Below are 288,358 nucleotides of genomic sequence, written 5' to 3'. Positions count from 1 at the left end.
GCAGTGATACTAATCGCGATCATTTTGGCATTTTCAATCAAAAAGAAACCGAAAATCAACAAGGTATTTTTTTTCTCTCCTAAGCACATTGCATAAAACATAAAATTTTAAGCTTTAATAAAACAACAACGATAAAAACAAGAAAATTAAAAAACGTTAGATAGTCCATCTCTTTAATGACTTTGATGTACAAATTATGATGTCTGCAAGGTTTAAGTCCTTCTTAGTCCTTTTCGCATACATAAATTGTTACGTTTTTGTAATAATGGGATTGACCTTACCTCCCCCTTCCCACTATAGTGTCCTAAAAAAATCATCTCCGCCAGTTGTTGCTCCAAAATTCTAAAGCAGTCCATATGATATCCGCTCATAAGTTGCACTTAAAAGCCTGCAGCTCCAGAAGAGATGATCAGTAGTCTCTCTATATTCATTGCAATACGGGCAAATACTCCTTTGGTCATTTAAGAATTTTGCCCCATTCCCCAACGTTCCTTAGAGTAATCGATATTTGAACCCTCACTCAGAAGATGTAAAATATTTACTCTTTATTACTTTGATGCTGTTATGTACATCTTTGTTAAGGTTTCTCTTTTCCAAATAGTCGTTAAGAGGAACCAAAGTTGATTTTTTGAAACATCTCATGATCTCAGACGTAGAAACCATCGAGATTGTCATTCTGAACGATACCAGAGGACTTTCGACGCCCTTAAAATGACCTAACCTTGATCTAAAGGACTGTTTAGCCATTTGATCAATGAGTGAGGTTAACCATCGAACATCCACAGCAATATTAGCGGAGACAGTTCACACTTCCAAGAAATTAAAGTTTCCTAATATGGGCAGTTTCCATATTAGAGATAATTCAAACTTGATAGTAACATCTATGCACACTTTACACAGATACTGCATCCCACTTGCAGACATCCCTGATTGGGGCAACTTTAATTGTATCTAATGTTACTATTAACTAACGCAATACAAAATTGGAAACATTGGTTTGTAAGTATGATTTACCATTGGGGACATAAGTACCAGCATTTCATTTTTTGAGGCAATGATTGTAAAGTAATACCTCAATTCATGGGATCACAACACATGTATTGTATGACACATTTCTAAATATAATATTTTGAACTCTTGTCTATCTGGGGATTTCACGACATGCGTACAACAATAGTATTTGCTCGCTGTCAGTGAAAAGTGAGTAATGCAGATTATTCATGACTCATACCTAAAGCCTCTTTGTTCATAATTAAATATTGAATAATTTTGTTTTATTGTTTTCTTTCACATGTTTGTACAATGTGCATAATGCCTTTCTAACATGAATCATCAAAAGCTCTGCAGTGAGGCGTAGTATCCCTTAAATTAAGTTTATATGTATGTATACATATAGTTGTAAATAATATGACATTGAGAGACTTATTGTAGTTGTAATCTGAACACTTTTCTTTTATATTTTCCAAAGCTGTTATCAGTATTTTTGATTCTTAAGGAGGGAACATGTTATTATAAAATGTAACACAAGAGTGTATACTCATGAAAGACGGATTATTTTTTGGGATGTTAGTAGCAGTAACCTTCCCATAAAGAAGAGAACCGTCTACATTTAAAATAGTATTAGTACCAGAAAAATATTATAATGATATTTAAATTCATATATATACATATTATTATGCTTTTTAAAAACATTTCCACCTAAAAATTGCCAGAATTCCTCTTTTAGAGGGAGATGGTAACTCTGATTAAATAATGAGAAAAAAATAAGAAGGAGCTTTAGTTAGGCAGAACACTGATGTAGACCTAAGTGTTGACCGTCAGGCCCTGATAGACGATGAAGGGTGGTTTAAAGTGACCTTCATTGCGAAAAATCATAACTTCCTGTGGGTACTTAGTATTCATGATCCTAGGGACGCAATAAGAACTTTTTGCCAAACATCTATTGTTCCTTCAGTTATGCTTCTGTGTTTGACAGAAATGTTTCTCATCACAGACGAACCATACAATATCTTTCACGGGAGGCTTATGTTTTAGCTTGATCAAAGCCTTTGCTTTAGTGAGCCTTTTTGTCCCTGGTATCAGATATCACATTCATCGATTGACTGTGATCCCTCTAATTTTTTTCTTTTCTTTTCTTCAACAATACATGACTTTCGACAATTTGGCCGCTCCCCAGTCACAAGACCTCCCGTAAATAATCGTCAGTGAGTCTTTGCCATCCTGCTTGGCACGTATTCTGAATTTTGAAACAAATTGAGTAGTGCACACGAGTACTTAAGACAAAAAATCGTTATCTTTTTTGCCGTTTAAATTGCCCTAAGTATACAAAAGGTGTTTGTATTCCTGATTAAATAAAGAAAGGGGTATATTGTTGTACGGTAGAAAAATGAGCAGCTGACGTGATAGAGTGACTTTTATACCGGACTAACTCTCCATTAATGTGGGTTTACTTATGGGATGAGGCGAGAAAAAGTTGCTAACTTTTAAAAGAATTACCCGCTATAATATATTTAAATGAAGGTGACATATATAAAAGTTTTAAATGCGAGATTTCTATGTAATTTGTTGTTGGTGTAAAACCCAGGAAATATCAGAAAAACGGGAAAATAACCATAGTAAGTACATGCTAATTTTCAAGGGAATTAGTGACTGTTAGGCCTATATGCATAAATATTATTATTATCAAATTCAAAATCAAATTATCAGATTTTTTTTTCCGTTTTCATTTCCTCATTTACAAGATATGAATAGTATTTGAATATGATAGTGTAAATTTTAGAAGGTCGTTATCATTCCATTTGTTTTCATACTTTCAACAAAGTTATTTGCGTCTCTCAAAAATAGAAGTGTATTTTGTAAAAAAACAAAAAAAACATTTTATCATTAAAATATAAGGTTGATCCACACCCAGAAAAGTTGTTTAGGAGAGACGTTAATTCGAAAGAGTACTTGAATGGAGGGAATAGTTTATGTTCATACAAATTTATGTATATTATATAGAAAGCCTAGATTGCTTTTAGGCCTTAAAATCAAAACAAAAACAACATTGAGAAACCTCACACGAGTTAAGAGAAAATAAAATTACTATCAAAAAGCCCATATCGATAATGATTGTGGTAACCCTGACAATTTGAGGACTGTTTGGGAGGAGTGTTCGGTTTCGTTCTAAATCTAAAAGACACACCTGAATTTGACGACATAGACGTCTACATAACACAACTTTTTGGATAACTATTCAAAAATAATATTTTTGATCTATTTTAGTCAGTTCATTCTTTTTCATTTAAAGCAGTGGACCACTACGTATTTATGAATTAAAAAGGGTATTAATACACCTTCGCTTTATCCTAGTGATGGGACGATTAAAAAAAAAAAAAAACCCCCCTGCCGATTCCGATGCGATTCTATTATAAATTCCCGATGCTGATTCCTTAATATTTAAATAAAATTTAAAAAATAAAAACTTCAAAAAATCATTGATATTCAGAGAAAATTCTAGACTCCAGAAAAAACATTTCATTCACTAATTTTGATTCCAATTAATCATCCCATCAATACTTAATACGCCAAAACTGCTCATTAAACAGTATATTTGGCCTTGTCAAATGGTTCCTTCTCATTTTTTTAAAGTCGATGTTGTGAAAAGATAAAATAGTTCGTCGTTACCATGCGAGAATCTTTCTTTTAGTAACGTTAGCATTGATATGAGCTAGTGACGTCATTATCTATCTACCTTTATTATCTTGAATTAATTTACATCCAATGCTTAAAATAATGATAAGTACTTTAATTACGCATTAATTAAGAAAACTAGCAAAATATATGTTCTGTCCTGCTCGAAATGTACATTACATTTCTCTGAAAGAGTTCAATTGGTGAATGGACGTAGAGTACTTTAATTTAATATTTGTGATTATGATGTTGTGTGGAAAGCGTTTTAAAATAGAGACATTTTTAAGAAGTGATAATAAGAATGGCACTCATTTAAAGTCTTATATATTTAGGACCAATACAATCCTAGGATAGTGTGATCATTTTTTTCTATTCACGAGTATTTTTAGAATATCCTCACCATCTTCAAAAGTCACATTCTCCAGATTATCATCCTCTGAATTTTTGACAAGATGTCCCTACTTCAAGTCCTCCTGGGTTCTGTCTAAAAGATAGAGAACATCAAGGAAATATGCTTAGAAACAGCATAAAAAATCCTGGAAACACTTTTTGTGAGAATCTATTCTATAAAATTAAATTTTTTCACAAGAAACTATTCTTCAAATTATAAAAGTGATATTTTTCGAATAATTATTGGGAGCCCCGCTATTTAAGATTTTATTCAAACACTAATAATAAATTATTAAGCTATTTTCCTTCAGTCACACTCGATTTTTAATGCAAGAAAATGGGATAGAGTGAAAAAAAAATCAAATTCAAAGTGAGAGTAGACCATAGGTAAGGACAATATCTATTTTCAATATATTATAACAAAATAAAGGAAGAAAGAAGATTAACTGGAATTTACTTGTTTAAATTGAGTGACTGAATTCAATTTTTTATCATGTATTCAATGTCATGATGATAAAAACATCAAATTGCGCGGCTTTATATTAATAAAGTTGATGGAAAAGATACGTTATCAAAAACTTACAACTTTTGACAATATTACTATTTACCAGAATAAAAATATATTCCAGAGATAAATGTACTTTTTATCCATGAAAATTATCATAGCAATTTCTTCTTAAGCAAAAATATTTTGAAAATACATAATGAAGTTTCCTCCTTTTTTTTTTTTAAATTCCAGTATCTTTTTATGTTGCCTCTACAAATATATCCTTTTAGCAAAAATTTTAGCAGGGATGCTCATGCTTCAACCTTATGGATAATTCCAGTGTGATTAGTAAGTCGGGATAATGTTCCGATCACATAGTAATAAAATGATAGCGGTATGAGCATTATTATAAAATCACACTCATGAGCTGACAAATGATGAATATGCACCGTAATACAGCGAAACAAAATTAAATATCATAAAAAAACTGGAAATGGTGACAATGATTTAATTACAGTTCTATTTTTACTCTGTTCCAATTGAGTCACTCAAAGCTATTTGCCAAGGTGATCAATATTTGTACAAATATTGATTTGTCTGCTAAGGACGTCGAATAGACTATCATATTACTCTATAATTAACCATGCAAACTCTGTGGATTCACCCTTTCAACTGAATTAACAAGGTAAATTACACGAAACTTAAATAGAAATATTATGTGAATAATAATTTTTAATAATGAACTTTTAAATTGTGATAAAAAACAAATAATCATGGATTAGATTGAATGATTAATTCTTAATCATAACTGTTCATGAGTCTGAATTAATTCTCGAATGTTTTAACTCAAAGCGTGACTCTTTTCATTTCAATAGCTCTAATCGAGTCTAAAGTTGTCACTCATTAATACTTTAGTGCTCTTTATGGAAATTATCAAAGCCTATATATTTATGGGAGTTGTGTATCTATCACAAGGCTCCATTGAACTATTTGAATCATACACTAGATATGATAGTGGTCTATAAGATTTATTTTAATAAAGAATTAAATCAATAGCAGTAAGGATTATACTAATTTTGTTTTAATATTACGTTTGAAAAGAATGGCTTTAAACATGAGAATTAAACCGATTCCATATTTCTGTTCTTTGAAGTTTTGGATAAATATAGTCCAAAAATTACTCCTTTTGATAAAAAATGAAGAGATATAAAAGTTTGAACCATATAAATCAATGTTTAATAAATATATAGAACAATTTGACTATAACCTTATTGCTAAAGGGACACATTGCATAACGACCACTTTGCCGAACGGACACATTGCCAAATGATCACCTGGCCAAAAATATAATTAATTTATTTGAAGATGATTCATCAATAATTTTGCAATATTATTTTACATTAGATTTCTATTCATGATACTCCAATTTCAAAGATAAAATGTTTAATTATTTGCAATGAATTTCAATCATCAAGTGTTTATTATAAATTACGACGTTACCTCACCAACACAAAAATATAGAGTGTATTTTGTTGTCAGCTGTTAGGATTTATTAGGTTAATCTATTTCGTATTGCTTTTTGAAGGGAGTTGTAACTCTTGTATAGTGTATGTTTCTCGTCCAATGACAACTGCATATTGATAACTATATAGTAAGCCCTCAGCTCTAATAATTGCCTATATATTGTCAGACTCGAGCTTGGTCCCCTCCTTATTGATGAAAGCCTAAAGAGACTGCACAATCCTGTAAGGAGTAGCACAATCCTCTCCTCTAGACTCGCCTAGATAGAGTTGTCCAAGGGGTTGCACCTGGAGAGGAGGGCAGCCACATGTTGAGGACCCAAATGCCTGGAAAATAGTCTCCCAGATAGGCCTGGATCTTAGCAGTGCAATGAGACGGAGATCCATCTTCAATGAAAACACAGTTGTACCCGAACTTTTCTCTTATCCAGAAAAGTTCTTTGTAAGCATCTACATTTAGTCACTCCTTCCTCTCCACAAAATGTGAGGGCAGACTTGGCTTGTGCTGGCCACAACGCCCAAGACTAGAATTTTTGATCTGAAGACATGTCTCACTGAAGCTAAGACAATGTCTGGATGTACAGTTGGGATGTAGCGGCTGTTCTGTTTATTCATAGTGGCATCAACGGTGAAAACAAATTTCATCCGAAAAAAGTAAAACTTTTCCCGTTTTTTTGTTGGCCTAGAGAAAATTTAGAATCTTCTTTTCTCTTTCAAATTGTCTCAGCTTGCTTTGTTTAGAGTTAAGATGTCTTGTTGTCCTCCTCCGGGATTTTACAGCAATGCCATTTGGGATTGAAAAATTAATATGTACCTCTAGCTAATATCAACCCTGTATATATATGGGCAGGGTTGCTAATACTTAATTAATAGCAACGTTTTAAGGCTAGATTATTCAAACTTAGGCCAATGATAGGATTAAGAGATTATTATGTTGCTTATATTACGTTGTGTCTTCTTACGTTTCATGATTGAAACTTAATATTCACTAAGAAGTATATCATATAACATTATCTATGTGCGTGTTGCTAACCAATCTCCAAGTCAATCATTTCATGTTGTACAATGAGAAACATACAATCTAAAACTAATTAAATCTGCACTAACTATAGAATATAAGGGTGGTGAAAAAGTAATTTCTTTTTTTCCGCCCTATTTTAAAAAACTAAGTAACTCATGATTGGTTACATCAGATCATACGGTACGCTTGCAGTTGGTTTAATAAAACGTCTTGAAAGCTTCGCTACTCTCCTCCCAAACATTATCCAAATTGTTAAAACATTAATTTTGGGTTTTCTTTTTATCTTACTGGTATGTCATATTTTTTTCCATTCTATAGATTAACTTTTATCCTTTAATTTTATGAAAAAAGTTGTTATGTACCGGTAACAGTTTTGGTACCGGAACAACACAAGTTTATTATTTGTATTAATAACATTAAGACACTTGATTTCAGCCATTATTAAAATATATAATACTTCATACACAGGTACTTAATTTTTCTTTCTGACAAAAAGGGAAAATGCAGTTATTATGTATGTAGGTAAGTAAGTATGTTTGTGCATACTGCATATTGAATATGTTCGTGATGAAGCAATGTTGCAAAAAAAAAATAGAAATTATTTCCCTTCCTTTCATATAAGATATAGGTAGAATAGCTATGCATGCTCCTTAGTGATGTATCGAAGGACTTCATCTTAGGGGCGTCTCCAGTATTATATATATATATATTTTTTTTTTTTTGGAGGGGGGCTTGCCTGTGGGATTTTTTTTTTTAATACAAAAATTAAATTGATTGGAAAAAAAGTTCAAAAATTTAATTTTTGAAATTTTTTTTCAAAAATTCATAGTTATTCAGAATAAATTAAATTTTTTAAATTTAAAAAAAAAAAAAAAAAATCAACAGTTGTTCACCCAAAAAAAATTAAATTTTGTAGAATTTTTTTTCAAAAATCCACATATTTTCATAAAAAGTTCCATTTAATAGAAAAAATGTGAAAAATGAGATTTCATATTTTAAATTTTTTGACAAATCCACAGCTATTTAATGAAAATGAAATTTAATAGAAAAACATTAAAAATACAATTTTAAATTTTTTTAAAAAAAATTTATAAGTCAACAGCTATTTACAGAAAATTAATTTTTTTGAAAAAAAAATTTAAATATTAAATTTTTTGCTTTGCTGCATAATTTCCATGAATGACAAATTTTTTTTCGAGTAAAAAGCAAAATTCCTTACTTGGTTAGGGGGCTGCATCCCCTTCAGCTCACTCACTGTGGAGGCCTGAGTGCAAGTCATTTCTGATCCATAATAAAATACCTCGAGTTCAAGTCCGGACATCTCTGATTTGTCGATATTCGACTCATCACTACATATTAATATGTAATTTTATTTGTGCATTATAATTGTCAGTAAATGGAAGCCTGGAAAGTGCAATTCATTTATAAATTAATTTTTTTTCTTTTTTGATCATTAGTATGCATTGTGAAATAGAATGCAATTTTGTTTGGGTGTCACTATGTAAGCAAGTGAGTAGAGTTGAGATAGTTTGTCATTGTTATCATCAAGATAATAGCAATATTATTCACCGGTTCCAGTAAAAAAATGTTATGCTTATACTTACAACACTTAGAATGCAGTACACGGTAGAGCGACAACCTACCCCTAAAACCCTTTCCAATAAAAATTAACTTTCATTTCATCTGTAAGTTATTATTCAAAAATTTAACCTTTTGTGTGACCTCAACGTTGGATCTTATGCTTTAACGAGGGGTCAATTAAAATCTGAAAACTTTTTATTTTAAATTTCTTCAAAATATAATTCATTAATGAATAATAGAATTTCAACGAAAGTAATACTAAATGTGTGCCTGAACTCTCTTAATCATTAATGTAGCCGTCCTTAGCGGCAATGATGGAATCCAGGTGGCGGTGGAAGGCCAGGTAACCACTGCAAATGTAGTTCACTGTCATGGCGTTCCAGTGCAGGCTGACAGTGGCTTTAAGGGCCTTGGTGTGTGGTTGATGGACAGTACAGGCTTTCCCCTTGACATGCACATAAAAGGAGTAGTCGATGGGGTTGATATGAGGGCTATAGGGTAGTGTGCACACAAATATAATATATTTGCAAATTAATTCAGCCCTTTGATTTTTTGGTTCAATTTTATCAATATGTTAATGAGAAAAAAAAAAGTGATTGATTCATGTCCAGGGAGTCCACCAAGAGGTGGAAATTGCAAATGATATTATACTATTGTTTTGTTACTTTATATGGGTATAATACGGTATATTTGTTCGAAGATGACCATATATGAGCAACACATACTTTATGCAGCCTTACCACTGTTTGTACAACATGTTTACAGACTTCTCACCTATTATGTGTTGCTAGCAGAATATTTTGTAGGAATATCGCCATATTTGGTAGTGCAGTAAGGCGCAGAACAATATTTGTGTACAATATACACATGTTTGCTAGCGAAGCTATGGGAAGCGATAGTAGCATTAGTTTCACTTAACATCAATATAACTCGGATTTCCCATGGGGGGGATACTCCAGAATTCCCCCCATAATAGAGGTAATGAAACAAAACAATTTCCTAAAAGGATGTACTAAGTCCATGTATTGAAAAGAAAAACAGTTCAGCACTGACGACAAAGACAGAAAGAGAGAGTGACAAACATGTGACAAACTATGGTTTTTAGTCCTTTTACATCTGCCCGCGTTAAAAGTATTAATGGCCTTGTTCCTGTAGTTACTCTGGAGGCCTCTAAAATTACTGGAAGTCAACTACCTACTTTTAAACAAGTGCTGCGATGCCTCATTTATCATTTAACTAATCCACCACAGAAAAATCAAACGTTAGTAGACTGTGAAAAAGGTGTATTGGAAAATGACAGAGAGCAAGTAAGAATGCAAGTAGAAGTCTCAGAAGAGGCTTAAATTCTCACTACTTCTCATTCAGGGAATGACGGTGAAAGAGAAGAATTGGCGGAAGAAACCCAAGAAGACTAAATACCGAATAATAAGCGTACAAAATTCAATTAAGATACAGGATTCAATACACCAATACCAACTGTATCCAAGCTGTGATCCCAATCATCCTCTTCTCCGATGTGGTGGAGTTCACTGAAAAAGACAATTGCAAACAAATTACTGAAACTGAAGGACGATGATGCTCTACTACCTCATGATCGATTTAAAACAGGGAATGGTAAACCTAAATTTCCAGTGTTGGAAAATGTCACCAATCTCAGTAATCTCATTGGCATAGACTCATTGCTGTTATTCAGTATGCTAAAGATTGATTCCTCATTCATGCCTTTACCTGTGAAAGAATGGTCTACTAATGAACTTATCTTGAAGGAAAGGATCTAATTAAGGCTATAATTGTGTAAATGACTCTGCAGAGAGTCAATACCGACTTTCTAGGCTCAGCAAAAACGCAAGAGAATTATAAAAAAGTGCCACGAGTATTTGAAAAAGACAGGCAAATTACGCCAAATCTTCAAAAACATAAATAATGGACAGACAATTGTGCAAATCTAGAGGAAAATACTTTCTCCATTGTTGATTTGTATGTTAAATTACATATTTATAGAAATATAAATAGGACGTTGCTTCAATTTTTGTGCTTGGTATATTTATCGGGTATGTTTTTCTAATTTTCAAGCTCGAGGTGGACCCCTAAATAATGCTCAAGAGTTTTGAAATTTTTTATTTATTCTTTGCTTATAAAGAATAACACAAAATGGTAGAGGGGCCGAGACGATTCTGTATTGTGTTTTTTTAAAGTGCCATATCGTGTACACCCTAATAGGGGGGCAGATAATAGTGTAAAAAAAAAGTTCAAAAGAGTCTTACAAGAGAGGAGATGGATTTCTTTCATTATTTGAATCTCTGTATATAATCTTTTTACAATCTTTTATCAAAACCAGTCTATAACTTTTTCCGTAATCCTGTTTACAAACAAACAAACTAATGGTATTGATTAAATAACCTCCGCTCAACTTCGTTGACGGAGATGAAAAAGAGTATTCTACGCGCAGTCTAAGAGGTGTCTGTAGGATTTTTGTTTTGACTAGTTGGACTGGGTTAGAAATTTGAGTTCTACGTCATCGGAGTCTCAATCTCATTATCAAGTAATGATGCTATAAGTAAGAGTGACAATATCAACTTAATATACCAAGTACTATTTTAAATCCGTCAGTACCGCCGATAGTATACAGAACAACACTATTTAGTACCCCCTGTTGGTACAGTGGCACAATTTTCACAAGGTGGGCCATTATGTCGTAATTTTAGTGCCCCTAAAATTTATAGATTAAAAAGAGTTTATTAATTTTTTAACATCTACTTTGTGTTGATGGAATTTAATTATTTTTTAGACCCGCCGTTTCAGATCGTCTTTCGATTGGCGCCCATTTGAATTTTCTCTTTTTAAAATTAATTTTAAATCTAGTTATTTTCTTAATATAATTTGATTATATAAATAGTTTTATAACTTTAGTACAATAAGTATCAAAAAATACCATTAGCAATTTTTGTTTCCAGAGGTGGTACAAAAATGTTCTTAAGAAGACAACACTAATTCAATGTAATAATGATACCTACGATTACATACATGCATGCATAATATAATATGCATGGATTTGACCTTGAAACGTTCATTGATATCAACAACATAGCATTTTAATGATACATTGACTCCTTCTTCTTATATGTTTGAAATTCAAAGAAGTAGTAAAAAATTCTGCCATTTTTCATAAACTATAATTTCTGGTTTCAAGCGAATCTATTATAAGGTTGAGATTCGGTAAAAGATTAATTTTTTACCAGTTTGGACAGAAGTCTGAAAATTATCAAGTAGACGTATAAAATAACCAAGAGTGTTCTATGATATTTTTTTTTGGAGCTCTGAGGTCATTAAGAGTCTGCTTTTGACCGAAATACAATCTCAATCCCCTTATACTTTCTATATCTCTCTTGTTCCCTCTGTATCTTTGTACCGAGTGGTCCATTAAAATCTGAACACTTTGAATTTTAAACTTGACAATATATAATTTATTAATTCACAATTGAATTTCAACAAAATTTATACTATAAATAGGTTTTTGTCTATGAGCTCTACTAATCATAAATGTAACCATCTTTAGCGACACAGATAGCTTGCAGGCGGTGGCAAAAGGCATGAAAACCGCTGCAAGATAAAGTCCTCTGTCATGATGCCCCAGTGCTGGCTAAATGTGGCTTTAAGGGCCTCGTTATATAGATTACAAACACTACAGGCCTTCCCCTTGACATGCACCCAAAAGGTGTAGTCGAGGGGTTGGCATCAGGGTTGTTAGGGCATTAGAAGAGATGGGTCTCTTTTATTGTTTGTGTCAAAAGGGACCTTTTCCTCATAACAAGTATTTTTCCACCCACTTTTTGATAGCTCTCTGGATACTCTGGTTTAAACCCCAGACATCTCCTGTATGGGCCCACATGAATTTGAGGGGATGGACCTGGCCTTCCTTTTTTAAAGGTCATTCAACGTTAAGCCGCTTACGAGACGACCTTGGATGTAAAAGGGGCGTATAAAGTTATGTTTTTTGTAGAGCAATTTCTTTAGGAAAATACTTTTTTAAATGATCCAGAAGAGACTTATAAAAATGTTTATATTCATAATTATTATTTAAGTTGTACCCTGCAATTTAGACTATATATATATATTTTTTTTTTATGGAAATCATCGGCCAGTCCCTCACTTTGGGAACCACTGCTCTAAAGTAAGTATTACTGTCTATTTTTGGCGTTGATTATTTCAAAAATACATTATAAAATAAATATATATGAATTTAAGTTTTTAATATTTTCGTGCAATTGTGTTATTTTAAATGTTGAAGTTTCATCGCCTAATGGCCGTAATTCATTTTCACCCCACAAAATCATATGACATGCGGCTAATAATGACCATGGTCTTAATTCAAGTCTACCATTTGTCTCTTCTCATCCTTCTCCTCGGATTCTTACACAAATCCCATCTATATAGATAGGAAACTTGCATCAATGGAGTAATAAATTGAATTGAAGTATTATGTAAGAATTTTACCATTGATAGTTAATGAATGAAGTAATCAGCTTGGTTTGAATATTTGGTGAAGAAAACAGGTTTGTATAAATACAAAACATTTCAAATAGAATGGGCCTCATTTAATGTTTTTTTTATTTTTTTTCTCAATTGCTTTGATGGGGCGTTTATGTTTGTAATGTATATCTAACAAGAAAGATTTGTTTATAGGTTCAGATAACTAAGCTATGTATCCATGTAAGGAAGATCGAGGAGAGTTGTAAGACTTTTTGCTCAAATTGCTTGGATACGTCAAAATTTGTCGCAAGACAATGTTCAACATATGTCTGATATTGTTTAAATTTACTAAGAATGTATCCAATTCAGTAGTTTTTCGATGAACTGTATTTGAATAAAACCCATAAAAATGTTGCAAATATCCCTCTAGCCGGGAAAATTTGTAACTAGTTTTTTATCAGTACCTATTTATTAGTTCAGGTCCAGTTTTAGGATCGGTCCGATCAGTCCTTCGGAATTTTCTTTAAGGCTCTCGGTTCTTCAGACTGTCAGTACAGGATTGATCTTATCTAGGGGTAGACATTTTATTATTTTCAATTTGTCAAGAGTAAAATTTAAACGAGTAGTTTAACAAAATTGTATGAAAATAGTGTATGGCACAACTTTTATTCAATATGTGAGCCCTCAGCTCTAATAACTGCCTCAATATGAGACCTAAATCCCTTGGAGAACTTGACTATGTAGTCAAACTTGAGCTTAGTCCACTCCTTCTGGAGGAAGCCTCTAAAGACTGGACACTCCTGCACACCTCAAATATTATAAAGAAAATAAGATGACGTTATAACTAGGATTGCTGGAGTATGAGGATTTTTTTGCGAGTCCAACTCCGATTCTGACTCTGACTATTTGAGATTATGCAACTCCAACTCCGTTGATTATAAATTATTCGACTCCGATTCCGAATTTTGCAAATCATTTTACTTCAACAACAAATATTTCAAGTTATTGTCAAATCCAGGTTGGTCATATCAAGCAATATGGATTTTAATTTGAGGATGCAGTCGATAATTAAGTAAGTGTTTCCCCATTTTGTTGCTCTATCTATTATTGCACCCACCTTGACTCTTCTTTCAATAATAATTGGGGAGTGTATGTGGCCCTTAATATACTAAAATAGTAAAGGAATCTGCTCATATTTTTGAACTTTCCTCTCGCACTTCTAACCCAATTATGTATAATTCTACGTCTTCAACCGCTCTTACTCCTAATGAATCTGACTCCCCAATCCTGGTTATAACATTTACACCGACGTTAAATTTGATAAACGTTGGTCAATTCATGTTGAACAAAAAATGAGCACTGCTCATAATTAATGAAAAAAATCTTTGAACGGTGTTCTTTTTTCTCCGACTACCCAAGACCAAAGTTAAACCCAATTGGAGAAAATATGACCATTTGATCAATTTTTGTCCAAAACTAATTGGCTACAAGAAACCTTTTTATTTGGCGCCAAGGAACTCAGAGTCTACCATGAATTACTCTATAGCTAACTAGGACTCCCCCATAAATTCACTAAGTGAATTCTACGTGGAAAAATCCAACTCGTCAAGAGAAAAGATTATTCAGTGACGTCAACGGTGGTAACTTAAAAAGTAGTATCTCACGAGGAAAAAAGTTTGCTGTTTTCAACTAAATTTGGACAAAAATTGATCATGTGATTGTCACTTTGTTTAAAAAAATGGTACTCAATGAAATAAATAACTAAAATAAATTAAGAAATGTGCAGCTGAATGAATTTTATTTATAAACTAACGGATGAAGGAATTAACAGAAAAAAAAGTGAACAAGTACATGTCTGTATTGAATATCTATTGATAACTAGTTGCAGTACTCGCCATTGCTCGGAGATGAACAGGTAAAAATTGTTTTGATAATATTTATTCACTTTTTTATATAGATCTTTTGATTAACTCTCCGTTTTCCATGAGCACACTCACACATACTGACTCAATACTTAGATATCCCCAAGAATAAGGATAACTGTTTGAGAAAGTAAAAAACAGAACTTTGTTCAAGTTGCCAACAATAAAAAAATTTGCACGCCAAAAAATTGCTTAGAATTTACCACGTGGATATACATTTAAAAATAAATATAAGTTGTTAACCTGCGAGATATTAGTGTTTCTGTCTTTATTTCTCCCTATTTTAAAAAATCAAACGTTTTAGTAAGAAATGAGCACTTTAGCTTTTTTATTGAAAGGCCTCTGTCAGCAAAATGTCATCTATCAACGTTGTCAGTATATACTTTTCTTTTTGATTTAGACTCATGATGATTTGGACCATTTTCACACTCCTAGAAATGAGCATGCACTGGGCCCAGAGGTAAATATTGATATTATGTTGAACTAGCGCAACAACGTACATCATGAGCTTAATCTGAGATATTTAACTTTCAATATCTGAGTAACTATATCTTCGCCAATAATAAAGCGAGGATATTTAAATTAAAGCATAATCTATTCACTAGATTTTAATTTTTTTAAATTATTTATACCTGTTATGAATACTATATATATAAAATGTATTTATTAAGAAGTACATTTTTGTGCGCAACATATTCAAATTCGCTCTTAACTCTGCTATCTGGTTTAGTTTGTACAATAAAGTTTACATTTTAAGGATATATAACTCTTTAATTAAAAGAAGAGATGATACTGTTTACTAAAAAATGTTGTTGTATATAGCTATTGGAGTAAAATATTGTTTTAATCAGGATTCAACGGTCAATAAAATTAACAACTACACATTAAGGATAGTCATTTTTTTTTTGCTAGCCCTGTGAAAAATTTATATGCCCAGAATACAACAAAATAGAAACTACCCATGTACTGGTATATGAACGGATATATTTAATTGGCCTACATAGATTCGAAGGAAATCCCTATACAATACCGTTTAGTTCAATCATAAATCAGTAACACAAAGCGTGTTACGAAATATGTTAAATACATCGTTTGGTTCTGGAATTGAAATTGTATTTGCACTTCCGAACGACACAGGAAGTGAAATATTGCAAAAGATGGGTCTATTTTACTTAAAAATCACACATTTGCTTCAATGTCTTTTCCGACGTAGACACAAGGTAGTATTCATGATTTGAACAGAAAATTCCATTGGTATATGCAGTATTTATGAAAGGGAATTACGTAGCCATACAAGCATACAGGATAGCTTATCTGTCTAGCCCTGGTTATAATTAAAAATATTAAAATCCAATACTATGGATTGAACACCACTGCAGCTAATGATTAGTGTAAAAAGTCAAAATTTCCTTAAAAGATTGCAACATTGAAGATAGGATTGTTAAAGCCACATATCATGGTTTGGCACTGAATAAATTCAAAGTAAATTCCAGATATGGACAAATATTGAGTTTTGCCGAATAAAATTTCTAGAATCAGAATCTTCATCTATAGTTTCCCCAAGAAAGTTATTCAATTCCTTCTTTTATGTTTTCCCAGTTTGTATGTTTTCGTGCTGGGTATTTGTAACTTTTTTGTTGTTGCTAAAAATAATATTTTTAGCAGACATTACCTAAATATTAGTATTGAAACCTGGTCTGAGACCTATTTTTTTCCAATTCGGTCTTAAAAGATTTTTTTTTACTGATATGGACTGAAATTTCCTTTTGTAATAAAAAATCCCACATAATGTTTTTTTCTCATATCTAAAAAAGATATGATAACAAATGAAATATTTATTTATATTTGCCTCATATTTTTACTTGAATAATAAAGTAATCTTCACATAATTTAAAATAAGAATGAAATATTTTAATTTTAGAGGATAAAGCTTTTTCAAAACAATTTAATTCATCTTTTTTTTTTGCTATTAAATTTTATTCTGATGAATTCAGTCACTTTTGTAAACTTTTGTTCAATGTGATGAATATTTGTACTAAGTAATGGTTGTAGCAATACTTTTTTTGTCCGGTTGGGGGCGTTGATTATACTTTTGGAATATTAATCCATAACTGAGTACGCAGCCTCTATGAATTCACCCTCTTTACAAATTAACTAGATGAATTCAACGAAAGGAAGAAAAAATTGCCTACGTCATGATGGATAAGTAAGAAAATTAACAAATGACGTCATCTGAGGTATCATAAAAAGTGACATCCTACGTGGGAAAAAGATCGTAGTAAGTAGTGTTGTGTCAGTCCTTATGTATTCAGACCAGTCAAGTCTTTGGATCGGTTCTTGGGAGTTTCATTCTGTATTTGAACTAATTGAAACAAGAATTAATAAAGTGGAGTGATGTCATCAAGAATTAAACTTTATAAATTTTAAGACTTATATGCTGGACTGAACTGGAGCGGAACGAGACTGAATTGGATGGGACTGAAGTCTTCAGTCTTAAAGAAGGACCATCACAACAGAATCAGTAAGACCTTGAATCTACTCAAAATAACAGTTGTATATCGTCGATTTGTTTTAAGGCTTTACTCATCTTCAAATAATCATTTTTCGGTTTCTTTTTTGTTTTAGACTACCGACAGGTCACATTTTCATACAACTCTAATCATGAAGGTATTTCTCTACCATCTCCATTATTTGAGATTCAATCACTTGATGATTACAATAATGATTCCTTTCTACTTTGCCTCTATACCATTATGTAAGCTTCTGAAGTAGGTATTATTACTCTATACTTCAATAAAGTACATGCGTTCATTATAACAAGGAGTGTGTTTACTCTACACCAGTGGTTCTTAACCTGTGGAGAATTTTCCACTGGTGGGTACTAACCAATTTTTCAACTAAATTTTCTACCAAATTTCAAATAATAACCATTTACAGACTGTTTAAATAACAAAGACAACCAATATATATGAAGTATTTTGAGTCGTGTTTGTGTAAAAGTGACAACAATCTAAAGTTAGAAATGCCAACAGCGATTCCCCACAGACTCACTCCTGTTGCGTCTCTCATTGATGTAAAAGGAAGGTAATAAAGTTCCCCATTATTGAGTAAAAAAGCAAGCAAGTTCACGACATGTTGAAGCGCTACGGCTTCTACAACTTTGGTGTGAATCAGCGAGATTGCAGGTGGCATTACTAAAGTTATCTAGAAAGAAGCCATTATCAACCTCAACAAGCTGCTGGAAGGTCCTTATTGCATATGCAGAAAGATATGCGGCTCTTTCTTTGCGTATTCCTAGGGGAAATTCTTTGGATTGGGACTTCATCTAGGATTTGGGTCGATATTTTTCCTTTCTTGGATATGATCATAAACTAATGGCTATAAGAGATAAACTCTGGATAAGTAAAGAATGAGATGAGTAACTTCTTTTGGTTCTTTTGTTATTATTATATGAACGTTCTTTAAATCAAGTTTTTTAGTTGTTGTGGCTGAGAGGTGTATAATATACTCGGTAGAATGTATATTATTGATTTAAAAAAAAAAAAAATTACAATTACGTGTTTGTTTTAGCTTTTTCAATGTTTGCATATTTTTTTATGAAAATAGTTTTCCAGTGTTCTATGTTTCAAAGGAATACAAATGTGATGGTAGGCTTTAATTGAGGTAGATAATTTTAAACTAGAATGTTTATTTATGATTTTTATGTTCCCATTCCCTTTTAATTTATCTTTCCATGATGTTATGTATGTAAATATATATATTTTTGTAAAATAAAGCCCATAATTAAAAAGAAGAAGAAGAGTGTCATGTTTGAACTATTTAACAAGCTGATACCATAGAAAAATACGTTAAAATACAAGCTTCAAAGATGCAAGGGATTAAAGAAATGTTTCCGTAGTTGTAGTTGGAGGAAATAAGTTAATATTTTTGGATACTCTAAAGAATAATTATTAATACATAATAATCATACAAAAAAATGCTTTATACAGAATATGACATTTATTCATTTCTTAGTATTTATTGCTGCAATGGATAAATATTAAGAACACATCAAAAAAATAACATTTCTTAGTCTAAGCCAGATGTATCTAAAATAAAACACTTTAAAGATTCACATTGTAATTGTGCAGAATGCAGCAAAATCACAGCTATCCCACAAGTATTCTGACAGACTTGCTCGGTTTTTTTTTTGTTTCTGTGTGGCTTTTTTTCCTTTTTTATTTTTCCAAGGGGTCTTTTGTTTTGTTTTTTATATTATCAGGTCTGCTCTGTTGTTTGTGTATGTATTTATTTAGTGTTTGTTTTTATATTTTATCATCCTTTCGATGAGCTCTATGATAATATTTTTGTCCATCCATTGACAAATTATATACCATTTAATAAATTATACTCTTTACAAACATAATTGAAGAAATAATTTTGTTATAAAAAAAAAAATTCTTTGAAATCTCGATAATTAATTAATTCAAGAGTTTGTAAATAAACTAATGAAAAATTACAGGTCGAAATATATGATATACTAATAAAGGGTTACCCGGTCTTGCTCCGCTACGGAGAGGGTGGGACATCACATTGTGAATGGTCAAATAATTGAAAAATTATGCAAAAAATAATTCTATTTACGGGATTATACTAATAATAATAATATGAATGTTTATTTTTGTCGAGAAAGATCTTGATAATTCTAGTTCTATTGCTATGATAATAACGATGGAGCGTGAAATTGACTATATTTTATACTACATATACTAATCAAACTACACCAATCCAGTAAAGTAAGGCTATCCACAATGTTTGTTTTATCATTGCCTTATCCCCCTTGTAACATAAGTATTAGTACACATCTTGAATTAAAAAAAAAATATATATATATTGTGTTATAAACTTCAAATAACACAACAACATATATTCATCAAAAAATTCTCTAGATGAAGTCTATTTTTTATTTACTTGAAAAAATTCCCAAATCAAAATTCACGAAGAGAATTGCACAGAAAAAAACAACAACATTTTTGTACGAATGTTGCAACAACAAAAAGTTATAAATAACATTTATTGCAATTGTAAAGATGAGTAGACAAATATTTTTTTCGTACTTGGAGAAACAATGAAAATATGAAGAGTAATGTTCTCAAAAAAAGTAACCAACAATCACTGGTTAATTTTTGGAAATATTGGAAAAATTATTATATAAAATGCTCCAGAAATTGAAAAAACTCTTTTAAGTTGGAGTCTAAAATTTTATGTACAAAATGTAACATTTTTGTGGCATTTCTTCTTAAAAATTGAAAATTGACGTTTGATGAAAAAAAAAAAAAAAAATCCTGAAAATTGAAAAGAAATGAAAAATTATAAAGAAAATGATAGACATTTTAGTTAAACATCAGTTAAAATAATTTTTGGTCTGACATTTATATGCAAACGAATCTCCAGACAAATTTTTACAAACTTGATTTCATTTACGAATCCAATATTTCATTGGAAGTTCATTTTTTTGCACCTGAAAAAAATTCTTTTTTTCGAATTCTTTTTTGACTTTGGATAAATTTAGAAAACGTAGTGATTTGTATAATTCTTTTTTGAGACGCCAATTAATTAAATCGTCATTCCTGTTTTAGCATGACTATGTTCGAATGAGGAACCCATGCAAAATTTCGGCCTCCTAGGTTCAACAGTATGGGCACCCATAGAGGACACAAACTCTATATTATATATATATACAGCTTATAAACTCCACCCTCCGTTTTTGTTTAAAAGGGAGAGACATTGATGAAAATTGTTTGCATTTTGGACATGTTAACCAAAACAAAAAATCGACGTGGTAACCCTGACAATTTGAAAAATGTTTTGGAGGAGAGCAGCTTAGCTGTCTTGAGGTTTCATTAGATCAGCTACAAGCAACTGTAACAAAGGAGGAGGAAAAGACAAGGACATGGGTACGAATTAGCCCAAAGTCGATTATCAATTCTACTCTGAGGCCAACAAGGGCTTCTTACAAATAAAACTCCGCAACAAATCATAAAGGTTACTCTCCGTCTTTTATGCCTACACACAAATGTTATATGCGGGTTTGAATATAATTGGATGCAGCAGAATAATAAGTTCACTACTCGGGAGGAATTAATGATGACAGTAGCTGAGGAATAGAAAATTCAATCTTCAAGATTTTGAGACATTCTATAATTTTGAACCCTGAAATCTTTGGATATATTGATACAAATATGTATTAACGAATATAAAAAGTTGAATAAAAAGGAATTAAGAAAACAGAATGAAATACATTTTCAATACGGCAATTTCTCCATCCACTAGTTTCTATTTACAACATTTGTTCTCCTTGGAACTATAAAAGTACCTAAATGTTCGAAATATTTGCAAAAAAGATATTAAAGTAATATCAACTAAAAACGAAGCAAAATGTCTATAAATAAATTGAAAAGTTGCCAAAGAAAAACATTTATATTTAAATCAAATCAAATTATTAGATACTAAAAATAGCTATGAAAATACTATATTTTGTATTGGATCGATTAGGGAGTAAAGAAGATTAACAATTATTTGAGATAAATATCTTATCTTTGAAAATTTATTGTATACACTTGGCAAATATTGTCTTGTAATGAGGTGATATCATATTTTTAATACATATTAGAGTCATATTATAAAAAGAGATGTATAGATAAATATTTTGAAAAACGAAAAAAAGAGCATTAGTTCAACTTTTCCCTTAGTTATGAAGGAAATAAGGTTTTAATTCTTATAAACTTCGTTGTTTAGGCTTCCAAAATGCTATAGTCCTCTATCATGTATACATAAGCATATTTTGATCTAAGAAATATCAATGCACTCGTATTAATAAAGTAATGCAGGCGCGTGCATGTAGCATCGAGTGTGTATATAGGGTGCACTGTATCTAGTGCTCCCTGATGTAAATGTTATAAATATTTTCGACATAAAAACTAATGATGTAGTCTTATAAATGAAATATTGCGGGCGGGTGCATTTATAACAAGAGCACTATTTTAGTCTGTTTTTGTTATCATAATTTATGGTTCTTTTAGTATATTTGTTAAAATTTGAATTTTATTTAAACACTGGTATGTCAAAATGATTTTTGTTTTGTTTCTGATAGGAAGCGCTCTAAAGATATTCATCAGTCATCCCAACTTATTAATTTTTTTTCTCTGACTCATATTATTATTATTTCATTGTTGAGGAGAGAAAACGTCATATAAATTGATTTGGGTATCGAGTAGTTACGTGTGAGTGTGTTAATGAAAAACGGAGTGTAACACTGAGGATTTCTTAGGGAGTGATTTTTAAATCGTTAAAACAAAATTGGTCATTTAGCCAACGCCTAATTACTACGAGCAATGCCAGGTACCATCGCTAGTTTATATATATAACAGAAATATCCTCGAGGCAAAAGGGCTTTAGGGTGAAATATCCCAATGCAAAATATTTTAAGACAAAATATCCTGTTGCAATATAGTTTAAGGCGAAATTACCTAGCACAAATAAAAAAATAGTATTTATAATTCAGACATAAACCCACAAAAGAGTGAGGGAACACTATATTGGATTCCCCCCCCCCAGTGACGTAATACTCTATTTGTAATACTCTAATAGTCCCCTCCCCTTAGTTACAACGACTGCATTGAAAAAAAAAATATATTTATTGACCTCATTTTTAAGATTTTTAGTCTACAGGAGGTATTTGTTCTTCAGTTTCTAGTAAATGCGTTACCAAATATTATACTTGACTATATATATACATATATAAAACTTTTTGCGTCGTTGTTAAAAATAACTAGTATATTAAAGGAATTACGCATTAGAAAATAGTTTTTTTCTTTTTTGGATCTTTCAAAGTATATGTATAATATTATTGTAGAAGCAACATCCAAGCAATTTCAGTTTCTTTCCCCCCCGATAAATGAAAATCACCTATATTTATATTGATTAGTGTTCGCCCGAGATTGAATTTTGTTTCTGGTTCTGTTCTATGGGATATTTTCTAGAGTGATATTTCAATTTAAACTTTAAAAAAACCCTCACAAATTCATATAGTAGACCCAAATTTAGACCATGTACCAAAATTCGAATTATATATCAAACATTTAGACCGTGGGCTTAGGGAAAATAGGATGTTTATTTTTAAACACCCAATATCTATAAATTATGACCTCTCTGTCGAGGGAAAAAGAAGAAGTATGTTTTTTCGCTCCAAAAGTCCCAACCAGCTTCATTCATGCCTTGCTATTATGTATGTATTAGCAATAAACTATCCAACATTGCTCGGGACAAGGAGGGAGGAGGAAATCCCATTAGCAATGGACAATGTTATTTATTTATCATATCAACCCCTACAGTGCAGACGAACATTATTCAAAATAATATAAATTGTTACTATTATGAATTTTAAAGCAAAAAAAAACAAACATACCAACTCATTTGCATAAAAAAATTGTCTAGATTAGAATTTTTTTTATCAAAAAATTACCACATCAAAATTGGGTAATCAAATTGGAAAAAAAAATAGGAAATCGGATTTTTTGAAATTGTAAAGAGAAGGCCAAACCTACAAATATTTTTTCGTACTTGCAAAAACAAATAAAAGAATGGAGAATAATGTCGTTTAAAAAATAACATTCGATAACTATTTCATTTTTGCAAATATTGCAAAAATTATTTAATAAAATACTCTAGAAATTGAAAATACACTTTGCATTTTTAGAGTGTTTTTTTTTCAGAGACCCTAGTCACCTTGTGTTTTTAACTCAACCCCTTATCTAGTCTCCTTGAGGTAAAAAACCGTTTTGGTGTTTTGGGTATAGAATAAGCCCCCTTTGTATCACCCTTCTCCCTGAAAATAAAGTCTGCACCCCTGTCTTAGCCTGACAATGTTCAAAAGAATTTATCTTTTTCTCAACTTCTTTGTGGGTCCTAGGATCATCAAAAGGGCTATAAAGCACAACTTGGGATTATTTTCATTCACAAGGACACAACACCACTTTCTGACAGAGGTCATGAAGGCCAAGGGGCTGGTGAGGCAAATAATGATTGAAATGTGGCCCCTTCCTTGCCATATTTGAGCCTGTTGGCCTTTTATGTTTGGGGCATATTGGAGAAGGAATTAAACAAAACTCTACACCCACATATGGACTCACTGAAGTCCTCCAGAGTGGCTGCATCGGACAACTTATCAGTGGAGTTTGTCATCAACTCCTGCATGGCCTTCAGGCGACGTGTAAAGGCTGTCATTGATAATTAAGGTGCCCATATTGAATGGAATTTTTTTTGGCAAAAACCTTTTTATATGTTTTTTTAATTATTTTTTTGCTTATTATTAAAATATAAAGTTATTGATGGATCTCCAAATCCATCTCTCAAGTCCACGTTTTGCGGCCCTATCCTGTATATACAGATTAGTTGTTGTCACAATACCAATTTTTCCGTATTTTTCTGGTAACAAAATTGTTATCTTATTTTGCTACTTTTTAGACTTAATTATACATATAAAAAAGGCAAAGTTACAAGCCCTTGTGACGTTTTTCTCAGGGTCAAGGTCAAAATTTTTGTGATATTTATGCATAAAAGATGTACAGAGGACAACAGAATAGAGTATCATGACTAAGGATGTGAGTATTAGGTAAAATGCGGTGAGTGTAAATAAAATAAAAATAATACGCTGTTAACAGTCTTATGAATTATTCTACATTATTTTGAAAATTTTAACATATAAACGAGCAAGAATAACTATTGTATATAGCAGGGGTCACCAAACTTTTTTTACTGTGGGCCAGATACTGAAAGAATGATGAGGGGAGGGGGGCTCATAATCAATCTGTTTTGTACCTTCTAACAGTGACAGAATCATTTTCAAGCAAACCTTCTCTTGAAGAGGTTTCTTTGAGTTTCTAAACCACATTTTTATAGACTCATAATTTTCAGAGCGTAACATTCCAGAAAACTTTAAATATGTAGATGATCTTTTGTTTCATTGTCACGAGGAAGATTGTACTCTTTCAAAATTGCAATCTTTTTGCTAAATATTACTCGATTAACTTTCTTGTCCTTTTTTTTTGATAAAGAAATACTTTACCCCCATACTCTTCATTGAAAACATCACAGTCGGTGTTCACTTATCTTTTTTTAGTAGCCATAATGAAGGGTGAAAAAAACGGGATCCAAAAATGAAAGTACGGGATGGATGCGTAATTGTCGGATACCCAAATGGGGATGGAAAAATGAATGTAGTTCCAGCTGGTGGTACTTGTGCACTGAGTATATATTTCTTGAAATGTATGGAATAGGACAAAGGTAGTCTATAGTTATTTACAAGATAATACACATAAAATACAATACAACAATAGCAAATTTAAGGCATGGTTTTTAACTCAACCCCTTATCTAGTCTCCTTGAGGTAAAAAAAATCGTTTAGGTGTAAATAAAATACAATACAACAATAGCAAATTTAAGGCACTTTTAGTTTTCTAAAGAACATATTCAAATTAAAATTTTATCAAAAAGTTTTGTGTTCCATACATTTTATCAAATAAGTTCGAGTACCGTCGGTGGGCCGGATGAACTGAAGTCAGAGGCTGGATCTGTCCCTCGGGCCGTAGTTTGGTGACCCCAGGTTTATAGTGATCTCTGTCAGCAGATATTTCGTGCCTCAAAATTACCATATTTTTATGAAATTTTCTCAGACGTGGTCAGAGATTCACCAAATATTGAGACAATATTCACATTCCTATATTGTATGACAGGAACAACAAATAATAATAACTAGGGGTTAGGTCCTAAAGATCTTATAAAATCTAAGTTTGTTTACTTTACTATACCTTGTATTACTTCATTCTTGAGAAAAGACACTTAAAGTGTAACCAGGAGTGGGAGTGGTCATAACTGATGGAAAATAACGTTGTCTTTTTTTGGGGGTAGTTTAAGCAGTCTTGTGTCAATCTTTATTTAGGACTGAAGACTCCAGTACCGTGCGGTTCCAGAGGCGTACCCAGGAGGTGGCCTGAAGGGGATGGAACCTCCCCCCCCCAAATTATGGAATTTTTCTTTTTACTAAAAATTTTTTAGGTCAGGATCAAAAATTTAACTCGATAATGGGGGTTATTTTTTTTTTTTGGAAGGATTTCTTCTCTTAAAAACCAGAGCAAAAAATATAATATTTGAAATTTAATTTTTTGATAATAACTGGATTTTTAAATTTCGAAAAAATTTATATTTATATTTTTTTAAATTCAATTTTTGAATTTTTTTGTATAAAAAAAGTAATTTTTTGTAAACAGTAAATAATTTTTGAAATTTAATAATTTTTTTTTTTTTTTTCACAAAAAGATGAATATATATTTTTTATATACATATATATACTGGGTTCAGTTTCGGTCCAGTCCAATTCAGTCTTGCATATCCGTCCTCAAATTCATAAAATTCGGTCTTTGATGATGATACTTAACTTGATTTCTTCTTCTTTTATCAATTCTAGTAATGACAGTCTTAAGGATCAGTCCCAAGAACTGAGAGGAGATGTCCCAAGACTGGAGTGGACCGAAGAAATAAGGACTTACACAATACTAGTTATTATAAGAGTATGCCCTTGTTGGAGTCAGAGTAGAAATGAGGGTTGACATTTGAATAATTTCAGCATATATATAGTAAACGTCATGAAAGCTAAGCTGTTCTCCTGTTATAAATACATCCTTTAAACTTGGTCAGGTTTGCCGCGTTCATTTTCGTTTTCTTTTATTTTTACATAGGTGGAAGATATATTTTTATACATCACTGGATATTATTTTTTTGCCACTTTTTTTTTTTTTTTTTTTTTGCCCTTAAAACAGGTCTTCCTTCCTTCACTTGAAGTCTTTTGTAATTAATTTGTAACCAGTGAAAGTGACTAAGAATTTTTCCTATATAATTCCTCTGGAGTGTAACTTCTTGCTACTCAATGGAGATAACTTCTTGCTCTTCAACAGTGGGCAATTTGATAAGGATTGTATATTAATGTTTGGAGCAGAAAGTGAGATTCTCGAATTTGTTAATTACAGGCATTATGCTAGTGACATAATTTGAATACCGTTATAGGACAAAATGAATGTTTCGTTTTTCCACATTACTTCTAGTGAGAATATATATTTTTGCCATAATATGAGTATATATATGATGACAAAAGTTCCCAGGGTGAACATTCCTCTTGTAAAGTATACTAGAAGTATTTTTTTTAACATTCTCTCAGCCCTGGTTTTTATGGTCTCCTCAATTTATCCAATATTCACAAGTATTTTAGCAAAGATTGTAAAATTTTAATAATATCAGTTCAGAAATAAAGTCACAGCCGCGTTTTACATATTTTTTCTCTCGGCTTGCGAACATTTGGATAAACCCCCCTCTACATAATATTTTGATTTTTAAATTAATTTATGTAAATTCAGGAGTTTAATTAAATGTACACATTTATTATAGAATACCCATTAAAAAAACATATTTATTTCTCTATTGTAATATTTAAATTATAAATATACTTTTGCTGTGGACATTCAGAAAAATACAGAAGGCTAGCTACAATATCGACAGATGTCTTGGAATTTGGAGATTTGGATGTGATCAAAGATTGATTATATCTTAGCAAAATAATTTCACAAATTTATTATATGATTTCATAAACTAAGTAATGGGAGCATCATTAAGTACACTTTTAAAGGTTCTTGATTGTAATGTCATACAAAGTTGACAATATCATGAAATGACAGCTTTTGTTAGGTTATATCTTGATCTTCGACATTGAATGTTGAATATATATCAATTGAAACATATAAATCATCCTACTCATTCCTCCAAGTTATATATTATATGAAATTGTTTATATTACGCGATTCAGTTTCAATGATAAATACTGCTTCTTTTAAAAGAAGGGGCTTTGAAAATAGGCTAAATAACCCAGAGTTCATTGTGTGATACTATGGCAGGGGTTATCTATCTAAATTGTACACCGTCACTCAAAAATAATCCGGATGTCATATGGAAAATGAATTTATACCAAGGCATTTTCAATCCAAAAATATGACTTAGGAATATTATACATATTTGTGAGGGTATTTCATTGGAAGTTTGATACCCTTCAGCAATATTGAATTATTTTTCGACGAAATTTATATTTGATTTCTTTTCTTACTTCATAAACAGTTTCCCTTATTCTCCGTTGTCCAACTTTGTGTACATTTGATTTTAATAATCCACATAACAATCCCTTTTATTACTTCAGTCAATTGCAATAAAATTTAGACTTGAAATTTAATACTTATTTGATTCGATTAGGAGGTCAGTAGAGTGTTTCTGATCGGTTGAGTATCCAAAATAGTTTGTTGGGCACCAATTTGTATCTCTTCAAAATTCATAGTCAAAATTATATTCTTATGTTTCACTTGAGAAAAGGAACTTAAATGAAAGTTTGGAAATTCAGCAACATAACTTTAAAATTAAAACCTCTGAATAAGTTTTTGCATTCAATTCAGAAAAGTTCTTAATAATTAGGACTGGCCGGATGGGGTGTCCAATTTTTGGGAACGCTACAAGTATTTTTATATTTATATTTATGCAGTTTCAAGGATATCACATCTTTTGCAAGTTCCTTTCAAATCATTTGCAAATAAATACGATTATGTAAGATGACAAATAAGCTTTTAATGTTATTATGTAAGAAATATCTTCTCCCATTCAGTTGTGTACACATACAGTATGTTTGATAACAGAGCAATCAAAGTAACGAAGTAGTATCCATGTTCCATTATATCTATATTTTTTCACATTATATAATTAGTCACTGAATTGAATAATGAATTTAAACTTGCGATATTTGTCTGGGCATAACAGGGTGACCAGAAAATTTACCGGATCAATTTTCGCTCTAGGAAGTTTTGTACTCTAGAAGAATTGCCAGGTAAGGTTCGCCCTCATATACTGTATAGAATACATTTATATTCGAATTTATTTTTTTGAGGCTTAAAATGAGTCTTTCTTCACTTGAAGTCCTTTATCCATTTCTTCAACTCTCATTATAGCAGTGAGGCTTTGCGAACATAACCCCCCATCAAACCCATTAAAGTCTACTGTTTGTGAGGCCAAATCAAAGTTAAAACTTCAGGCTCTGGGATTTCTTGGAGATTATTTATCTCTGAAGTGACTGTGAATTTGTATGAAATCGTATTACGATATTGATTGTAAAAATGTTCAAGTACCTCCTAATCCAACTGGAGAGAGTTCATATATAATTCTGCTTACATATAGCTTACAAGCCAATGAAGAGAACTCCTTGATATTTGAAAGTAGGCAATTTAATGAGGATTGTATATTCATTTTTGAGGCAGAAAGTGGGATTATCGTCCTTGTTAATTACGTGCATTGGGCTTGCGACGGAACTTTCAAATACTGCCTAAGCATATATTATCAGCTCTTTACAATAATTGCCGTTATAGGACAAAAATGTAAATGTTTTCTCTTCATGTTACTTCCATCTAAATTGCAGTGGATTTCATGTTGATTTCCCCCTTCATCCCCCCACCCCATTACAAATGATTAAGCCACTTTTTTCGGAGCAGCCCTTCTTTCCAGACATATTCAGTTGTCCCTTATTATTTCTACACGGAAACCACTTTACAAAATTAAAATATATTTCGATTGATAATATATAAACAAGATGAACAATCGAGTATGGTTCACAAAATACCTCTGATATAGAGTATTCTTGCTCCGTATAACGTCATCACATGCTCATTTTAGAATACAATTGACATCATAAGTATTTCATTATTAAATTAGCCGGCTCAGATAAATACCGAATTAGATCGGTAGAAAAAAAAATAATATATCCGACTTGGATCACTTTGGAATTTTCTCATCAAATTGCAACACTATCGATCCCTTACAAAGGATATTCTATATGTCAATTGAGTTAATTTTATTCTTTTAGTATTGTACTAATTTAGTCAGTCTCAAGTACTCAATAAATATTTTTATTGCCCTTAATAAATAATGTTTGTTCTATACAAATGTTCCTTAGTTCTTTGACTATATCTTTATTATGTGTCTTCCATGATAATAATCTATATTACAGTGCGTAGAAATATATTTTTTATTCTCTCGCTTTCACTAATGATGCTTTGGTCATTAAGTTACTAAATAACTACGCAGATACATTGCTGGAGTTGTAAAAAAAGATGACCTGTGGGTATGCTATGAAAAAGGAAATCCCCATTGTCACCCTACCAATTTGAAGAATGTTTTGGAGAAGGGCAGCTTGACTGTCATGACGTTTTATTAAAACAACTGCAAGCAAACATGAGAGGAAGAAAATAAACACAAATCTTACTCCGTCTTTTGTAAAGGCATTTCCAAGAATGAATCTGACATGGATCCTCAATTTTACTCTGAGAACATCCAGAATATATGATTATGATATCGAAAACAAAACCAAATGGAAATAACAAAAGCTGGAACAGTAAATATATGTTTGTGACGAGTGTACTAACATAAAAAAAATCAAAAAATCGAGCATACCAAATCTACGTTGCCCTCAAAATTTGAAAAGTCATCATACTTCTTGAGCACAACTCGTACAACTATATTTTATAATAAATAATATTATTATTCAGGGAGTTGTATTATTTTGCTGCAAGAGAGCGCTACTCTCTTTCTCTTTGTATACAAACTAGTAACACTAAGTGAACAATGCCCAATTTGTATGCACTTACGGGGGCGCATACATGATTTTTGGGGATGGTCCGAAGGGAATACCTTTAAAATTTGATGACTTTATAAAAAATAATTTTCATTCATTTTTGTTTTATAAAAGAAAATTAATTTTATAACTCAGAAATTGGGGAGGTTACGTCATCAACATGACAATTTTTTGAGTAGGTGATGGCGCTGCAAGAACCGGTTCCAATATAAATTTTTTGTATGGTATCAATTTTAAATGCGTCATTAATCCAGTAACACAATAATACCGTACACCGAAAATATATTTATAGACTTTTAGGATGAATGATCAATATGCTTTCACTTGATTGGAGACATCTTGAATCAATAACAACAAAGAAAAGATGATCATTAATTATATTACTTTTCAATATGTACCAATTTAATAATAGATATAATCAGCTTCAAGATGATTCATCAAAGAGATATAAATTTCTTATTAAATTATTGAATTGTATGTAATATTGAGGACAAACTGTGAAGGGAGAAACTTCAAATATAAAAACAGTCTCAGTTGCAATGTACAATGTCCGGATGGAAATGTGTCGAACATGTAATGATTTTAAAAATAGTGTACAACTCTTTTAACAAAAAATATTCACTCATCCCCGAATGGGATCACCATCGGGAAACAATCGTCTATGTAAACAACACGAGAACGAAATCTGGCGTATAGTCTTCTGGGTATATGATTCCAGTGCTCTATGATGCTGGTGCATATTCTGATTAGAGGTCTTCACAACCCTGACCTTCAAAACGCCCCATGCACTGTATTCCAGAGGATTGAGATCAAGCGAGGATGACACACGATGGAGTTGCCCTAGAAAAATGCAAAGCTTTCCAGGCAAAACATATGTACAAGAGGAGATGTATGAGTGAGATCCTGATTCGATACATAACTTCCTTCAGAGTTATTAGCCTTCTACACCAGCAAGGCCGTCCATTTCAAAATCTTGTAGTACGTTTCTGTATCAACTTTTTTCTTTTGCTCGCAGAAATATGATTATATCTATTTGTTATCAGATGCTACGAGCTCAGGGACTGAACAGCTATATGCTTCTTTTTGAATGTCTCTTCAGATGATCCGGTAATGAATCTATCATTTCGACAGTCTAGAAGCTGGTTCACATTCAAAATCTTCTGGCACGAAATTTTTTCAGAGGGTGCAATAATAAGACACCTATGCAATTATTTATCGTCGGATACCTCTTAAATCAAATATAACATCGTAAAAAACTAACTTTTACAATCGGTACATATTATTACAATTGTCATTTGAAATCCGATTGACTGAGTTTCATAAATTTATATTATCAAGGGATATTTTTAAAGGTATTTTACAGATGTTCAGAATAATGCATAATACTATCATCATAACAGTTATTAAGTACTCGTATATGTATGATTTTCAATACAAGTGTAATGTAGAGGGCTTGGTCTAGCTTATGGGTCAAGGATTTATTCATAATATATTAATTGCTACAAGTGTAAATGTATACATATATTCAGTGCAACAACATGAAGTTAATCTTGAACAAAATAAAGAAAGTTAGAAAATCCCAATTTATTTTTTACTTCATCCATAAGTACATATAGCCCCATATTTTAAGGACGTTCTTGAGTCCGTTATAGGCTTTATATCAATTTTTTTGGGATGAATTAAGATAATCACGCATTTTAACCATCTTTGATAAACTTTATTTTTTTAAATATACTTATATTGACCCCGGAAAGATATAGTTTCAGATTCGATCCCGGTTTTACTGCCAAAAGTGTGAAAAAAAATATTGATAATTGTTTAAGAAGTCTTTAATAGTGTACACATAATCTGTAAGTTATGATTTTTTAAGTTTCAATCCTGTATTTTGTGTCGTTTAGGCAAGAAGTTTGAATTTGTAACCAATTTTCCCAAAAATGACAGTTTTTGAATGAAATTTTTTTTGAAATCCCAATTTTATAGACCTATAGAATCTACAATGTACATTAAAAAAAACTATTATTTAAGTTCAAATGCTAGATAGTGGCCAGGACTTTAAACAAAACTTTTTGTCAGTTGTTTCTTCATTCCCTTTTGTGCAAATGCCGTTTAAAAAATATCTATCAAATGACAAACAGAATCAAAAATTTACTGTTTTTGATTAATTCATAGCTTTGAGTAGCTATATCTACTGATAAGAAAGGGCTACATGCTTGATTTACATATCATTTTATTTGAAATGTAATAAGCTTTAAATTGATACCTAATTTACACTATTTCTTGTACCGAAACATTAAAAAAACAAAAATGTTACGGCTACTCCCTAATTTTATTGACGTGTGAAAAAAATACCGTCCGTTATTAAAATGGATGGTTCATAAAAACATTTGGAGCTATATAATTAAAAATTGGATCGTTTGTACTTAAAATAGTATCCTTTAGGCTGATGCATTTAATTTTCTCCTACCAGCTGTAATATTTCAGATTAAAAAAAAAAAAGATTTACACAATTAAAATTTTATGCGAAATTTCGTATTACAAGAGGCCTCAACAAAAATACAGGATGAGCGATATTCTTGAAAAGCTAATCGATTATGCCCAGGATATACTTCTCTATGAAAATGATGCTCAATTGAGTCAAACTACTTAATACTTGCGAAAAAGAAAAAAAAAATACGAAGCAACATAAATTCAATTTTTGAGTAAATATTCATATTTCGGAACGTGTAATATTGCACAATCATATTACCAACATCTACTTGATATTGAATAAATCAAGGTATCAAGTATGCTGTCTGAAAGAAATACATCTCATTAGTTGTTGTAACATTGATGTCCGAGTATACTCATATTTTCAGTATCAAGTTGAATTTTTATTTCCGTGCGATTAGACATACCTGTACAAAAATGAGTATATCTAAAGAGTGATTTTGTATTTCCGACTTCTGATTTAAGTTTTATATAAAATTCTGGTTTAGAAAACATGTATTACTTATAAGAATTCGAAACTTTTTATTTTCCCAATTTTGGCAGTGAAGCCGGGGTAGAATCTCAAACCATGTCATAAACCCTTTGAAACAAAAACAATCAATTTCGTATTCATTTATTGAGAGGATCAATTTTTACTACATTAAGTGCAACTTGTAGCACAATCAATGGTTTAATTAAAATATGTTGTTGATAGTGATTGACGATTAAAAAAATGCAAATTTGATCCACTATCAATTTTAGAAAGAACAAATCCTTTTAGCTTGCTTTTGTGTTGACAAACAACTTTTCTTATTTTCAGTAAAGTTAAATGCAAAGGTCTTGGACTAGCTTATAGGTAAAGGCTTTATTCGTATTATGTTAATTGCTACAAGAATAAATGTAAACAATACATGTTGGATGAATCCAAGGTTCTGAAATGTTTTATATAGATGTTCAACCAATAAAAGCTTTTTATAAAAGACAAGTATAATACAATCATGCTTGAATCTGTTCACACTTTTTCAATTAATGTATTCATTTGTTATTTCTTTAAAAAAGTTGTACAGACCATGACAATATTTGATTTACGACAATTTGATACTCACCCCAGGATGTCATATTTGTAATTAAAAGTACACCGATGTTTATTTTATAGTAGTTTATGTGACAAATATATAAATATGTAGACATATAGATTATTTTTTGCATTTTAAATAAATTAATATCACAAATTTTACAGGAGAAAGATTTTTAAAACCACGTTAATGGAGAATAACCTTTACAAAGCCTTACCCTTTACGAAACAAAATAACTACAAAAGTGGTAAGAGTAAAGGAGTAGACTAACCTCCGGAAAAGTAACTTTCATTTCTGCTGTATGTTATTGTTCAAAAGCTACAGTATTTTTTTCCATCAAGAACCAGTCTAAAATTAAAATACCAAATTGTTTTTGATCCATTGTTTTGGAGAGAACAAAAGTAGCGTCACAATAACTCACAGACTAAAGAACAAATTGTCTTTTGAAGCTTGGTACTCTCTGAAAATGAGGGGTAAATTAAAAAATTTATCGTCATCTTTGTGTGAAGCCGGGACTTTTCAGCCCATATGTTATAATCTTCCAACAAAGTTTGATTAAAATCAGTTTATTGATTTTTTTCTGTAATTTTGGGAACAAACAAACCGGCGGAGTTAAAAAGACTATAAATCAGTTGGTAGTTGGCAAATTTAACCTTACTCTGGTACTGTTCTTTATATAATACTTTATACTAAGCAAAAGCTAATTCCAATTTAACCAATCAACGTTAAAATATATGTTGCAAACTTTAACCAAAGTGACGAAATTCCCACGAGCTTTATTTGCTCAAAGTAGTGTTATACAGGGTGGCCGGAAATAAACCTGTACTCGATCTTTATTTTTGTCTTAAATAAGCGTCGATTCAACTTCAATATTACTCTAGAACTAACAATGTATCCTACACAATTTCACCCTTTTAACTGAATTAATCAGGGAAATTCTACGAAGAGAATAAAAGGTTGCATATGTCATGTAGTAAAATGACAGAAAAGGATAAAGAGAGCTATTATAAAAAGTGACATATTACTACTTGGAAAAAAGATTTTATATCGATGATGAATCTACGAGAGCTAACAGTTGCATTTTGTCATTCGATTTATAGTATTTACTCGGGGTAAAAAAAGTAGAGAATCGACAGCGTACCAACAATATGTGAGAGTTAAGATGTCAATATCATAATAACAAAAATGATCCATTGGCCTTTTACATATCAAATATTTCAAGTAATAAAGCTTCAAAAAATGTGCATTTCTGAATGCAGTATATGAACAATTATAATTTGAACACCCTTTTTTTAAGCCTTACTTAAAAATTGATAATTTTTCTTTTATTATTAATTAATTATCAAAGCAAGTTCATTAATTTAACGATATGGTTGTCTTTATAATTCTACAATTAGCAATAAAAAGTTACTGTCGATTAAGAAATCATTTTTCTCTAAAAAAAAGTTGATATCTGTGGTAACAAAAATATAATTTCTTTATGGGATCTGCTATTGAAAAGCTTATTAAAACTTTTGCAGATAAAGTTTATACTGGGAGACTCAAAATTATTTAGAGAGAAAAAGTATGTATAACTTCCAATTACATATATTGTTCAACAATGGTAAAATAATTTCTTAGCTAAAACAAGCAATTGGTATTTATTTTATGCTGCCAAGCATGTCAATAAATACTCGTTCTTTGTATTTACCTAACCAATAAACAACAAGGGTGGCTTCGATAATTTTTAAGGTAAATAAATTTTTTAAGCTCAGTTCCTGCTTTGGGTCCAGCTTAAAAATAAATTTTATTTGATTGCTTAATTTGTTAAGCTAAAACAACTCGTAGTTGAGTGCTGATATCCCATTAATTTTGTATTTTTGGTCTCTTATTTATAAATAAAGAAGAACATAGATCAGAATCTCCCCAAATTACGACAACATAGATCCAGCGCCTTCCTCGTTTTGTCCATTATGTTAAGTGCTCGGTTTTTTTAAAAGCCGTAACTCCCTGCTCGACGTTTTGGCAGATCACATTTTGAGTCACCATATCTTCTATATATGCATAAAAATATATTTTCTTTTAGTAAAATGCATAAAAAAACAAGCAAGTTCTTTATAATACACTTTTAAAATGCATTGACATCTGAAACGTTTGGTAGAGGCATATAAAAAACCTATGGGGTATGTTAAAAAAAAAAAACATCGATTGTTTTTGTCTTTTGGTGAGGACGTTAAAGGGTTGATGTTAAAATTGTTATTTTTCAATTTCACATATTTACATTATATAATTATAGAAGCTCTCTCTTGTGACGTGCAATGCTGTGGTTTTGTACGTCTTTATTGATGGGATGATGGAAAGATGAACGGGATACTACGTCATGCTGTCTGGGATTACATTGATGTTTATTTTCCTCAACAAAGCAGAACTTCGGACAATTTTGACCGCTACACCTGTAGAAAAAGTCATCGTCTGTGAATCCCCTTTTGTTTGACACATTTTCTAAATTTTTGGACGAATTGAGTAGTGCACTCGACCACTTAGTCAAAAAATGAGTTGTTATTTTACCATTTAATTTGCAGAAAATACACAATAGCGCACATTAGTTTTGTTCCTGATTAAAAGAAGAGGGGCAAAAATGATCGTAAGGAAGTATAATGAGTAAATGACGTGGTAGAGTTAAATTCGTACCAGAATTACTCTTCATTGGTCTGTTTGTGTGTGAAACCGGTTTGTAGGGGGATGGAATTATATCAGAGAAAATTGCGAAAATTAAAAAGAATTACTCTTTAGTATGGTGATAAATTGATTCTACTGTGTGATAGGGGCAGGCAAATACAAGATAAAATTGATGAAAGAGAGAAGATAGAGGGAAAACATGATTAAAAGACCAAAAAATTAGATAATTCAGATATAATTATTCTGTCTTGAGAGCGTGTTTATTTCTAAGCTAGAAGGTGTCTAAATATCATCTTCATAATTTACACTAAATCTCTTCTTGGCTAGATTAAAATGAAGCTGTCGCTCTTCACATATTTCATGGCTGAGTCTCTTCTTCTTATATTGCTTTGTCTCTAACTCTTAAAAACAGTTGATTATGATGACGTAATTTTTTTTATTTAATTTGGGTCCTATTATTTTTTGGCATTCTTCTTCCGACCAAAGCAAAGGCTCATAGAGGAGGACTACCCTGATCTCCTCAAGAACCCTGTCGTTTTGTGAATGAAAAAGATAACAAATAAGTTCCCGGACAACAGGACTCTGCGCCGGAGTAGGACTCTGAGCAAAAATAGGCTCAAAGCCAATATCTCAGCTTTCTTAGACGTCGATACCTAGCCACAATTTAGTTTTGTGTTAGTCCTTATTTAGGACCAAGGAACGCGGTCCAGTCCAGTCCCACTTGTTTGTCCTTAAATAAGGTAAAATCGATACCTTGTCATGTTATTCAGGGTGTTTTTTCCTTTTTTTTTTATCATTCCGTTATAGAATAAAATACATTATGTATATAACTAAGTGGCAATATAATATGTTCGTATTATAACGGAAATAGGAATATTTTTGGCAAGATATGTCCAAAGATCATAATACTCCTGTCTCACAGCTACTCCGACATTAACCCATTTGACTTCTATATCTAAGTGGACTTACAAGGTAAAGGCTTGTGCCACCACTTCGTGAAAGTCATGAAGGACAAAAAACTGGACCTTGCTCACGTCAGAAACGCATCTGTCACCTCTGGATTTAGAATCGAGCGCTTGGTACTGGGTGACGACGGCCAAATGGAATAAAATAATATTTCTATGCTTATATTATTAGATAAAGGTCGTAGAACAAGTTAATCTCATTATTGAGCTTCATGAAGTCAAAATTTGTCTAGATGTATCTGTTAGAATCTGCATATAACATTTCTGATGATCCAGAGAGGCTACAAGCTCCATTAGAGGTTTTTTTGTATTTGAAGAATAAGTATTATTGGCGAGCTCACAACGAGATACTGTGTACATTTTGATAGTAATGAGTAGTTATGAAAACTGTGTGTATTTTGTGAATGTTAAAGTACAGAAACTGAAGTTCAACATGGTAACCCTGACAATTTGAAGAATTTTTGAATGGAGAACAGCTTGAATAAGCTGTGACAAGGGAGGAGGGGAAGAAGAATTATACAAGGACATTGGCAAGAATGAACTACCATGTCAATACCTTAAAATTACCCCCGTCCCCCCCTTTTTTATGAGTACCACAATTGTACTTTCAGATTTTGAAAATAATTGTATGAAGTAGAAAAGGAAGCCTCATTCTTCAGTTTGCCAACTTCAAAAAACCGGCGACCTAAAAATTTCACACGATCATAATTAATGATGTAACGCTGGGTGAAATATGTAAATACAGGATTACTAATTAGTTTATTATATCAATCTCAGGGGATTTTGTACTTAAAATTCTGCCTGCCAATATAGGTAAAAACATGACTCTGTATTTTTGAAGCAAATTGCAATGACTCCAAACATGTTGTTCAAGTCAAACATCTACGTATAAAATAAGGTGTATGTGTATACAATAATTTGTTTTGATCATGATTAATTTAAAATTCTTAAATACAACAAGTGAATGTACTAGTTAAATTGTTGTTTGACACTTGAGTCAAATTTCGTTCGGCAAGTGTTTTACAAATAAATAGTAATTCCATTTTGTTTACGATATGTCTTTAAAAAAAAATGAATTGTTTGAAATCCCCAAGTCAATGTATATTTTCCTATAGATCAAAGGAACACACACTTATAAATGATTCCGTATGTGTTAAAGGCATTACATTCAAACACATTATAACACTGGATCAATAAATAACAGGTATTAAATATCGATTTTTGTATTGTTCTATGGAAGCCCACAATGTTGGATCATAGGAGAATGAAATATAATTTAAGATTATTAGATAATGATAGGGGAATGGTTTTTAATTTTACCCACACGTCATAGGTGTTTTCTCTTTATACCACAGTATTGGAAACAGAAAAAGTGGAAAGATGAAGTTCAAATATGGCAACCTTTTCATAATATCGTCATATCTTTTCTAAGCCAAATGAAATATATATTAGCTATTACCTCGTGCATAGAAAATTGCGCTGGAGAAAATTGCCCTTGAGAAAATTGCCATTGGAAAATTTCCGGTTGTTTACTAAGAAAATCACAATAACTCTCCTCAAAACTTGTTTTGTTGAATTGCATAGTCACTAACCAGGTTAAAAACTACCACCGTAACTTCACAAATAATTTAAGCCCTCTCCAAATACTCTAAAATGAACTCTAAGCCAATGGGTTGCTTAAGACTGCGTTAAGGACACTATGCAGATTAAAACCACGGCTACTGCTTCACACAGCATTTAGGCTCCTTCCAAAAGCTCTTAAATAAGTTCCTGGCCCATGGGTTGATTAAGACTACGTCAGGACCAACAAGCACGGGTTCATTTTGAAGTATTTGGAGTCAGCCTACATACTTAGAGACGCGGCAGTGGTGGTGTTTAACCTGCTTAGTGTCCCTGCTGTCGTCTTAAACAACCTATGGATCCGGGATTTATTTGGGAGCTTTCGGAAGTGTCCTAAATGCTTGGTAAAGCAGTAGAGGTGGTTTTACCCTATATGGTGTCTCTAATGTAGTCATAAATAACCCATAATATTGTGGTTATAGTTAGTAACAACGTAATTTCAGCTGTTTTAGTTACAATAAAATACCAATGAGGACCGGTCCTAGGACTGTCAGACTTTATTAAGACCGGACTTTTAGAACTGCAGTTTCTCATTAGTTTTTTTTAGATCGATCCAACATTACCTGCAACCGATCCTTGGAGTTGGATTTGGACGCTAACAGGCCTGTTCAAGGTATCCCTACAAGAAATGATATTGTCATGATTAATGATAGATAAATGAAAGAGCTGTCAGTCCCTCAGTTCACGGATTGACTCCCAGTCCTTCCCCCATGATATTCCATAAGAAACTAAATTACAAATTCTTCCACATAATGAGACCTTCCATCTATTTTCAAGATCCTTTAAATTGTACAAATAACTCGAAAGAGTTACTCGAATTCTTAAAGAATCCTACTTTAATAGTAATAGATAACTTGCGTCCTATCTCTAATTATTAAAAGGTTGCGATGATTGAATTTCAACTGTCTGTTTAGATACTCTCCAATTTCGAGACAAAAAGAGAAAGTATGGCGAGCAGCCAAAATTGGGTAGACCATACTCAATTATAGTTGACTAGATTGTCATCCAATGTATACCTACGAGTATAAAGACTATACAAGTGGATCAATTCATTTTTTAGCTCCTAATGTCATCTGTGTACATTAGAGATGTTTGATTTTCAACTTTTTTCGAATTTCGATTTTGGCTGGTGCAAAAAAAAAAAAAAAAAAATAGTCATATGGTATGAAAATTACGTATGCGAAATTGTGTTTACCTACGACGTCATCTTTAGGTAACACATCTCGATCAAATTATGGAAAAGAATACATTTTAACTTAGTTTGACTAAAATAATTTTGATATACATTTTTTCAATCTATAAGAAGTATTTGAATTTTTTTTTCTACAATTGTCCTATGGAACAAAAAAAAAGAGAAAAAAGTAATGAAATTTTCATGGTCCGCATATAGCGCGCATGCTTTTTTTTACATTTTCAGAAAGGAAAGATGAAATTTTTTTTGTGTCATTCTTCCTTTTAGTTCATAGGAAAGCTTTAGATAAGAACTTTATTAATTTTTTTAAAGTTTAGAATAATGTTTATCATAATTAGTTGATACAAAATAATGATGAATGCTGTATTTTAATCTCTATTAAGGAAATACATAACTTTTGTCTCCTTTCAAACTTTGAGCTAGATTTGCTAACTAAAGATGATATGGTAGGTCTATAAAATTTCGCATAGGTTATTTTCTTAACGTATCACAACCCCCTTTGATGTATATTCTACATTATATGTAAATGTGTGACTCGTCAACAGTGCTTCCATACTAAATCATATACTAATCATGTAACAGGAAGCTGATATTAACAAAGATCTTAATTCAAGTATATCATTTTTTGCTCTTGGATTAAGATAATGTTTTTCTGATTGGTTCATACTTCGATATATCAAAGTATAAGCAATTAGTTACTATTCAAAACAAACCAGAGCTCTTTAGCTTACGTACAAGTTGAGAAAATGACACTTGAACGTGATCGACGAATTTGTCTTCGCACACTCCCGTCAGTTGGGCGTCTCCAGGACCACCATCTACGTCGTCAGCAAGTCTGAAACGTTGGAGAAGAAGATGGGCTCTGTCAAAAAGGTGACACTGGACTCGGAGGAGTTAACGAAGGCAGGCCAGGCAAATCCCCTCAAGTCCATTAGTAAGAGATTTCGAAGCCTTGATATCAGACTGTCCACAGAGCTATTAAAAAAGTTGGTGGAAATAACCTTCTGGGAGTGGAGAGGCAACTTTTGATACCAGCAATGAAAGAAACCCATCCCCTCCGTTGCTGGACTCTTTTGAATTCTTTTTTGACACTTTTGGCCCCCTTAAAGCCCTGATGCCAACCCCCTCGACACACCTTTTGGGTGCATGTTGAGGGGAAGGCATGTAGTGTCTGTAATCCAAACAACGTGGCCCTCAAAGGCACTCTCAGCCAGCACCGGTATGTCCTCACTAGATACGAAATCGGATTTGTATTTTTTGCTTTCCTTTCATAGTCGTCCGTAGCTACTACTTTTATTCCAAAATTAAGACCACGTGGACAATATGTGCACAAGTTAGTGGTCGCAGCAACACTTGATTTGTCCGCCAGGAGCGTCGAATATTAATCAAGAACTGACTACGCAGTATCTATGAATGAACCCTTTTAGCAGAATTAACAAGATTAATTTGTGTCATCTTACGTGAGGAAAAATATATCATCAGGATCATGCTCCTACTTAAGCTAACAGCCGGATTTTGCTACTTTGTTTTAAAGCTTTACTTGTAGTTAAGTATATCAAAATATATAAAAAACCTTGTAAACGCTTGTAAAACAATGATAATGGAAGATTGTTTCTGTAGTTGCAACTTGAAGAGTGCTTTTCTTTATTTCCCAAAGCATCTGTCACTATTTTTTTTATTATGAAAGAGAGTGAAAATATAAGTATAAAGGAATCACTATTGCATAAAAGACAAAGAGAAACAATAAGGATGTGTTGCAGAGTTATAAGTGTCAGTCCTTGTTGGCCTCAGAGTAGAATTGATGGTCAATATAGAAGTAATTCCTCCCTATATCCTTGCTAAATAGGGAGTTGTGTTTGTGTTTATCTCCTTCAATTAATAGAAAAACGCAGGTAATTCGATGAAACGTCAATCTACAGCTTAAACCAAAAAAAATTCTAACTACCAGATTTGACATATTCATTTTCCTTTTTTTTAGCGTGTCGGTAGGTCATATTTTCTACAACTTCATCAATGAATATTGAGTTGCAAACTCTTTCTACAATGTACTCGTATGTACTGAGATACTATGAATATTTCAGGCAAGGCCCTCTCTTCTTCTTTCTCATTGTATAAAGAGCAACTCATATGACTCACTTCTCAAACTTAGTTACGTAGTTACAACAGCTTAAATCCTCATGACGCCGATATGTATTTTAAGACTACAAAACCTATAAAACACACCTTTGATAAAAAGCTACTAGGAAAAAAAAAGAAGTTTATATGACGTTACGGCCTCATTGAACAACTTGTGCTATATCACATATTTTCATTGATAAATCAATTGAATACCAATGACTCCCATTAAAAATATTAATCGCTATTTTTTCCTCCCATATTCTACGTTGTGTTAAATCTACAGTATTTGATTTTTCGAGGATGATGAATCATACTAACTAGAGTAGCAATATGTACAACATTATTGAATCGAAACGCATGTTCTACGAGTATTTACGTTAAACAGTTTCATAATTGCAGCCATATTGAAATTTTAAATAGGAAGGAGACAGCTTTTTCTCATTACATGAGTCAATTTAAGCAGGCTTAAATGAATTATAAATTAAATGTGGATATTAACAGAAGGCAATGAAGGTACTACCACCTGATTCTGTCTATGGCCAAAGTTCTTGGGATACAAATTTTGCCTCTATAGAGGCAAGTGAAAATTGGTTTGTGAGAGTTATTTTTTTGCTAATAGTGACAAGGGCGTCTACTAGAAGGGTATTATGAAGTTGAATTCTCGCTGGCAACAAGTTAACAAGCAGAACGGGGCATACTTGGTTTAAATTGTGTGATTGTAACACTTCTTTATAAAGTATTGAAATGAAGCGACAAATACGAAAATACTATTTCCCCAATGTACTATATTATACTAATAATTATTTATTTATATTGACGCTTCTATTTCTTTTCCTTAAATGACGTAACAAATTAAGCTCTCACTTGAAGTTTTTCCTCTACGTTACAATTTAAAAGGATAGAAAGTTATGTCATTGTGTTTTTTCGTATTAAAAACATGAGAAAACTGTACATTCTTTTTAGATACAAAAGATATTGAATAGAATAAAATATTTTTCTCAGAAAAATAAGGAATTCACTATTTTTGGCAAAAATGATCCTTTCCAATTATATTAAAGATAATGTCATAAAGTGGTCCCACTTTAATTTTTTGAATACTCATATAGCACAAAAAGGTAGAAATTCTAGCAAAAATTGGCAAAATCAAATTTGGGGCTTGGGGTTTGTTGTTATTTTTAATCATTGTAATAATGTTTTCATGTTATTTTTTGTACAAATACTTTTTTAATTAAAGTTAAATTAGAGAAATCGTACTAATTAAATTTTTAAAGCATAGATTATTGTAATCTGTGAATACTATGTCCCACTGAAGTTCGAAGATCCTACGAAACAGGCCAAATTTCCCAAATAGGTCCTCGTATTCCTACAAGTTTAAAAATTTCAACCATAGTGTTGTGTGTTGGAATACACCCCTAATTTATAAAAACTCAATGAGTTGCATCCTATCCCTAATGACTTAGATCTATCTTTGTCTTTCTTTCTCTCTCTGTAGCACATGTTACTACGTGTATGTAATTCGAGGTATTATTGTTACTAAGCTTCTCAAATGGATTCAATAGATAAAATCGTCACTAATAACGTGTTATATATCATTTTAATATATATTTTACCTAGTAACTAATTTACCAAAATATGTATAAGTAACTGAACTAAATTATGTTTAGTTTTAAAATTTTTTGGGTCTTCTTTTCTCATCTATACGAGAATGACAAATTTATAGCTAATTTACGGTTGCATTTTGTATGATATCCTAAACAACAAACGAACAAAAATGGTCTTAGGGTCCAGAAATATAACTTCCTTTTTTCAAAAGGCAAATTATATTAATCAAAAATGTTATTTTTTGTTTTATAAATAAAGGTAGTAAATATTTAAAGTTTTGTTTTACGCAGTTTTGAAAATCAAATCAGATCACGTTTCCCATTGTTGAATCAATCGAACTACAGTATTTTAATTCCTCTTGATATTTTATTTTTTGGTTTCTAAGTAAATAATTTTTCATGCAGAAGTTATAGAGGAACAATTGATGCAAAAATCTAATAAGCAACATATTTTATAATAGTTGTGGATAATTATTTAGTTAATTTGTTAGTTATTTTCAATTCTACGAACGTTTAAAAAAATTGGGGTTTCCGGAATAGATTTAATTCCAATTGCCCCATTTACATTAACCAAACCCATTAAAGGTCCTTGCATTGTATAGGATCTACTGGCATCAATACTACTTTTGAAAATGTCCTTGAATTTGTGGCCATTGGCCATGAGGAATGCAAAACGTTCACATTATATTCTCGTTTTTGTTCCTAACTCAGCTAAGGAAACTCTGATTTCAATGTGAGGCACTATGTTTGAAAGCATTACTATTATTCTTTTTTGATCAAGCAGTATTTTAACAGCTATATTCAATGCAGTATTTCATAAATAGGGTTTTATATGTATGTGGAAAAATATACCTTTTGATAATGTAATAGTTGTAGTAAAAAGGAATCCATTATTTGTTCAATAGATGGCTTTAGTAATGTGGATCTCGTGTTGTATACATGCAAATGATTTACAATCAATAGTGTTAGAAAGATGGGATTTTGTGCTAACACAATTCTGAGACAGTTTTGTATTTGTTCGACTCAGTATTGTTTGAGCAGTTGTCATAGATGGATACCAATACAGATAAAAAAATACCATATCTATAGTTTTTCTTCAATAAAGTCGAAAAATCAAGCCAGGCGGTCTAAAATGTGAATATTGTTTATAGTCCGTAAATTGCCATCACGCAGTATTTTAGTTTCATCGAATCCGTTCCTATAATTTGGATGTCAATAATGCACCAAGCTCTGGAAGGTCAATTATCAAAAATATGAATTAAATAATGGAAATTGTCGAGTATAACCGTTATATTAGCATTTTTTGACTGCCAAGGGGATAAATATTAGTAAATACACCCATTATTTAATAATAATTTCATGAATGTAAATTAATATTTTATAGGCAAAAACACATAATTTTGTACTCATCTAATCGAAAAATGTTTTCCAATGCTTTGAAAACAAGATAAACAACTCCTTTATTATGCTTAAAAAAAACAAAAAACAGAAACAAAATTGTTCTGTGAAAGAACAGATATTTGAAAAGTACAAAGTTATGGATTAATAAGTGCTTATAATTCATTTCACTCTGTTGATAAACATCCATATTGTTGAACAACTGATCAGCGTTCCTTGTAGCTCCACGTAAAATATACTATGTAATAGTTTTAAAATAATAAATCTTGATTTATTTTGAACAAAAAATACAATTAGTTTGACATAAAACTGTTTATGAAATAGTCAATTTGTGTGTATTTGTACAACGCATAAATACACACTAATTTTCTATTTTAAATAATATAACATAAAACTAACAACGCAATAACTAAACATGTGCGTATGTCTGTATATAGAGATTCGTACTTGATTCTGATGCACTAGGCTAGAGGAAGGCTTTCCACAGTATATGTATGTATATATGACAGGTTTTGAAAATGTTGGGAAGACATAGGTAGTTCAAAAATGCTCCTTTTGGTACAAAATGAAGAGATATGAAGCTTGATACCTATGTTTAAAGATTCCATAAATTCAATTTTGACAAACACTTATCAAAAAAGGTTTAAATCTTATGTTTTAAAAAGTGTGGCAAACTAACTTCTTCTTTTATAATGTGTAGGAATTGATATTTTCTACCACAAAGTCAATAAAATTAAAAAAAAAAAAAATCTGTTGGTGTTAAAATTAAAATAAATTTTGGAAAAAAAATCCCAGGTTATGTGATTACATATATAACTCATCGTTTTAATCTTAACTAGAAAGTGGAGGGATGTTTTTATATTGTTTCTACAAAAAAGCAAAGCTTCTCTTCGATAGACCTAGTCAAGGGCGTCCATAGGGAGTGGGTTGGAGTTGCTGTAGCCCCCCCCCACTATCACAGAAAAAATTATTTGTTATTTTTTTCCCCAAAAAATTTAATATTGGAAATTTTTTGTTAACAGCTGTGGATTTTTGGAAATTTTTTTCTAAAAAAATTATTTGTTAAAATTTAATATTTGAAATTTCTTCTGAAAAAATTTAATATTCGAAATTTTTTTTGAAAAATTGTAATATTTAAACAAAATTTCAAAGAAATTAATATATGAAATTTTTGTGAACATCTGTGGATTTTTGAAATTGCTTTCCAAAAAGTTCAATATTTTAGAATAGTTATGGATTTTTGAAATTTTTATCCAAAAAATTTAATTTTTTGTGAATTGTCATAGTACTACCAAAAGCGAAAGAGCTCGTAGTAATGAGATATTTTAACCAATTCAAGTCAAAATCAAATTTTACATTCCAAAGGGTCCTCCAAACATTTATTGCGTTGTATTTTCATTGTAGTCGTTATTTTCATTCAACATTAAGAAGTCACTTTTATATTTTTCTGTCATCAGTAATTCTCAAATTGTTTTGTTCCTCGTCCCTTTCACGTTATTAAAAAAAATATCCCTTGAACAAACTCTCCTAATACTAAAATTTATCTCCTTTCCAATTATTTTGTAAACGTAAAAAGTTGCGTTTGTTAAAAACTTCTCTCATAAAATCTAATTTTCTTCCGTCTCTTGATTTTTTATGAGTGCAATTATTGAAACTCCGTTATTTGATTCAATTTCTAATATACAAAAAAGGATTTTTCAATTCATTTTCAAATTGACAAAATTATTTGATCGAAATTACTCCACAAATAATAAAGCTAGAGAGGTCAAATGCCTACTATTAGATTTGATGTTGTTTTAAATCTGGTAGATTGTTCAGATTGGGTAATTGAAAGCGGATTTATTCTGGAAAAACAAACAATTTTAAGGCCCATATAGAATCACTAATCATTTATAATGTAATCAAGTATTTATCCAAAATTATAGAATAATATATGTTGTAAATAAAATATTCTATCTTTTTGAATAAAACTATTATCCTTCTGAAATAAATTAATCAAAAGTAACTTAAAGAGAGACAAAAAAATGAAAAATCACTGGGCAATATAATACCGTTCAACAATGGTGACGTCACTGATATGCTTTCTAAAACTGTGTAAAACAAAACTTTGAATGTGTACTATCATTAGGAATCAAAAATAAAACATTTTTGACTTTTTAAAACTTCACTTTTGGAAGAAGGAATTTATATTGCCACACATAAAGATCCAAAAAAATATTGTAGATTATTTGTACTTATGTTACAAATATTGTATTTTTCAAAGACTAGTTATTTTTATATATTAGTTATTCATTACAATCTGCTCTATTTTTACTAACATAGACTATTTGTAAGTATAAATACGACTTTTATCTACAAAAATTGACATATTAAAATATCAATTTTAAACATGGATCAATATAGCTTAAACTATATATTTTTTTACCAGGAGGAACATTTTTTGGAGCATGTCCCACCAATTTAAAAAAAAAAAAACATACTAAGATCCAATCTAATATATGCACATATTACATATTCATAGATTATAAGCAATAGAATGTTTTACATACGCATAATAAGTGGGTCTTCTCTTTTATTTAAACATTACAATATTACGCATTTCATTGTCCACACACCAAACGACCTTGAAATATGTTTTTGTATGTTCATATTCTAAATAATCCAATATATGTACAATGTATATAGTTTTGTGTGAGTCCTTATTTATTCAGTCTAGTCCAGTCTAAGGATCAGTTCTATCTAATATTTTTAAAATCTGTTCTAGTACTGACAGTCCTCAGAGGACCAGTTGCAAGGACTCAGGTCTAAAACTGATAAAAATAAAGATGAGGGACGTAATCAACGACCGAACTTCATAAGTTTTAGAGCAGATGCCAGGGTGTGTGCAAAGGGTGGGCTGAAAGCCCTCTCCCCCAAAAAAAAAGAACAAATTTTTCCTTTTTCCTATAAAATTTAATTTAATTTAGGATTTTGAAATTTTTATTCAAAAAATTCTAAAAACCAAGGTCCCCCCCCCCTGTACCAAAAACAAACCTGCAAACAGCCCTGGATATACAGGTCTGTACAGATACTGAACTTGAAGAGGCTGCAGTTTTCAGGGGTAAATAAGGATCGACTCATCATTATGTACAATTTGTGTTGTCTCAGGCCTGATTTATTCGGTCTGATCCAGTCTTAGGATCAGTCCTTCTCACTGTCAGTACTAAAACTGATAGAAAAAAGAAGAAATTGTATTTGAGAACTTATTGAAGGAGCAAACTTTATCAGTTTTAGGACTGATATGGAGGACTGAACTGTACCGCGACTGAGCTGGACGTCCCTCCAGTCTTCAGTCCTAATTGGGGACTGACACAACACTACTAATAAATATACGAGGTGTGTTCAAAAAGTACAGTGACTTTTCAAACGGTACATTTGGTATGCTAGAACTTTTTTATATTAGTACACTCGCCACGAACATATATTGAATGTTTCAGCTATAGTATATGTTTAGTTTGTTTGGGAAAGGCATAACGGTTTGAAGTATTTTGCGTGATCGGCAATTTTTTGCTATTGAAAACATGGGTCAAAAAAATTTGCATCAATTCTGTGTAAAAATAAAATTTAAGTGCTTCGAAACACTTCTAATGTTGACAGTGGAATCAGTGAAACTGTTCTGAGTAAAAAAATAATAATAATATTAGAAATAATACAAACATTTCCAAGATGGCTGGGAAGATGCCACTGACAAACCTCGGTTATAGACGTTTTGATCACTGTTTTTTTCGACTACCGTGCTGTAGTTCAAAAGAATTTTTTTACCATATAGTCGTACTGTCAATAAAGAGTATTATTTTGAAGTTATGCGCCGCTTAAAAGAAGCAATTCGAAGAAAAAGTTCGGAATTGTAGCATAACGATTCATTTCTTTTGCATTACGATAATTCCCCTGCTGATTTATCTTTGCTTGTGAGAGATTTATTCTCCAAAAACAAGACATCAATCATGCCTTAGCCACCATATTCACCAGATTTGGTCCCACGTTACTTTTTCTTGCTCCCAAAACTGAAGTGACCTATGAAAGAACGGAGATTTACAACAATTGAGGAGATAAAGACTCCATCACTGGAAGAGCTCAAGGTTAGACGGAAAAGTGCTTATGAGAATTGCTTCGAGGATTAGAAAAAGCGTTGGCACAAGTGTATTTCAGGGGGATTACCTCGTATATCTGTAATGCTTAAAAAGTAGTATTTTTTTGTGTTAAAGAAGGGGAAATAAATATAGGGATATATGCTTATAGCTTGCATTGGGGGACTTGTTTTAATTATAGTCAAACATACAGACATATATCTTACATTTAATCAGGAAAATACCGTTAGGTCCTTGGATAAGTATATATTATATATTCTTGTTTGACATGATTGGTTTAAAGTCGCCTGCCAAAACAATATTAAAAAAAGGAGAAAAAACACGATAGAGTAGAGTCACACATATATATAACTACTATTGTCATATATTTATAAACAAATGACAAATTATATGTACAAATAATAAACACACTGCATTAAAAGGCCCATTATTTTATACTGGGTCTAATCTAAATATAACACACACTTAAACAATTTCAAATTCTGAGATTAAAAGTAACCTATTTAAAAATCTTGTACTAAATAGTATTTACAAAATATGAGTTATAGCAAGCATTTACTATTTTTTAATTGAATAAAGAATGGGTTCACAGTGGAGCACAAGATTCAAAATAGTAGAAATCGGTTGATTGGTTGAATTATGATTGGCTCCTTTGAAACTATGAAAAATTCTTAATAATCGTTGAGCAATAGTTCCATACTTGGGAATAATGGTCAAACTACAGGCAGATTTGGGGCCAGTTTCTCTAGGGATGAAAGTTTGCATGATAAAATAATATTGACGAGGTGTGAAGTAACGCCGTGTGGAATAACCACGTGATACAACTTTTAATATGAATGTCACTCCAATCACCAATTAATTAAAACATTTATTGCTACACATCATACAAAGACATACAATCAGGTCGGGCACATGTTAAAAAAATACTTTAACTTGTGGTGCCCTTACAACAGTTGGCCAGATTAGGTATCCTACTGCAGTGCCTACTGAAAGAGTTCAAGGGACGGTTCATCCAGCCCCCGATATCAGAATTCATTAAGAAACTGGAGAGGCTGGAGACGGAATGTCCTTAAAAAGGTAGAATATTGTCTAAAAGGACATTCATAAACAAGATGTAGTGATTCTTCATTTCTTTAACGACACCCACGACATATTGGGATAACTTCATGGTGTATAAAGTGATAGTGTCGGCGTAGGAGATAATCGCCAGTGGTGAACTGAACCAAGGAGGTCAGTTTTCCTTTTGAAAAATCCAAAAGATGCTTCCACCTTCAAATTCTAACTCTTGGGAGCATCCCACGGTTTTGACGGCAATAGTCAAGGTTCGACCAAAGTGTTTGGGCCATTTGTCTCTGTAATGGGAAGATAACTTTTCCCTAAAAGAGGACCGAGGGGCTCCAATCACTAATCAAGATACTGCTCGATATACTAGGATCTATGTATTAAGCTTTTTAAGTTCAGGAAAATCCCACAGATACTTTTATGATCCGGGTCCAAGACCCATCTGAGATTTCGAAGGTAATTGGAATGACCAGGCTGCCTGTGTATATTGTAAAAAGGAAAATTAGTATACATTGATACAAACATCAATATCGAGGATTGACTTCGACTTTGAGGGAAAGTATTATATGACACCATAAAAAAGAGCTCTCTGGATTGAAGACGCTGCAGCTGGGAGGTCATTCGTCTGGCAACAAGACTTTGCTACACGCCACACTCCAAAAAAAGTTGACCTGCCTGTAAGATGATTTTTTTTTACTTTTTTTGCCGATACATTACAAAAATACCATATATGCATTCAAATTTCGTGACCTAGACTTTGAGGGACAACTATCTCAAGGGAAAAAATGTAAATTTTACAAAAATATAAAAGAAAAATCATCATCTAAGGGTTTTCGTCTGAGAAATTACCACCCACAAGACCACCGAGGCATTCCATGAAAGGAACCAAGACAAGATCAATACTTTGAATAAATTGAGATCAAGACCAATCTTGAAAAACATATCACTAATATATACATATAATATTATATATTTTTCTTTTGTAGCAGGTTTCACTTCTTAATTGCTCAATTGCGTTTTGAGGCCTTGAGATTACCTGTAATAAGAAAAAGATATTTAAAAAGTTTTTTCTGTTGAATAAATCTTCTAATTTCACCTTTAACTCATAGCAATATGAGTAAAATAATAATGATTTCAAACTTTCTATATTGTCCTGAACAAAAGTTCTAAAGTATTAATTTTTCCTACTGATAATATAAAAGTATATTAACAAAAAAATATCAGAGTAAATTTTTTTTTACTTTTTAAATTATGTAGTAGGTTGGAAATTATTGTAAAACTTTTTGTTTTTGACTGAATTACTACAAGCTGGTTTGACTTAGACTAGCAACATTATAACACCGGATGTTTATATATTTTTAATGTTGTTTAAATCTGTCTACATATTATATTAGTCTATATTTTTTTCATTTATATAAATTGGATTAGAATACGAATTGTTTCAATTGATTGTTTTTCAGAGCTATGCTTTCGCTAAAAAACATGCTTGATGTGAAGTATCATTATATGAAACTAGCTGTGGTGCACAGTATTTTCCTGAGTAATTAGGTGTTGGCTAAAAAAACAAATTTTGCTTTAATAATATGGAAGATAACTCCCCAAGAAATTATAAGTATTACTCCCCGTTTTTCGTAAGGACCCTCACACGTAACTACACAATACCTATATCAATTCATATGTATTCTCTCCTCAAGAATGAAATAATCGTAATAAGAGTTACAATTTAAAAAATATATATATATGGTAGTACCACTGATCTCGTCTCTATAGTGCTCACTAACATAACATAACAAATCAGTGCTGGAGGTAACCCTGATCGCAGAAAATTTCCATGACACATTTTAAATTACGCCACCTTGCAGGATAACATATCTTGCAGTTTTCTCATGTCTCAATGGCTAATTATTAACCATATTTCAGATTCCTTTTCTTTCTCTTCGTTATTAAAGGTTGAGTGATACCAGTTGGTCCAATAAAATCTGAACACTTACTAATTCAATAATTAATAAAGGTCGAGTAATTGAAATTAAATCATATTTTGATATATTTATGCATAAACAATTAGTTACAAAACAATACAAACCTGAGCTGTCTATCTACCCAGGCCAATCCCCTTAGTTTCACGAGGGCCCATACAAAAGATCTTGGAGTTTCACAAGAGACTTATGAGGTTGGAAAGGTCACTTTTGAAACCAGCAATGAAAGATACCCATTTGTTCAGTCGCAGGACTCTTTTGAACTCTTTTTTTACATCCCTAATCCCAACCTCCTTGACTACACCTTTTGGGTGCATCTTGAGGGGATGGCCTGCAATATCCGTCCTAAAAAAACAACGAGACTCTTAAATCTACTGTCAGCCAGTACTAAGATACCATGACAGATTACTACATCTGCCAGCGAGTAACAGGCCTTCTTCCACCGTCTGGAGACCTACATTGCTACTAAGGGAGGCTACATTAATGATTAAGAGGGCTCAGAGATACATCGATTTACGATATTAATTTTGTTAAAATTCTATTGTTAATTAATAAATTATATCAAGTTGAAGTTTAAAATCAAAGTGTTCGGATTTTATGGGACCACTCGGTCGAATGAGGATTGCTATGATTGCTATAACGTTGATATATATTGTTTAGACTGACATAATATATTATGTCTTAACTGAAGGCAACAACATCCTGGGGATCCTAAAGGTTAAAGTTGACATATGTATATTTGAAATAAAATGGACCATTTTCCAATAACTTTTGATGAAACTTCATCATCACATGCGGCTTAAAAAATATAAAAGAAGACTTTAAGTACATGTATTCTTTAAATAATGTCAAATTTCAAATAACAATATTTGAATAGAATCAAATGAATAGGTGCTACAAATACAGATTAAATGGCTGGATTTTTACTATTATTTTTTTTATTTATCGTTTAGGGATTACATGAATTGTGTAATTTGACAAAAATATTTGATTGTTTGCAAATATACAAATAAAAATGAAAAATTATGTAATAATATATTTTTAATGCGTATTATGAATAGTCTGATATATAACAGGGTCGTCTGCAGGGGCTGTAGCCCCCCCCCTTCGACAAAGAAATATATATTTACCTTACGGACGCCCCTGTATAATGAAGCTTAACAATAGGTATACATTATACAGCCAAATCCGAACGAAGGATATTTCTATTCTTTAGATAAAAATTGGACTACATATATCTGGTTTTTTCTTATGTCCGAAGTATATGTAAAAACTACATTTTTTTGGATATTTATGTACATAAGTAATTTTGAAAGTTCCTATTTTGAGGCAACCAGTGTTTGATTAGATCCTGTTTCTGACAGATGATTAATGTTTTCTGGCATATTATGCAAATGAAATGTCCCTTTTTATTTAATTTATGTGGGCCAGCCAGCCAGCTAATATTAGTACATTTAACTATAAACACAATATATATTTTAAAATGTGTTATCTTCATTGAATTACTACACTTCTTTACTTATTCTCCCTCTGTTTTTCCTTCATGATCATTTCTAACGTATTTATAGTCTTCTAAGCCTTGTTGCTTAATCGAACTTAAATTATTAATTGAACACTAATTTGTGAATACTCTTATAAGATAAACAAAACGCTATACTAAAAAGAGAAAGAAGGATCGTTAAGAAATGAAAGATTGAAAAGACAAATGTAAATTTTTATATGGTTGATATATTTATTTTGTTTATTTTCAATATCAATTAACTTATAAACTTCGTTTAATTCCTCGACATTTATTACACCATTTTTTTATTTCAAGTCTCTTTTTCCTTTCCTAACTATTCTATTAACAAATCAAATAGCCTTTACTTGATCAAACACAAAATAGACTGTGTACATTAATTTCTTGACATATGATTAGTCATGAAAATCGTGTGTACTTCGAGCACGTTAAAAAAAAAAGATACCGAAAATCAACATAGTAACCATAACAATTTGAAGAATGTTTGAGAGGAGAGCAGCTAAGCTGTTACAAGATTTCATTAGATCAGCTACAAGCAACTGGGATGAGGGCCAACAAGGGCTAGCAGTTATAACTCCGCAACAAACCCTCAAGGTTACCCTCTGTCTTTTATGAGCACACATGAATGTTCGACCAGGTTTCAGGGGTATTTAGGGAGAGTGGAACTGGATGAGCTGAAGCACCTCATCCAAATGAAGGAATTTTTTAAAAATTGAGTTTTTAAAGGAATTTAAAAAAAAAAGGAATTTTTTTTTGAAGATATCTTTTCTGAAAAGAATAAATTATTAAATTATGGAGCAGAGTCAAAACATTTTATAAAATTATGCCCCCCCCATATAATACTGGAGACACCTCTGGGTTCTGAATATAATGGAATGTAGTAGAAAAAGAAGTTTACTACTCATGGGTTAAATCAAAATGACAACAGCTTTGGATAAGAAAGTTTAATCTTCATCTTGACAACTCCAAAAAAAAAAAACACGGGTAAGCTAAACAATACATCCAATTTTCATTACTAAATTCATTTCTTTTTGGACCAAGCTCTTAAGTTGGAGATGAGATGTCCCATGAGAAAAATTGCACTTGAAGTGACTCTCACTTCAAATCCCTTACTATCAACCAGCTCGTATCCATGTCAAACAAACAAACTTTGGCTCGTAATCCTGTATTCTTGTATGAGGACACTCCATATTGCAAGAAGCAATAAATATTTTAACGGCCAGTAAAGTTCAGAAATTCAAAATGAAAAAATCGATTACAATACTTATATCAAATCAGTGAATACTAATAAAATACATTGGATATGAAATATATTTAATTTGGGGATTGACATTTAAAACATTGATTGCTTACTACAATTAGTCAAATAATTGACATAATTATATTTAATTTCGAAACATTGTCACAATGCCTTAGATAGCTTAGTCATTAATTATTCTATAAGAAAATTAAAAGTTAAACTGAAAATTGAATTTTTTTTTGACAAAAAATCTTTTTTTTTTTTTTTTGGGTGTTGCAAGGCTTATAAAAATTCATGGTTATACCATATCACGTTTACAGCTGATGTTTGACTTCCACCACGCTTTTAATATTGACGTCATAGTAGATAAGTAATTGCGTGTTTTGTCAAAATCTTTTTTTCCTTCCCAGCATTTGGTACGATACATTAAATTGAAAATTTTAGTAATATTGACGCCTTAAACTATGAGTGGTTGCGTTTTTTTGTCACAATTTGGCTGTGTTGTCCAGCAGTAGGTAAAGTTCATCAGATTGAAAATTCTAGCAAGCCAGAACATAGTAGTCTAACCTTGTATTTCTATTAACCTTGGGTTATTGCATATATGTTTTATGTAAACATAAAAACAATCCAAACAAAAATTAAGAAAAGAAGATAACACCAATTCAAGTTTTTATTTCATATTTACATACCACCTAACTCGTATACACATTTGACCAATTACCTTATTCCAAAAAATTAAATTTTTTTAAGGACTAGAGCTGAATATGCTTAACTGAGTAGATTTTGATCCTTTGATTCCAAATATGGCCTTATTTTTTCTCTCCTATGCTCGTGGCTTTTAGAAAAAAGTTAAACTTTTTTTGTTATTTTTCAGTTAAAAGCTTTTTTAAGCTCCTGTTGTTGAAGATAGGGAGAAATTATGTTTTTATATTTTAAAGCCTAATATTAAAAGATCTTTAAACCATTTTTAAAATATTTGTATCGTACTTATTACTCGAATTATCTGTGATTAAATAGGTGCTTTTTATTCAGAGGTTCATAGCTTCAAGAAAAATATATTCAAAAAGTTTAGAAGTATCCCATTCGATAGCTGAAAGTCCTAACATTAATTTAAAAATAAAAAAACCTTCCAAAAACCCTATATATTGTTGTCAATTTGAGATAAGGTCACGACCATATTTCAAGGATAAAACTCATTTAATGGAATTCCTGTAGCTCATGGACAACGCTCTCGGGTAAAGATATTCTCTTGAATTCAATGTGTGTATATTCGCGCCCAGGTGATTCCTAGAGAAATGCATATGGATTTGACCAAAAGATTCCTAGTTTAGATATAGTAAAGGGAATACTTTAGGTTTACTTATACTTAATCAGTGCAACTCCATCTAACCAATTAAAGAAACATAAAAATAAAACCCGTCATTTTTGAATTGATCTTCAATTGCTATTGAAAGAAGAGAAGAAAATGGAGAAAAGAGAGAGAAAAAGAAAAAAAGGAGGGTGTAGAACTTATCCCCTCTAAATTGCTTCAAACCAATATAGGATTTGCTCCGACGACTCCCTCAAATGTCCATTTCTTTGGAATCCCTCACTCACTACGGGTCTGCAACGAATCATCTTGTGTCCATGAAGTTTTATATAAGAATGCATGAAATCAAGTCATATTTTTGAGATGTCTATATGAGGCATGCTCATAGGACAGAATTAAATATTACTCTAAGCAACCTTACTTCTATTATTTGCATAAAAGACAATATTTATTATGATGCATCACCTCAGATATTGATAAATATATTTTTAACAATCAAATAAAATCTGACAATTTCTCTGATTTTTTTATTTATTATTATCAATTTTTAGCTACTCTATGTGGAATTTGCAGAGCACCCAAAGGTTTAATAAGAATAATTTGCTTATAGAAATCAAAAATAACTTGTCCAAGAATACAAATTTAATCCATACTCAATTTTGAGAAAAATTATTGTAGTTTGCTCTAGTGTTTACCTGCCATATATTTGTTTTTCATCACACTCACCGAAGATTATATCTGTTCTGTTTTATTATTAGGTTAAAAAATGGCCCCGTTTAATTGATGTTAAAGAAATAGTCCTTCCATCCCTTAACAAACGACATATCTCAAAAGTTTTAGGCCTATAAAGGAATGTGAAAATATCAGCGTAAATTATTTACAAAAAAAAAAAATAATCATAATAAAAAAACACCACGACATTGTTTCAAATTTATGTAATGCACATCGCACGTTCCAGGAGTACGGAGTAGGTAGTTCAATGTAACAATCTCTTGCATCATGATTTGTGCTTGTTGTTGTTCTAATTTGATATAAGTAAACGATAACATCAGCAATACTTAGATAGGTCCTAGTGTTTATCTTCCAGACTTCTGTTTACCAAAATTTATAGGGGTTTTATATCCAGGGTAAATTCCAGAGAAATCCCACATTTGATTTATTTCATAATAGTAGCTTCACTTAATTATATATCTATATTAAAAAAAGTAAAGTCTGTCCAACAGTCTCTTTGATTGTATGAGGAGGCATATTTTTAAGAACAAGTGTGTGGAGCTAAATTAAATAAGAAAAGAAATATAAAGTACAGTATGTGACCTCTATTTAACAAACAACACTGTTCCTTTTTAAATTGTTTTTCTCGTTGACTAATCATCCAATTAAAAACCACAACAAATGACAAATAAATCTGAATTTTTTGCTAGATCCTGGAAATCTGCTTCGATTTTGTTTTACAGGATGTTGGTGTGTCCCTCAATAGTCACACAGACGAAGAAGTCTGGTGAGATTGAATGGCAAAACCTAGGTCCAATAAAGTCAAAAAAATATTTTGACCACCAGGTCAACATTTTTCCTTTCTTGAAAACGTAGATGTACGTGACTGCCCTGATCCTGTACCCTCCTTGGAACAGATAAGGGACACCATAATGCTGTTGGAGAAAACAATGACTAGCACCGTGGCTGATTCTGGGTATTTGGTTTTGACATTTTTGAACACGTCCTTAGATTGGGCGTGCAGAGCCTTGGTTGGATTATTTTGATGGCGTCCTTGAAGGCATCTGTATTAATGATCAGCTTTTTTCGGAGCCCTACTACTTTTTTATGGTCTTGTTGTGGTTTAGCCTCTTCTTAACATTGTAGATGGTCTTACAAGGACTTCCCCTCAGCCTCAGAAGCTCTGTTGGAGTATGACCCCCACGAAGAAGAGTTTGCCCTAAGCCTTGAATCTCGCTGCATTGACATTTCTCGTCTGACATAACAATTTCAAAAAGCAGCAGGTGCTTGAGATACTTGACTATCTATATAATTACAGAGAGTTCTAATGTCCTTGCACGGAACCTCTCAAATAATTATAACGTAAGTTTTAAGTTTCCACCTTGTATAGACAAATATGTGCCATCTCCAGTAGTTATTTTGATCTACAAAATTCGTCTTAGCCACATGATTTTTGATCAAGAGTGTTTTTGTGTTTACTCATTACATATTATGTTAAACGGATAACTCTATTTTTTCCCGTCATTTACAAAATATAATAATTAGAATAAAATATGGTTTTATAATTAAATAGATATCAATAAAATGAGAGGGGGAAAGGGGGATAAATGTTACTTTATGTTTACAAGTAGAGTATTAGAGCTCTAACAATTTTTTACTTTTATTGTATCGCTCACCGTTACCTCAAAAAAAACAAAAAAAAAAAAAAAAAAACAACAAAACATTTTCCTGGTTTTTGTTAAAAATAAAATTCAATTCCAGCTTATCTTTTTGAAAGCAAAAATCTAGAAAAATAAGCTGGAAAATTGTATCAAATAAATACCCTTGTCTGTGTTTTTTTATTCTTATGACCATTTGACGAAATTTCCGTAGGACTATTTTTGAGAAATAGAGTGCATTTTTTGAATAATTACATCAATATGCTTATCATCAACTATCGGTAGTACACGGAATTATCAGAGTTATTAGGTGTCTATGAACAGACAAACCTTGCTTTAATATACCGACAGGAGGGAGATTTTTTTTTTTTTAAGAAAAAAACCATAGAAATAGATAAAGATTGATTATTTTTAAAAAATGTGCTAAAAAGTAAATAAAAACAATACAAAAAATATACATAAAACATGATTTCCTATCAAAAAAGCATTTGGTAAATATTATGAAAAAGATCAGTCAAAAATATTTTAAATACGGAAATAAAAAAAAGGGTCTGCATTCAATACAGTATGCTCACGCTAAAACCTGACCAGATGGTTGATGTCGTCCATTTGAAGACCTAAACAATCAAATTTCATTAAAATCAAACACCAGTAAACTATTACTGTATATTTTGATGTCAAAATATGACTGACAATAAAATAAAAAGACTTGAACGTTTCTATCTATCAAATTCTATCCTTTTAATGCCTAGCTTTATTATATACTAACGGTTATACCCAGCATTGCCCAAAGTAATTAGTTAGTGACTAACTCACAAATTTTGATTTAAATATATATAAGAAGATTTCTTCCCAAGAAAGCATCCGTTTTTTATGAGCTGACTCACACGTAGTTACTCAATGCTTACATCTTCTCTCCTCAAGAATGAAAGAATAATAATAACGGCTTGATATTATTTTTAACAGGATTTGTTGAAACAGAGAGTACTTTAGTCTGTAGAATGCTCACTGACTGTGCGCTACCCACAAACTTAATTTAAAGTCACTATCATTTTTTTTCGTCTTTTCTTTTTTTAATGAGGTCTTCATCTAACACACAAACAGAAAAATAAACTTTTTGCTTTCTCTATGCAGATAACTTAAGAACTCTTCCTTCTTTTGTTTTTTAATGAGCAAAAATGAATGTGCGGATAACATACGTAATTCTAATTTTTTACTCGCTATATGGCTCGTAAGTTGATTTTATGTTACCTTTAATATACTTTTTTAACACAAAATAGTTATATTCTTTGGAAAAAAACAGGTGTTCCACTGAATTCAGTTAAATTGTATCAACTCAATGAATACTCTAATTGTAGCTCATGGTTACATAATGAAATGCCTTAAATTCCCTTAATAGATCATTCTTTTACGATAGAGGGGAATTTTAATTTATATCAACAAACAAATTCAATTTTATCCCAAATTTCTCATGAGTTTATACAAATACATTAACGAGTATTTATAATTTAGATTTTGGGATTGAAGTAGCCATGTTTAAACTCATTTCCCAGATGGCATCCAGATTAATTATGAGTGCAGGTGTATACTCTACACAAATAGCGGGGGGGGGGGGCATAACTCCCTTCTTTAGTATAATACAATGAATTTTGATATGTTTAGCCTATTCTTATATCTTACCTTAAAAGAAACCGAGGAAATCGCTCAATATAAACAATTTAATACAATATAATTTGGAAGGAAACAAAAAAATATATATACTTTTATACACATAGTGATTTATAAGAATATATTTTGCTTTATTAAAAAAATATATTTACATTACGAAATTTGAGATTTCATTTTCAAAGATATTCCCTTTTCTATGGCAAAAGGGTAGAATAAAGTTGAAAAAAGTATTCTAATCTGAAATCTCATCTTACATCTAAATACGAGGGATAGGTAAATTAATTAATCAAAGATACTATGCGTTTTGGACCACCAACTCCTTTTCTCATACCTCTGGAGTGAATTAAGAATAGACGAATAAAAAGGGAACTACTAGCTTGGGGAGAAACCTCAGTGGCAAAACTCGGAACCAAACGGATCGACAGACTAGGTCTTCCAAGGTTTGATATCGATAAAAAAACCCCAGTTTAAAAACCATTTTACTTCATTTAAGCATAAATGGTTCTACTGTAGAATCACTACCTCATCAATTTATACGAATAATCAGGATGAGAGTAAAAATTGCACATTCTGTTGCAAGAAAATAGAAGCATCAGTACATATTCTTTATGGGTGTGATAAGATAAGTCCATTGCTACGAATGTGTTAACTAAAATGATAGAAAATCTATAAGTCTCGACCTCAAAAACCGATTAATTAGTGGCCACGGATACGAATATTCCTAGGGCTTTTAAGGTGGAGGCCATCATCAGCAAAGAACAGGTGATAATTTATTTTTACAGATGCAACATGAAACCTATTCCAAGAAATTTATAAGGTGAAGTTGATAAAGAACTCGACGTTTTGTCAAATTTATCAGACAATGGTTGTTAATTTGGACTTTAAATATTTGTATTCAAAATATGAGGAAAAAACACCTGATTATTAGTTACGTTTTGTCTCATTTTTCCTATTATTTTCTATAACCTTGACAGATATTGTAGGAATTGAAATTTTATAGAGTTGGAATGTTTTTTTTTTTGTCCGAATTATAAATAAAGGTATACATATAAAAAAACAAAACATGTATTCTTACCCTGGACCAAAAATAGTTATCCATATGGGATGCATTTTTGATGGCGAAACAAGGCCCAGGGGTGGCCTGGAGGGGCTTTAGCCCCACTCCAAATATCCAAAAAAATTAAAATCTTCATTTATTCCTCAAAAATTTTGATTTTCTATGAATTGCATTGGATTTTGGAATTTTTTTCCAAAAAGTTTGATATTTAAAATAGTTTTTCAGATCATTTAATATTTTAAACTTTATATTTCAACTTTTTTCCAATTTTTTTGTAAACAGCTGTTGATTTTTAAATTTTTTTCCAAAACATTTAATTTTTAAATTTTGTCTCCAAATAATATGATTTTTAGTGAATGGCTCTTGTTTTAAAAAAAGAATTCCAAAAAATTAAATTTTTTTTTCCAATAATTAAGGCCCAAAATGTTTAATATCATTTTGTCCTATCATTATTTTTTTCTTATTCTTTTTAGATATTTGTAGAGATTGTAATATATTAAGTTAATTTTTTTATTTTTTCATAATTATAATTTAAAGTAGGCCTATTGGCGATTTTTTTTTTCTGAAGAGCTGTAGATTTTCTGAAATTTTTTGATAATAACCATGGGCTTTGAAATTTTTTTCCACAAAATATACTTTTATGAAATATTTTTCCAAAAAATTTAACTCTTGTATATAATTTCAAAAATTCCCCCTTCCCATAAATATAATCTTGTGGACGATCTCTAAGCATAATTGTATTTTTTAACTATTGTTTAAAATATTAAAGAATCGGCATCGCTAATTTTTACTAGAATCCCATCGGCATCCTGATTTTTTTTTAAATTGTGCTACCACTAATTAATATCCTTGATTTACAAATACTTATTTAGAAAAGAATGACAATTGAGTTTTAAGGTATGTAATTTAAGAACTTTTTACGAATCAAGGTTTTGAATAAATACTGAGGTTCTGTTTTTGTTTTTTTGTAACAATCATTAACAGTTTATATTAGTGATGGGATGATAAATCGTGAATCTGATACTTTTCGGGAATTTGTATAAGTGATAATTTTAGATTCTTCTATTCCAATTCTTATGTATTATTATAAATTACTTTTCTAAGTTATAAAAAATAAAAATAAAAAAACTATGAAATATTTCTTTAAAGTTAATTTATGACTTTAGTTTTATAAATGGACTGTTAGTTATTGTTTATTTTCTCATTTGTATGAAAAGTTTGAGTGATTTTTTTTGATAATCTGTTTCCACCGTCTTTTTTACCTAAACAAACTATACTAATCATTTTTTCATTTTATCATCATGAGTGAAAATTAAGCAAAAAGGCAGCACAAATCAGATCACTTACATGCTGGAGTTGATATGATGAAGATTACAGACATTGCTTAGTGTTCTAGGAGACTTGTTTTTAAGTTGGTCATAAATAGAGTAGACCTCTCCAGGACGTCATGAAGTGGAGGGCATAGTTTAAAGAGGGATACGAAGTTCTTATTATGTTTGGAGAAGAATATAAAGAAGGATCCCACTAAGTCGATGAATCGCCCCGCTTACGACTTCTCTGTGTGTTCTACGAACATCAAGAGGGCTATCAAGCACAATTGGGGATTATTTTATTTCACAAGGACACCACACTACCTTCTGACAGAGAACATGGAAGCCAGGAGTCTTGAGAGGTGCAAGAAAATCCTCACATGGATCGAGGCAATTGGGTGAATTGTGGAAATTTTCTTGGGAGATTTTCACACTTGATCAATTCCACAACCACCGGAACAACCGTAGGCTTGCAAAAACTAAAGAAGAGGTCTAAGGGGTTTACTGGACCAAATATCCGGCCCAAACAATATTCTTCTGCGCTGTGGGCTCTGATTGATTGAAGATGACTGTGTTCTTTTTCAAGGTTGCATGAAAATCGGACAGGAGGCCTACCATCAGGTGCATAGGTACACCATCTTGACATAGCTGAAGACCAACTATCCGGAGGAAAACTAGGTGTGACCTCAGGACAGCCAAATGCCAAAAGTTCTATGCAAATAACATGGGTCGATTCTGGTACAAATAAATATGGCCCCTTCCTCATCAGATTTCAACCTAATAGACTTTTCTATATCGGGCACTTTGGAGATGGGAACCAACAGGACCTCACACCCAAATATGGACTCACTGAAGTTCTCCATAGTGGCTGTATAGTAAATATTGAGTGCCTTGCCCTATATATCATAAAAAATGCCGAAAAACGGAGAAGAGACGAACATTTTCTAAAAAAATTTATTTTATTTTTTTACTCTTCTCCAGCAAGTTTTCAAAGTTTAACGTAAATACAATTTTGTTGAGCATGAAACAGGGGGATATGTTCTCACTATTAATAAATTAATGAAGAAAAGTCAAACAATTAGGAAAATGACGTAATAAGTAGGGATGGACTGATACCAAATTTTCAGCCGATTCCAATTCCTTATTATGTTTAAAGGAATTTCATAAACAAATAACAAAATTGTTTTCTTCTTTTAATATTTAAACTTTTATTAATTACGGATAGGAAAAAAATTGCTAAATTTTTCAATCATAATTAGATGTTCATAAACTTTAATTCAAAAATTTATATACTCTTTATGCTTAGGAGTCAATTAGTTTCTGGTAGGCTCATTTTAGTTGGACCCTCCTTTGGTAGATATTTAAAGTCAACCTACTTGCCCCTCAACCACAGATCTAATTTCAACTGCCTCACTGATTTAAAAAAATACTTGCGACACTAACAATATTCTATTTTCTATTATTTTACTGGATTTGCCACATTAGATCCAATGGTCTGGAACTCTTTTCAGTTCCTAACTTAGTTTTATATGCATCCCTTAAGAATTGAAATTTGTATAAACCAAAGCTCCAGTCTTGACTCGTTTCTTTTTTAATGGTCCGGAACAGATACACATGACTAGGGTTGTTTTTGTCCTTGTTTATTTGGTCCAGTCCAGTCTTAGAACTGATTCTATCAGATAATGTGGAATCAACTTCAGTTCTGTTATAAACAACTGAATTATTCCACAAACATACAAAAAAGAAAGTGAAAAAGTTACTTAATGGTTTTAGAGTTAACCGTTCAACATCCAACTCTTAGCGTTAGAGACGTTTTGAGAGACTCATGATACAATTCAAGTGTATGGGGCACTAAAATGTGGTTATTTCTAAATTTTTACTTTCCCGTAAACTACCTGTACAACCTTCTTTTTTTTTTTTTTTTTTTAAATTGTCTCTACGACCTCGTCCAGCTTAGCTATTTTATTGATTTTTAACCGCAATTTTTTCTCCAAAAATGAGCTCAAATAAGTTATATTATCCATTTAAATAATTATGTTTTATTTGTTATTTAGTTCCTGAGTAATGAACTTCCTTTCCTACTACATTCAATTATATACAAAACCAAATTGAACAATTGTTTGTGCTAAAATGTAACCTTGAATATTTTTTTGCAGAGTTATAATTGTAGTTGCTTTTGTTTTGTCCTTTCTTATTTCTTTCTTCCACTCTACTCCCTCATTCCAGCTGATTTTTTTTTTTTTTTTTGAAAATGTCCAAAATTCAAATTATTTATATCCTTCTTATCATACCCGAAACACATGCGGTCTGTGGATCAATTGTTATTTGTATGGAATAAGTTTTGTAAATGTAATGCAAGTTGTCTCATATCTGGGACCGTAGCAAATGTTTCTAAACCTTTACGATCCTCTTCCTGTACCAGCTTGACTGTAAGACTCGCTCTTATTGTTGTAACATTGGTCGACATACAAATGACCAAGTGTGCTTTTTTACGTTCTAACCAGTATTTGTTTTACTTAAGTAAAAATATAACAAGATGTAAAACACTCTAAAAATCGTTAGCAGTGTTATAAATAAGGTAGGTTTTTTTTTTGAATTCTCTCATAACTAGTTTGTATAAATATTATGGTATACACTGTGCTATGTCTATAAAAGATACAATCCATGGGTCAATAAAATTATGATACTAAATGCGTAGATGGAGAAGTAATAAAATCATAGTGAAACATCATTTTCTGGTTTATTATACTTGAAATGGGAACTTTTAATTGTTACATTATTATTTAGTTGGTTTTTTACAGAGCAATTTTACAAAAAAAAAAAAAAAATACATATTAGTAGGAGAAAAAGTAATTTCGTATTCCCAACCCCCTTTTTAAAAAAAAACTAACTATATCTTTTTCATAATTAATCACATTGCATCCTACTGTATTGAGTTCTAAAGGTGTTAGTGTATACTACAAACACTTTTAGAACAGTATTGCACTTAGCTGTTTCAATCATGAATTATGGGGTATCGAGTAGTGAGGTCTCAATGGAGTTCGATATATTTTACTTTTTTACTACTTGAAAGGGAAAAACGCAGTAGAAGTGACCAATTTTTTTTTCGATGTTTACTGTTTCAATGTGTCCCAAAATTTCAAACCATAGCATCAAAATCTTACTTAGTAATGATTTCGAACAAGGGATAAATTAATGAATAATATGATCTTTAAAAAAAACTAAAAAAGATTGGAATTTTCTCTTTTTCTAGATTTTAAAGATTGTTTTTATGTTGACGTACCATGTATATGATTAATCCCTTATTTTATTTAGAACTTTACATATAACTAGTAGAAGTAAAGCTAATTTAGCTGAACTGGCTCTGATTTTTTAAAACTTTAATCAATGAATTAAACTTTGTGTCCCATTATGAGGATTTAAAATCCCACAATTCCAATGTTCACAAAAAAAAAAAAAAAAAAAATTATTTGAAACCTTCACAGCTATATTTTTTATATTTGACCTCTAACAGACTCATTGAGCTCATTGAGTGGGATTAATTATTTTTGATCTATAATCATCCCTTTTTTCATTTTAGCTTTGAAAAAGTTAATAAAAAGGTTATGAATCAAATATATACCGTTACTTTCTGATTCCAAATACAATTCTTAGTTGATTCTCAGATTTTGAATTACTATGTTTGTATGCCTATCCACAACATTTTTTTTTTTGACTGATATGAAGGTTATTATATGTCATTTGATGATCTTTGTGATTTTTACTATTGAAAAAATAGACTTAAGGGAAAGTTTTATTAAAACATTTTGAAAGAATATATATTCTTCTAAAATAGTTGTTAAAGGTAAAATGCTAAATTTTGAATAACTCAAAATCTTTTAACAGTTTTTAAAGAATTTATTGATGAAGTAAAATATTTGAATTTTCTCTTTTTCTTGTTTAAGATTGTTTCTATGTAGACTTACCGCATACATATGTACTGTGTACAATAAATGTGTTTTCTTCTATACTTTTTTCAGTCCATGTCTGTAGGCATATTTTTATTTTCTAATTAACCTTACTCTAAATTTATTTTCATGATTGTGTACAATGTATGTTTGAATGTACGACGCTTATAGAAGTTTCTAGAAATAAAACAATCTTATCTTCCATACAATTCTCACTCTGTTTCTCTTCTTTGTATCTTTTCTCACTTCACAGCATAATATATACAGTATTAGCCCGTATTGCGAGTTCTTAAATATGTAGTTTTCCTTTGAAATTTGCATGTACTAATTTGTATAATTTGAGATGCCAGTGTTGATAGCAGGAACAACTTATTCAAACAATACCCAGAAATCCATAAAAATATAACGTGACGTCACAAATGAAAAAACAGTACCATCAAACTGGAGAAGAAAAATACTAAGTCCCATTGGAAAATCTACCCGACAGTTTGATGCCTGTATGTATGTCATGTCACATAAAAAGTTAGCTATTGCTTGGGGTTTTATGATTCTTATTACATTACGTACACTTCCTCCAGTCCCGTTCATTGTGACGTCATGTAAAACGTTCTGTATTGTACATTGAGTAACAAAGTTTTAGATGTGGGCCTTCCAATTGAATAGGCTCATATGAGATCTATGTTAATTATTACATTCATTTCATTTTCTCCAGTTTCGTAGTGATATGTTGGTTAATTGTGACGTCATGTGAAAACGTTGTTTCTTGTACATTGAGTGACGTCATGTAAAAATGTTGCTTGCTGTATAATGAGTGACAAAGTTTTATATGTGGACCTTCTTATCGAAATAGCTCATGTCAGCTATTTCTGGATGATTTTATCTTAATTATTATAACATTTAGTTGATTTGCTCTAGTTAGGTTGTGATATGTGTGTTCACTATGACGTCACGTGAAATTTTATATATATACATTGAGTGACAAAGTCTTACATGTGGGTCTTCTTAATGAATAATAATCCCTCAACCTTCATTAATTATTGAATTTGTAGGTTTTCAAATTTCAATGGACCACCCCATGTAAGAGTCCTACTTATCGTACGTTATTGAGTATTGCTCCTCATAATTCGAGGCTTGACTATCGTAACTCTTTTCCAAAAGCTGTTGGATTATACTTTTTACTTCTTGATTTTCCACTTCCCCCCTCTCTTCTCACATATTATTATCTCAATGTATGTATGTATTTACAATGTAGATTAGAGTTGCGACTCGTTCGAGACCGAACTTTTTTCGGCCCCGTCTTAAGGATTTTTTCTCTTCGACCAACATAAACCCAAAATTTTGTACACCCAAAATGCCAAGTTTTCTTACTTTTTCATACTGTAATAAAATATAATTGTACGGATTCGTGACTATTACCTCCCCGCTGCATGAGGTGGACAAGTTCAAAGTATACATAGAAATGAATGTCTTTGTTTAAATCCAACAAATAGTTATTTGCATAGATGAAGAAACTTTTTTTTCAAAGATGTTTTCATTGTTCTTTAATTATTCAGAAGTGAAAATTGACTATAAGTAATGATGAAAATCAAGTGTAGAATGGGCGGGTGACAAGAGAGAAAAAAGAAAAGGATATAAGCAAAGACATTTGCAAAAATTACTTCAATTCCAAACCCCAATTCTACTCTGAGTCCAACAAGGACTTACAATTATAACTCTGCCACAGATCCTCAAGGTTACTTTCCGTTTTTTATGAGCACAAATGAATCTTCAGTCAGGGTTTGAATATAATTGAATACATTGAGGAAAGGATCCTCACTACTCAGGAATACAATATTAATGACAACTGCTAAGTAAAAGAAAATTCCTTTTTTATATCCCCAATGACAAATTAACGGGCCAGCTAAAAAAACACACCGTATTTCCATAATTAACTCTAAGGTATGATACGGGGGTAATACTACTGTATTGTTACTTTTATTTTGTTTTAATAAATATTACTAAATCAGAAAAATATCATAATCAATTATATTAATGGACGATAATAATAATATATTTGTAAATTATTTCAGAGAGTTTTATGAGCTAGATTTTTTGACATTTTTGGGATATAGTTTTCTTTCAATTTTTAAGGACTACTGGAATCAGGATAATCACTTTTATAGATGCAGTTTATTTTTCTAAATTATGAAAATGTTTAAATAGTGTATAAATCAAAAATAAGGACGATTTTTATATACAATAAAAAATAAAGAAGCATCTTGATATTATCATATATACATTAAATATTCACATTCTATGAAGAAGAAAAAATAAAAGGCAGACTGATAATAAGTATTAGTAAAGAGTTTTTAATTCACAAATGCCTGGAAATGTAAACAATTTGACTAAACATCAATGTTTCCTTCCAGCGCAAAGAGATCCGAGGACTCCGAAAGATATAGTAATTAGATTTCTATCAATTGTATGAGTAGGAAGATAGACTGATATTTGTTGTTTAAGTAGCTAGAAGTTTTTATTCCTCTATAAAACAAAAATTATCTTGACTTTTGTGAGAATAAATGTTGTTAACTTTCCTCAAACTCCTCAAAATGACTTGTCATGAAAACACTTCAAGTTGCTTTTATTTTTGTTCAAAAACAACATAAATGAAGGGAAACAGTTACTGCGCACTTAAGACATTTTCCAAATCCCCTTAAGTTCTTCATCTATCACTACGGTCTAGGAGAAATTCATCAACGGACTATATTCATATTTCTTGAAAGACCCGGATCCAAAACTGCGTGATCTCATCTTTATCTTCATGACTAAGTCCTCGGTCACTAAAGAGGCGAATTCCAAGGGTTAACTTTTTTGCATTACCATGCGTTATCCTAATATGGATGAGAGGAAGTCGAAACTGATCTAGAAACTCTTTCCGAAGAAACAGACGAAAGGAAACGAAAAAACGGATTCTTCTTAGCAAAAAAAAATAAGATGTAGTCCAAATAAAAGGTACTATGACCGAATCATTTATTAAATCACTACCCATAAGGCATAATCTGATCAAATTGAAGAGTGATCATTGCCACGTAGAAAATACTAAAGATGATTATTTATGTTTATAAGATTTTATTTATATTACATCACAGATTAAGGCATGTTTCAATAAAATAGCGTCTCTGATATACTTTGTTGAAAGCGACCAAGAAAATTTGAGATCTATGCGGGAGGATACTCTTTCGGTTCGTGTCGCACAATAGTAGTTCGAGCGATTTCGTTCTGTTGTAGTAGAGGTGAATGATAAATCAAACGCTGGCAGATCTGTCGTCGAAAATATCAATAAAGTAATAGGAAATATCGATATAGACCGTCATTTGAGGAGCTGAAAATCGATCAGAAACCCGTTTTTGAACAATTTGCAGAAGTTTGGATACAAAAAGAAACTCAAATAGAAGGGGAATCTTGTTTCATCAATATAAGACCATGACGCACACATCTTTGATGACCCCCAGAAGCTCCAGGAGCTCAGATGGGAAGTTCATAAGCATCCCCCATACAGTCAGGATCTGGCACCAAGTGGCTTTCAACTGTTCCCATCTATGTCCAATGCGCTTGGGTGTACAAATTTGGCCTCAAAAGAGGCCTGTGAAACTTGGTTGCCCTAGTTTTTTTTGCCAGTGGGGATAAGGGCTTCTACGAGAAGGGCATTATAAAGTTGGATTCTTGTTGGCAACAAGTTATGAAACAGTACAGGGCGTACTTCGAATGATTCTAACACTTCTTTTAGAGTATTGAAATAAGGCAGAAAATACGAAATTACTTTTTCCCCAACCTTATATAATATTTGAAATATATACATATTTGTACACTATACAATGCATTAGAATAGAGTACGAATAAAATGAACCGTTAATCATCCATATATTTAACCTCATCACACCCAGTAGTAGGGGTATGTGCTTGAACAAAGGATGTTCAACATTTAATGTGTAGAATAATTACGAACAAAATAAAGTCATAAAAATCTCCCTTGTTAGATATTTATGTTATTCGAACTCTGCAAGTATCAATGGAAGCGGGTGGGAGTTAGAGAAGAGTACAAGTAAAGCAAAAAACAAAACAAAACAAAACATGGAGTCAAGCCAAAATGCTTATAAAGGGTTGTCTATTATTTGAAAAGACAAATAATTTAAAAAAAAAAAAAAAAAACCCACACAGACATCATGTTAACTATGGTTAGATCGTGTATGTATCTTATCATCTAGAAGTTGAACTAGTGATGAAAATGGTGTGTATTTTGACATGTTAGAAAAAGAAAAGAAAACAAAGATCAACATGGTAAACCTGACAATTTGATAGATGTATGGGAAGAGAACAATAACCAAGGATATAGTCAAGAATTACTTCGATGTCGATTCTCAATTACATTCTGAGTCCAAGAAGGAGTTACAATTACAACACTTGAATAAATCTTCAGGGCTAAACTCTGTCTTTGTATGAGCACACGCAAATATTTTGTTCGGTTCCGTATATATCAATGATATGTTGTTGTATGAGGTAGAAAGTGAAGTTCACTCCTCAAGGGAATTAAATAGTAATGGCTAGTGATGAAAGTCGCTCGTATTTTGGGCATGTTTAAAAACAACCCGGCAATCAATATGATAACCTTGACAATTTGAATAATGTTTTGGAGGAGAGAAGCTTAGCTGTCATGAGGTTTGTTTAGATCAGCTACAATCAGTGTTAACGAGGGGAGGTTAAGGAAATAAAGAAACACATTGACATGAATTACTCCAATTTCGATCTTCAATTCTCCTCAGTGTCTAACCCATACTTAAAATTATAACTCCCCCAAAAATGCTCAAGGTTACTTTCCGTCTTTTATGAGCACACACGAATGTTGAATCAGATTTTAAATATAATTAAATCTATTTAAGAGAGGAAGTTCACTATTCAGGAATTAAATAATATAGACAACAGCTGAGAAAAAGAAAATGATTTTTTCAGATTACCTATTCCAAAAAAACGGTCCAGCTAAACAATACACCATTAATATAGTTTTTAAACCCTTTACCGTGTACTTAGTTGAAATTTGGACACTAAAAAAAATAGATTTAAGAAAAACACATGAGAGGAATGGATCCCATTAGGTGACATGCTTTCTGCATTGATACCCCGAATCCAACCCAATCAATTAAAAAATGGCTTCCTAATGAGACAAAAGAATTGATATTACTACTCGACTTAGTGCAGAACACACAATAACAAAGAGCCGAAACTTTACTATGACAAGCAGGTAGACTATTTACAACGTCACCATTAATGACGGTATTGCCATCAAAAGGAAGCCTGAAAGTGGTGCTCCACCCAAAATAAATCCACATCACATTAAGGAGTCTTCCCAGAACAGCCATTTAAAACTTTCTAGGTCATGGAAAATAATTCAACGTTTCTGACGACACCAGCCGTAATGGTGGGTTGGAGTAAATCCAAATTTGGATGAGAAGTGGCAGACTTTATTCGCCCAGACAGTCTTAACTGTCAAAGCTAGGGGTTGGGCTCAGGGCTGGAGGAAGACTACCTAGAGGCAGGCTAGAATTTAGCCTCATTGCTGGTGCAGAAGTTTTGGCTATTAATTACTGTAATGGGCTTTTTGATGTTGTATGCAGTATAGATGGAGTTATTAACGGTCTCTGCAGCTTTCTGGGTATTGAGACAGGCAATTAAACACGCATTGCCACTTTTGTTGTTGCTCCCACATTATTAAAGTTAGAGACATGGGATGAAAAAAAAATGTTTACTTTTGTTTCAGGTGTCGTTTGGTTTCGTAATGAAACTTTTTATTAAAAATAATGAGGATAAAATCGTAATGAAATGCTACGGTATGTTTTGGGAACCCACTCTGCTCACGTCGATCTGTTAACCTACCTAAGAACATTTAAAAATCTTGAGAAAATGGGATCCTTAGAGAGAAAAACTATTTCACACAATGACACATCTTATTATGTATTATTATAGTTTTTTCCTCTTTCTTTTCATATTATTCAGATTGACATCACAATTTACATGACGTTCGCCTATTAGAAGCCCTCACTAACTGTTGAATTTGCGGACGACTAGCAACTTCCCCATTAAGTGCACACGTAAAAAACTAAATAAAAATTTCTACTACATTACAAATCCAAATTTACTCAAATCTATTTATAACTAAATCCATGTTTAGAAACATACACTTGCATCTAATGGGAAATCCAAATCGTTTACATAAATACTTTGGGATATCTCGAAATATAATTTGTCATAGAATAACGTACTTATTAGGATTTTCTTAACCTTGCAGGTGGTTTTTTTTCTCTCCCTCCTCTCTGAAGTACTTGTTGCGGAGTTAAATAAATCATGATGAATGAGTCAATAGACTATTAATAAATGGACAATCTGTAGAAATGTACAAGGTGCTCTAGATGTAGACTCCCATCCAAAAATCTAATTCATCACAGATTATAGTTTGTATTGGAAAAAGTATCATGTTTGGTAATTTCTCTGCGAAGATTTTCGCCTCTTGGAGATTTAACCCCCTGACGTATTCGCTACCTCTATATATTTTTATATAATTGGTTCTAACATTTCCTTTAGTCTTTACCTTCGTATCTCAGCTATGAATCCGAAGAAGAGTAAAAAAAAAAGTAATAGTGTTAACGAGGAGTAAGGAGGCACTGATTTGGGTTCATGAGTCTATTTTGAAAGGACCCGACTCTTTAACTGGTAGCACCTTATTCATAGGTGATTGCTATTAGTTGATGCTTGCGATAGTGTAAGAAAATCAACTATAGAAAGAAAGGAATGCTTCAACACAGTAAACACAAAAGTAAAGTTTGAACCTATAATATAGAAACATAAAAAGTATGTCATGCGGCAAAATTACCTAAAACATAATAATAAGAATATATATCTGCTAATACCTTTTTACATGTTTAATAAAGTCCTACAATTGACCATATTATTCATTGCAAAGTCAAAAGGGTTAAGTTTGGGTGCGTAGGTCTTTTTTTTCTCACTATTCTTGCACTTCATGTGCAGTTTGGAATCAGGCTCCATCCTGCTGGCATCTATCTCTACAAAAAAACTCCCTTAATTTAATTACGTTAAAGATCATGGGACTATAATTTTGGACCACCCTGTAGATACTAGCAACGCATTCTATGTCCTATGTACATTTTGAAAAGTGAACAATATAGGACTACAATATTGTAAACATACTGGAGACTAACTGTTTTTGTTGGGCACTCTTTCATACCCCACTAGACTGAGTTGATGATATACATACAAGTAATCTTACTGTAAATCAAATAATAGCAGACTCATTCTTTATTCTTTATAAGGACGTTTTTTGTGTATTCAATACCCTGGATTAGGGTACATGGTGTTATATCAACAAAACATTCATGACCATTGTGAGACAATACTTCTGCCTTTATCATTATTAAAAACAGTAAAAATAACTAAGTAAATAAATAAACTTTAAAAAAGGCAGACATCTTGTACCCCTATTCTTCAATATAACAGTAATGATTCATGTGTACGTATTATTTAATCAACTGGTGATCGGTCTAGTTTTACCTTCTGTTAGGAGTACTGTATTCGAACCCCCCTTTTGTGTTTGCAAACCCTCATTCTCTTAAGTTGCAGCCCATTCCGATTTTTCCTGGACTAGTGTCCTTTGGTACCGAATCCATAAAAGTATGACTCGAGTTTAGAGTTGGATTTAAGTGACACAACTTTTTTTGTCCAGAACGTTGATCCTTTCAACTAAAAATCCAGATCTAAATCTCTGAATATTTGTCTACTTTGGAGTGGGGATCCAACTATTTGCATTAACCTTTCAATTTGATTTTGTCCTCGTTATTTTTAATTAAGAAGTTTTATTAAGCAACCAAAGGACAGTTGCAAAAAAAATGAACCTTTTTTTGTTTCACAATAAGACTTTTGATATCAAAAGTACCGAAACATGATCGACGAAACCAAAATTGTGAGTTATTAACTGCCAAGATATCAAAACCATAAACACTAGTCACATTTTCATCCACCTGGCTTGCGTTTCCCCCTTGTTTGAGTAAAAACTAGCCTACTGTCTTTTTGGTGGTGTCAATCTTTGACTAGTATTCAAACAATCAGAAAGCTGTGCAAAAAGTTTTTTAGAAGGAAATCTTATCTTTCTAACACCATCGAATGTAAAGCAATCAAACTTAAACAACGAGAAATACACATACCTTAAGCCATCAATCTATTTAAAAAAATAGATTTCATATCAATACAAATATCAAAATCAAGGACTTAATGCAAATATTCGGGAACTTGAATAGTCTTATGAGTAACGACTTGAGACTCAACTATGACTTGCAAACGCTGTATAATAACTTTTCCCCATCTTTGAACGTTTGTATTTGAGTTACATTTTCATTTTTAGTAGAAAAATAAATTCATTTACAACTTAAGTAGGTACTTAAGGCAATTTAGGGGACCTTCAATTGATTTTTAATCTAAATAGTTTCTATGGAAAGGCTTTCCTCCTATAATTACTTATAATTATTGGCTTAACTGTATGAAAAAACTGAATGGTTGATCATAAATTGATACCTTATTATAAAAATTAGTTAAGATCTACAATTAACTTTGAACGGATTCTATTTTTAAATAGATGGAAATCCCTTATTTATGGCATGATTAGATTTTTAGCAACTACATAGTAGGATACACATTTTTACATCAGCTGATTGATATATTATTAGAAGGAAGAAAACTGTAAAACTCAACATTTATAACAACATTAGTATAGACAGAATATTCATGAATGACTTCAAGTAGTACTGATGATTTTTTGGGGAGTTAATTTGTGGATGTCTTTGTTAGACTCGGAGTATAATTGAGGAGGATCGACATTAGAGTAATTCCAGGCTACATATGTCTCTACTAGATACAGTGAGATTTATGCTTATTTCCTTCTTTCATAGCTACCTGACCAAGGGATAGCTGGAGGGGATGTAGTCCCTCCCAAATTAAAAAAAAAATATTTACTGGAAAATTTGACATTAAACTTTTCAGATTTTTTTCCAAAAAATTTAATTTGCTGTAAAATTGTAGGGATTTTTAAATTTTTCTCCAAAAAATTTCATATTTGATTTTTTTAGTTGAATTCAGAGTATAATTGAGGATCAATATCGGAGTAATCCTTGCCTATGTTCTTGTTTGATATGGAGTGGGATTTCTGTTCACTTCCTTCCTCAACTTGTGACTAATCAAATGGAACGCCATGACAGTTCAGCTCCTCTCCTCTATAATATTCTTCAAATTGTCAGGGTTACCATGTCATTTATTGGTTTCTTTCTTTTTAGCATACAGGTGCCTTATATTTTCGAGATGTGTTCTCACTACGATAATCTATCAAATTACGAACATAATTTATAAATTTTTATTGTACCAACCAAAAATTTCTTTGGATCCATATCTTAAATGTCGCCAGTTACATTTTTGGTATATAATATTTGCACATATTCTATTGATAGTTTTATAGGACTGCAGTAAATCAGTATATATATCAAGGCTATTTCAAAATAGCTTCAACTATAATGTTATTTTTCCCATGGAAATAATTTTTGGAGATATCTATGAAAAACCAACTTCTTTGTTTTGGGATCCTAGGGAATTTCGAGATGGCATAATAAATAACAAATATTGTACAATTACTTTAATTTTGCAAATATACATACCTCTTAAACTAGTTTTACCTGCATAATTTTGCTGCAAAATAATACAACTCCCTGAATGATACTATTATTTAATATTAAATATAGGTGTATATTACAGTATTACACACATAGAGAGGCTTACGAAAAATTATGCACCATTTTTTTACAAGTTGTTCAAACAACAAGCTACAACTATTATACCTCACACAGATAATATATTTTTTAAAGGTTACTCAGACCGGGTATAGAAATATTATTGAGACCTGCCTCTAAGTAGTCATTAAAATGCTCATAATTGATCAGGATGATGTTGTACATAGAAAATTTTATTATATAATCTTTTTTACGATAACAATGTACATTAATTATGAAATTGGCAACCATCAGCCTCAATGACAGCCTCCAACTACCTCCAGAACTCCCTTGTACTCATTAGCAGCTTAGTCCTTTTTCATAATTCTCCTTTGTTGGGTAAGGGAGGTCTTCAGGCATCAATATTCGGGTGGGGGGCTTTGCAGGCCTTCTTCTCAATTGGCCGACAAATGGAGTAATCCAGTGGATTCAGATCTGAGCTCTGAGGGGACCAAAGGTTTTTTGAGCTGTTGATAATAATGAACTCTTGTACAATATTAGCAGTAGCCTCGTCCTGTTGAAATACATACGTATCCTTGTTGGACGTCTTCACGGTCTGGGTGATCTATGAGACAACACTTCCCTTCAACACCATCATGTAAGCGTCCATGGATAACCGGTATCCAAGAGGAAATCCAATTGAAGACATTTTTTTCTCCAGTTGATGCCACAGCCCCTGACATCATCAAAGAGGCCAGATTTTTGGTCTTGGTGACTTTCCTGATGCTGTTGTCAGCCTTGCCAATGCATACCATCCGATTATTTTGCTTGTTGTAGACAGGATCAACGGTAAAGGTCTTTTCATCAGAGAAAAAAACTACGCAGTTGCTGTTGTGCTTCAGATAATTCAATAGTTGTTGACATTGGCACAGGAGTGGCAAATCAATTTTTCTAAGTAACCTTCTTCCACCTTTTTGGATGGCCTTGCGCACAGTAGACCGATGCACCTTCTTCTTCTTGGCGTATTAGTACATTTTCATCGTTGGGTTTACCTTAAAGGCCTCCATGATGTCTTCAGGCTTCACTTTGGTGAGTCTTCCACTCTTGGGTTTACATTTTAGGTTGTTCCCCTCAGCCAAACAATTTCTGACCCGACAGACTGTATCCATGCTGAAGTTTCAGGCGTTCATGATGTCCAAGGCGGATTAAATTGCCTATGATGGCTCTTCTTGCCTCCAACGAGAAATATACATAATTTTTGTTTACAGAATGTACATCAACCGGAACTTTAAGATTTAATCAACACTTTTTCAATACTATATTTTTAGAAGGTTTCATTACTTTTTCTACACACATTACGTTATGTAAATGAAAGTTTGCTTGTTTGTGGAGGACTCATTTTTAAGTGTGCAATTAACAGGCTTGTACCCGTTTCCCGTTCATTCGTTCATTTTAAAAAAACTTTTCGCTCACCTTTAATTCGTTCATTTTTCGCCCTTCATTTTTTAATTATTTAATTCATTTACATTTTTTTAATTCATTATTATAAAATTAGAAATTTTATTGTTTCTCAGAATATAATAAATGTCTAAGGCTACTAATATATTCAGCTTTGTGTAACAGTATAATATAGAATATACATATTATTGGCTAATATCTTGCATAGGGCACCAAATTGATTCAAATTGGCCATGTTCGATTGCATATTGTATCACAATACCATAATAAATTATCCACGGCTTGCTAGGCTTATTCCTCACTCTTTGAAATAGGGTATTCTAGCTTAGAAAAGATTGCAATTTTCTACGTATTGATTCACTTCAAATTATAATTGCTAAATATTTTGTTAAAATCGGGACCCCAACCCTTAGAGAGAGAAAAGATACAAGGTACCATTGTACGTTCCTACAAAACTATAAATTATGTAGTTAGAAATTAAAAGAGACCAGGGATATTCAATCTTTCAATATAATGGGCAGCATTGCCCCTTGAAAGATTTTACTGTCCTCAGAATCTATTAAATTAAAGTGTATGAAAAATAGCTCCATAAAAAAAAAAGAGGACGCAGGTGCGTATGGTGGCGGCAAGCTTAGTTAAAATAATAATATTTTTTTCAAATACGACTAACTTTAGATGCAATATGCAAAATTAATACTGATATACATAGGCCTCATAAGTACAGATCTGCTACTCCACTATATTTTCTGGCCATTTCAGTGTATAAGTGTTAGCGTTTTCCAATTGTATTTAATTATTAAATTTTCACTGTAAACTACCAATAACTTCTGCCATTTTTTATCACTTTGTTCATGCTGTTTATTCATCTTGTGATGTCTGTAAATGATCTGTTCAGCCAAATGCAAGATAACTTGTACAATAAAAATGATGCCTCTATGACGACTGGTCAATAAACTACAAATTGTGGGGATAGACATTTTGTAGAAAGTAATCAATGTACAAAGTAATTGAAAGTTATTTACACAAAATCAGAACTATGATTTTTCAATATACATATAAAACTATATTTTAGCCACCATCATTGTATTAATGATACCATGAGCATTTTTAAGGACGGATAACAGAGACGGGACCGATTTTAAGTGCCATATTAAGGACTGCTATAGCTTCACAAATTACATTAAGGACGTATATTTTATGAACTAATTCAACGCTAGATATACATATTTTTTCTAAGTGTAAAATACCCTCAGAAAACCAGGAAAACGAGATTCTCAGAGAGAAACTCTTAGCTTGAACATTGTATGTGAGTAATAAGTTTTCTAAAAATACGATTATCAAAGAAATAAATTAAATAAAACAAACCTTTTATGCTGTTTCATTTTACTTCCAAGCATGACCTTAAGTATATTTATGTATGTTTCCGCTAAGCACAGATCCAACAATCAAAAATAAAAGTGTTCATTGAAGTCAATTCATGCTTTAAGAGCATTCATATGCCATTTAATTTGATACTTAATCATGCTGTTTGTGAATGAAGGTTGTTAGAGTATTGAACTTTATTTGATTTATATTATATTACTTATGGAATGATGCCATGAAATGGAATTGTGTAGAAATAATTAGTTTAGATCTGCTTATACAATGAAAGTTTAGTTTTCAAAAAATCTAAGACTAGCCTCATCTTACCTACAGTATATAGTTTATAGTAAATAAAGTAATTTTGGTTATGCTTGACTTTATAACTAATTTATTTCACAAGGAAATAAGTTAAAACTCTCTATGAAACTTTAAAAAAAGGTTTATACATCTTACCTCTCATTTTTCTCTCCCATAACTCGGTCAGTTGCTTATGCAAGCTTATGAGCTCCTACTTCGCTCGACCATATTAGTCTTTAGGTAATTGGTAAGTAGATGATTACAACAACATAATTAATTCTTCGTCCCAAGTTCATTCACAAGCGTCATTGATTTAGATGTGATGGTACTCCAGCTCCTCTGTCAGTAATCTCCTTGAAGAGTAGAGCCATGGAGTTAGCTAAAGATCAATATTATTGACTTCAAAAATATCCTCTCAAACGAGAGCAATAATCTTTGTAGTTGCAACCTCATCCGTGTTTTTATTTTCCAAAACTGGTGTTATTGTAATTTTATTCTTGAAGAGAGGTCATCTTTGTATAAAATAATTAATAGAGTGCGAAGGACGAGTAGTTACAAAAACGATTTCTTGCAGACTTATAAATGTAAATCTTTGTTGGACTCAGATTAGAATAGAGGATCAACATAGGACATAGCTTTACTAGATACAGAGTGGGATTTGTGCTTATTTCCATCATATCACGACTACTTGTAGATGATTTAATAAACTTTTAAGACAGCTAAGATAATTTTCTCCAATATATTCTTCAAATCGTTTGGATGACCAAGTTGATTTTTGGTGTATTTTACTATTTGGTATACTGGCAATCCATATTTTTTAAGACTATAGTAATCTACAAACATTTTTAATGGACCAAAAAAAAAAAGTTAATGCTACCAATCTCAGTTCTTTCATTTCAACAGTTTCGGTCTCAGTTCAGCTCTATCGGTCTCGGTTCTTCTTAATACAGGCTCAGTTTGATAACTGACACTTAAAACAAGTGGGGTCACTAGAAAATTCGGGCCCAGAGAATGTTATTAGATAAAAAACAGGGCCGTAGCTACCTTATACACAGAGTGCATAGTACCCCCAGTTGTAGTAAGGGCCCCGAAAACTCGTATAAATGGGCCTAATTTTAAAATGTATAAGTGTAGGGGATTAGCTGAGCATAATGAAGTTTGGAAAACCCGGGCTTAGGGCCTCGACAAGCTTTGTAGCAGACCTGAATCCATAATCTATCCCCCTCCCCATTCCCTCTTGGTTGTACACTGTCTGGTGCCTAAAACAATTTTTCTAGATCTATATGAAGCCTGCAGCTATTTGGAACTAAGATATAACTGTATTACCCTAGCGACGTAAAAAAAAATCATTGGAATATGCTGCAAATTCGACAAAAACAGTCAGAAAATTGATTTATTTAATCACGCTATTCTTTTTATCGGTCAAATCTGTTTTATCATTCAATGGTCATAAAGGCTAATACGTCAATCCTTCAGTCCTAGCTAGCTTTATAGCTATTCTTCACCATAACTAGTATTGAATAATATATAAAGGAAGAAAATAATAAATGATAGCTTGGTTGTATATTAATAATTTCTAGCCACATACTTTTTACTTTCAAATTTGGCTATCATGTTCTTTGATAAAAGTTATATTGAAAGGACCAAGTTAGTAACAAAGTCAATTCAGCTGTTGTAATCAGCATAAAAGACCGATAGGGACCTTTCCTAGGACTGCAGTTTTTTAAGTATTTTCAAACCTATCCAACATAAAGTTTTGAGTTGGCCAAGAGAAAAGACAATGCACATACATGAGTCCAATAGGAGAGCATATTTTTACCTCAATTGTGTTCATGATACCCCTTTATATGTATTATATATGGAAAAAAAGGATGTTGGAAAAATGAAAATAAATGAATCTACCATTATATTTGAGAGATTTTTCTGTTATCTAAATAGTTATGGTTTCCCTCTGTTTTGTACCTACATAGTACATAGACTACAAAACAGGTATTTGATTAATTACATGCCTAGAAAAGGGGAGTTGAAATAACTCTTGGAATATGTATGTAGACTGTACGCAAGTAAAAAAACAACAACAACCAAGGTACTTGTAATATACAAGTAGGGAAGTCCGGGGAAGTTAAAACAAGTTAAAACGCCTTTGTAGAAAAATAATACAATTCTCTGAACAATAATATAACGTTGTATACAAGATGTAATTTCTATTAGCAAATTGTACGAGTTGTAACCACAAAATGTGATGATTAATTTTAAATGAAGGATTTAGAGTACTTGAGTTGAGGATAATTGAAAACTCTCTGGCTGATCTTATATAATAATAGTGTGTAATTTTTGACTATTTTAATATAAATGAGTCTAATAGACGTATTATGTGACACATTATTCTGTTCAAATGCCCAGATATAAACAGGGCCGTTGTTAGCTTTCATCATTAACCCCCCAAATTATCTACATTCTTTTATAATTACTTATATAATTAGGTTGCCTGCGTTGCAGGGGTGAATAGAGGGGAATAGATACAAAGAATGAAGGGGGAAGGTACGAGACAGAGAGAGAGATATGTAAAATGATACAAAGAAAGAAGAGAAGAGAAGAGACAGAGAGAAGGAGTCAGAATAGAAAGAGGAAAGAAGAATAAGTTTTTATTTCGGTCAAAAAACATTCTCTAAACCCTTTCTCCCGTAATGTTGCTTAAGAACAAATCTTCAGAAAATAGTCTCTATTATCAAATAAGGAGGACGTACAAAAATAATTGTATTAATAGCAAGGTTGTGCCTGTTCAGGTTCAGCAGTTCTATCGGTTCCGGTCTCTGTTCTTTCATTTCTATGGTTTCGGTCTCGGTTCAGCTTTATCGGTCTTGGTTCCAGTCTTCGGTGTCTGTTAATCTTTTACAGGCTAATTTTGGTAGCAGACACTTAAAACAAAAGGCTTAGCTAGAAAATCGAACGCAGGAAAAGATATAAGATACAAACAGGAACGCAGCATCCTTATACTCAGAGTGACTTGTTCCCCAAGTTCCAGAAAGGGGTCCCGAAAACTAAGGTTGCTTAAGGCAATGGTTTTCAAATTGGGGGGGCGCGAAAGGAGGGCAGAGGGCACATGCAGATAGAGAATTGAGGATTGTTTTTAGTCTACACATACATCGTACAAATTTTTCGTATGAAATTAAATTTATAATAGTGCAGGGAGAACTGGGCATAACAAAGTTTAGGAAACCCTGGATTAAGAAATATTATAATTATCATATTATAGGGCCCTGTTCAGCTCAGTAGCGGACCTAGATCAATAATCTACCCCACCCCTCTTTCCTCTTGTATTGACACTGTCTGGAGCCTAAAATCACATTGACAGATGTATAAAAAGCCCTTAGCTATTTAAAAGACAGATACAACTGTATCACCCTGACGACGTAAAAGAATCATTGAAAAAGACTGCAATTGCACAAAAAAACTCCCAAATTTACTTATTGATTTAGGCTAATTTAAAAAAAAATATATATAATGTAATTTATGTAAATTTTTTATATAGGAACAAAAGCACTAAATCCAAGACCAATAAGCAATATATTACGGTCTCGATTCAAGAACCGGAACTACTTGAGCCACTAGACCGATAAAGGCACAACCTTGGTTAATAGGTATGTGTTTAGGGATAAACATTAATGCATTTCACGATTTTTTCATTCCTTTTAGTTTCAATAATCTTTGTATAATTATGCCTAGGAAATTGTAAGTAAATTATGTATTACTGGAATAGTGTTAAAAACTCTTTTTTACGAAATTAAATTTCATATTTTTATAAATATAATAATGTCTATAAAATATGAAAACCAAATAAATTTATTTTTGTAGTAATTATGGACCTTAACTTTATAATGTTGCTTGAGGGCAACATTATAAGATAGAAAATTATTATTATCATTATTTTTTCTTGGGGTATGTTTCTTATAGTCAAAAAATTGCAAAAAATAAATAATTTATTCATTTGTTTCACTTATTTTTAATTCATGAAAGGAAGGGTTTACTGACCTTGGAGGGCCCCAAAAAATCATATGAACATTTTGGTTATTTTTTACTTCTACTTGATAAATTTCAGACTGATTTGTTCGACCATTTTGAATTATATAATTGATAGCAGGAAAAAATGACAATAATACTTAATAACTATGAAGTTTGAATAGAGCAAAATAAACTGTATAGTCTCTGAAGGCTTCCATCAAGAAGGAGTTGACCAAGCTCGAGTTTGACTTCATTGTCAAGGGATTTAGGCTTCTTATTGAGGCATTTGTTGTAGCTGTGGGGTCGGATAAGTATAATAAAAGTATTCCGAGCAATATTTTCAGATGATTTTGTTAAATAAATACCCTTACAAAGCCTCTATTTTAAATTTTACTCTTGAAAAATATGGAGATATTTTGTGTTAAAAATTTAACTTGTCCGGTTAGGAGTGATTGAGACAGAAACAGAAAGGTCTCCCCTAATAATAATTCTATATGGTAGTTATATAGTTAGCTTCATGCTCTGAGACTCCTATTAGCCATTATAATATGTAATTACCTGTACCTGCAAAGGTAGTGGTAAACTTATTTATTTTCAAATTCACAGACAGCATGGCTACAACACGGAATTTAAAAATATTCCAATGACTAATGCAATTTCATTGCATAATACTTTGAATTCAAAAATACATAATTACATTGCCAAGATAATAATAAAAATATGATTATAAAGGACACCACTGGGTGGTGTTTGACTAAAGAGTAATTTTATTAGTAGTTGTTATTACATATATATTTAATAAACTAAAAATAGAATGTACAGTCATACTTGCATTAAGAGGCTATATTTGAAAACTAAATATGATCCCATAGTGCAGTGACATGCTTAAAATAAGTAAGAATTAGTTCAAGTTTGACTGTATAATAATATAAAGTAAATATATAGAATCAAAATAGAAATGTAATACAAAAATTGTGAATCATTTGATGGAAAATTAACTGTGAGTCATTCTGGGGAAAATCCTACAGGTGTGATTTATTATACAAATGTACACGAAGTGATCCAAGGATTATAATTTTGTTTTTGAATCCTAAGATTTTTTTAGTTGTTAGCCAATTGAGCAGTGTTTTTTTTTGTTTTTTTTTCCAAAGCTATACTCATTTTTATTATTTCATTCTTCTAGTAATAACCTCTATGTAAGTAAAAAGTAATCATTGATGCGTGTGATCGTAAAAACCGGAGGGTGACGCTGAGCCTTTATTGGGGAGTTATTTACCTCTTAGATTTAGAGGTGAATTACTTGAATAAAAAACGGTATAATTCTTGATTATATCCTTGTTAATTTCCCTCTCCCCTCGTCAGAGCTTCCTATTTTCTTCTGTTTCTCACTAAAATGACGTCACGAATTTTCCTTTATTTGAAAGACAAAAAAAGAGGGACGGAAGTGAACTGATCTGATTTGCATTAATCGGTCCTAGCTCAGGACTGAAACAACAAAAGTTATCCCTATTCCTTTATTACTGAGGAAAGATCATCCAACTATTATTTGTACATATAGGCTTGCCGAGATAAATCCGGAAAAATAGTAGACTAGATAGATATGTAAGTGATAAAAAAAACAATTACTTGTCTGACTTTTTAAATTATTTTATTAAATCTGACTTTCTCGATCCTAGCCTTGAAGCTCTCACAAGCATTCTCCACATCTGCAGCCAATATCCTCGTCCACTCCTTCTGGTTGCCTTCAGGCTGTCCACGCTATTGTGGTGCTTTGAGCAGACCTCCCTCTCTAACTTTCCATAGAATATGTAATGCAACGGATTGCAATCGGGAGAGTTGGAGGGCCAGAAATCGTAAAAGGCGGTCCAGATTTACTCTTGGCTGATCTTGAACCAGTGATAGGGGGTAGAGTCCTGTTGCCCAGTGTAAGGCTCAGGGACGTTTGCCTGCACTTACAGAAGCATAGTGTACCTCAAGCACTCCCCCTTCTTGAAAAAGAATGGTCGCATAAGCTTTCTTGAGCTGGTGTTGACGCCCAAGCTATGATGGAGCTGGAGTTCTTGGAGTTCTACAAATAGAAAACATTGTCCTTGGACGTGGAAGCCATCTGTCATTTTGAGAGTTCTTTTTGTGTTCAATATTGAATATTTTCTCATCAGAGAAAATGATGGTGCGACCCGCATTGACGTCTTGAGCCGAGAGAGAAGAGTAATGCAGTGGTCCAACCTGACCTTCTGTTTCTCAGTCAACAGATGATGCACATACAACTTGTAGGAGGTCATACAAACCTCCTCCAATTCCTTTTGGTTGGTGCTGCGAGCTACACCCTTCCTCTAGGGCAGTGTTGTATGATTCAAGGATAGATCAGCGGTTACAGTCCTCCTCAGGCCTGCCAGCAACCTAGGAGTGACTTTATGATCACTTTTGGCACTATGTGGGGATCTTTCCTCCTTTTCCTCATTTCTGAAACTGGTTTAGATGTCGTAGACAGTGCTCCTTGTGTATCCCGTAAGTTTGATGATAGCTACTGCTCCATACCCTACACGAGCGAGTTCGATGACAGTGGATCTTTTTGTTTACTCATTGACTCTTAGTGTTTATTTTGATAAAAATCGGAAGAATATTATACACTAGACTGCAACCTCTTAATTGAGACACTCGTATGTGAACTCATTGCAAGGATACAAGACTGATTCTCTATTGAATTTTGTCCTGATTTATCTAGGCAATCCTGTATATAACTATACTATTGCGTTTCATCATGAATGAGGGAGATTTACAATGAGGAGTTATAACAGAAAGTCCTTATTAGACTCGGAGAAGGATTAAGGTTCGACATTGCAATAACTCCTGCCTATATCCCTGCTAAATACTAGTGGGGAATGTGTTGAATTATTTCCTCTGATAACTGTTGCGTACAGCTAATCTGTTCAGGGGCGGCCACAGGAAAAGAATTCCATAAATCGAGAGCCATAAATTTTTTTTTACAAAAATCTAATATTACTTAAAAGCAAAAATTCCTTCATTGAGAGGGGGGGACACCGCTCCTCCAGCCTGCTCTCTGCAGACACCCCTGCTATTTAACATTACGACATTTAAGCTGCTCTCCCTTAAAAAATTCTTCAAATTGCCCGAGCTACAATTTTGATGTTCGTTTGTTTTTACATGGGTAAAGTGCTGACTATTTACGGCCCTAATTACTCTAATATTAATATATGAAGGAAAAGCATCATAATCTTTAATAAAACAGGCAAACGCAAATCTTTGGGCACATCTTAGATCACTCCTTAAATGATTAAAATAAAGGTGGTGCCCACTATTTGTACTTATAAAGTTATAATACAAACTAATATGAAAATATACAACAAAAGGCATGTGTTGGACTATATCAACGCAAAAATTTCTTTTTTCAGCTAAAAAAAATACTTGTACTTTGTTAAAAATAACAAATGTGGCATGTAACTTTGTTCCCAGGAGCAGAAAACTAAATATTAACTCGTGAAGGGACGAGGCATATAATGTATCTACAAAATGGCTGAGAAAGAGGTTGCGTGATCACAAGGTTCTTTTTTTTCTCTCTCTTCTTAACTGTACTTTTTCCCCTGTGTGTGTGGAAGTCAGGAGTGATGAAACGTATATGATACTCCTTGTTTTCTTCCTTTTTTATTTTTATTTTCCTTACAAAGGGAAAAAAAAGAAGAAAAGAGTATAAAGAAAAAGATCAGAGACTCACTCTATAGGCAGTGCAGTTAGGCCTGACCCAAAAATATCACAAAATGAATTCTTACATAACTTTAACGCAATTATAGTTAATGATGATATAATCTATGTATAATATTATTGAATATTTCAGATTAAAAAGGGAGAGAAAAAAAGAATTAGATCCATTTGATCACGCAATCTCTTCATTATCTATTTGTACACATTTTATTAGACCTCCTTTTTATGACAAAATTTGAATTCAATTAAAAGAGGGAATTTATGTAGGCTACGTAGTTTGTTCAAAAGTAGTATTCATGATACTCTCAATCCCCCTGGTGAATAATAAAGTATTGTTGTAGCCATTTAACATTGCACAAAATTTGATCGCGTGGTCGTTCTTTTTCCACGCGATCTTTTTATCTTTGATTCTGGGTAGTGTTGTGTCTATCCTGATTTAGGACTCAAGACTGGAGTCCCACCCAGTTCAAACTTGCTACGGTTCAGTCCTAATTATCAATCCTAAAACTTATAAGCTTCGGTCCTTGATAATGTCACTCACCTGTATTTATTTTATTTTTATTTTTAAGTACCGGTCATAAGATTGGACTGGACCAAATAAATAAAGACTGACAGAACATAATTTCTGGGTTATGAAGAACAAAAAAAATAAATATAAAAAACTGGGTGTAACTAAAGAGAGGACGATTTTGGATCCGGATTCGAAGTATCCAAATACGGGTTATACCGTATTTGGATACACATGTAAACCGGCGAACAATTACAGGGTCGAAATTTCTACCAATTAAATAAACCCATGTCTATAATTTATTTTTAATTGGAAAATCCAAAAGTTATCTCAGTTATTACTTGGGTTGTCAGGTTTTATAAATAAAGTTCAGATTATAGCTTTTCCGGATAATTAACTCAGTGTAATTTTCTATCATCTAACCAATCACCATATTAAAAGGTTTTTTTATGTTTATAAAAATGTTTTGATTGATTCTGTATCTTGTTCTGAACTTGACATATTTCCATTTTTGGGGTGGAAAATAAACAATGAAAAACGACACTCTTCTTTAAACCTTCATAACTTATTTATCATTAATAGTGATAAGGAATATGATAGCTTATATTATAGAAAAATATTCCAAGCTTTATTTAAAAAAATATCTATTTAAGAGATATGCATATCCAAAGATTATGGTACTATTTTGTATATTTTGAATGATTTTATTTTTTTATGGGGGTGTACTAGCAAATCGAAAACATTATCTTCATAATCTTATTTTTAAATTAGTTTAAAATTTTATAAAATTCAAAACAATGATTAGTGGAATTTGGTTTTCGGATATGGATCCGATAGTTCAGGTACCCAAAATGTACAGAGAATGTGAGCCCATCCTATATTTAATTGTAAGGCTTCTCTTTCCCTCAATATCTTATATTCATAGTCATGAAAAGGTTCCTACGGTTACAGAATGTATTTTCTTGGAAAATTACATAATCCTGAAGATACTTTCAATAAGCACATTACTTTAATGCTGGTCATAGCCTTCTAGAATAACTTTAGTTCAATAATATGTGGGAGCTTTAAAGAGAGCCTTAATTTATTTTATATAATTTCCTTTGTGTATATACTTGTAGGTACAAAACTTGTGGGTTGGATTTTTTTATATACTTATAGAAATGGGTTTGCTTTTATGAGGTCTTTCTTTTTTATGAGGGAGTATGGGTACGGCTTTGACCATGAATTTTAAAAGGTAGGAACCATGCAGTACTTCAAAACAGATTATAACAAAAAATATAATCACTGAAGAAGCCCCTACATTATATATGTAATGTTACTCTTTCTTTTGTTCAGTCTAGGACCAGCTCTTTAATTAGGTTTACAAATCTTAAGACTTTTAGGTATTTAAAAACTAATAATATGGTAACTCCGACAATTTGATGAATATTTGAGAAGAAAACAGCTTGTCCATCATGACGTTTTTATATAAGCTGCAAGCCGTTCTGAGAGGAAAAAAAAGTAAAATCAAATTTTACAACATAATCACATAGACAAGAATTACTCCGATGTCGATCATCAATTCTACTCTGAGTAGAACAGGTACCTACACTTATAGCACTCCAACAAAACCTCAGCATTACTGTTCGCCATTCATGACCCCAAACACGCGTATTTACACTTTATACTTGTCCAAGCTGTTACTTTTGTTGTATCACACAACCTCTCAATCGAAAATAAACTTACAAAAAGTCCCAAAATCAGTTGCTAGGAGCCAATTCTTCCCAACTTTTATTCAATAATTGTTCAGGAATGTTTATATCTTAAAATGAACTCATTCTCATGTAACCAATCACCGTTCATAAAAATGATTAGGAATAAAGATCGACACCTGACAACAAAATACACTGTACAGGATAGGGCAGTAAAACGTGGACTCGAGAGATGGATTTAGAAATTCATTAATAATTTTATTTTTTCAGTAATGATCAAAAAAATAATACTAGCAAAACATGTAGACAAGGTTTTTACATAACTTTTTCACTCAATATGGCCACCTACAATATCAATCACAGCCTTTACACTTAGCTTGAAAGGGCGTACAGGAGTTGATGACAAACTCCTCTGACAAGTTGTCCCATGCAACCACTATGGAGGACTTCAGTGAGTCCACATTTGGGTGTGAGGTCCTGTTGGGTTCGGAAGCCTAGTGAAATGACTAAAAACTATACTGATTCGTTTTTTTTTACGTAGAAAGGACGGTGGAAACAGATTATCAAAAAATAATCACTAAAAATTTTTATAGTTATGAGAAAATACATATTAATTACCAGTCCACGTTTAGCAGCCCTACCTTGAATATTTTTGTCTTAGCGAGGTAACGAGTGTTAGATGTTCTTTATCAAGAAGGAAATAATAATGATAGCAGAAAAAGAAAACTCTTCAAGTTCTAAGGATTTACAACCTTTCCCTAAATACAATTAATTCATAAGGAAGAAACACATTAATGACGTCATGAAGGATCTACTTTTCCTTTTTTTAAGACTAAAAAGTGGGACTTAACTATACTTTAACACAATCCTCAGTCCTAGGTAAGGACTGACGCAACGATATCACTACATAATATTTATAAGGATAATGGAATACATTCCCCACATCAATGTTTGATGTCATCTTTTAAATGACAAAAATAATTCATTTCCGGTTTTACATATTTGGCCTTTTATCATGCAGAAATGCTTATAATTTAAGCTAAAATAAAGTAGATATTTGCAATAAAAAAAGAAGATAAAGGTAATCAAATTATGCATTATGCCTGATACTCCATATGTAAAGTTATAAATTATAAGCACTTTTGTTATCCAAAAAAAGTACCCTTAAAATGGCATGTGCATAGCGTTCATTACATATTATTGGATTAGCTGCAAGCAACTATGAGATGCAGGAAATAAACACAAATCCTACAAATCCTTGTCTTCTGCTGCAAGAATATGGCTGACTTCTGACTTGCACTCCATATAGCCATACTCCAGCCCTGATCTCCACCCCCTGAGACTTTTTAATTTAATGTTTCTTGGAGTAGAATGTCTGTTACTTCTCTCGTTCAATTTTTCGTTTCGTTGCGAGCTGCCCCCATGATAGGGTTGGACACGGCTTTCATCAGCCAATCTGTTCCCCGGCGTTTTGAGGTTGTTATTGCTTATGAATAAAGGTATACTGAATATAAAATATAGTATTTAAACATACGACAAATTGGTTTTTAGATATCTTCTCTTGAATCCATAATAATCTTGTCTTTCGTAATTTAGCCATGCTTCTGCAAGTTTTGAATACCCATTCTGTAGTCAGGAATGAATCCCATGTCCATCCTCCTCAATTTTACTCAGAATATAACAAGAAATTGCACTTATAACTTCCCAATAAGTCATAATTCATGAGTACATTGATTGGTTGCACTTTAAATTCCGTTGTTGTCCCATCAATAATTTAAAAAATAATTGAAAAATATCAATTGATATATATATATATTGACATATATCTACAAAAAATATTGCACTCTAGAAAATGGTTAGAGTTTACAACTCTATCCATGACAGACGTATTCATAACTTTATCCATATTTCAAGACCCTTTATTTAATTTCATAATCTCTTCCAGGTCTATGTTATACTCCTAAAAAATCTCAAAAGAGTTGAAATTCTTCTCAGGCTCCAAAGTTTGATATCGTATTTGTATATGACCACGACTATTTATGCTTAATCTACCTTCGCTTTCCTTCCTTCTTTCATATACCTAGAAAAGATTGGGATCATTGAATTTCAACTCTTCATATTGAAATTTCAACGCTTTGCACAATAATATAAAAAGAAATTAGGACGGATGGACAAGATTGTAAATCCTACCCCAATTCTATTTTTACCTCTAAGTAGAATACAAATCCATTATTTTTAGCAGAATGAACATCAAATGTGATCAAAACTTATTTATCCATTACTTCCTACTTAATCGATAATAGATGTACTTTGCGTCTATAAGTATATTGAGGTCGTATCCCTTAATAAATTAGGCAATGATTTCTTTTCTGTGACGACATCTAGTGCGGCGCTACCACACATTGTATTTTGTTGTCAGCTGCCCGTTTTTCGACATCTTTTCTCCTTATCAGGGTTATGAACATGGATTAGTTGAATTGGAGTTATCTCGGGTTTATTTTTGAATAATTTTGAACAGCTATTCACTAATCATTCCAAATATGATAAGAATATGAACGCTATTAAATGATTTTGGGCCATAGTTATTTTAATTTTTTTTAGCGGAAAGGTTGCGAGATACACTAAAAGTAACCACGTGCTAGATACATTATCTGGACCAGGATGAACAGTACATATAAATAATTGCTCAAAAGTGCAATAAAAAGGTCTTCAAATTAGTTGGTAATACCTCCAAACTGTGGACATTGTTAACACTCTAAGACAAGCATGTATGATTTCAATCACTTAATATTCAGAACATACTTAAAGCGACAAGAGACGTGTACAAATCTCCAGCACTTAAAAAAACAAAAATTACATGGAGCATTTTTATTTTAGGTTGTGTAATAAATCCGTGTTCAAAAAGTTGTGGTTCACTTTGTGTTTGGGGTACAAATATTATTCATGTTTTCTATTTTAAGTAGTAGTAATTGATAGGCAGAATTAACTACTGGAAAGGTCAAGAAAAAATTAAATTTATTTTAATAGATAGTTGCAAAGTAATGACAATTATTTTTTTCCAAATTGGAGAAGGTCTTGAGTGATTGACAGGTGGTTTCTTTGCTTCAGTAAACCTTCCAAAAAATACATAACCTTAGACCTTTAACTTACTAAAAATATTATGTACCTAGACATCAAAAGTGGGGAAAGGGCTTGTATTTAACGTTCAATTCGAGTTTCAAATATTTGCTCACCTTTACAGGTAGTTCGAGTTCTTGAATATTTTCATCAAGTACAGTTATAATCCTTAGAAAATTAAAGTATTGTTATCTCGGTCCGATCTAGTCTTGTTTTAATACTGGATCTATCAGTCCTTGGGATAGGATCTTAGGACAGCCAGTACTAAAAAAAGAATAAATGAAATTGAGTGACGTCATCAAGTTTTAGACTAAAGATAGGTACTTGACAATATAATAGTAAATATACTATATGCACGACTTCATGTTCTGGTTTTCTGATCGTTTTCCACTTCTTTTTGAAGGTATTGTGCAATTTTATGTACAAGCCATATATTATACAAGGGCGTAACAACAAAATATTCATGAGGCCTGCTTGAGGAAGTAAAACGCTTCCAGGCGAGAAAAGCACAAAAACACAGGTATATACATACTCTGTGCATCATATGTATATCTAAATACCTAAGTACATTCATACATGTGTATATAATTAGTGTTGTGTTTATTCGGCCTAGTCCATTCCTTAAGACCATCGGTCCTGGGACCAGTCCCTAAATGTCGGTCTTTGGAACTTTTCATAAGAATATCGATGGTTTATTAAGCCAAATAAGATATATTAAATATGAGTTAAGATCATTGCACATGTTTTGCAAAAAAAAAATATATTTTTCATTATAATACAATATAAAACGAACATATTAAATTGTTATTCCGTTCTATAATAATTTATTATTATAGAACGGAATAATTAAAAGGAAGGAAAATACACTCATTGACGACACGAAGGATCAATTTTACCTTATTAAATGACCGAATAGTGGAACTGGACTGGATGAGACGTGACTGAACTGGACCGTGGTCCTCGGTCCTAAATAAGGACCGACACAACAATATATAATACACAAGACTTCTAATTGCAGTTAAAAGCAATGTATCAACCCTAAGATGCTAGCAGTTGTAGAGCATCAACTTTAAAACAATTTTTATCAAAAAATTAATTTTTTTGGAAAAAGAATTCAAATATTAAATTTTATAGAAAAAAAAATTGGAATCTTCTAATGTTCTCTAAAAATTAATTTTTTGGGGGAAAAAATTAAATTTCTTTTGTAAAAAAAAAAAAAAAAAATTGGATGTTCAATTTTTGGAGAGAAATATCACAATTTTATAGCTATTCATACAAAATTAAATTTAAAAAAAAAAATTGGAAATATTACATTTGAAAAAAAAAATCAAATAGTAATATTAAATTTGAACAAAAAATCAAAAAGTAAATTGTCTATTAAAAAGTAAAAAAAACCCCTTAATTTGGAGGGGGCTACATCCCCTCCTGCTGTATACCTGTGGGCACCCCTAATTACAAGCATTGTATTCCAATTCGGGGGATGAGTTATGATACCCAAGAATTGTAGCTAGAGTTTAGAGCAGGGGTTAGCAGACTATGACCTGTGGGCCAGATACGGTACGCGACGTAAGCTCATCTGGCCCTCCGTCATAAAACGTGTGGAACACGAAACCTTGTGATAAAATATAAATTTGATTATCATATTTAGAATAATAAAGATCCTGATTGCTATTTGCCTTAAATTTCCTATTGTTGTAGTATATATTGAATTGAATATTATTTTGAAAAATTATTATAGAGCATATTTGACTTAGTCCTTCTATTTTTTTCAATTTTAAATCCCATTTTCTTCACCCTTTATTTTGGATTTGTACACCGAATTTTTGCGTTTTTAATGAAGTGTGGGGAGTAAAGTATTTTGCTTGTTGAAACAATGAACAAAAAAACTATTAGAGTAATATGTGGCGAAAGTGTTGCAGTTTTGACAGACTATACTCTTCGGCGTCACTATGAAACAAAGATCTATCATCATATTGAAAGTTTTCTAGAACTGTATTGTATAAGAAATATGAGTCGTTGAGATGTGTTTTAGAAAATCAAAGAAACTTCTTTGGGAGAAAGTTTGTAGAAATTGAATCTGTCGCTGATACAAGCTACAAAACAGAATGATTGTGTGGCCCGTGCTCGTCATTCTTTCAGTTATAAGGCCCGCAGTAAAAAAAATGTTTGGTGACCCCTGGCTTAGAGCCTTTCTTTGATTTGTAAGTCTAAATTTGTCCTTCAATTGATCCCTTTCAGCCATAAAATATATCATTTTTTCATTCATGTATTATTTTGTCTACATTAAGTGCAATTTGTGGTACACCCAAAGGGTTAATTAGAATAATTTGTGGATAGAAATTGAGGATAATTCGTGTATGAATACAAAGGTAAACTACATTCAATTTTGGGGAAAACAATTCTAGTATACTTTTATGTTGATGGTCCACATACAGCATGCGACTGTTGTTTAACAACGAAGTTTGAGCTCCTACGGTAGCTGTTTATGAGCACATAAAACGTTGTTTATTGATTTGACGGCTAGGCATAAGTGTTTGACGTCTTAAGAAAAATGGAATCTATCTACAAAGTATTTATTCCCGAATCGTGGAAAAGGGAGAGTTTTCTTGTTGCAATCCCCACCGTATGAGGCAAAGTTGAGATGACGAACTTCATAAACCAGAATAGATCCTTTCTCTGGAGAGTCAGACAAAATTTAAGGCAAACTAGATTAATCTGGAGGTGATTATGACTGTACTCCATTACACACTACAAAGAAAACGTTGTTAAGATTGTCATATTTTTTGTTTACTTTGTACGACCCTGTGTTTGGGCTCCAAGCTCAACATATCTCAATCCCACTGATTTCTTTGTGTGAAGCACAGTTGAGTGACACACCAAAAGATCCTCCAGCAATACAAAATCAGTTAAAGGAGGCTAATCAAGGCCTGCTTCCGTTTAATAGGTCGAGTAGAGGGCGTTATTGACGCAAAAGGCGATTATATTGAATAATAATATTGATTGATTCAGATTTCACTTGGCATAGATTTTTAATAAAATTGGATAATATATTTGGGAGAAAGTCAATAAAAAAAGAAAAAGAAGAGTAAGGTCTTAAGTAGTGGCCACATCCTGTACATACTATAATATACAAAACTGAATTATTAAATCATTAACCTTCTCTTTTTATTCTTAAGTGAAGACTTTCCTCTTAGGATTTTAAACAAACCAACATAAACACGTATTATCCATGCAGGGGCGTCCAAAGCATTATATTTTGGGAAGGTTTGGTTTTGGGAAAAAAAGATTCAAAAATCAACAGCTATTCACAAGAAATTAAATTTATTAGAACACATTTAGAAAATTAAATTTCAATTATTGAATTCTTTAGAGAAAAAAAAACAAACAATCAAATATATAATTTTTTGCAAAAAAAAACAATCAAATATACTATTTTTTGGAAAAAAATTCAAAACTATACAGTTGTTCACAAAAAAATTCAAAACTATACAGTTATTCACAAAAAAAAAAATCAAAAATCCATAGCTATTATCTAAAAATTTAATATTATGGAATAAAATTTCAGATATAATTTTTTTGAAAAAAAAATTCAAAACTTTACAGTTATTGAACAAAAATTAAAACCCCTTCAGCCCACCCCTTGATGGCGTCTATGCCATGAATAATTGAAGCATTGTTTAATTATGTAGATATCACATTTATTTTTTCATAAAATTTTTTACAGATTGTAAGACTAAAATATGCAAATATAAATATCATATTTGTAATGACCTTGAACTTAAAATTATTTGTTCTTCCCTGTTATTTAAAAAAATATTCATTTATTTTTATTGAGAAAAAAAAAACAAGCAAAATTTGTGAGTTCTCAAATAAATTCTAAATTTGTTAGGTTCTTTGTCTATATTCTTCTTTTTTACCACTTCGTTTTTTAAAATAAATCGTTTTCCCTTGACGTCAGCATTGTTGATGTCGGCCATTTTGGAGGCTCAGCTACCAAGTTTTATAACTATAAAAATCTTTTTTTCATTAATATTAAGAAAAATTGTAAACTATTGGATGTGAAAATGGGACCCACAAAATAATTAGACTTAAACCTTATTGTCCATCAAAAATATATTGCTTTATTTTATTATAAAGCTGATCAAAAAGTGTTTTGAAAATATACTTTTACATCGTTACACAATCTTATTCATATATTTGAGGAAAATAATAATAATTGTACTTATTTAAACATTCCAAAAAATTCCGAACATTTTGTTTTTATTATATTCAAAAATCAGTGTATATTATTGGCATAAGGTAGTATTCATTGCATGTGCTATGTTTTTTTTCTTTTTTTCTTAAAGCCATTTGATTGAGGTTAAGCAAGATTTACTGGGAATTTCTTAGTTATATTATTGCAATTTATGACGTCAGTAGAAACATTTTTTTAAATGTCAACGGCCAAGGTTAATTATAATGAAATAAACATATATGTATTTGTTTCACAAAATACCCAGAAACAATGAACTGCTGATAATAACTGCTACAATTTTCGAAATGAAGCCAGAAAATACTAGACATAGAATAATGAGCATAAAACAGGAATTTTTCCTTCGAAGGATGAACAAAAAACAACATCCTCGGGATATCAAACACCGCTCTAAAGTAACTGAGTTAAAGATGGTTACATCAAAATGTATTTTATAAAACGTTTATTAAGGAAAAATAGTAAAGTTTTTTTTGAGTAGGGCCTCTGTTCTTTTGATCTTGAAGGCACATATTTTTATATTAATGAGTTATTTTTTGGCGACTTTAAAAGAAAAAATAATATATATTGATTCAAGTAAATATTTTCTAAAATCCGAAATAAAATTATTTGAGTACTTTTCTTGATTAAGCAATAAGGCAACCCAATATATATTTTATCATTAGACTCTACGGTATAATGTTTACATCAATATGTACCTAGGTAAATACATTTGAATATATGGTGTGTCAACATAAAAGTTATCTTCAATAAAAGTCAAGAAAAGGAAAAATTCCTGATATATTTTTTTACACATAACATTTTTCAAAAATCTTAAATTGTCAGTGTCAAAATTGTCAAATTGTACATTGGGTTTCTTTCAAAATTGGCTTTAATTGTTCATATGATGTATTTGCTTTCAGCATCAATCACGGACTGGATCCAGACTCGGAACAAGGTGCACAACTTGACAAAGTTGTTTGATTATGGAAGTAATCAAAGAGTCCTTAATGATATGTTATGTTATATTTATTTTAAAATCAGCCACGGATAAAATAATCCAGTCCAGATTAAGATCTGGACTGTTGGGGGAGGAGGGGACATATTTCCTTCCCAATAAAGTCATAGTATTGCAACTTTTTTTGCGGCTGATGACAGATCTGGGATCATCATTCTCCAAAAGAGCCTTACGAATCTTTTGCACGGTTCGAATTGGGGTTCAAGTCACATTTGAAACCTCCCAATTTGAAATAATCATGTTGTTGTGGACCAAAATCATCGACATATCGCAACTATGTTCCTCCTCTGTAAATTCAATCTTTTTTAATATCTTTTATAGCTATTGCCATGATGCCCAAAATTTTACAATTTTTTTTTGATAGAATAACGTTTCTGCCTCCAAAAAGAGAAATAACAACACACAGGTGCATCATAACAAAATTGCCAGTGTACGTAAGTACCTATTTTATCTTAACAGTCTGTATACACACAGCCAAATAGTTTATGGATATATTTCAATCAATGGTGAGTCTCATATTCATATTTCTGTGATAACTTGAGAGAGCCTTTATTATAGCAGGTGGTCCATTGAAATCTGAACTTTTACTAGTTCAATAATGAATGAAGTTTGAGATATTGAAATTAACTATTATTTTGACATATTAAAGTACAAACAATTAGATATTACAAAAAAACCTGAGCTCTTTAGCTTTCGTAAAAGTCCAGTAAATGACACTTGAAAGTGATCGACAAATTTCCATTCGTGCACTCTACACCGTCAGCAAGTCAAAAACGTTTGAGAGAAAGAAGGGCTTTGTCAAAAAGGCCAAACTGGATACAGAGGAGTTAGAGAAAACGACCAAGGTCAATCCGTTTAAGTCTATGAGGGCGAATGCAAGAGATCTCGCGTTTTCACAGCAGACTCTCCAGAGAGCTATCCAAAAAGTAAGTGAAAAGAGCCTTGTGAAGACAGAGATGCCACTTTTGATAGCCGCAAAGAAAACCCAATCTCATCCGTTGCAAGACTATTTTTAATGAGTCTTTTGAAATCTTTTTTGACACTTTGGCCCCTACAGTCCGGATCCCAACAACTTTCGTGTGTATGTATAGGGGAAGGCCTGTAGTGTCCGTCATTCTAACAACCGGGCCTTAACGCAACAGTATGCTAGCACTGAAAAGCTATGACAGAGGAATACATCCACAGCGAGTGCCAGGCCTTCCGCCACCTGGAAACTATCAATGCGACTAAGGGAGGCTACATTAATGATTAAGATAGTTGAAACACACATCTGTTTATAGGATTAACTTTGTTGAATTTCTATTGTTAATTAAATATCAATAGCTCATTGAAAATTGAAAATTCACAGGGTTCCGATTAGCTAATATTTTCAACATACAAGAATCAAGATATAACAAGTTTTCATCACCAATACAATAAATTAACAATTTATTTTTTTCCATCGATCTCCATATATGGATATCAACGATTACATTACGAATATTTTTTTAGATACCGATATTAATTTTTAAAATTAAAAACATTGTATCTATCAATGGATATATACTGCTCAGAAAAAAAAAATAACTTTAAGCGATCGGAATAACTTCCTGTTCCCTCTATATTTTTGTTGACGTAAACATTCCATTTTTAAGTGATTCCATGCACTTATATGGGCACCACTCCACCTCATTTGATCTTTACATATCAAATATTGCTATGTCTGCTTTGCTATCATATGCTGTCAAAAAATGAACTGTTTTTCTGTTTTTTATTTCGCCAAACTACTTTTCCCTTTGTTGCCATTGTCATTCATAATAAACAATATTTTTCTGTAATTTTGACTGTCTACTCTCCTGATTGCTATCAATTGTCAATCACGTAGTTCTGTTATGGTTGTTGACTCGTAGTTATATCCATGATTCTGTTTTATATCTTTAATTTGGAATCCGTACTTAATTCAGGATAACTATTTAATATATACAAGCTAGCCCAATTTTGAATTAATATTCCTGATATAAATACTGCTCAATCAATTAATTGCTGTCTATCACCGCATTGCTCCTATATTTCTTCTTTGAACAGAAATTACCAGTGTTGTTTTCAGTCTGGAAGTTCTAGATTGGTCTGTGACTGTTATATTTTTATATTTAAGTCCAACAAAAAACCTCAGTCTGAACCGGTCTCATAGAATAGTACGGTCTAGATCAATCCAAAGGAAAAGAAAAGTTCGGTATACATCAGTCCAAAGGAAAAATTTGTTCTAGATTGGTGCCCAAAAAATCAATCCAGACCGATTTTACAGATAATTTTGTTTATATCATGATACCACATGTATTTTCACGAACAATTACATCATACGAAGTTTAAACAGAGATAGCTTAGATGAATTTTAATCCTTTCGTCTCTCCCGAAACACGGAATTCTGAATTCTATCATCTCTTAAGATAAATGATCAAAGAAGACTTTTCCTTCAGTCCCCTCTATCTTCTTTTATTACGAACTCTTGGAAAATATGGAAGTCCATTTCTTCCAGTCTTAATGAATTGAGAATGATCTTAGGCCTTATCAAGACTTCACTTGTTCTTCAGTCGCTAAATAATGAAATAAACTAATGTGCAAGGAAACGGATTCTTATTATTTATAAGTTATAAGACTTATTACGTATAACTACACTGATTTGCTAATATAATATAAGGAATACAATTACATTATATGTATACAGTATTTATTCTAGTTTTTTGAAAAAAATCAATGAGGGTTGATCACAGAAAAAAAGAAATTTGATCTTTCATAATATATATGAGACTGAAAAAAGTTAGTACATTGGTTAAGATCGAAAAAAATCGATCCATAAAGTGAGACCGTAGAAAATCGGTCCACAGTCTGAGATTGCGGTTTTTGACCGAAAAATTGGTCCAACTCGGTCTAGAAAAAATCACTTAAGACCGAACCAAGAAAAAAATTGCGGTGCTCAACCGAGTTTCAACACTTGTGTTGTGTCGGTCCTTATTTGGGATTGAGAACTGCAGTACAATGCAGTCCGATCCCATCCAGTGCAGTTCAGTTCCATTAATTGGTCCTTAAAGAAGATAAAAACGATCCCTCGTAACGTCAATGAGGGTATTTTTCCTTTCTTTATGATTCTGTTACATAATAGAATAAATTAAATAACTAAGTAACAAATTAAATTATTCGTATTTTAATATATAAAAAATAAATTTTTTTACAAGATATGTGCAATATCTTCATACATATTTCATATATCTTAAATTTAGTCTAATAAACCATTGATATTCTTATAAAAAATTTCATGGACCGACAGTTAAGGACTGTTCCCAAGTACTTACGGTCTTAAGGACCTACCCATGGACCGATGATCCTAAGACTAGACTGGACCAAATAAATAAGGACCAACACAACATTAGTAATCACCATTATCGTCAATAGATATTCTCGTGTCTTCCATATGGACCTTATATGTATAAACCTTTTTGAGTTGTCTAGAATCGTCAAGTACCATTATTGGCTTCTATTCTATATGAATAGTTCCATATTCACCAATTTCCTAACAAATTACATCGTAACTTATATTTTTTCAATTGCTATTGAACCAAACAACAATTGATTACTCATCCTCTGTACTTAAATTTTTATAAGTTTAATTGATAATTATTTTTCTATAATTTGTTGTTTAGTTTAATTGAAGTACATGTTTTCTGGGAAAATGTAAACGAAAGTTATTATTACTTAGAATCAAGAGTTTTGATACTATAGATGTGATGAGTAATGCTATTATCAATTCGTCGAATTTTTTACATTGAATAATGATAGGTGAATACTTGAAAAACAATAAACATTCCTACCTTTCAAAAACTAATTTCTACATCATATTCTATTTCATTATTAATCATTTTTGGTCCTGGATCAGATCCTGGACTAGAAAATATAGCTTTTAATACAGTAACAATAATTAAGTAGCATTTGTCAATATAAGGCAGCAGTTTCTAAATTTTCTTCGTTAAATTTGCCATCTTATCTCAGCCTTGACTAATAATTTCAAAACTATTTAGACATATATACAGAGGGTTTATTATAATTGTTTATTTCTACAAATAATAATACATATAATTACAGGGTTGATTTTATCCAGTGGTACTTCAAAGATTTTATTCTTTTCAATTTATCGAGAGTAAAATTTAAACTATATGTTTTGTGAGGACATTTATTGTAGAAAATCATCTGAAAAAGTTGCTCAGCAGAACTGTAGTTCAATGTGTGAGCACTCATCTCTAATAATTGCCTAAATAGGAGGGCTAAATCCCTTGCAGATCTTGACTATGCAGTCAGAGTCCAGCTTGCTCCACTTTTTCTTGATGGAGGCTTCTAGAGACTGGACATTCTTATGAGGACTAGGAAACACCCTATCCTCCAGATACGTCTAGTTTGGTTCTGGAGAGAATTGTAGCCACATGAGGAGGTCCCAAAAGTCCGGAAATTTATCTCTCAGGAAGGCAATGGGTCTTAGCGGCACGATGACACTGAGCTCCGTCTTGAGTGAAAACCAAGTTGTTCCTGTACTTTTCTATGGCCTAAGTTACCCCTTTCTTATCTTGAAGTTTGATGAAAGCCTCTGCATTGAGCTGCCCCTTCCTCTCCACAAAAATTAGGAGGCAGCCGTCACAACAGCCAAGACCATCATACTTCCCGCTCGATTTTTTGTTGTTAAGACATGTTTCACTGAAGCTGAGATTTTTTCTGCATGTTTGGTTGTTATGGGGCGGCTATTATGCTTATTCATAGTGGCATTAAAGGCGAAAGTTTTTAAATCAAAAAAGAAAAAATCTTTGCCCCAGCTTTTGATGGCTTTTGAAATTTTAAAATCGTTTTGCTCTGTCCAGCCGTCTAAGCTTGCTCTGTTCAGAAATTAGATGTCTTTTTGTCCTCTTCCTTGATTTTGTATTAATGTCATTCCAGATTGAAAATCGTAAAATATGTACAATTAGATAAGATCAACCATGTAATTATAAACAATCTATGATGCAAATTTCATAGTTATGACATTTGTGTGTTGTAAATGTTGAAAAAGTGCTTTATGTTTTATGAAAAATTACAAATTTATTTTTAGGTTATAAATTACGGGGAAAAAAAACTCTTGATGTGTAAGATAAAGCATTTTCCCACATAGATTATATTCCAAGTGTGGAATCCCATTATATTGGAGCATCTTCTAGGAGGGATTATGTTGATAGCCCATTGTCAATCTCTAAACTTTACAAACTATATATAGAGTGGTGCATTGCTTAGGCCATACTATGTCTTTTAAAGTTTGTCTACACTGAAATAATACATATAAAGATATACTTGGCATTTAATCAGGCACAGAGAGACATGTGTTACAAGTGCATGATGACGTGCGTAGCAAATAAGAAAGACAGACCGATGACTTACGAAGAAATTGACTGAACATGAGAAAACTAAGGCTACATGGGTGGACATGACAGATTCCACATGGGAGCTCTAACTTCCATGTTAAAAAGTGAGAGAGATTCAATAAAATAGTTTGATTTCCTTGAAATATAAACTTTGTTATACAGCCCCAATTAGATAGCACATTACAGCACTGAATTTGAAATATTTTGACTTCAAAAATACACTATCTGGTAAATACATTTAATAAATTTGGTATTTATAACATGCATACAAAGTTAAAAAACTTACAATCTAGTGTTGAGTTGATGTTAATAATTATAGCAAAACTTGAATCTCCTACCTTCAATATTGGTGAAGATATAGTCCCCCAAATATTGAAAGTTTAATATCTCAGTTCAATCTTTTGTTCTGGAAGCACATTTTCGCCATAGGTTAAAGTTTTGTTTTTTAGTAAGAAAAATTCTTCCTTACATATTGTTTTAAATCTATGTATACATATATCAAAATAGGGCCTGCATTGACTATTGGGCGTTAGAGGTCAAGGAAATCTTAATAAGAGTCCTGTATTAATATTATACAGGAAAATTATTATTATACAAGAAAATTATTATTTTACACAAAATGGTAGCTCCACGGTCAAACTACTTATAAAAGACCTTGATGATTCATCTAAAAGCCATTCCCCTTCTTTTTTAAATATTATTTTATTTGCAATCCGTCCGTTAGAAATGAAAACGGTTATTTTTGCATAAAAAAACCCACGTTAGTATAAATCTTCAATGCTGAATATAAATTATTCTGTTTTCATTTATTTCTAATATGAAAAATTGTTTTGGTAATCGTTGCATCGTTTCTTGATGCTATCTCCGGAACGAATAAGTTTCAATGGTTCTACTGGACATTTATAATTTAGAAAAACAAGGGAATCCTACAACTTCAAAATATATATCTTGATGAAACTTTTCAAAATGGTAGCTTAGCTCAAATTATAAAAGTCTTAGGAGTTATTCTTCAGATGATTCCAAGAAAATGGTTTCCAAAATTTTTATAATAGACGAAGAAACTTTAATTTTTTAACTAGTCATAGCTAGGGATGGTATAGTATGGAGTTGTACGGCGGTTCGGTTTGGTACCTTTTTACCTTTGGTGCGGTACGTAAATATAAATTTTCACATATTAAAGTTTTGAAAATTTGTTGATCTTCTTTTTAATTAATAGATTTGGATTGTGAGGTAAGAATTTAATCCATAAGCATCCTTTTGTATATGAAATAATTTATGTATGTTTTATATAAAAAAAGAAATAATGGCTTACAAAATGATAAAATACATCCCAGTTGATGAAAACCCAATGGCAATGATGGAGGGGCAATTTAAATAGTTCTTCCAATATTTTCAAGTTAGCTTGACGATACTTTGCAACTGTAGGCACTTTTGTATCAAGTGAAATAATTTTTATGACAGCTGTCGATATTGTGCCATTGAATTGGTCTAGTTTATTGTCACAAAATGTTGACAAGCTCATTTTTTTTTTTTGTAAAAAAAGTTATAAAGTTATATATAGGAGAGTAATAACGTATATTTCACCGAAAAAGTTATGATCCATATCAGGCAAAATAATAGCTGCACTGTCAAAATACAATGAATAAATGTTGAGATTTATCCTCAAACTATTCCCCCTCCTTTTCTAAAAGGCATTTTTTAATTAGCATATAGGGTTAGTTACAAATACTGTTTTATATTAATTTAACATGCGTGATTATCTTTTGTGAGGGCTTTTGACTTTCCCAAAGGAAATGACTAGAAGTAAGTATTATTTTTTTCATCATGGGTCATAACCTTGGAATAATTAAGAAAAAAGGGTTATTAGTTAGATTATTTAACATTTGAATAAACATGGAGTCACGACATTCATATGTGCGTATATAAAAGAGAAAACACCAATACGTATTTGCCTAAAAAATACCTATGTTGAATAGTAACACGTAATTTCGTAAACTATTACTTTTTTAATAATTAATTGTTTAATGAAGTTACTTTGCTAAAGAAGTAATACGTAATGTAAATAAATTACTTTTTTGATTATGTAATAATTTATAAGATATTAGTTTATTGAATCTGTCATCACTTAAGTTATTTATATAATATCTTAATCCGATGAGACGACGTTATTATGATATCTTTAGGAACTATAAGTTTATTTCTGATATAACATGAAAGTTTTGGGATACTTTTTAACCTGATTCAACTTAAATTTGACTTATTAAAAAGATTATCTAAAGGGTTGATCTTATCTAGGGGTACACAATCTATAATTTTTAATCCAGAATAACATTACTTCAAAATCACGAAAGAGGAAAACAAGAATCTTATCTCTTAACAGAGCGAGCTTAGACGGATGAAAAGAGCAAAGTAGAGTCAATTTTCTCAAGCCCAACAAAAACTTAGGGAAAGTTTTTCAATTTTCTAACGAAATTTTTTTCACTGTTGATGCCACTGTGAATAAGAATAATAGGCGCTACATCACAACCAAACATGCAGAGAATATCTCAACTTCAGTTAAACATATCTCCAGAACAAAAAATCCAGGCATAATACTTTGGTTTAATAAAGAGATACCTTGTTCCAGAGAAAAGTTCGGGGACAACTTTGTTTTCACTCAAGACAGAGCTCCGTGTCATGACGCCGCTTAGAACTAGGTCTTCCTGAAGACAACTCTCCAAACTTTATGGACCTCAACATTTGGCTGCCTTCCTTACCAGATGCAGACATCTTGGACAACTTAATCTAGACGTGTATTGAGGATAAGGTATGTGCTAGTCCTTACTGGAATGTCCAGTGTCTATAGGTTTTCACCAAGAAGGAGTGGGCCAAGCTTTGACTACATATTCAAGATCTGCAAGGGATTTAGGCCTAGTTTTAAGGCAACTATAAGACTTGAGGGCTCACATATTCACTAAAACTCTTACCAAGCACTATTTCCATACAACTTTGTTAAATAAATGTTCTCACAAAACCTCTTGTTTGAATATTTCTCTTGAAAAATTGAAAATAATATAATGTGTACCACTAGATAAAATCAGCCCTGTATATATATTGTGATTGAATACTGAAATTTTTTTGGGACAAAAAATTGTTTAATTCCTGTATACTTATCCTTATGTATTAAATGTGATATGTTTGGTGTATAGAGCTTAATTAACGTTTTTGGAATAAAAGTATATTTGAAAAAGATTTAAATATAATTCATGTAATAGAATCTTGATAGCTTATTAAATATAAAATAATTTTTTTTCTATTAATCACTCTTCAATTATTATTCAAATATTGATTTTTTTTAGTGTGCTCTTTTTTTTAATTGAAGTTATATTTTTTTACTATGATTTTACCATCATGATCAAAATTTTTGTAAAGTTCCAATCTAATTTTTACAGTTATTTTGGTTGAAGCTGGATTTCTTAACAAACAAAAAACTTGGAGTAACATCGTTATTTGTTGATTCTTAATATAAATAGAAGGAAACAGGTAAGAGATTGGCAGATTGGTCCACGCCGGCCATAGCAACTCTGACATTGTTAAGAGGCTGAAGGTTAACCCTCATACAGTGTACAAGGAGAAGAAGCTTATGGAAGATATAAAAAGTTTCATGGGATATTGATACCCAAGGCTTTAGAGTTCATCACAGCAACATCACCTGGAGTCCGATTGAGAAAGATATCCTGAACTGACATTGCTAAAGTATGGTCCTTGTGTGGATGCTGTAATTGAACCTCGATGAAATCAAATTCTGAAATAATTACAATCTTCATAATGTGTAAATAAAAAAGTATTGTAAAGATTTTCATGTCCTTCCCCATTCTGGTCTGTTGGGCATGGTTATTTGTAGTAGAATCAAAGTTGTCAAAGACTTTTGAACAACCGTTAGGTGTATGTAAATTTTGGGGTCTTTTAATAAAAAAAATAAAAGTGTTTATTTTTTCATTATAATGCAATATAAAATGAAATATTATATTTATACATACTTATTAAATTGATTCTATTATTTAATAGAGTAAATAAGAAAAGAAAATACATCTTAAATGATGTCACGAGAAAGTGAGTTTACCCAAGGTTAATAGAAATACAAGGTTAGACCATCATGTAAGCGGGCTTGGGTGAATTTTCAATCTGATGTATTGTACCGAGTGCTCGGCAAGACGGTCAGATTTTAAGAAAACACGCCACCACTCATAGTCTATGACGTCACTATCGTTAGAATTTTCAATTTAATGTATCATACCGACTACTGGGCAAGAAAAACAGATTTTGACAAAACACGCAACCACTCATCTACCATGACGTCAATATTAAAAGCGTGGTTAAACATCAGTTGTACATACTGACACTGGACACACGTATTTTTTTTATTTATTTATCGTTCCATCACTAATTGTAAGTTTGCCAGCCAAAAATTGTACTCGTGATAGAATACTTTGAGGTAATGAGGAAACGATAAGTAAAAACCTTTGTTTTATGTTAGGGATTTCATGCTATGAACATTTAAAGAATGTACATTTCCCTGCAATCACATTATATTGTGATACTGTGTTTTGCCAAAATTGTATTATGTTTCTTTGTGTTGCAAATAAAAAAATGAAAAGAAAAGAATTATTATCACAAAGAAACAACACAATATTACCTTATACAAAAAAATTATTAATTTGCAGGGTCAGGTATTGAGAACTAAAGCTTTTATTTTGTTGTTATGTATTACTGTTACTCATACTTCATTTTTGTCAGATAGTGACATTCCTTGAAATTAAAATATTAATGAATAATTTACAGTCATATATAATAGGTTGATATAGGTTAATATTACTTATAGGAAGTGTTAAAATCATCCAATTTAAGCCAAGTATGATCTGTTCTGTTTCATACCTTGTTTCCAACAAGAATCCAACTTCATAATCCCCTTCTCATAGAAGCCCTTGTCCATATTGGCAAAAAACTCAGACAACCAACTTTCACAGCATCTATTGAGGGCAAATATGTACCACCATGAGCGTTGGTCATAGACAAGAACAACCACTTGGTGCCAAGTCCAGACTGCAGGGTGGATGCATAAGAACTTCCCATCTGAGCTCCCGGAGCTTCTGGTGGGCCATCAAAGATGTGTATGCCCTAGCTTGATGAAAGACAATTCTTCTCCTATTCACATATCCTGGCTTCTTCTGTTCGATCGCCTGCTTCAAAACGCTCGAGTTGTATACAGTAAAGGGTAGAATTGAGAATTTGTCCATAGTGGATTATACCCGGCCAATCCCACCAAACACACAGCAACACCTTCATGACAATAAATACTGGCATGGGCACGGTCTGGTCCACTTCTTTGCCTTTCGAACACGATATCTGGTCACTTGATATTGACGTAAGTGATCCATTTTTCCTCCCAGTCACAATTTGTTTTAGAAATGACGTGTTTGACGTCTAAAATATAGAGATTTTCTTATTGTGCGACATACATACTGGATGCACGATAATTGAAAACTGAAACGGAAAAAAAAAACATTTGTAGTGTAGACTCATAACTTTAAAACGCTTTCCATATAATCCGACTTGACCAATAATGAACAAGATCTACTAAATCTTATAAAAAAGGCAAAAAAAGGAACATTTTGGGGAATATAAATTTGTTTTGTAAATAATTGTTAGCCTATTAATTTAAAAAGCTCTGGTTTTTTTGTAAACGAGATTACGAAAAAAGTTACGGAGCGATTTTGGTAAAATATTGTAGGAAGATGATACATGTTAATAGTGAGAGGCCTTTAAATTTGAAAGGTGAAGGTTATTTGTATATCTGTTCATAAGAAGGATTATGAAAAAAGTCAATGCTTGATTTTGGTAGAACTTTGTAGGAAGATATATTATTTAAGGACTCGTACAATTGATGTAATTAGGGTTAAATAGGGATCATAATGATGCTTTTTGTATCCAACTATTTTGGGTTGATGTAATAAGTAGGGATGGACCGACCGCAAAATTTTAGCCAACTCGGATTTCTTATTAATATTATGTACACAGGAATTATATAAACAAAAAGCAAAATGAATTAAATCTTTTAATGTTTTACTTTTCATTCATTAGGGCTTGACGAGAAAATACATTCAGTTTATTAATCATATTTATGATTATAGTTATTTGTAAATAATTTGAAATTAAAATTATTTAAAAAGTTAGGTCCTCTATTTGTTCCAAAGTCAATATATTCCTTTTTGGCTCATACATATTGGCCGTACTACTGAATAGACTTCATTTTCAATGGATGGAGCTGAATTTTATTATAAAAGTATTTTATAATTACACTTATTATATATTAGAATTAAAGAAAAAAAAATATCAGGGGGCCTAGAGGTAAAAGCCCTTTGTCTTAAACCGAAGTTAGTCTATAATATAATCATTACATCCTTTTATTGGTTGACAATTTGAAATAATAAAATTCTAATTTTGTTTTTGCTTACTAATGTTTCCTTAATTAAGTCAATACAGGTATGGTGGAATCGCTATTCTTGAGCTGATTCCGATAATTGATTCTGATACTTCAAAAAAGTATACTTCTTGCCGATTCCAATACATTGGTAGACCCCTAGTAATAATGTATTTTTAATTTTGTTTATATCTACGAGGGGCATTTGAAAGATCTAAGAGATGACACTACTTGGGAGGTTACGAATCGAGGTTATGTTTAATTAGTAGCATTTCTTGGTAAAACACACATCATTTTCCAGCTATATTGGTCTATTTCTTTCTGTTTGGAATTCGTTAGAATCGAGGAAGTGAAGTGATTTTCAAAAAATGAATCTCGTGTGTTGATTAAACATTAGTTAATGAAAGACAAAGCACCTCAAAAGACTAAAAAGAAGCTTGATAAACATTATGGGGACTCTGCAACTTCAATTAGAACAGTTTATGAGTGGTTTCCAAGTTTTCGAAGTGCCCATATGGGTACAAATGACGCTGAACGTTCTGGACGCCCTGTTGATGTTACTAATTAAGAAATAATTGATAAAATCCATGATATGGTGATGAATAAGAGAAGAGTGATTGAGATTGCTTGTGTTGTGGGCATCTTGAATGACTAGGTACATAATATCTTGCATCAATATTTGTTCAAGAAGTAGCTACCTGCAAGATGGGGGCTTTAAACAAAATCGTGTGAAGTTTTTGTAGGACAGTTTGCAGCTGTTCCAGAAGAATCTGCAAGACTTGTAGCGTCGCTTCGTCATTGTAGATAAAACATGGATACATCACTACACTCCTAAAAACCAAACAAGAATCTAAACAATGGGTTATCAAAGGGAAATCTGTGCCCAAAATGGCGAAGACCGTCCCTCGATTCAAATGAATGCTAAACAGAAATAAATTTCCGATCTGGCTGAAAGTTGGTGTGAGTTCTTCCAAGAGATGCTACTAACTAAAAATAACCTCGATACGCGCCAGAAGGGATATCTCTCTTTAAGAGGACTTTTCAAACGACCCTCCTATGTAAACAATAAAATTAAACGATAAATTTAAGATCTTAGGACCATTTTGATATTTGAAAAGTACAAAGTTTTTGATTAATAAGAGCAGTCTTGTTGCATTTCAATCCCTTTATAAACATCCATGTAGTTGGACAATTAATGAGGCCCTTATAGCAACACGTGAAATATCCTGTGTACTACCTTTTAAATTATAAATCTTAATTTATTTTGAACGAAAAATACAAATAGTTTAACATAAAACTATTTCTTAAATAGTAAATTAGTGTGTATTTGTACAACGTATAAATACACACTAATTTTCTATTTTAAATAATATATAAAATAAAACTAACAACGCAATAACTAAACATGTGCGTATGCCCGTAAATAGTTAATCGAACTTGATTCTGATGCAATAGTGTAGAGGCAGGCTCCCCCACAGTATATGTATATAACAGGTTTTGAAAATGTTGGAGATACATAAGTATTCCAAAAATGATCCTTTGGGTACAAAATGAAGAAATATAAAGCTTCCCGATGGCCTTCTACAACAATCCCAGGCGGAGTAATGCTACTATCTCAGTCCTCTTACCGTACTGTATGGTCATGGTAGCGTTAAGGACAATGCTTTTCTTAGCAATTGAGAGCCAATTCTACAACATTGCTGTTAGGGAAATTGTAAAAAAAAAAAAACACTCTTAGAGATGCGCAAATAAAAACCAGTAGATTATTTGTACGTTTTCCCCAAGAAATAGTCCTTTTTTGAAGATATTTTATGAATACTTTTGAAAAATTTGATATCTTTCAAAGATAATTATTTAAAAAAATGTCACATAAGAAGGCTAAAAACATAGCTTTTGAAAGAAATGAGATACATAACTCTAATTAAATTTGAGTGATCAATGTTAGACATAACGATACAAATGCAAAATCAACCTGAACTTTTGAACATAAATCAAATGAAGGTTAATTTTGAGGGGATAATAATTAAGATGGATTGATTAATACAAATTTCACCTATATTTAGTAGCAATACTGGGTCATACTGAAGTATTGAACGGTAAAGGTAACCGTTTTTGATGTCACGGGAAATATATTTAAATATATTTTTACAAATACCGAATCAGAACTAGTGATTCAGAATAGTTTCGGATGTGGTTACCTCTAGCAAATAACATGCACTGTATTATTCATATTTTATTTGATAAAATAGTGACATATCTAAAAAACTTAAATATGAATAAATAATTTCAATGTATGTCATAAAAAAAGATAGAAATTTTTTTATGATCCATATTATCTTATAAATAATTTATATAAAGACAAATTTTGGTATTCATAAATCTTTAACAATTTTGTTTTAAATTATTTATAAATAAACTTCAAGTTATTCAATTGTTCATGGAAGGAGTTTCATAGTTTATTAATTCAAAATTGGAAAACTATATTTAAATATTTAAGCGGACATTTTTCAATTTTAAATACACTTTCTACAATTATGTTTACATTATTTGACTTTTGAATAATATATACAGTCAAATCTGAATATATAAAAAAATACGTTTAAAGTCATTGTTCTCTCAGATACCTTTTGCAAGGTTTTTCAATAGTGTTGTATCGGTCTAAAAAAAACAACTAAAAATACTGGAGTCCGATCAGTCTGGTCCTTTTACAATTTGTCAGTCCTAGTAAGTAAAAATAATTTTTGTGTTCTGTGTGAGTGTCCATTCGTCCTGCTAGGAGAAACAATGTCAAAAACTTCAAAAAAAGAGACAAATACAGACTTAGACATATAAAATATGTTCAGAATTATGAGTTACGTACGTAAGGCCATGTTTAATTATGATCAGACCAGATTCCTGAGCCTTGGAGGGCAAGTTTGATTTTTCGCTAATACCTTTATTTTTTTTTCATATTACAAGATCGATTTCCAGCGTCTCAAAGTTTTTTTAAAGGTACGGTGTGAGCCCATTAAAGGGCACATAGACGCAAACTCTATTTATACATATATATATATATATATGGATAATTACAAATATGAGGTCAAATTACATTTTTGATTAGGAGTGATTGGTCACACTTTGGCTAAAGGCCCACAATAATTTCTCTGACTTTTCATTTTGCATGGAAACTGACCTTCAGCGAGATCCCTGCAAATTCCAGGATGAAATAGAAAATAATAAATACTGTGAAACTGAATTAATTTATTTCATATTAACAGAAAACTTAAATTTTCAGGTAGTTGTGTTAAATCTAAAATTAATCCATATTTGCTAAACGTTAGAAGGTGAAGTCATGTTTAATTAAATATTCATATGTGGGTTTATTATCAATACTTTGATAGGCATTACTTTTAGTTATTACACATCGTTTGCTCTGTAGCATGAATCATTAAAAGCCTTATCCCAAGTGAATCTTTGATATGTAGTTAACTTTTTATTGAATAATTTATATTAGGAAATAATTAGTGATGTTACAAACCAAAATCAGTAGCATCCTAAGTTTTAAAGTCGTGCAATAAAACAATCTTTTGTAAATTAATAAATATTTACTAGTGATGTCATTAGAAATCAATCTTCTATAATTATAATATGAGTAATTTACTAATATTAGACATAAATTATTAAGAAAAATGGCAAAACATTCACATTTTTTAAATGTACTTAAAGTTTTACTAAACTTATTTAAATAGTAAACTGAGATTACGATATACTAGAACAACTTAATGAAAATAATGCATTGTAGAGATAATTTAAACATTTGAGATGTTTTGAGAGGATGGATAACAGGAACGGAACTGTACCAGAGATAGATGGGGTCTTTTACCCGGATCCTAATGATCTGGGCACTGTACAACTACACTTGTTGTATCCGAACGGGCTTCGAGCAATTAAACTTTTACGGATCTTAATAAAGATGTGAAGGATTTTTCCTGATCTTAAAAAGATTTTGCTTAAAAATGATAAGAATGATCTTAAATCGAGATCATAAGTATCGATAGAACTTATCTAAGTATTACCAAAAGGTAGAGTGCTCTAAATAATTCGATATTTAATCAATACTAGGAAAAATCAAATCTCCGGACATCTATTGGCTTGAATTTTAATTGAAGTAGTTCAATCGTTATTTAAATTGCAACTAAACTTGTAGGATCCGAAAAGATCAAAGATTCGAACGGGCTTTGAGCAATTAAACTTATACAGATCTTAAAAAAGATCTGTTGGATTTTTCTGTTCTTAAAAATTTTTTGCTTAAAAATGATAAGAATGATATTAAATCGAGATCCGAAGTATAGGGGTAAATTTCTGTTCTTCAAAATCCGGGATCCGAACAATTATTAAGTACTCAAACTTCTACGTATTTTAAAAATGATCTGAGTTATTTTTAGATCTTAAAAAGATGATAGTATTGCTTAATAAAAGTAGGGTGGGTCCTGTAACCTGATACAATGTACTTGGGTGCAGCATAGGTAAATTTATATTATTCAAGATCCAGGATCGAACCAGGCTTGGGCTACTCAAACTTTTACAGATCTGAAAAAAGATTCTAAGTATTTTTCGGATCTTCTAAAGTTAATAATATTGCTCAATAAATATATGTAGAGTAAGTCCTTGAACCTGATACGAATTACTCGCCAACGGTATAGGTATATTTGTATTATTCAAGTGTTTGTATCCGAATAGGCTTCAAGTACTCGAATCTTAAACAAATATCTGAGGGATTCGTCGGATCTTAATACTAAATCCTAGTTTACAAAAAAAAAAAAATCTTTATTGATCTTAATAACGGTTCGGAGCCATATCTATATAAACAATTGCATCGAGTGATTATTCCAAAGGTATTTTAACCATGATTATAATAATTATCTTCTGATAGTTAAAAAAAATCATAGGGTTATTCATTGTTTCGGGATCAGTAATCAGTAAAAATATAGCCTTAATCCAAATACTACTTATTTAATTCCAAACTTTGGGTAAAATACTTATAAAATCTCAAAAAAAGATCTGTCTAATTTTGGTTTTGGAATCGTATCTGAAAGATCGGATACCCAAAATATACTCAAATATTCAGGCTTAAAGATCCAAACCTACCCAGATCCGAGATAATCTTTATCTTTCCTAGCTTTAGACTGGGCAGGAAGGGACGTTGAACGAGGTTCATTTTAATCCTCATATTAATAACAATATTTGGTTCCTGATAGTTTTAAAACGGCCTGAGAAATCCTGGAAGATAAATGATAACACTTGCAAATATATTTAGTTGCAAATTAATAAGTATCTGAAACATTCAAAATCTCGAGAGAAAGGGTATTTAATATCACACTTTCAAGTAAAGTAATGTGAATTATTATATATAAATGTGTTAGTATTATATTTCTATGCAATGAAAAACAAAGTCATATACCTACCTTGTTTACTTCTGTTTCTCAATGCCCACACAAGATAAATACAATACATAAACACTAAGCTTATATAAATGTATTGTGTATAATAGATTGAACGCAAAATTCGTTTTTTAACGTCGTAGTTAAATTTGCTATAATAAGAAAACAGGTTCTTTGTTTTCTTGGAATACTTTTTTGACAGATTATATATATATATATATATACATTTATAAAACAGTATGAAAAAGACATATTTATATTGGCTTTTTTGAATGTGTTTATCTATAAGGTTGTAAATTCTAAGCATTTTAGCGTGTTTTTATATTTTCTAAAGCTGTTAATATTTGTGTTATTACCGGTCCTGGAATGCAATAGAATAATATTAATTCATTCAGAAGATATAATTTAATGACGTCACAAATTTTTCTATTTAGGCTTAAAAGTGAGATTGAACTATAATTGACTGAACTGCAGTCATCGATCCTAGGTAAAGACCAACCTGGTAATAGTTATGACATCGGGAAATGACTATAAAGTACCTTTTAATCCTTACTACAACTTTTAAAAATGTTTTTGGGTTTGTTGTAACTTTTTAATTAATGAAAGCCTTAATTTGTTACTCCCTACAATTTTTAGGGAACCCCGAAAACATTATCCCTGCCAACTCTTTAGGACCACCCGCCCACATTCAGCCAGAGTGGTACTTCATTCTGTATCTAAGTATAAAGCGTAATGACGAGTATGTGTACTTATGAATATCAAAGAGTAACAATAAGGAGCTGTTGGGGAGTTAGTGAGTGGTGCATTAAAACCTGAACACTTTGAATATTAAACTTTAACAACATATAACTTATGAATAAACTAAATAATTTCAACAAAGGTTAATATAAAATATAATTGTATCTGACTTCTCTTAATCATTAATGTAGCCAACCTTAGTGGTAAAGATGGCTCCTAAGAGGCAGAGGAAGGCTTGCCACCTTCTGCAAATGTATTCCTCTGTCATGGTTGACAGTGGCTTTGAGGTCCTCGGTGTTGGGATGACGGTCACTAAAAGCCTTCACCTCGACATAATCCCAAAATGTGTAGTCAAGAGGGTTAGAATCAAAGCTGTAGGGGGGAAGTGTCTAAAAAGAGTTCATAAGAAATCAAAAGAGTCTTTGGAGACGGGCTTTTTTCGTTGCTGGTTCAAAAGTGGGATTTCCAACCTCTCAAGGCTCTTTCGATCGACGATCCATTCTCTAGACAGTTTGCTGTGAAACCCTGAGATCTCTTGAATGTTCCCTCATGTACTTGAGGGGATTAGCCTGAACTGTTTTCTTTAACTCTTCCAGGTCCAGTTTGGCCTTTTTGACAGAACCCTACTTCTTCTACAATATTACAGAGTTACTGACGGCGTAGCAAGGTGGTCCTGGAGACACCCAACTACTTGGAGTGCACGAATAGAAATTTGTTAATCACGTTCAAGTCTCCTTCTTTTCTCGACTTGTACGTAACCTAGAGAGCTCCGGTTTTTGTTTTGTAACCAATTGTTTATACTTTAATATATTATAAAATATGAAGTAGTTTCAATTGCTCAACCTTAATTTATTATTGAATTAGTAGGTGTTCAGATTTCAATGGACCACCTGGTATAAGGTTAAGTCCATGTTGGACTCAGAGTAGAGTTGGGGATGGAAAACTGAGTAATTCCTGCCTGGGTCTTTGCTTGATTGTGGGACTTATATCTATATCCTTTCTTTCATAGTGGTTTGTAGGTAATCTAATGAAACGTCGAGGCAGCTACATTCTTCAAATAAAGATACTACGGGTATTGGACCCGTAGCCAAAGTACCTGGAAGTACCAAAAAAGTAAGAAAATCAAGGCACAACTGTCTTTGGATACTCTAATTTTTACAGATCATAAAAATGATACAGAATATATTGCGGAGATTATAATATTGCTTAAAACTTAATCATTGTAGTTAAAAAGAAAATTGTCTAAATATATTGAATGTATACTATTTTGATTAGTCCTTTGAGCAACATCTACATAAAGTAGCACGTAGTTTTTCCCACAATACCCGTTGTTACCTGTATAGTATCAAGCAACTTCCTACCCCCGAAAAAAAAAACCTCAGAAAAATGGCCAAAAATCAGTTTGTACTTAGTCAATTCTTCCTAGCAAGATAACGTCGTATTCACATTCATAAGAATGTACATCGTATTTGGTTGTCGTCAGCTGTCCAAGTTAATTTTGATTTCCTCTGATCAGTGTTCTTTACACTAATTTGTTGGACATGAATTAGTTCTTTTTAAACTGTGAACAATTATCATCTACCATTGAATAATGATATCATAGGTGCAAGAATTCACTAACTAACAACTGATTTTGGGCCTTTTTCTATTTATTTGGGGGAGGGGGAGGTTGCAAAATTCAATAGAGGTAATGACGTGTCCAACGTTATTTTAACTCTTTTTTTATTTATTTAGTCCATAATTTATAGAACACCACTTCTCTTCTTGCATGGCTTGGTATCTCTCATATGAGAGCGATGGTCATCTGTTAATAAAGCAGTCTGCGCTTTCTGGTTCTTCCATGCAAATATTGAGCATTGCCATTGTACTTATCCATTTTCTCAGATGGGCCAAAAATGGTCTTTGACCTGTGTAGGCTTGAACAAGTTGGTTAATTTTTTGGAGCGAAAGTTTGACAGTCTTTTCTTTTGGTTTCTTCAATATGAGATGTGTATGGTTCATTCTTTGATCTTCCCTGTATCTGTTATATCAGGTATATGTTGATCTCAAATTTTCCGATACTTAATATTTCTTTGCACTTCTTAACTGTATCACTTTTTCTAAACGGATTTAGAATAGTAGTAATTACGGATTGAGAATCTGATCAAATTATCATGTTTTTTGATGGCTTGTCTTGATTAAGAAGATTGTGTGATGGCCATAATTTCTGCTTGGAAGACCGATACTTCCTTATTTAACGATGCTGATGAGTGATGAATTGACATGTCACCTCAAGTGAAAGCCCATTCTACACTTCTGTTTCCATTCTCATCTATGGATTTGTCTGTTTATATAATTGTATCAGAGTGTTCAACTTGACAGTCTGTTATTATAACAATAATGATTAATTATTTTCTACTATTTATAAGATTAGGTTTCCGCATTAGTAAAAGTGTAATATAAATCTGGATCCTATTTGGATTAGGTTCGAACCTCGAGTATAATGCTCCTCAAATAAGACACAAGTATCCGTTTAATTTTGGATTTGGATTATTTCTAAATCCTTTCTTTTGACACAGTCATACAAAAAAAAAAAAAAAGCATATAAAAATGTGATGTTTTTAATACATAATAAACTATCTATGTAGAGTTTTACATAATTGAGTTTTTTTTGACCTATTGACATGATTACACACGCTGCAAACAATGTGACCTGTTACATCACCATGGTTTGTAATTCTTTGTAATTTTGTATAATACAAAATAAAAGCGTAGTTTTGCTTAATTGTCATCAGAATAACCTTTGTGTTTTAAGCATTAAGTATGTATGTACTGTACAAAGGTCAAAATTGCATGTGACTCACACATATTTTATAGCCTTCTTTAAAAAAAGAAACAATACTATGAATATATACTGTATGTCAACAATGTCGAGAGTGCTTTTACTTCGATTAACCTCCTTCAATACCTCTAAAACTATTTTGGTACTATAAATAAATTAATAAATGTCATGGGTCATATTTGCAATTATAAGAGCCTATGTATGTATTTTGTTAATATGTTGAGTCCACCTACGCAAATTGAGTTCCAGAGAAAATTTATTCCAAGCTACGTTGTTCCATAACACTTAATTTATCTACAACATAACATACGTTGGCAACTACACAAGTTAACAAAATATTTCAACTTATTTTTACCCTTGGATTGTGTGTTTTTGAATTATTATACTTTTAGTACAAAAAAAAAAAAAAAAAATGACCTTTATAACTCAAAATTGTCGGTTTTTGGCAACAGAGGGTTTTTTCAGAAATACTTTTTTACAATATTTACATCAACTACTTTTAGTTTCTTAAAACGATCTATTAATTGAAAATAGTCATCTTTTACGCCGTTACAACCCTAACATAAACATTTGCAGTGTATTCTGTTGTCAACTGACAATTTTTCTACTCCTATTTCCCCACTTATCCGTGTTTTGAATATTGTTGATTGGTTAAATTAAAATTAGCTTTTATAGTTTCAAAGGTGGGAATAATTCGAAAACTACTACCTTGATTTTGGATAGTTTTTCTGTTTCTATCTAAAATGAAGGATTATTAATATATAGGGATGTGCATTTTGTAGAGCACAGGAGAAAGGGAGGAGCGAGACTTTGGGTATGATTGAATTTTAAGAGCTGTGTTAACATCAACTACCTCTTAAATTAGATTAAAGGTAAAATTATTATTGCTATAGGGAGGATAACCTTCAGCATTTTTAGCAACATTACTCTAGGGGAAATATTGTAAAATAATACTAAATCATTACTAGAAAAGGATTACCCGGTGTTGTTCGAACAAAGGAGGGAGCGGGAGATAACATTGACGATGATCAATATTATATCTTATTAATATTTAGAGCCTTTAGTTCGGGGAGCACTGTAATAAAGTCCCTGTATACAATAGTAAATGTATTATAAGGAAATCAAAAAAAAAAAATAATAATAATAATTATAACAAACATAAAATAACATACAAACATGCATGCAAAATATTGTCTATAAGCGAATCTTAAATTGTTTTTCATTTTTATCATACAATTTCCAAGTCAAAATTTGGAAGAAAATTGTTAAATACTATTTTTAACGACTTTTGAAATAAAAAAAAGTGTAGTTAATAGTATTTATGTCATTGTACAGAGAAATACAGACCTATCATGATTTTGTTCGTACTTTCAAAACAAAAAAAGTTATGGAGAATAACGTCATGGGAAAAAATAACCCTCTATAAATGGTTTATTTTTGCAAATATGGCAAAAGTTATGGAATAAAATGTTCCAGAAATATAAAATAATATTTTAAAAGAGTTAGAGTCTAAAATTGTTTGTACAAAATTCATCATTTTGTTGCATTTCTTTTTAAAAATTGAAAATTGACTTTTGATGAAAAAAATAAAAAAGATAAAAAAATAAAGATAAATATCAATTTTATATGCAAACAAATTTCCAAACATATTTCTACAAACTTTTTTTAATATATGAATCCAATATTCAAAAATATTTTTTTTTTTTAATTTTTTTTTGCATTCAGAGAGAGATTTCAACACTATATATTAAAAAATATAAGAAAAAGGAACGATAGCAACAACCATTTTTCCTTTTCCAAACTCAAACCTGTTGTTCGTCTATACGTTTTGCCTATTCCTAAGTACCTATAAAATAAAGTGAATGTCGTGCTTCCAGTTCATCTTTTATTTTAAGAATATGTTTCACAAGTAGTTCAATGATATTTTTTAAGTATTTATTCTAAATTAAAAGCCACGAAGGACAGCATTACTAAAGATATGTTGCCATAGGGAGGGATGAATCATTCCCGTTATTTTTAACACAAAAATTAAATAAATTACTTTTCGCTCTCTAAGGGCGGCATTTGTCAAACAAAATATTTATGTAACCGGGAATGAATAATGAGACGCATGGCCCTGGAAATTCTTGCAACCCTATTTGATTGTGAAGTTGTACAAAATATAAATTAGGATGGCTTTAGTAAATTTTTCCTGGAAATTTTCAAGGCTGGTAAAATTTTTGTGATTATTATCCCCGGCGGTAATTTTTCAGAGGAAATTTTCGACTCTGGTTATCTTATCCCTTCGAAATTTTTCCATATGACATATTCGACACTTTTTTATGTTTCTATATTATAGGTTTGAACTCTATATTTACTCTTGACAGTTTAAACATTCCTTTCTATTTATGGAGAGAGTGTCGTACAATTCTTCAAGCATCAATTAACTATCACTTTTGAATAGGGTGCAGCTAATCAGATGTCATTTGGAAATAGACTCACGATCCCGCATCTGTGACTCCTTAATCCTTATATATATTATTCCTTCTTTATTCCCTCTTTTATTTTAATGTCCCTTTAATTGGTCAGATGGAGTTGCAATGATTAAATATTAGTAATATCATAGCATTACATTTACTCCAACTGATATAGGAATCTTTTTTGAAGTCCATATACCTAATGCATATTTTCTTCTCTAGGAATGAACGGGTATGTAAACCTTTGCACATTAAATACATTATATCAAGCAAGTTTTCCATTGAGCTACGCTGTTTCATCTTTTTTCTGATTATTTTGATCCGTAGCTGAGATACAAGGACTAAAGAAAAAGTATATAAAGATATAAAAAAGGTGGCGAGTATGTTATGCAGCAAAATCATTATGAGGCAAAATTACCAAAGGGAAACATGGACTCGGCAAAATTACTTAGGACTTACAGGGTATTGCAGATAAATTAGGAATTTTTAATTGGACAAATATAATATAAATAGCATGGTCGTTCACTAATCAAATTTAATGAAACTTTATAACCTGGGATCTCATGTTTTGATTCATTTGATAAAACCTCCTTCAGCTTTAATATCCTTTATAGTCTTTTTCCTTAATCGTCATGCAGTCTTGATTAAATGATTAGCTAGGATCATCCTTCTGTTCTTGGTGATACTAGCTTTTAAGGAGCTAACACAACTGTAGGATCATTTGTAGACCTTTTCTTCAAGGATGCCTCACAGTCAGTAATCGAGAATGTTGAAGTCTTGATTTTAAGTCTTATCGAAAAATGCATCCCCTCTCAGATAGGAATGACTGAGTTGCCTTAGAGGCATGCCACAGAGCCGAGTCCTTCACAAGTGCCACATTTATAGAGTTTTTCTATATACTTTTTTGTTTTTGGTGGTGGGGGTTGTGTTACAGAAGTTTGGACATTTACATAATCGGCGAGTCCATAGTTATGGCGTAATGTTACTGCAAGTACCGGTTTGACAAAAAATTGAGTAAAACAGATCTAGTACCGCTTTAAATTACTCAGTACTAAGGTAGTATTCATGGGCCCTCATGTACTTGAAGGGAATGGCCTGGGATGTTTCTTTAACTCTTCTGGATCCAGTTTTGTCCTTTTTGACGTAGAACTTCTTCTTTTCCAACGTTTCGGACTTGTTGATGGCGTAAACGGTGCTCCAGAAGACGCCCAATTGCTTGGAATGGGTAAATGGAAATTCGTCGATCACTTTCAAATGTTATTTTCTCAACTTGTACATAATTTATAGAGTTCAAATTTCTTTTATTTTGTAACTAATTGCTTATGCTTTAATATATCGAAATATGAATTTATTTCAATCACTCAAACTTCATTCATTATTGAATTAGTAAGTGATTGGATTTCAATTGACTACCCCTTACTAGTATACCCAAAAATGCTAGTAGGACCCTGTTGCATTCAGCCTGGACTAGTTGGAACTGTTGATAAATGCAAGGAAGGGGGGGAAATGTATTCTTTTAAGGAGTATAATTTATCATTTGACCTTAAAAAGATGTCATACTAACAATATTAGGGGAATCGTCAAATGCTCCCTCCAACCCTTTTTTAGTATTTTATAGTTATGGTGTAGTTGTCAAAATTGCTTTTTTATATAAGAAAGCTCCAGAACAGTTTGATGTATGAGTACTGCCCCTATACTGACTAGTAATTGTTGCCTATAAAAATACATACAAAGACTACATAATTCTAAATTCTCAAATAAAGGCAAATACATGTTTTTGTCTTATTTTGATGACCTTGGTCGTTCAATTTTGATAGGTGAGACCGGGAACTATTACGATTTTATGTCTTTTATGCAACCAAACGACAGCTGCAACAAAAACAAAAAAGTTTTGTTTTGAGCACGTGTTTCTAATGGCTAAGACATCGGAGCTACAACAACAAAGGTTGCACGTGCAATTTCCTCTATTCTGGTGTCAGTGCTTTGCATCTCCATTTAGCCTATCTACAGCAATCAGGAAGTCCATTACTGTCATGAAAAAACAAAACTTCTACAGCAAAACCTTCACATTTGTTGCCTGCCTCCATGTGACCCTCTTCCAGTCCTTATCTCAACCCCCTTGGCTTTGCAGTTTAGAGTGTCTAACACAGTGTTTCCCAAAACTTTTTTTTGAATTCCACCAATAAAATTTGTGGCTAAACAATGTGCAACCCCTACACCTCTACTTCAGAGGTAAATATCAAATTTGGAGTCCATTGTATGCAAATAATTGGCCGCCATAATATAAAATAAAAGACATAATCCCTATAAAGTTCAACCCAAAGTCAAGTAACATAATTAATTTGACTATATTGATAAAAAAAATCTAGATAATTCATTAAAAATATATCTAAAATATAATAAATACAACAAAGAAATAATCGAATATATTGTAAATTTATAACCAGCGATATTTATGTACTACTTGGAATCATTTCTATACAATTAATTAATTCTCTTTTTTGCAGTAAATAAACTCAAAATTGAGACTTAAAAACAAATAATATTACAGGTTGTAGCTGTACAAAATACGTTTATAAAGAAATCAAGGACTTAATTTGACAAACCTGCACTATGCATTAGGCAAACCAGGTCTATTCTATGTTTAATTTTGGACTCAGAAACTCTAAGATCTTTATTTATTTTGGATATAAGTTAATACAAAAAAAATCTAGTCACATAAATAAGTTGAGCCAGATTGTAGAAATAAAACTAAAGCTGCTTCAGACATTAATGGATACTCTTTCATCACAGAGTTCTAGAATTCGTCATCTGTTTTGGAATCAAAATCCGTTTTTAGGGTTTGGGCACATGAAAGTTCGATAAGAGCATCTTCCATATCGGACGACAGATGATTAGCTGTGGCTGTAAGAGGGTATATCTAATTATGTTTTGGTGAAATATCTTCTGGGAAATACTTTTTTGAATGATACAGAATAGACTTATTATTTACGTTTTATGCCACAATTTAAATTATATTTCTTCTTTCTTTGAAATCATCTAGGAACCCCTTCTTTGGGAACCACCTGTCTGGTTGGCGAATATCAGCCCTACCTCTCATCCAAATTTGATTTTTCTCCGAGCTGCCGTTATGATAGGATGGTACGCCATGACATGGCCTTCATCGTCAAGTATTGCCAATCTGTTCGAGGTGTGTCGAAGCTGTAATTGCTTGTGATATGAGATTAAATATAGGATTTAAACAAATCAAAACTCGGTTTTGAGTTTTCTTTCATATACTTGCTACAAATCACGTTTACCATAATTTAGCCATGCTAATATAATTTTTGAATACCCATTCTGTAGTTTATAGCTTTAATATACGCCTTCTGTGTTTTTAATCATGTGGATTCAAATAATTCTGCATATCTCTAGAACCAATTCGCAGGACTGTCCAGGCAATGGTACGAAAATTGAACTTTAAAATGTTTTCAGCAGAAGAAACAACAAACTAGTTACTTATGTAGCGATAAAGGTCCAGAGAAAGATAACTCAGATATAGGAGATCTTTCAGAGGCTTAGGACATTTTTTCATTTTATTTTTTGACCCAAAACGTAATCACTGTAATTTTTTTCAACATAATATTTACAATGGTTAAGGACTCATTAGTCTTAATCCTTTAGAAGATTTGTTCATTTGAACGAATTGTTCATAAGCAATACATCACTAATTTATATGCATCTATCAATCAGTCTACAAATATGAGAAATGCAAAAAGTGAAAGGGTAAACTTTTTATATTTGAGTTTGCATTTAATGTCGCAAAAATATTAATAGATATTCATTTGGGTGTGTAATCAAATGTATTTCAAAAATTGCTTTTTATTCATGTTGTTACCAAGTATTTCTTGTAATTATATATATGACTGCTTAAATCAAGTGACTTTTAGTTAAGGTTTGACTATATATATATTTTTTAATTGAATTTTCCTGTCATCGGAAAAAGAAAAAAGAAAAAAAAAAGAATCAATTAAAAAAATCTTGGATTTTTTTTGCAGCAAAACTTTTTATAAATCTTTTCTCAAGGTTATTTTCAATATTACTATTTGTGTTATTTTTTTTTAAAGAAGTCAAAGAAGCAACAATAAAAATTAAATAAAAAAACAAAAACAACCGAGTATCAAGTTTCAGGAAGAATTTGATTTATTTGTATGTAGAGAAAAAGAGTGAAATTCAATAAATAAATTCGGTAAAATAAAAGTTCTAATTTATTCAAATAAAAATATAACTGTTTTCTTATTTTATAAAAAATAGTGTTGGGCTTGAGTCAAAAATTATGAATGTACTCAAGTTTTTGTGATTTTTGTCAAGTCAAGTTTGCTATAGGACAGAAATCGTGAAATTTGTTTCTTCTCTGTTTTCGAGCCTTTTTTATCATAAATTATTTTATTACAATATTTATAAAATTATATGAATCAAGTAATAAATTCACATGGTTGTTTTTGTATATCTTGACATATATCTTTAATAATTGTTTTTTTCATGACTTAAAAGAGCAATACATAAAATTGGAACTTCAAATCAAACATTATTTTACCTATGTCGATCCCAGAAAAAAACAGCTCATTGTCCGATTCCGATTAATCGTCCCATGCACTTTTTTTACAACCCTAAATATGTAATTCGAGTACAAGTCAAGTTGAACTTTCACAACAACAAAAGTATTTTAGAAACGTAGGAGTACGAGCAATTTATTTCCGGAGATTGAGGGTAAATCTGAGGTTATTTTTGCAATTTTGAGTAATACTCGATCAAACAGTAATATGTAGGTAGAACAATTTAAGAGCTCCATTTCCAAATGGCATTGTATTTTAGTAGTTTATGGCTCTTACAAATAACTCCACTGTATATATACATCTTACATCATCTTTGAGAATCTATTTTTAAATGATAAAGAAGTGGGAGGAAAAAGGCACTCTGAAATTTAGGAAATATAAGAAGAAAACTACTATTGAAAGTAATCAAATAAATTGTATTAATAGATGGGCTAAAACCTAGGTTTTTATATGTATGTATATACACACATAAACTTTTTACTACTAAGAGAAAGCGAAAACGATGACGTCAGAACCTTTCTTTTAGTTCTCTCTCTCAAAAAGATAATGAAACGTAGTCTTCTATCTACAGTGTGCGTAACCGAAATCTGAACAAGGTCAAAAATTGAAGTCGAGTTACAAGTTTGAAATTTCTACAGAGGTATTAATATTTTTTATTTATTCAAATCATGGGATAAAGTAAACGAACTGATTTTGCTCCAACCAAAAATAATGTCCAGGAACAATTTCAACCAGTTATCTCATTTCTGGACACCACAGTTAAAAACATATTTAACGGATCTGGGAGGAATTAAGCCTTAAAGTCCAAAGTTTGGCTGGAGTCCAATTTATTTAATTTTTGGCTACATTCATGTGGCCCCCATCATCACCAGATCTGAATCCATTTGATTACAGCATATGAAGCTTTGTGGAGCAGGACGTCTGTCTAACCTTCCACAGTAATTGGGATGATATGAAGGCTTCCATAATTGCAGCCTGGGACAAAAAGGATTAGACCTATATCAGAAAGACTTAATTTATTGAATATGAAGATTTATTATATAAAACTCCAGTTTTCGTTCTTTAATTTTTCATAAGATATATGAACTAAAATTGTTGCACTTACATTTTATTTAGATTTTGGTTACGCACACTGCATTATATTCAATATAAACACATATCTACAAAACAGCACTTTGCTTCAAGGCCCTCCCCCCCTCTTTTTTTATCATATCAATTTATCTCATCTCATCTTTTTAAATAAATGTGCAGAGGGCACCACTTTCCTTCAATATACTTGATGTTCCCTTTTCTATTTTAAGGCTTCTTCTTTATCAATCAAATAGATAAATTTGTTAGATATACTTCAAACGTACAGTTTAGTATCTCTTTGTGAAACTTTCTTATTAGACTTGTTTTGGTGTTTTTATTTTTAGGTTGTTGTTGTTGTTAGAGTGAGTCGCACACAGGGATTTGAACTCAATAAGTATGTAAGTTTGAAACAATAGTGACCTCTTGTGACTGTAGTTTTTTTTATATATTCCCCTTCTTTTTCTAAAAGAAAACCAACAAAAAATCATAGTATGAAAATATAGCCAATCGTTATTTTATTTTTTTTTAATCTCGTCCTTCGGGGGATTTTGTATAAAAATAGATTAAATGCCCGGGTTTAAAAAGGATACTTATGTATTATAATTTAATTTTGGAACGGACCATTAGACAATACTTTTGTAAAAACTTCGCATATTATGCAGGGTGTTCTAGATCCATTGCAAAACTTTAAAGGCTTATAACGAACGAACTAGGAGGGGTAGAACAATTGTTTTATTATTATTTACATTGAATGAAATTCAATAATTATCTTGAGATTTGTCTCTGAGAACCGTCATACGGCGCCAGAAGCTATGGCAGGCCCGAGCGACGTCGTGCAGATCCAGCTTTGTCGTTGTTCTGGTTCTGCACTTTTAATTTACATTCCCTGAATGGATGGAGTAGCCCAAGGAAGAAATTATAGCTTCCAACAAGACAGTGCACCGGCCCACAAGACCAAAAAAATACAGGATGTCTGGGCCATAAAATGTTCTCATTCTTGGAACCTCGATTTCTGGCTGCAAACTGCAATTTATATCTCTGGGAAAGAGTCAAGCTTGACTTTTACACGTGTAAAATAGAATGTAATTATTTTTACACATCCTGTCCTCGTGTTATCAACAAAGTCTTACTCTTAAGGATATCATATTCAAACAAATCATATGTAGGTATGTTGTACAGGGGTGCTCAGAATTAAGTTTGCATAAACTTTATTTTAATTAAATTTAGAGTTTTGTGTTCACAGTGCAACGTTGAAATATGAACAATAGTTCCTTTTAACTTTTATAATATTTGGAGACTAGTTGTATTGTCTCCTTTAATCATGGATATACTCCCTCTGGCATCCACGATGGCCTCAAGCCACCTACTGAAGACTTAGCACGTCTTTGTTATGTATTCCTTGGACATATCGGCCCTGTGTTCCTTTAAGGTGGCATTCATGGTCATGATGTTTTTATGCCTATGGGTACAGGTCCTGGACTCTACATACAACTAAAAGGTGTAGTCCAAAGATTTGGAATCAAGTGAACACGGGCCATATTTCTATTGCCCAGAAATGGATATTATTACTCAGATTTGGCAGTATCGACGGGAGTACAGTCTTGTTTCAGGACCACATGATAATCAAGGAAGTTAGCAGGAAGCCACAAGAGGAAGTAAGCCTCCATATTTTATTTTCTGCATCACGATGCGCGGATATTCTCGCAAGTGTCACGTTCAGACGCCATTTTCTTCCTAACTTAAAAAAGATAAAAAGGTGGAATTTATACACAGTGTTAGGAAATGTTCAACGTGCCTAACTTAATTAATGTGGGTCTCTGAAAAAATCACCAGAACCTCTCTATTTTCCAATAATCTAGTGTCAAGTTTCAGTGACTCAACCAGTATTGAGGTTTCATTAACCTAGTAAGAAATATTTTGACAGCAGGATGGTGCATGCACCAGCACTTGACTTTGATTTGGTAGGGTATGGTAGAGGGGAACGCAAATTCATTTTTTATTCTTAAAAAAGATTCCCTGATAAACTACAGAAGGGGAATAGACAAATATTGTGAAAGACGTTGTAAGTACTAGCTGCAAGTCAATTAAGTATACATATTCTAAAAGCAACCATAATCTGCGATTGTTTTTATATTATTAATAAGACAAAAAAAATCAGAGCCACTCTGTACAAAACATGTGAATTCAAAAAACATATGTGGCAACAGTGTTTAAATAAATAAATCAATTTTATTTGTTTTTCTCCAAGACTGAGGAACAGGAGTGGCCTTGAGATGCTGTTGTAGTCAATGGTATTTGGGGGTCATTTTGATGAGTGTACGTTAATTTGTACATATATATGCTCTAGGTACAAGTATTTAAATGAACAAAGGATCATAACTCTTCTTCCAATTACAAGGTCAATAATCATCGACTTGCGACATTATACAATAGCTTAATCAACTAGCAATACTTTTAAATCAACAACGCATGCCTTTTATTCCTTATTTGTTACAAGGACTGATGTTAGTATTAGTCTTAAGAATCGGCCCGATACCTTTTTTGTCGGGTTCGGTATGAAGTTATTTTTTCTAGAGCAATTTATAGCAATTGTATTTTAGTCTAGATCAAAAGTAAGACTGGAACCTAAAGTTCCGTATAATCCAATTTTCTTTTATAAATTTTTTTTTCTTCAAAAAGCCCTTCATGTTGGGACCAAATTAATTCAAAATATCAAGATATCAGATCGTTCTAGGATTTCCAGACTCAAACATAAATTCCATTATTGGCTTCATTTGCCATTTGTAATCATTTGTCAAATATAAGACCATATTTAAAATATACCAATTAAAAGGGTGAAAAAACTTACACAATTCTCAAAAACCAAATTATTAATTTACCCACTATTTAATCAAAAATCAACTATTTTATTTTCCTCATTTTCCTTTTTTTAGAATGGGTCAGTTTGATGTACCGGTCAACATGAAACCACGGAGTAAGCGCCGATTTCAAAACTTAAATCTACGTCTTACATTTACGGAAAACTACGTCTTAACGGAAACTCTTCTTGGTAGTGGATCCTATGGAGAAGTTCGTATTTGTAAAAGTCGATCCGATAATCAAAACGAGGAAGGAAAAGAGTTTGCTGTCAAAATTGTCAAAGAGAGTTCCGTTTTCTTTTCTCGCGTTCGAGTTCTTCGGGAAATAGAAACTTTTTATATTTGTCGAGTAAGGTTTATTTTTTTAGAAATGATTTGGGCTTTTTAAACTATTCAGTTTAAATTAATGTTACCTTATCTAGGAACATGAAAATATTATTCAATTTCTTCATTTCTACGAGGAACCTTTGGGATTTTATTTGGTGTTTGAGAAAATTGAGGGCGGTCCACTTTTTGACCATATTCGGAATCGAAATTATTTGAATGAGGCAGAGGCGAGTCAAATTGTTTTGGAGTTAGCAAAGTAAGTAAAACTTTACCATCTACAATTTTTTATTATTTTTAAATTATCCGTTACTATCTACAAATTCGAAGACGAGGACTTCCCTGTAGCGTCTACTCACCCCAGCATTAAACGGATATGTTTCCTATTGTATAAAATTATTAACCCTGGATAGTTATTTTATAATTCTATAATCATCAGTGAAAAAATTGAAAGTTTTTTTTCCAATTATATTATATATTTATAAATTCATAACCTAAAATAGTGATTAGGGGAAAGTCAATTAAATTTTATGTATTGTATATTAAATACGAATATATCAATATATTTTATTGTAAAAATTGATCAATTTTTGAGAGCATACAATACCTTATTTTGGATGACTCCAAACTACTTTATAAACTGCCTACATAATTATAGGGAGTTTCTATACTACATCAATAAATAAATAATTATTAAAGAATACATGCTCTATATAGAATAAGACATTTTTCTTTAGATGCATCAATATTCTGAAGGTGCTTAAATGAAGCAAATTCCTTCCTTGTGTGAATAGTTAAAAGTATGATATTTCATGAGGGAGAAGTTTTTTGTAGTTGTAACCAGAAGAGGTGTTTTTATTTTCCTAAGCTGTTATGATTATTCTTAAAGAAGGAACATCAACATATAAAGTAACCACGAGTGCGTGAAAGAAGAACAGTAACACTTCAGATTTATTTGGAAGTTATAAGTGAAAGTTCTTGGTAGACTTGGAGTAGAATTTTAGGATCGACATGGTTATAATTCCTGTCAATATCATTTCTAGATATTGAATGGGATTTGTGTTAATTTCCTTCCTCTTACGACTGATGACAGCTAATTGAATTGAAAGTCATGACAGATAAGCAGCTCTCCTCCCAACACATTCTTCAAATTTTCATTGTCACCACGTTAATTTTTCGTTTTGTTTTTTGTTTTTTTGTTAACTTAAAGGCAGATCATATATTCTTACAACTACCCACCCCATATACACCCTCCTTAAGAATAAAAAAAAAGATAACAGCTATGAAAAATAAAACACCCTGTCAGTTTACAAGCTACAAATAACCAATGATGATTTTTGAACAGTGTGTGAGGGGTAAATTGTGGACTTAAATTTAAATGAATCTGGATGGTTTTAGGGTGAATATTTTAAGATACTAGGTTGCGTTAGTAGAAGTAAGGAATATTCCATTAATAAACAATATTTGTTTGTTTTATCAAAAATCAACCCTTGTCAGCATGTAGGCGAGAAGTTAGTTGGTGTCGAGCAGATCTTGAAGGTCGTATGGTGCTCTCAGAGTCCTATTTACAATATTAAAAATGGTGGCTTCAGATCAGAGACTTAAGAGGTCCCCGGAGTGGTAGATACAGCAAAATTGTGACTATAGAGTATGTGGAAACTCCGATCACCAGAAGTTTGGTCAAATTGATGAGGCATCATGTCAGTTATTGGAATGTGAGGAGTTATATGAAGGATTTGAGGCAGGCATCTTATGTACAACGACATCGGAAACTGCTTTCAAAAGAAACCAAGGACAACTGGGTCAACAGAGTCTAGACATATTAGAAAGCATAATGGGTCAACATTTTGCATCTTCTCCTCAGACTGTTCCTCCATCGATTATTCTATTCGAGGCTTAGTCGAAAGGAGAGCCTCTACTACACCTCACCAAAACTTAAATGACTTCAAGGTCTCCATCGAGTAGTAGTGTATAACTATGTCGGGGGCCTTCATCAAGAAGCTCTTCTACGCTTTTCGGCAATGGTTGGAGACCGTGATAATAGTCAAAGAAAATTATTTTGAAGATTAGAAAGATATACATATTAATAAAACGTCTTTGATAAAGCCTCAATGTTGTACTCCTTATCATTCTTTTAAATGTGTACCTTTTATTTTTTGTTTGAATATGGTAAACTTCTCCATCTCCATTTTTCAAATTCAACTTTGGAATAGATAAATAACAAGAACGCATATTCAAAACATTCTTTAAAACCTCGATAATCAATTTGGAAGAAATAACGACTTAAAAAAACTCTTTGCTCTTGACAATTTACCTTAAACTCTGATTAAATAATTTTTATTACTATTCCTCCATCATCACCCACTACACTTGAACTTTTTCCCAATTACTTCATAATTGAGATACGTTTTCAAAATATCATATCATAGTTCTTTTGATGAACTTTGTATGTAATTTAAAATGCACTTCGTACGGTGAGTCCATATTTAAGAAGCACAAATACAATTCTTGTGAATTGAACTCTATTTCAACTTCCCCCCCTTCAATAATTCTTAGAATTTTTATTAGCTTTTGACCTCCGGCAACAACAAAAAAAAGCAAATAAGTAAAAAAGATATATATAAATAAAACTCGCAGAGGTTAATTAAACTTTGTGATCAAATATTTATAAAGACTAAAGTGGCTTGAATTCTGAACAGTTTCATTTTAGAGAAACTTTATTTGTCTCTGACATCCTTTTTAGGGCTATTCGTATTTATAAGGCATCATGGCTATTTAAATTTGGCATTATATACTCTTTCATATTTAATTTATAAGTGAAAAAAATGGTTCACTTATAAAATAAAATACAAATGTAATATATTGCTATTTTAAGACTTTATTGCAAAAAAAACCCAAAAAACTTTGGCAATTTTGTTTCACCAGGTTAGTAACAAAGTATTTAAGTATTATTTTACAATATTTCAAATTGATCGGGGTTCCTGGTTCTTAGTTCGTCCCAAAAATAACAAAATAAATGATTGCATAGATAGATAATAGGGGTTCTCTGTCGAGATCTAGGGGTTTTTATCCTGCTAGCTAATTCCTAGCAAACTTTATTCTCTGGGGAAATCCCTCATTTAATTACTTCATAATATAAGTTTGATTTAAAATATATTTTGTTCATTAAATTAAATATTAAATACTTATTGAAAATTCAAATTTAAAAAAATAAAATTTTTATGTATTATGTTTTTGAAGCAGTATGAGTTGTGGTATTTTAGATGCCTCATACTTTTATAAAAAAAGAAGTACATAGATTCAGGGGATGTGCACCAGTTAACTATTACTCCTTGGGTCGAGTTATGTATTTCTCATTCATAAAGCCCCCAACTCCACCGAAAATACTAAGCTTCAAATACTATTTAATTATTTTTTGTCGCAGTACAGATTGGGTTACAGAATACAAAAACCGGGGACTTTCAGGCTCTAAAACTAACTTAAGTCCTATTAGTGATAATATTCAAAATGAACAACATTATAATTTAGAGAATCTGGGTATTTAAGACAAACTTAAAATCCAATATTTCTTCTTAAAATATACAAAGGAATGCTTCAATTTTATAGTATTTATTATTTACCGGATCTGGCAGCTAAACGTTTTTACTTTTGTATTAAAGTAAATGTTTTGATCAAAAATTAGCAACAGCAGGCAAATTAGTAGATCTCAGACGGCTTGCCTGTTGTTGCACCTTTTGCATTAGAGCCCTGCAACCAGCAGGCTACAAACTATCGATCTTTAGTGACGTCATTTATATTCAACCTCCTTTTTATCAGAGATGTGTTGCAAGTCAACAACCAGGCTTGTCAAGCTACTTGACGATATTAAACTAATATACATATAAGAGAGTACAATTTCATAGCTAAAATACAATATTTGTATATTTGACAGGGACTTCATTTCACTTTAGTCCGTACTGTATATATGTGCAATTTTTTCAGATGGTTTGGTATCCGTACCATATTTTGGTTCTGTATCGATATGGAGGTATGGAAGAGCGCTTTGATACGTGACCAGCCGTCTTTGTTATATACAAAACCGTCTCCGACGTCTAAAACTCAACTCAGGCATCACTAGAATCCATGTAACTCTTTTGATTATATATAAATTTTTCTGAAATGCCACTCATTAGCTAATTAATTATTGTGATATAGAGCGGCAAAATAAATTACGAGACGTAGTCAACTGTCCTTCAAACTAGAATATATTCATATCTAGATAAATATACAGTTATTTTTCATTCTATAAGTGCATTTTTTGAATTTCTATTTATAAACTAGGTTTTCTCATTTCTCAAGATTGAGGTCAAAAGAATAGTTTAAAATTGGTTATGTAGTCTAAAAATAAATAATTTAATTCATCAGTGTTCATTATTTACAAACGAAATCTGAATGCTTCCTGGGATACCGTAGTTAAAAAAATATTTCCTCTGATCCTGCTCAACAACAATTGAGGATTCAAGGATTTTGTTTAAATATCAATGATTTGACAAGTAAAAAGATCCCAAGAGCTCTGTTACTAATTATAATTATAATTTTATAAATACAAAACCCAAGGAGTCTTTTAATGTATCTTTGTGAATATGAGCTGATAGGCAATAATTTGGGATTCTAAATCTTTTACATTTTTAGAACCACTTACACAATGTTACCACTAGTGATGTGCAAAGTCCTTATTTAGGACTAATGTCTGCAGTCCATCCATTTAAAACTGAAGACTGTAGTCCGTCCATTTAAAACTCGGTCAAATCCAGTTCAGTCATGCAAATAAGTTCTAAAAATTATAAAGGTTTCTCCTTGATAACGTCACTCAACTTTATTTCTTCTTCTTTTAATAAGTTTTAGTAATGGAAGTCCCACGAGATTAGATTATAAACTTCTAAATTATAATGCACTTTTAGAAAATTGCCCGTATTTTTTTCATACTTTATAATGAACAATAAAATCTTAATATCGCTTAATATTATTTCTAATAAAGATCTAAACATATTTGTGTGTTTCATCACCAAAGGTAGTACCTTCAAGTGTGCGTAATATTATTCCAATATAGGATATGGTTGAATTTTTTTCCGCCCTCAGATTGGTTTTGAACTAGTTTGTGGTGTCAAGGGTTCCTTGTATGTATAGGAATCCACCCCGGGACACTTGTAGGGCAGAGAGAATTCAACGATATTTTTGAGACCCTAAGTTCGTAGCTATCCCACAATACCCCGTGCCAATCTGAGGGCAGAGGGTATTCAAACATATTTTAAGGGGCCCTACGCTATTTATCCCCCCTCCTTACCAATTCTCTTGGTCTATTTCTTAGAAGATTGGATTGATTTTAAAAATTTGCAAGGAAATTGTGTTGAAATAATATTACTCACACTTGAAATACTCCCTTTGGGGATGGAACGAACAATTATGTTGAGATATATACTAGAAATAGTATTAAGCAAATTTAAAATGAGTTAGCATGAGTTGTTCATGAAGTTTGAACAAAATACGGGCAATTGCCCTAATTGGCAATTTTCTCCAACCAATCTCTCACTGGCGATAAATGAAGTTTGTCCCTCCAAGTTAAACACTAATAACGATGTGTCAAGTGTTCAAGTATAAAGACTGCACAAAAGAGTGTGTGTGTTCATGAATGACGGAGTGTAACAGTAAGGATTTGTTCCAGCAATATAAGTTACAGTCTTTGTCGGACTCAGAGTAGAATTGAGGATTTACTGTCCTTGACGATACAGAGTGGGATGTGTGTGTATTTCCTTCCCCTAGTAGCTGCTACTTTTATCCAATCTAATAAAACGTCATAAAAGCTTAGCTTGCCTTTGGACTAGTTCCAGCCTATATGCCCTTGTATTCATATGCTTATTATCATAGCAGCTGCTTTTAGCTAATCTAATCAAACGTCTTGAAATTTAAACTTATCTCCTCCAAAACATTCGTCAAATCGTCAGGGTTAACATCTCATTGTACACTTTCTTTTCTTACAAATCTAAAATAAAATTCTTACGATTTACAACCCTTGTGATTACTTTACTAACTAAAAATAACTTAGGAGCCTCCTTAGTAACAGACCCGTTCTTCTATATTCGTATAAATACAAAAACACATTCGAACAACAAAGTTCCTCCCAAGGAGTGTTTTTTTTAGGGTATCTTTGTCATTACGAACACATATCCAGACAATACATTTGCATTCGTAGAGATAAGAATATATTTGAATAAACAACACTGAGATGCGAGTAGTTCATAAAGCATAAATTATATGCATAAACAATTTACATATTCTTTTAAAGTATTTTAATTATTTTTTGTAATGTATGTGCGAAGGGAATTGTTACTGAATTTCACATGTTACCAACTGTCATCATGTTTATCTAATCTATTCTTTTTATGGGTGACTAGGTATTTCTCAAAAAACTAAAATGAGGTAAAATTTCCCATCACGAGTTAATGAATTTTCCTTTCTCAGGTCTTCACTCTATGTCTCTCTGCGTAGCTTAAGAAATAATAATCCTACCTACTATTGAAATATGATACAACAGAGTATCTGTTAAAAAGCGAAGGAGTTTTTTTTTGACTGTATTGATTCTTTGTATAGACTTGTAATTGATATTATAATCAGATAACATATACAAATATATAAAATTCATGTTTCCTACAACAAAAAAAAATGATATTGTAAGCTTGACAATTTGATTAATATTATATACCTATATGGAGGAGCATCTTAACTGTCATAAACCTCACTCCGTATGTACTCTGATGCAATTTAATTCTTCTCCGAGTCCAAAAAACACTTACAATTATAACTCCCTAAACAATTTATAAGCTCCACAGCGTATGGGCTGGAGGGGCTTTAGCCCTCACACAACGTTAAGGAATTTTTTCTTTTTACTAGAAAATTTAGTATTTGAAATAATTTTCAAAATATTTATTTAATTTTTCAAAAAAAATTTCAAAAATTTTATTTTCCAAGAAAAGCTACGAATTATTTAACTTTTGTGGATTTTTGAAACTTTTGAGAATAGCTACAGATTATTATTTTATTTTTTTGTGAATTATTGTAGATTTTTTTGAAAAAAATCTACAATCCAAGTACTCCGCCAAATATAATCCTGCGGACGCTCCTGGCATACACGCTTATTATCAGAGGTGGATTCAGCTAGAAAATATAGGGTTTTGTGAAAAGCTGGACTATAAATTTTTGGGGTTTGAGCCACACTATGAGAATCTATATAATAAAAGTTATCCAATATTTACTCAAGTGAGCTAAATATATTTATAGCATGTGATAACTAGTGGGGTAATGGTCCTTATTCATGACCAAGGATTGAAGTCCAGTCCGACTTGTTGGTCCTTAATGAAGGTAAAATCGATCCCTCATTACTTCATTAAGGGTTTTTTTTTTTCTTTTTATAATTAATTTGTTAAATAGTTATAATGTGCAATATTCTGATAGTTTTCAAAAAAATCAAACGAACACACAAAAAAAAAAAAAAGATTCGTAAAATAGTAACGTCGACTATTTTCTCTCCTCATTATTAATGTTTGATGTACTTAAATGGCGCAGTTGTAGTTTTCACGAATAAATATTATTCATTTTGCCTTCCTTTCATAAAAAAATAATAATATTACTGAGATATTATCTAAATTGATATCTATTACTTCACTCATGAATGAAAGTTCTTATAATATATTTTTAAAATCATACAACTACGTGATATTTAATTGATTTCTATAAACTATTTGACTTATATAAAAGAAATATATATTCGATAAATTTAAAATAATATTAATTTTAGTGATTATAGCTTTAACTAGTAATAAGGAATGATAAATTAATAGTAATAATTTTCAATGGAGAAGTAAACAGATTGAATCTATTTAAATTCAAAATTTTATCAAAACTTCGTCAGTAAACTGAGATTCTGTGTACCCCAAATTTTATAAAATTAAAACAAATATATTTTTTCGGCATGAACCATTCTTAAGAATAAATACAATTTTTTTTTAGTTTAATATATTTTCCTTAAATGATACATAAATTTTGCAAATTTAAAATCCAGTTCGGGTGAATGTGATTTAAATGTTTCTTTTTAAGGCATTCATTCTATTGCTTTCCTTATTTTCGTTGTTTCAATATAGGGTACACTGTTATAGGGCTACTATTGTACTGTTACCTGTTATTCTATACTTATATCACACTCACTCATCAACCATAATAACTACCCCTTTTGTAAATAATTAATATTTCATGGAATTTTGTGTCGAAAATGAAATTAAATTGTTTAACTATAATAATGTCAAACTATATGTTTTTGAATAATGTAATTTCGATTCTGCATCATGTAGTAAAATTCTTATAATAACCACTAACTGCATACAAAAAATAAAAAAGAATGTTCCCTAACACAGGGTTAATGACTTTTTGAAAAAAAATGAATTGAATTCCTAGTGTTGGATCGGTGCATTATCGGGCTGAGTCGATCAAGTAAGAGACTCACTGGGTTCGTTCCAAAAAATGATCCTATACTGAAGACTGAAGACGTACACCACAAAAGAAGAGAAGCTCTTACAATTATACAACGGGCCTGCGAAGCCATAGGAATGCTCTATTTGGAAATAGCAACGAAATGAATTTTCATAATTCATATATATTATTTAAAAAAAGATATGTGGCGTTACATGTTTTCTTTTTCTAATTTTTATCTGTCCGGATCGCAGTCCATCGACTAACTCAGTTTAGACCGATGGATAGTCGGTCCGGTTTATTCAGTCCAGACCCACACAACACTAGTAATACCTTATACATATCCATTTGAAGAAGAGTAAAACAATAATAATGGTACTCGATGAGAATAATTTTCAAGGTACCCTCTATGTGAGTAACGTGCCTAAATAAAGAATACAATATTTTTAATATTGACAGACTCACAACAACAAACCTTTTAATTTTCTTTCCTTTTTTAATCTTGCACATGCTCAAGACGTTTTAAGTTACATAAGATAGGTATTAAATTCATAGCTTGTTTATATGTATTAATTCAGAGAGAGAGAGCGAGAACCTTATGCTTGCCTCATAAACATCAACAACAACGTACAGTCAAACCTCACAATTATTGTATGTACATTATTCTAAATATCAGGCCTTGAATCTTTTTTTAAGTACAAAAGTGAGGAAGACTTCCTTATTTTAACTTCTCTGCCTTATTTAATAAAACTAAAAAAACAAAAAAAACATCAAACACTAATTAAAGATTGGACAGATTCACATTGTCTCGGATTCGAGTCGGTTCAGATCTTTAGATGTAAATACTCTAGTCAATTTTAGATATATCTGATCTAGATCAAAAGCCAAAATTAGGCAGATACATGTATTGAATTTTATAAGACCCCAAGTTCAGACCTTAAGAAAGTAGCATCTGGATAAATGTTATATTTTTACTGATTAATGATGCTGAAACAATGAATAACCCAATCTTAATACTAGTAGATAGTGTTGGCTCAGTCTTAGGACTAATTGCCTCGTCTTCCCCCCACCCGCCCTCTCGGTTCAGTGTTTTTTTTATCAATCCGATCTCTTTTACCATTCAACGGTCCCATACCTCGATCCTTCCGTCCTAGTGTCATTTTTTTCTATTCTTCACTCATTGGTAGGATTGAAGAATATAAAAATGGTGGCTAGAACTTATCATATAACTCATGATATTATGAAAGACTGATAAAGACCAGTCCTAGGACTGACAAATTTTCTTAGGACCTGACTGATAGGATTGCAGTCTTATAAGCTTTTTAGACCGATCCAACACTACAAGTAATTATTTGCTACTATTAGAATTATTTTTATAATAACATTGGACACATCGTTCACCTTATCAATGTTAGGAACATTGATTAGAGGAAAAGAAGACGACACATCGACAGCTCACAATCAAGTATAGCATACATTTTTGTGTTGGTGAGGTGATACCCTTTGTGGAATAACCTGGCGAATCAACTGTATATGCTATTTTTCCCCACACATTTTTACTTGGTATTCAATTTCCAAAGACAAAAACTGTTAAAATGTCATAATAATCAGTTCTTTAGTTTGTGATCTATTGTGATTAGTTTGATGATACTTTTGTTATTTCCAAAACAATGGATCAAAAACAATTGCTTATTTTAATTTTACACTCCTCCTTGATGGGGAAAAAATATCTTTCAAGATAGCATGGCTTAAAAAATGATACGGGGACTTGGCTGTTTAATGCAAATAAAAAATAATAAAACTAATTTTAAAAAAAAAACAATATTGAACGATATAAAACGTGTTTTCTATGTGAAGCCCGGGACTTTTTAGCCACTGTGTTAACATCATTTTTTTTAATAACTAAAATTAAGTATTAAGGAACGTTATAAGCTTTTTAAGATACGAAAAGTCCCTCAAATCTTTTTGATGATTCGTATCCAAATCACGTCCTATCTCTAATAGTAATATATTCATTACTCAAGCTTCTTTGCAGAAAGAACCTCACTAATTTTAAAAAGGAAGTATTAAAGGCACATAAATTAGCATTTATTACACTGTATTAATGATTTAATTCTCGTCGTTTTTTTATGATTTGCTTTGATTTAAATAAAAATGGAAGGTGAAATGTTAGTAACCCTTTGTTACTTCTATACAAATTATAACTTTAAAATAAAAATATGTTGGGTTTGTTACAAAAGCTCAATACTTATTTTTACACTCTATAATTGTATATTTTATAAACAAAGTACCTTTCTAGTATTAACACCGCATGAAGTTCTACTAAATGGTATAATATAAGCAAACTTGGACTCTAACATTTGGAAATAACATTTAAAAGAACAAAAAACTCTTAGGAGATATTGAGTTTTATTTTATATATTCATTCTTTGTCAGAAACATTTTCAAAATGAAGAATACACACTCTGAGTTTTTCCCTTTATAAGTACTATCTATTTTTTACATTAATTAAAATTTGAACCTGATTGAACATATGTGTGTGTTCCTTACAATTTGTTGCGGAGTTTTACTTATAAGTCGTTGTTGGACTCAAAGTAGAAGTAAGGATCGAAATTAATGCCATTTTCTTTGTTAAAAAGGTAACTTTAATTTGTGTACGGTTAGTCGTCATTTATTTCGTCCAGTGCATTCTTAAAACTGGTCCTTAAGACCGTCTGTCCTTACAGCGGTCAGTATTAGTGTTGCTTAAAAAAAGGAAAAAAATAAAGTTAGTTTTTTTTTTGTATAAATTCAGGGAGGAAATATGACGGAACCTACGTACATTAAGTTCAAGATAATAATTTCTCCTGAGTGCGTTCTCCATTGGGCTATGTTGTTTCATAAAGTTCAGCGAGGTCATCAAAGATCGAATTTTATAAGATTTAGAACTGATATGCATAACTGAATTCGATCAAAACTGAGACTGAACTGAACGGGACTGCGGTCTTCAGTCCTAAACGCGTGAGTTACTAGCTTTGCTTTGAACCTAAAATTATCTTACCGTTGAAGAATTACTTATATATATAGGTACATATGTTTAATTTATATATAGTTGTGTTTCAGTTACGAAGTCTCAACAAGTTCCCGCTTGCAATTTCTTTGTGTTTTAAATGCATTATTTAATTAAAATATTAGTCGTTCTAATTACAATATATTAATTTTCATTTTGATCAATTAAAATTAAATGGTTATCATTTAATATTAGATAATATAACTGTGGGAACTTTATACTGCACAATAGAATATTTATATTTTTGTCATTAATTTTAAAATAGTTAAAATGACACCCTTAATGCGTCGATCATCCATGGAATATTCAATTATTGTATGGTCCTTATGAATTATTATTGTATATCCTTCATTTAAAGTTGTTCATATCATTTTTTGTTTGTAAATGGTACAATTTGCTTATTCAAGTTGTAACTTGCACAACTTGTATACAAGGTACATATTTTAGGTAGCTTTAGAAACATTTAGGGACTTTAGCGACGCCACAGGTCCAAAATAATGACCGACACAACCCTACATAGTAATATTTAACACTCCTATTCAACAGATACTAAATTGTCACTGCATCCACTACCTTGTACAAAAATTGATATGGGGTTCTACTTTTGCAAATATGTTTTAGTACTTGAATGTTACCCTTAATTATTGAGAATTACATATCTCTAAGACGCTCCAAATATATATGTATATGTGTACTAAATATAAGGAGTTGAAGGTCCACAATAAAAGAGAACAAATATTTGTCGTTTAGGAACAAACGAAGGAGCGAAAAAAAAAAAAAAACATCTGTCGAAGTCTTCTTCTGCGTGTATAGAAGTAGTATTATGTAGGTTCAATGTACATTTACATCAATGTAGATTCATAAATATAAATATGTAGGCTGTCCTTGGAGCTGTATATATTTCGTAGTTGTCAAGGAGCAGCAGTTCATTATACATACATATTATACACATCCAACCTAGGCCTATCGCAGAAACATAATACTAAATCAGGAAGAGTAGTAATATGCTTTAAAACTACAATACAATATACAACAATACATACAGACCCCTCCGGGTTAAAATACAACACTTTTTCACAATTACAAAAATGGTTATATTTAAAAAAATATCATCAAATTGGGAAAATGTAATTCATAAATACAATCAAGAGACAACTTTTATTTACATTCCAGTCGAGCACGAAACTTTGCAAAACAGTTCTTTACAAAGTGCTCGGCTCTAGGTTGGTTCAAACAGTGGTGATGGTGGCCTTCAGTTGGTACTTTGTTGCGTATCGAACTCCAAAAAGCTTCCCCTTGATGTGCCCAAAAATACCAAAGTCCAGGGGAAACCAGTCAGGGCTTTGGAGAGGTCAAGCGTCTTGCTTTTCAAGTTTGTTGAATAATATTTTGCACGGCTTCACCGGCTTTACTCGAGCCAAAGGCCTGAAAAGGAGTTTTCTTGTAGGCACTAAGGTTTAATTTTTACTTTAACAAGTGGCGCATGGTGGGTGGTTTGGCTGCTGTCAAATTCACGATCAAACACATTGACAGTCAGTGATGGTATAGTGGGCCATCAGCAGGTCTGGACGAATGCTCATTATCTTTTTGCATTCGTCAAACCAAAAATAAAAGCATTGAGAAGTTGGCAACATTGTGGAAGAAAAGCCCTCGACTTTGACCTTTCAAAAAGATGGCACTCACTCTTACATATTCAATATGATGCAAAAGTAATATAAGACTCATTTCCTTAGCTTTTGAAGCAACAATTTTATCCTATTTGCAGTCCGAATTTGAACCCAATGGATTTTGTGATCTTGTCAATTTTAGAAGAGACGGGCTGCAAGAATCCCATGTACTGAAAGCCTCCCTAATTAAAGAATAGGCCACATTCTCAAGGACGTAGCCCGTTCCTACTATGATGTCTTGCCTAATCGATTCAAGCCTTTAATTTCTGAAAAAGGCGACCAGTCTCAACAACCTATGATGCTCTAAACAAGTATGAATTTGATTTGACCTTTTATATTAAAAAAAATATATATATATAATTCTTTCCTCAAAACTTCCATCTTTCATCCTATTCTTCTCATAGGGATCCTACCCTAGGATCTTCCTTGATGGCCTTTGGACATCCCTACGAGGTTTATCATCCCACTTTTAAATGACGGACAACCTCTTGCTGTTCTTTCCCATCTTTTAATAATTTATACAATATCTACAATCTTTCAATTTCCCATTGCACTTTGATCAAATTAACTATTTGTTAGCTCTGAATTTAGTACTTTAGAATAAAGTTTGTCCGACTGTCTAAAAAGAGGCAAATTGTTTTGTCAGAGAAATTAATACAGTGTAAATGCCGTCCGAAAATACATGTAGTCCCATTTCATGCAAACTAAGTTCTTTTTAATTTGAATCGCTTTTGTATTATCATTGGGTTTTTCTTATTTGAAGAAATTGGCCTCCTCATCCTTTTTTTCCCTGCTTATAACTCTTTGTCATGTGTAAATTACAATTTTTCAAACTCTAGGACAGGTGCTGTTGTTTTTTTGTAGGAGAGATAATAATTAATTCTAAGCCTGTCTTGAGCACAGGTTAGGAAAAAACAAACTAATGTAGAACTCAGGATGTGCTTAAATCGATTTTTTTTCTGCACTTGGAACATAAAAAAGGTGAAAGTCTTTTAGGAATGGTCATAAGTTAGTGACCATCCTTTTTTTTTTTTTTTTGACGTAGTAATATTAAGTGATTTTTATAGTTAAAATATTATAACTTCATTTTCAATGCAAACTTTTATCCAATATTAATTACTTTTAACGAACTTCGGTTTTAAAAATGTATTTATTAACTTTGATGAGATTAAATTTGATAGTTGAGATTACAGCTGATATTATATTTGTAGCAATGCGTATACATTAATAAGAAAAAAGGGAAATAAACAAACCAAAAGAATGACTTAAAAGTGAAAATTTTATTAAATTTACCAAACTTAAATTAAAATTTATGAATAATTCCAAGGAAATACCTTTTTCAAATAATAAAAGTTACATTTCTTCTAAAAAATGAATCAGGAGCAATTTAATGCTCTTTTCAGCATTAATATTTATTTAAAGAGATTTCAAACAATTTTATTCCACTCTGTATATGCTTTAGAAACTACGTAATACTCGAAATAAAACAACAACATGCCTGAAATAAATCATTCAGGCATCTTCCCGTATCTCTCTCTATCTTTCTTTAAACAGGCATTTACTATTTGCTTCTTCATAATCATCATTAAAAAGATTTACAGGTAATCTACAATTATACACAATATGTCTGCCATTTAAAAGTGCAAATTGTTGAGCTTACACAAAAAACCTGTGAATTTTTTTTGTGTGTGTATTTCATCATGGATTATTTAAAAAAAGTTTTATAAGATTTAAGTACATGATGTATTGACCTTAATGGAATGCCCTTGGTATACAATATATATCAAAATGGGATCCCCAAAACTTCAATATTTTTTTGTCAAATATTGATTTGTTACATTGTAAGCCTATATTGTATCTCTCAACCTTTTTTCTTCAAAAAACAAGCCGACAATCACTAGAGCGTATTTGTTGTTAACTTATTAGTAGATTGCTTACATAGAGCGTTTTTGTGTGACGTAGGCCTTGTTTATTTGAGCAAGCAAGTTTTACAACTGTGAAAACCGTTTCATCATTAATATTAATGAAAATTGTAAACTATTAAATGTCAAATGAACCAAACAAATACCATGATATAAAACTTATAGAGGGTATGTTTCAAAATGCAGATTAACAGCGAGAAAAAAAACATTGCAGGTGGCGTGCACAGAAGTCTTGAAGTGTTTTGAGGATCTTAATTGAAATGCTGTATTTTCATTACTTAAATGGGAGGAAATCAATTTGACGGCATTTATATTTCATGTAGATAAACTCTTAATCTTTTACCAGGTGTAATTTTTTTAAAAATACATTGCTTCTTTTAATCGCACCATTTGCTGAAATATAAGTTATTTTAAGATAGTCTTCAAAATTACAAAAAAAAGTGTTATGGATTAAATAAAAGATAAAATGGGCAAACATTTATTAATTTGTCTATAATATTGTAAACTTGTAAAATTAATTTGTCGATGCAAAGTACATAAATTTTAACCCGATATTAGCACTCCAATCTTTCTTACTTTGTAATATGAAAGTACTTCGCTTTATAATTTTTTTTTACAATTGTAGGTATGTAAAAGTAATATCTGTTACACAATACTCTGTAATTTCTGAAAATTCCATTCAACTCTCCTGATATTTAAAAAAGTTATGTTGATTTATTGAAATCTCATAATAGATCACAGATTTTTGTGTAGATTATTACTATTTATAGTAGGAAAAATAGGAATGAAATTCCGAGGATAAGTTCGTAATAACTTCCGTAATATTGCAGCTAGACAGATGATTTTGGTATCAAAATGTATTTTTTATCATTATCCATGAGATAAAACAAGTTTAAAAGGAAAATATTACATTTGAAATTTTTTGTAACATACCTACTTACAGTCAATCAAAAATTCATTCCTCTAATTCTCATTTTTATTATATATCTAATTCTATAATATATTAAAAATATGTTAATACATTGTTATATAATTATATTTCCATATTGTAGATAAAAAATAACTACATGGGTGCGCGTCTAAAACTGAACACTATGAAAGTTTTAAAAATAGTTAAATAATTCTGTAATTTTGAAAGTGGTCGAGGAATGAATTTATTTAACATGAAAGATGAGAGTCTTAGACACATGTCTATTCAATATGGCCGCCCATGTTCTCCACTACCAACTCCAGCCTGGACCGGAACTTGCTGCATGACTTGGCGATGAAGCTCTGGTTAAGTTTGGCTCAGGCATTCTTGAGGGCAGACTTCAAGTGGTCCTTGGACTTGTATTGGACTCCCGACAGCATCCCCTTTAAACGCCTAAACACTGCGAAGTCAAACTGAACAAAACGGCGACATCGGTTAGCTCTTTCTTAAGCTTGTTGTGAAGAATCTTCGATCTTGTGAGGCGTTTTTTCTTGTCTACAAGCTTCAGGACTTGACGAGGGATATCTTGTAGACCTTAAGGCCAATATCTTTCTTAACTAGCCGGTCCATGGTCCTTCTGCTGACGTTGAACTCCCAAGAGAGGCCGCTGACGTTGACCTTACCTCTCTTGTCCTTGACATACTTTTTAATGGCAGCAACCATTTCGTCCGACCTTCCAGGCCTTGACTTAGATCTTGTGATCGCCTCAGGAGTCCCTCTGGCTGCCACACTTTAAACGGTATTGCGGCTGCAGTTCCAAACCTTGGCAATTTCAGTGGGAGTTTTCCCCCGCGCGGAAAGTTCCAAAATTACGACTCGCCGTCTCTCCATATTATCGGCTGTTGTTTCACTGTTGCTATTTAGATTTGCTGGAGTTTTGTTTATAACTAGTCAAGACTCTTGCCTCGAAGTATAAACCGGTTTCAACTCAATAAAATCACGAATATGTGCATGGTGTAAAATTTAACGGAGTGTTCAGTTTTAGACGCGCACACCTGTATTACAATATAAATAATAGGTATTTTACTATAATAAATTGTTATACCTTACTTTGAGTGTTTTCTCATCATGTCAGTATTGTTGATGTCTGCCATTTTGGTGGCCTAAACGACCTAGTATTATAAAAATGAAAACTCTTTTATCATTAATAATAGGGAAAGTAGTTAACATTTGGTGGTCAAAATAAGACCAACAAATATAAGAACTTTAATTTTTTTGTCTATCAAAAATATATCCATCTAATGCCTAGTTTTATAATATGTATTAACTGTAAATCTATTTAAATATCTTATTACATCGTGGTACAATCTTATTTTGGAATTAAAGAATAAAATGAACCATTACAATGGAAGGTATAAAGTATTTTTTATAACCATTTTGACTTTTCTCGTCCCTAATCCATCATAACCAAAAATTGAAACTTCCCCATTTTTAGAGATTTTTATTAAATACTCCATGTTCCAAAAAAAAAAAAAAAAAAAAAAGTAACCACTTATTAATAATGACATACTTTCACCGAAACTATTTCTTGAAATAAGAAATAATTTCATTTATTTTTTTCAAAAATTGTGATATCACTGTAAAATAATTGGATTTTTCGATATGGCCACCCTTGGCATTAATAACAGCCTTCAACCTCCTTGTGAAGCTTTGGCCCACCTTGAGGATATAGTCTTCCACCATTGTATTCCAGGCTGAGATGATGGATGCCTTCAGGGATGCTGTTGAGGAGTAGTCTTGATTTGGTGATCCTTTTTGCTATTGTTGAGGGATTCATGATAATTTCTTTCTTCTGGACCTTGATTTAATCCCCAGGTCCTCAAGAAGGATCCTATGGAATTTACTTTGAGTAAAAGACATGGCCTTTACCATGCCACGAATGGTCTTGATTGGATTTTTCTTGATCCGAGCTTTGACAGCTATACTTAATACTTTATATTACTTTTGTCCGAACTTACCAATTCCTCCTAGATCCGTTCTTCCTTTGGACTGTTCCACGCTCCTCAAATCTTTTTTAAAGCATTTTAACCATAAATTGCTTTTCGGCTCATTCCCACAGCTTTAGAGATCTCAGTTAACGCCATTCAGCACAATAAAAGGTTGACCATAATTTGGCCTTTTAAATCAATGTCGTCTAGAATGTTTTTTTCAAAAAGACAGGTAAATAAAGTTGACTGGTTCTACGTTATAAATTAAATTCATAAATTTTTAACACTGTCGTCAATTAATCAGTTTTTTTATTCAATGCCATTTATATAAGTGTTACCTTTTTTTATTTTTAAACATGGGGTATTATTTTAATTTTATTCGAATATCACTTTTTATCCTTGGCATAAAGTAGTATTCAATGTAGGTGTTACGTCTATTTTTATTCATAAAGCCAAGTTGATGGAGGTTAATCAAGATTTATCATAAAATTGTTCGTAAAAATATTAACTTTATGACGTCAGTGAAAACGCTGTATATCCTAGGATAGTTGCCCATTCTTTATTTTATTGTTATTGGGCAATTTGTATTCTTATTTGCTTATAACAAAAACTTAATAGATATGTAATAGGGCTGAGAAAGTACACTAAGACCAAAGTTTGGTACGAACTGTGGTACACCTGTAACGGTATGCGGTTCGGTACGGTATAAAATTAAAAATAAATTTCAATAGAATTAATATAGTTTTAACAGTTTTTTGATATTTTATTCAATAATAATTTTATTTCGGTACAAATTATAAAAATACCTGAATTTATAATATTTCTTCGTAAAAAATTGAGCTTTCCAACATTTTCTGGTAATAAAGTTGACCGATTAACAGTCACAAACTTGCTGGCTTTTAAAATAATTATTACGCTTGACACAGATGTACATATAGTTACAAGGTAATGTGAAACTAAATTGGAAACATTTCGAAATTTATCTAAATTATCCCTTCACCATACCACTGGGTATTCGTCAATTAGGATCCATTTATCATTTTGTAAGTCATTATCTCATTTGACTCAGATTTGTAGGTCTCATATCAATATTTAAGGTACGCAAAATACATGTTCAATTTTGTAAAAAAATAATAGCCACAACAATTGCTCCGGTTTATTTATGAATGTTATATGCCAAATAAATAATTATATGAAAAAATATAACCAAAATCTTATATTATTTTATACTCGTAATTACCGCATCGATGGTAAAAACGTATCGAACCAAACCTTGGTAGAATTTTGTACCGTACCAGATCTAATATGTACAATCTTGCAGAAATGTTTGGTTTTTTTAAAATTTGTTCATACATTATTGGTAATTATCAATTATTTCCATCGACGGAATTATAAACCTTGATTTGAAAAGAGGAAATTGCTCATTGTATAACCAGAACTTATTTGAATATAATCAATCAACTTTTTAGGAACTGATCAGACAAAAATAAGTTGGCAAATAAACATTTGATAAGAAAAAACATTGTAAATTTATATTTACATTAGTGAGGTATCGCCATATTGTACAATAACATTATTTATTATTTATACACTGGAAAGCAATTTTTATAAAAAAATATGTAACCATCCAGGAAGTGAAAACAAACACGTAATTTTTAAAACTACTTTCTAAAATGAAAAGCTCACTTACAACCGAGTAACATCAGCCACAAAAAAAAAAATATATATATTTTTTTTTTAAAGAACGTTCTTAATAATAATAAATCTCACCTTTAATTTTCCGGCAATCTATCAATTATAGCCTTAAGTTTATGATAATATCTAACCGACCAAGAAGGAAAATATTGCACCAAATCTGAGGCAAATTTCCAATCCAAGAAATTTCTCCTTGGAATACACAAGCTGTAAAAAATGGTATATCTTGCTGCAGATGCAATAATAAACAACACCACCTATAGGATGATATATTGTTTTTATTTTGTTCGTTCTTTATTGTTTATAAGTTTTACTTGTCTTTTTGGAAGAAAAGGTTTCATAGATATAATGATAATACATTTTGTTGCTTCTAGGAAAGAACAGATCAATATTATGAAAAAATTACGTAATGAGCGTTTAATTTCCGGATTTTTTAATTCAAATGAACGATTTAGAAATACAGGGCAGTGCCTTCCTTTTATGAAGGATTAGATGATTCATCTCTATCAAAGTAAACAAGAAAAACAGTTTTAATATTACGTATAGTATCTAACATCTAGGTACATAAACAGTAATACCAGGTATTACGTTTGCTCATAATATCTCAGTGGAACTCGAAATACAAAATGTTTGTACATCAAAGTGGAATAAGATCTTTCTTCTTAAATATAATAAACATCTATCATTTCATGTTTTATTTTATGTTTATTTGGAGGAAAGGTTGCGAGATGGAAGGAAGATTGTTATGAATATGTTTCATATCTTTTGATAGAAACAATGAGAAAGGAACAAAAATAAGTTTCTGCGCTATTGCAACTTTTCGATTGCAGTAAAGCAGATTATTGCAGATACTGTCAGGATAAAGACAATTTTGAACAAAAATCCTGAAAAGGAGATAGTCCTAATTTTTTTTTTACTCATATGTACGAGGTGTGTTCAAAAAGTAAGGTGATTTTTCAAAATTTCGCAAGCAACGTACATTTGGTATGGTCATTTGTTTATCTTAGTATACTCCCCATCAACATAAATTTACAGTTTCAGGTGTATAATAATTTTAGTTTGTTTGTGAGAGGCATAACGGTTAGGATTATTTGGCGTGTTCGGCCTTTTTTTTTGCTATTGAAAAACATGGATCAAAGAATTTGCATCAAATTTTGTATAAAAAATGAAATTAAGTGCTCCAAAACACTTGAAATGTTGACAATGGGACACAGTGAAACTGTTGTGAGAGAAAAATGTTTACAAGTTGTACAAGCCCTTCCAAGATGTCCAAGAGATGCCAATTACGAACCTCGCTCTGGTCGCCCAAGCACATCAACAACAGATGAAAACGTTGAAGCAGTGGAGAATTTTTTTTTTGAAAACCTTCGAATCACAAGCAGAGAAGTTGCTGAGGATAAGGACATATTAGTTGGCTCGTGCCATAAATTTTTTTGAACGTTTTGGGCCTAAGACGAGTGTTAGCAAAGATTCTTCAGGAACTGATTAATATTGACCAAAATAATCGTCGTACTTTTTGGCCAAAAACATCATGCTACATCCATGCTCAGCCACCATATTCACCGGATTTGGCCCTATGTGACTTTTTCTTGTTCCCAAAACTGAAGATACCTATGAATGGGCGAAGATTTGCAACGATCGAGGAGAAAAAGACGGCATCACTGGAAGAGCTCAAGGTTACAGCGAAAAGTGCATATGAGAAGTGCTGTAATGATTGGAAAAAGCGTTGGCACAAATGTATTCTATCTAAGAGGGACTACATTGAAGGTGATAACATCAATATTGAGACGAGAAGAGGATGCCCCTATTTTGGTTCCCAAAAGGCCTAAAAATCGGGGAAAGGAGTACCAGAACGTCTTTAAGGAGGTGGCCTTCCCATGGGTGAAGTCCAACTACCTAGAAGGAAGCTATGGGTTCCAGTAGGACTCTGCCCGGGGCACAAGGCCAGGAATACGCAGCAATGACTTGAGGATAATTTTTTCTATTTCTGGAAAAACGATTTGTGACTTCCCTCTCGCCTAACATGAATCCTCTCGACTATGGTATCCGAGGCTGTGTCAAAAGTAGTGCTTCGTCACCCACCCTCCTGTTACACTTCTACAAAATAAGTCTCCCAAGCTTTATCAGCCCTTCAAATCATATTTAAAAAAGTAAAAAAATATATACATATACACTTTGATGCCTCAATTTAGTACTATTGGAACAGAACACTAAAATCACGTTTTTAGGGTTAAGCATTGAAAATAAAATTCTGTTCTGTTCATTAAACGGGCGTTCCATGGACCACCATTCAATTTGCGTTCCGTTTACAAGCCTGGTTTTGCCTCATAGTAGAGGTTACGTTACAGGTATTTCTTATTGACGAAATAGTTATATCATTTCTACGAAACTGTAGTGAAGGGGGGGGACTCACGTAGTGTTCAAATACACGTTGTGTGTAAATAAAAAGTATGGCAAAAGGAAAGGGGGAAAAGCAATAGTAATAACAACAAAAAAAAAACCCAGAATTGAGGAAAGCAAAAATGAAATTAAACGCCGGGGAAATTTTCATTAGACAAAAAGTCTACAATCCCTCCCGTGGCCTGTTTTAAAAATATATACAATTGGCTTGCTTATTATTACCTAAGAAAATTGTCTTTGTTTATATTTCATAGACATATAATAACTACATCCTTCTCTGGGGAGGTATTGTAGGTATGAACAAAGAGGAGTCGAATGACCTCATTGTTATATATGTATGGATATCATGACGTCATCTTTATTATCACAATGATGTTCCATAACATCAACAACTCTCATTTATTTTCTATATATATCGTCGATATTTCTACGTCTTTCCCAATTATTATTAATTTTCGTAACTTTGTTGATTAGTTATAAAGAGCGTTTCATTAGGGACGCTTCAATATTTTTCCCGTTAGGGAATAAGCAACACCATATTTCGTTTCATACTTTGACATTTAAAAACTTAACAAGCATACATTTAATAATGGAACGATATACACTTGATTAGCAATTGTAAATTATCAAAAGAACTTTTCAATGCTGATGCTGATTTTCATGGAAAAATCATATTGAGTGATGAAGCTCATTTTTGGCTCAATGGCTTTGTTAATAAGCAAAATATTCTTCATTGGTCAAGCAGAATCCACAAGTGCTTCACGAGACATCATTGCATCCCGAAAAAATTACTGTTTATTGTGTGCTTCATGCTGGAGGGATCATAGAGTTATATTTTTCTGTTGATGATGTCCACGTTACTGTAAATGGACATCACTAATATTTTTTTATTATAGCTAAAACTAAAGAATATAGAATCGCCGTAGCTCATGAACAACTCGCTCAGAAGAAATTATTCTCTTGAATTCAGTGTGTGCAGATTTGCACCCAGGTGATTCTTAGAGAAAATAAATATTCTTTATGACTTTTTTGGACTTCACAAGAGATTCCTAGCTCAGTTTGAGTAATTGTAATATTATAATGCTTACTTATACTTAATCAGTCCAACTCCATCTGACAAATTAAAGGAACATGATTTTAATAAAAATAAACTTTATAATACAACTTAAAAAGACTTGCCGTCAAAAAAAAAGTTTGAATTGGATGGATTTTTTTCCTTTTAACTTTTAATTTTCAAAGGGAATATTTGATAAATATGGATTGTAAGGTTGCGTGATTTTTCCTTCAAAATTAAGTCCATTAGTTGACTAATTGTAAGAAATTATGAATATTTGCTGTTGCATTGTGATTTTGGACTTTTTTCTGTTTATTTTTGAAAGAAGAAAGTTCATCTAATACATTAATTGTAACAACATGATGTACTTTATTAATACTCGTTGATTGCTTGAACTCAAACTGCCTCTTGTTAAGGACTCTAAAGAATTATCAACACTTATTTTGTATATAGTTACATAGTTGTGAGGCTTAATTTGCTAAACACTACCAACCAATATTGGATCTTTTTCCCCGTGCTTCTTTTGGAAGGAGGAAAGGTTGGGATATACAATTACTTTGTAAGTACTACAATGCACTCAAATACAAGTGTTTAAAACGACGACTACACTATCAATTAATAACAAGTTAACACAAGTATCAAATTCAGAAAAAATAATTAGAACAACGAAAAATAAGGATAGAAATATTTTGATTTAAAAAAGTTTTACTTTTTAAAATTGTGAATAATCTAACAGAAAACAATCAAGTATTTTGCTAATAATGAAGGATAAAATTTAATAAGAACTCCTGCAAACTTCCAAATTGAGATGTTATCATCTGAAATTGTAATAGTAAAAACAGGATAGCGAGCAGCTTTAGCAAAAAAAAAATCCCTCTTAATTTAGCTCCTTTTATAGGTTTCAACAGTGTAAGTTTCTCTGGAAGAAGACCTATGCAATTTAAAATGGCAAGTTCTGTTGCTTTGGTCTTTTCTTTTTCTACTCGATTGTCCAACCTGTAGCATTGGAGAAACTTCTTTTTCTGTAAATCCCTTCAAATGGAGCAAAATAAACTCTCTCAGTATTTACAGAGTCCGACAATTTATAAAAACATGAAATCACAGAGTTTAATAGTTTTCCCCTGTCTTTACAAGGAGAAACGATTTAAATACATCTCGAGGATATTTGAAATTGTTCTGCGAACTTCTTACCATCTACTATACGAGTACGAGATTTTAAAATTCTACTTCACCAAGACTCTGAAAGCACAAGAGTATCTAAAAATCTGTCACTTTATTTCTTCACTCCATCAACATTTGTTGTTGGATGTTCAATTTTCAAGTGCCAGGGAATTGGCAACCCATACGAATATGAATACATTTTCGGAGGAAATAAAAACCGACCACGAAAAATAAAGAGAATAAAGCCATTATTTATGTCATGGATTGTTAAAATTTTTCTTGAGAGAGCTTCAATTTCCAAATTTACCGGATCCATCAGGTTTAAACAAAAAAAAATTTCCTCCAATTTTTACTAATTTTATTAATTATATCACATGCCGTATTAGAGTCATACATAGGCAGACCTATTTATTGAATCAAAATTACATATTTGGGAAGATTTAACAAACTACTATAAGATTAATAGGCTTATTAGTATATCTATTTTGGGATGTTGTGAATAATTACTTACTTCATTAGTAAGCTAATGAAGAAGAGTCAAATAATTGGAAAGATTTGGCTATTAATAATTTTGATTATTCTTTCTTAATTTTTATATAGGAAAGGCTGTGAGAAACACATTTTACACAGTTAATTGTGTTCTGCATATATTAATAATGATACGGAATTCTAATTTAATCGTCTTTGAATGTGGCTTGTCAACACAAAAATAAGCTTGAAAACCTTATTGTCAGGATTAAATTATATAAAATGTATTCTTCGACAAATAATTATCATCCATTTATATTTTTAATGATTATGATTAATCTTTAGGAGACGATCTAAATTACATTTCAAATATATAAAAACGCATCTCACAATAAAAAATATAGAAATGACTAAGTTCTATCAGAAACGGCAATTGGTTAGAGTCAAATTAAACCTCATAAATCAAACAATGGCTCAAAACTATTTATAACAACATTCGTCGATGAAGTTTTGCAATTGTGCGTTTCTCCTGTGTTTAATTTTAGTTCAAGGTTATTTTTTCATAACTTCTCACCAAATTGGAATATCCTTATAAGTAAATAAACAATGATGTGATGTCAACTATGAATAAGTAGTTATAATTTTATCCCTGTTTCTTTTTTAACAAAACTTGCAATGTAATGGCAACGTGATAAAAGTGATAGTTTTTGAAAAAATAAAATAGGACAAGAAAATCGTAAAAAACCTGTATATACATTAGGGATTAATAAATATATATGTCACAGAAACATAATTGTACTGAGTGGTCCTTTAAAATTTGAACACATAAACAAGGTATAATTTATTAACTAGCAATAAAATTTCAACAAAATTAGATGTTTGTTTTAGATCTCTTAATCAACAATGTAGCCACCCTTACAGGCAATGATGGCTTCCAGGTGGCGGTTGAAGGCCTGGTACCCTCTGCGAATGTAGTTATCTGGTGTGGCGTCCCAATGTTAACTGAAGGTGGCTTAGAGGGCCTCAGTGGTTTGACGACTAACACTGCAGGCATTCCCCTCGACATACAGCCAAAATGTGTAGTCAAGGAAGTGGGCATCAGGTATGTAGGGGGAGGAGCAAAAGTGCAAAAAAATTCAATATAACTCAAAAGACCAATTCAAAAGAGTCTTGCAACGCATGAGATAGGTTTCTTTTATTGCTGGTGTCAAAAGAGTCTCTTCACCATAACAACTTTTTTAAAATTCTCTAAACAGTGCGGTGAGAAACTCTGAAATCTCTTTCAAGGCCCCACATAGACTTGAGGGGATTGGCCCAGACTATTTTCTTTAACTCCTCCAGTTCCAGTTTAGCCTTTTCTTCCTCTCAAACGTTACGGAATTGTTGACAGCCTAGATAGTGGTTCTGAGGGGGCCCAACTGCTTGGAGTGCGCGAATGGAAATTGGAGTGCGTCGATGACGATCAAGTGTCATTTTTTGAACTTGAACGTAAGCTAGAGAGCTCAGATTTGTTTTGTTTTTGTAATATGTCAAAAAATGAATTAAATTTAACCTTCATTAGTTGATTATTGAATTATCATGTGTTCAAATTTCAATGGGCCACCCTGTAAAAAAAGTTTATTTACGTCTTATAACGATATGATAGTCCCCCACGAAGGAAAAAAAAAAGAGAGTAAGTCTTTATGAAAGAGAAAAGAAGAGCAAATGGGAGGAGGAAATGATTGAGAGTATTAGAAAGCTCTTTTCTTTTACTTATCTTCAAAAAACCTCAAGAACATCCAATATCATTCACCAATATGCGTATATATAGATTGTTTTCATCTCTGTTTATTCAAGTACATACAAATATTAAGTTCATCTCTGGTCCTCAATATAATATAAGGTATTATTCTTGAATAATACTTGAAGAAACCAAGAGCTTTCTAATTTATGCTTTCTCTGTCCCTAAAGTCAATATAATCTGTATGACACCAAATAGTTATTTTTTTCTCGGTCAAGGAGATGCATATTTCATACTTTATATCAAGAATAGATATGAAACACGTTGCTTATAAACATAATATGTATTTCTATTAATTTACTGACCCGGGTGACTCATTTGTGTATAAAAGGTTAAAAAGGATTGAAAATCGGAAACGGTTGATCTGATAAAAAATAATTTTATCAAAACTTTGTATTGTTACATCAAAATTATATACTTTCGGTTATTTTACTCTGTAATTGTCAGATCCTCCTTTGGGCTTCATGTAGGGTTCAATCACGTAAGAGGAGCTGGTAGAGAGAGGTCCTTGGACAAGTTTCCTTATTAAAATCTAATGTTGGCCTCCACCTGATCAAGATTGCTGTGGTAAATGGAGCTAATCGTCTCCTCTAAAAGTAACTATTCAGGGTCACACGAAATATTTGAAACATGGAAATAATTATATAATAAATATATGGTAGTAAATAGAAACCCATTATTTGTATAATCGATTGCTTGAGCAATATGTATTTCGCTTTGTATAATTGCAATCAGTTTAGAAACACTTGATTTCATAAAGAAAAACTTTTTCAGACAGTTTTGTGATTGTTTGAGTGCATTTCAAAGATGGACACTAGCAAATAAAAAATAGGTTATATTTTACAGTTTATCTTCGAACAAGGTGAAAATGCAATCCAGGGCGCTGACAATATGGATAGAGTTTATGGCCTTGATAATTTAACAACGCTGTATTTCGGTTTCGACGATTCTGTTCCTGTAATTTGGAGGGTAATACTTGAGGTTATCCGTTTTAATGATTGGATTTTTTCCACAGCCTTCCTTCGTCGCTATGGTGCCTAGCCACCTCTGTTGGAGTGTGACCTTCACGAAGAAGAGATGTTGCCTTGTATCTCGTTGCTATAAACTTTCTTGTCCAATTTAAAAAAAAATTAAGGAGAAGGTGCTTGAGATACATGGCTACCTATACAATTATAGACAGTTGTAATTTCCTCACACAAAACCCCTCAAATCAATATAATCCAAGTGTGTATGCTTCAAGCTTCCTCCTGGTAATAGATGAAATCTAAGGTCTATATAATAGAAAACATTACAATTTTGAAATATCTCAAACAAAATTTTTTCATATATCTCCTTCACCAGCCTTTCCCATGGCCTCAACGATTATAGTTCTAATAAATTTAGTACAAACTACAATGACTGTATGCGTAGTAAGTTTGATCAACTTCCTGGTAATGACAGGATTTACTTGATTCCTCTTATTTTCTAGTCCTGCATTTTGTTATTTTGTAACTACCAAACAGAGTGGGTATTCATTTCAACAACAATATTGACAGTAAATATCCTTTTACACAAATACACGTGAAAAAAATGAAAAACTTCCATTCTTCCAATTTTGATCAACTTTCGAAATCGAATATTTATAGTTATATTCTACAGGGTGTAGCAATACCTATGTCAAAAAACCAATACCTCAAGTTTTATAGTAAAAATTTTAAATTTAGTGTTGAACAGTTTCCCATTGTTGAATTAACAGAGCATTGATATATTAATACCTGGTAGTTTTTCTCATTTTTTTGTTTCTCTTTAAATAACTTCTCATTAAGATCATTTGAAGATGAGTATCTTTATAAAAAGATGCAAAATTTTAATGGTCAACTGATCATATTTTACAATAGTGGATTTTTAGTTTATAAAGTAATTAGTTATGACAAAAGAGCTTAAAAATGTTACTTCCCCGTAATAAATCCAGTTTAAATTACTCCATATAAACAAACAGTAACAATTACAAATATACTCATGACACTAAAATCTAATTGCCTCATTTTAGCTCTTAAGTACTATTATTTGCTGACTTATTTGTGTTCAAAGAATTATGCCAATTTCAAATTATGAAAATTATTTGTTATATATTCGAAATTGAATCAAAAAATCATTTTCATCAATGGTACATAATAAAAACTCAGGAGCTAAATTAAAAAAGCTTTATTTTATAAAAATATAGATGAAACCAACTCTCTGCTACTTCAACGGATGATAGTACCTGACTATATTTCCCCACAAAAAAAATAAAAATAGAATTTATAATGAAACCCACCCGCTATACAGTCTGAAAGCCACACATTATAAAAGAGGAAATTTTTCTAAAAAAATTAAACAGATGGACTATTTACATATTTAACTATTTTTATTGCTAAATATCAAATAAATTAATGATACATTTTTGCGTACATACTTTGTATATGACGTAGGTATAAGTTACCTATACATCGAGACACGACTGATTTGATCCCAAACGAATTGTTGTACATTACTTAGAATCTCAAATTGCGTAATTTACAGATTGAGTACAACACTGCAAATGCCTTAAACGATTTGTATAACGATTTCTCAACATACATATTTCCCTATTTTTTTAAATCTATAGAACAATCAACAAAGGAAAGGGAAAACCCTTGACGTCATACTCTTTTTAGTTGAGTAAAATGAAAAATACATACTTGAATGAGAAAATAATCTACTTATCTCAAAAATATAAAACATTTCTTTTCATTTGTTTTAATCCCTCTTGCTCCTAATTATATAGTTCTCTGAACACGTTGATTGGTTGAAATACAGTTAGCTCTTCTTAGGTTGTGAAACATTATCATCCTTTACCTGAGACTACCAATTTATTTTGGCACCCTTTTCTTTCTCTTTTGTTAAATAAAACATTTATAAAATCTGTTATGATTATTGTTGTGTCCAATCTTAGGACCAGTCTCTAAACCTGTCAGTTATTCGGACTGCCAGTAATAGAACTGATTAGAAAAAGAAGAAATAAAGTTAAGTGACGTCGTCAAGGACCAAAATTTATAAGTTTAGGACTAATATGTATAACAAAACTGTACGAGACCGAGAGTAAACTGGTCGGGTCTGCCGTCTTCAGTCCCAAATAAGGACTATCCCAGCACTGTGTTCATATATTCCTGTCCTAAAACTTTACAGTTAGTGTTATGTTGGTCTTTATTTATTCGGTCCAGTCCAGGCTCGGGACTGATCTCTAAGAGAGTCCGTCCTTAACTGTCGATCCTTTGACTTTCTTATAAAAATAGCAATGGTTTACAAAGCCAAATAAGACATAGTAGATATGCACATTTCTTGCAAAAAAATTTCATGTTTTCATCATAATGCAATATAATATGAAAATACTATATTTTTATCTAATAGTTGTATAATTTACTATTTTATAAAACGGAATAATAAAAAAAAGAAAAAAAATCATCTTTAATGACGTTACTAAGGATCTATTTCACCTTATTTTAGGAGCGACCAGTGAGTTCCTGATTAAGACACAATAGATTGGACTAGGTGGATTGGACTGGACAATAGGAACTCTTTGTAAATTGATTTTTAGCAATATATATTGAACAAAAATTGCGCCTGAATTCTCAGTTTTATATCCTTGTTATACTTAATTACTGTACATGATTTTGTTATTGTTAGGCTTTGGTTAGTTAATTATTGAATTATTTGCACTACTAGGGCTATGATAATAATTGATATATTAACTGTTTAACAATAACAATTTGAGTTCATCCAATTATCGTTTACAACAGGTTAATATGAGCAAAAGTAGTATATCAATTATCAAATTAAAAAATTGCACGTTGGGGGCAACATTAGTTAATTAATCTACATCTGACTAAACAAATGTAGAATTCCATATTTTATAACAAACGTTGTGCACTTGCTGTGAATGATTCCCAAGAATCATTGAATAATAATAATAATTCAACAATTTGGAAAGAGTAAGCCTAGAATTGTGTAACTAATACCATTTGATTTTTGGTCTAAATTATGTTTCTTCTGGAAGGAAAGTTTGCAAAATACAATAAATGTAACGAGGAGATAGGTGATGGTTTACCGCTCTTGGGTAATTATCCCCCCATAGACTAAATTATGCTTGTATTACCTTGTGTCTAGTATGTTTTCTCTACATCTTATATTTCAATTCATTATATACTTTTTATATTCTGTTTTTATGGGACCATACTTTATTAGTTTCTTAGGTATTAACACATTTTTGAATGAATTATCTAGGTTTCAAAGATGTATACATTCAACACAATTAATTTTAGTTTCGCCAACTACCATTTAAGATTATAAACTCACTGGTATCAAATATATGAAAAAAAAGTATTTGATTTGCTTACTGTAGTAGGTACCATATGTCTCAACATCTAAGGGCAATGGTATTTGCTGTCATAACGTTATTATTAATTTGACATTTGATTTGAAAATGGGTAAACGTAGAATTTAACGTCTACTATTTGAAGTATTCAAAGTATTTGTCCTCAGTTACAATAACAGCATCAACAAGCAAATTTGGACTTGATAAAGTTCTTCTTCTCTGTGTGACAGCGAGCTACAACTTGCAGCCACAAATAATTACCCTTGAGTAATTGGCCTATCAACCTCTGGAATACATTGTGCCTAAACACCCTTTACTTCCATGTCCAAAGATTGTCCTTGTTTGAAAAAGTAGAGGGACACCTTAACAATGTCTGCAATCTCCTTCGGGTCCTTTTGAGCTTGAAGAAGAGTGATAATGATTTTCGATTTCGTGATTGTGAGTTCATTTTCAAAACAATCTGATCGAAACTTGACGGGAAGAAAGAAAAATAAAAGTACTCTATTTGTTTCAGTTTAGCCAAACTGAAGAAAGTTATAAATGAGATATAAAGGCAATTTATTGTTTTTAAGGTCACCTTGTACATTCTAAAGAACCCAGGAAGGCTTCATGTTAGGATCTGAAATGAATTAACGGATGGTTAACTAATTGTCTCGGACTGTTTTATTATTCTTTACTAACAAATATTTGAGAACTATTCACAATTTAAAAATAGGGGGGGGGGGATAAAAATTAAATTTTAACCCCTGCTTTTTGGATGAAAAGGCGTCTTTTAAGAAATCAAGAAAATAATAATTTTCAATTTTAAGGAAAATTCCTTCCTACACAGAAAACAACTTTATCACCCATGAATGTATATTTTTTAAATCTATTTTCAAAGCAATCAGAAGAAACTCGCGCATTTCATATTCACTAAAGGCTTTTTAATGCTTAAAGCAATTGAAAATTATTTTTTTTTATCCACATTCCCTATTTGTAAAGGGATTCAGAAGTGTACATTTTAAAGTTATATTGTTGAATTTCAAAAGTTTCATTAAAATTCCTTTTCACAAATGATATATAAGAATATACTTTTTATTTTGAAGAAAAAAAAACCAATTGTAGCCTATCGAAATACTTTGGACTTCGAAATACTACAAAGATATATAGTCACAGAGAAAAATTGGGCTAAAATTAAATATGCTCATTTTCATCAATTGAAATCCCCTCTCTATTAATAACAAAAGCTCATTCGAATTCAATTAATCAACGTTCAAGAGACTAATAATTAGTAATATAAAAGTTGACAACTGATTAGGTGTGATAGGGATATTAAATTGTGACATATGTACATAGAAAAAGAGGAAAGGTGCTGTGAGAGAAAAAAAAACAAATATATATTTTATTTATTGTCAATTAAAAAGATAAATCAAAATGAATTTCCTACATTCTGCTTTCAAAATTTACATAGTAAATGAACGCGTATGAAGTATTTATACGTATATTACACTTATATGTGTTCAACACATATGCTAAGCCCCTCTCCTACCCCCCACTCTGTCCTTGACACCTACACAGATAATTAATTCAAACAGAATTCTACATAGTCACATATTTGTGTAGATTCATTTAGATGTATGTATATTAATGTAGACGCCATAAAAAAAATATATTTAGAGTTGGAATCCCATACAAAAAATTAAATTACTCATGAATCATGATTTTTATTAGAATAGATACTCAGGTGTGTCTGCAGGGGCTGGATTGGAACGGCCCCCCTCCCCGAATGAAGGAAATTTTACTATCTAGTATTAATCTAGATCCATATTTATAAGTCCATATTTTTACTATAAAATACTTTGGTCAGGATGGAAATTTTTTACGCGTAATTAGAGGTGAAAATATTTTTTTGAAAATATATTTTTTTAAAAGAAAGGATAATTCGGGCAAATTATGCAGCAGAGAAAAAAAAATTTATATTTCAAATTTATTTCCAAAAAATTAATATTTGAAATTCATTTCTAAAAAATTTAATATTTGAAATTTAATATATGTTTTTTGTGAGGAGTTGTGATTTTAAAATTTTCTTCCTAAAAAATTTAATATATGAAATTTGTCGGAAAAAAATTTATATTTAAAATTTAATTTTTTAACTTTGTGGATTTTGGAATTTTTTTTTTTTTTAGATTAATTTTTGTGAATAATCATGGAATTAGAATTTATTTTTGCAAAAGTTTTTAAAATATTTACAAACTTTTTTAAAAATTTATTTGCAAAAAACTTAATTTTAGTAAATAGTTATAGATTTTTGATTTTTTTTTTTAAAAAATCATAATTTTTTAATTCCAAAAGTCAAATATTTAAATATAATCCTGCGAACACCCTTGGTATTAATAATACTGTTTTGACTGTTAATTAGTCACCACGAAATGACCAATATTTCATTCAATGAGCTTGGCCTTGTTTTTAAGAATTCTGCATAGGCTACTCCTCCCTTAAAATGGAACGGATCCAGGTCTGTTCGGATCTTTAAACTTAAATTTTCGAGTAAATTTTAGGGAGTAAAACTTCCTGAGTTAGAACAAAAACTAAAATTGGACGGACATTTGTCTTTAATTTTAGTATACATTTTACACGAAGTTTGGACCTAAATATAATATGATCCAAATGAAGGTTATATTTTGATTGATTACACATGCCGAAACAATGAATAACCTGATTGTTATTTTATATTACAACATAATTATTATCTATGATTAAAACTAATAATAATAACATTACCTATAATGTATCTTGCAACCTCTCATCCTAAAATGAAAAAAAAATATATAAAAAAAACCCAAAATCAGTTGGTAGTTAGCCAATTCTTCCAATTATGGAATTACTATTAAATAATAGATGATAATTGTTGATACGTTAATAAGAACTAATTCGTATCCCACCTATCAATGTTGAGAAAACTGATTAAATGAAAAGAAGAAGACACTTCAACAACTGACAACCAAAAAACGAGTACATTATTGGGTTTGTAAGCTAGGTAACACCGTGTGAAACTGTTTATGTAGATGTCCCTCCAGGCACCAATTAAATATATAAAGTATATAAGTAAACAATATTTATATTGATAATATCTTATTTATGACCCATAAAAGTTCGAGTACAGGAAGCCAGTTCGGATTTTGCATAGCTCCAGATAATACAAGTTTACTTGTACTGTATCTAGGTACTTCATATCCTGATACAAGACCCGTCATATCTCTACTCCTCTGAGTTGTGCCAAATAATAGGTTGGGGAAAAAGGAATGTCGTATTTTTTGCTTTATTACAATACTTTATAAGAAGTATTACAATCATTCTATAAGTATAGTATGCCCCTTTCTGCTTGATAACTTTTTGCCAACAAGAATCCAACATTATAATGTCATTTTTATAGAAGCCCTTGTTCCTATTTTTAAAGAACTCGGAAAGGCAATTTTCACAACCCTCCATTGAGGCCAAATTTTTACCCCAACCGCGTTGATCATAAACAGGAACAGGTAGTGGTCACTTGGTGCCAGGTCCGGACTGTCTTGTAGATGCATAAGAACTTGAAATCCGAGCTTCCAGATCTTCTGGGGCGTCATTAAAGTACAACCTGGCGTTGTCTTTTTGTCACCTGTTCTCCAATGTTGGCCTCTTCTGTTCGATTGCCAGCTTCAAACGGTCGAGTTGTTCAAAGTAGAGGTCAGAATTGAGCGGGTGGTGGGGGGGATAGCTCGAACAACTGCTTTGCAACATGAACCGAAAGAGTAACGGCTCAATATACATCGCAGATTTTCATGGTTGCTTTCGACACATTTTTCACTTTCAGGTAGTAAAAATATATAATATGGCGGATTTCTAACTTTGAGACCTCCATACTCAACGCTTTCTAATTCGCACCTGAACTGTCCAGGCGCAATACTGTCCAAAAAGTGTTTGTATTGTACATTCACACCTTTACAACACTATTTTGTATGATCCGATGTAACCAATAATGAACAAGATATACTTACTTAGTTAAAAAAAAAGGAAGAGGGAAATGTGAAGTTACTTTTTCCCTAACTTAATATATGTCCCACTTGAATGTTAAAAATAAGAAACTGAAGATTAAATTGATTGCCCATACCATTCGAAGAATGTTTGGAAGGAAAGCAGATTAGTTATCATAAGGTTTGTTAGATCAGCTGCAAGCAGCATTGAGAAGAAGGAAATAAACAAAATCCCACTCTGTATATACATATACAAAGAAGCTGGAATTAATCGAAAGTAAATCCTTAATACTACTCTGAGTCCAATAAGGACTTACACTTCCCCGATGAGCAAATCCTCATTCCTACTCTCCGTCTTTATGAGCACATGCACAAGTTATTAATTTATAGATAAATATTAAATAAATGAGTACTTATGAATATTTAAGTACTTTCGACAGAAAATTGTGGAAAGAAATCCCTAGTTCTGCTTAAAAAGATTATAGTTTGTGCTTAATACTTAATCCTACTTCAAAAAAGATATAATCCATTTCGAATGTAGGATCTATATTCATCTTTACTAGTGTTTGAAGCGACTCTCTATATAAAGAGTTGTATCATGGTATTACTCCAATGTTATTATAAATATAATGAGTATGATTAATAATAGTTATGTTCTATTATAGAGGTGGATTGGGCAAGAAAATATCAGGCATCGAGTCAGCTTGTGGGCCAAAATATGAGAATCCAAATTGTACTCATGAGAACTAAATTTATTTCAAACATCAGAATAACTAATTGAGGAAGTCCATGTCTCCGCATTAGGGTGCATCAAACGCCCTGATGTTCTTTGATTTTCTTGTCTATTCTACTAAATGTGTAACTTAGTAAAAAAAAAACATATGTACAAAAAATCAGAACATTCGGAGGTGGTCCTGGGTGACCACCGATCCCTTGAAGTTTTCGAACTGAGCTGCAGTATAGTACAAATTCCATATCTCACTTTTCCCTGACATTAAATTGCTTGGTATCCAATATATTGTTATATAAATAATTTTTGTATTTCCTTGTATAAACACATTGATCTATATTCCCGTGGATGCACTTTGTTTGAAACAAAGAAGAAGAACAAAAATAATACTCCTCACTTGATGTACTTTAAAACTGAGAAAAACAAACACTTATTAACTAACATTTGTGCTATATACATAAATTGTGCCCATGAGGACTAACAAAACTAGATCAACAAGTGTTGTATTTGGTCTTGTCAATGGCTTAATAGTGGAGAATGCTACATTAACTGGAGTACGCCTCCCAATTTGTGCCAGGTACTTAAATGCCTATGTGGCACGTTCAAAAAGAAGTTGGGCAATGTAAGCAAACGCAGCCACTTATGTGAAAATCTGCAAATACCGTCCATATTCAGCTGAAAAATTTATACAATAAGGCAAATATTCATCAATGTTGTAAATTAATACTTATTATTATTATGAAAAACAGCAAATTACGTCAAATTCCAGTGTCGCGTAGGGGTAATCAAAATACCTTGACAAAGCTAGAGTCTGAAAAAGTACGACTTGACAAAACATTTTCTATATGGGTTAGTGATGCTATAGAAAAGATTATTAATGATGAAGATGAAACCTTTTTGGCATCTATGAAATCAGATCGGTTAGCATCATTTGGTGTTGCATACAGAAAGAATACAGCTCTATAGATAAAAAAAAACTCGTCATCGATACGAAGCATCAAGATTAGAACAGCATAAATCTTCAAACTCTAAGCATCTTCCAAAACCCTTATTTTTTTCTAAAAGCGACTTTGAGTCTTCTGGGAGATCGGATAGGATCGAGGAAATCACCAAACAAAAGAAACGTTGCCACTACAGATTAACTTAGTCTAGTACATATGCATTAATTTCTCACAACATATTAAAAAGGCCATCGGTAGTCTCTGTTGCGACTCGTTTGAATATCATTCCTGCTCAACAGGCTGCACTCGCCAAAGTCGTGATTGTGGAATAAGAAGGTGAGACATCTTGCATTGCTAAATTCTACTCAACTACAAACAAGGCTAGGAGATCAACAACAAATGCTATTACCAAAGGAATTATGGAAAATGGGAATGCACCCAAATTGGCAATACTACACTGGGATACCAAAAAGCTACCAACACTAAAAATATTGCAGAAGAAAGATTACTAGTTTTAATTGGAAACGCCAGGGAAATCAAATTACTCGGTATAGCAAGATATCTCTCAAGAAGTGGAAGGTCATTATGTAATATAGTTGCAGAACATACTCCTGAATTCTTAAACAAATGGCAGAGCAGCAATCGATAATTCGAATACTGGACATATTACAGCTGCTTGTATTTCTATTCAAAATAAACTTGACCGTACATTCTTGGGGTCAGCATGTCGTCATCATGTTGAAGAATTTTTTAAATAATATCTTGAAATCGATCCCTCAAAGTCACCTGAAGTCTGCTTATTTAAAAGGCTCCCAAAGAATTGGTGGCTCACAATTAAATCTGCTTGTTTGGCTCTTTGGTCGGATTGTGCCTATGCAAGACTATGCTAGAACACAAAAAGGACAATGCTCCTATTTCAATAAACGATTTGAAGGTTTTTGATAGACATTTATTTGTTACTTATCATCAATAGTGGTTGTTTTGACATTGTTTTGTGATAAAGCACCATTTTGAGAACGTCGTGCACTTAAAGATACTTTAATAGCTAATAAGCCACCAAAGCTGCTGTGTGCTCAAATTCATTGATATGGGTCTGACTATGGAAAAACTTTGTTTCCGAAGATAACGTCAAAAACAAAATTAGCTGATTTAGTGAACAAGGACTCTTGGTTTACTACAAATCTTTTAGATTTAAATATGAGTTTCATTGAAGAAAATAATGAAACATGGGAGAAGAACAAAGATTTCAAAATATCTAAGAATTTTTTTGAAGGCATTAACGTAATTAAGACATCAGCAGAAAGAGCTAGCAAGCATGCCGCAGATTTTCTTTCGTCTTCCAATAAAGAAAAACATTTTTAAAATGTTTTGCAGGTTGTGGATCAAAATAGGAAAGTAATTCGAAATTTAAGAAATCCATCAAAATAGTACTTAAATACACTTATATATAATAATATGATGGATTTTCTTTTTTCTAATTTAGTGTTTAGAATGTATGAATGTTTCTAGAATATATTGTTTTATAGGAAAATGTATCATAAATAAACTAAGATTATAAAACGTATGCCTTTTTGTTGTTTTAGCATTATTTTTTTGTAAATATGTTTGGTAAGAGAGACAAACATTTTTTACAAAACTTAAAAACTTTAAGGGCTCGGCGACCCCCAGGATGAACTCTGATTTCGTTGAATTTTTGCATACATGTTTGTATGATCAGGTCTCATATTTGAGAGAATAGACAATGAAATAAAAATTAAAAAATATGGGGTGTTTGATGTACCCTACTCCGCATGGTTAAATATATATATATATACATTTTTTTTTTTTTTTTTTTTTTTTGGGGGGTCGTTAATTTTCTTAAACTTCCAAATAAATGTTTGGTTTTTTGGATTGGCAAAATGAGATTGAGATGCTTTCGGGCTCGGGTCTAGACCCAATCCACCTCCATTCTAATGGTAATAACATTTGGCGATTCATTGTTTTGGCATAAGAAGTGAGTAAAAAAGTAGCCTTAATCTTAATCCTAACTAATTTAGGACAAAAATTCGAGTAAATGGTCATAAATTCGAGAAAAGTATACATCTAATTTTTGTTTCTTAACGTTTGAGTAACAAAAAGTTCATCGAATATTTATGTGTAAACAATACTTTTAATTTAAGGATGTTAAAGTAAATGGGAATTGAATTGTGAATTGTACTTTATAGAATTTTTTGTAAATAGCAACAAATTTTGAAAAAAATTCCAAAAAAATTAATTTTTTGAGAATAGCTGGGAATTTTTGATATTTTATTCGAATAAATTTAAAAATTGCATTATTTTTTCAAAAATTTAATATTTGAACTTTTTTTTCCAAAACATTTCATTTTTGTGAACAGATTTGTGAAATATTAAAAATAATAATAAAAAAAATAAATATATATTTAATTAATCCTGCAGATGCCGTGGTATATACTCGGATATGTATGTAGATGGTTATTGTATTAAAATATATTATATTATACATAAAACTTGAATGTATAACTAACAGTATACTGACCTCTGATTTTTTATTATCATTTTTTGTTTGTTTGTGTTTACAGAGCTCTAAGTTTTCTTCATCAAAAAGGCATTGCACATCGAGATTTAAAAGCAGAAAATGTGCTTTGTGTTCGTGTGGACTCTCCCTGCCCCGTCAAACTTGGTGACTTTGATCTTTGCTCTAAGTTAACAAATTTATCAACTCCAAAATTGCTCACTCCTGTTGGTTCCCTCGAGTATATGGCTCCAGAGGTACGTATGTGTAGATGTTCCAATTAGATACTATTAATTATCTGAAATACAAAGTTATAGACCGTTTTTCAATCTATTGACTTTTGTTATCAAACATTAGTCCTAAAGTTATGTTACCACATCTATCATGTGTGTGCATGTAACTCGTTCAAAAACAATTTATCTAAAAAAACTTTGAATGTTATAATCTTCAAGTTTCAACAACTTTCCCTTTCAAAATGAAGAGGTTGTGTGATTTAAAATGTATCTTGTTGAAAGAAATGAATTTACAGTACATTTAAGATAAATTGTCCTAATCTTAAATCCCTATTTAAAATCTAATTCATGATATAATCAAAAACTAACAAATGGAATAGGTTTAGTGACATTTTGTTTACATTTTTTATCTTAATTTGTGTGTGTTTTTGTTTGTAAATAACTGTTCAATATGGAACAGAGCAAAATAAATGCTTTATTACTCTATTCTACACGGCCCATGAAGCAAAGAACATTGCAAAGTCCCTAAAATTCTGCAAAGCAATTTGGCAATGCTACTTTGAAGAAATATAAGCTTTTAAAAGATAAGAAACGTACCCCACGATTCTTGACAATTCTTCCACGAGATCTCAAGATGTTTACAAAATTCCCGCTGTCTAAAGAATCAAAAATGCGGCTCCTATTATGACATTGTGTGTTATCAAAAGTAAAGGCCATATTATAGATCCTTATTACACTGATAAATTACATTTTGGAAACAGAAAAAATAATATCGTAACATTTTCTCTTCCCCTAAATAGAAACATTTTTAATCAATAACCTCTTTACTTTTGACAAGGAGGTTTGCTGAGGTTTGAAGATAATGATATTTAAAGTTCCTAAAAAATAAATTGTGTGTACACACATGATAAATGTGGTAACTCAAATTTATTACCCTGAATATGTTTATTGTTTATTTGTCAAATAAACTATTACGTGTTTTTTTGAGTAAAAAAGTTCTAATATCTCATCTCTATAAAGTAAGTAATGATATGTTACAATTGAAACTCAACACAAAAGTTAGAATTGATGGTATTTATATCTCTCCACTAATAAATTAATTATCATTCATTTGTATTTTAAATAACCGTACAGTGTCGCAGCAAATAACAAATATAGGTTGTAAAAATTATCGGTCACAGTATCACATCATATGGTGATTAATATTTTAAAGAACAAAAATTAAGGAAGGGCCTTACTAATATTTTTTTTTTTTATGTAGAAGGGATGGGGGAGAAAGTAGTTCATATTTTCTTTTCTTAAAGAATTTCTTAAAACTTTGACATTTTAAAATGTAAAAAAAAAGAAATGTGCAGGGGACGTCAGATGCAATGGCCTACATATTGGACGCCAATAAATTTTTATAAATTATCAAGTCTAGTAGTGTTCAATTTTTTTTTAAATATAGCGACCCATTTTATAGCAATAATTGAGGAAACGACCCAATTCTCAAAATATCCTTAATATACATTCTTTTTTTTCGTCGAAGAAACTCTCATATATTGCAATTATTGATTATTTGTTCGAGAAGTAACTATACTTTCTGTAAATTATTGATCAAAGAAAAAACTCTAAGCTTGAGATCATTAGGAAGACTACTACAACAATTCACTTCACACGGAATTGTAGATGTTTATGAGTCGGCCTCTATGGCAAAACTGTTTGACTTCCACCTAGCAGCCTTGATCACTATTGACAAGGTATTCTTACTTTTTCAAGCTCCAATGTTCAATATTGGCTCAGACTTTGTGTTGACTGACATTGGAAACTCTTATATTTAGTTTCATCAAATGAAGTTATGTAACTGCCTTAATTTGTTTTCACGCTCTTATACCATAAATAATATACACATTTGGCTCAAAATCAATTAACGACACCGTTTTGGGTCGATGCCCCCAGGTTGGGAACTACTGATATAGCATATAGCTTAAATTCCCAGGTATACAAGCTATTCTACGACCATTCCCAAATAGTAGGCCTCCATCCCAAATGGGATCTTTAATTGATTTTGAGCCAAATATATATATATTATATAATATGTGGTGAAATATATATTAAAAAAGTTAGATAAATTCATACTATGAAACCATGAGTAAGAGTTTGCAAAGTCACTTAAGACAAAGGCTGAGCCAGTTTGAACATGTTTTAATGCCCATAATTGAACAAAATATGTCAATAAAATATTTGAGGATTTGCATATTGTATAAAGTTTTTTTTGATATATATTCAAGTTTGCTTTTTGTGTTGGCCAATAATAGGAGAATAACTAAGTGAAAGAAAAAATACATTACTAGACTAGAAATAGGTCAATGATTTTTCTATTTTTTTTAATTTTTGAAACCAGATTTACCCCATGACGTCATCTTGGGTGATTTTATACAGATATACATGGTTTTAAGTTGACCCCTGCCTCATATACCTCCTCTAAGTGACCACGTGGTTTGTAAATGTATCTTTTTATACCTTGAAGTATTTGTCGGTTTTTAAGCGACATGTTTCTTTTTCAGAGAAGCATTTATAATGCAATGTTTTAACGAAAAAAATGTATTGAAATATAACATACAAGTTTTTGTCAAGTTGAAATGATGCATATTGACAAATTAATACTGTTAAAGAAATTTAAATCTGTTGTCCTATTTAGTTTGTCCTTAATTTTAATTGTGTATAAGCTGCAACTCAAAAATTGAGGTGAATAATTATACATGAAGGATTTATAGTACTTTTTGGAATGGACATAATGCAATAATAGAATATTTTATGGATGATCCAAATATTAATGTTGTAATTTTTGACTATTTTAATACAAATGACAAATTATGTGGCACATTATATAGTTCAAATTCCACAGTTATATTACTGATAATAACTTGTGTTTTTAATAGATCAAAATGAAATGATAGTATCAATGTATGGTTGGTAATAAGAGTGATTTATGGGGGTATTAAGTAATGCATTTTAAAACGAAAAAATTGAAACTTATACAATATGCAACATGTGGATTCATCGAAACTTGTCCACAACAAATACAATAAACATAATGGGTTGTACATTGAAATCTGAACACTTACTAATTAAATAATTAATGAAGGTTGATTAATTGAAATTATTTCATATTTCGATCTATTAAAGAATGATCAAGAAGTTACAAATCAAAACAAAGCTGAGTTCTCAAGCTTATATAAAAGCCGAGAAAATGACACGGAAAGTGATCGACCAATTTCCATGCCCATACTCTATGCAGTTTGGGATCTCCTGGACCACTTTCAACGTACCAGAAAGACCAAGCGTTTGAGAGGAAGAAGGCTCTGTCAAAATGGACATACTGGACCCGGACGAGTTAAAGGAAACAGCCCAGGCCAATCCCCTCAAGTCCATGAGGGCCCTGCAAAAGATTTTCGGATTTCACAGCGGACTATCCAGAGAGTTATCAAAAAAAATGGATGGAGAGAGCCTTGGGTGGGCGGAGAGGCCCCTTTTGAAACCAACAATGAAAGAACCCCATCTCCCCCGTTGCAAGACTCTTTTGAATGAGCTTTTTATTTATTTTTTGACACTTTTTTTCCTTACAGCCCTGATACCAACTCCCTCGACTATACCTTTTGGGTATATGTCAAGGGGCAATACTGAGGCCTTCTAAGTCATTGTCAATCAGCACTGGGATGCCATACCAGAGGACTACATCTGCAGCGGGGGGAATGCTTTCTGTTGCTAACTAGAAACCCTCATAGCTACAAAGGGCGGCTACATTAATGATTAAAGAGAGCTCAGACCCACATCTGTTTATAGTATCGATATTGTTGAAATTCTATTCTTCATTAATAACCTATATCTTGTTAAACTTTACAATTTAAAGTGTTCAGATATAAATGAACCACTCATTATTTTGGTGATTCCATGAGAAATTTGTTCAGAGTAGACCAGCTCAGAAATGTTGGATGTGTAATCCAATCCAACTCTGACACCATAAAGATGGAAAAAATTAAAATTTTGATTAATATAAAATATGATTAGAACTGAAAAAACTTACATGATAATTTTTTTTTTTAATTTATGTTATTAAAAAAAAAAGAAAAAAATGACCTCTAATTATTCAAGGTATACAATATATATATATATTTTTTAATTTTGACCGAATAAAAGGTACAACCCATAAAATCTAAAAAAAAAAAAAAAAAAAGACTCTAGATTGTAAAATTCATGGAACAAGACGTAAGTATACAAATTCTACGTTCATTTCTTTAGTTTTTTCTATACATTTATTATATTTTATTATAAAAGTATATGTTCGATAAAACTATATTTTTTGTACAATATAAATGAACTTATGATTTTTTATTTATAATAATATTGTATTGTTAAGCTAACTGATTGATTTTTACCGATGTATTATAATTGCCTACCTTTTATAATCAATCGCTAATCAAACATTTTTCTAATTAGTATTTTTTCAACGTTAAGACCTCAAAACTTAGAGATAGATTGAGTTACAGATCCAAAATTTTATATTTAGTTCATTTTTTTATTCTCCCAAAATTAACACATACCAAAATTTTTAGTAAAATTCATTTCTTCATGAAAATTTCTTGAAAATAAGCTTGAAACTCACACACTTGTATTATATTGTTTTGATAGACTCTGTGTGTTGAAATTAGAACTATCTGTAATTTTATAGGTAGTAATGTATCTCAAGCACCTGCTGTTTTTGAACTTTTAAAGTCGTAAAAGAAATGTCATCGCTGTGAGATTCGATTCTTAGAGCATCAACTCTTCTTCGTTTAGTCACACTCTAGCAGAGTTGTCAAGCCTGACGGGAATGACTTGTAAGCCCCTCTAAAATGTTAAGAATAGATTAGACTACAACGAGACCACAGAGAGGAAGCTCAGCGCAATTCTGAAGGCATTGTTTACTCAAATGGCATTGTGTCACCCCGAATATTGTTCTCGGAGTGTTACAGGCACATGGCAGCTATGTAAATTAACATTTTCAACGCCAGCCTGTTCCTCTGGATTCTGGCAAATTTCTCCGACGGCAACGTCGTTTTTCAGCAAAACAGCCCCCTTATCCTCTTAGTTATAAATATTTAATCAAGATAAAGTAATAAATAATTCCTTTTTCAAATGCTGAAATGTTTGTATTAATTTATTATTTACTTTGATTTTCATCTACATGGTTATTATATGTCAAAATATGGGACTAAATCGTAGCTATACCTTAGAAACTGTATTCAAAAAAAGTCTTCAAAGGCCAAACCTTTATCCAATGAAAGTCTAAATCGTCATATTTTTGTTCTACAGTTTAAATAACAATAATAAATGTTGGGTTCAGCCTGTGGGCACTCCAAGACCTTCATTTTGTGGGGTGTTGTTATAAACATTGATATTATTGGTAGAGATGTAAAAAAGGTTCAAATCCCGGTAGGCTTAAATTCATAGAAGATGCCATAAATTGTTAACTTGCAAAATATTTATGCTTTTACTATTCATTCAATCTTATTTAAAAAATTCAAAAGTCATAAGCAGGCAAAGAGGAATTTAATTATCTCTATAAAAAATATATTAGCTTTTACAACATTTTCTCTGTCAAAGTTCTATCAGGGGGTTTATTTTACGTTCACCAGGACTTCAACTTTTTTACATCTCTAATGTTATTGGTAAAGTTAAAAAATTAATTAATTATTAATTAACCACTTGCAAAGAACAGTCCAACTACGCACTGATTGTGGAACATATGTTAACTTTCTTTTTTAAGGATGAAAGGGTGAGTGATAAAATAAAGATAATATCTTAATTTATAAATTTAAATTTATCTTATAATGGAAACAGCTCAAACACTAAAATATATTAACATACATATTACCTAATATTGTATTTGAGATATTTAATTAATAGTAACTTGTCAAATATCGAATAATAATATATATTTGTTTTTCTATTTTTAGTAACAAACAATCGAGTACAAATTTGTACCGTGTGTTCAAAAAGTCCTTGACTACTTTGATTGTCCTAAAAATAACCATTCACAACAGATCAGAATGAGATGTTACATGAAAATCTCCAAAATACTTTTTTATTTACCCATGATGAAGATTATAGTTATTTCTTAATTTGATTTCCACGAGCTTCAATTACAGCCTCCCGACATGGTCTAAGGAAGTATATATGTAGTTCAGTAATGTAAGTCCTGCATATCTTTCTCCAACGAGACTCAACAGAGGCTTTGAGGTTGGTGACATTGTAGTAGACTCTATAGGCTTTAGACTCAATATGCCATATGATAGCTTTATTCGAGTGATTCTTAACCCTTTAAAGATGAGTGTAATACAGATAAAATACAGGGATGATTTCTTGAAGTGGGGATTCATTGACATAGTTAATGCAGATGTGGAAAGACCACAGTGTGTAGTATGTTTGGAAGTTCTTGCCCATGAGTCTATGAAACCAGCTAAACTTCAAAGACATCTCGAAACTAAGCACCCTGCTTTGAAAGATAAAAGTATTGATTTTTTCAAAGTAAAAGTTGATGTCGTCAAAAGTTGCCGCCTTGATAGCAGTAGATTATTTCAAAACAAAAATTTATCCAACATTAAACCTTCATACACGGTTGCATTAACACAATAACTGAGAATCTTATTTTTCCATGCACCAAAGATATTGTGCGTCTCATGATCGGTGCTGAAGCATTAAATAAATTATCGCCTATAATCCGTGTCAAACAATACGGTAAAACGAAGGATAACATATACATCCGAGGATATGTTATGCCAAATTATACATGAATTAAAAGAAACTTCTACTGGGCTGTTCAGCAAACAGCTTGATAAAACTACTAATGTGACAAAATTTGAACAACTTATTGTGTATGATCGTTATTATAAAAAATAAAGTAATATTTCTTGTTTTGTAAGCCTCTGCATACGTCAACTACTACTGCTGATATGATTTAAAGAACATTCAATCAAATGGGTTAAATTATATGGAGTTTCTACTTACGGTTGTAAGTCTGGCTTCCAATCATTAGTTAAAAAGGTGAGTCCAGAAGTAATTGGGACGCACTGCATGATTCATTGACAAGTTTTAGATACCAAGACGTTACCTGAAAAATTCAAGGAAGTGCTTAGCCGAAGCTGTAAATGTCGTTAAATCAAGGCCACTTGCAATACGGCTCACCAGAGTTTTATGTAAAGATTTGGGTTCAATCCTTGAAGCGCTATTGTTTCACACAGAGGTAAGGTGGCTCTCGAAAGGAAAGGCGTAGAATAGATTTTTTGAATTGAGAGGAGAGCTGCAAATATTTCTTGATTCTCAAAATGCAAGCTAATATGAATCATTGTTTAAGGATGAATTTACGTTGTGCAAATTGGTATACATGGTCAACATTTTTGCGATATTTAATAGTATTAATACAAGATTATAGGGCAAAGATAATACGATAATATCTTTGTCTGAAGATATATCGTCAAAATTAAATTGAAACTCTGGAAACAACAAAATGAATCCAAAAATTATACATGTTCCCAACCCTTGCCTTCTTGTAAAAGAAGCGGCAAATGAAATTGACATCGAAGACTTGTATGACTTGATGTATGAACATTTGAAAAATCTTACTGTTAAATAAGAAAATATTTTCCTGACGAATGTTCCAAATTTTCCCCCTTACAATCAATTCTTTTAATGCCAGTGTATCTGATGTCCTTGAAGCAGCAGGAGAAGAGTTTATCCACTTAAAAAACAGTTTTGAAGCATAATCATGGTTTGGTGAACTCCAATTACAAGAATTTTGGGTAAAATATTTCAAAAAATTCCCGATAATATCAGAAATCGCAATAAGGAATTTATTGCCGTTCCCAACAACTTACCTATGTGAAACAGCATTCTCCCAACTTCTCATCCTTAAAAACAAGTACCAAAATAAATTAGATGTGGAAGACGACTTGAGGTCTTCCATATCGACAACGGAGCCTAGATAGAATTGCTAGTTTAAAAACTACAATACCAGCCGTCTCATTAAGGTCAGTTCATAAACATACTTTACATAACGGTGTGAAATTTGTTTGTTCGAATAATTTTGGAATTGATTTGGAATTAATTAATGTTTTGAACAGCGGGTTCTCGTCAAGTTTTGACTAAATTACTATCATTTAGTACAAGGAATCAAAACTTTTCGGATCTATTTACATATCAATATTAAATTAACCTTGGCATTAATGGGTTAAGGCTTCTGTCAAAAAGACCTGGGCCTCCATAAATCCCGAGTATATTTATTCCTTTAGTCTGCAAAAACTTCCTACCTGTTAAGTCGAAACTATTTTTGCCAATGGTGGTTAAGTTGAGTAAAATGTGTTTTTGATTATAATATCCAAACTGATGTTTCTTATTTTTTAACATCATCCATAATAATCATGAGAGCTCTCATATTTAGTAGTGGGACTAAAAAATCTTAAGATAATTATGTAAGACACCGTATGTCCACATATATAGATCGCAATTATTGGCCAAGCTTCAGTCCAAAGTAGATATAATTATTGTTTGCTTAAAATACAAGCGATGACTAAATAATATGAACACAAGGGTTTTTTTATAATTTCATATTCTTTTAAATTTTTTAAATGGACTTTTTGTAAAGTTTGAAGAATTTTTTCTTTAAAAGTCATTTTACTAAAATAACATCACGCATGACATTATTTCAAATTTATGAAATGGGCTTATATATTTGTATAATTTTGAATATACGAATGATATTATCATTATTTTACTAATGATTATGAATTAATGAATACATGACACAATTCAAATCAGGATTTTTTTTAAAGGGGATTAAGTTTAATTTTTTTTTCAAGAACACCAATTTTTAGAAATTTTAGAATTGTTATTTTTGGGTCGAACCTGAATTTAAACAAATTACCATTTCAAATAAAAGAAACACATTGAAAAAAAAAAAATATTATTTATTTTGCCGTTTACATTTGGGGGGGGGGCGGAATACCAGCCTTACTGCACACCCCTGTGGAAGCCACTATATACAGTCATCAGCTATAATGAATTTCAATGATAAGTACAATTCTTGAACTAATTTAACTCCTTAAAATATTCAGGAAAAGGGCATTAATAAGATATTATATTCATATTTTTGATCAACTATCTACGACTCACTCATAAGATATCCGTGACTTACTTGTTTTTCACGAGTCAGCTATTGATATGAATTTATTAAACACATTTCTAGGGATAGTAACAATATTATAAATCTTTTAAAAATGTAGATATATGGGTCAGAACCTAGGGGGAACGGGATTTAGGACTCGCCTGATATTCGTATAATGTACTATTTTTTTTTTATAACACTACCAAAATAAAAAATTAAATCCATTGTCAATGCCCCAAAAGTCTCAAAACTACGTATTATAAAATTATGTAAATATTTTATTAATATTAAGGATTGAGATTATTTAGTGGTACATGTTTTATTGTTTTCAAATTTTCAAGGGTAAAATTTAAATGGGAGGTTTTGTGAGGACGTTTATTTAACAAAATAATCTGGAAATAGTGCTCGATACAAATATGTGAGCCCTCACCTCAAATAGTTGCCTCAATATGAGGCCTAAATTACTTGCAGATCTTACATATGTAGTCAGACTCGAGCTTGGTTCCCCCTTCTAGATGGAACCCTTTATGGGAAACATTTGAGGGGTAGAACATACCCTCTCATCTAGAGATACGTACATAAAGTAGTCCAAGGGGTTCGCGTCTGGAGAAGAGGGCGGCCATATATTGAGGTCCCAAAAGTCTGGGAAGTTGTCTCTCAGGAAGGCTTGGGTCTCAGCCGTGCAATGACACGGAGTAAAAACAAAGTTGTCCTAAAATTTTATCTGGACCACGGTAGCACTTGCTTATCTAATGACCACTGGATTTTTTTGTTCTGAAGATATATCTTACTAAAGCTCAGACATTATAGGGATATGTCGTGATGATGTTGCGGCTATTCTCCATACTCAAAATGGCATGAACAGTGGAATTTTTTTTCATTAGAAGCGAGCTAAACTTTTCTTGGTTTTCGAGTGGCCTTGAGAAAATTTTGAATATTATTTGCACTGTCTAACCCTCTCAGCTTGCTCTGTGCAAATAAGATATATTGTTGTCCTTCTGTGATTGTGCACCAATGTCACTCCGGATTGAAAACTATAAAATGTGTACCACTAGATATAATTAACACTGTATTCAAATTAATGATATTTAAAGGGATTTATGCGTGATTTTGTAATGATTATGCATAAAATAAAAGCAATTTTTGTAATATTTTTCTACAAGTTTATCCATTGGTGTTGTAGGAAACTATTTTATTTTTCATAAGTTAAAAAATAGTTACCTTTTTGTAGATATAACTAGGAGTCAGGTATATCGCTTCCGCAAAGTCTATTTAAATTAAGTAGAAGCCGGGGAAAAAACCCAAAAAGTTGCATCATTTGTATAAATAGCTCTTTAATAAATCAAAATTTTAACAAATGCCAAATATTTATTTGGGTCATTGACTTAATTGTACAAACTTTTTTTTTTTTTTTTTTTTTGCCATTGCTATTTCTTTAGCAACTCATTTTATGTTTGTTTCTACGTAATTACTGTATTTATGTCCTATAACACATATGTACAATATAATGATGTATCAAATACTCAAAGTTACATTTGGATCCGCAAATTATCAACACATTAGAAGTATAGTTAAAACTGGTCTAACAGCTACCTTTTGTATTGACGACCATATCCAATTTTAAAATTTAGAATTGGTACAAAATAGAAAACCCCAGACTAAGAATTGACCTGCAAACAGTGGGGGCCTTCTTAAGTAATTTCCTAATGTCCCAGGTAACGGGGGAGAAACCTTCCCTTGTATACAAAAATATATCAGTTGAAAATAGCGCTGAATATATTGAGTTTAACATTTTTGTATGTCAAAACACAGATTTCAGTAAAAATTCGTTTTTCTCATATTTTTTTATTACAAATGTTAATTTTAAGTATTATTTTGACAATTTAAAAAAATAATTTAATTCAATACTTATTACTTACCACTGATATTATTTAATGGGTATATTACCAACGAATTACTAACGAGAAATATATCAACCTATCGACTGATTTTCTTTCCTGCCTTGTTTTAAGAGTTGTATTACGATTTAAGAAACACATTGAACACCAAATGACATTAATGCGCCAATGTCCGCAATTTTGAAACACACATGACGTCATCAACAATGCATCATGACTTGGGGTGGATCAGGGTAAGAAATATTGGGCTTTGGGCTACGTCGGTCTACAAGGTGTCAAGTTTCGTGCCAAAATATGAGGTTTATACAATAACTACTCATGAGAGCTATATATATACATATAAAATCAACATGTAATAACTAATTCATGAAGTCAAATACCACACAACCAAATTTCATAAAAATGGATTAATTTTGAATCTTTACATTTGATAAACATATCAAAATATGTTTGACTTTTTGATTTTACAAACAAGGCTATTTTTCGAATTTCTAATACTGGAGGTTGGGTTATTAGTCATTTTTGGTGTTGTACGTATATGCGTATGAAATTAATTATAAAAATATTATCTAATAGAGAATATATTCCTAATAAGACATACTCATATTTAATGTCACCAACGTTATTTTAAATTATTCATCAATATCTTAATAAAGCAAAAAATTTGACCCTGAGGAAAAGAGACGTTTTGATGATGATGACGTTTCACAAATATTTTGATCTCCAACCATTTCCAAAGAATTCCCCAAAATAGAACAAATAGAAGAAAATTCTTCATGGTTTTTGTCGTCCAAGAGAGAATAAGAGGTATCGAGATCCATTGAATACCGAATCACTATTTTATTTCTTTATAATTTTTTGTCATTTCTGGAGGACAGTTGGGTATTCCATGTCAAGTTTTAGAAATTTTTGAGATCTCCACAACTGATTTTGAACATTTTTGGTCGGGATGTCTATCCCATCAAAAAAAAAAAGCATCTGTTAAATTTGAAGCATGTGAAGGTGCGAGGACCTGTTTGGGTGTACTTCACAGTTTTGCCCTCTCAAAATACCTTCGATCTTGAGTAAAACATACCTTTATTTATAATAAGCTAAATTTTTTTTCGATTAAAATACTTTTAAGAGTACGGAACTTCAATTCATATTTTATAAAAAAAAAATTCGTATATGCAAATATATTTTGTAAACATTATTGCAAAATATAAAAAATGGCACCTCAACCATGCTTCAAAATTGATTTCCTCAACTTTTTGTGAGAACTTTGACCTAATCATATGTTATAGGTGTGCAAAAAATTAGAGTGGGATCTTAATTGTATCACTTTTATTTAGGCTTATAAATAGAAAAGGTCATAATCGCCATAATAATAAATTAATTCTTATTTAGTAAAAAAAAAGAAGATATAAATATATTAATTTTGACAAGTTTTGTAATACATAAGTCTACTCTACTTTTCCGGCTTGTATTTGTATAACATATACAGGTATTTGAGTGGTTTTACCTTGTTCTATCCTGTTTATTAATAATACATATTGATGAGGAATATCATAGCTTATAATATAGAAAATATTCAATGTATAATTTAAAAAAATATATATTTGAGTAATAGGTATCTCGAAGGTTTTTGTTCCATTTTGTATTTTTTAAGTGATCCCATTTTTTATCGGAACTCCTTGGGATACCAGGATCAAACAATAAAGTGATCCATTCACAATGAGTAGATAATTTTAATATTTCAAAATGATATCACATAAAGAATAATAAATGGAAGAAAAATCCTTGGAGATACATGTTTTTATATAACTTTTTTTTTAAAATATGAATAAGTTATAAGGCCTAAAGAAGAGTGTCGTTTTTTATCATTTTTAAGCCTAAAAATGTAAATATACCGAGTTCAGATCAAGATACAGAATCAATAAAAACACTTTTGACTTATACAAAAAAAAACTTACACATAACTTTTATTTATCCTACCCTTAATTTGGGTATTGTTTGAAGGATAACATATGACTTTGAACAATAATTACTAAAATCTCAGATATTTCAGAATTCAGATGGCTAAAAGAAAAACGGATATGAGTTTTGGATTATGCATTCAAAGATAAATTCCTTTTTTGGCTTGAATTCATTTGTACAAAATGAGTGTGCCCCTATCTTATATATTACCTGGACAGTGAGTAACTTTTCAGCTGTCCACAGTTCTCGTGGCTGTGTGCCATCTACAACTTTCTTTAAAAGAATTTATCCCCATAATAAAGCTAATTCTAAGATTGTATATTGCAAGAGAAACATATTATTTTGTCAATATGTAGAGCTCCAAGCCTAAAAGAAGGAAGTTTTTATTTATCTTTTTTGAAGGACATATTTTCAACAGTCAAAAATTGTCTACAATTCGTTTGATCACCCTGTATAATTAATGGCAAAAACACGTTCCTCCTCACTACTCCAATGCATGAAAACAACTGATATATTATAAATGCAGAGCTATTTATTTAATATCTAAGATGTGGACATACTCTTTGATACTTGTAAAATCCCTGTATTAGAGTGACCCACCAGTCTCTTTTGTCTGATAATTATTTTGTCTTTCTTTATAACATTTGTAATTCTTTTTAACATCTTAATTTGTGAGTAGATAATAAAGAATGTATTCTAAATAGCATTTTAGTCATATGATAGTACCTTATATTAAAAGCCGAATAGTTTTTCTACATACTGAACAAAAGCTGAATTTCTACATTTTTTCAGGTACTCGAAACCTTTTCTCCAACAGAGGAGACTACAGATGAGTTTTCTTGGCCTACCTATGATAAAAAGTGTGATCTATGGTCCTTGGGTGTACTGACCTATATTCTTCTGTGCGGATTTCCACCATTTTCGGGTAGCTGCCAAAGAGAGACCTGTGGTTGGGATGAGGGAGAAGCCTGCTCGGACTGCCAGGTATGAGAAAAAACATTCTTTATAATAAATACAGAGTTGTTCAAAAGTTTTAAATCTAATTATGAACACAATAATTAATATATCTAAATTTAGTTTCAATATAAGGTTATAATTATATTTTAGCAATAATTTTTATTAATGTATTAATTTATATCCGCCATCATTCTAAACTATTGATGATAATAGATGTTGAAATGAATTGCATGCTGTACGGATCATGCTTTTGGGTAGTTAGTAACATGCAACTTTAATGGCATTTTGTAGAGTATCCAAACTTTGATATTACCGGTATTTCCCCTTCGACTGTAGATACACTCATACAAAATATTCCCCGGGATTAGTAACTTGACTTCAAGGTGGCCACATTGATTTGTCCCAAAATTGAATGTGGTGTTTCAACCAATTTTCAGTTAGGCGTCCGTTGTGTATGGGAGTCCCATCTAACTGGAAAACGAACAAGGGGTTACTTTCAAATCATGGAAGCACCACAGGTTCTAAAATCCTTCATATGTAATCATCCTGATTCCTACAGAGACTTTGGGGCAAAAAAACGTGGGGAGTTTTTCTCGGGAACTCTAAAACTCAGGCCAGAACATAAGAGATCGGCTGTTGGTAAGAACATGTATGGTTTTATCGTCCAAGGACAAAACATTAGACCTGGAGCAAATACGATCGTTTTGTCTAACACTAGTTAATGTGTGATGAGATTGATGTCTCTCCAACTTGGCAATGAACTAAAAATGAAAACAAACGGAAATTTATTATGTTCATTACTTTAGCCATTATATGAATAGAAAAAACTAGACCCTGATACACTCATACGGAACTTAGATGCCTTTAAAGTTTGTTGCAATTGTAGTTCAGGACCCTGTATACAACTAGTTTCAGTAAATGTTGAATACAAGTTGAAGAATCACACTTTGAAGAAACTATATATTGTGTTTTATAGCAAGGTATTTTTGATTCCTTTTATTTTTATAAAAAGGTTGCATAAACTCCAGTTATATGCATGAGTTGGCTTTTAGACCACGGGTCGTGTTGTGTCTTTCACAATTATACAATCTCGGCTCCACAAAAAATTGAATGATTCATCTTCTATTAATAAATTACTATTTAATTGTGGTTCAGATAGATTGGTTTACGAAATACAATAAAGTGGGACCCGCAGTTTTAAAAACAACATATACGCTCACTTGAGAACCTCGGCTACGTGGCCCCAGAAGCTCCGGCAGGCCCGAGCCGGCATATCCAGATTTGCTATTGTACGGAAAGAAATGACATGGGTTCAGGTCCGGGCTGTTTACACGACAAAAATCCGGGCTCAAAAAATGAGGACATTTTGTTGCCAAAACATCCTGCACTATTTGTTTTTGTGTGCAAATGCAATGTCTTGTTGGAAGGTGTAATTTCTTCCTTGAGCTACTCCATCCATCGAAGGAATATAAATTAAAAGTGCAAAACTAGAACCAGTACGATGTCAAATCTACATCTGCACAAGATCCCCGGAACTGCTAAAGCTTCCGGCGCCATATGGCTGAGGTTATCAAGTGAGGTGGATCTCATAGTAAATAACTGAATTTCATTAAATGTTGCTTTCAGAGAATTAAAATGTTATGGTTCTATAGTTCGTTCATTATAAGTTTTAAAGATTTTACCAACTCATTTGGATCACCCTGTACATAGTTACATGTTCACAGAGTTTGTTAAAACCTCTTAGTAAAAATAAATAAAAGTGCATTCATACATTGAAAGATAACGGTATATTTACCTTTCTATGTGAGTATGTTAGTTTGAAGGACAGTTGACTACGTCCCGTAATTTCTTTCAGCGCTTTATACCACAATTATTAATCCAATAATAATGAGTAGATTCTACTAAAGCATGTTGAAATCAGTATAATTTCTTCATTATTTTATCTCCCAACCTTTTCTCAAAAAAGAAAAGGATAGAATACCCCAAATCAATAAGTAGCTTGTAGTGATTAGAGATACTTTCAGGAAAGAGACGACAAAACAGGATAGATAATAATGAAATATAAATAACTGGTATTTAAATTATCTTAAATCATTCATAACGAATAAAACTGTAGTGTTTCCCATCATTATTAATGATGTGAGATATATCCATTGAAATCTGAATACTGATTAATTCAATAATTTAATGAAGGCTGAGTGATCGAAATTTATTAATATTTCGATATAAACTATCAGTTACAATTTAACAAAACAAACCTGAACTCTCTACCTTAAGTACGAGTACAAGTTGAGAAAATGACACTTGAACGTGATTGATGAATTTTCATTTGCACTCTCCATACAGTTTGATATCTCCAGGACCACCATCTACACCGAAGACCTCTAAGCCACTGTTGGTCAGAACTGGGGCGTCATTACAGAGCACTACATCCACAGTGGGTGATAGGCCTTCTGTCGCCACCTGGAAGCCATCATGGCTGCTAAAGGAGGACACATAAATGATTAAGAGAGTTGAGACACCATTTAGTTATGGTATTAATTTTGCTGAAATTCTATTGCTAATTAATAAATTATATCTTGTTGAAGTTTAAAACTCGCATTTTTAATATTTCAAAGGACCACTCTGTAAAAGAAGTTAAACCTACATATATAAAAATCAATAATAATTATGTTTTTTTTTCTTCTTCTTTTTGCCGTCGATGCACTTAATGATGATGGTTTGGGATTTAACTTATGATCTTGAGTGCAATCGTATTATTAATAATAGAATATTGAATTATTATCCATTCTTTAATAAGAAAAAAGAGGGATTTGTGTACCTCCGCACCATAGATGTTATCCATATTGGGAGCCTAAATAATTAAATTTTATCAGAATAAAAATCTTTTTTTTATATGGATTGAAGAAAATGGCGAATAATAACCGTGTGTTTTGATATCTAAATTGACAGACAAAAAGAAGGAATTTCACGTCGATAAAAAATATAATATGTCCCTCTAACGTCTAGCTTTATTGTATGTCCATTAGACTTTTATTAAATACACTTACCATATAATTCTGAATCATTTTCGCTGTATTTGGGTCAGTCTAAGATGTTCTACATCAATTCAAATTTATAATATCTATTTATAATATAAGATCAATTATTTTTCAAAAAATAGCTTTTGTAATGTGTATCTCGCGTCGTGTTATTGCAATTGGTTTACTTTAGATGGCGCTAGAAGGATAAGATTTCCTTGTAAAGAAACTATTTGTTATATATATACTTTAATATGATTATAATATTTTTAATGCTCTAATACTATTTTTAATGTAGAAGGTTTTCCTCTAAATAAAAGTTACTCATTTTCTCAGTCAAAAATCATATAACAGGCAACTGAAGTTTATAAGGTCTCAATTCAGTAACAATATAAATCTTGCTTCCACCTCTTCCTTGCACACTCCAAAAATGGCATCCCTATATTTAACATACTTATACGTATAGCTGAAAATCATATGACCTGTGAATACTGGGGAAAAAAACAAAAAAAACGAGGTCATTTAAATGAAATGTACACAAATTTCACTTTGTGTTCAAAAATGATATAGGGTGGATATACAACAAGGTAGATCCTCAAATTCGGTCCAACAAGAACTTACACTTATAGCTCCCAACAAATCCACAGTTTTACACAAAAGTAAATCATTTATACGTAAATTTTTTCTCTGAAACAATAAGGGTTTTGAAAAATAAAATACAATCTTCAGGTTGTAACTAAAAAATGTCCGCACTCTTCAATTGTCATATTTTTTTACACATACACTTATAGGATACGAGGTTTGTTATAAAAATAAGGTGACTTTTCTAATATAGCGGGCAATGTAAATTTTGTATGCTCCATTTTTGTTTGTTACAACACTCGCTACGAACATATATGTATTATTTCAAATATTTAATATGTTTAGTTTGTCTGTAAGAGGCATAAAGATTAGAAGTATTTGGCGAGTTCGGCGATTTTTTGCTATTGAAATACATGGATCAAAGAGTTTTTATCAAATCTTGTGTATTAAATGAAATTAAGTACTCCAAAAACACTTGAAATTCAGATAGTGACAAAAGATATTTCCAAGTGATACACACTATTCAAAAATGCCCGGGAAGATGCAAATGGCGAGCCTAGTTTTTGGAAGTTTTGATCACTATTTTTTTTCGACTATAGTGCATCAGGAGTTCTTACCATATGTTCTTGTGATCAATAAAGAGTATTATCTTGAAGTTATGTGCCACTTGCAAGAACCAATACGAAGAAAACGTCCGAAATTGTGGAAAAACAATTCATGGCTTTTGCATCACGATAATGGAACCTGCTCACTCATCTTTTCTTTGAGTGATTTTTTGGGCAAAAACAACCCCACAATCCTGCCTCTGCCACCATATTCGGCCCATGTGACTTTTTCTTTTCACCAAAACTGAAGAGACCTATTAAAGGATGGAGATTTGCAACGATTGAGGAGATAAGGATTACATCACTGGAAGAACTTAAGGATATACCGAAAAGTGCTTCTAAAAAGTGCTTTGAGGAGTGGAAAAATCGTTCGCACAAGTATATTGTTTGTATCTGAGAGGGACAAAATAAATATAGAGGAATCAAAAAATATTTTTTCCTAAAAATACAAGGTCACCTTACTTTTTGAACATACCTTGTAAATATATTGACCACCAAATCATTATTAATGCATTTAGACAAGAATAAAATGACGGCTTAATAAGGCATTTGATAAACAAACAAGAGAATGGATGCATTGAAGAGGATGGGCAAGATTTATTGGATAATATTATAATTTGTCTTGGTAGAAAACTTCTCCAAATTGTTGAGCAATGCTTCTCCCAAAATGACTTAGAGTAAAACAATTAAAATAATCTTATAAATATGTTGGAAATGGACGTGCCTTTGACATTGAAGAAAGGAATGTCTATGTATGTAAATTAGTGATGTATCGAATACAGCTGCCACTTATTAATACAATTTCTGGGAGTGCTGTTAGTAACAGTATAAAATAACTTGTAACAGTGTGTACTAAGCTTTCTCAATTCTCAAGAAAAAAAAATTGAGTGGGATCCTATTAGTAAATTCTTACAGTTAAATTTTCGTATTTCTATTAATATTCTAAGAAGAAAGAGTAACTGTTAAGCTAGTCCCCCCCAAACACTTTAAAACAAAGTCCGAAACGAGTCTTTTACCTTGGACATATCTTTTTTGATGAAACTTGATGGATTATCTTACTTAACCGGGATTAATATATGCTGTGTAAAATATAGTCAATTTTCCACTCCATCGTCATTATTATAGGAAGAGAAATAGAGTTATCAGGATCTTTCTCGACAATTAGCGAAACATTCATATTATAATTATTAGTATAATAGAATAATTCTGTATGTAGAATTATTTTTCAATTATTTTGCCATTGTCAATGTGATGTCCCACTCTGTCCATGGCTGTGCAATGCCGGGTAACCCTTTGATATAGGAGGGCTTATTCAATACCCAAAAACTGTTGTTCGAAGCTCGAGAAGACTAGATAAAAGGGTTGAGGCTCAATTCAACAAGTGATTGGTGTCACAAAAACAACTAAGCTAATAACGTTTCCTAAATTTATTAAAATGTAAAAAAATAAAAGATCAGTGAAACTTCCACCATCATTTTATTTCAGGTGCAAGATAGGGGATATCCAATGGGAATATTCCTTAGATAAATTAAATTTTGCAGAATTTTGTCTGGAAATATTTTTTACATAGAACTTTGACAAATAAAAAATAATATTTAACTAAAATACCTGTCATTTTCAGAATACTTTTTTATCTTTTTTTTTTAGATCAAACGTCAATTTTCAATTTTAAAACAAAAAACCACAAATTCTATGCATTTTGGAGATGAAATTTTAAAATTCAGTAGTTTGATGACGTATTTTTAATTTCCAGATTATTTTATTATATAAGTTCCGCATTATTTGAAAAAATGAACCAGTTATCGAGGGTTATTTTTTGGACGACATTATTCTCCAAAACTTTTTTTGTTTTGCAAGAACGATAAAAAAATATTTGGTGTTTTGTGTTTCTCTTTACAATACTAATAACTGCTTGAAACACTTTTTTCGTTAAAAACAGTTTTTTACAATTTTTTTCCTAAATTTTCAGCGGACAATATTTTTCAAGCATACATGTTTGTATGTTACGTGAAGTTTATAAACAATTTTTTAAATTCATCTTATATATACAAAAATAAACTTTTAAATCTTGCTCCTTTTCCCTTCTCCTCCTCCGTTTTTTTTTCTGCCTAGCAACAGTTTTATTCTTCATTCTACTATTAAAAATTAGTTGGGAAGGGGAGATTGTATTAGCGAGTTAATTTTTCTTAGATGAACACTTATGAGAATTCAATCTGTTCTATAATTTTTTAGGATGCTAACATGAAGGGAAGATAGCATTAGCCAGTTAATTTGCCCAGGATTATTGCAATTCAAATGTAAGAATTTAATCTGTTCAATGAAGCCAAATAGTGACATTGTATATCTTTTTTTACCTATTACTCTGCAAATATTTTGAAGTACCTATGTCCAATAAGCATTGGATATTACGCAAGATACTAAATTATTTGGAGGTAAAGTAATTTTAAAGTTGTTTTATATTTGGGCATGCATTAAGCGATCTTCACTTAGGAGTAGGATATTTTATTGAGATGGGGTTGAACAGGGTTTAATTACAAGAAACATCAACAAAAATCTTTTTTTTTTAAATCATAACTTTGCTTTAGCTACGTACTAAGAGGATTGTTACGTTAGCAATTAATAACTTTGCAATTTGGTGGATTGTCTTCAAAGCAGGCGTAACTGTGGGAGTATCGCCGTACTCAATACCTGTACAGAAGTAATTATGACGAACTTAAACTTTTTTTTATCAAACCCAGGAACCCACCACACAATTTTTATAAATAAAATTATTTAGTTGAATTTTTAAATTATTTGACAGACAAAAACATGGACTATACACCACAAGCTTTTTATGTCCAAATGCGCCCCCTTCCCCCCAATGTGTCGGTGAAACGGACAGGCTCATACTAGTAACAATACATATATTATAATGCTCGCAGGTGCCGAAGGCATCTGTACATACACAAATCACATTGAAAATGGTCAATGTGATTTCTTGCTCCCCCTTATCCCGAGCAACCCTGGGTATCCTTTGCTAGTAATTAATATAAAATTACTTTTCTCTTGAATTTTTTTAAGAGGTTCAAGATTATAGTCATGACTATATACTTACATAATCTTCATTTGCTTACATACTTTTTATAGATGTAAAATAACATCTTATATAGAATGAAAATCCTAGTTTGAATGCGTTTTTATGTGAATAATATATTTTTCTTTTGCAAGTAATATTTTCATAGTTATTGAAATTATGATATATATATTTTGAAACATATACGTGACTTTTTTATGATTATTTCAAATAACCAAATTTAGACAATATTAATAGATCAAAGCAATCCAAATAAAGTTTTTATTGTACAAATAAAAATAGGAGTAACGATTAGGATCAAAAAAATAAAATACATTTAATTTAATATAGAAAAAATTACTGTAAGTTCAATAATCTAAATCAGAGATGAAAGGAAATGCATAAAGAACTAGAAATAAGATTTTAAGCGATAAATTGATATTGCATCAAACGTCATAAACTATTGATTACTAAATTATGAAGTAACCGAATATTTCTTTATCCTTTAGAGCATTTTTAGCTATCAAGTTATTCATTATTTCTAGAGTTAAATTGAGCATAAGTTTCACAATCTATTAAACCTATTACTCAACAATGAAATTTGAAATGATATGAGATAATATTTGTAGAATTATAATACCCAGAGCCCATGAAAAACTCTTTTTAAATTCGTTAAATGGAAATAGTAAGATATTAGTAAATTGAATGTCGTCTATCAGAATTGAATTGATAATTGGGTTGTTTCACATATTAGTGACATATATTTAATGTTGAATAAGTGGTAGACACTTGTGCTAATCCAAGTCTCGATACTTAATTGATCATATTAAAAAGAAATGAATATGGGGGAAAATCAAAGACAGTTTTGCCCATATTGCCTACAAATTTGGTCATAGAAGTGTCCCATTTATCATAGCAGATATGAATAAAGCATTAATTGTTGAAAAAAACGATCGAACATTTAAAAGTCACTGGTCTGGAGTACTTAAGAAAGGAGTAGAAAATGTCATATAATTATTGCAAGTCTTGGAAAAGATAATGAATTTTATACTCCATAAAAAATATTTTATGGAGTTAGGATTCGGAGCAAGGAATACACCATGAATGAGATATTGAAGACATTCAAGGAATTGATAAACTATATTGACACTAGATGTAACCTATTTCTTCAACAATATGGAACTGGAAGTACGGATAACCGATAAGAATCTTGAGATTTGTGTACCCAGCTAATGAGGGAGGTTTTTTTTCTAATATACCTATTTTTCTATTTTATAGTGGCCAATCACGCCTAGCTTTTTTATCCAATCCCAACCGACAAAAGGAAAAGGAAAAATTTACAAAAAAATGATATGGCAGTTGGCCTTCTGTATTTTTCTTGCTGCCAACTGTTAGTTATTATTGAGATAATAGCATGATAAATATTATACACATTGAATAGATAATTCTATCAAAATGAATATCTATGACAGAGTATTAAATGACACAAAATCTAAGGGTAGGTCCTTGATTGATTTAAAATAATATAAAAATAAAAATCTTAGGTACTACCTTTTTGAGCTCATAATAGTCTTAAATAAATATTCTTTGGTTGGTCAAAAAAAAAAAAAAAAAAAAAAAAATAGTACATATTTCATGTAAAGATTTGTTATCGTTATTTAACCAAAGGACATCTTTTTATATGTCTAATATTGTAATTTCTGAAGCAAACATTAACCGGAACACAAATCCTGCGAATACCGCTGTAAAAGAATATGAACTGCCTTTAACAAATTGTATTTTAGTACATTTAGTTGAAAAAATATCAAAATATCTTGTAATAAGTATTGAAAAAAAATATGTCTTTTAACCTAATTAAATCTAGGAAAAATATTTTAAAATACAAATATACCAACAATATTTTCATAAATTTTATAAAATGCCATAATATTCCAAATTAAGGCTTTACATCCATGTTACCTCAACAAATTGTCTTTAAATTTTGGGATCATATGTAAGTAATTTAATAAAAATATGATAAAACTGATATAGGACTTCTTGTATTGCTACAAAAACACATATTATATTATAAATACGAGACTTTTCTGCAAAAGTGGAACAAAGCATTTACCTGAGATATCAATAATGTGTAAGCTTTTTTGGTTGATTCTTATTTCTTTTTCCATATATCTCACGTGTATCAATGATGTGCCTATATAATATATTAATGGATGTATGGGGAAAGGTTAATGGAAATACGAGGCTAGACCATCAAGTAATCGGGCTAGCTAGAATTTTCAATTATATGTATCGTACTGACTGTTGGACAAGAAAAACAGATTTTGACAAAACACACAACCACTCATAGTTCATGATATCACTATTAAAAGCGTGGTGAAAGTCAAACATCAGTCGTACACGCGTTATGGTAAAAATTTGTATTTCTATTAACCTTGTGTATGGGGTATATAAGGAAAAAAAGATCTAGATCATCTAAAATCATTGCATCAGAAAAATTCAATATTACCTAATGATTGTATCAGACAAATTTCATTTTACTACGACCAAAAATAATTTTTTTTTAAACTATAAAATGGATATTTTTAATAACACCATCAATTTTTGGAAAAAGCTATAGGCAGTCCGGATAGAGATGTTAATAATCTCTGCAACTTTCTCGATAATGGATAGGAAATCGCAGACGCGTTGCCTTATTTGTTTTTACTCCGACAATTTACACGTTTTCAGATATTGTATATGACTTTCTCATTTGTGTTTCAGCTGTCATTTGGCTGCATAAGAAAACCTTGTAATTAAAAACAATGAGGATTTAATCGTAATTCAATCTTACTGTATGTTTTAGGTCCCCACTCTGTGCTATTATTTGGAAATAATTATATGCAGATTTCCGAGTAATTTCCCATAGGTGTAATACCCCTTAAAAATCTCAGGAAAAAGAGATTGGGGATATTGGGAATGAAATCCTAGGTCCAAAGAATTTTTTTTTTTACAATATAGCAAAAGAAGATGTAAAAAGTCGCTATAAAATGTCATTATAGTGATATTTTATCATTTAAAAAGACAAATGGCGTTATCAAAAGGGATTTAAAACCAATTACAATTTTAGGAATAGACCAATCAACTCATAATTTTTCTATGCTAACCAAGCTTGTTGGCAGAACTATACCAGCTATGAAACAAGATCGATCCAAAAAAAATTAAATCCTTCATGAACCGGTCCATAATTTTCAGACAGGATCGCAACACTATTGTGGTGTGCAAGCAAAATGCTTAAAGCATCAAATAATTGAATATATTTCGGAGAAAACTTAGTACTGGAATATATATTTTTTACCTTTTACACACAACTCTATAATTGTATTGTATATATTTTTTGCAAAACATGATCAACGTCTAGAGAATGTTACATATACAATTGTTACTTACTTACTTGTAAACGTTTGCAATTTCTTAAACTGTCTGTCTGCAAAAAAAAGTGCTCTAACAACATGAAGATCCTATTTCTACAAAAAATATTTTCAAAGCCGTCCATCTGTATTGAATAATATTTTATGTGTGGTGTTAGTCCAATAGAGACAATGAAAATGAAATATAATGTTTAGTAAATCAAATATTGGTACAAAATTAAAATTAAGTGTCATTTCTAGATATAAAATTATAAGAACATATGTATAGTTTAATTGTGAGTTGCTTTTTGAGATATGTTTTGATGTAGTTTCAGCAGCAACCCCTCAAAATCTTGGTCTCGTTATCCTCAAAGCTTGAAAACAATGTGACAAAATGTACATCTTACTTTTATTGCTTGTTCTGTTTAGAAAATATCCATTTGACAAAAGTGAATATTTTTAATTTCAAATTTTTTTGACGACAACCAAAATACACATTTTGTCGACGATTATTCATTTGCCTACAAATAACATTCTCTCTTTGACAAATTTACTGAGTGACAACGCATTCTGGATAACTTATTTATTTTTTGAACTCAATGTGCGTAGGTTCAATTAATATACTACACATAACTTCATTTTTTACCATGTTTGCCAGGGGTCTCTGACGTCTGTCTAAAAATTTTTAAAGTGTAATTCTATTATCCTTGTCATAAATAGATAAACTATATCCTCAAATTTTCCCCAACTGTCCCAAATAATTATCGCCTGTAATGTTTAAATTCAATTCTCTCTTTCATTTAAAGAATTTACTAATAAGAAGAATAAAAAATGCTTATATTTGGAAAGTATAAGTAACATTTTCCCTTTCTCTCAAAACGTTGCGACGGAGCAAGACTTCAGAAAATAGTCTCTATTATCCAAAAATTATGGAAAAACGGATGATTTGCAAAAATAATCGAGTTAATATGGGCTTAGGGATAAATATTCAAGAATTTTAGAGTAAAAAATACTGGAGTTTACTTGTTTGACGATTGTTTTAATCATTTCAGTTTCAATAATCTTTATATACTTCTGTTTAGGAAATTATAAATACATTATTTTGTACTAGAATAAAAATAATAATTGTATTCTATCAAGTGAAATTCTTGATGATATTCTCAACCCTACATTTTATAAATCTATATTGTTTTATATACCTACATTCAAAAACTGTGTTGCTTATGAGCAACATCGTGATGAGTTTAATTATTTTCCTTTTTTGAAATGTTGCTTGTGTAATATGTTGCTGTCACTTTATTGCATAAAAAAAAGTCATGAATGATACATGGCAATTTTTTGTTATTTTCTAAAGATCGCTGTAAATATTGCCGGATTGTTCTACAAAACGCACCACAGATTGATCTAAGATAATCAAATAAAAGTCATAACAATGCTCGAGTTTCAGACCAGTATTGTAGGTTAACTAAGTTTGTCCAGAAAATGTCCCACATAGTTTTCCGTTAGATTAGGAAGGCCATCCGAAACACGCACTCAACCAAAAAGGTGCGAGACTACAACAACAATTGACATTCCCAACGAAAACTTCCGCTATGATTGTTTTGATCAAATTCCCAAATTCATTGGAAAAAAGCAACGTTGTAGGTGATGCATAAGGCTTTACATTTATTCAGTCTGACAAATGTAACATTTGTCTTTGTCTAATCATAGAAAGAAATTGTTTTAAGAAATCCCATATCATATAAATATAATAATGATTATAAAATGTGTAATTAAAATAGTTTAATTTTTGTGGCAATTATGGACCTTAACTTCATGATGTTGCTTGAGAGCAACAGTTTTTCTTTTTTTTTCTAATGTATAATTTTTTTTGGCTTGGGTATATATCTAATACTCAAAACATTGTAAAAAATATAAATATTTTTTTTATTTCACCCATTTTTAATCCGTGAAAGAAAGGGTAAAATCAGTAGCAAATAGATACAATTTTTGAATTATCTCACGTGGGGAACCGTCTTAATGCAATCAAAAACTTGTATGTATAGTTACCCCCAAGAATACAGTTATGATGTTTACAATCACTATAAAATGAATAACAAAAATGTTACAATAGTCCACAAGCCAAAGTGTGACAAGACCATTAGATCAAATCCTGGACTTCTATCAACATCCTGACTAAAAAACGCAATTAGTGCCAGTCATCCCTCTTCAAGGCCATCAATTTGGACTTAAAGATGACGGCTTACAAACGCATCATCCTTTCAAAAATTATATAAGTCATCCAGGTTAAGAAATTCTCAACGAATGAAGTTCAATGTTCATATATTTTCAGGTGGGGTGGAGGTGTTAAAATCAAATTCAACTATAACTTCAACCCTACTTTACAGGTGCAATATCATCTATTATTTACTGTAGAAAAAATAGTTTTTAACTTCCGGTGAAACAGTTTCAGCCATTTTATAGTTACATAACAGTCGTTTGAGTGGGTTGATGTGAGTGTGTTTGTCAAAATAGACAAAATGGAGTATCATTAAATTATTTGTTTTTGAAAGTGTAACCTTTCATTAGATTCAAACAATAGCAGACATTTCAAATTTGACGCGTCTAAATCAATATAACTCGAAGTAATTGAGCCAAACACAATAAAATGGTTTATAAATTATAACCCTCCCATCTATCTCAGGCGTGTAGATAAACTGGACTGTAGGCAAGTGCTCAGAATGGTTGCTGAGAAGATGAAGTCAGCGGGGAGGTCTTCTCATATGTCCAAAATAAAGGCCCTAGTCTTCCTTTATACTCTGGGTGCCATTATGAACAATAGCAGCTGTTATTTATCCCACGGATGGTGTAAAGTATCTTTAAGCTTGTATGAAGGCCCTGCAAATCTATGATTTTAAGTCCGTTTCCTACAAGAGTTTTAGATAGGTATTTGACTGGGGGATGGGATTTTTGTAAAAACACATATTACAAATTAATAATGGAAAAACGAGTTATGTATTTTTTTATTTTCACTCTTCAATGGATCATCGTGGTGTTAACCTATGTGTGGTGATGACATCAAAACAGGCTGAGATACTTTTTCTCAATATTGCAACAGTATTATAAACATATCCGTTGATATGAGTACTATAATTTATATTAATCTTAAAAAAGTGATAAATTCCTTAGGAGCTTTATTTTTAGGTTAACTGAACCTGATAAAAATGTGTTTATTTGTAACACTGATCTTACATAAAAGATACTGAGGCGTCATGATGTGAAAATTATTTTTTTTAAATATGTATAAAAGTATTCATCTTGCGAGAATAAATAAAAGAAGAAAGGAATTAGCTGGTTAAGAGACTGAGACTAAGAGACATTCAACTGAAATTGATTATATTGATGATATCAAAATTCAATTTAAAGTTCAAATACCACACGATCAAGTTGACTGAACTTTTATATAATATGTTCATGTAAACATTTAAATAAATATATATAATATTAATAACTTGTGGAACAGCTTTTCAGTAGTTTAATATTGCTTTTGACTCTTTAAAAAATCCTCTTCAGTTTTTATTTGAAGTATAAAGCTTATAATGCGTTTTTCTCTGTTTCATTAAAAAGAAATCCCAGTTTGCTTTGATGTTATCGCTAATCATATATCTTTGATATTTTTTAAGAAAAAGCACATACATGATTCCTTTTCATCTTTTATGAGCATACATGAATCAGGATTATAATAGAATTGAATGTATTAGAAGAGGAAGTTCACTACTGAGGAATTAAATAATAATGAGAAAAGCTGAGGAATAGAAAATTCATTCTTCGGTTTACCAATTCAAAAAAAAAACAAACAAAAAAAAAACGGACCAACTAAAATATACACACTTTTTACAACACTGTCCATATACGTGTGATACTTTTAAGTAGCTATAAAGATGCCAGAGTAACAATATCAAAGATAGATCCTTGATTTACTCCGCGTTGATGTCTATTTTAGGATGATGAAGGAAGTAGTGAGCTTCTCTAAAAGCCCAATTTTTTATATACAACAAAATTTGCGGACTGGAAAATGGAAGATGGGATTATTAAACATACACTTGGAGGAAATTGTAAAATGTTAGGGATGGTTTGAATAAAATTATTATATTTGTGTCTTTTTAGCAACTACAGTTTCCATACAGACAACGGGCTTGTTTGATAACTTGGAGGCCATGAGAAGGCCTTTCCCTACTGGGATTAGTTATAGCAACAAGAAGGCACACCTCCAATGCCACTCAAAAGTACAGTTGGAGGTTTTTGGAAAAAACAGAATATGGGATAAGGATAAATGTCTCTTTTTCATATATATGTTAACGACATATTTGCTGGTTAATTACTTAATAAATATGTCGTTAACTATAACTTTTTTATAGTATGTTGTTTTACAATACGTGTATATACTATATAATAGTCTGGATGGATCTAATCGACCTTGTATACTTAGAAAATGCTATTTTTTCTCATTCTACCTCACAAAGGCATTGTTGATTTATACATGTCAAATGTATTGAAAGTATACTATAATTAACTATGAATTAAATCTATTTATAACTTCTTTTGAATGTATGCAGTACTTTATTACAATATGGTGAATCCTTCAATTAAATATTTATTTATATGTGTGTTTTGTTTTTTTTGCATTATCATTCAACTGTATATTTTCAACCAATGAATTTTCCCGTAAAAACATACATATAAAATGTGTTAAGGTGTATTAATAAAAAAACCACCTTGTTTAGATAGATCGATTCATGATGTTGTTGGTGTACCTATTTGTAGGGTTTCTCATTTCCCGGATATTTTTTTAATTATGAGATCCTGTGACATATTCAGGTCGACCAATTGGATAATAATGAATACTACAGAATTTATGTATTTATATATTTTTTGAAGAAAATATCAATTTTAAGCTACTCTTATCCAGGGGGAATTGTTCGAAAAGTCAATGCAAATTCCAGGATAGAGCCCTACTAGTGGGTACCGAGGTTATGTTTAGTCAGTAGCATCTTTTTGAAGAACACACACCATCTTTCAGCCAGATCGGTTTATCTCTTTCTGTTTGGCATTCGTTAGAATCCAGGAATTGGCCATAAAGATTATGGCTACTGTCTTTAGGATTCACAAGGAATAGTCCTTATCGACTATCTGGAAAAGGATAAAACTATTACAAGTATATTATTCATTGTTATTGGACCTTTTGAAAACCGAGTTGCAAGAAAAACGCACACGATTGGCCCTCAAAAGGTCCTTTTCTATCACGACAATGCATCACCTCACACCTCACCAGTTGTGATTGCAAAATTAATGGAAATAGGGTTCCAACTCGAGATGCCCACAGCACTAGCAATCTCATGCACCTTCACTCTTCTGTCATCCATCACCATATCATGGATTTTATCAATAATTTCTAGAGTAGTAACCTCAACAGGACATCCTGAACGTTCAGTGTGACTTGTGACCATAAAGCCACTCCGAAATTTTTGAAACAACTTATAAACCGTTCTATTCGAAGTTGCAGAGTCCCCATAATCTTTATCAAGCTTCTTTTTAGTTTCCTGAGGCGTTTTGTTTTTCATAAAGTAATGTTTAATCAACACACAAAATTCTTTTTCGTCCATTTTTTGGATATCACTTCACTTCCTCACTACTGGTGGATCTTTGACTGAATTATGCGAGCTAACAGACATTATAAGCCTTTCAAAATGTACGGTACATCGTATATTATCAAAAAATTTGAACATGAGAAAGCTGTGTGCAAGATAGCTGTTGCATTTGCTTACCCTTGAGCAAAAACTGTGTTGTGGAAATGTTTCAACTAAGAGTTTAGTAAAGTTTTGACAGCAACGAAGCATAATTTTTGGAGTTTGTTTAAAAGGATATAGAGATGAAAGCAGATTATGCTTAACAATTAATCTATTTTCCCCAAAAATGGTGTGTTTTATTTGTTGGGTGGAGTAATTCTGGCATAATAATTAATTGAAGCTTAATTTATGCCGGATTTCCACAGAAAATACATACACCCCTGGAAATTTGCAAGGGTGTAAAATATCGGTTAAATGAGATATAGGGATTCGTGGGCGAAAACGATATTGATTTCCCCGGTACCCCTATAACACCGGTGTATCGAACAACACAAGAAACTATTATATTACACCGCAAAAGTTTGTGTACAAAAAATGAGTCTGTCATCGCTCATTATTTCTCAATGCAATACATTTGCAGATTTTTTTTATTGGACAAAGAGCATGACAAAATAAATAAATTTGAAAATGAATTTGCAAAATATATTAGAAAAAAATACACATACATGTTGCCACGTGTGCATAAAATGTTAGACACCCCCTCTTGAAAGTCTGCTTTAACTGCATCAAGTATCAATAGTGAATCCTCACTTCAAAATTTGACTGATAGACAGACAGACTGACTGGCTTAGAATTTTATGACTTTTCTTCAATCTAAGTCACGTACTATAAGTACAACATGCAAGCATAATGCTCAGACGCCTCGTATCAAATATCATCGTTCAATAATAATAATATAAGAAATAAAAAATAAGGGTTGAAATATTATTTCAACTAATATATAATAGGCTGAAAAGGGTTCAAAGTATATTTTTACCTAATTGTGGTCTGTCAACATAAAAGTAAGATAAAATGATTTTTCTTACAATATAGTATATGTTTTAATTTGTACTTTTCTACAAATTATCGTCAATTTCAATCAGTTAAATCCCTTTAGAAGGGCTGCAAATTGGGGATATTTTTAAGGTTCAAAGCTTATTTAAGCTCTTGATGTTGAAGATAAGGAGAAATGAGTAAAACACATTTTAAAGCCTAATATTAAGAGATTCTTAAAACCTTTTTTAAAATGTCTGTACCATGCTTATTACTCAAATTATGCAAAATAATTATGCTTTTTATTCAGAGGCTCCTAGCTTCAAGACAAATGTATTCAAAAAGTTTAAAAGTATCCCATTGGATAGCTGAACATCTTAACTTTAATATATTAAAAAAAAATCCCTACCAAAAAAACTCTATATATCTTCGTCAATCTGAGATAAGGCCACGACAATATTTCAAGGATAAAACTCATCTCTTTGTCTTAAAGCCGTGAGACTCTTAATAAAAAGCACTTTTTTTCAACATTAAACAATGATAACTTTAGTATTAAGCAAGACACAGATATTTTAAAAATGGTTTTATAATTTTTAACATTCAGCTTTAAAATATATTAAAATAATGGATCCCTATCTTGAATACCAAGAGCTTAAAACAGCTTTGAACCTCAAAAATAAGAACAACAAAAATATAGGAACTTTGCTTGAATGCCACGTGTCTAGCAAAGAAAAAATAAGGTCATATATGGAATCCGGTGATCAAATTCTACTAAGTTGAGAATATGTTATTCTTGTTCATAAAAAAAGTGTGATTTTTTTAGAAAGGGTAATTGTTAATATTATAAGGTACAATTATAATAAAAAATGAAATAAAAATGTTGTTTTTAATGAAATTGATTTAAATTTTACTATTAAAATCTGTACAATTTGATGACACACTTTGTATTTTCATAAAATAAATAAAAATATTCGGCATTTATCCTCTTTTTGCAATATGTGTATGTTGTTTTTATACTAATCAACAAAATTTTACTTTTTAACAAATATTTTAAATTATATATTTATATAAATCTTTATCGCGTTGATCACGAATCCGTAACTTCTTTGTTCGTATCAAATCTTACATTCAAACAAGTGATGGCAAAAAATTAAACATTAAAGAAATTATGAATTATCCTACAATGTATTAAAATAATTTATGTGCGTGTGTGATGTATGTTCCGCTTAGAAAAACAATGATAAAACACATTTATTTCTAAAATGGAGACAGATTGTAACTATTCTGAAAATATGTTTCATTGTGATCAGACAAGATTCCTAGGATTTAGAGGCCAAGTTTGTTTTTTCACCAATTTGTTGATTTTTTTTATAAAACAAGATCGATTCCCTATTTCACATGGTGGTTTTTTAAAGGTATGGATTGTCAATTCGAAAATTCACGGAAAAAATTAATAATTCAAAAAACGAATTATTGTACTAACAGAAAAATCTAAAACGTATATTAGATACAATTAAAAAAGGGAATTAGGTAGAGTATAAGAGAGTTAATCTTAGTATGTATCTTTAATCTTCATTATGGTAGAAGAAAGAACATGGTAAGTTAGTTATGGCAATGAGAATAAATATATCACAAGGTCAAATATTAAAAAAAATTGCTTTGTATTTACCAAAACCAATATTTTCACATGGTCAATAATATGTTGCATTTTCAAAAGTGTCAAAAGGGGGCCCTGATTTGATTATATTTACATCAAATAGACAGAAAATAACGAAAAAATGTTGTATACAAGGAGGCTTTACAATAGAAATTTACTTATTACCTATATAATTATATTTTATAGTAGATGGTTTTAGTTAAGAATTTTAACATAAATAAAATCTTTAAGATGGCGTTTTCGTGCTAGTATTATTTAAAATATGTCAAGTGTAAAAGAGTTAAAAAATTATATTAATAAGGAAAAATACTATTGAATTAACTCCAATATTTTTTGTCATCTATCGATTTTCTATATTTTTACTCCTTATTAATGTTCTAAAAGTATATTGGTGGAACTCCAATTAGCTGTTGTTTAGCAGTAAACAATTTCCTACTTAAAATGTTAAATAATTGGGAAGAATAGGCAAAATAATAACTGAAGAATGCAGATTGGGTCATAGTTTTTGCAATAGAGAAAATATCATTGCTCGGAAAATGACCTCTGCATTAATAAATACATTTTATTACAGAAAAGAGGAACCATGTTCATGTAATACGCAAAAACAGGTTGATAAGAAAGATTGCATGAGGGATGTAATAAAAGTATTAAAATAAAAGGTGCAAAGTATATTATTCTTCAAGGACATAATATGTGAAATATAAATCGAATATTAATTATTAAATGAAATCTTTTCTATTAATTTTGTTTTCCCAGTGTGGCATGTAGGTTGTACTTTGTCCACTCATGAGGTGAGAGCAAAACTTTTTTGTCAACTATTTAACTAAGTCTCTCTGGTACACCAAAACCATTTGATCAGGAATGTATCGAATATTCTCAAGAGCAAGTTATCTTCATTTTAGAAACATCTGTTGAGACAATAGATTTGTATCTGATTGTTTGCTTGAAGAAATACTCACAATGGCCGCGGCAGTTTTCATCACAACTAAACAATCTCTCAGTCTTAGGCTTTGTGTAAACAGGCCTCCAATTTTTGTGGAGAGGAAGGAGCAGCTCAATGCAGATGCTTTCATCAAGCTTCAAGATAAGCAATGTCTACCTTGCACCATATGTAAGTTTAGGGACAGCTTTGTTTTAACTCAAAATGGAGCTCAGTGTCATCGCAAAGCTAAAACCCAGCCCTTGCTGAAAACAAATTTCCATTCTTTTGGGATTTCAACATGTGACCACCCCACTCTCCAGACGCAAACCACACGAAATACTCTATTTAGGCATGCTTATAGGAGAGGGTGTGTGCAACTACTTATATGAGTCTCTAGTCTCTAAAGGATTCCATCAAACAGGAGTGTACCTATCGCAAGTTTGAGTACATAGTCAAGGTCTGCAAGGCATTTATCCCTCATATTGAGGCAATTAAAAGAGCTGAGGGGTCACATATTGAATAAAAGTCATGCTGAGCTCTATTTTCTGTTGATTTTCAGAAATGTTCTCAAAAACTTCTCATTTCAATTTTACTCTTGAAAATTTATGATAAGATCAACCCTGTATGTTGGTACGGGAACTTATACTTGCTTTGACATTGTGTCATAAAAATTACTTGACCATCAATGACAAAATCACCAATTTTCTGAGCTAGACCTCCTCAAAAAACCCAAAAACCAAATAAATGTTCAAAATATACTTTTTATTTGAAATTTTTTTTTATAATTATGAGCTGCCAAATTCTGACTGTGCAAAAGAAACGTGGAAGTCCTATAAAATCATTTTTTGTTTTAATAGTTTGAGTCAAAAGAGTATCATACATAACAATACTAAGTTAGTGTATCCGTAATGTTCACTATTGTATCCATAGTCTATTCATATCAGTACTATCTATGTTGTCACAAAAACTCTTATGAGTAATTATGAGAATAATAATTCATACCAATTTCATATGTATATATTCTACGGTATACCAATTCCCTATAATTACATCAAGATAGCAATGCAAAACCTATATAATTGGCACTAAAAATCAATACTAATTTCAATTTTTGAAAAGGGTAGACCAGAAGTATTGAGTTGTCTCTATTTATTCGGCCCCATCCAGCCTAGGATCGGTCATTAGGACTTTTGGTCCTTGGAATCGGTCCTTTTCATTTTTCCTAAATATGTTTATAGTTTATTAAGCCAAATTACAGGGCTCTAAGATGCTCACTCTTTTTGTCCCTGGAACCAATTGTCGGTGTCATATAGCTTTTTGAAATCCCGCGTAATATAGAGACAAAATACATTCATTCCTTCTAATTTCTTAAAAATGGAAGAATTATACTAGGAGCTGCATGAGATTCAGTTCACAGAGAAAAGATAAAGATGCGAAATATTTATGTGTCTAATTAATAACATAAGGACAAATCAGCAACCGTGACATCTTTAACACTAGAGGGCTGACAATGTGTTACATCCAGGAGGACTCTGCACCCATCCTTTTGTACAGCAAGTTTCTTGCCTGGCTTGAGGAGAACTGATAATACCTTGTGACCTAGGACTATGGCTCCCCAGCCGCCCTGATCTTTATCCAATCGATTTTTTGTCTCCGGCTTCCTTGAGACACCCCCTTATAGATGTCCCCACACGACTAAGGCAACTCTAGTGCCTGCCATCTAGGAGCACTTTCTATCCATAGCCAAGGACCTCGTCATCAGAGCTTGCTCATGCTTCAAAGGCCGTGATCGAGTCTGAGAGTCATTATAGCGAGTGCGCCTCAAGACTCTTGACCTACAATGACATTGTTTTGTATTTGAAATAAAATAATGAAAAATTAGAGATTTGTGTTGTTTTCGTAAATACGAGAGAGGGTGCAAATTTCATTTTTGAGCCGTGTATATATATAACTATATGAGATATACCTAAGTAAAATATAGGTAATGCAAAATTGTAAATACTATGTCAATATGAATAAACCAATCATTCAAAAAGTGAATATATACGAGTATATGATAATAAAAATACCAAAAATCAGACAGAGACGGAATCAAGATATTCAAATATAGAAAGATATTTATATCACTACTGTTTATTGATCAAAATAATTTTAATGCAAAAATATGACAGTAAATTTTAATTTATTTATTTTTCAAATAAAATAGTACAAAAAACAAAGCAGATTAGTGAATAGGGTCATTCATTTTCATAACCCTCTTTAGGACCTTGCTCTCGGCCTGGATAAAAACATTCTTTCTTTTATGTGTAAATATAGTGTGTTGCCACATATCACTTCCTTTGTCAAAAGACAATAAAACATCTTATATAAATTAGAAAAAAAATGTTGTTTATTTTATAATGAAACTACACATTTAAAGTCTTGTTTTACACAGTAAATAAAAATGTAACTTAAAATATTTATTATTTGTAGAAAAACATAAATGTGTAGAAACGAGCTTATAAAAGATAATTTATCGTGACAATTTCCCGCCTACATACATTCAACAAAGAAATACAAAATCACTTTAAAAAGACAATTGTTTAGTTATGGAGATAACAATATGTAAAATACTTTAAAATAAATTGTCAATTTTTCTGTTCCAAAATTAAATACGTAGTAACGTGTACAAGACTGGTTCTTGTTTCTTTTTTTGTCGAACTTAGTTCTAAAATGTTTCTTTTGATAAAATGTGAAGAAAAATATAGTAATTGCTATATTGATCAATGTTGAGAGATTGCATAGGGCTGTAGATTTCAATATTTTATAACAAAAATATATTTAATGCCTAAAAAAAAAGTCTATGCCGATCAAAAGTACACAATCTTTCAAAACTATTTAACTGTTTGTGCTACAAAATGAGTTTTTCTTACATAAAAGTTTTAATTAAAAAAAAAATTATTTTTGTTAAGCGTTTTCATTTGATAATGGGAATGAATCTCCTGAATTTTCATTAAAGTATGTACTGTAAAATACTGAGATCAGTGTTGGATTTTGTAACCAAAGAAAAATAATTCTCATTGGTAAATATTTCACACTCTAACTGTTCCTTTGTGTGTTTGGTACATCTAATTGGGTTAAGGTAAATGTGATTTTTTTGCCTAGGAGAAGGAAGTCTATTATTTTTCCAAAAAATGGCTTTACTAATTTGTAATCGATTTAAAATAGATAGCGTTATAATGATAAGATCAATAAAACACTTTTCAATAAAAATAGACAATCAAAGGAAAAATGCCATTCTTTACCGTTTTTCTTCGAACAAGGCGAAAAATTAAGCCAGGTGGCTAAAAATGTGAATAATGTTTATGATACTGTAACAGCAAATCACACGGTATTTTAGTTTTGCGGATTCTTTTCCAGTAATTTTGATGTCAAGGATGCACAACGCTCTGGAAGACAAATTGTCGAAATTGTGGATAAAATAATGTAAATCGTCAAGTCTGAACGTCATGTAAGCACTATTTTGATTTACAAAAGATAAACATTAATGGAAAAAAAAATTAAAAAATCTATTAAAAAAAGGTGTTTTTTCCCCTACATCTATAATTATTCAAATTTTGTGGTGGTAGATTTTATGAAGTTTGAGAAAAACTGAGAGTTCTAACCGTCCCCGGGTCTCCCTACATCTAACTCAACTCAATTGATTCTTCTCAATACCGAGTGTGGATGTAGTCCTCTGTCATGGCTTCCCAGTGATGGCTGACAGTGGCTTTGAGGGCCTCTCTGTTTTGATGAAGGCCACTGTAGACCTTTCCCTTGACATGCACCCAAAAGGTGTTGTCAAAGGGGTTGACATCAGGGCTCTAGAGGAGCCAAAAGTTTCAAAAAAGGGCTCAAAAGACTCATTCAAAAGAGTCTTGCCACGAAGAAGATGTGTTCCTTTCATTGCTGGTGTCAAAAGTGGCCTTTCCATTCTCACAAGGTTCTTTCCATCCACTTTTTGCTAGCTCTATGTACATTCTGGTGTGAAACTCCGATATCTTTTCCATGAATAGGAAGGGATTGGCTTGGGCTGTTTTTTTTTTTTTTAACTCCTCCGAGTCCAGTTGGGCCTTTTTCACATAGCCTTTCTTCCTTTCCTACGTTTTGGACTTGCTGACAGCGTAGACGGTGTTCCTGAAGACGCCCAACCGTTTGGAGTGCGCGAATAGAGGTATGTCAATCACGTTCAACTGTCATTTTCACTACTTGTACGTCAGATAGACAGCTCGTGTTTTGTTCTTTATATTTTAATATATCGAAATATGAATTACTAATTCAATAATTAATAAAGGTTGAGTAATTTAAATTAAGTCTTCAGATTTCAATGGACCACCCAGTACTCAATAAATATATATACTTGTAAAAAAACTCGTCCGCCCATGAGTCTAGCATAATTGAACGAACATGTGTCCATACTTTGCTTTAGCAATTTTTTTATTGGAGCCCTTATAATTGTAGGTGTTTAATTTATACGTATGTAGGTATATTAGGCTGGTTTGTTTTTCAACTTTTTTTGAATTTTGATTACAGCGTCTGCGGAAGAGTTGTAATGAGTTGACGAAGTAATCTATGCATAATTTCATTTCTCTATAATGTAATTTATCGTTCGCACATTTCGGTCAAAGTTTGTAAAATGGAAACATTCCTTATTTATTCAATTAATATTGAAATAATACATTATTCATTATTTTACAAAAAAAATAAAACAGTTTCGATAGGGTTCTTTACAACCAATGAACAAAAACAATTCTTGTTATTTTTTAAATTATCGAATGGAGCAAAAAGAAAAAACAATAACGTTAGTAAATTTTGATGATCCGTGTATATACACGGATTCACTGATGTCACAAATGAACTGATAGCATCAACTAGGTAGTGGATATATACTACATTTTATTGCATAAAAACATATATATATGTGGCGCCTTTTATTCATTGTGACGTCACGTCATGGAACTTATCTTTTTTTTATATTTTTAACAAAGAATGATACAAATATAGTAAGTTTCAAATTCCTTACGTCATTATTTCTGTATGCTTTTTAGGATGACTTAAGAAAAAAAAATTATAAACGTTGTTATAAGTCAAACACATATCTATTAAAATGACATTATCAAAAATTTAGAACTATGCATTATCTAAATCATTTTTAACTAAATAAATAAAGTTTTACTTTCAATAGTTCAGGTCCTTTTAAAATTACAGTTTCTTTAATGTAATTAAAATCCCTTGTTTCAAGACAAGGAATAACTCAAAAACAGTTAGAGATTCTTGATCAATGTGTTAAATATTGCAATTAATATTTACTTGTTTGAATAAAGCAAAACTTGAACTGCTAATTAATGTTAAAAAATGGTGCTGGGCATTGCGGCCTCTGATGACAAAAAGATGCATCTGTTCTTGTTCAAGGCTGGGAAGAAAATCAGCCAGGAGGCCGACTACAAAGTGCTTCGGTACACTATCTTACCATGGCTACAGGCCAACTATCTGGAGGATAACTACGTGTAGACTCAGAAAAGGCCTCCCTCTCACACGTCTGCCATGGTCCAAAAGTTATGTGCCAATAACATGGCTGGATTCTGGTTCCAAGAGAATTGGCCCCTTCCTCACCAGATTTGAACCTGCGGAACTTTACTTTCTAGGCACTTTATAAAGGGGAACCTTTATTATACATCGCAATTTCTCTTTCTTTAAGAACCAGAAAAAATGTCCAACCCCATTTGGTAATTATTAACCAATTCATACTAACTATGGAATGATTAATTAATCATTTGAATGAATTATTCACAGCTATACAAGATATTTGACTGGAATTCAACCAATCAACGTTCGGAATTGAATAGGATAAAATAAGCAGAAATATCTACAGCTGACAATAACAACAATACACTATTTAACTTATTGTGTAAGTGATGCAACATCCAGACTTAACTTTACTAATGGACCAAATTAATTCGGTGCAAAAAAAGTTATAACAGTCTATTAGTTTTGCATAGGAATAATTTTCTTACATAAAATACTTTGTTACGTTTATTGTATCTTGCAACCTCTTCTCTGAAAAGAAACAGATTAAGGACCTAAAATTAGTAGGTAGTTATCCAATTCTTTCAACTAAAGATTAATGATTCAATATTTGCGGGGAATTCTTCACAGATGAATAATAACTACTTTGAACTCAAAAAATCAACCTTCAGAGCTCTGATTAAGAAAAAAGAAGATGAAACATGAACAGTTGACAACAGAATTTGGTGTAACTCATTGCACGGCAAAAAATTTCCGCCATAATTGAAATTCGAAAAAAGTGCAAAATAAACCAACCTAATGAATTTATATACATGTAGAGTGGTAATTTGCTTTAACAATAGTTACTTTAACAGTCCAAAAGAGAAAATCCTACTATAATGTATACATAGTACTGTTATTGAGAGTGTATACACTGTGTACATATATATAGAAAACTTGAATAGCCTTGATTTAAAATTATCAAAGATAGAATGGTTTTGAATTAGGTATATTCTAAATAATAACATATCCAGTTATAGGCCTGAATGAAGGTTATCCTATTGAGATCCCCTTCTAATTTTTTGCATATCTATAGAACCTCAGTAGGTCAAAAATCTTACAAAAAAATAGTTAAATCAATTTGAAGCATGGCTGGGGCGCCATTTTATATATTTGGAATAAGTTTTTGTATATATGTCATTTCTTATAATAATGAGTTGAAGCTCGTACTCTTAAAAGTAATTAATCGAAAAAAAAATGAAATTGTTTATTTTAAATTGAGTTATGGCATACTCAAGTTTGAAGGTTTTTTGAAAAAATATGCAAACGGGCCCTTGCGCCTTCCCAAGCTTAAAATTTTAAACTTGTTGTTTCTTTCAAGGGATAAACGTCCTGACCAAAATGTATCAAAACCGGTTGAGACCATTTCAAAAATTTCTAAAAAGTGTTTACACTTGAAATGGAACGCCCTTTGTATTCTATCATTTGGAATAAAAACAAAAACAAATTTTAATAACCTCTTACTACTATGACCAAAAAGGGGAAATTGGTATTGACTAAAAAATAAAAATTCACAGAAAATTTCATTTTCTGTGAATAGCTGTGGATTTTTGTAAGTTTTTCCAATTTTTTTAATTTTTTAGTTATAACTTGTGGCTTTCTGTAATTTTTCGAAAAAATTTAATATTTGAATTTTTTTTCAAAAAAAAATAATTTTTGTAAACAGTTATGAATTGTTGAGTTTTTTTTCTCAAAAACACTAATTATTGAATTAAAAAAAAGTCCAATAATATTATCCTGCAGACACTCCCGACATTTATAATTAATCTTCTTACCAAGTTTGATCCAAATATTTCCGTCACTTTTTGGTGACTAACAAACAGTTAGAGGTAAAAACAGTTAATTTAAGTATTCCCCAAAAAAATTTGTTAAGAAGCACTAACTAATGATTTATCTCTCCTGTATCCAAGTAAAAACATCATCATTTAATACTAGAAGGAAAATTATTCATGAAAATTGCAACGATATATTTATGTTGATCCCTGAGGCTGTTGAGCCATCATGTTGCTAAGGATCATGGGCACAAATAAAAAGTGTTTCATCATCCTATAAATATTCAACAAACAACTTTTTGTATTAATATATATGTATGACAAAATAGATGTAGACATATCTACTACTTTTATTATTCTGCCAACCTTGAATCCATTCATGCTTGTAGTTGTAAAGAGTTCACAGAGATTATGAACAAATGGAAACAATGATGATAATGAAGGCCTTTTTCCCATGAACTTGAAAGCATCTTTTGTAATTATATAAAGAATTAATATGTAGCTACATTACTCTAAAAGGCATTTCTCCATTGTTGTAAATATCAGGGTAGGTTCCCCGGGAGTTAATTTTGTAAATAATTAATACGCTGAGGTTAAAGATTTTCTTTATATATTTTGAGAGAAATAATAGATTAAAAGCAAATCTTACTCATAGGAGGGTCGTTAGAAAAGTCCGTGCAATGTCCGACAGATGACACAATGTTGCATATCGAGGTTATGTTTAGTTAGTAGCATCTCTTGGAAGAACACACACCAATTTTCGGCCAGGTCGATCTAATTCTTTCTGTTAGCATTCGTTGGAATCGAGGAAGGAAAGGGTTTTTCAAAAAACGGACGAAAAATAATTTTGTGGTTTGATTAAACATTACTTTATGGAAGGCAACCCGCCTCAGGACACTAAAAAGAAGCCTGTTAAACATTATGGAGACTCTGGACCTTCGATTACAACAGTTTATAAGTGGTTTCAAAATTTTTGGAGTGACCGAATGGGCACAAGTGACTATTAACGTTCTGGACGCCCTGTTGAGGTTACTTATCCAGAATGCATTGATAAATTCAATGATATGGTGTAAGATGAGAGAAGAGTGAAGGTTCGTGAGTTTGCTAATGTTGTGGGCATCTCGAGTTGGAATCCTATTTCAATTAATTTTGCGATCACAACCACTGAGGTGTAAACTGGTGCATTGTCGTGATGGAAAATGACCTTTTTGTGGACCATTTTTTTTTTTTGCAGCTCAGTTTTCAAACGGTCCAATAACGATGAATAAAATTTACCCATAACAGTTTTACCCTTTTCCAGATAGTTGCCTTAAAGCCATTTTTCCTCAAGCATATTTCACCTTAAAGCATAAATTAATGACATTTATAAGTCGTTAATGTTTATTTTTGGTTGAAATTAATATTCCCATTGAGTTTTTTAATCAAAATAGGCATTATGTATTATTATAAAAGGCATTAAATGTTTTATTTTCTTGGAGTAATTTTGAAATTTCAATTCATAGTATATAAATCTAATTATGTAATGAGTTCGTGCCAGATACCAAATAGATAATACAATTATTAATTAGTATAATAAGAAAATGGTACAAACACAGCAAGTATTCCAACGGAAGAAGTGCTAATCACTTCTCTATGATCAATTATCATTCTACATGATGGATAATTCATATTGGAAAAAAATCATGGATTTACAAACAATCATAATATGAGTCAAAAACAGTTATTTTCACTTCGTTATGATCCAGAATGTATCAGAAGAAGACGCTGTGGTAAGGCCCCCCCTAAGAGGGTTGGGGAGGCACTTAAACGTCGGGTCGTAGGAAAGCACGAGGAAATGAGAAACGTAAACGAAGAAAACAGTAAAGCTCAGTACAGTTGGAACCATCTGGAATCAGAATAGAAAGATGAGATTGATGGTCTTTTAAAAAATAAAAGGGAACACCGATTTCAATCAAAAATAAACAATAACAAACTATAAATCTCATTTGCTGTATATTAAGGTGCAATATCTTTGAGCCAATATGTGCAAAATTGTTTAAAGAAAAATTTCCTGAGGCAGAATAGTTTAAGACGAAAAAACCCGAAGCCCGGAGAAATATGGCATACTTTCTTTTTTCCAGAAAGCAAATCAACAAATTTAATTTTTGTTTCATATTGATAGTACACGTTTAAAGTTAAAGTTTTGAAAAAATCATATCCGATAGGTGACGTCCTTCACTGTCCATACAATGAATAAATCAAACTTTTGTATATTAATATCAAGTGTTTTTTTCATGATTTTATAACTCAATAAAAACTTTTTAATAGTAGTTATTGTAGGTAAAAATATTTTATACAAAAAGTTGAACACTTAATTAAAAACATATCTTATTTCGTAACTATGAATCATTTGTTGATTAGATAATTAATTAATGACGATTCTACAAAGGTCTTATAAATGCTGGTTTTCCGGTATTCATCCAGTTACTGTATTTGAACAAATCAAACTCATTTAAAATTCTTGGATGATGCCAGATATCGTAACACCATTTTTGCTCTCTATCATCATATTACGTGAAGTTATTCGTGTTCAAAAATTGTGCAAATTACAAATTATAAAATGAATTGAGAAATCTGTTTTAGGTATATTATAAATTGAAGCCACTAACTGACTTTCATAAATCCCACAAATAAAAACTCTGGTGCTTAATTACAATGATAATATTTTGATAAAATATTTTGTGAAAACAATTTTTGTTAATAATTATTTTCAAGGACAAATGTATGGTTTTTTTTTGGTTTTTTTTTACGCATATTACATCAGCCAAAAATGATACTTTTTAATCCAAATCAGAAAACATACAATGAACAAATAATAATGATAAAACTACAAATAAATTAATATAAAAATTTGAAATATTATAAGTTTAGTAACAATAATGAAGAAAAAAAAGAAAACCAGTAGATAACTGATCAGATCAAGATGTGAGGTTCTCGATCGATTTCTTTCAAGTAAACGTTAGTAAACACTCTAAATTAGTATATTCATATTGTGAATAGTATTTGTATTACGTATTAGTTATTCGTATTTCCCTTCAATGATAATTAATATTGTTTCACAGACGTAATCACAAAGCCGAGAAGGGAGTTCCTGGTTCTTGTGCTTCATCGCGTATATTATAACTTGCACTTTGGAGATTATTATGAGAAGGATTTTGTGAGCTAGACTCTTAGAGATAATTTGGGAAGAGTATGGTATTCGTAGTCCATCCGTTGACGGAGGGATGAAGACACAAGAAACAATAGTGCCTTAAATAATGAGAGGTAATCTTCTACTGGCTCATCCATTGTTCGTGAAGACGGGAAGAATATTAGCTCTTTCGTTGGCCAACCATCTGTCGTTCTGGATGTTGTGGGATCTGTCTGTTTCTCACCCGATTATTCGGGTATCATAGTACTTAAAATTGTTCAGCAATTTTCTTCCGTGGGTAACTCGGATGGCCTTCATTTTGTCTGTAAGGATATATCTTTTGTAGAGACGTTATGACTTCATCCTCCGGTTAGTCTATATTACTCTGGAGACAGTTGCACTTTTTGACAAGAGTGTTAATCAGAGTCCCAGGAATTGACTTCAAGGAAGGTTTAGACCTACGAGGAAAACAGAGAAATAGAGAACGTATATGAAATACGAATTAATAGGGGAATTAGGTAAATGAACCAAGAAGACGATTAGCGAGTTAATCTTAGTATATATCTTCAATATTCATTATGGTTGAAGAAAGAACATGACAAGTTAGCAATGACACTGTATGTATATAAATAAATCACAAGGTCAAACATTTGAAGAAAAAAAATTATGTCTACCAAAATCAAAATTTTAACAGGGTCAATTATGTGTTGCCTTTTCAAGAGTGTCAAAAGAGGGTGCAGATTTGATTATATTTAGATCAAATGGATAGAAAACAACGAAAAAATGTTGTATACAAGGAGATTTTACTATCATTGTTTATAGTAAATTGTTTTAATTTAGAATTTTAACATAAACATACATAATATATATAAGAAGAATTTAATTTTTCATTTGCTATCTTTAAGATAGCATGTTTGCAATACTATGATTAAGTTTCACATAGTTTACTGTTTACTCAGGGTAATTCCCGGGATCTCACTCATGTGCAATTTCTAGGGAAATGAAAAACCCTAGTATCCATATTAATGGGTACCCAGTTGCATTCATTAAAATGAAACCCTAACGAAGGAAAAACACTACCAAGTACATATAATATTTTGGGAGTTACTCCCCTTCATTTTTTTTCAAATGCATTGCTTAAGGATTCCATATACATATATATTATCATGCCATTGTGGAGATTGCTTAAGTTCTACGCTCCCACAATTATACGATTCGTAATTATGATTATTTATGCAAAATTTATATCTACTAGCAAAATATAACTACAAACGAATGATTCATTAGATTGGATATTTTTCAAATTTAGTGTATCCACCAATAAATTATATTTAATAACCAAACAAATTAACATTTAATTGCTCTAATGAAATGTTTGTAATTCTATAAGATATATTCACAAATCGTTCTGATTTGACAATAAAACAATACATTTTCTTCCTGAAATAGGAATCATTTCAATAATTATGTAAAATAGTTAATTTCTTAATAAATTACTAGCAGAGGGTAACTGTGTTGCTGGCTGAATCAAATACATATTTTACCTTGTAAATGGGCTAAATGAAACTAAAGAGTCAGAGAGAAGGATGTAGAAAAAGACAGAGGGAGAAGAGAAGAGAGGAGATAGAGAGAAGGGTGTAAAAAGGGAGAAACTCAGAACAGAGTGCACCTTTATTATATCACGCAACCTTTACTCCAAAAAGAAACAGAAAAAAAATGCCCAAAATCATATGGTAGTTGACCAAATAAGTCAATCATACCAACTGCCATTTATCTCTCATATACTCCCAGACGATCACTGTCATATTATTTCTTCACCATTTTTAAAATGATTTAGGTATTATTATAATCTACATAGTATTTAATTCGATCCTATATTAAAATATTGCCTAGTAATATTTTATGGAAAGAGTAGTTATTATATTATTTCTATGAAGAAATAGCCAAAATTTATTAATAGAAATTATAAAATGACCAATATATTATATATTCTATTAAGGACGAGGGATCAACAAGGAATTGTATTCCTATCCTTTTAGAAACGGAGCATAAGTATGAAATAACTTATTACTTTGTTTATTAATCAAAAAGAATAAATAATGAAATCGCCATGACATGGTTTTTTTACTCAACATATTTAATAACTATGTCCTTTGAGCTTTTCAACATAACCTCTTTCAATAGACAAGATACATGGAGTTCAAAGTAAAAGGTGTATGGCTAGAACTTATTATTGTACGTTCTAGCTATCGTTTATTATTTTCTTCGTTTTAATATTATTCAATCCTATCTATGAATCAAGAGCAGCTAGGACCGTAGGATTGAAGGACCAACGTATCCGTCAAAATGCTTTTGAAAATGTCATTAATGGAGTTAAGGAGGCAAAAATCGAATATTCCTTAGATGGATGATCCATTAATATCATAGATAACAACTATTTGACAGAGCTAGGGAAAAGTTCTTGTACTGCAACTCTAAGTCGAATATCTAGCCTTTCATCACAACTCCAAATTCTCAAATTTATTTCTATTCCATAGTGTAAGGGACTACAAGGATTCTAGTTCCAATTTCGTCGTGAGTCTTAGTTTTTTCAATTCGAAAAGAGTCACTTTTGTTTCATATTGAAATTACCCATTTAAAATTTTGTTGTACAGAGTTTTGAAAATCATATTAGATCTCCCAATGTCATACACAGACTAAACCAAACTTTGGTATTTTTATAGTCCTTGATTGTTTAATTTTTTTTATTTATCTTTGAATAAATTTTCTTATAGACAGACGTTTTAGAGGGATGATTACTTCATTCAAAAACAATGGACATTTTAATTGGCAACATGTCTTTTTTTCATGATTGGGGATGATTAGAAGGTTATATAATTAATTATTAACTATTCTGCTAAGGTCTTAAAAATGTCTTTTTTTTCCAAAATAAATCTGGTTTCAGTTCACCGATTTACACAAACCCCGCTAATTTAAAATACTTGTATGAGACCAAATCTGATGGCTTCATTTTTAACTCGTTATTTTAAAAAATAGTGGAGTTATTTGCGACTATATCATTTTTTCTATTTCAAATTGTGAAAATGAATTCAAAAAATAGTTTTTAGTATCTTAGAAATTGAAGTAATTAACTTACTTCCATGAATCACATTAATATAAACTTAGGAGGTAATTTGCAATTAGTTTAATTTTATACAATATTATGTCAAACCAAGGTTAATAGAAATACCAGGTTAGACCATCATGTAATCGGACCTGCTAGAATTTTCAATCTGATATATGGTACCGACTGCTGGGCAAGACAGGCAAATTTTGACAAAACACGCTACCACTCATAGTCTATGACGTCACTATTAAAAGCGTGGTGGAAGTCAAACATCAGTCGTACACGCGTTATGGTATAATCTTGTATTTCTATTAACATTGTGTTAAAGCATTTTATTTGTACTATTTACTAGTATGAGCCTGTCCGTTCCACGGACACATGGGCAGGAGGACACATTTGACATGTATATTTAAATGGAATGTAAAAGTACCTAACTTATTCAAGAAAAATAATAAAAACCCAAAAACTGTTTATCAATAAAACCCAGAAAATAAGCAAAATCAAGTTCAAAATTTTGGATGGTGGCCTCCTGGTTTTGATTAAAAAAAAAATCAGTTTGTCTTAATTTACCCCTGCTTTGAGGATGACGGAACAAATTTGTACTCACAATTGAACCACTTTAAAAGTGTAAATGCCAAGATACAAATTGCTAAAATTCCGTAAATCAAATAGTCAGTAACAGTAAACAATCAACAGATTGCTACGTAACAATCCTTTCAGAATGTTTTTAAACCAAATGTATGATTAAAAATTTTTTTGTTGAAGTTTATTACAATTAAAAAGTTTATTTTATTACAATATATTATTAAATATATATTTACTAATGTTATGTAAATTAAACCCTTTTCAATCCAATGCCACTTAACTTACCTACTCCTAACTTGCCTTGTCACAAATTTAGAACAAAGTGAAGATCGCTTAATACAGGCACTTGTGTCCAATTGAATTTGTATTTTGCGTTCCACCACCTTTCATAAGATTTGCAGCAATCCAAGACGAATCAACTGGTTAATGCAATAATCTCTTAACTTTTAATTTTTAGTAGTAGGGTGTTGTACAAAATGTTACTACCTGAAAAAACTGCATAGCAGCAGAAGGAGGAAGATTCAAAGATTAATTTTGTATATATAAGATTTTTGACGTCTGTATTTCCAATAGAAAATTTAGAATCTTGCCTCTAGAATTAATCCAAAACCCCTTTGGTACTTCGTCAACCTGATTGCCCCTCATTATAAAAAATAGAGCTATGTTACTGAACCTTGTAGTGTACATATCCTACCAGTAGAACCCAGCATTGCCAGTAATTTTTAAGCGTCGTCAAATAGACAAACTTTGCTTTAAAAATATACAAGATAACTACACCAAAAATCTCCAGATCTACTCAAATGATGTCAAACCATTTGATGGGCTTAATTAAAATTTGTCTACAAAATAAAATTATGTCGTCAAAGTACATTCGTATATTAGATGTCAAGGAGTGAAATTATTTTTGTTATAAATATTTTCAATACAGAATTAAATTTTATAACTTGACAACATATAAACAAAAAATTTAAAGTGTTTCTTTATTATTACAAAAAAAAAAAGTAATTCAAAATTTCTCCTGAAAAAAAAAAAAAAAAAATCACATCGCGAGAAAAAAAATAGAGTGGCAATACGGTTTAATGAACTAAACAGTGACAAATTCTCACAGTTAAATCAGCAGTACTGCTGTAAAAATAGGACATTGAACTATTTACCTGTGGTTATTGTCAATCTTGAAATACATTTGTGGGTAAAATAACATTATGAAATCCAAATACATTTTCATAATAAATGTCAAAAAGTGAAATTATTGTTGTCTTTTTGTACAAAAAAATGAAAAAGTATCTTGTAATTTCAAACGTTCAGCCAAAAATGTCAATGTTTTCAATACTATTGAATAAAAATTTAGTAATTCAAAAATTTGCCTAAAAAAATAAAAATCTACAAAAATATCACATAAAAAAAAAAGAGTCATTTAACCCTCCAAAAAAATCCCGGTCATGGCCATGATCATGCAGGCTGAGACTAACCATTTAAATGTTCTTGGACTAACAAACATCCTTTATTTCACGTTATTGTAATTACTATATTTAAGCGCCATAAATCTTTCATAATGTGTACATTTTTAAATGCATTAAGACGGAGTCCGAAATGGGGACACGTCTTTACAAATTAATACTCAAGTCACACTTTAAAAATGACCTTGGAACAACTCTGCCTTGTACATGACATACGGAATTATTTTTTGGAGAGCAAATGCAACTCAACAAAGTTTTTTTATAATATAATTGTCAAATATTTATAGTTTTAAAACAGTAATTAATGCATTTATGCTCTTAATTATGGAAAGGATAAATTTGGAAGAATAATTATTTCTCTATTAAATATGCCAATTAAACAAACTTTTTTATTTCTATTCTTTTTCCTAGCGTAATTTAAAATCATCCATTCGAAAGGGAATTGTGGATTTCTCCGAAACAAATTGGACCAAAGTATCATCAAATGCAGTTGATCTTGTATCAAAATTGCTCATTAAGGACCCCGTTCAACGACTTTCTGCTCAGTAAGTAACATATTTTATGATTAATACTGAGTGGTCTTGAAAAAAAGTGTTATAAAAAAATTAAATTACTCACAGATTGTGGTAACTTGTGTTAGAATATGCACTTGCGTGAGCAAATTGTACCACGCCAATTAGAGCTCCATTAAGGTATTATTACTTCCAGTTCATCTTAAGTTATAAAAAAGATACTGTTGGGAAATTTATCAGCTTTCATACAAAGTATTTTTGGTTGCAACACGTCAACAAATTACGACAATGGAGCAACAAGGCAAAAAAATTTGACATTTTGAATTCTTCTGTTGAGGTTGTATGTAAGGTCAAGAGGCTTATTAATAGTGGTGAGAGCCTCTCCAGAAAGACAGGAAGTAAAAAATACAAAAATATTCCCACTGAAAACTTATTGACCGGTGTATGAAAGAGTTTTTGAAGTAGAGCGGGACGAAAACTAAAAAGTTAGAAAATCGAATATCGTTAGTTATATTTCAATGTTATGCATTAAAATAATCATAGATGCTAAATTTCAAATAGTTAGGAAAACGTTTTTAGCTGTCAAACCGAGATTGAAATATCAATGTCTGATATTATTTTATTATACTTCCTTTTTTAGCATACATTGTATGGTAATTCAGAATATTCAAGTTTAATAGTTAAAAAATTATAATATCATTCATAGGTATCTAACTTCGAAGAAGTTCGAAAGTATAAGCGAGTGGTTCTCAAACTTTTTAATTGACTTATCCCCTTCGAAATATGTTTTAAGCCTCATCAGCGAAAACTTTATTATGTATGAACAAAGTTCCTAAATCTCACCTACTTCTTGAAGATTCTTCATGTACTCTTGAGAATCACTGGACTAAAGAAAAATAAAGTTTGTTTACATATATGGATAACCCGAACAATAAATAAAGAAAAAAATTCTATAATTGAAATGAGACAATTCTGACTTTACTTCTTCATTCTTGCTTATGTTGTTTTAAAAATATTTAATATAAAACTATTGTCTATTTATATACCTCGCCATGTATACCTAAGTTCCGGCAAATACGTGTGAAGATATATTTAATGTGTCGGAAGAAAGTACAATATATTATATAAATCATAAAATAATAATTTTATATTATTTTAATTCCATCGCATATTCAACAAATCATTATAATAAACTTATCAAACCAGGTAACATTAATCAAGAAGATAAGACATTATTTCTTCTGAATACGTCATGCAACAATAGAATAACGCATTTTAAAAATCAGTTACTAGTAAAAAATGGATTATCGGATGCAAGTCGAAAACAAAAATAAATATTTTTTATTTCTATTCTGAAACCGTTTCCCTGTGTAAGAGGTCTAAATTACTGTGTCAGTAAAGCTTGATTTAGAGAATTTGCCGTGGGCTTACTCGCCACGGGAAAATTCACATGGGGTAATGCTCGCCGCGTGGGAATTCACATTTCGTTTTCTAATATAAATAATATATCACTACTGTTTTCGAACCAGAGACAAAAAGATACTATTAATTTATAATAAATATAAGAAAAAAGAAACAAACGATCAGAGCAATTCGAACGGAGGAAGTGATAATCACATAATTATCCGTTATCATTCGACTGTAGAGATGAAGGGTCTTCATTTAACATAATACTCATGGATGTAAAAACAAGCATAACATCATATTAGGTAAAAACAGTAACTTCTACTTCGTTATGAGCAATGATGTATCAGAAGAAGAGGTGGTTGGATGTGAAGAGGCAAATCACTGAAAAAATTCTGGGAGGCACTCAAAAGTGGGGCCATAGGAGAGCAATAGGGATTGAGAAATTGAAAAATGTAAGCGAGAATAATTGTAAAAAGCTCAGTACAGTTGGAAATCCAGGAGAAACTATCCCAATGAAAATTTTCATAACGGCAGCTCTTTTAGATCCCTAAATTATGAAATATCGATACGTAGTTTTACACTGAACATCAAATTTAAAGAAAAACTAAAACAGATAAAGTTCTGAATTTTTGAAGAAATATAATCAATGACAGTTTTAGCTTATATAACGCCCTATAGTTACATCTTAATAATAACATTATGCCCTTGGCAGTTGCCGACATTAACCATATTAGGAACTGCCCCTGGGTTTTGGGCCCCATCCTGCCGGGTAATGAAATCTCTACAAACAATAATCTTAATTTAATGACGTAAAGTTAATAAGACTCTCATTCTCGACCATTTTGTATATACCCACAATTTGAATGGGTTACAAGTATACCCATGATGTCATAATATACACATAAGTAGAATGACTGAACAAAGAACTATACTCTTTAAATTTAGACAATGTTCTAACGGTGGATTAGATATACAGAAACTTACAAATGTTTCAAAATTATATTCTTTTTTTTTTAAATCGTTGATGGTTGTTGAACTTATCAACCAATAACTATTATTTACCCATGAGTATCTTAAAGGACTTTTTAAAAAGTTTGAAGAATTCGTATAAGTTCATATATTTTTTTAATAAAAGAGAACGTTTTCAACTAACATCTGTGAGGTGTGTGTTTTTTTCTTCAAATATGACAACGAGATAGAAGTAACGCTTTTGTTCCTCCCACATATTTATAGTCATATTTTATTTTGTAAATATTTTAGCTATAAATACCCTCATAAACTTTAATTTATGCTACATACAAGACGCCTATGTTGCCATGGTTGTAGACAAAGTAAGGTTATGTAAAGGTAAACTAAGCAAACAAATATGTCAATATATTTTCATTTTAATGCACCAATTTCTATCTGTATAACACATGGGCGGAAAAGTCCAGGGCTTGACACGCAGATGGTGCTATTTATTATTCACGTCATTTTCTGTCAGTACCAACCTTGAAAAGACAGCTATCCAAATTTCATGACAACCTGTTGTTTAGTTTCTACGTTACTATGCTAATTGTGACGCTATTAATGTTATTTACAAACAATGGATTTTTAAAAAATTGCTCTTTTAATTTTACACTGCTTAGTATACAGAAAAATACGGTTTAAAAAATATTTTGGAACTTTGTTCCATAAAGTGAAAAAATAAGAAAATATGAAAAAAAGTATTTCTTTGTTAAGCTCGGGACTTTTTAGCCCAACGTTGGATTGAAGACAAAAATAAAAAATGGGATTTTAAACCTCGAAAAATTGAAGGATAATGTCTATTACAATTTCTTTCCCAAAATTAATTAAGCTATTCATTTTCATATTCAAATGCTCTTACATGATTAATTTACAATCAGTTATTATCCCAAACAATCATGAGTCTTCCTTTTAGGTGTTCCCAACCCATCAAACACTTAAATGTGCCGGACAATGCCCGGCAAACCTACTATAGTCCTTATTATAAATGATATTGATACAATTGTTGTGGATATTAAATTTTAGTTTAAAAATTTTTGCAAGGCCGAATATCATTTTTTTGATAGTGGCTCCGATAAAGATTTGTATCAAAGAGTATCAGCATAGTATCCAAATCTATTACCATTCAACCAAATATCAATTAATATTAAACTATCTTATTTAGAATTTTAGTCTGCATTATACAAAAGTCAAAACTACGAAAAAGCTTATAAATAATTATATATATTAATGGATTTTACTTTAAAGGAAGTCAAACCAAACTTGTTTCGAAAATTTAGGACTGATAGTACATTAAAAAGTATTATTTGAAAGAGTGTAAAATTCATTGAGTTAATTTATTTTTTAGGATAACATATGTAATATACCTATGTCGTATGGCCAGTGATGGATTCTGATTATTTGGTGTTCAGAGGTTTCTCCCCCGATTTTTTTTTGAAAATACAGTTGGTTAAAGTGCAATTTTGACAATATATCAGTTTTAAAGGGGGGAGGGGTGATTTTAAACTATATTCATTGAGTGCCTTTGCCAAGTCTTACGGTGGTAGATGATTACTTAGACTTAAGAATTTACATCTTGCATGATCTGAGATTTAAGTGGCATATATGTATACTATTTTATAGGAAAGACCAACTGCAACATGGAAATCATTAAAATAAGTTTCAAAATCCTTAGCCCTTCGTTCATGGTGAAGTATTACAAAATTTATACCCTCCCAATCATAATATACAGATCTGGAATCATAATAGCAACTGTTTGATTTTGTCCCTAGAAAAGGTACAAGTCAGGTGTATGCCGATTTTTTCTTCATTGATAGATAACGTCAACTATCCGTGCAAACTCAAAAGACTAAGCCTCATCACTCTATACCAGGTGTGTCCGATCCGTGGTCTGCGGGACGCATTGCAGTCTGCTTAATATTTAAGTGAGGCTCACTACCAAGGTTTTACCCGGTTCAGGTTTAGCGGTTCTTTCATTTCAATGGTTTCGGTCTCTCTTCCGGTCTTTGATCTCGCTTATTTTTTTTTTCATACATACTCAATTTGGTAATAGGCACTTAAGAAAGGTCGTCACTAGGCCCAGGAAATGATATTAGATACTACCAGGGCCATAGCTGCCTTATAAGCAGAGTGGGTAGTTTACCAAGTTCCAGTAGGTGTCCCTAAAACTAAGGTTGCTTTAGGCAATTATTTTCCATGTGGGGGGCGTGATAGTAAGCTAGAGTTGCCCCAGCAAAAATGTATAGGTGTAGAGGGCCTATGCATAGTAAAGTTTAGGAAACACTAACTTAAGAAATATTAGAGTTGACATATAGTGGAGGACTTCGATTCATAATCTACCCAACCCCTTCCCTCTTTTATTTACGTTGTCTTGTTCCTAAAACCACTTTTCATATCTATAAGAAGTCCTTAGTTATTTGGAACTCAAATACAACTGTATCACCCTTGCACGTAAAAAAATCATTGGAAAACGCTGAAATTACACTAAAAAAAATAAGCAAATTGACTTAGTTGATTAAAGCTAATTTATTTTAATAACATATATTTTCTTTTCTTTATATATTCTATACAGGAACAAAAACACAAGAACCGAGACTGATAAGCACTATATTGCAGTCTCAGTTCGACTTTTTGTAGGTTTCAGTTTTATTGTTCAAGAACCACATGAACTACTATCCTGATAGTACAACTTTGGCCACTACTCATTCTCACTTCAAGTAGTATTTTTAGCAAAATTGTCACAATCTCATCAAAACGTTTAGAACGCCCATAAGATATTTTGTAGTTTTTGAAAAATTATTGTAAGTTCTGGAGGAAATTTTTTTAATGAGAAAACGAAGGGAATGTTTTTTTTAAAAAGAAAATGGTAATTCAATAAAAAAAATTATTTTAAAAAAAACCAAAATAGCTCCCTCCTCCCGGGAAAAAAGAATCATAATTCTACAAACGCCCTGAACAGGGTTGCCATATTGACCTTAAAAAATTAGATTTGGCGTAAATTTGAAATAAATATGTATATACTAGCTTATATATAGGAAGGCATTATTCATGAAATTTCATATAATAGGTTCTCTGACCCATTAAAATATATCAAGCGGCAATGCAGCCAATGATATTAAAAAGTTGGACATCCCTTTTCTATATTATTGACGTGCCATTAAAGATGCTACAACACTCTAAATAATTTTAAGTAAAAAGATAAACCGTGCTGGATACTAAAGAGATAGTAGTTTGATTCAAATAGTTTTAAAATGTCTCCGATTTTAAATAAAATAATGGAGGTTATGGTCAACCTTTAATCGATGTATATGAATAAAACGTAGTCAAAGAGATCCATTGCTACCTCAGAGGTTTCCTTACCTGCACTTAATCATTATTATTTCAATTTAATTCGTTATAGAAGGGAAATTAGAATTAATTTTACATATGTGGAGGTTGAAGTTACATATTTTTGGCCGTGTTGTAGATATTAAAAAAATATTTTTCCCTTCTCAGACTCTATTTAGAAAGTTAAAAGGTCAAGTTGATACCTAAGTATTTATGTATATCCTTTCAATACTTAGGAATCAACTTGCCCTGTTCAAATGATACATTCCAATTGATCCTTGATTCTCATTCTAATAAGGCAAATGCATACAAATAGTTAATAAATATAGAGTAAGGATTTTAAATCTGGAACAAACTTAGACCTCAATATCATGGCAACCCTAGAATCTACGTTCATGAAAGTATGCTCATCAGATTTAGCTGACAAAATTCTATAAGAAAAAATACAAAATCCTTGACATCCAAATACGAATACTGTGAAGCCACTATTGTTTGTGTCCGTGCCGGGTGCACACCCAAAGAGATGATTGAGTTTACGAAGCTGCCAAATCAACTGTTTACGATGATGTCAAGGCTTTTAAGGAGTCTCAGGGATCATAAACACCCGCAAAGAATACTGAAGATCGTGTCTGGAGCAAAAAAATACTTTAGACTTTCTGAAAGCTCTATCAAACAAAGGAAATGTGGCCTCCCATCTCGTCAGATCCGAAACCCTTGGACTACTATGTGTAGAATGTATTAAAGAGATAGTCCAATAAGCATGTACATAACACTGTTGACTCCTTGTGGGCCTTCATTCTCGAGCCCATCATGGACAAGAAGTTGCTCATCGAGATCTGTGCCATCTGATAGGCTTTAGTTGAAGCTGGAGGTGGATGGTTTGAGTGATTGACTTCATTATGGATCCCTTCATGTAGGAGCAGAAAATTTCTAAATTGTAAAACTACTTTGGGAAATAAATTCTACTTAAATTTTCCGGATTTAAAAAACCCAAATTCTAGTATATATATATAACATATATGTTAGAATTTAAAGGGGTCCCATAGTAAATTGTGAAGGAGTTGACCAACGGATTTTGTTTCTAAAATGTAAAAAGTTCAAAGTTTCAAAATATGCATTTTTACAGTGGTTAGCCGTTGTTTAACAAGGAGCTTTGAACGCTTACAACAGTTGCATATAAACTATGCGCAATTAGGACATAGTTGCGAGTTGCAAGAGTGTCCATGTTGTGATCAGCACCGGACGTGTCAATGTTGAGGTTCCAAAACTTCTTAAACCTTAACCCTTGTCTGTAGAGTCAAAAATGAGCTGGAAGAGTCTGGAGAGGAATATGAATCAACAGCAAAGCGTGCTGATAATAACATCTCACTGCCAGAAGAATGAGGATTTTAATTCAAATATGCAAAATATCATAAATGATGGGCCATACAAATCGATGAGGGCCATGACCAAGGATCTCAACTGTTCTTAACGGCTGATCAAGAAGTGTTTGGCAGATGATTTGTTATATAAATTATACAAAATACGAAGAGCTCAACTTCTGGCAGAAAAAAACAAATGTTTCCTTAGTTGTCAGATTATTTTTTTCGACTTTGTTGGACTCAATGTTTGGCCTCCAAGCTCACGAGACCTTCAACCCCATGTACTTACTTGTGTGTTATCCTGTTGAGGATCACACCAATAGATCCTCCAGTAACACAAAATCTGCGATGATATAAAGGATCCAGGAGGAATTTTGGAATCTTCCAGAGGAGAATTTTATCAAACCTTCTGATATTTTTGTAGTCGAGTCGACCATTTTTTTTTTTTTTTTTTTTTAATAAATACCAAATATACCTCCTGGATGATTTTGAGTCTAGTGTCTGATATTTGAAAAGCATAATGTCTTCATCTCTTAATCTTACATATTCCATAGTGCTTCTTTCGTCCATTTGTGGAAAAATAATTATAATATATATTTTTTTACATTGAAACAATAAATCTTTGTTATCATATCAACTGAAATAATATTTATAATTAAAAATAGGGAACCGTTTAAAAAAGCCACCGTAAAAATAGCTCTAATCTATGGTCTAGTTTATTTTTGTTATTGTCATTTAGAGCAATGTTTTCTATTATTTTATGGTGATAAATCTAAATCGATTTCAGGGAGTTAAGAACAATTCTAAAGCCATTGGAACAAAAAGGCCTTCACATAATCTTAAATGCATCGAAAATAAAGAAGATCTCATTTGATTCTTTAAGCTTTTCACAACGGTATCAGGACAAATTAATACATTCAAGTGAACAAAATTTCTATCATTTTAATTTTCTATAATTAGTTGGGTTTCTTCTTTGCAAATTTGTCATCGAGAGAGCTTATAGTTCAGCCTGTTTGTGTATACTAAGGTTTCATATTTTCCAGGGAATTCTCCTTCAGCAAGATCCCTGGAAACCAGTTTATAAACTTAGGGATCTTAAGAACATCTTAATGAGACGGTCAATAATAAATACTGGAGAACTTAAATAATGAATTTGATTCTTCAAGAAAAATAAGTTATATTAAACTAGTCGTGAAAGATTATGATTTAATTCATGGTCCCTACGTTAGACGGCGCAATTATAATTACTTCAGCAACGAAGTAGAACAGTGGTTATGTTTTTATCTCTGTTTGTTTGTCACTACGAATATGGATCAATTTTGATCAAGCTAGGTATGAAGAATAAATATATAGTCATAGTAAGATTTCATAAAATTTTGAAAGGTCAAGGTAAGTTAACGTATAAAATGCATAATCGACCGTAACTTAGGAACAAATTGAGAGACATTACTCAATTTGACTTTTTTGTGACAAAGGGAAAAAACGACGCCATATTTTTTTTTATTTCTTTGGCATTTAGAAACTTCATTAGTATATATTTGCTCATGGAGCGATATACACTTGTTCAGCGATTGAAAATTAACCAAATTTATTATCAAAAGAACTGTTCAATACTAATGCTGATTTTCATTGCAAAATCATCTTCAAAGATGAAGCTCATTTTTGACTCAATGGCTTTGTTAATAAGCAAATATACATTATTGTTTAGGCAGCATTCTGCAAGTGCCTCACGAGATATCATTACATTCCTAAAAAATTACTCTTTGGTGTGAACTTTATGCTGGGGGGATCGTAGGGCCATATTTTTTCGTTTATGAGGATAATTTCCACGTTACTGGTAATGGAAATTGCTATAGTTCATTGATAACTGATTTTTTTGACCTAATTGCAAGGTATGAACTTGGGAGACATGTAGTTTCAACAGGATGTTGCCAATTATTACCCAGCATACGTTACAAGGGATTTATTGCAAGGCAAAATTTGTGTACGCATTATTTCGAGCAATGGACCAGTTGATTTGCCGCCTTGATCGTGGGATTTAACACCTTTAGATTATTTTCTTTTGGGTTTACATGAAGTCATTAGTCTACACCAATAAACCGGCGACGTTAGAAGAGCTCAGTGAAAATATCGAAGGCAAAATTGCTGCAATAACGGTCAGTTCATTAGAAAAAGTAGTGTACAATATTGTTCAGCGATTGGACTTCTGCAAACATGCTCGTCTTGTCCATGCTAGATAAACACATTTTGATACATATATTTATGTGTTAGAATTTGTACTGAAAAATAGACTTGGCAAAATCTTTAACCGTTAGTGTTTTATTTATATAAAAAGTTGAAACACTCTTAATGAAAACCCCTTTACTTCTATTAAAACTTAAGACTTCCAAAAAGAAAAATATAATCTAATGTAGAACTTAGTGAGGATCGAAATTACAAATATTTAAAGTGCCCTCTATGGGGCTCACATACCTATTTATGACTACTACCATTTTAATATTTTGGTCAACCATGACAGCGTCACCACTCTATATTTTTTATACGTATGATTTTTTAAACAATAAATTATTTTTATTATGTATATCTAAATAGTGACACTCTGGGGAGCACTATCTAGTGATGAAAATTGTGTATATTTTTTTACTTGTCCGTTTTTTTTTGGAATTTACCATCTGAATAATGATTCTTCTTTTCCTCTGCTCTTCTCATTATTGTTTAATTTTTGAGTAGTGAACTTCCTTTTCTACTGAGTTCAATTATATTCAAAACATGATTGATCATTCGTGTGTACTCATAAAAACGAATATACCCTTTGAGGATTGGTTGGGGAAGTTACAACTATAAGTCCTTCTTAGACTACGAGTAAAATTTGAGAATCGACATTGGAGTATTTCTTGCCAATTATACTACTTATTTAGATATCCCCTCGTCACAGCTCCTTGTAGCTGTTTTAATGAAATGTCATGACAGCTAAACTGCTCTCCTCCAAAAACATTCTTCAAACTGTCACAGTTGATTTTCGTTTGTTTATTTTAAACATGTCCAAAATACACACAATTTTCATCACTAGCAGTATATTTTAATAAAGGACAAAGTTGTTGGATCATGCTGTTGAATTTTGTTCCTCATCTTGTCAGTAATGTTCGGAACTTGAAGTTAAATCATTGATTGTTAAACTGTGAAAATCTTAATTTAAAACAATCCTTCAGTCAACTTGGCATTATAAATTCTCGAGTCCTTTTTTTATTAGAGGAAAAGTTGAGAGATGCAATAAAAAACATCATGATATTTGTAAAAAACCCGGAACCATCCACAAAAGGTGACCTTAAAGAATATCCTCATTTAATACAGTGAGGAGGGGGGGGGATTGGTAGTTAGAATAACAAGGAAGAAATTTTTTTTTGTCAAAGAAGGTGGGCCTAGGACACTTCCTCATTATGGTCATAATCAAATAATTCCCAATAAGTTTTTTATATATTTTTTTTATTTCTATTTCTACTGAGGTTTGTAAGTTAATAATGAGAAATAAAAATTAATCATATAAAGTTATAAGCAGTAAGGTATAATGCAGACTTAGACCCAATCACTTTTTTTACGTTTGTCCGGTTATTTCGGAAAAATTTCTGGTAATGCACTTATTCGTTCCCTTTTTAAACGAAATGACGACAACAGACTCATTTTAGTCCAAAGTTTGTCGGTTACAAAAAATATTCTTCATTCCAAGATAACTCATATTACTTACCACATATGACGTCACTTTATACTTTATCTCTTCTTTGCAGAAAATTTATATAGTAAGCTCAATTGGGTACATTATATAAGTTTGCCATCACGTCATACTTTCTCTTTCCATATCGAAATTGAAGACAGCGACAGCAGGTAGTTCAAATTCTATATTTGCAACCTTTTAATATAAGAAAATAACTTCCATAAGTGAAGAATATATCATTGGATGATGAGGAGAGGGATATCAACTTTTTCGAGATGACGATTAGCACTTTGGAGGATCATGAAAGTAAATAGAAGGTGTTATTTTGTGGAGTATACTGTGAGTTTGTCTCTTATGAAGTATTCAGGGGGGTCTTGGAGGTAGATCCGTGGGCTATAGGATTTTTTAGTCCTCACTCTCTATACTAATAGAAATATACAGTACAAATTCATATGATTGTCTAATCCTACTTTGAAACTAATTCTAGCGATTGCAATCGATTGAGTCGAGATCCCTTTCCTCCTAGTCTAATAATATGTTCTTTGTTATTTGAGGAATCGCTTCATTATCCTTAGCAATGTTATTGTTTTATTACTAAAATATGTGATAATTGAAGTTTAACTATCTGCTACCGCTGTCTCCAATTTCGATATAGAAAGATAAACTATGCATTTATACAATTTACCCGTTCAACTTATAGTGTGATTTTAAGGAGGATGCGTGGTTAGTTATAAAATAATTCAGTATACTCCTAGCAAACAAAAAGTTTATTTGTAGAGAACTAATTTTGTGGGAAAATTGAGCAAGTGGTCGTGAGTATTTGGTTTTAGGTTTGGTCTTGGAGTAAAAAATGTTGTATAAGTACAATAGAGAAAGAGAAACAAAATGAATACTGTTTTTAAAAAAATCCGTTAATCGTTCAATGTTTTTCCATTCATGCGTTCAAAAATGAGAGGAGGTCATTTTGTGCTATTTGTTTAAAACTGGTTTGATGTGCCTTTAGTATAGCCGTCTAAATGCAATACTTATAGTAATTAGTGGTTTTAAGCAGGAGAGGGATTTAAATATCTTTTTCTAATAACATTTGCCTGTTTATCATGACGTCAAGTGAACACATTTATAGAAACTATTTATTTATCTAAGAGTAATTACTTTTCTCTGATTAAATTCTATTATTCTCCATAATTAAAAGTAGCAATAATGAAACATATAGAATATGTTTTTTATTCTAAAAAAATGTTTTGATTGATTCTGCATCTTGTTTTGAACTCAATATATTTCCATTTTGAGGCTGAAAAATACTGAAAAACGACACTCTTCTTCAGACCCTTATAACTTATTCATAATACATAGTCATAAGGAATATCAAAAGTTATATTAAAGAAAAATATTCAATGTATATATTAAAAAAAAGATATATTTAAAAATATGCGACTCGAAGGATTTTCGTTTTATTTTGTTGTGATCCCATTTTTTATGGGGTTTACTAGCAAATCATAAACATTATCATCACATTTTTTCCGATTTCAAGGCTAACTTGATGACGTCACCCTTCGTAAAAGGAAGAACTAGGCAATCGAAGGAAGATACTTCTAACTTGATCATCCATTTCAAGAGATGTATAAATTTGGATTCCGAATTTCACGTCCTTGTACGAATTCTCCTACGAGGAAAACTACCAGACCTTATGGGGGAGTAGAGTAGATTCCTTCCTTGGGAATGAGATACCAAGATCGAAACCATAAAGCAATCTATTTACGATGAGTGGAAAATGTTAATATTTCAAAATTGGATCGCTTAAAAAATGCAAAATACACAAAATTCAATGAGTGTTGATGTATTTTTATCCATCAAAACATAAGAATTTGTTGGATATGTCTTCACGCTTACCTATAGGACTATATCTCTGTCCCCCACAATTCAATGTTGACCCTACCGAAGACATTGAACTCGGTAGATATTAAGACAGATGTACATCTCATCATGATGTCCTCAGGAAAGTTTTTTCAATCCCATGGCTTAAAATTGTTAACTAACACATTCCTAGAGACACAGAAATTGAGTTTGATATTTTCTACAACTCTAATTATAAAACAATATTTAGATATAAAAGCTGATATGAAAGAGAAGGTAATTACGGATTTAATACTGCTAGCTTAGATACTGATAATTCTTTTTAAAAAAACGGAATTAGCAAAAATCTTTTTATATGTAAAAATAAATGCATATTCGTAAGAGATTTATTGCAGCTTTAATACAAAAGAAAACTTACTACTTAGTTTAGATTATAAGTACAATACATGTACCTATAAATATAGAATTGAAATGCAATAATAATTTACATATTATTAGTATTAAGGAAAAAATAAATCAAATTTTCTATTAATCTATAAAAAAAACAAAAAACTTGCAAATATTCAGGGGTAGAACACAAATACTAAATCATATTCTTATAGAATGCCTCAACATAGTATTTAGTAGTGAACAATGTCATCGCATCGTGGGGGGCTTGAGTCTCCTTATAAGTTTCTGAGGGCCCCCAAAATCTTTATCATATCTTATAGATGTACGAGATGTATTCAAAAGCAAGGTAACTTTTTCAAATTTCGAGGGTAACGTACATTGGGTATGCTCCATTTTTTTATGTTAGTACATTCACGACAAACGTTTATTTAATGTTTCAGCTATATAATATGTTTAGTTTATTTGTGAGAGGCACAAAAGTTAGAAGTATATTGCATGTTCGACCATTTTTTGCAATTGAAAACATGGATAAAAGAATAAGCATTTGATTGCGTGTAAAAAAATGAAAATAAGTGCTCCAAAACAGTTAAAATGTTAACAGTGGCATACGGTGAAACTCTTCCAAAAAGGCTGGGAATATGCCAATGATAGACAAAGTCTTGCTCACTATTTTTTTGGAATACCGTGTTGTATTACATATGGGATTTTTAACATATGGTCAATAAAGAGTATTATCTTGAATTTATCCGCGACTTGCGAGAAGCAAATCGAAGAAAACGTCCAGAATTATGGAAAACAATTTATGGTTTTTGCACCACAATAACGACTCTGTTCACTCTTCTTTGCTTGTAAGATATTTTTGTCCAAAAACAACACCACAATCATGGCTCAGCTACCGTATTCACCGGATTTGGTCCCATACGACTTTTTCTTGTTCCTTAAACTGAAGAGATCTATTAAAGAACGGAGATTTGCAACGATTGAGGAGATAAAGATTGCATCACTGGGGAGCATCAATGCTTTACTGTGCTTATGAGAAGTACTTTGTAGAAAAAGCGTTCACACAAGTGTATTGTATCTGCAGGGGATTACTTTGAAAGGGACAACATCAATCTTGATAATTAAATACATATTTTTTTCATAAAAATACAAAGTTATCCCTCTTTTTGAACACACATCGTATATTTATAGCCTCTTTTTGGTGTTATTGCACATGAAATCCAAACTGGTAGAATAGATCAGTTTTAAAATTTAGAAGGTAGACGTATAAAATAACCAAGCATGTTCCTCTGATATTTTTGGCCCTCCAAAATCGTTAAGAGCCTGTTTTTTTTAACGGAATAAAACCTCATTTTCCTTCTCTATCCTTCTTTCTGTCTCCCCGCTTTTCACTTCTCCCTCAATCTCATTTCTTCTACCTTCATTCTTTGTTTAAATTCGCCACTATTCAGCCCTGCAACTAGTATATATGTAAAATAAACCTATTTATATAAGTGCCATAACTCTGTTTAAAACTATTGAGGCTAAGCCTCCACCCTCCCCAAAGAACGGAAGTTAGTAACGCTCCTGGTAGTGAGTTGAAAATTATGTTTGTGTATTTCGGTATTTGTCGATACATTTTCACTACAAATATTCTTTAACTATAATGGGCACTCGGTAGAGTGTATGCTTCAGCATTTTCCTAAATTGGAGTTTTGTTTTATGATGTATCTTTATTAAATCTATATATGGACACCAATTTGAGCTCTGTTTCTCAATATGTTTCAAAGATATGGTTGATTATACATATTTAACGTTTTGTGCATCTTTGATCTTCACTTCTCGACATTGAATGACATTTTACTATCAATATATAAAATCTTCGTACCAAGATAGATCAAAATCGATTTGTAACCTTTCCCGTAATCCTTATGACCAATTGATAAACAAACTAACAAAAAAACACAGGCAACAACATAGCCTCAGTTCAACTTCGTCTTAATATACATAATTAAGAGTTGGATTACCCAAAACAGTTTTTACTATACCGCACCTGGGTCTATCGTTCCAGATCTACAACCCATCCTATTGCTATTTCGTACGCAGTTATAGGGGATCTTCAAGATTTTTTGTTTGGTATGGGAGGAGCGATGATATTTCTTTTTGTCTTTTTTTTGCTCAAAAATTGGTATGAATACTCATAATAACTTATTGATCTGTAAGTACCGGTTCTAGTGCAAATTTAATATTGTGCCGTTTCAAATGTGTCAACACCCCGGACCCACAATAATATCGATAGACCTAACAGCACTAATGTACATATTTTTATGAGAGTCAAATATGAAATGACGTGAAACATGAGATATACTTACGTAGACAATTTTTTGCTTTGCAAGAAATTTGCATACTTTATATCTGCATAATATTTTTCATTTAAATATCTGTAGTTTGCTAAAAATAGTAGAAACTAAGGAAACAGTTGAAGTATTCTTTGTTTTTGGTTTTCTATTATTCCGAGTTGTATTCACTTGGACTCGCCAAATTAAAAATCAACGTATCTTGTCGATATGTGTGCTATTATTCTAACACATTTAAAGGCTAAACTAGTCCATAGTTTTATGTTTTTTTTTCACAAATTGCATTTGAATGCGACTCGTTCACTGGTAAAAAAATATCAAATTTAAGTAGTAAATTAAAAAAATTATTCAAAATAACAGGCTTCTCTTGATGTTGAAAATTACTATTTATTTCAATGTATGTATTACAAAGTGGAACCCAAAGATTGACATGGCATTTATTTACAACTTTATATCCGTTATTTTTATTAACCGCGTTCCATTATGCTATCCAACAATAGCCACTACCACGCCTACGTTGTAGATGAGGTTCCGCCAGTCAACTTCACATAGTTCCCAGGCACTGTGATGATGCTAGGAAGATGCCAAGGAGTACTAGGACGTCCTTAAGGAGGTGGTCTTGTCCTGGTTGAATTTTGACTACCCAGAAGGAAACGTTGTATTCTGGCAGAACTCCCCCCCGGGGCACTTGGACAGGAACACGTAGCAATAGCTCAAGGATAGTTTTTCTGACTTCCGGATACACGACATCCCAGCATCGACACACTAAAGATCTCCACCGAGAGACTGTGGCCGGCCATGTCCAAGCAACCTCATACTCCCCTATGCCACAGCCACAAAATAAGTCTCCCAAGTCCTGTTCTGGCTAAAAAAACAAGGCTGATACAAAATAATAAATAAGAATATACTATGCAAGAAAATTAGAGCCAGCACTATTCTCTTTGTAATGAGTACTATAATATTTTAAATTTCCCTGCACTATGTGAATTTTGAGTTATTTTACTCCTGCAAAAAAATATTTATGAAATATATAGGGGAAAATTTGACAATTTTTTTTGTTAAAAATAATAAAGTTAGTGTATGCATAATTAATTATGCCAACAATGTATGTTGAAGATATATATATTTGTAAGAGAAAAACAGTTTTTTTAAAGAAATGCACCCACATTGTATGTACAACATACATATACACGTTATAAATTAGTACCTCCTGTCTCTGTGATGATGAATATCTTCATTTCCCATTTAAAAATAATTATATTTATCTATAATAAGAAATGATTTTTTCTTACTTACTTAATTACTAATTCAATAATTTATGAAAGATAGAGTGATTAAAATTAATTATTATTTTGATTTATTAAAGCCTAAACAATTAGTTACTAAACAAAACAAATCAAAGTTCGCTCTCTAACTTACATACAATTACAAAAAATAACACTTGACCATGATCCACAAATTTATATTCGTTAAAAGTAGTTGGGCGTCCCCAGGACCACCGTCCATGCAAGTCCAAAACGTTGGACAGGAAGAAAGGTTATGTCAAAAAGGTCAAACTGGATCTTAGGAGTTAAAGAAAACAGGCCAGGTCAATCCCCTCAGGTCCATGAGGGCCCATGCAAAAGATCTCGCTGTTTCACACAATGGTCCAGAGAACTATAAAAAACGGATGGGAAGAGCCTTTTTGAAGGTGGAGAGGCTGAGTCTGAGAAGATCTTCATATGATGGTAATCTAGTTCACGTTGAAATTGTCAGCCATGCAGTGTATTGATGCTGTTTGATATTACTTGATCTTGGCCTCCAGGGACTTGAGAAATGTTTCATCTCACTTCAAACCATTTCTTCCACTTCCTCCCTTCCTTTTGACTCCTTTTTCCATTCTCCTTGCCACCTTGATGTTCCAGACTATCCTCACGGTCACACGGACAATGTCTGAAATTAATTTTAGATCAACGTCAGAGTTGCCTTTTTTATTCCTGCTCACTCATTTTTCGTCCGACTTTTATCAAATCAAAACAATGCGCAAGAAAAACAACACAGGTATCGGATCATGGCTTAAGATGTCACCACCTGAAACCTTAATTAGTACAAAAAAAAAAAATCAATGACGAGGAAAATTTCCCTGTTGCACACTGTATCTTTTTTTTTTTTTAGCCAAAACTATATTAACTAACAATGCGAATAAACAATTTAATAAGATTATATTTTAACAAATTATTCACTATATATCAATCTCTATAATACTGTCCTTTATTCATAAGTTTCAAAGACGAATATGTAATCAAGAAAAACTGCAAATAAATATCAACAAGAAAATACAAGTACTCTATTATTTTCAACCCATGTGTTCCAATTAGTTATAGAATTCATGCTATACATCAAAACAGATCATGATCAAACAGGATAAAACAAGAAAAAACCACTCAAATACGTCTATGTATATGTTAAACTAATTCAAGTTGGAAAAGTGCAATAGACTTATATGTTAAAATCACTTTATTTATATAAGACGTATAAATAAGACGTAATTTACTATTATGTTGATTATGACCTTTTCCAGTTATAGGCCTGAATGAAGGTGATCCCATAATTTTATTGACAAATATAAAATATGAGTAGGCTAAAATTCTTACAAAAAAAAAAATGGCGAAATCAATTTTGAAGCATGGCCATATTTTATATTTTGCAATAATGTTTTCATAATTTTTTTTGCACATATGCCATTTTTTATAAAATATGAATCGAAGCTCGTACTCTTAAAAGATCTTTTGAAGGAGGCCAAAATTTTGAATGACTCCCAAATAGGCCTTGTGCCTCCACAAGTCTACAATTTTGCACATATTGTTTCTTTGATCATCCTGATCAAAATTTATCAAAATCGGTGATGGCGATGGGAGAAGAGTGTGGCACTTTGCATGGAAGGCCCCTGATTGGAAATGACCCTGATCGTTATACTGCTATATTAAAGTGAATTTCTGATTGCAATTTTTTTCCTAATCCCTCACAAGGCTGTTTATAACTAATATTGTGCTAATCATTATTTAGGACTAAAGACTTGAGTCCTGTCCAGTAGAGTCTCAGACTTGTTCAGTTCAGCCCCACATATCAATGACGTCTTTTTTAATCAATTCTAGTACTAGTACTGAATTGACAACCCGAAAAAGCTGGTCCCACTTTCTCAAACAAGTTTTTACACCATGACAATCGGGAATTTCAACCTGAGCAGGGTTTTGTGACCTTTTTTTTTTTAAAGTGTAGGGTCCAATAAAAATATTATAATGAAATTGGGCCTGACTTTTTGTGGTTACTACCTGAATATATGGGGTTTTTTTTTTTTCCCATAGCTGTTGTCATTATTTTTATATTCATTACGATATTTTGAAAATCCAAATATGTATCTAGCAAACCATTAACAGAAATTACTCTGTTGTTGATCCTAAATTATACTCTAAGGACTTAAGCTTTTATTCATTTTTTACAGACTGAATCTTTAAAAAATTTTCCTCCCCATTTTTGAAAATTAAAAAAAAAAATCAATAAAATTTTATCAACATATCGAAAAAAATTCATTAATAGTGTATACATATATTTAGAGTTTCAAATCGTATGTGCTTTTGGTAAGTAAAAATAAAGGAAATCAAAAATGAACATGGTAACCCTTATCACTTAAATAATGTTTTGGAAGAGGGTCGCAATGTTGTCTTAATATGTCCAGGGTGGAAACGTAATTGATGTCCGTTTTTAAAAGTGCAATATCTATCCATGAATAAGCCCAACTGGCTAACTATGTTAATCAGCTGATAGTCGGTTTACAGAAACTGCATAACCAAAACAAACATAATTTTCAAATATGAAAGGGAATCTGCAGGAGCCATGTTGTGTGGATTTCGTGCACAAAGGACCAACAAAGAGATTGCCCAGTTTAATAACTTGTCCTATAACACTGTGAAGAACTTTAGGGGCATTTATAATAAATATAGTGAGAAGGGAGGGGACCCTAAAGTGTTTGCCATAAAAAGAAACACTCACAGGCGTCTTTCTGATACTCATGACGGTGATATTGTATACTCCACATAGAACCTTATCAAGGAGGACCCTGGAAGGCCCATCAGGTTAATGTCCAGGGAGTGTCTCACACCTTAATGATTAAGATCACGAAGGAGACCATAAGATACAAGTCATATGCACTACGGAGAGGCCAGTTCATAAGCACTGCGATCAAACAAAGGCGATTTGAAAAGGCCAAGAAGCTGCAGATGAAGTTCAAAAAGCCAACCACGAAGAACATCCTCAACTTTTACTCAGATGAGAAAAACTTCTCCCAGGACCAAAAGGTCAACTTCAGGAACAACAGATGGCTGTGTCTGATCATCAGGAAGTTCCCATTATTATGAAGACCAATTTTCCGCCCACAGTGATGGTCCTATTCAGGGTCAGCAACAATGTGGACGTCATGCCCCCCATGCTCAAGTGCGGCCTCAGAGGGAACGCTTAGGTGTACCTAAATGTGATGATAAATGCTCTGAAACCCTGGATGGATGAGGTGGCCGATGGAAAACCGTACATCTTCGAACAGGATGTGGTACCTGCCCAAAATGCAAACAGGACCCAGGAATGGTACTGGCAAAACCCTCCTTTGCTTCTGGGAGAAGGAGATCTGGTCCCCTAGCAACCCTGACCTCAACCCCCTGGATTTTATGTGTGTGGCGCGGCTGAAAAGGATACCAATTGTCACCCTCACAACACCAAGGCCTCCCTCATCACCTCTATCATGGAGGTATTCAGCCACATCCCCAGGAAGGACATTGTCTAGACTTACTCTCGTGTGTGCCCCCCCCATGGAGGAGGCCATTGCAGCTGGTGGTGATTGTATCTGCTAATATTTTTTTATTTAAATTTATAAAATATTAATCATACCAAAATTCCAGTTTCTATTTTTATTTTGAAGAGAGATCTTAGTAAAAGTTTAATAACAGGCGTCAAAAGATTTTCCACCCTGTATATATATTTTTTTTTAATATATTTCACAATAATCTCATTGGTAAATGAGATTATTGAATAGTAATACAAAATTAAAACTCAATAATTTAACCATATAAAATAATTGTATTCTGTTAAAATAAAATAAAAACCACACTAGGAATAATAAAATATTTGAAAATACAATTCATATATTTGAGGTTTCGTCGATTTCTAGAAATGTTTCGAGAAATTAATTATTAAAAAATTATATCACACTAGTCACTAATACACACACTCATTACTTTACCCGGCTAAGGACTTCTTCAAAATTAAATTCACCCACCATGACACGGGCAACTTTTTCCTGAGATGTCCAAGGAATACTTTTTTCCCCACCATTGTCTGAAACTTTGCCACTGCTCTGGACGCTATCATCAAAGCCACATTTTGGCTGTTCAGTTAGAATTCGTATTGGTGCTCTCCCAATATTTTGGAGAATACCTTCTGCCAATACTCTAATGCCCGCCTATATATATGTCTTAATAAATTATAACAGCTTAACTGTAAGTATTTATGAGAGGAAATAAATAAACTAAACAAAGGCTTCATATAGAGGAAGGACTTCATATAAACAAAGAAATTGTCTCCTCAAAAACTTTCATCTTGATTTTCTTCTTTTTTTCTACCAGCCTGAAATACACACAATTGTCATCACTAGGTATAAACGTTGAATTCATATAATTTAGTTATATAACTTTGCCTGTCAGTTCTGATTAATTCGCTTTGTTTTCTTTTTTTTGATAATATAAAAAAATACTCATAAGTCAACTTCTCCAAATTTAAGGATTGTCTAAGGTTTGGATACATGAATATATCTGAGTAAGAGCTATATAATTGCGTAACTGTAAATAGAATAAATCAATATTTGGTTTGGTTTGGATATATGAATATATCTTAATTAATTGCCTGTAAATAGAATAAATCATCATTTATCATACAAATCATAAAAGTGAATAGGTACATATATAGTGTGGTTTTGTATTTCCTCAGAAATTATATTTGAGTGGGATCTCAGGATATATCAGAACCACGAATCACTCCAGTCAAGCCCCATCCATTACAATGTCACTAGAGAGTCATTGAAGAAGGTAAAATCGATCCCTCATGACGACATTGAGGTGGGTTTTTTCCTCGTTTTCTAATTATTCCATTATAAATACAGGAACAAATTATATGACTACATATAATTAAAAAAATTAAAAATATAATATGCTCGTCTTAAATAGCATTATAATGAAAACATATGTCTAAATTTTTTTGTAATATATGTTCAATTTTCCTTAAATAATAGCCAGAGTAAAAGAAAATCTATTATTTTTCCAATCGATGGCCTAACCAATGTGTATTTTGCATTGTACCTCAGGTTTACACTGGATGGTGTAGATTTTGTACAAATAAAACTTATTACACAGTTTTGTGATTGTTTGACTTGGTATTCTTTGAGCGGTTGTCAAAGATGGAGACCAGTAAAGTGAAAATACGACATTTTTTACAGTTTTTCTAGAAACAAGGCAAAAATACAATTTTAATTGCCAAGGCAATAAACATTAATGGAGCAAAAATATTGAATTTCATTTGTATTTCTTTTTACTATACTTTATAACAACACAAGGGATGAAAAGTCCCGTCCCTAACAAAGAAGTCACCTTATTTGGTTAAAAATTAGCTTTATTCATCAATGTTATAAATCCAACCCCGTTTTAACATTTAAATGACACTTTTTATCCAACGTTTTATCTTTTGCCTCGAAATAGTACTCTGTTTCAAAGATAACCTCTTCATTGGGGATACATTTCTTAGCAGCAAGCATTTTTGTAAGATCTACAAACAGCAGGTATTTTCTGGGATCCAAATTTGGAGAGTAGGTTAGATGCAAAAGCAAGTGAAAGTTATATTCATGTAGTTTTGCCATTATTATTATTAACTTGTCACACGGTGTGTTGTCCCGATTAAATACCATTTTCTTCTTTTTCAAATGCAGCATTTTTCTGCGATTTCATCCTTGAAAGCTCGAATTACGCTTAATTTAATTTGATGGTATTTCACTTCTCAAAGTAGTATATGAATATTGTTTGCCCAAATACTGAGACCATAATCTTAATATAAAATAAATTTAAAAAAAAAAAAAAAAAAACATATGACGAGTGTGGATTGATCCACATTTTATCAGATCTTTAGATGTAAATATTCAAGTATATTTCAAGAATGAGAACGTTAGGATCCTAATTAAAAACCAAAATTAAAGGGATATATGAACATTTTACCAGAAGTTTGGACCTAAATAGAATGAGATCCACATTAACGCTACATTTTTACTGATTACCCAAGCCAAAACAATGAATAACCCAATATCAATACTATTAGAACATAATTATTACTTACTTTAAGAATTATTGTTATAATAATATTGGCAAATAACCACATGATATTTATGTAGATGTCACTCCAAGCAATACTATAAGCTTTTTAAGATCAGAAAAATCTATCAGATATTTTTAAAGATAGAATGTTCGGATCTTGGATAATACAAATTTACCTACACCGTACCCGAGTCTTCGGATCCAGATCCATGGCCCATCTTATCTGTATTAAGCAATAATACACATTTACTTATAAAGTATCTGGGTACTTCCGATCCGGATCCAAGAACCGTCATGTATCTAATGACTTTGTAATACAGCTACTATCAAATAAATGTGTTTGTACAATTGATAATCCTAATCAATTAAATTTGAATTTTTTTTTTTTTTTTTTTTTTGCTGAGTCATTCCAATAATATTTAGTTTTTATCAATTATGTTGTTTTTGTTTTTTAAATATTATATACATCATAAATAGTGATTGATCAACAAAAATTCAACATATTATTATCCCTTTAAAATAAAATATGAACTTGTTAGAAGTATGTAATAGAGGTGTATAAAATATGTGTTAAAAAGAGGAAGTGGCTTTTTGTAGTTGTCAATCTGAACAGGTTTATTTCATTTTCAAATTCAGGAATACTTGATTTACGTCGTGAAACTCATAAAAATAACTTTTATATTTCTATATTATAGATCTATTAACATTGAGATCTCCTAAATTTCTTCCCTTAAAGTCGTTAATATCATATGTTACTTATACAATGAGTAATCAAAAACTAATGGCTAACACTTAGAAATAACATCCGTCTTCATCCTTTCATACTTCAAATACACTAAAAATACTTAAAATTATCTTAAATAAATTCCACATCTACATGTTCGAATCCATGGACCATACCCAGGTGTTTACTCAAAGAAATTGATGTGGAAATAACACCTAGCACACCATTTGAAGCTAAGGCCCCCTTTAAGAACATTCAGACAGTTGTTCTTCATTGTTCGTAAATCTAGATACAACTGAACTTACAACTGCAAAAATTAGGACTTGTATTTTTGATAAGACGAAAATACGAAAACTCTTCAGATATGTTCTACAGCAGATAAGACCAAAGCCAGATAGAGAAAATCAAAGAAAGATGGTTCTAACTTAATTATCCATCTCAAGAGAGGAGATTCGACTCCTTCCTTGCAAAGGAGATTAAAAGATTGCAACATTAAAGAGATCCATTCACGACGAGTAGCGAATTTCAATATTTCAAATATAATTATTATTTACTTTATTCGAATTTTTACGAAGCACGGTGAGTCGTCTTTATTGTTACATTGAAATAGTGAATATTATTAAGATCATTCATTAATGTATTATAACGTTTGCTTATAATAGTAACTTAAATATGTATGGGTAAATAAAGAAAAAAACAAACTAAAAAAAAACACAATTAATTACAACTAGAAGTCATAAGCAGAAAATCAGACAAATTTAAGAGGACAATTGATACAATATAGAAGTTATTGATATAAAATAAAACAAATAGATTCAACAAATTATTAATGACACTATACATATACAAAATGAAATGAGACATTTTTATACAGAAATAAAAAAAAACTTATTAGCAGAATACAATATGCATTGGCAATGGTGACAAAACAATTGAGAAAAGAGAGGCACATTATCTTTAGGAGTCTAGAATTATCTACTACTCGTTTTCCAATCACAAAAGAGGCACACATGTATTAAATCCATTTAGATTATACATCCCAAACGCCACCTTATAAATGGAATTGTGATTGAGATAAGTTATCTCTTCGTTATATACATCAAGGAAACTGAAGGACTCGTATGAATGAAATACTTTTCTTAAAGTAAGAGACGAATCAGAGTTGACGTAAGAACAAAAGAACTTCAGAATTTCAATGAAGGAGTAGTGGATGGACGCTGAGAACTCTTTCCGTTCCTCACTTGGGCTTTCAGTGGATTATTTTGCCTTATTATGAAACTCATTAGTTCTTACAGCAGTATACAATTATTCCGTAGAAGATTTGGAGGAATTTATGTCTTTTTGGCTGTAAATCACTGACCTATAAAATAGGCGGTCTAAATTTAAAATAAAGCCAGCCCAGAACAATGTTAAAAAATAATGACAACAGCTTAGGAAAAGATAATTCATTTATGGAAATAATTATTCAAAAAAACAGTTAATACAGTGGATATACATCACTAATTGGTATATATATAGAGACAAAAAAAATCCACGATTTGAAACAATTATATTTTAGTCTACAATTTAAGAGCATCAGTATCAAAATAACGGTTCAAATCGATCGATTCCTTAGACCGAACCGGAAAAAATGGCTATGGAACAAGTCTCAACACTAATATAAAATAAGAGATAATCTGGAAAAAGAAGGGAACGTATCATCATGATCTAAATACGTGTTATTAAGAAACACAATACTTTTATCCTACATTATATTTGACAATAACATGTAAAGACTGCATGTAAGACGTTCCTCTTCATTTCCTCAATGACTTCCACAACCGGTTATATATCGTCATTACTATATTCAATTTATAAAACACATATTCATAAACTGATGATGTGATTGCCACAAAGTTCTTTATGAAATTTATTTCTTATTTAACAAAGGAACTGACATAATTAATTTGGATCTAGGTCAACAAAAACTCACAAAATAATTAGATATAATTTGAATAATAACTACAGTAAGTCCTCCGTTGCGTGAACCACTTGGCATGAAAGTGACTTGGAAATCCTGTTCAAATTGGTGGATATTTTGGTGTTGCAATTCGATCTGAAAATCTAAGAACGATCCGTAATATTTTTTGTCGTATCGAACTAATTTATTTCTTTAAAAAAGTTCAATTTCGATCGGCCTCATTTAAAATTCGATCTAGACAAATTTTATAGCTAAATTGGTAAAAGTTGAGTGGTACCAAAAAAGTGTCGTATTAGTACAATGACGATCCAGGAAGTTGAAAGTGTTTTTTATTCTTACAACTCGTATAACACGAGTTGGAAACAATTAAATTTTGTTCTCTAACAAAATATTATTCCAAATCAGTCTTTAAAAAGTCACTTATAACCAAACAAGAAAAAATAGGTCATGGACCATGTCTCAGCAATAGTATATCCTTAGATTAAACTAATATGAACTACCAATATGTTAAAAAACAAAAAAAGAATGTTTGGGAGAAGAGCAGCTTAGCTGTCATGACGTTTAATTAAATTAGCTGCGAGCAGCAATGGGAGGAAGGAAATAAACACAAGTCCCGCCCCGCGTTTAGCAATTTCTTTACTCTCATAGTTCCCTGCAGCTAATCTTATGAAACTTCATGATAGTTAAGCTTCTCTCTTCAAAATATTATTCAAATTATTAGGGTCACACGGTAATTATTTGCTTTATTTAATTTTTTTTTACATACCAAAAATGCTTACGACTTACAACCCTAAGGATACCGCATAAGTTAACTTAGTACTTACTAACTTCATCCCATAGACATTTTTTAATTGTTCCAAACAAATGGAGGGTTGTGGGATTTTTATGAAAAAGTTAATCTAAAATCAATCTAAATTCCGTCTTATTTCTGTTAAAGTGTGGGGACTCCAAACTTACACTAATGTTTTTTATAGAATCAAGAATGGAAAACTCAAAATCCATTTATGATATGTTTAAATATTATATTTTATATTCAATATCTCCTCCTTCACTAGCAATAACAGCCTCAACACGCGGGTGAATAGATTGAAGATCTTGATGATGAAGGCACGCTATCATAATGCCAGCCATATTAATAATCAATTTTTTTTGGTTCTTCTGTGCTGCAGTGAAGGGCGCCATATTATAATACTCATCCGTACCCAATCTCTCTCCAACCTAGAAAGATTACAGTGGCATCTTCTTCCCGTGACTGGCGATACCGCCCGGGACCATCTATTGTCGGGTACTTGATATGGAAAATGCTCTGAACCTCTTCCCTTGTTTATGCAAGGAACCGATTATTTTGCCCGTTCACAACAGCATTTAGTGAGAAAAAATAACTCTGCCTTTTTTGTTGTTGCTCCGATATTTTTAGACTTAGAGACAAAGTATTAAAACAAAACATGTGTATTTTGTTTAAGCCGGAGTTTCGCTGCGTAATAAAAGCTTCTTATTAAAATTATTCGTAATAAATGCTACTGTACAATAATTAGAAATATCAAGTTTGAAATGAACAAATCTTAAACAAAATGTCTTGCCAAATTTCTTTGATTTCTAATTGAATAATGGATTTATATTAATAAACTTGAAATAAACTACTTAATAGAACTCATGTATGTTATTATATAGTGGACACATTTTTTCGATCCCTTGAACTGTTTAAATAATAATTATGTTGTTACTATGTTCGTAGTTTTAGATTACGAGCAACTACTTCTTGATTTCGAACTTTATTCGTAATTCAAGGTATTACTTTAAATATACTTATTCTTATTATTGAGTCAATTACAATCAGTTAGCTTTAAAATAATTTAAAAATTGTTTAAATAAGTATCTACACAGTAAGGGGAATTTAAATTGAATGATGATGTTTACATCATCTCCTATGATAACACTAATTTAAACTATTTTGACATTAATCTAATTTAATGTTATATATATTTATCTTTTTCATGTTTATGCTTACAGAGACTTATTGATTCATCCTTGGATAACCGGACAAGGTTCAAATAATTCTCTCATAACCCCATCCATCCTACGTCGTAATTCTAGCCTCAAAGATTTAACTACCTTCACATCAACTGCCAATACTCTACGCCGAGCAATTAGTGCTTATAATCGATCCTCGCTGAACGAGTTGCATTCAAAACAAAAGAAGAATTCCTTCATGTTCTCTTCCATTGATGAGGATAAAATTTTATAATTTATTACCATTAAATATAATATTTAAAATACATTTTTATAGTGTTGGATCTGTCTTAGGACTGATTTCCTAACCAGTCTTCTACCCCCCCCCCTCTCTTTCAGTTTTTTTTCTCCATCGGTCCGATATTTTTTACTATTCAGCGGTCCTAAGGACTGATATATCGGTCCTTCAATCCTAGCTATATTTTCTTTCCTCCTACCTAGGACTGAATAAATAACAAAGAAGAAAATAATTAAATACAGCTAAAATTTATAATAATAAGTTGCTAACAGCACACTTGCGACTTTAAGCTTTAAGTATCTTGTCTCTTTGAAAGAAGTTATTCTAAAGAGCTGAAAGGACTTAGTAATGTCCTTTTTGCAGAAGTAGTTACCACCAAAGGCCGATAAGAACCGTCACTAGAACTAACAAATTTTATTAGGACCGGATTGATGGGACTGCATTCTTTTTAGGCCGATACATCACTAATTCTGTACAATGAATATTATATTTTGTATTCTATTCGACTAATAAAAATTCAACTTATCAACACAACCTCTTATTAAAAAAAAAGTTCTATGGAGCGCTGTCACTGATGTCATAAATTGCACTATATTACTAAAGTCAACGCCATCTTTGTTAATAAGATTTTTTTTAGTACTTAAAATTGATAGATTTTGATGAAACTTTATCAAATCGCTTGAATAATAAAAAAAAATTTAACATCTGCATTAAATACTTATTGACGCCAGTGATAAACAGTGATATTTGAATTAAATCAGAGTAATATGTACTAAAAAGACCTATGAAATGCTAATATTTATACAATTTTATTAAATTTTTATCGGTTAGAGACAAGAAATTAGGACACATGGGGAAAAATATAATGTTCTTTCCATTGTACTGGGTGGCCCATTAACATCTGAACATATTGAATTTCAAACTTCTACAAGATAAAATTAACAATGGAATTTTAACAAAATTAATATTATAAATAGATGTTAGTCTGAGTTCTCTTAATCATTAACGTAGCTGCTCTTAGCAGCAATGGTGGCTTCCAGGCGGTGGTGGAAGGCCTGGCACCCGCTATGGATGTATTCCTCTGTCATAGCGTTCATTGCTGGCTATCAGTGTCTTTAGGGCCTTGGTGTTTGGATGACGGACTCTGTAGGCCTTCCCCACGACATGCATCCAAAAGGTGTGTAAAGTGGGGGGGGGGAGGGCAAAAGTGTCAAAAAATAGTTCAAAAGAACTCAGAAGACTCATTTCTAATGATTTTTACAACAAACATTATGAATGTCATCTGAATAGTTTGGTGTGAAAATCAGCTATCTCTTACATGGCCCCTCTTGGACTTCAAGGGATTAGCCTGGGCTGTTTTCTTTTTACCTAACGGTCCAGTTTGGGTTTTTTACCGATCCCTGGAGCCCAAGAACTAGGAGTGCACGAATAGAAATTCGTGGAAAAAGTTTTAAATGTCATTTTTTTCGATTTTATGTAAGCTAGAAAGTTCATGATAGATTTGTTTTGTAACTAATTATTTATGCTTTAATATATCGAAATATTTAAAATCACTTCATTAATTAATTTAAATTTTTTATTCATTAATTATTTAATTAGTAAGTGTTTAGATTTCAAAAGATAACTCGGTTGTAGTTAGTTTATTTTCTACAGTATGTAGTATTATAACTAAGTAAAGAAAATTCTTTAACAAGGGTCTGATATATAATAAAAGTATGCATTAGTTCATGATTTCCCAAGCTGGGGTACATTTGTCTATCTCAGGGGGAACATATCTTTAGATTTCAGATGAAAACAATAATAAATTCGTAATTCATATTTTGAATATTTCTTAAGACTTGAAACTGCTCGTTATATTGATTCTGGAGATAAAATTATACACATTTGGTATAAAAATGTTACAATGTCATTTCAAGACAATCTATTCAACTACTGCTTCTTTCTACCATTTCAATAATCTTGGAGAGTCATTAAAGCAATTAAAAAAAATCTGTTATCTACTCTGGTATTTATTCTATTTTTGGTATAGATAGCTAATCAATTTGTAGGGTTATAAACGGAATGAATCGTTAAAATTCACAAAAAAAAAAAAAAAAAAAAGAATGGAATTTTGTTATTTACTAGGTTTTTTTAGTTTTTAAAAATTTAGGGAAACGTAGTTATGTATCAAAATGGTAAGGGGTAAATGAAACGTTAAGAAAACTTGCATTAAAGCAATAGTTTTTGATGGATAGTTTTGACATCCGAATCCACAGGAATATTTCACTATTTTCCTTTATATTAATGAAAAAATAATTTTATTACATATAAAATTTGGTTGTTTAGGCCCCAAAATAGCCAACATCAACAATGCTGAACTCACATCAAAAACCTCTAGAGATATTATTAAAAATGTAAGAAAATTCGGTTCCCTTTGAGTTCTTAATAGCCTACTATTAGAAATGTACTTAGTTTCAATCATGTATTAACTTTAATGTGATGACTTCATCAGTATTTAATGTACTTTAAATTCTTTGAAATTTTTGCTATAGAGTTCGACATTATTTTTTCTTCTACATAGATTATTGATATTTAACAGTTTGAGTTATTGACTTTAAATTTGACACGATATGTATTTTAATATACAAGATGTCTTGTGTAATTTCTTTTTAAGGCTCTTTAAGTTAGGCGTGATCTCCCTTTTTCTAAGCTCAATTATACAGAGAAAAACACATGATGAGCGAATTCATAGACATATTTTTGAATTTCAATCACTTAAAGTTATTATTCATTTTATAAAAGGTTTGTAATGAAATAAAATGAACGGTAGATTCTGTATTATTTCACGCAACCTAGATAAAGCTAAATGTATTTTTATAAAAAAAAAAAAAAACTATGTTTATAGGGGAGGGAGACTTTTGAGGAATTAAGACATTCCCACAAAATTAATCACACCCCCCATAAATAGTGTTAGGACGGATCTTGAACCCAGATCAAATGTACCTTCGATACGCTATAAATAATCTTCTTTTATTCCAAAAGATCCATAATGATATTCAATAATATTATAAATGAATATGTAACTACATCCTCTTATCATGGTATATATTCAACTGCACATTCTATATATATGATATAGGTAACTTGAAATACTAATACATAATATAATCTTGAATGGGATTTAAATGTGGGTACATTCAACATATTTATTTACACGTATTAAATAGGTTAATATTTGTACAACAATCAATCCTCTTCTCTTCATGAAATAGTCGTATAAACTTCCTATTGCTCCAATACATCTCCCATTAGCGACTTGAATCTGATAGCTTCTATTATTACATGCCATTATTTTTTTGATTATGTCCCACCTCTTCGGTATGCTATTTTGAATACGTACTTTCTTCTTAACCTCAAGTACGGGTAGATTTTTTGATCATCTATCATCAATGGTTAAAATCCAGTGTGGAATGGACATGTTAAAAAAAGAAAGCGAAAATACACATGGTAACGCTGACAATTTGAAGAATATGTTTCAGGAGAGCAGCCTTCCTCATCATGTTTCATTTCATCAGCTACAAACAGCTGTGACGTAGATGGGGAAACGTAGAAGGAAGTAAATAAAGACAATGGCAAGATTTACTCCGTTGTCGATCCTTAATTCTACTCTGAGTCCAACAGGGACTTATAATTATAACTCTGCAACTAATCGTTATTGTTACTCCCCGTCTTTTAAGAACACATAAAAGTTCAATCAGGTTTTGAATATATAATATGGTTTAATTTCACTAATAATTAATTAATTATATTATTCTGTAATTATCAAGGATACATGACTTATTGAACGTTCAATTATGAGTAAAATGAGTCATTAGTGTCTTGTTCTGAAATGATAACGCTTTCAACATAGAGAATCGACTTCATGGATCAATGAAATACTTCATATCAATAGGATTGCAAGTCATGGACACGCTTTTACAATATTAATTATATTTCATAATTTATAAAGAAAGAGAATTGATAAATATGTAGATGTAAATATAGATATAGGCTTAATAAATTTAAGCCTTGTTATATAATATCCTTTATATAATATTAAGAAAAGGTTCATTGAACAAGGGTATATACTCCTATACCGATTTTCAAAACCTTAATATTTCAATTTTTTTATTTAAAAGTTCTGTATTAGTCAATTATAAAAATTATTATTTGTTTCGAAATAAAAATATAAATTTATAAAATAATATAACTTTTATGTATATATATAGTAAATTACAATTATTCAAGCAAGGAACACATTTTGAAACGATGAGACGATCCTTCCAAGCATTTGTCATCTCGCCTTTGTGATTTTAAGACCACAACAGAGTCAAAATTCAACATTCCAAGACATACTATTAAAAAATAAGACTTTGTTAATGCTAAATTTTTACCTAGAATGTATACAAAATTTCATACATGAATATATAGTTAATAAGTACGTATTTATATTATTACCATTAAGATCGTGGGCGGAAAACTGCCCTGGAGAAAATTGCCACAGAGAAAACTTGCCAGTTAGATATGCCCATATTTTGTTCGAACTTCATAATGAATAAGAAAACATTATAAATTCGCTAAGTGTTATTTATGATAAATATCTGAACATATTTGTTTGTTCCATCCCCCAAGGGAGTACCTTTAAGTGTAAGTAATATTATTACAATATATGAGAAGGAAGAGGCAGGAATAAATAGCTTAGGGGCTCTTAAAATATGGTAGAATGCTCTCCGCTCTTGGATTGACCATTTTCCCAAGGGTAGTTCCAAATACATCTAAGGAATCCATTTAACACCACAAACTAGTTCAAAGCCCTAGGGTTGGCAGGAGTGGCGGGGGTATTGTGTGATAGTTAAAAAACACCGCCCTAGCATCACATACATCAAAGGAATCCCCTCTAATATGAAAAATAGTTCCAAGCCTAGTGTACTTGAGGGTACCCCTGGATCCTTAAAAACCACTCCCAGAGTATTACATACATCCAAAGAACGCTTCTAACTACCCCTAGACCAATCTGAAGGTGGAGGATATTAAACCATATTTTAAGATCCCTAAGCAATTTATCCCTCCCCCCTTCTTTTCAATCCTACGATCCATTTCTTAGAAGATTGGATTGATTTTAAAAAATTGTAAGAAATTTGTATTGGAACAATATTACTCACTCTTGAAGGTACTCCCTTGGGAGATGGAACAAACAAGTATATTTAGATATTTGTCATAAATAGTATTAAGCGAATTTATACTCTGTTATTATTCATCATGAAGTTTGAACAAAATACGGGCAATTTTCTCCTGGGCAATCTTCCACTGAACACAATGATTAAGTTCAGATGCGTCTATAGACCGTCAGGAAATGGAATAGTTGAAAGAAACAACAGAACAGAACAATTAAAGTCTCCTCTACTCCAACACAAAAAATTCAATTAATCAATGTGGTTTATTTGTATAATATATATCCCAGAAGTGAAAATGGGGGGATTCCGTCGGAAAGGATATTTATGAATTTGTGGAGAAACTCCTTGATGGAATTAACTGAGGAAAGTGAGGACGACGCATCAGATGATGCTGATTTTCGTTGTGGTGATAAAGTGTGGGTAAAACCAGCTAAAGCAAAAATTCACGGAGGGAGGAAGGAGGGAACTCTTACTGAAGTATATAGGAAGTTTAGCGTCAATATTGACGGAGTTCCTTGTCGTGTAAGTAGCATAAGAGGAAAGGAGAATGAACGAATGGATCAAAGCAAAAAGTTAAGCCAGAATTAACGGACTGTAAGACCTAAGAGAAGGAAAAAGATGTTTGAAAAACTTGACAGTTTTTTTGTGATGAGGACATCACGAGGAATGTGATTAGAGTGGACTCTTAGTGTATTGTTATTTTAGATCAGTGTAAATAAAGGACGTGAGGAAGTAACAGGTGTCTATTGTTTCAATTCATATACAACAAGATCCAAGGCCCGAACTGGCTTCTGGTACTCGAACTTTTACAGATCTTAAAAAGCCTTACGTATTACTAAATACTTAATCCCATAAAAATGGTTTAAAGATCCAATCCAACCCAGATCTGAGAAAATATGGATTTGCCCTATGTTTATATTTTTTGAAAGTAAAATGTTGAATAGTTTACAAGAAAATATTTAACCAAAAACATCGTTGAATTAATCTTGAATTCATATTTTTTGACGTTCTTACATTTAAACTAATATAAATATTATAATATTAAATACTAAAATATTATTCGAGTCTCAAAATATTAATTTTGATCATTAATCGATAATTAGTTCCACTGAAAACAATGAAAAACTTACTTCATTATTACAAAAATATTGCTCCCCAAAAATATTATTTTTAAGTTTTTATCCAATATCTTGAATAGGCCTGTTGCAACTGAAAATAGGGGAGGGGACTAGAAAAAGAACTCCCCCCCCTAATTATATACTTCAGAATAAGAAACCCCTCCACAGTGAAATTCGTAGCATTAGCCCCGTATACAGGGTTGATCTTATCTAGTTGTACACATTTTATTATATCTATCCAAAAGACAATTGTGCAAAATCACAGAGGAGAAGAAGAAGACATCTTATCTCTGAAAGAACATGCTGACACGGTTGGAAAGAGCAAAGAATATTCTAAATTCTCTTATGGCCAACAAAAATTCGGGCAAAGTTTTGTTCTTTTTTTTTGTATGAAAAAATTTTCAACGTTGATGACACCTTGAATAAGGAAAACAGCCGCTACATCACAACCGAACATTCACACAATGTCTCAGCTTCTGTGAGACATATCTTTTGAACAAAAAATCCAGTGGGCAGCATAGGCGAAGTCTGCCCCCATTTTTGTAGAGAAGAAGGAGCGGCTCAATAAAGATGCTTATATGGAAATTTGACTCAAGAAAGTACTGTCTTGGGTCTGGGAAAAGTTCTGGACAACTTTGCTTCCACTTTAGACGAAGCTCCGTGTCATTGCACCGCTAAGATCCAGGTCCTCCTTAGAGACAACATTCCGGACTTTTGGGATCTCAACATGTGGTCGCCCTCTTGTCCCGACGTGAACCTATTGGACTAACCTACCTTGGCGTATCTGGAGGAGAGGGTGTGAGCTAATCTTCACTCGAATGTCCAGTCTCTAGAGTTTGATTAGATAGTCAAGGCCTGCAAGGGATTTAGGCCTCTTATTGAGGAAATTTTTAGAGCTGAGGGCTCACATACTGAATAAAAGTTGTGCCCAGCACTATTTTTAGATGATTTTGTAAATGAAATTTCCTGATAAAAACTCTTGTTTAAATTTTACTCTTAAAAACTGAGAATAATAAAATATTTACCACTAGATGAGATCAACTTTGTAGTACTCGACTTTGGACTCGGTCTTTACTTGGTCCCAGAAGAGGTGGAATGAAATATAGCACTGTTCCCGGTCTTCTCTACTCCTTTAAGAACATAAAATCCGTGGTACTCGCAGGGCCGGTTTTAGGGGTCCCACGCTGAATATAATTTTAAATGTATACACCGATTTTTTTAAATTTTATAAAGACCATTAAAAAAGGACCATCTTATAAAAAAGAAAGATTACTTACAGAAATTAAGCCTCCATTAGTATTTCGGGATATTATAAACCCAAATATATATATATATATATAATTCCATTGAATCTACATTTTATTGCAAATATTTGTCAGTATGCTCCAAAAACATAGATTCTGATTTTATTAAATTCTTTATTATCTTAATAATGTCGTGTTTAGGATTTATTGGTATAGTTAGCAATTATTAATTAAAGTTTAGTCAACTGTTTCCTTAAAAGTCGTTCCTTTGCTTTTCCTGTTAGTTTCTTGACTTCTTCTTTTTTTTCAATGTAAGGAATAAGATGATAATAAAAAAAACTACTAACAATATGCCATGATAAAACTAAAAAAATGATATTATCCGCAAGTCTTTAGCTTGGGCTTATAATATAAATTACATAAGAAGGATATTTCCTCTTAATTTTCAATAAACTAATTTTTATAGAGTATATATATCAAAATATTCAATTTAACAAATGGAAGAATGAAAAGGACACTATACATTCATCCATGCTCCAGGCTTGGTCGCGCTAAAAACCACCCCACGGGGCTCATATTTGGTATAACCAATTGTTTGAAAATAGCCTCATCACTACATAAATGTTAAAGTGTTGTTCTAGACTGCAAATAAATATTATTTTGTTGGAAGGAATTTGCTTACAAGACGTATTAAATTAATGTGTTAATTCAATATATGTATTTTCCTGTATCAACATGGCGATGAAGAAAAAGTTTTTTACAATTACATTTTATGCATGCACTTTTTATACGAATGTTTTTCTAGGAGGTCACTCACGTTTTCCCGGGATGGATCCTGGTTTTATTCCTAGTGGTAAAATTCCGGAGAAATACCATATTCAATTATTTCATAACATATATTAAATTAAAAGTTGAACACATATTGAAGAATCGTGATATTCAAGTAGACTTTTAGAACGCAATTCCCAGCTTCACATCGTCGGATTGGTGATCATTATTAAGAAATAAGGAACCCTTGATTGAACTGTTGATATTTTTTGGGCCTAAGACCCCCTCCCCAATTATAAAAGCTAGCAACACCCCCCGATGTGCACTATGAGTGACAATGGTAAAATGAAGAAAATGAGAATATATAAGACGTAGTCATCTTTATTTTATCACGCAACTTTTCTTCCAAAAAGAAAAAAAAGGCCCAAAATCATTTTGCAGTTAGCCAAGTAAGTCAAGCATACCAACTGCTAGTTATATTTTAAGTTCTCTCAAATTATCAATGGGTTATTATTTCTCCATAAATATTTAATAAGATTACAATCCTAGATAGTATTTCACTCGATCCTGATTACTATATTATCATATTGCATAGTAATATTATAATTAATAGCGTAGCTACAAATAGGTATTTCTATATCACAGCCAACATTTTTTTATAGAAATAAGGTGGCAAAATATATTATAAGAGATGAGGGCTCAACAAGAAATTGTATTCTTGTCCTTTTGGAAACGGAGCATAAATATATTATTTTAACTTATTACTTCGTTTATGTATAAAAAATATTAAGCCCTGACCGAATCTACAGCTGACAACAAAATATATTGGGTCCTTATGTGGTACCGAGTTAACAGCGTAATAGGGGTAATAACAATGCTATAAACCAACCGATAAAACCAAGACCACGTGATTAATCTTTGTACCAAGTACTGTTATTACAAAAAAAAAAAAATTGTCCTCTAGGGGCGTTGAGTATCATTTTTTAACTACCCACAAAACCCCCGTGAATTCACCCTTTTAACTGCATTGACATTGTTGATTCTACAAAGTGAAGAATAAAGTGCATACGTTACGAGAGGAAACGACAATAAAATAAGAAATAATATCCTGCGTGGGGGAGAAATATATCCGTACTGCCAAGGTTAATAGAAATACTAGTTTATACCATAAAGTGTGAATGACATATGCTTCTCGTCTACCACGCTCTTTAATATGGACGTCATAGTGTATGAGTAGTTGCGTGTTTGTCAAAATCTGTCCTTTTCCCCCAGGAGTTGGTAGAATACACCAAATTGAAAATTCTATCAAGCCCGATTACATGATGGTCTCGTATTTTCTATTACACTGAGTACTTTCCGGAAATTTACTTAAGCTAACAGTATAATTGTTCTCCTTAAGTTATATAAAGAAATACTTATATTTGACAGTATTTATTATTTACAAAGGGAATCCCATTTTTTTTTTTTTTTTGTGGAGCTGGGTGTTGTATTACTCTCAAATACACAATTGCACGTGTGTTCTATAAGTCTACTCAAGCATTACGATTCTTAAATATGTATTTAATTTTTAATTTCATATATAATTAAAAAAAGCTTATATTATGAAATAATTAAATTTGTAATTTCCCGGAAACTTACCCGTAGGAATACAACCCGGATAAATCCCAGGAAAACGGGATTGAGTCTCTAGAAAAATTGGTATAAAATGTACATGCATAAAATATAATTCAAAAAACGTTTTCTGCATCACCATGTTGATATAAAAAAATACAAACAAAATCTTCCCCAAATCCCAATCAACTGTAATTTCCCGGGAAATGAGATCTACATAATATAAAAGTTTACTAAATATTCATGTTTATTAAGATTCGCAGAAAACTATTCTAATTTTGAATTAAGAAGAGTGCTTGTAAGCAACATTGATACGCACATACATACTATTAAATTAATATTGTACAACTAATTTAATTAAAATTATGACAATATGATTAATTCATTGAACGTTGAAGCAAGTGTGTATTTGGTTGTGTGCAAGCCTTGGAGCGTTTTTACCGCATTATGTAAAATATAATGTGTAGTCATTAATTTATAGAATGTGTGAGTAGAATAGGGCTTTGATACACGTATATAATGGGTATGTAGGAGGAAGTTCCATTGGACTCTCATTAGATACACTTAGCGTATAATTAGTCAACACCACCTCATTTATATGAAGAAACACGTTGCACTTTTTTATTCATTTGCAAGCTCAACTCGCAAAAGGGAAAGGAAACATTTGAAAAAAATTATAAAATAATTCGCATTCTATATTTTTCTTGTTACTCAATGTTAATTATCATAATTTTTTTTATCGTAAAGACAGACAAAATTGTATCTTTCTCTATGGATAAAAGCTAGGTATGTACCGATACCAAATTTTCAGGTTTTCCAATTCCAACACCATCTTTATGAACGATTCCGATACCAATTCCTTATTATCTATAAAGGAATTTCATAAACAAATATCAAAGATTTTATTAATTACGGATAGGATAAAAAATATATAAATTTATCAATCATAAGTTGTTTTTAATAAATTTTGATTTTAAAAGTTGATTACTCTCCGTGCTCAGGAGTAAACTAATTTCTGGTTGACTCATGTTAGGGAGTTTGAAGTCCTTCCTTTTTTTTAGATATTTAAGATCATCCTCCTCGCCCCTTGGCCACTTATCTAATTTCTACTGCCTCACTACTAAAGAAATAAAAAAGTTCGACACAAACAAAAGGTTATTTTCTATTATTTTACTGCTTCGGCTCACATGAGAACAAATGGTCTTGAACTGTCTCCAGTTCCTAATTGAGTTTTATATGTTTGCCCTAGGAATTGAAATATCTATAAAACAGCGTTCGAGTCGGCAATCGTGTCTTTTTATTTGACTGGGGAAGGATACTGATGACTCGAACTTGATTCAGAATATGTGGACTCGACTTGAGTTCTGTTATAAACAATATTACTAAAGAAACATAAAAAAAAATATTTAGTGAAAACATTATTGAATTGTTTCAGAGTAAACACACCCCTACTACGTAACGTCTTCTTGAGCGACTCATCATACAATTCAAATATATGAGTTACTGAAAATGTGCTTATTTCTAAATTGTTACTTTCAAGTAAATTTCGAGCAAATATATATACCTTTTCTATGTACTTCACCTCCCCCCCCCCCTATTCCTTTCTTTTTTGAATTTGTCTGAACAAAATCGTCTAGTCTAGCTATTTTATTAATTTGTAACCAAAATTTTGCCCCCAAAAATGAGCTCAAAATACTTTTTTTTTTGTTCAAAATTAAGTGGGATTTACTTATGTATTCCTTGACGACAAAATCATTCTGATACCCCTTTCGATGTGTCATTAATGAATGAGTAATTGAGATGATTTAATGTGATAGGCCGTATTAAGCCCCATATAAGTGTCTTAAATCAAAAAATAGTTTTAAACTATAACTAAAAAATGTTTTACAGCGTGTGCAAGCTATTTGTATCGTGAAAGGATTTTTTTAATAACCAGGCCAGGGTATTTATAATAATTTTTAGAGAAACAATTTCTAAAATACATTCAACAATAACAAAAAAATTTGAAACAAATTTAAAAAATCTATAGCTATTCATAAAAAATTTCTAAAATATACAGCAATGCAAAAATAACTAAAAATTTTGGAAACAATTTTCAAAAATCAATAGATATTCAGAAAAAAATTTCAAATATTAAATTTTTTTGATATTATTTAAATTACCTCGGAACAAAATACCTCTACATAAAAACACGCAACTTAGCAATGATAATAATGCAATAAGGATTTGAAGCATAGTATAGTTCTAAATATAACAATAATTTAATTGCTTCGACTAGCATAGACACAAAATCTAAGAGTAAGTGAAAAATATTGTTTGATCATAGAGCTCCTCAGAACTCATGATTAACTCATTATAGTATCAAAATGCCCACAAGGCGCTTAATTTAAGTTAACTAACATCCAATTTTTCCAACCCTAATGCTCCTTGTGCTTGATGCCAATTACGTAGGAGGAAATGTTTCTTTATACAACATATGCATAATTCTTAAACTTTAGTTTAAAGATGAGTATCATTAACTCTGTTCTGACTGATTTAATTAAAAATTTATTGAAGGCACATTTTGAAATGTAACATTCATTTTGTATAAAAAAAATTGATTCCTAACATTCCTGTTTTTGAAGAATTAATGTAGAGTCATGAAAATCTTCAGATCTTTGAATTAATTTCTCAACAGTTTCAAGTAAGATATTTTGGATCTTAAATTGGAGTTCAAAGATTATCTACAAGTACCACAGATTCAAATAAACTAGTCAAATTAATGCACAACATTAATACAGTTCATTCCACAAAATGGTTGACAAATAGTGTAACAATTGTTTTTAGATTACTTTATCATTCATTGACTCAATGACAATCAGTTTGATCTAAATTTGAAATAAACCAGAGAAATTACTCAACAAATGTATTATGACAATTCTATTTGAATATCACTGGCCAAACAAATTGCTAATTATATCAGAAAAATTTAAAAATTGTCGCTGACTTAGACTCCAAGTTGACTTAGAACGACTGTCACAGTTGACGTTATCGTCAACATAAAACCATTTAGCATGATTTTTTTTAAAGATTGAATGTAAATTACATTTTATTTTTCGACATATTATTTCAATTTCTATCAACAATGCTTCTGATTGACCTTTTGGACGAGCCGCAAATTGCACTTAAAGTAACCAAAATGGATCATTGCAATAAGAAAATTAGGAAATTGAGATAATTTAATTTGAAAAGACATATTGGTGCCTCAAAAAGTAACTTAAATCAAATCAAGTATGGCTAAATTTATTGGGAGCTTAATTATTTTCACAAAGTTGAATAACATGCTTATAAGTTACTCAAACATGGCTATGAAATATTGTATAGTATGTACAGGGTTGTTCAAGTAAGTCCGGACCAGCTTTAACTGCATCCTGATCAATATGGGAAGCAAGTAGAGGTTGGACATTTTATTCACAAGTTCTAATAATATTGTTAAAAAATTTATTCAATTTTTCCATCATCGTCGTCAATCATTCACTTCTTATGAGGGCTAGAGTTTTTGCAGGTTTTGCCCGTGTCTGCAGTGGAAACTTTGCCCCAGTACTTGATTGTGGAGGCCTTCAAAAAGTAGATTCTGTTTGGGAATTGGGAGAGACCTTCCTCTCTAAAATAATTTATCCCTAAGATTCATAAAGCTAAAGGGCCAGATCTGGGGGTCCCAGAATGGCACCTTTTCTTCTTTCAACAAGTTTTGAGTCTTGCAGGTCTTATGAGAGGAGCGGAGTCTCCTTGAATAAGGAACTCAACACCATTGGCCTCAGCTTTCATCCAAGGTATCACTTGGTGAGATAGGAGTTAACAGTACATGTTGGGAACTTCAAATATATATATAAAAAAAAAGATTTGTTTGTTTTTTCAAAATTAAGTGTTAATTACTATTGTATTCTTTGACGGAAAAAGTATTCTGATAACCTTTTCTGTGTGTCGCAAATCGCATTCTTAAAGTAGTCAAAATTTATTGCCACAATAAAAGTATAAGTAATTGAGAGGATTTAATGTGAAAGCCATATTGGAGCCAATATAAGTTTCTTGTATCAAATAAAGTTTTAAATTATAGTTAACATTGTTATAGAGCGTGTGCAAGCTATCTGTACCGCGAAAGGATTTTTTCTAACGCAATTTTTTCTCCAACCAGCTATCAAATTAAAAAAAAAAAATCAGATTCTGAAAGATTATTCAATAAAATTACCTCCAGCCTCAATTAGAGTCCTTATACGAGACCAAAAGCACGAGCAGGTCTTTGCCACTTGGTCCCTAGACATATCCTAGAATTCCTTCTTTATCCAACTGGTAAGGTTATCTTTGGTGTTGCAGGGAGTTCGGTTGGCTTGTCATTCGATCATACACCAAACAAAACAATGCATCAGATTTAGAACTGGCGAGTTTGGAGGCCAAACGTCCGTAAAAAGGAAGTTATCGAAATTGTTTTGGTTGCATTTAAGACTTTTTTTAGGTGTGACAGGGAGTCCTCAAAATGCCCTTTAGATGCCTCAAATTCCCTCCTAACTTTATGAACGAACGTCTCAATGAGTCCCAAAGTTCGAGAAATTGTTATTTTCCCACTCCCGGCGCGGATTCCAGGGAGGGAGTCTACGAAGTATTTGGTTGTATATATACATATATGTATATGAAGTAAAAAATATATTGGGTTTTTTTTTTTTTCTCGATTTTTGTTCAAATGTGTTTTTATGTTGAAAACACACAATATCTAAAAAGTTTTACAGTTTTATAATCCACTTCTTATTGTTTTACTATAGAAGTTTGACTGTCTTAGGTTTGAGTTATATTGTCAACTATTTGCTGGAATGCATTGTAGACCCTTTTGAGCAAATTTCAGTCCATTCTTATCCATAAAACATAATTAAAGGATATGAGTTACAAAAACCAACGTCATCTCTGTCAATGACGTTTAAAAAAACTAATGTACATGTATTGTAAATAACTGTAGAATTTGGCCTTAATAAAAGAAATGATAATGAACTTTACAATGACTCAGCAAAAGGAAGAAATAAAGGTAATTAAAACGTCTAGATGACTGATTATATGAGCTGTAATGGCAAAAAATAAGACTAACAGCAAAAACATGAATGATTTATTATCATTCATGTTTCATATAGCGTCATAATAGAGTTGATAACCTTGTCAATTGATATAGTAATTACAAAATTAATATACATATGTTCTCCAAATATGACTTTTATGCTATTTTGATTATATACTTAGAGTAGATGAAGACAGTCATTAGCTCTTTTAATACCTCATTATTTATCAAAGTATATTGGCAATATAGCGTTTTGGGATGACGTCATTATTATGGAAGTCATTCATTTTGGAATTAAAACATGGTGTTGTCTAGTAGTGGCTCAACTTTCATAGATGGGGCCATGAGTAAATATCAAGCTTAAAACCTGTTCATTTTTGGTACGATATAAAGACCACGTGATTTTTTTTATATCAAATTCCGTTACCGACAAAAAAACTTGTCCATTTTAAGGTAAGATACTTTTTCTCACATCCCAGGACAATACAACGGTCTTAGATGTAAAAAAAAATCTAAACTTTAATCAATGTTAAGAATGAAACAGTTCGTCAAAATATTATATTAACTTATACTAACGGCTACACGCCATCATTGTTCAGGCCAAGGAGGGAGTGGGAAATCACAATGATCAATATTATTTCTTCCTTTTATAGAGTCTTTAGATGCCGGCGAGTATTATAATCTGTGATGAAAATCCAGTGTAGAATGGGCATGTTAAAAAAAAGAAACCGAAAATCAACATGGTAACCCTGACAATTTGAAGAATGTTTTGGAGGAGAGAAAGAATAATGCTCAAGATGTATCGTAAGATCAGCTACAATCAGCTGTGGCACGGGAAAAGGAATATATAGCTAAATACATTTGCTAAAATTACTCCGATGTCGATCCTTAATTCTACTCTGAGTACAACAAGGACTTACAATTATAACTCTGCAACAAATCCCCAGGGGTACGCTCTGTGTTTCATAAGCACACACGAATGTTCAATCAGGTTTTGAATATAATTGAATCTATTTTGCTAAGGATGTTCACTAATCAGGAATGGGAACAGCGAAGGAAAAGAAAATATTACCCATTACAAATTAACGGGCCAGCTAAAAAACACAGCGGATTTACATCATTAAACATATGGCAAGGGGAGAAGAGGGTAGGAACAAGATATTTTATTTTATTATTTTTTTTCAACAGCTGCCTAATAAGAAACAAGAGCAGACACAACCACAACTTTTCCTTTTCTCTTGTAAAAAAGTTATTTATCCATACTTTTCCCCCAGATTTATATATAACTCACTATTGAGATGTATAAAATATATCCTAGAAAGCAGGAACGGGTTTTTCTTGTTGGTTATCTAAACAGGATTTTATTTTATTTTAAATTGCTGTTATCATTATTGTTTATTTCTTAAGAAGAGAAATTCTAAATATAAAATGATAACTAATGCGTGTGTTCATGAAAGACAGTATAACAATGAATATTTGTTGCGGTGGAGTTAAAATGTCGGACTTGCAGTAGAATCGACATTGTTCCACTTCTGTTTATTTTCTTCCTCTTTCGACTACTTTCAGCTAAGCTGCTCTTCTCCCAAACATTCTGGAAAATGTGAGGGTAACTACTTTCATTTTCAGTTTCTTTTATTTTAACATACCGGCATTACAGAATTTATGCATCCTTCTAGACTATATGGCCTTCATTAAACTTTAAACTAAACTAACAAAGATAATTATGTGAAGGAAAGAAAAAGTTGCATATGTCATGAGGGAGAAATGACAGAAAATCATAGAAGCACGTTATCTCTCTAAGGCCGGTTTTCGTGTTAGTTTTTCAACGACTTGAAGTATTTATAAATAATTATTAAAATAATAAATAGTATTAAACAACCTTTAAAGTTTGTCCAAATACTCACTATTTGTCAGCCTCAAGGTTGTGCCGAGTTCAGGTTCTGCGGTTTTATCAGTCCTGGTCCCGGTTTTTTCATTTCAGCGGTTGTGGGCTCGGTCTCGGATCCGCTTTATCTGTCTCAGTTCCATTTTTTGGTATTGGTTCTTTTTTATAAAGGCTCAGTTTGGTAACAAGCATTTAAAACAAGGGGATTGACTAGAAAATTCGGGCCTAGGAAATGGTATTAGATACAAACAAGACCGCAGCTACCTTATATGCAGATTGCCCAGTGCCCCAAGTTTCATGAGGGCCCCAAAAAATCAGACTACGTAAGACAATGGTTTTCAAAGTGGGGGACGTGATAGGAGGGTAGAGACGGAAGATGGAGAATTGAGGATTTGTTTTAATCTACACATACATAGCACACATGTTTTGTATCAAGGGAGTCTCAGCTAAAAATGTATTTGTGTAGGGGGACCTTGGCATTTTAAAGTTTGGGAAGCTCAGGATTAAGAAATATTATAGGGCCCCGACAGGTATAATAGCGGACCTTGATCCATAAACTACCTCACCCCTTCCCTCTTCTATTGACACAATTTGGGGCCTAAAACCACATTTCCATTCCCACATCCATAAGAATTCCTAAGCTATTTGGAACACAGATACAACTGTCTCACCCTGGCGACGTAAAAAAAGAATCGGAAAACGCTACAATTCCACAAAAAAAAAAAAAATCAGAAAATTGACTATTTGATTAAATCTAATTTACAGTTGCATCATTTGACAAGTCACATTCAAATGCAGGTAGTGGTAAAACTATTAACTGTTATAACTTTTAAAATAGCTTCAGCAATAGCTGACATATAGTCCTCTCCGTCTTAGATACAATACTTTTTTAAATGGGGTACCTTTGTCCTACTTATTATATTTCGGTGTTTAACTCTAATTAGTTATTTAAGTAATTGTGTAAAGAAACTGTACAAAAAAAAAAAAAAAAGAAAAGTCAATCGAGAAATAAGAGCGTCATAACCAAAAAAGAAAGTTTGGCAGAGCTGTAATTCTGGAGATATCTGCGCTTTGAAACCCACCATCAGAGATCTCTAAAGTGCTGGGTTGTACCAGCTCTTTTGTCTACCGGGCGACCGCTTGAGGCAGACAAAAACCTTCCACAAGGTCCAGATCAAGGCCAACCGAATTGGTTATGGCAGTAAAAGGTACAATTGGAGGTAGTAGAGGTAAAGTGAGCGTAAATGGCTGATAGCTGATAGACCACCATGAATAGCTTGGTAAAGTAAGAGTAAAACCCTTAAACCTACAAGAGAACTATTGTCAGAGTTTAGAAGCCATTGGATCCAGTAAAGCGTGTAATCCGGAGCAAAATCTTAATCTATTTAAAAATGCAAAGCCTCTTGGCATTCCCACAGCTCCGACTGTTCCTCCTTGTACTTTGATATTTTTGGGCACATCAAGGGGAAGCTTTTGGGAGTCCTAACAAAAAAAATGAACCAACGGAAAGCCGCAATAACCACTTCTTGAGCCAACCTAGAGCTGAGGTTTGTAAAGAACTGCTGTGCCAAGTTCCGTACCAGGATGGAACTGGTCATTCATACAAAAGATGGTATATTGATAGTATTGATGAATTAATTTTTCCAAATTTGATGAAATATTTTTAAATATAACATTTTTATTATTTTCAAAAATTGTTCTATTTTAGGCAGAGGAACCCGTATTTATATAGGTATGTTGTGTCAAAATTTGAGAGCTCTAAGTCAAGCTATATCGTAGTAATTAAGCCAAGAATTAAGTATGATGTAACTCTATCCGGTCTTCCTTACTTTATAATTTAGTACCTTTTACTTATATAGCGAGGTGGACTTTCTATATTATAACTAAGTACATATTATATTACTATGCCATAAAATTTATTTATTGCCACGGCTCAGTATCCATGTCATAAATTAGTTAGGCCTATTTATAAAAATAGAAAATGTTACTAAAAAAAATGTAATCGGAGTTATTTTCATATTTTTAAGCTACTGGAGATGCATTAGTTGCCTTAATGCCAGATGTAATGACTATGGCTTGCAACTCGACTTGAATCACACAATTAAAGATTCGATATTTAACTTGGACTCAAAAGATAAGAATCACTGTTCGTCGATAGTCATTTCATTATTTTTCACTGGATATGAAGTGTTCATTAATGTATTTTGTAATTTCAAAAGGACTTGAATTGAACTCGATAAAAATATTCAAAAGGCTTGTACTTGTAAACTGATTACAACTATAAAGGATTTATATCCACTGAAGATCGACACATGATCTATTTGTACTATACATCTGTAGTAACCATATTTAGACATGGAAGGTTGCACCACTGATCAGAAGAGAGACCAGAGGGAGTGAGATATTTAATATTTCAAATAATAAGCCTCGTAAAGGCCAGAGCACCACAATGGTGACCACGACCAAAGACTCCTGTAAGCAGGACCGGGCACGTGCAAACATGAATTCAAATACGCGTGCAACATGGGTTTATTGAAAATAAATAAAAACAATGCAACGTGTTTGGTAAGATAATAAGTAATAACTATTAGTTACCTTGTAGACGCCATCTTGAATGTGTTTTGTAATTCCAATAATTCCCACTAAGTGTTGTGCTTTGGTGTGTAGAAAGGGCTATGACAACGAGCCACAATAGTCTGATGTTACGATCCATCTGCGGCCAAACAAAGAGAGAAACCCCGGACTTGATACCGCCTGCCTGAGAGATATTCCAAGAGAATATTTCAGAAGAAGACAGATTAGGCACCATCAAAAAGTACAAAGCTGTGTTCTCTGCATTTTAACGATTCTTATTTCATCTGTGAGTCTAAAAGAAGTCAGACCCTTGGCAAGTCTCTAAAGAAGAGGTAAGATAGTTAGTCACTTTTGATGCGTTGTAAGTGTCACACATCACCTAAGAAGGCAAGGTCAATACTGTGATTCAAGCCATCAATTTGGCTTCCTTTCTAGAAGCAAAAGAAGAATTGAATCAAACAGAGACCTGGGAAGACAAGTTAATGAAGTTTGAAGACAGCTAAGTGGAGGTATCTACTGCATCAGCGTGAGACAGATCCTAGAAGCAGAGAAAAAGATTCGTATTCTGAGTCTCAGGTAAATAAGATATTTGTTAATATTAAGCTACTTTATTTAGGTATTACTTATTTTTACAATATTTTACTTTTTTCAAATTTTCAGGTATGACGACTTCAGAAATTAAAGCTCTAGTAATGAAGATCTGGTAAAGCTGAGCTCATTTTGACTAACTGGCAATCAGATGACCTCCAGGAACTAGCTTCCCCGGGAGAAAGTAATGCTCTCTACTTTGTTGCCGGATATATTGGTTTTTCTTTGAAGAAGAAGATCAGCTGTACATCATGCCAAGAGTTAATGGTGATCAGAGACACACCTCTGGACTCAATAACCTTTGATAGCCCAGCCAATCAGCATGTAGACCTGAAAGATTTCATCGACATAATAAGCTTGTCAACTCCATCCCACCTTCTCTAACTCTCTTGTGTTTATGCTCACTCCATGTTCTCTTACATCACAGCTACTCCTGAAAAGGAAGACAGTATACTTGGCACCCCAAATCCTAGAGCTTCATGTGTTGCCACATTCATTGACAAGATGCATGGCAGTTTAAACTCTGACATTATCGCCGTTGTGGGAGTAAAGTGCGAGGAAGGACACTCCTGTTCAGCTTTTCTACAAAGAATTTCATTCGCTTTGTTTAATGTCATGGGTAAAAATTTAAGTGCTAAACTGAATGATGACATCCGATTTTTAACAAAAAAAGAGAATGGCAGCTAAGAATTCAGAAGCTTATAGAAAAAAAAGCTAAATTTCAATCAAAATCTTCTGACTTGGACCAACTTTGTACTTTTTGATAGTGCCTTTTCTTTTTTATGTGTTTTTAATGTTTATTTTGATTAAAGTACTAATAAAATACCACTTCTATTTGAAATATATAGCCTAATTTTTGTTATTTTGATGATTTTCCCTAGCAAAATACTTTTAAAACTCTTTATTTTGTAGCAAAACACTTTAAGAGATACATTTCATATAGAATAAACGAAGACCCATATTGGAAACGCGTGAGCGCAGTGTCTTGTCCTGCTTAAAGGAGTCCTTGCCACAACGTACAATACATAAAAATAGAATATAAGGTGTTGTTTTTTTAAAAAAGTCATAAAAGCCTACAATGGCAAATAAAAATTCAAGTTTTATATATAGTTTAAAATGATAGTTGACACTGTCCCTCTCAATATTGCAACATTGTTGCCTCCTGTCCATGAGTCTCCTATGACATAGAAAATAACGCTGTTTCTGTTAAGTTGGTTCCTTTTTGGATAAAACACCCCAAAAAATTGTTCGTACAGCTAGAAGCACGAATTCAACTCAAATTTTCTTTTCCTTGTCATTATTATTTAATTCCTGAGTCAAGAACATTCTTTCGTAAATAAATTCAATTATTTTAAAAACCTGTTTGAACATTCGTGTGTGCTCATAAAAGATGGAGACGTGATATCTGCTTCTTACCTGAGTATGGACTGATTAGTTAGTTATACAATAGCAGGGTACATATAATTAGTGATGGAAATCTAGTGTAGAATGGGCATGTTAAAAAAATCAACGTGCTAACCCTGAAGATTTGTGGAGGGATTAAAATAGTAAGTCCTTGTTGGACTCGAAGTAAAATTTGTGATCGACATCAAAGTAATTCTAAGAAATGTCCTTGTATACATAATTTTCTGCTACCTCCCTTGTCACAGCTGACTGTAGGGGATCTAATGAAACGTCACGAGCATTATTCTTTCTCTCCTCCAAAAATATTCTTCAAATTGTCAGGGTTACCTTGTTGTTTTCCGGTTCTTTTTTTTAACATGCTCATTCAACACTGGATTTTCATCACTAATTATATGTACCATGCTATTGTATAATAAACTAATCAGTTCTTACTCAGATTAGAAGCAGAGATCTCGCCTCCACTTATTGTACTTCAGAACCACTTAGTGTTGTGTCTGTCCATATTTCTTCAGTACAGTTCAGTCTTCAGTCTTTGGGATCAGTCCTAAAGACTGTTGGTCCTTCCTTCTGACAGGTCCTATCAGTTTTTAGGAATATAGGTCATTGGGAGAACCTCCACCCCCCCCCTCCAAATAAAGGAATTTTTTGTCAAGAAAACCAAAACCCCAACCCAAAGAAAAATAGAATACAATCCTACCAATCTTTGAGTCCTTTTAACTCATTTTCCATGGGGCCAGTATTAAACTGTCAGTTTTTAGAACTTTTCTTGGATATGTCGATGGTTTATTAAAACATTTGAGATATGTATAAAGTCATTGCGCATATTCTGCAAAAATATTGCAATTATAATTATATTGCAATATAATACTCACAAATTATATTTTTACTTATTTATATAATTGATTACATTATATAATAGAATAATTACAAATAAGGAAAAAATAAACCTAAATGACGTCGTGAGGGATTAATTTTTCCTTGTTTAAGAACCTACAAGTGTGACTCTATAGGAATGGACAGCGTTCCTCAGTCCTAAATAAGGAATGACACAACACGTTGTACACATAAATAAATAAATATATGTAGGTTACAGAGTGTGCTAAAGATGTTAACCTTAATATGTTTAAGGTATTGTATTTTGCCGAACCAGCCATCAATTTACTACAATATATATATTTTTTCGGATTTCAACATAACATCTGCTAGTAGACCAAGTTACAAAGCTGTATTAAACTTTAAAGATCCTATTATTTATTCTCTATTGAGCTAAGTAGGCCACTTGCTACTTTTACAGGGTAGAGCAGCAAAACGTGGACTGTTACTTAATGTTTATTTTCTCATTACTATGAAAAGGTTTATTGATTGTTTTTTGATATTCTGTTTCTTCCGTCCTTTTTTACATTAACAAACTATACTAATCACTTAGTCATTTCATTCCCACGAACGAACAACGAGCAAAGAGGTCTGCATCTCAGATCTCCTAGATGCTGGAGTTAATGTAATGAAGATCATTGCTAAGCGTTCTACGAGCCTGGTTTTTAAGTTGGCCCATATAGTTTGTCATCAACTCCAGCATGGCATTTAGGTCAGGTGTAACGGCAGTGAATGATAATGAAAGTGGCCATTTTTAGTGATTTTTTTTTACAAAAACATTATCTACATGTTTTCTAAAAATTAGCATATTATTGAAAATATAAAATTATTGATGGATTTCGAAATACATCTCTCGAGTCGACGTTTTGCTTCCCTTTGCATTTGAAACTGTCAGCTTCTTATTGAAGGTAATTCATGAATCTGGTTTCCATCTCTGTTTTTGTTTAGAATCACTTTCACGGTTTCTTTTTCTTCATTTCAGAAGGAAACAGTTCTCTACCCAGCGGATTTCAGGTTCTTCAACGTAAACACAAAAATGTAGATATTCTCCAATTTTGTGAGGGTGAAAATGGAGTCCTCGTGGTAGAAAGAGGAATAATTATTTATGAATATCTGAGCTTTAAAGCTTTGTTCCAAGGTTACATTGGACCTACTCATCGTCTTAAGCACTTAGTTAAGAAAGATGGAATACTTACAGAGACTTCGGAAATTACAAAGATTTTGTCTCTTTTAAAAATCATTGAACTAGAAAAAGAAGAATTTCTTATTAAAGATACATTGAATTACTTCGAAGAAAAAGTCTATGTGGCCATTCTTTTTGATGAGAAAAAGATGAAGTTGGAATTTGCGATGGAACAATGCAAATTGACTCTCAGAGACAGAAAATATTCGGCAGGTTTATTAAGTTTATCCGCAGTTCTCAAAGCAACTTCTTCTGCGTGCTACAGAACTCTGGTTGATGAGCTATTTTGGATTTTCCCATGTACCGGAACACTTGATCGATGGATGCAGCCTTCAAAAGTTGGAACTGGATTTCATCGACGTAAGAAGTCTTAGTTGAAGCGTAGAGAGCGTGTAGTGATCCTCCTGCTCGATGAAGTTTATTGCACTCAAAGAGTAGAGTTTTCTGGAGGAAAAGTTACAGGTTTGAGTGAAAATAATGTGACAAAAATAGTGTTCTGTGGTATGATAAGTTCTCTTCGTATTTCCTTTAATGATATTTGCTATATTCAAGAGAGTCACGCTTTGAATAGTGACAAAATCAAAGGAATAGTTGATACACTGAACTTTGAACTTGAAGCAATTGGATTTCATGTCGTGGCGTCTGGAATGGATAATCATGCGACAAATCGTAGTTATGTCAAAATAGAGTATTCTTTTAAGCGAGTTTTCTCCCATCCATCAGTGCAGAACGGGAATTTTTCAGAATTTTTGACCCAACTTATCTCTTCAAATCCATGTATAGCAATTGGAATACCACCGGAATGTTTCTTTTCCCGCGGTTTTGCTCGAAGGACATGGGAACACCAAAGTTCTCTCATATACGAGAACTCTACAATCTTGTAATTAAAAAAGGGACCAAAATTGCTCAGCTACTAACAAAAAAATGTCTCGCACCTCCAGCATTGGAGAAAACGTCTGTGCAATTGGCAAATACAGTATTCCATAAAAGTACAATTGCTGATAACGGCTACCCTCATTTTTGACAGACTGGTCCTTTTCTGCATCTTATTAGGGAATGGTGGAACCGTTTGAGTGTGAAAGACTAAAGTGCTTCCACAAGACTTCGAGATCCTACAAGAGAAGCAATATATCACAACGAACTCTGTAACACAAAAATTGGGTTTACCAATGAAGATACCGCTCTCAATGCCACTCTCTACTACATCGGTGGGTTCATTGCAAGGTCGGTCTCTAAAAAAATCCTGTTCCAGCTGCAAGAATCTTTGAATTGGAGAGAGTTCCTTCTATGTCAATAATATTCAAGCTACCACTGAAGAAAAAGCTGAGAAATACAGTTTAATTGAGTTGGTTAATAGAGGAGGACTTATTACCCTTTCGAATTGGCTCTTTTTGTCAATTTGCTACATAAACAACTTTCTAAGTAGCAACTTGAAGAGCCAATATTTAATCAAAAAGTTGTTCAACGCTTCATCTGCTACGTATGTTTTCAATTGTGCGGTTATCCAAAGAATTAATGACGATGAAAGTGCATTCTCACTTCTAGATAAAAAAAATGTGAATCTGGTCACAAGTACCAGGATTTATTGAGCAAGATTTCAGACAAAGTATTCAATGTCAATATCAGGAACTTTGTAAGGTCAAGAAAGGATTAAATTAATTCAAGTATAAAGCGGAAAAAAGAATTGTCATCATATCAATGATGGTACTACACTTGGACAGGTAAAAAATCGGTGGCTATCCCACTCTATAGCTACCCTTGGTTGTACACGTATATACGGGTATAATTTTAAAACAAACGAGTGAAACAATTATTTCTAAGAACTTTGAAGTAAATAATCTTCCAACCTCAACAATTCCTTATTTCAGAATAAAGGGAATATTTGGTTTTAAACGGGTCTTTTTTTTTTTGTAACGGATAAAAAGGCAATCATGATTTACATTTTAAAAACACAAACATTACCAATGTGACATTTTTTCTCTTCCAAAACAAGAAATATTTTAAATAACATAGCCTCTTTATTTTGAAAGGGAGAATTGTAGAGGTTTAAAGATTATTGATTTCAAGGTTCTTGGAAACGAATTACGTGTACAGTATAGATGCATGCTAAATGTTGTAACTCACCTTAACAGTGGGTCAGGAAACTGATATTTTCTCATCGGTTTCCCTATCGGTATTTTGATACTTTTTTATACATTTACGAATAAAATATATCTTTAAATATTGTAAAAGGCAATTGATATGGACATAGTCTGTAAATGAAGTTCTGTTTTGGCATGGGATGAGAGATGAGTTAAGTTGATAATCCTGTAAAGAAAAACGAGTGCAATGAGAAGGGGGGAGGGGAGAAGGAATTATGGTATCATTGTTTAAAATACTCATGTGGTTATCAGCTGACTACTTTACTAAGATTTTTGGGGGTATAACGAAAGTATTTATTAGCAAAATGTTTAATACAGATATACAACGGATAATTGACTCAAACGTTTTTTTATCCGTTACAGTAGATTTGAAAACGTCACACTCCATAAAATTGTAATTTATTATGAACCATATTCTCAGAATAATAACTAATAAAACAACGAAGTAGAGTATTTCGAAATATATTTGAAGTTTCAAGTTTAAAAAAGAAGGCTTAAATTAAATATAATCTACATACTAAAAAATAAACCATTGTACATTTATGTTAAATATACAAAACTAAACCATTAGAGTCATATAACTAATAATAACAATAAATTATAAATTCAGAATATTGAGATAATAGATTAATCCAAATAATATTTTTTTGTTCTGACATCGGAATTCAGTTAAATATGTCATAACTTTAGGTTAAAAAACACAAGCCAGACGTGGAGTTTAATCAAAAGATCATAACCCCTTTTTCCTTATGTGGAAGTTGCAATATACAATTGTGCACAGGATAGATATATCTCTACAGATGAGATCTAAATAATTATTAATAATAAAGTAAATGTCAAAATCATAAAATTATACCATAAATATACTAATAAAAAAATGTTAGAATTAAATCCATCCTATAGATTTAGAGCAAATCTAATTGTGTAATAATGTCCGGCGATATTTGAATGTCCTTATTAAGAGCATCAAAAAAGACTTTTTCCCGTTATTGATGCTTGTATAACAAGATATGTACTATTATCATGAAGGATACGCACAATTGCTAATTATAACGGTACACCCAATGCAACTACCCCCGTTGTTGTGACCATTTAAGCAGTTGTTTTTGCCTTTTATGAGTTTTCTTAACACCATTTCTTGGAGCTTATCAACCATATCTAAGTGATAAAAAAAGTTATATTTATTGACTATGTAATATTGGAAAACCTAATGATAATACCCAAGTCTTTAAGTGAAGAAACTATGCTCAAAAAAACTAGTTGCGAACCATCCAAAGCTATTACCCCCGTTGTTGTGATAATTTAAGCAGTTATTTTTGAAATTTAATGAGTTGTCTATCATAATTCTTGCTATTTATAGCTAAAATAGAATTATATTTTATGATGAAATTTAAAAAAAATGAATACTTACTATTAGATGGTACAAATTCAGAGTTCCATTTCGAAATTAGTAAATATTTTATACTTTTTATTGATAACTTTGATCATAATTTGATGTGGATGACTCTAAACATGCTGAAAATTTTCTAAACTTCACAATTAACAATGGGGTTTTTTCTATAAATTACATCATTTCCAACATCCTCCATTAATTTAATGATGGTTCCTCGGGAAGGGATGGTTTTACCCGTGTATTTCTCCATAATTTTTTGAACATAGGATGATTAGCAATCGATAAGGGTATATTATTACATGCAATAAGCATCTTTGTGAGATCAGATTTAAAGTCTGACTTGATGTATTCATCATTAACTTGATTTTTTAGATGAATATCCCTGCTCTTGATATGAAATGAGGATAATGAGTGGCGTTTAATTCTAGAGGTTGGACTAAATTCATATTTATATCGACAAATCCAACAAGCCATATATTTCTCGTCTAGTAAGTATTTCCAAATTCCTGGGCCTCCATTTCCAGAAATCCAGACAGAAGGCAACGTTATTTTAGGCATTTTATTCGGTTCTCTATCGACTATCAGCATCTAATATTATAAAGGTGGGAATTGATGACGTTCTTGATAGATAAAGATGTTTATTATTTTAGTCCATGATACCATAAGTATTTCTTCCCTTCTCCTCACACGCTTTTGTGGCCTTGCCAAAATTATCAAGCTTAGTGATGAGTTAACGGATCAATTTAATGTTGTCTTGTCTTTATAGGCAATATTCATTCTTTGCTCTTTTTAAGTATTGATTGTTTGTGTATACAATATCTTCCTTGAATAATAATTTGGAATTACTAAATGTTCATTTCTTATTTAAGTTTCCATATGAGCAAAAGACTGAAGCTAGAAAGAGAGAGAGTCATACGAAAAGACGCTTAAATGAAAATTTCATATAAATCTACGGCCTAACTTTAGTTAACTTCATCACAGTTTTATCTATGAATTATTTTATCAATATCCCAATAAACTTTTCAATGTCAAAGGTGAGCATATAGGAAGATATAAGAACTAAAAACTAAGTGGGAAATGTCCCTCTTAGTCTGAGAAGCCTCCTCGCCTTAGTAAAATCTTTTTTCTTGCAAGTTGTCACTTTTTATGATATCACAAATGACATTGCTCCATCATTTTTCCTCATGAATTATATAACAGTTATTGAATAATAATTCTATATTTGGTTAGAATTAGCCGTCTACCAACTGGGAATTTGTTCTGTTGTTTGTTTTTAGCCCATAAGGTAGTGTTGTGTTGGTCCTTCTTCATTCTGCACAGTCCAGTCTGAGGACCCGTTCTTACTAAAGGACTCTAGACAAAGAAGGGGCACTCAAAGCAAGAAAGTTAGGGTTTATTAGTTATCAATTCAGATTAACTTAAAATTAGAAGCTGCTACAGCTGCTACATGTTCCTCCAGCTAGGGACGCAGCCAGTAAAGGGGGGGTGAAGGGGTTAAGACTGAATTGTACCGGAACAAGACTGAAGTGGAGGGGAGTGCAGCCTTCAGTTCTAAATAAAGACCAATACAACACTTAGGCAAAGTAAAGAGGCGTATAACTAATAATGGGTTCGGGGGAAAACTAATTTCATATTTTTTTGCTTTATTTCAATGCTTTATAAGTAGTGCTACAAAAAACCGATTTAAGGCAACTATACCCCATTTTGTTCGATAACTTGTTGCCAAAGAGATTACAACTTCATAATGCCCTTCTCTTAGAAGCTTTTGTCCCTATTGGCCACAAACTCGGACAACCAATATTCACATGCCTCTATTGAGGCCAAATTTGTAACCCCAAGTGTGTTGGCTATAAACAGGAATAGGTGCAAGTTACTTGGTGCCATTTTCGGACTGTAATGTGGATACATAAGAAATTTCCCTTGGAGCTCCAGGAGCTTCTGGCGCGTTATCAAAAATTTGTACGGCCTAACATTGTCTTGTTGTATCCTATTTAAAAATGTTGGCCACTTCTGTTTGATCGCCAGCTTCAAACGGTCGAGTTGTTCATAGTAGAGGACAGAATTGAGAGGGGGAAAAATTTCTCGAACCACTGTTGTGCAACACGAACCGAAAAAGTATCGGCTATCTTTACATTGCAAATTCATTAGTTCGCTGTCGATGCGTTTTTCCTTTTCAGGAAGTAAAAATGTCAAATATGCCGAATTTCTTCCTTTGAGACCTCCATACTCGACGTACAATAATTCACGACTGAACAAGCCAAGCGCAATACTATCGTACAAGCGTCTGTAGTATACATTCACACATTTACAACGCTATATCGTATGATCCGATGTGACCAATAATGATCAATATATATTTAGGTAAAAAAAGAGGGGAAATACCAAATTATTTATTCTCAACCTAATAGTATCTATCATATAGTTAAATTATGTCAACCTAATAAAATATGGTATACTATTTGGCTCATTTTTTTAACGTGACTTTTTCTTTATTTTGATAAAATTTAATTTGATATAAAGTTCGTTAAATGTATATTGTGTAGTGTATTCTATATGTAATATTGTGTAATTTATCGTTTAATTTGTGTATCTTTGTTCTGACAATGTATCATATTTCATTTGAAATTTATTTTGATACTTTAACGAAGAGGTATAATTTCATATACATGAGAAAAACAAAATCTACTTTTAAAATTGTATCCATGGAATTTTATTGAAGGGATTTATTCCGAAATGAAATCCCTGAACACTTTAATTAAATGTATGTATGTTGGCTTTATTTTGATCAATTGTTACAATCGACGTGGGTAGATTTATAAAAAATATGACCTGTAAGGTGGTAGGAGATTCTGTTTGGTATTTTCTTTTTTTTTTTTCGAAAATTGTTGTCATATGTCCTTAAGTTTGTTAAACTTCAACAAACAAACTAGCACTGTAAAGCCTCAGTATTTCGTTTAAAGTTGTTATTTTTAAAATTATAATTTTTTTTTTAAATTGGCTTTATGGAGTAGAGTTCCTATATCTCTTTTTAAGCCATTGCTTAGCTTATATGGGATTCTTTCTCGTCAAAAAATAGTATCAAACCAAAATACGAAATTATTTTTGATCCATTGTTCTGGAAATTAAACGTCACAATTAAGGGTCAGACATTTTATGTCCATTGGACGGGGGTTGGTTATTTTAGGATGATGGAGGCACTGTAGCTCTCCCACCAAAAGAAGGAATTTTGATTTTATACTAGAAAATTTTTTGGATGGTTAAAAAAAAAATTTAAAAAAAGGATATTTTACTAACTTATTCAGCAGAACAAAAAACAAACAAAAAATACAAAACAAAGCCCCTAGAATGAACCTAAATGACAAAAGTTGGGAATTTGGTAGCGCCGTATATTTTTTGTATTACATTTTATTCCTCTAAACAAGAAAATAACCATCAAACGTCCAAAAAAATGGTCCTTCATGGACGCTTTTGATTTGAAAATCTATCAAATGTAAAAAAAAAGGAAATTTTGATATTGTTTATTTAAAACCATCGATTTGAATCCCGTTACAGGATTTTGATTTTATTAAATATTATAGATGAAACAAAAAGTTTGGAATAATATTTTCGTATTATTCCAAAACTTACTTCAAAAGATGAGTATTTTTGGTGTTAGCATGTTGCCAATAAATAAATATTACTTTTGTTGGTACTGCGTATAGCGCGCATTTCTTTAGACGTTTCTCTTCATTTTTACAACTCAAATCTCGTTTATGATACCAAGTGACTATTCATTATATTATTACTAAATATACTTTTGTTGTTCATTTATCCAATATACGACATCCTATTTTATCAATTTATAATTTTTGAGTACAAAAACTCTCAATTAATCTTTTAAAAATATCACATTTAATCTTTTTTTTTCTATTCAATAAGTTTGATATTTTTCATTTATTATGAATATTTAATTCCCGTCTTGATATTTTTCTCAGATGCCACCCAATGTAAAAAGTTTAAGAACTACTGCTTTGTGGTGTTAGCTGAGTTTCGTAATACATACATATCATAATAATATTCTATAAAAGTTTCAAATGAACATGAATACGTTTTAATACTCTTATCAATGGAACAATATTGCTTCTCTATACTTATTATGAAACCATTTCATCATTATTTTCACAGAATATATAATTATCGACAATTATATAGTGTATTTTATCGTGAAATAGTATTACGTAATTTTTTTAAAGAGATTAAAATATACATATATGAATTATAATTACTTTGATACTAATGAAAAGTAAAAAGAAAAACATGTTTTCATTAGGGTGGAATTATCTTTTAAATTTGAGAAATGTTCAGCTGCAAGGGTTGCAAATTTTTCTTTCAGAACTAAAGAGATCGTTTATAATTTTTGAACGGGTTTGAAAAATATTTAGAGGTAGCTCAACTGCTCAAAAGTCTTGAAATTTTTACGATTTTTTTCAAAAAAAGTATTTTGACCTGAATATCATCTCCGCACTTTGTGTTACAACAAACCTTATAGTAAAATACATTTAGTTGAATAACTTTTCCATTGAAAATATTTTATAGTTTTTCTATTAACGTTTAACTTTAAGTGGTCAAAAGGAGGAAAGATTTCCATAATTTGCATTCTGTCCATTTGTTTACTCGTAAAAGACATGATATCAATTTTGACAATTTATGCTTCCCAAATCATTAGTAATGGTAAATTTATAACTTGAAGTAGACAGAGAAGGTTAAATTACTATAAATTTGACATTTTTTTGACATTTTACTAACCTTTCTTTTATATAGGTATATAAAGGTTCTATCTTAAATTCATGTTATATATCAAAAACCTTCGTAGTAGTCGTAATTAAAAACTATTATGGGCTAGTTTCATCTGAAAATTATCCCTATAAACTAATTTTATTATGGATTAAGGATAAAGAATATCACAACATAAAGGAAATATTATTATTTTTTTTTTCAATGATAAAACTTTAAAAATGTATTAGGAATCTAAATTTTGAATATAACGTAATAAAGTTCTAGTTATTTTTTTTTCCATATACATGTTTCATTGTTTTAATATAGTATTTTTCCTTTAATCAAAGACATATAAGCTTCGATGATCTTCGACCACTCGAATGAGGAATTGGAGCCGCGATTCATCACATGTTAGTAGACCACTATATTATTTAATGAGCCCAATTCTACGCTCAGCAAGATCATTAACAACTTTTAAATGAATGATAGAATCAAAAGCTTGTCGATAGTCATCTCAGCCATTCCATAAGTAAGGATCTGTCTCAAGAAATGTCTCTTGGAGATGCAGACTTTAAAAAAGTTGCTTTAATTTTTTTTGTTTCAAAATCGTCCAATTTTTGTATTTTAATTCATTGAGAGTAAATAACTCCCTCTTTAAATTTCATTACTCAAATTTTTCAAGGCCTTTACTATATGTACATCTTTTTGATTCTCAAATTAATGTACTGTCAAACAGAAGTAATCCAAAAAGTTCCTTGGACAAGTCCAATAAGTGCTTGAATAATTTTTTTTTGATGTTGACTTTCATTTGTCGGAATTGATGGAGGAATTTATAAGGATATTTTTTTTTTTTTAAGGTAATTATTAGGTATACTTGAGGCTTGAGGGGGAGACATCCAGGTACGAAGATACACTTTCACAATAAACACACAAATATTGAAAAATCCTCGCCCCTCTATGTCTGTCTATTTGAATCGAGATCAAAACATCCAAATTTTTAGGAAGTATAAAACTTTTGATAGCTATATGGCGTGGTGTAGAGCACCAAGTGACATAAATTTTACACCTCGTGGTTGCACATCACCAAGGAATATAATTACCAAGTTAAATAATTAATTATAGTCGTGTCAAGGAAGATTAGTTTTCATTAATTTCTCAGAATAATCAGGGAACTAGCTAATTCACGATCTGCAATTCAAGTATCTTAATTAGCTGTATTAATGGATGGTCATCTTTCTTAAAATCTTTTGAACATAACAAGAAGACTTTGGTCAAAAACATGATTGAAATGCTGTGTTTATGATAAATTTCATAATTTGTTGTGTACATGCGAGAGGAAAAGGTTTTTCCTAAAGACCTACACAAGTTCTAGAAGTTGTACCCATATTTAAATTTGATGTGCACATATCTTGAATTTAATCACGTATTCTCCATCATTAAAATTTAAACTAAATAGCAGTGCTGAGAAATGTTAACTGACTTTAAATGAAATAAGGTCTAGTTACCGTACTTATTTCATTAAAATTTGTGTAGTAAGACATTTTGGATCAAGTAAAGGTCAGAAAAAGGTTAAGGTCTTTACAATGAGTAATTCTTAATACTCAATTATGATTTTTTTAAATTGATATAGAATATAAAATCTTTTTATTTCAAAAAAGGTGAGTAATAGGTCAGAATAAGGAAACATTTATGCTAACATAACCAGTTAATTCTATTTCGATTTATAAATTAACAATTACTAATAATTTGTGACATATAAATTGTAGATATAGATATCATTTTTTACGAACGGACAGAGAGACAACAGCCAAAAATGCAAGTTATGTTAGTCTTTGCTCTTTTTGACCAATTAGCACAAAACGTTAGCTAAAAAAACTATAAAATCTATTCAATTTATTAGTTAAATTTATCATAAGTTTTGTTGCAACACGAAGTGCTTAGATAGTATTCAGGTCAAAGCACTCTACGTTACAGCTTAATATGATAGGTGAATTAAAAAGTTTTTCCCCTTTATTTTGCCATTAAAATTAATATTATTCGGATTATCCGATTTAAAGGGTTCCAAACGGTTTACTGGCTAATCTTTAGTTTCTGGGCAATGGAGTAAGTCTTCACATGCCGGTCAAACTCGACGATTTCCATTATTCAATCAACATTTTCTACGTCGAAATTAACAGAACAGAATCGTTGGAACCAACACTTTGCTGTTCCATTCGATACCGTATTGGGTCCATAATTGGCACTTTTTTTTTTTGACTGCCTGGTCCGCTTATTCTTCTTGGTCGTAGTGCTACTGAAGAGTGTATCAATTCTCTTTTCTTACTTTCATTTTGGAACGCTGTAACACACTCCTGGCATTACCAAACAAAAAACTGTAAAGGAACTATTTTTAAGTGTATGCTTAACCTTTAAGGAAACTTAAAGCTCTTTTTTGATGCAATGTATTAATTGTGAGTCATTGTGGTCATTAAAGACATCTAGCAAAAAACACTCGCAACTTCTTACTTTACATAACATAAGTCATACTTCCAAAAATTATTTTAAAAAGTGCAATTTATATTGTGAAAAATACGGAATACAATTTGAATTTTTTTTTTTTGAAAAATATATATTATATGATTTTTTTTTAAATGACAAAAAAATTAGCCGTTTCTACATATTGTCCGTTTTCAGTGGCGTCCCTAGCTCTTATAACGACCTGGGCATACCTCACCCCTACAAAAAAAAGGCACAACTGAATAATATAAAAATTAAAATGAATGTGATACTCAAAGCAGTGTTAAACGGGGATTTTTCAATTTCAATGTCTAGAAACTAAAATATTCTATCCGACCAATATTTTTCTAATAACATATTAGAATTTAAAGCTAACAAATTAATATAGGTACAAAATCTAAAAAATCGTGATTAAAATATTTCAGCATTGAATACGTGAAAATAGTATTTAGTTGAAATGATTTCAAATACGTTAGATCAAGATTGATCTAAATTCGATTATTATGAAGGGAAAAAAATTATAAGATCACTTTGTATAAGATTTTAAAGACGTTCATTCCAAAAAGGGTACATCATGAACCTTCCAAGGATTGAAAGTTATTTTCGTGTTTAAATAAAGAAAATGCAATATCAACTAGAATGGGCACTCAAAAGAGCACAGAACCACCACTTAAAATCATATTACTCCAAAGTTATAGTCGATTATGCATTTCTTGCGTTTTATGTCACCCTTGACATTGACCTTTGACCTTAATTTCTCAATTTTGAACACCATCTTAATGTGACCATATATAATCTCCGTACCAAGTTTGAACAAAATCAACTTGTAACTTTTGCTGTAATCCTGGCGACTAACAAACAAACTAATTTACAATCAACAAACAGATGCAAAAAAATAATCTCCGTTCAACTTTGTTAACAGAGTTAAAAATATCCTACTGTACCAAACTCCGAACTTCGTCATTTCGGTACACTCTAATATAGGGATTGTCAACCTTTTTCAGTGATGTACAAATGGTAATATATTTTTGCAGGCAAGTACCTAATAAACAGTGCATTTTTTTTTAGTTTCAGTGGTATAATTTTGGTGGTACGGTGGGCAGATTTTTTTAATTCTTAAGTGCTTAAGAGATCATTTTGCATCAGAAAAGTTGAGCTAAAATTTAATTCACTCATTTTCATGAACACCATTTTTTGGTCGGACTTGACAATTTCCATTGTTTTACGATCCATTTTCGAGGATTGGCCTTCCAGAATGTGAGGCATCTTTGATATCCAAGTTATCGTAACGGAATCGAAAAAACAAAAATTGCACGTTATTGGCTATTAGAGTATAAGAACCATAATTTTATCTTTGTTTGAAAAAAAACCCTGTAAAATATGGTGCATTTTATTTTTGCTGGTGTCCATCTTTGATGGGCGCTCAACAATCACAAAAGAGTCTAAAAAGCTTTTTTAGCTCAAAATCTTATCATTCTAACATTATCCAGAGTGAACCGATCATCCATATACAACACGAGGTACACATTACTAAAGATATCTATTGGAAAAACAATGGGCTTCCTTTTACTTGACTAAAACCTAACACAAATTGAAACAGCAAATACAAAAGCGTGAAATATTTTACCAATGAATTTAAGCGAAGGAGGATATTTATCTTTGGCTGCAAAATCCAAAACTGATCCCAATAGTGTTACGGTTATTCTTCCGGGCTTATTGTGATTTGGTACTTATTTCCATTAGTCATTTTCCCGAATGACTATAAGCCCATATGAGCTCAGAAACCAGAAGAATGAGAGAAAACCTTTGATCAGTTTCTTTATATTTTTAAATAAGAGATAACCTCCCTCCCCCTTGCCCTGAAAATTATTGATGAACATTTGATTTCTACTCATATTTCATATAATACAATCATTATTATCAAAAGAATAGCTACTATATGTCCATATCTACATACAGGTGAGGATTTCTCTATATAAATATGACATGTAATTAATTTGAAAGACTATTTAATTAAAGGGGAACGTTAGATTTTAATCATATTTTCAGATTATTATTTTGCCCTAATGAATACTTGAAAAAAAAAAACCGATATTACATAATGCCTTTTTATATATGTAATGTTTAGAGCGGAGACCGTTATAACTTTTGTTGGGCTGAACTAATTTTGTCCTTTAAAAAGGTACGGTCCGGAGGATTCAATGGTAAAATTTGCTCTATATTTGTCCAATGAACGATTCGGTCGAGTTCGGTCAAAAAATGATTGGCTTTATTTAAATTTTGGTCTAGTCCGATTTTACAGCTAAATTGTAAATGACGTCTTATATATTTTAAAATAGTGATCACAGTGAAACTACATCATACGAAGTTCAAACAGAGATGCCTCGGATGAATTTTCATCCTGTTGTCTCTCCTCGAATACTGAGCTCTGAGTTCGAGGATCACTTGAGATGGATGATCCAGATAGAAGTATATTCTTTGATTCTTTTATTTTACTTTAGTTCTTAGAGAACAATGAAGTACACGTATTCCGCTCTTATTGAATTAAAAAGGGGCATTGTCAAATTATAATCTCCCCTAAGTTTCAAATTTTTATACATATTTATATTGTACTATATAGATTGATGTATTCTGAATTTCATTCAATATTTTTTCTATAACAATATATTCTGTACTTTTTAGATTTCGAAGGCTATACAGATATTTATAATCAATGTAAGATATTTGTTAACATCAATGACGGTTACTCAAGAAAATAAAATAATCTTGGTCTCTCATAATATATCTGAATGAAAAAAATGGTCTATGAAGTGAGAACGAAAAATATAGGTGAAAAAATCAGTTTTGAGAAAATCTCTTGAATCCGAACCGAAAAAAAAAAAAAATTGGTACTAGACAACAGTCTTAACACTAATAATAAATCATAAGCAACCATGAGAAGAAAGAACTAAACACAAATGCCACTCGTTATATACCGAGGATATATAGCCTAGAGTATTACAATGTCGATCCTCAATTATATTTCAAATTCAATACGGACCTACACTTACATTTACCGAACAAGTCCTGAGCGATATTCTCCATCATATTAGGGGAAAAGTATTTCTATTTGGTCGATTTTAATCCAACTTTTTTAAAAGATCAAATTACTTCATTCTAACTCATTCTTAGATTGCCAGACCGAAACCCAACATTACAGGATTGATCTTATATAGTGTTATATATTTTATAATTTTCAATCCGGAATGACATTGATGCAAAATCACGGAGGAGGACAACAATACATCTTAGCTCTGAACAGAGCAAGCCGAGAGGGTTGGAAAGAGCAAAGAAGATTCTTAATTTGATCAAGGACAACAAAAATTTGGGAAAAGTTTTGCTCTTTTCCGATGAAAAAGTTTTCACTGTTGATGCCACTGTGAATAAGCAGAACAGCCTCTACATCATAACCGAACATCCAAACAATGTCTCACTTCATTGAAAAATATCTTCAGAACAAAAAATCCAGCCAGAACCATGGTCTTAGGCTCTCATATTTGTATTATTATCATTATTTAGAAAAGGAGTGGCTCAGTTCAGATGCTTACATCGATCTTTTTGTGCTACGTTGGGCCAGAAAAAAGTTCGGGGACAATTTTGTTTTCACTCAAGACGGAGTTCCATGTCATCACAAAAATAAGACCCAGGCCTGCCTGGAAACAACTTTTCGGACTTTTGGGATCTCAACATGTGGCCACCCTCATCTCCAGAGGACTACTCTATCTATGTCCCTCGGGATGAGAGGATGTTTGCCATTCTTCACAGGAGTGTCCAGTCTCTAGAGGCTTCCATCAAAAAAGAGTGGACCAAGCTCGAGTCTAAATACATAGTCAAGGTCTGCAAGGGATTTAGGCCTCGTATTGAGGTAACAGTTAGAGTTGAGGCTCACATATTGAATTAAAGTTGTGCCGAGTACTATTTTCAGATGATTTTGTTAAATAAATGTCCTCACAATGTCTTACGTTTAAATTTTACCGTTAGAAAAATTGAAAAAAATAAATATATATATATGACTATTAGGTAGATTAATTTAGTATTCTTCTATCTAATGGCTTAGATAATAGGATGGATCAATCAAACGTATTGATGATAATGCTTGTTAAATAGTTTGTAGAGGATTTACATAAACTTTTAAGTAATTGAATATGCATATGAGTAATGGCTTTAAAAATAACAAATTAGTTAACATTAATAGTGAAAAAATGAATGGACAAATTGAATATTTAAACACAATTTGATAGATTTACTAACAAAAGAATTTGTGAAATAAATCATAATTAATTAAGGCAGCAAAAACTACGTCATTGCAAAACATTAGAATGATTCAAAATTTTAGTCATAATCAATTTTTAAATGGAGGACAGCATTTTCTTATTATTTGGGTCAATTTAAGTTGACTTAAATAAATGGTATTTCTGAGGGGTTTCTGAAGTAAGAGATTTAATAATGATTAAATTCTAGAGACGTTTTAGTTCTAAAATTAAATGCTATATTCAGAGTTTTTAAAACAATGACCATTATTTTTTTGGTTAAAGCTTTTATTCGATTAGGAAATATGAATGATTCAATAAAGTTTAAATGTCATGTCATATGTCACAATATCAAAACCGTTAAACCCAAATTGTTCTGTCAATATTAGATATGACCACCTTATACATGGGTTTGGTGTTGAGAAATCTATGCCTTATCCAAGCTCTCAAGGATCTTGTGGTGCTGCGGGGACCTTCATTGGAAATCTGTTGAACATTGCTTTAGTCAAAATAATTGAAAAGGTTCAATTTTGACGAGTTAGGAAGCTAAGAATTCGGTACATGACATTCTCAGAATCAAGAAACTGTATATCATTTTGTTAATGTGAAAGAATGCCCCGTGTTTCCGCCAGATTCAAAGTCGATATTTTATGATACTACTGATCCAGGGGAAGACTTTGGTATGCAGAGCACTAATGTATATCATGGCATTAATCTTGACGTTCTGCCTGAAGATGGAGGGGGACACAACGTGATCTTCGCTGCTAACAACGCCAAGAATCATAACTTGCTGTGAATACTTAGCCTTCCTGTTCCAAAGGACGTTGTAACCACCCTCTATTGGTCCTAGAGTTCTCCTTTTGGGTTTAACATATTTTTTTCTCATCTAAGAAAAAACCAGACAAGTTCTTTCACCGGAGGTTTCTGTTTTACTTTGATCAAAGCCTTGGTTCGGATGACCCTGTTTACCCTTTTTTTCGAGGTTTGAAACTGTCCCTTGCGACGTGCATAGCTGTGGTACCGTAGCTTTTCATTGATGACATGATGTACAATGAAACGGGGCGCTACATATATGCTGTAAGCGATCACATTCATCGATTGGTAAAGATTATTTTCATTTTTTTGTTTATTTTCCTTAAGAAAGCAGGACTTTGGACGATTTTTGCCCCTTCAAGGTCAAAAGACTTCCAGGAAATCATCATCAATGTGTCTTTGATTATGTTCTCGTAATGAACAACTGACGTGGTAGAGTAACATTCGTACGGAGTTACTCTCCGTTAGTTAGTGTATGGAATTAAGCCGATGGTAGAGGGATGAATTACTATACCGGTAGTTGCAGAAATACGCGGACTAATTTTTAAACGCTTATATCTTGAGGCTCCGTTACCGGAAATAAAAAATTCCAGCAAAAGTAACTCGGTAAATTTTTTGGCTTTGTGTTTCTTTTTCTTACTCGCATCAAACAAAGTCGTTTACGATGAATGACGAGGCCAAACGTTATATGGTTGTCGCTCTCCTCTGCGCCGATAGGTCTGTCAAGGAGATAATAAAGGACACTGGACTATCCAGGCCTACTGTGTTCAATGTACAGAAACTTGTCTAGGAGGGAAAAGATCTGAAAGATCTGCCCATACCTCTAGAATGACTCAGGATTGGCTTGCTGCTAAAGTGCCATTTTGGAACAAAAACATTTGGCCACCTCCATCACCTGATTTGAATCCTCTTGAGTACAGTGTGTGGTGACAAATTGAGATGAAGGCCTGTGCTACCCACCACCCAATTTGGACTCATTGAAGGCCAGCGTCAATAAGC

At 31.6% G+C, this 288,358-nt stretch overlaps 1 protein-coding gene and 4 long non-coding RNA genes across 10 annotated transcripts; 2 read left to right on the top strand and 3 right to left on the bottom strand.

The window, feature by feature from the left end:
- Positions 1–108,059: 108,059 nt before the first annotated feature.
- LOC121125519 (uncharacterized) lies at positions 108,060–116,111 on the bottom strand. Of its 2 annotated transcripts, none has more exons than XR_011782083.1 (2): positions 116,003–116,111; positions 108,060–109,621 (listed from the first exon to the last, which is right to left on the bottom strand). It is a non-coding gene; the product is annotated as an uncharacterized lncRNA (long non-coding RNA). The 2 variants fall into 2 exon arrangements; XR_005866685.2 differs by lacking the exon at positions 116,003–116,111 and adding an exon at positions 110,593–112,042.
- Positions 116,112–127,899: 11,788 nt separating this feature from the next.
- On the top strand, positions 127,900–248,129 carry LOC121125462 (MAP kinase-interacting serine/threonine-protein kinase 1). Of its 3 annotated transcripts, none has more exons than XM_040720663.2 (7): positions 127,900–128,053; positions 130,593–130,866; positions 130,940–131,100; positions 170,046–170,235; positions 184,039–184,230; positions 220,149–220,282; positions 247,715–248,129. In XM_040720663.2, the coding sequence occupies exons 2-7, from the start codon at positions 130,594–130,596 to the stop codon at positions 247,947–247,949; spliced, it is 1,185 nt and encodes a 394-aa protein (XP_040576597.1). In that variant the 5' UTR covers positions 127,900–128,053; position 130,593; the 3' UTR covers positions 247,950–248,129. The 3 variants fall into 3 exon arrangements, with proteins under 3 accessions (XP_040576597.1, XP_040576596.1, XP_040576598.1); XM_040720662.2 differs by having other exon boundaries at positions 127,900–128,057; positions 247,715–248,111; XM_040720664.2 differs by lacking the exon at positions 127,900–128,053 and adding an exon at positions 130,211–130,442 and having other exon boundaries at positions 247,715–248,111.
- On the top strand, positions 133,395–138,396 carry LOC121125466 (uncharacterized). Its single transcript, XR_005866665.2, has 3 exons — positions 133,395–133,766; positions 134,823–136,113; positions 136,189–138,396. It is a non-coding gene; the product is annotated as an uncharacterized lncRNA (long non-coding RNA).
- LOC121125463 (uncharacterized) lies at positions 139,168–139,917 on the bottom strand. 2 transcript variants are annotated; one of them, XR_005866663.2, is made up of 3 exons: positions 139,816–139,917; positions 139,556–139,764; positions 139,168–139,482 (listed from the first exon to the last, which is right to left on the bottom strand). It is a non-coding gene; the product is annotated as an uncharacterized lncRNA (long non-coding RNA). The 2 variants fall into 2 exon arrangements; XR_005866662.2 differs by lacking the exon at positions 139,816–139,917 and having other exon boundaries at positions 139,556–139,802.
- Positions 146,739–154,673, bottom strand: LOC121125465 (uncharacterized). 2 transcript variants are annotated; one of them, XR_011782084.1, is made up of 4 exons: positions 150,886–154,673; positions 150,647–150,828; positions 147,999–148,060; positions 146,739–147,943 (listed from the first exon to the last, which is right to left on the bottom strand). It is a non-coding gene; the product is annotated as an uncharacterized lncRNA (long non-coding RNA). The 2 variants fall into 2 exon arrangements; XR_011782085.1 differs by lacking the exons at positions 150,647–150,828; positions 150,886–154,673 and having other exon boundaries at positions 147,999–148,129.
- Positions 248,130–288,358: the final 40,229 nt, after the last annotated feature.

This window comes from Lepeophtheirus salmonis, chromosome 10, assembly GCF_016086655.4.
Source record: "Lepeophtheirus salmonis chromosome 10, UVic_Lsal_1.4, whole genome shotgun sequence".
Taxonomy (NCBI): Eukaryota; Metazoa; Arthropoda; class Copepoda; order Siphonostomatoida; family Caligidae; genus Lepeophtheirus; species Lepeophtheirus salmonis.
This window is presented reverse-complemented; position numbering and strand designations above follow the sequence as displayed.

What these genes read in the sequence shown, in the direction of transcription:
- LOC121125462 (XM_040720663.2), top strand. Translation starts at nt 130,594, where the DNA reads ATGGGTCAGTTTGATGTACCGGTCAACATGAAACCACGGAGTAAGCGC. An exon ending in AAACTTTTTATATTTGTCGA is followed by an intron (nt 130,867 to 130,939) that starts GTAAGGTTTATT and finishes TACCTTATCTAG; the next exon opens with GAACATGAAAATATTATTCA. An exon ending in ATTGTTTTGGAGTTAGCAAA is followed by an intron (nt 131,101 to 170,045) that starts GTAAGTAAAACT and finishes TTGTGTTTACAG; the next exon opens with AGCTCTAAGTTTTCTTCATC.